Raw genomic sequence first — 256,840 nt, 5'->3', positions numbered from 1 at the left:
TAAGTGTTCATTCACAGCGCAGATCATAATGAGCGAGCGTGCTTTTAAATAAAGTTTGAGGAAGCTTGATGATGACGTTGATCCGCGACCATGGTGTGCTGTAGTCCGTTTATAGCCTACCGTTAGCATTTTATATCTGACGGCTTTATTTGGGCTTCAAAATGTATACATTTTGGAATAACTTGTAAAGATTATCTTGGTAGACAAAACGTGTAAGGGTCATTACTCTTTGTTGAACACAGATCTTATTTTTTGCGATTTTCCAAAAGTCTATGGGGAAAATGAATGGCTTTTCGATCGAGGGAACCCATGCGCCGCTAACTTCCGGGTTGGCCTACAAAGTGACGTCATTACTTCGGCACTCTATAGCCCAGCTGTCACGGTTCATGAATGCATTGCTTTCTTTTTGTCTCGTGCCTCTGTTGTTTGTGTGTGTGTGATGTGTTGCGTGGATCTGTGGGTGTGGCCGGAGCAATCATGCTCAGTCATGATCCATCATCAGCGCCAGCTGCGACTCATTATCACTTGTATATATACTCACCGTTTTTTCCTCTCCTTTGTCAGATCGTTGTAGATGTTTTGTGCTGTCTGGTGTCCTGATTCCTGTGTTCCTGTTCCTGTTCCGTGATCGTGTGGTGTATGCTCTGGGATTCCTGTTCGTTGTTTCTGTTCATTGTTTCACGCCGGAATTCACCATCATCACCTCCACTTCACTCTTCACCAGCACAGACACACGCTGTTGATCATCGAGGTCCCTGCGTTACCTGCCAGTGTTGTTGTTTGTCTATTGTTCCGTCTGTGTGACTAATTAAAGAGTTTATTTTGACCTGCAATTGCTTCCTCGTTCTATTGTCATGACACCAGCAATGTTTTGGTGCTACTTAAGAACCACTTTTCCTGGCTCGGAGCTGGTGCTTTGGGTGTGGAAACACAAAGAACCGATTTGAAACTAGGCTCTGGCTCCGAACTAGCACCAGCACTGCCTTGGTGGAAAAGGGGTATGACAGAACTATGACAAAGCATGTGATTTACTGTAAACGGTATTGTGTGTGATGTCTCTCTGTAACATTAAAACGCATATTGAAACAATAACTTTTCATCAAATTCTATTTTTCAGATTGTATTAGTTCATTGGGTCACAAAGGCAGCATTTGTCCTATTAGTGGTGTTTCTTCATTGCATACACTGACTGCATTCATGTTGTTTTGACAGACCAATAACTTTTGTAATTGTATTTACTTAATGTGAAAACTAGTTTCAAAGTCAGGAATGAAAGAACAAAGTGAGAACAATATTGTGAATGTGTTAGCCAATGCGTTCTTGTCAATAATTCCTTGTCAAGGAAAAATTGTGGTTTTAAAATGTGCTCTTAAACAGCTTATTGGATCGGTTTTTACCTGGTGGACTCACATATGATATGGCTTTTCTACTCAGTCTCATTTAAAGTATTTGATACAGAAAAAAAGGTACAGTGCTGTCACTGGGGCGGTACCCTAAGGTACAAAAGTGAAAAGGTACATCTTTACCTTTACCCTAAAAGGTACATATTAGTACCTCAAAAGGTACATATCAGTACTTTAAGAGTGCGTATTAGTAATACCTTAAAGGTACATATAAGTACCTTTTCGGTTTTGTACCTTAGGGTACTGCCCCAGTGACAGCAATGTACCTTTTTTTCTGACAATGCATGTAGCTGGCATTGCCTTCCATAGTATGAAAAAATACTATGGACGTCAATAACTACCAGCAACTGTTTGGTCAATAATATTTTTCAAAATATATTTAGTGTTCACAGAGGTGTCAAGTAACGAAGTACAAATACTTCGTTACCTTACTTAAGTAGAAATTTTGAGTATCTATACTTTACTGGAGTAATTATTTTTCAGCCTAGTTTTTACTTCTACTCCTTACATTTTCAAGCAATTATCTGTACTTTCTACTCCTTACATTTTAATAATAGCCTCGTTACTCCTATTCCATTTCGGCATGTTTTCATTCCGGCTTGTCGTCAAAAAAAAAAAAAAAAAAATCCAGATAAATCACGCCATCCGGATTGAGTGAATTTGATTGTGGTTGGATGAGAAGGATAAACACAAACCATTCCGACACCCTATTGGGTTGTAGGCGATCAATCATGCCTGCACCTGCACAAATCACACACCATGTTGCCAGATAGGGCGGGTTCTCGCGACGAGCACCTTCAGCCAATCAGCGATCAGCAGGCAGACGAGCTCATTCATGCCTTTAGCCGGGTTTTTAGCGCGATAACTCGTAGCTGTATATTCCAGTGATCGCTATGCCAGTGGCATAAATATACAGTAAGTTGTATCTACAGTAAAGAGTGGGAGAGTGACTCAACTCTCAAACGTGAATTACACCTGTGACACGAAGACTCTTAATAAATATAACCGTGACTCCTGTCCATCGTCATATACACACTTAAGACATCTGCAACTAGCAACCCCGAGGAGAGGCCAAGATGGCGCTGTGATAGGTGGACGCGTTCATAACGTCTCGTCAGGAAATTTTGAAATAGGACGATTATATAGCCATTATAATAAAGACTTTGCTATTTATGAAAGTGTAAGTGATTGCTCTCTTCACTTTACCCCCCTTGTGCCAACTTATCTATGGGTAGAAAGAAAAATAGACAAACTTCCAACGTGACAGCAAATGTGCCTATGTCAACTATGGAGCCTGTTCTAAATGCTGATGGAAATGATAACACCGTTTCCTCTGTGGAATTGATTTCGTCTGAGAATATTGAGGATCATAACTGGTTCGATTCACGCCCAGATTTGAGTGATCTCCTTGCTACTCCCCTGCCTGAAACTCCCTTAAAACCCCTGTCAAAGAAAACAAAGCGGGAGCACATGGAAGGTAACGACTCTTCAGCGGAAATCCTGAAGGCCATTCGTGAACTTTCTGACAAATACGACACGATGTTTCTGAAAATCGACAAGAAAATCTCTGCAATTGATGCAACGACTGGATCTACTGCTAATCAGATTGAGACTTTGTCGTCAACTGTTACTCAACTTGTTAACGAGGTAGCATCACATAAGGAGTCTCTGAAAGTTGTGACGACGGAGATTCAGGTGCTACAAAAGGTGAATAAAACCCTGAAGGAAGAGGTGGGTGACTGTAAGCGTTACAATTGGAGATGGACATTAAAGCTACATGGCGTGAGAGAGAAGGATGGCGAGGATGTCCGGAAAGCTGCTATCGAGGTCCTTAGCAACGTAGTTCCTGGTATCAGCGACAACCTTGAGGATGCAGTTGACATCTCACATCGTCTTGGCCAGAAAAGAAAGGATGGTTCCCACAGATCCATCATCATTCTTTTTGCTCTGCGTCGTTTTCGTGACGTCGTTTGGCAGGCTGCCAGAGGATGCAAATTTCTCACAGAGAACAAGTTGCGACTCACGGAAGCCCTTTCACCAGAAGATAGGGCTGCCAGAGAGAAACTTTGGCCCCTTGTGAAGAAAGCCAGAGAAGAGGGAAAGAAAGCATCTTTTCGTGGTTCGTTTGCCTTAATTGACGGGAAAAGATTCAACTACTCTGATGTAAAATAGTCAGTTTATGGGGTAAGCCTCTGTTCCTTTAAAGGAATATGCTGAATAGCCTATATAAATGACTATGCTGTTTCTTCGTTTTACGTATAGGCGTGACCCACCTTACCCTCAAGTTTACCCTCAAGTTTACACTCAAGTTTACACTCAAGTTTACACTGAAATTTATATAATCAACTCTTACTTTTTGCTCCTATCCATAAGCAACGAATTTTGTGCAAAAAAATAAAAAAAAGTTTTGTTCCTCCTCTTGTTGAATCGCTACTTTTGTTGGACCGCTAATTTTGTAATATCGCCTACATAACTACGGCTCGCTATACAGTGACATTTTTCCCCTTTTGTTTTCTAATAAATGTTCTGTGACGAGCAAGGCGGTGAAGTGAATTTTCTCGAATTTAACGTTTGTGAATTATCTTTGGTTATATATTGTTCCTATTTCAAAATAGATTTTGTTATTGTTTGTTCAAATATAAGAGGTACAAGATCTGTTTTCTGTGTTTAATTCCTTTTCTGTTGTATCCTTAAATGTTAGGGGTTTACGTGATGCAGTAAAGAGGAAAGCTGTTTTTTTATTTTGTAAAAGCAGCGAGTCGGATATAATTCTTCTTCAGGAAACACATTCGTGTGAAATGGATGTAAAATTTTGGAAAAATCAATGGGGAAATACAATTTACTGTAGCCATGGCTCTAATCATTCTGCTGGAGTTTCGATTTTGTTGCACAAGTTTAAAGGGAACATACTAGGAGTGAAGTCTTCCGATGAAGGTAGATGGATTATTTTATCGATTCAGCAGGACAATTCAGTATTTACTATTTGTAATATTTATGGATGTAACTCCTGTTCTGGAGTCTCTTTTCTCAGATAACCTCTAAATTGAAAGAAGTACTTGCTAATTATCCAGACTCTTTTCTGATTTTGGCCGGGGATTTTAATGAGTGCTTGGATGACAACTTTGACAGATTTCCTCCCAGAAGCAACGATAGCTTGCTATCAAATATTAATATTTTATCATTGTGCACAGAATTTTCTCTTACAGATACATGCCGTTTTTTTCACCCTGATCTGCAGGAATTTACTTGGTCTAATAGTAATATGTCCTCCCAATCGAGAATTGACCTCTTCTTGATCTCTTCCTCAGCTCTTCAATTTGTTAGAGATGTCTCTCATTCTTTCGCACCCCTCTCAGATCATAAACAAATAAGTCTAAAATTGTGTAGCAACACTGATAAAACTTCAAAGTTACGTGGTTACTGGAAATTTAATAACTCTCTCTTAAAAGATGCATCCTTTAATGATGGTATTAAGAATTTGCTTTCAGATATATTTTTTGAAAATTTTAGTGATGGTTATAAAACAAAATGGGAATTCTTTAAATATAAGGCTAGGCAGATTGCCATTAAGAGAAGTAAAGCATTAAAAGCATCAAAAAATAAAAAAATAAATGAACTACTAAACAAAATCAATATTTTATTGCGAAAAACATTAGATCAGGAGGAAGAACTGCTTTTGAGAGAATTAAGTCCACAAATGAATCAAGTTTACTTGGATTTGGCTAGAGGGGTCTTTATTGGCTAGAGGGGTCTTTATTAGGTCAAAAGCCAAATGGCTGGAGGAAGGAGAGACTAATTCCAGTTATTTTTTTGCGTTAGAGAAAAGGAATTGCAGGAGAAATTCATTAACAGCTTTAAATATTAATGGTGTCAAGTGCACTGATCCTACCATGATGAATGATGATAATTGTAAGATTTTTGTTGAAACAATTAAAAATTATATTCCTATCATTGATAATGATTTTAAAGACCTTTGTGAGTCTCCTTTAACAATTGAGGAAATTAAATCTGCACTCTTCTCTATGAAGAGAGGAAAATCCCCCGGTATTGATGGATTTTCTGTAGAATTTTACGTCCATTTTTGGGACTTAATAAAATCCCCTCTACTTTGCATGTACAAAAAATGTGTTGCTCAGAAAGAAATGACTACATCAATGAAACAGGGTATAATTTCTCTTATTCCAAAACCTGAAAAAGATTCCCTCTTAATTGATAATTGGCGACCAATTACACTCTTAACAGTTGATTATAAGATCTTGGCCTTGGTATATGCTAATCGATTGAAATTTAAGCTTAATCAAATTATAGCAGAAACGCAGTCAGGTTTTGTCAAAGGTAGGCATATAAGCAATAATATAAGACTTGTTTTAGATTTATTAGATTATGCTGATTTTGTACACTCTAAAGCCATTATTCTTTTCTTAGATTTATTGATATGCACAATCTGGAGGCATCCAGTGACTACTGTGAAAGGGCAGTTGGCATCCAGGGAAGTCTGGAGGACATCCAGGAAAGACTGGATTACTGCTACTTACCTAACTCACTAGTCTCATTAAAGGGACACCCTAATCTCACTATGAAAACGAATAAAGAAAAACAACCCGAATGCCCTCCGAGAGGCGGGGTGGAAGAAGGGCAAAATACGGACGGATTTCCCGGTAACGACTGGAACGGATACGGACAAAAGTTTTAGGATCATGAGAAGATGCAGGTGTGGGTGGGAAAAAGTGACCACCTTCAGAGTGTTGCGGTTCCACCAGGGAAGGAAGAAGTGTGAAGAGGGGGGCCAACAGCAACATTGCACTGCAACCGCAGGTCAGACAAGAGGAACCCAAGGCCAGGTCGCAAACCACAGCGCCGAGGGATCCACCGTTGCTGTAGAAAGGCAGGTGGAGGACACAGGAGGGCCCGCGATGGACGCCAATGCCTCTGAGAGTGGCACTGATGAAGACACACACAGAACACAAAGCAACCCTAATAACTGCAAGCAAAGCCATAGGACAGAGAGGAAAGAACCCGGAAGGAGGCAGATGGTGAAATGGCCAAAAGCCAACGAAGGCGCGGTCTGGCAGAAGCTGGACAGGGACCTCAGCCTTATCCTGGAGCACTCATTGCGTGGCCAGGTGGAAACCAAGCTGAACCGTATCGGAGACATTCTGTATGATGAATGCATAGGCATCTTTGGAGCAACTGCTGGGAAGCGGAGAGCGTGTCCGGTGCAGAAGGGGAGGAGGGAGAGGGAGATCGAGCGGTTGGTGAAGAGGTGGCGCCAACTCCGAAAACAGTGGAGGAAGGCAAGTAGAGAGGAGAAGGAGGGCCTGAAACCACTGTGGAACGAGGTGAGGAAAGAGCTTGCCGGCCTACGGAGGGCAGACAGACAGGCTGGCAACAGCTGGAAGTAGGCATTTCCATGGGATGCTCAATCTCGCCCATCTTGTTCGTCACAGCCTTTGAGATCATCCTCATAGGGGCTAGGAAGATGGTCGGAGGAGTGAAACTGCCGTCAGTAAAAAGACTACCAGCAATTAGAGGATACATGGATGATATCACCACCATACTCCGGACAGCAGCATGTACAACAAGACTGCTGAAGAGGATCGACGAGCTTGTGGGCTGGGCGAGGATGAAGATCAAACCACCCAAGTCATGCAGTTTGTCGATCAAGAAGGGTGTCAGAAATGACAATACCATCTTTGTCGCAGGCGGTGAGAATATCCCACTGCTGGCAGATCAACCGGTTCGTAGCCTGGGTCGTACCTATACAGCAGAGCTCTCAGACAGGCAGATGGGGGAGACGGTGAGGAGGCAGCTCGCAGATGGCCTGGCCAAGATCAACCAAAGCCAACTCCCCGGAAAGTACAAAGTTTGGTGTTACCAGGCAATACTGTACCAAAGGGTGATGTGGCCACTGAAGATGAGCGAAATTCCCTCATCAATGGTAAACAAGATGGCAAACTCGTTTATCAGGAAGTGGCTGGGACTACCAAGATGCTTCTCGGAGGTAGGCCTCTTCGGGAGGAACACGTTACAACTACCACTGCGATCCATCATCGTGGGATACAAGCAAGAGAAGGCTCGGCTGGTGCTGGAGCTGAGGGAAACCACTTACCAGCTGGTGAAAGCAGCGGGCACCCAGATAAGAACGGGAAGAAAGTGGAAAGCCCAAGAAGAGGTCGACATGGCAATCGGCAGGCTGAAGCACCGCGAGGTGGTCGGCAGAGTCCAGGAGGGTCGGGCAGGCCTTGGTAGGGGCGATATTCCCTTGTTCTGGTCAAAGGCTTCCAAAGAAGACCGAAAAGCCATGGTGGTGGCGGAAGTGGCAAGAGCTGAGCACGAACGCCTTAACATCAAAGCGGTGTCTCAGGGCCAGCAAGGACGTTGGACGGCATGGGAGGGTCTCATTGACAGGTCCATGTCATGGTCCGACCTATGGAAGATCCCCCAAGCTAGGCTCAGCTTCCTGATCTGAGCAACCTATGACACCTTGCCTTATCCCCGAAACCTCCACCAATGGTTTGGTGCCGAAGAGATCTGTTCCCTTTGTAACACCAGCAACACAAGCCTCCAGCACATTCTGTCGGGATGCACGACAGCATTGTCCCAAGGCCGCTATAGGTGGCGGCATGACCAAGTACTGAAGAAGCTGGCAGAGGTGGTAGAGTCATGCAGAAAGGAGGCAAAAAGCAGACCTTCCGCTCGTGGACGACATTCCATCCAGTTCGCAAGGGCTGGAGAGAGTGTCATATAGTGTTGTTTTCATCAACGAAAAGTATGACTAAATATCTTCGTCAACGAACCTTTATAACGTGACGAAAACGAGACGAGACGCAACGTAAATGCTGGTCATGTGACGATGACGAATAAAAACGAGACTAAATGTGGTTCACAAAATAAAAACTATGCTAAAATGTCTCTTCATTTTCGTTGACGAAAATGAGACGAGACGAAAAGTCATGTTTTTATTTTGCAGTATTTCTGTGCGTCTCATTCAGGGGCTGCATCAGGTCTCACTGCGCAGACGCAGGTGACATCACTCTCTTCAAACCCCACTCGCGCTGCGTCTCCGGTGAGTGAACGGGTCCTTTGGCCGGCCAGTCGGGGTTCGTAAGCCCTATTCGGACGGTAATTGTTTGATTCAAGATTCAAGAGTTTTATTTGTCACATACACAGTTATATACACAATATACAACTGGCAGTGAAATGTAAACAGGTCCGCTCCATGGACAGTGCAAATAACAGTTACAAGAAATTAAAATAGAAATAGAATAAAATTAGAATAAAAAGTATTAACATAAGTAGAATTACAAATAAATCAAGTAAAGATAAAAATAGGAAATAAGATAAAAATAAAAATATAAAAATAAAAATATAAAAAATATAAAAAAATATTTGTCCTGCGGTCGTAAGGTGTCTTCATCATTTACAGGGGCTAGTCAGTGATTTTATTGTCGTCTTAATACAGAATATCAGTGTTTTTCTCCCACCACCCGTGTAAAAATCTCCGGCCGAATTACCTAACTGAATTACTGTTTGACAAACACCAAGGTCGTGGGGTGCCGTCTGAATCCACATCTCTGAGTTTTCAATCACTTCAGAATTCACGGTTTATATCCTTTTTGGCCACTGCAGAGCACCGTGCGGTTGTGCTTCGCTGTTATCTGGATGCATTTTAAAGATCTAGACTTTTATTACTGAAATATTGGTAAGTATTTACAAGAGCAAGATATTTCATCACCGCTCAAAGAAAGAAAGAAAAGCACGTAAACATTTGAAATGTGCCGTTATAACGGCAGCAATTATATATGTTAAAATAACCGCAGCATTATGAATACCTCATAAGCGAATAAGAGGCTATATTCACTTATTTCCACTCATTTCCATGTGGAATAAAATTACATCCTTTATTTTGAGATAAAATACAAGACAGAAAAACATTTTAACTATAATGTGGGTCTAATTTTATACATATTTAAATAATTAAATAATAATTTGGATATTATTTTCCTATTATTAAATTAAATATGCATTTATTCTTATTAAGACATTTGGAAAAACTTTTATTGAAGTGGAAAATAAAACGGGTGTTGTGGAAATAGATGGGGAAAAATGTGGCCACAAAAATCACAGGAAAAAACACCACAAACCTTAAGAGACATCTCAATGTTTTTATTTATTTTATTTAAATGTATGTGTGTGTCCTTTTAACATGTTTAGTTGGTAAAATAAATATGTTGTAACTTCAAATCAGAGCGTCTTCCGTGTCTGGAATGGATGTATTCTTGAGTCTAAGGTAACAATAATATAATAAGATAACCTTGTTTGAAATGGGTTTGGCTAAAAGAAGATTTTGGTTTTGTCTATAATACGTACTTATACTACATTGACTGGGTTAAATAGAATTGCATTACTAAAAAGAGACTAAAATACAATTTGCATTGACTAAAACTTGACTAAAATGTCATCAGTTTTCGTCGACTAAAACTAGACGAAAATAGTCATAGATAATTCTGACTAAAATAAGACTAAAATGCTCAGACTTTTAGTCGACTAAAACTTGACTAGACTAAAAAGAGTATGACTATGACTAAAACTAATAAAAACTAAAATGACAGCTTGACACAAAGACTAGACTAAAACTAAAATGAAAACAGGCCGCCAAAAACAACACTAGTGTCATACCCTCCCGCCAGAGAGATACAGCAAGGCTCCTCTCATCGGGAAGTGAGTGGACCATGAGGGTCGACTTGGGAAAGCAGCTCCAGTTCCCCAGGGAGATAGTGGAAACATCCCTGCGGCCAGACCTCGTCATGTGGTCAGAAGCTTGCAAGACCGTCTTCCTGGTGGAACTCACTGTACCATGGGAGGGAGGTGTGGAGGCTGCGTATGAGCGGAAGCGAGCCAAGTACTCTGATCTGGTGACAGAGAGCAGTGAGGCGGGCTGGAAAGCCTTTATCTGCCCTGTGGAAGTGGGGTGTAGGGGCTTTGTAGGTTCCTCATCTGCTCGCCTACTTCGCGACATGGGATGTACAGGAGCGAGACATCGGAAAGCCATGAAAGAGTTGGCAGAGGAGGCGGAGAAAGGCAGTTTCTGGCTGTGGCTAAGGAGGAAGGAGAAGGGTTGGGGGACAAACACCTAGGGCATCAGAAGGGGGTGGCAGGGAGAGATCCCTGCCATCGCTCCGCCACCACGAGACATACTGGGGTTAAAGGAGCAAAACGTCGATGAGTGGTGGTCCCCAGCTGATGACCCGTTCAGGCTCACAGGAGTGTTTAGTGTGGTGTCACGGCACACCAGATCAAAAGGCACTGGAGGAGGTGCGTCAGGCAGTGATGTCCAGCAGGAAAACCAACACCTGTATATTGATATGTTTACAAGGCTTTCGACACCATTGAACATGGATTTCTCCTGCAATCACTCAGACTGTTTGGTTTTGGGGATTCTTTTGTTAACATAATTGAAATATTTTATAAAGGAATTAGTAGTTCCGTCATAGTCAATATGCACACCTCCCAAAGATTTGTCATAAGGCGTGGTGTCAGACAGGGTTGCCCGATTTCACCCTTTTTATTTATTTTGGTTACGGAATTATTATCATTGAGTATTATGCACAATCAGAACTTAAAGGGTATCTCCATCTTCGATAGGGAAATCAAAATCTCGCAGCTGGCTGATGACACCACCCTTTTTCTAAAAGATAAAAGTCAAATCTCTAGCGCCATTCAGATAATGAAAAATAGTTAAATCTAGTTAACTTTTTAAATCTAGTTAAAAAGTTCTCGTATGCTTCTGGGTTAAAGTTAAATATGTCCAAATGTGAGATAATGTCATTGCATAATTGTGATGACACGGTAATTGATAGTATTCCAGTCAAAGACACAATAAAGTATTTAGGTATTCATCTAACTAAAAATCTAGTTACCAGACAACAACTTAATTTTTATAGTCAGATTAAAAAAAAACAAAATATTTTTATTCCCTGGTTACAAAGAGATCTTTTTCTCTATGGTAGGGTTCTCCTCTCTAAAGCAGAAGATCTTTCTCGCTTTGTATATCCTTCCCTTTCTTTATATGTGACTGATTGTTCTGCTAAATGTGTCAATAAAATTTTCCTTGACTTTATATGGAAAAACAGGTCTCATAAACTTAAAAAAAACTGTAATTTCCAATAGTAGAAGTGATGGGGGACTAGAAGTGTTAAATTATCATAATATTATTAATGTGTTTAAAATAAACTGGCTTAAAAGATGTTTAATAAATCCAACATCTATATGGTTTTTTATTCCTAATTATATCTTTAATAAAATTGGAGGCCTGCCTTTTATCTTAAAATGTAATTTTATGTATAATAAACTCCCGGTTAAATTATCTAATTTTCATCAACAGGCTCTTCTTGCGTGGAAATTGTGCTACATCCACAATTTCTCACCGCATAAAGAACTTCTGTGGAATAATATGAATATAACCATTAGAAACAAATCTATCTTTTCCCCTAATTGGTTCAATAGAGGGTTTCATTTATATACTTTCTTTATTTGATAAATCTGGTACTATCTTATCCTATGAAAGCTTTATGACTGTTCATGACTTCCCTATTCCTTTTAAAGAATATAATACCATGATTAAGGCTATTCCCTCTGGTCTAGTGCAACTGGTTAAGAGCCACATTTTGTACAACCAGAAAGATACAAAGGAGTCGGCTTTGTTATTGAATGGCATTAGCATTTATGATAAGGGGCCCTATCTTGCACCCAGCGCAATTGACTTTGTACACCGACGCATGTGTCATTCCTATTTTGCACCCGCGCAAAGCGCGCTTTTCCCTCCACAGAAGCACGTCGCTAAACTAGTGAATGAACTTGCGCTACCTGGGCGGTTCAGCGCAAAAAAGGAGGCGTGTTCCGGCGCAAACAATCCCTGGTGCTATTTTGCTGTTCCATTAAACAATTGCGCCACTGACCAGAAAAAACCTAGTCTAAAGTCAGTGGCGCGTTGCGCGTTGTTCATTATGCTATTTTAAGGGCGCATGCTTGACCATAATGTATAGCGTGCACAACGCGCATACACTTTGCTCATGTAATCTACACAGATGCAACAGTTATTTTTGCAAATCATAAATTGTTACACTAAAAAAATATTAACACATGAGATGACGGAAATCATTGTGGTGTGCCACGAAGATGTGAAAAAATAGGCATAAATCTAGCTTACAAATGATTCAGGCTAATTGTAATAATTAAGGATAAGACCTGTTTGCCCAATAGTGGCAAGACATATATGTATATAAGGACATCTAACAAATTGGTTTGTCCGTCAAGAACCAGGAAAAAAAATCGACTGAAAAACTGAAAAAACTGAAAGACTGAAAAAAAAAAAAGACTGTGAAATCACCTTTACCATAATGTACAACATTACAACTTCACTTCTCTGTCTTTCACTGCTCTTACAAGCACATCAGTCTCCTCGGCTGTGAACCGCTCCTGGCGTGCGCCTGGTAAATACGCCATAATAATAGCAATCCATAATGGAACTTGCGCACTTGCTTTTACAGGGAATGTTGGATGACGCTCGGATTGGTTTATTCACGTTACGCCCAAACCACACCTATGAATAATGAAGCTACTTCAGACCAACCCATTTTAGATTTGCGCCGGGCGCAAGAGCCATTTATCCCGCCGGGAAAATAGCAACAGCGCCGAGACCCGCCCACAAAGTTACTTGCGCTTCACGCTTTGACACTTGCGTTTCAGATCGTTAAAATAGGGCCCAAGAAATGTAATAATAAACATATCCGACAAATTTTTCAGAAAAAATACCAAATTCGCCCTAGAGGCAGATCTCATTGGGCTGCCCTAATCGACAATATAGACTGGAGAAAAGCATGGCTGTTAGCATATAAATATTTTATTCCTAATAAGACTAAAGAAGTCCACTTTAAAATATTACATACCCGGTTAATTTAACAATATCCAAATATGTTGATATTCTTAGTACTTGCTCATTCTGTGGACATGAAGATGAAACATTGATACATTTCTTCTATTCGTGTTATTTGGTTCAAAAGTTTTGGTCTAATTTTTATTCCCATTTAAATAGAACTCCCATTCATACACAATCTTTTAATTTGAAAGATGTTATTTGTTATTACACTGACTCCAGCAAATCTAAAGAATATATTTTCAATTTTTTTATTTTGTTTGCCAAATTTTTCATCCATAAACAGAAATTTATGAACTCACTTCCTACTTTTTCACATTTTTTGATCGAGGTAGACTCGCTGCTTAAATCTTTTAGGTTAACTAGCAATAAAAAATGTGATCGATTCCTGAAACAATATGAACAATTCTTTTGTAATGAATCTGATGTTCAAGTTTTACCAGCTTTCTCATGTATTGACAACCCCCCCCACCCTTTTTTGTATTTGTATTTGTATTTTATTTATTTATTTTATTTTATTTACTTATATTGTCCCTTGTCTTTTATATGTCCTTTTCGTATGTATGTAAAGGTTTTTTATTTTATTTTATTTTATATGCTTCCTTTAGATATTTGACTCTACATACAAATGTCTTTTATGTCTTAACTCTAATGTTCTCCTGAAAGTATTTGTATATTTGTACGGTTCTTGAATAAAAATTAAAAAAAATAAATAAAACAATAAAAAAAACTAGCAACCCCGACAGCTGCTGAAAGAGGTTCAAATCAACGATTAATATGTTTTGACTGCTAAGTGCATGTGCCATGTACTTCACGAAAGACGGACTGTAGTTTTGTCAAAGCAAAGTGCAACACAAAAGTAAACGCATTGTTGTTATTTTTTGTTGGCGGATTATTGTACAGTATCAATGAATTACGCATTTTGACAGTGGTGTGTGCATTAACGTGTGAAATGCCAGTTAATTACATTGCTTTATCCAATCTCTATATTGGGCACTTTTTGCACGTAAATTGGCTTCTTACTGTTGACATTATGTTTTTCTGAGGGATTGCCGGTTCTACCTGGACATATAGTCATATTTGATCTGTTTTACTGGGAATTTTTTTTTTTTTTTTTTATCATCAATGTTATGTTTTAAGGAGATAAAATGGTAACTCATCAACATTGATTGGTATGGCAATAAAATAATATCACATTATTTTGGCAGTTAAAGTTTTGGGATTTTTCTTGGAGTGACTAGTTGCCTATAAGTATTGTAAAGGTGCAAAAAGTCCAAATTCAGAGGCATGTTATCAATAACCATTTTTTGAATATAAATGTACATTTGGTGAGTTTTTGGGCTGGAAATCGTCGACCCAATCTGGCCACACTGATCACACATTCAAATAATGGTTTATTTGATTAATAACATGCCTCTGAATTTTGACTTTTTGCTCAGTAGTACACATATGGTTCTTTAATGTATTTGCATTGTCCTAAAATGTGTTGATTTTCAATGGGAATATATGCAGCTGAAACGGGTAGCCTATGCATTTAAAAAAATTCAACATTACTTTTTAATATAACATTATAGTCATTATGGCCTTTAGAAAAAATTTTTTTTGAGGAGGTGGGGTATGCACTGTGGCGCGGCCTAATCTTTTGTCCTTAAAGGGATACTTCACCCAAAAATGAAAATTCTGTCATCATTTACTCAGCCTCAAGATGTTCCAACCGGTATGAGTTTCTTTGTTCTGAAGATATTTTGAAGAATGTTTGTAACCAAGCAGATTAAATGCAACCATTGACTGCCATAGCATTTTCACCCTACTATGGCAGTCAATGGTTGCTCTATCTGCTTGGTTACAAACATTCTTCAAAATATGTTCAGAACAAAGAAACTCATACCGGTTAGAACAACTTGAGGGTGAGTAAATGATGACAGAATTTTCTTTTTTGGGTGAACTACCCCTTTAATGGCATTTTTTCCCCTTACATTACTTTTACTTTTATACTTTAAGTAGTTTTGAAACCAGTACTTTTACACTTTTACTTGAGTAAAAAGCTTGAGTTGATACTTCAACTTCTACAGAAGTCTTTTTAAACCCTAGTATCTATACTTCTACTTGAGTAATGAATGCGAATACTTTTGACACCTCTGAGTGTTCAACAGAACAAAAAAAAAGAGGGAGAGTAAAAATGATGCCAAAGTGTTCATTTTGGGGGGAACTATCCATTTAATTTTGCATACACTCAAAAAAATTGCTTGTTGGTTTAACTTAATAAAATTATGACACCTACTGTATTTCCACACAGTTTAACTGATTTATTTGAACTTAAAGCTACAGTCTGTCATTTTTTTTGGTCAAAAAGTATCCAAAATAAATTTGAGCAAGTACATAACCAGCCAGTGTTCAAAATGTCTCCTTAAGCTTGTAATAATGTGTTATAATTTGAGTTGCACTTGTCGCCGTTCATCTTTGCGTCATTACGTCACATCTGTAAAAAGGAATCCCGGCTAGTAGGGTTTATTGCATGTGAGGATGCTGCAGGTGGCGGATCATTTATAGCCTTTTCTCACAGCAGCTGGAGTAATTAGATTTATCCTTTTTATGGCAGATTATAATCTAGAAAGGTCCAAATGACAATCATTTACCCGTAGTAAAAAGCAAAAGATTAGACTATACAGAAAATGAAATCTACAGATAATGCTAATACATGCTAAATACACATTGTCATGCAATGCTGTTGTTAACATTAACCATTTGAGAACAAAGTATAACAATAATAATTTGCATGGTTTGTGATATGAGCTAAGCAATCGTTAAATTTAATATTGTAAAAAAAAAAAATCTCAGTTGGTCAGAACAAAAGTGGCAGACAAATTACTTACGTGTTCAGATGACTTTTCGTACTTCCAAGAAGGGGTGAGGCCAAAAATGTTCAAACGGGTGTGCCTTCATAAAACAGGATGGGCAAATCGTATAATCGTATCGAGTATGAAAACTTAAGAACAGGGGCGTAGCCAGCGGGCGGGCGGGCATGACGGGCACAGGCCCTCCCACTATGATGACTAGCCTCTATAGCCCAGCAATGTTTTGGTGCTATTTAAGAACCACTTTTCCTGGCTCGGAGCTGGTGCTTTGGGTGTGGAAACACAAAGAACCGATTTGAAACTAGGCTCTGGCTCCGAACTAGCACCAGCACTGCCTTGGTGGAAAAGGGGTATGACAGAACTATGACAAAGCATGTGATTTACTGTAAACGGTATTGTGTGTGATGTCTCTCTGAAACATTAAAACGCATATTGAAACAATAACTTTTCATCAAATTCTATTTTTCAGATTGTATTAGTTAATTGGGTCTAAGGCAGCATTTGTCCTATTAGTGGTGTTTCTTCATTGCATACACTGACTGCATTCATGTTGTTTTGACAGACCAATAACTTTTGTAATTGTATTTACTTAATGTGAAAACTAGTTTCAAAGTCAGGAATGAAAGGACAAAATGAGAACAATATTGTGAATTTGTTAGCCAATGCGTTCTTGTCAATAATTTCTTGTCAAGGAAAAAAAAGGTTTAATTCCAGTACTGGAATACTTTTCCAGTACAAAAAGGCAATGTGGTATCACTTTACATTAAGGTTTCATTGGTCAACTTTAGTTAATATGGTCTAAAAATGAACAATTATTCTACAGAATTTATGTTAATTTAGTTATTTACAATACTATAAAAAATCCTGTATTTGCACTGTGAACTAACATGAACAATCAATCAATAATTTTTGTTTTGAACTAACATTAACAAAGATGAATTAATACTGTAACAAAAGTAGGCCTATTGCTCATTGTTTTTTCTGAGTGTGACGAGACAAGAAATGTTTTAAGTTTTTAACATATTAGGCATACAAATAGAAGTACATATGTGCATATTTTAATGCAAACGCAAATATTATATGCAAATAATTAAAAATTATTATTAGATCAGAATTTCCTTCACTATTGTGAAACTGTACAATGTTCAAGACATGGTTACGGCCTTGGTTCATGTTAGTTAATAAATTAAATAATGTTAACAAATGAGACCTTATTGTAAAGTGTTAGTGGAAATGTATTGGAATAATGATTATTGTCAGTATGTAGGAAGTCGAAGTTGCTATAGCTAGATTTAGGAAGGGATGGGGCGATGGGGATATGAAGCTCTGAGGATTTCACCCGATTGTGCCGAGAAAAGATTCTCAGAGGCTCGACAACAGCGCCATCTGCTGGCTCGTAAAATCGGCAACATCCATAAGTGTGAGCGTGTGTAAACAGTGTTGGGCAAGTTACTCAAACGACATCAACACTCAACAGACAGTCAAACAGTAGAGAAAAAAACCTCTTCGTTGACAAATTAAACATAATCTATTGGTTAGAAAACTCCACACAACAGAATTCAACAGAAAGTGAGGCATCGTTTATATTGATGTAGGCTATAGCGCGTCATTTGTAGCCTAAGCTGATTCTCTGCTGACAAAGACCAAGGCAATATCAGGCAAAGTGATTTCTGCCAACTTTGCTTGACCTTTTCACTTTGACATTAAAGCAGCACTAGGTAACTTTTCAACCTTTATAATATATTTTCAAACCTCTTGTGATGATACATCGACTTACAATACATGGATTTCTCGGCGACGTCATCACTGCTTGCGCACGCACCATAGACTGTAAAAAAAATATGGACGTAGTGTCCGTGACGTCACCCATAGGATTCTGATGAGCCGTTCTGAAGCGCAATGGTGGCCGTTGCCATCTTGGATAACAGAAAATGGGCAAAAAGGCGGGACGTGGGCGGAGCTTAAGTGATGCGATGACTAACAGACAGCAGATAAATGGCTATCCACCAGTCACTCGAAGTGGCCACGCCCTTAATTATGCAGAACTTTAAGGCTTTATATAATGTAAACGAATGAGCTATAAAAAAATTCACCCCCCTCACAGTTGTCATGAAGGGCAAAATGAGCCGTATAGACCAAAAGCACAATTTGTACCAGGCTGTAAACATGTTTTATTCTGCTCTAAAGTTGACCATTTTAACATGGGGCTCAATGAGATTCTGCTCCCTTCTGGATCCTGTCCCTAGCGGCCAGTCGATGAATTGCAGTTTGAGGCACTTCCGTATTGGCTTCAAGAGAAACTGCGGGAGGTTGCCGCTTTGCACGCACCCGAGAGGCAGAAAGAAGAAACCTCTCGTGTTGTAGGTTAATAGCGGCGTGTGTGTAAGTCAAAATGCCAAGGAGTTGCTGCGTGGTTAATTGTACCAACAGAGCCAGTGCTTGGTGCCTGGTGTTTAACATACCTAGGGGGAAGCATGCGTTTGCCAAAAAAATATTTTTGTTATTGCAGGTACATTTTGATAGGTAGACGTACCCTGCCATGCATTTGCAGTTAGCTGTGAGGATGTACCCAAGGGCCTTGTGGACATACACCCAGGCATCATAAGGCTTGGCTTTAATCCCTTGCCTTTGACTAGGGAGCACACCTGACCTAAACGCGCAAAAATCCGGTGCAGCATCAAAGTATTTAACAAGCTGCGCATGACCGCACGTAGTTGTATGCATCGAGGGATTTGTACGCTCTGTTTCTCTAGTATACACACTTGGTGTCTGAATTAGATAATTGTATATATCAGGCCATTCAATTGCTGGCCATTTTTTGTCATCCACAATCCACAGATCGTCATGTATAGCGTAAGGATCTGGCAAGATCTCACCATTGCTGAGAGTAATTTTTTATATAATCGGCACGGTCGGAGGTACTAAGGCTTCCCACGTAATCCATTGTCAAATATTTTATTTACAGTTTAGTATTTTGTGTATATATGTGCAGTCATGAAATGTGGCAGGTCGTAAAGTAACGTAAACAAGCTTAACGTAAATAAAAACAAATTCGCGCTTTATGCGGCTAGTACATTACTAGCCTAACATGATCATTCATACATGTATCACAGCAACACTGCAAAATTAAAGACAGACAAACAGATCCAACTAAAATCACGTTTTATTGAGTCAGCAGTTATATACAAACAATAAGGAAAGCTTCAATACTTAAGGTTGTTGCAGTAGCGGACCAGCTGAGCGATCTGTCTTTCTGCCTCCAGGATGCGCACGCACCCTGTAATGTTTGTAAACAGGAAACCCGTGTATAGATCGTTTTTAATCGTACTTTTAAACTTCGGGTTTCGGGTAGTAGCCTAACCCGAGAAAAAAAAGAACTACAACATTCGACTGCTTTACGTTTATCATTTATCATTTTTGCAGAATGTTATAGTCATGGCCGAAGCAGCACAGAAAAATAAGAAAGCAAAGGTTTTGTCGGAGGAAAGCAAAAAGAGGAAACGAGAAAGTGATCGGATTAAAGGCAGGACGAGGATCAACATTGGGCCAGCGTTTGCTCGTTGGCGTGAGCTGAAGGAGGAGGGGCTACATTCTTGCAAGTAAATACATAATACGAACAAAATCATATTTTAGGATACCTAACATGTCTGTGATATTGGTTTATTTGTCTTGCCTCAAGCTATAATGCAAATCGATTTTTCAAATTTGCAGATTCATCTAGGGTAGCTTGATATTATAATATTTACGATATATGGTTATTACCTACCACTCAAACATTGAATTGAAGTATCATATAGATTCTGTAAAACGGTAACCAATAGACTAGGCTACTATAATGACGCTGGCTTGTAAACGTGAGCATCGCGATCATTTAGTGTTTGAAAAAAATAAAACCTATGAAATTATATTCATATGACGTGCTGAAACATATGCCACTGTACCTGGGATGAAGACATTTCACACACCACGCAAGCAGAACATGCATGTGAACTCCGGCAGTGTTCAGGGCTATCATAGTTGTCATGTCAATAAATGCACGTGCGATGAGAATTACAGTTTACGACAGTAGTAGAGGACAATACTGTTTCCCAACTGTAGGGGGACCCCGAGAGCAAAAACTACCTAGTGCTGCTTTAAATGATTAGTTCACTTTAAAATGAAAAGTACCCCATGATTTACTCACCCTCAAGACATCCTAGGTGTCCTTCTTCTTTCTGATGAACACAGAGTTATATTAATAAATATCCTGATGTTTCCAAGCTTTATAATGGCAGTGAAAGTTGAAAAAAGTGTAGCCTATATCCATCCATTATAAAATAAAACCAAATTTTTTTACTTTATAACGAGTTAAATATGGATATTTTTCTTACACAAACCCATTGATTCGGTTCAGAAGGATTTTATTAACCCTCCGGAGCCGTGTGGAGTACTTTTATGATGGATGGATGCACTTTTCTGAGCTTCAAACTCGTGAGCCCCGTTCACTGCCATTATAAAGCTGGGAAACATCAGGATATTTATTAAAATAACTGATTGTGTACATCGGTAAGAAGAAGGTGTGCATCAAGAAGTCTTGAGTGTGCGTAAATCATGGGGTTTACAGTATTAGGCCTATACTAGATATATATATATTTTTTTTTTGTATACCATAGATTTAAAAAAAAAAAAAAAAAAAAACTACTGTAGCCTATTTCAACAGGGGCAATAAGACCAAACAACACAGATGTTGTTCTTACATGTCTAATGTATTTCTTGTAATATGCTTTTGTAATAGGCTAATTACTTTTCGAAAGTATGCAAATGATGCAAACAAAATTCCTGGTCAGTGACCTACATTCCTTGCCAGTTTTGGTGATGAATCATGCATTAATGGCTGTTAATGATAAAGCAAACCTGTGGAACCACAGTCCACAACTGCCAAAACTGAATTGAATGAAGACTATAATCCTAACCAAATGCATCAAAGAACAGAGGACCTCTATATTCTTTCAATTGAATTATTAGCTGAAAACAACACTGTTTTAAAATTTGCAACTTTGAGAACTTGACTGAAAACACATTACCTGAGCTTGATTACTCAAGTTTGTGATTTTATTGAGCTTATGGAGACAAGATGCATGTATTATGTAAATTATTAAGATTATGTAACTTTTGTTGTTACAAGGAGGACAACTGAGGTCACTAGAACTGATGAAACAGAGATTATAGGAGTACGTTTTGCAAGAAAATGTTTTTATACTCAAAAATGTGTTACTTGACATTTCTTTAATTGTTTGTGAAATGTACTGTTGTATTTATATTACTATATCAGTGGTGATATAGGGATTATTTTGCAGGGTTACACCCCTAGTCTTTCTGAGAACGACTGTGGGGTTAAATTACCAAAGAAGTGCCTTTTTACAGTAGCCTGGCTATTTTTACAGTGTAGCTTCTAACCACTATATGTTGGGGCATTAGGACCCACACAGACCACAGAATGAGCACCCCTGTTGTCCTCACTAACACCTCTTCCATCAGCACCATGTCTTCCCAGAATGTCTCCCATCCAGGCACTGACCAGGCTCAACCCAGGCTTGTTTAAAAGCATTTACATGAATAAGAGCATGATCATATAATGTAACGCTGGGCAAAAATGTATATAAAAACATACGCTGCGTTAATTACGTTAAATATTTTTAATGCGTTAAATTGAACAAATTAATCGCCCGCGTTAACGCGTTCATTTGCCCAGCTCTACATTAAACACTACTAAATCTCCCACTTAACATTAACAATCTTACACACAAAAAAACCATAATATAACACTTGGCATATACTGTCCCTTTTGAGTGTCATGGCAAAGCATGCTGGGAAATAAAAATCCCAGCCCAGTTTCGGTTAAATTTAAGTTAATCTAAATTAAAAGAAACAAGTTTATAAAACTCAAACCAATTAAACAATTCAGATTATTTAAAATGAGTCAGTTTTCTCAAAAGGAAAAGAAAGTTCTAAAATCTCCAAGTTAATTTGTTTGAACTAATTTGTTTAATTTGAGTTGGCTCTACTCAAACCAATTAATTGGTTATTAGGGTTTACAGTGTGCTGGTGAAAGCCTCAGGTCGAGCTGCTGGCTTGTACAGTACATCTCCTCAAGCGTCCCATAGCTTTCCAGGCATAGACCAGCATGACAGTCATTGTTGTTCATTGGCATTTAGTTGCTTATCTGAAGTATGTTGTAAACAAAGGCACATCCTATATATTTATCAATGTGTGTGTTACAGTGTCAGGTAAAGATGACAAAGACACTTCCTTTAGATCAGTGAACTCTGTTCAGTTGAGTTCACTTGATTACACAGAGGGTTGAATAAAACTAACAACAGTAAAAGTTATGCACACAGTCAATTGTACTAATGAGTTGTGAAATCCAATTACATGATGTTACATTATTGTTCGAATTTTTGTGGTGGCAAGATTTTTTTAATGTTTTTAGAATACATCAAGGATGCATTTATTTGAAGTAAAAACAGTAATATTCTGAAATACAATTACATTTTTTTATTTTAATATATTTTTAAATTTAATTTATTCCTGTGAGTGAAAAGCTGAACTTTTACTCCAGACTTCAGTGTCACCGAGAATAGTTTTTCATGAATCATGAAGCTTTGAAGCGTTATGACTCAGTGAGCCGAATCATGATTCGAAGCTTCATGATGCCTTGTTTTGAAATCGTCATCACTATGTAAGTCGTTATTTAGGGTTTTTTTGCGCACAAAAACTATTCTCGCCGATTCATAAAGTTATTTTAGAACCACTGTAGTGAGATGGACTTTGTAACGACGTCTTCAGTACCTTTTAAGGGTCTTGAGAGTGAACCGTGCATTGTGCCAATGGAGGCCTTTCAGAGCCATCAGATTTCAACTAAAATATCTTAATTTCTGTTCCGAAGACGAACGGAGGTCTTACGGGTGTCGTACGACATGAGGGTAAGTAATTAATGACAGAATTTTCATTTTTGGGTGAACTAACCCTTTAAGAGTTCCTTTCACTGGAACAAAGGGGTCAAGCCCAACCACTGAAAAACAACCCCACACCACAATCCCCCCTCCACTAAACTTTACACTTGGCACAATGCAGTCAGGCAAGTACTGTTCTCCTGGCAACCGTCCATTGGATTGCCAGACAGAGAAGCACTTGGTGATGTAAGGCTTGGATGCAGCTGCTCGACCATGGAAACCCATTCCATGAAGCTCTCTACACATTGTTCTTAAGTTAATCTGAAGGTCACACGAAGTTTGGAGGTCTTTAGCTATTGACTCTGCAGAAGTTTTAATTTCTTAAAAACATTTCCCAAAAAAACCCCAAAAACATTTGAGTGTGTGGGGCCAAAGGCTTTGAAATTATCAATATTTTTTAAATCTATCACTTCAGCAGAAATCTGTCAACCACGCACATTGTATTTAGACCACACAGTCTCTCTCTAACAGTAATAACATTATTTATTTTGCAGACATCTGGTTCTCACAGTGCACACTAGCTTTCTTATTAAAGCAAAGACTCTTCACTCAGCTCATCACTGTTATGTAACTGACACTGTTCTTTTAAAACCACTGCAGCATGAAAATGCCATGATATTGATTTTAGGATAAAGCAGTCAAGTCATGTTTTTGCTGCGTTTGCTCAAATGCCAAGAAAACATAAAGACACAATCATAAAGTGTATATATTGTATATAAGTATATTTTAAGTATTTCTTATTCTTCATTTGAACATCACAGTCACACTTAAACTCACAGACACACTCCTTGTAAGTCATTTCACGTTAGAAGTAATACCACACTCTACAAGGGTCAATAACACTGCATTAATATTTAATGTTTGCCCTAGATCCAGTCACATGACAGTAATAATCTAACTATGTTCCATAACCTGCTGAGCTAGACAGCATTTTAAGGCACTTGATGGGTTCATGTAGAACTCGTTTTTGCGTTCCACGCTGCACTCCTATTGTTTTTCTGTAAACATGTTGTGCCACACCACACCATCAGCGTTTCACGCATGAGCGGTATATTTTTAAGATGCTGTGTTAAATTAAAAAAAGTGAAACTTTCAAAATGCGTCTCGCATTTTACTTTGTGTTCTTCGTCTATCACTCAGCACTTCCTCCTTTATGCTGCCTTCTAATGCAGCACCTTCATTTTTAGGCAGCATTGCTTGTTTCTCCACTGAGTACTTATAAAAGAGTAGGCAGAAAGGTGACCCACTACTTCTGGCGAGATTGTGAAATGTGCATGATGGACATTTTAATATCCCATAAAGCTATTGGAGAGGATTTGTGAATGGCAGTTAAGCGACACTACTGACGCTGGTAGGTCACATGGCAATGACAGCATGGCCAATGCAGTATGTGGATTACATTCATACTACACACACATCCATATTATATACTGTAGAACATACTTTTTTTTTAGCAGTGGCAAAGTAAGTATCCTATGTATTCAAAATAAGTAGGCCAACCTGTAGTATGTGATTTCGGACACAGCCAATCACATTGCGAGCCCAGTGGAAAAAATCATTCAATATTGTTGTGAATGATGGGAGAAACTACATTTTTCAAAACTCTGCGTCAATTTAACCATATGCTTTGCAAAATGATTGACTGTTTTGCAACGCTTGAAACACCACAGTTTCACAGGCGACACTTGCTTGTCAAATTTCTTACCATTCTCAGTTTATATCTCGCAATTCTAACTTTTACCCCTCAGAATTCTGAGCTGTACAGTCATGTGAAAAAAGGACACCTAATGAATTCTATGGTTTTACCTGTCAAGACATAATAAAAAATCATCTGGGCCCGTATTCATAAAGATTCTAAGAGTCCTCTCAGAAAACTGCTAATTTAGCTTAAAGACTTTTATGTAGGAGTCTTAGCTTAAGAGCTATTCGGGACCGATCTGAGAGCAACTCTGAGCAAGGAAAATAGAAAAACTTTTATCTTAGTGAAGAGGCGGGGCTTACCCCGTTGCTACGTATGACACAGTCTTTTGAAGACTGTGATTGGTTGGTTGTCCAAAAGGGAAAAAAGGAGCGCTTTTAAGTATAGGGTCTATTCTAAGCCTTCACTTTGAAATTACAAGCGCAAATTGTCCTATTTTACCGTTCTCTCTCACTCACACACATATTATATATATATGTATATGAATCCTTTTATTATTTACCATGCTGTTTATTTCCTATACGGTATTTGATTGGCTTAGAATTATAAACATTGTTCCACTCTTTCCAATTACACTGATTGCTGGCATGTCTATTTAATTGGTGGTTTGAAAGTTGGGTTTAATGCAACAAACATGATCCCTGCACGATCCAATCTATAGCGTGTTATTAAGTCACTGTCATCCATTGTCTGCAACACATTTCTTCTCCCTCTTCGTCTTTCTGCCATTTTCTCCGCGCTGCTAAAGAAACTCTTAAGCCTCTTAAAAGTCCTTGTCCGTGCTCCTAACAAATTTGACCTTAAGACCTCTTTTAAGGGTTAAGATGCTTTCTGAAATACTTTTTTATTTACTTGGATTTTTTAGTTAATTTTAAGAGTAAACGCCCACATTTCTAAGAATTTTCTTAGAATTTTGTCACTAGGAGCTACTCTTTGCATTAAGATTCTTTATGAATACGGGCCCTGTCTTTGGCAGGTAAAATAAAAATAAATAAATGTAAACTATGCTGGCTGATTAAATTGAGAATCATACTCCAACATCATAATGGAAAAATGATAACCCAATAAATAATTTCATCATGATAACATTCACATGTGTTGATAGCAGCGTCCATAGCAACCAAAACGTTACAGTTTCACATTTTTCTGGAGAGATCTGAAAAAGCAAGCGAGTGATTATGTACATTCACTGAGTGAATATTATGAAAATAAAATATATATTTCTCGCTAGAAATGTAATCAAAACTTATTTTTATGCAGAAACTAACTCAAAATACTGTTCACAAAAAATGAGAGAAATGTCCGCCATGTTTTTTGTTCTCACGGCCAGAATCTTAAAAGTAACACGACTTGGACGCAAAACAAGAGGAAAAGAATAGGCAAAAAAAATGCAACAGTCATACAATTCAAGGGCCATTATTGTAACCCCTCTACGTTTTGCACTTTGAACCAATGTAGGGTACGTTCTTATATGAGACTGGGTTGCAGATGAACAACAACAAGACATATTACACCGTGCCATTATTTATTTAACAAAAACTAAACCAAACTAGAGAAGCCATGGGTGACAAACGAAGTACATCCTTACCTCTTCCATTAAGAGCAGTCAGGCACTGCTAATCAAATATCTTTGATGAATTGATTATCAGCATGATAATCTATAAATATAATCTCGCAACTCTATAGAAGCAGAAGTTTTGGCAGTTTGCTGGTCTGGAGCATTCAGGCGTGTGTGTGTGTGCGTGTGTGTTAATGCTAAAGCTAAAGGAGGAAAGACATCAGAAATTATCTTACAGAAGCAATTGTTGCTGCCATCAACTGAGGGTTACAAGTCCATTTCCAAACAATTTGAAGTCCATAAGGAAGATGATTCACAAGAGGAAAACATTCAAGACAGTTTCCAATCTTCCCAGCAGTGGACATCCCATCAAATTCACCCCGAGGTCAATGCAAAAAAACCAAGAACATCTCAGACTACAGGCCTCAGTTAGCATGTTAAATGATACATTTCATGACAGTACAATTAGAAAAAGACTGTACAAGTGTACAAGCTTGTTTGGATGGGTATAGCCAGGAGAAAACCTATTCTCTAAAAAGAACATGGCAGCACGGCTTAGGTTTGCAAAGTTGATTCTGAACAACTTGACTTCTGGAACAATGTCCTTTGGACAGACAAGACCAAAGTGGAGATGTTTGGTCATAATGCACAGCGCCACATTTGGAATGATTGAAATTCTTTGGCGGGACCTTAAAGGCACAATATGTATGATTTTGGAGTTAAAATATCGAAAAAACACTAGAACAATGTTATATATGCGTCGCCTATCAATGACATCATACCCGCGTTACCCTCGATTTTTTATTTTATTTTTTAGAAACCTGTGGCATAATAAAAGCTTGGCGAAATCAAGGCGTCATCAAGCCTTTAAAAAAGTGGTGAAAAATTACCTATTGTGGCTTTAAGTTGTGCATAAACAGATGCCCAAACCTCAAGGAACTGAAGCAATTTTGTAGAGAAGAGCGGGCCAAAATTCCTCTCACAACATGAGAGAATGATACTGTCATACAGAAAGTTAATACTTTGTTAGTAAGTTATTGCTGCTAAAAGTGGTTGTACAAGCAATGGTTGGGCAGCATGGCTTCTCTTTTGGCTTTATTTTTGCTAAATAAATAATGACATGGTGTCATAGGCCTATGCCATGTGTTGTTGTTCATCTAATGTTTTATTTATCTAATTTTAAGACCTTCTAACATCCTTTCTTTTTCACATGACTGTAAACTCACAATTGATATAGGCCTAAAGTTCGAATTATGCGATATAAACTAGCAATTGTAAAAAAGGTGAGATTGCATTGCAATTAAGAATTGCTGGATCAAAGTTCGTAATTTTCTTTTTTTATCTTTATTCTTTGGGGGAAACAAGCTTCCATATTTGTGTGAGGAACAACAACAGTCCGTGCCGGACATGATGAACCTCAGGCCAACTGCACACTTTATGAGAAGCATTTCAGTTGCTCAGACTGTCTGACTTAAAGCGCTGACAGACACATTCGTGCTTCTAAAGGTATAGGCCTGTAGTTTTTTTTTATGGATAATATATGAATATAATATTCCATACATTATCAGAGCTTGGCAGACAGAATTATTATTTTTTAGACAGGTTAATTAATAGATTATAGCCTAATAAATGTTATTATTAATTTATAATTTAGCTAGGCTATACTAATCATACATAATAAATAATCCTGTCATATAAAGTTTATGACATTTAAAAAAATATTTAGATAAAAATGGGACAAATAATTACATAATAATATAGTCATAATTTAAGTAAATTAATAAAAAAAATTAAATATTTTTGAAATTCAAAAAAGTGAATTTTCAGTTCTCCCAAAAATGAAAATTCTGTCATTATTTACTCACCCTCAGGTTGTTCCAAACATGTATACATTTCTTTATGTTGAACACATAAGAAGATTACTATGGAAGTCAACGGTGCCCCCAAAGCAGCCTGGTTACAAATTTCTTTCTTCAAAATATCTTCTTTTGTATTCAGCAGAACAAAGAAACTCAAACAGGTTTGGAACATCATGTCGTGAATGGGTGTCCCTTATTTTGCCACACTGAAGGTGGCAACCCTAGTTCCGGTACGTGTAAAATAAATCATTAGTGTGTTCATATGACTGCTGTCCTCACATTAATGTACATTATAACATATTTCAAAAGTACAAATCATATATTTGTTTAAGACTGTACTAATTTATTTCTAGAAGTAAAGTTCTTTCTTTGATACATTTGTAGTTGTGTGACTCGTCCTGTAGGGAGCGCTGTAGAGTGACGGCTGAGGGAGGCATCAGGGCTTGCCCGCTGGTGATCTCACTCACCCTGCCTTGTTCACGAAACACAGCCCTCAGAACAACACAGCAGACAGTCTGCATATGTCTTCAGCAAGGTAAGGCGCCTTTTGGTCATATTTATGTATTGTTGAACGGTATTTATGGTAAACTACATGGAGATTTTAAAGAATTTAATTAAATGTTATATTAGCTACTTTCTCAACTGGGGAATTCCGATGACTGTTTTTTTTCAGTCGTCAGAGTAGCGGGTTGTAATAGTTTATTTAAACGCTGATTACAATTGGCTTTTTAATTGACTTATTAGTGGTATCGAGTTTTTTTTTAACATTCAACATTACGTTTTCGGAATGTCACACAAAAATGTTTATGGCTTCTCTACATTGCATCCTAACCATAAGTGTTATCAGTAGGATAGCAAAACCATATGTTCCCCATGTAATTATATTCTTAACATGTGTTTACTGTTGTGTTTAGTGCATGTTTTAGACTGTGATTATGTGTCTGTGATTTTAAGTGCACCAGCTAAGCACTTAACTTTATCACTGACCATATGACATGGTTTGGTCATATCAGATAATATAAGATAATTCACTCTGTGTGGGAAATATGCTGACTCATTGGTTTATCTCTCTTTGTGCCCTTCTCCATGCAAACCATTTCAAACACACTGACTTTTTACTATATTTGAATGTGCGATACTTTATGATTGTGAGAGGATTATAATATTTGCTTAGGACTGTCAATATATATTTAAATCAATCTGAATATCAAAAGCAGATTTTCTTCTAGCAAATTCTACAGGTTGTTTTCCAGAGCACCAACATTTATGCATAATTTCACAATGCAAAGAGATAACAGTTTAAGATGACTGATTCAAATTTGACCCATTCTGACTGGTATTATCAGTTTATGTACTTTGCTGACTCACTGAGTTAGATCATGTCTTGGCACAAACGATGCACAGTGGCTCTTGGGGGCAAGATGAGGTCATTTCCCCTCAATCAAAAGGATAAATGAGATCGTTGGTAACCTCACCTATATGGGTTTTAGAACGCCTGTGCCTTCGATGATACATGGTAGGTAGCCTTTCAGAATAAGATATGCATGTGTGTGTGAAATCTAGCAGTCATTTTTTATGTCAAGACAAATTCACATGCAAGGAGAATATGTCTCTGTTTATATATTAATGTCACATATGTGGAGATTTTGCAGGTGTCTGTCAAAGGCAAATGGCCAAAACATTCGTCAATCTTACAATGAACACTCTTTTCTTTCTTTTTTCTTTTCTTTCCACATGCATTTGCTTGCATTTGTATGGTTTTGAAGTACTATTTACGTGAAGTAGAGCTGGTGGTGTTTCATAGATTGATTCTCAATAATTCTAATATAGTTCACTAAAAATAGCTCCAAATCTCTGATTGATTTTTCTTGAAATTGGATATAATTGGAGTATTATAGTACAGTAAAAATAAGAATCATAGAGTATAACCCTGACCATTTTGATTTGCATTTTTGTTGCATATTTTCTCCATTCTCATACTCATACCTTTGATACTTTGGAAATTTGCAACACAAGACCTTAGGGCATACTTGTCAACCACATGCATTGACAGAAACCTGCAAGGAAAATTAACAAAATCATTTGCATTTCCACTTAAATGTCAGCTTTTGTTGTTTTTGGATCAGTGTCTAAATGCATAAACTGGTCTTTCATTTCCAGCAATAAAGTTGCGCAGCAACTACAGTAATACATCAACATTCTTATATAACAAAGACTAAACAAGTTTTGCATAAGAGGTCTTATCAAGATTGCACGAGAAGAGGTTTCATATCTGCATGAGATGATGGCGTGTTATCAGGCTGACTGTATTTCCAAGGGACTGTTGAAGGCTGCTACCGGGCTTTGTAAAATCCACCCAGATCAGACCAGATATTCTTGGATTTTGCTCTATGGATGAATGTGCACTCAGCACCTTAAGTAAACTTCTGTGTGTGTCTGTACATGTTTGCCAAGTGAAATCTAACTTGTCAAACCTTTAATTATACCAACCACTTGTGTCCACTTCTGAATCATTTATGTAGGGCTGCCCCCTAATAGTCACCTTAGCATTAGTTGACTATAGTTGTTGTTTAGTCGCAGAAAAAGTCACACAGACCTTGACGGATAGATTGTGTACACAACGATGGTCCATCTGTTGGGCAGGACATCAAAATGTTCATCTATCATTCACCGACTTCAAATATGGCTCATTAATAGCCTAATGCTAGCCTCTTCACATTGCTTTCATGCTTGCTCTAATATTAACCTTAAAAAAAAATGTGCGCTATCACTTCCCTGACAACAGCGAAAATAACGTAAAATACCCCGTCATTTTTGGTCATAGAGTAATACATTATTTTAAACTGTAAACAACAGGATGTGCTTTCCACGTCTCGGTCTCCCTGAACTTTCACTCCACCGCTGGCGAGAGCGTCAAAATTCGCTCTGGCTGTCCTGCCAACAACGCTGTAGAAAGATTTGCGGACTCTCTGACACTCTAACGTAGATCGAATGCTTGGTCTCTATTTAAAAACCTTATTTAAAGGGGTTGCAAAGCAAACAAGCATGTTGATCTGCATTTGTGCAGACTGACCACAAGTAGGGTATAAGTTAACCTGATGAAATCTTTCAAATGTGTTAGTAAAACAAAATTGATCGATGGAAAGATCTTACAGTTTATACATGTTTGCTAATGAAATAAACCAATTAAAAGCCATTTGTGTTTACTAGCCTTGGTCTTTAATTAACATTAATTTGTGTACAGCCTACATTACAATTACTGTCCTGGTTGAAGTGTAGTCTTAATGCAATTGGTCAAATCTGTGTTGTTTTGAGCAAATTAATTCAATTCCCGCTGAAAAACAAGTGTTCAAGCGTGAAAATGTTGCCTATAAATAGTGTGGCGCGCCTTCTTATCAAACCCGCCACAGCAATGATCAACCTCTCCTCCATTTTGCTTGGGAACTAATGTGGTCGGAACCAAAATTTACAGGACTGCGTTCTCTCAAGCGGAGGACTTCTACATTCCGCTTGGTTGCCGCCAAATAGCTTATTACCATAAAGTTGACCTGATGATTTCAACTCTCCTCGACGCCCAAACCGTCCAAGACGCACAGCGCCGCTGCTCGCCGGAGGTCGCCGCTGGCTCACATTGAAAATAAATGACTTCCGGCCACTTTGACGTTCTCACCGGCGGCGGTGTGAACCAAGGGGGTAATCCAGCACCCGGAAAGTGTACCTTCCATAGGGGCAGCCATTGCTAACCAAGCCATCACGTGCTGTTAGCATTCCATTGACTCCCATTCATTTTTGTGTTACTTTGACAGCGAATAACTTTGCATCTGAGGCGTTTAAAGACTCTGTTTGTCCATTGTTTATTTCTAAAGACACACGACAATGTATCAAAGGCTCCATTACCTTGTAGCTTACACTATCGACCCATAGAAGCCATTTTTGTAAAAAATAGGCTAACGATTGTGTCATAACCACGAGAATTTACCGTATAGACAGGAGGAGAAGCTCGCAGGCAATCTTTTACTGTCTATGAGGAAATCGGGGGGACGTGGAGGCATAAAGTCCGATAAAGTTAAGGGAGAAGCATGTGGATAAACCCATAGAGAGCCAAAAACAACGGGACAAAATATTTCAACAACGTAGGGCTGTGCAATTAATCGAATTTCGATTTCGATTTTGCCTCCCAACGATCACCAAAATAGTACAATCGAGAAAAAACGATTATTTTGCCATGTTCAGTTTTGCAAGAACACTCTTATTTTGTCTTGCGTTCTGAATGAAACGCGCACGCGCTCATCCGCCCCTCCCGAAGCCACAAACTCTCTCAGGTCGTGAGTCTCGTGTGCATATCATCTGCTGGAATTTAAAAACTCGGCGCGATTAAAGATGGCAGAAGGAGGGCAGTTACAGCAGCGTTTGGTGAGCAAAAAAGGCAAAACCAACTCCGTTGTCTGGGAACAGTTTGGTTTCGAGGAATCAGACGATGAGCAGAAACATGCGTGCAAGATTTGCTACATGGTAGTGGCTGCAACGCAAGGGAACACCACGAATTTGTTTAACCACTTGAAAATTAAACAGAGTGACCTATGACAATCTAATAAAGAAACTAAAACTGACGAGAGCAGGGGTGCCGTGTAAACGTCCTTTTTTTCCCCTCATATTTTTCAAATAATTCTCTCTTTGTAAACTTTGTTCAATGCATGCGAGTGCTGCCATATTTTCGAATATGACCAGTCGTTTTCACCGTCATCACCGGGGTTTAGTGCCAGAAGACGCGAATGAGAAGCCGCGCGCGCTGTGAGAAAATGTATCTCTGTGCGCTCATCCGAGAGCGCGCACACGTCTCTCAGCGCGCAAATATTGAGTTCTCTTTCAAGTCTTGCTCTTGAACGGACAAACTCACACAAAAAGTATGTCAACATGTCCATCTTGATGAGTATTCTAGCAGACATAGTCTGTATATGCCTTAAGTTAACTTTATACAGTCGATAAAGACGACGCATATCCGATCATTAGGTCTTAAAGGGGCAGTAGCCTTTACTGCTGTCTGTTTAATGTCAAACAACAAAAGACAAGGACATCACACTGCTCTTGATTGAATAGCTTTTGTAAGTTTAATAGGATTAATCTTTAATTTATGCACTCAAATATGCAATGTTATTTTACATTTGATACATTTCTGTACCTGAAAACTAATGTTAGACGTACCTGAAAAGCATATCTAGCTGAACCATATTGTTGATCTTATTTATTTGTGGTTATCATTTTTACGTGAATACTTTTATACTTTGATTTGAATATATGTTATATTATTTATTTTAATAGTTCAAAAAGTACAACAAATGGTACAATTTCAATTGAATTGTTGAAAGGTGTATTTTTAATAAATACAACACATTCCCAAAGTCATGTGAAATTATCGTGTTACATAATCGTGATTTCAATATTGACCAAAATAATCGTGATTATGATTTTTTTCCATAATCGAGCAGCCCTACAACAACGTGATTCAGATTTCACTTTGCACAACTACTAGAAGGCTGCTCACGTCAAATCTACGTAGTCAAGCTGAGTCTGAGGCTGCGCAGTACGCTCAGCCATCAGGAAGTGAGTGCTTCTAATTGACTTCACTTTTTCTCCGTGAAGTCTATGGGGTCGCTGTGTCCATTTCTTTTACTGTCTGTGGTGTGAACACACGGTTAGTCTCAGCCTCAGACATCACACCCACGGACTGTTGGCTGAACGTCTGATGCATGTGGCACACTTTTCTGGAAACATTTAAGGAGTTTTCAAGTCGTCATCTGATTGGTTGAATTCTACAGGATGTCCGCGAGACGTGTGTTGCGTTCTTTAGCGGTCCGGCTGGAAACAAATGCCGTGACACCAAACTCCCTCGTGGAAGAAGAACACGTCATGTTTACAACCTACATTTATGTTTATCTTTATACAGTGGGGTTCCAAAGTTTTGTGACTTCTATTTAGCTTTTTTTTAATTAATGTATAATGGAATTTTTTTTTTAATTTATCAAATTTAACCGTTTGAGTGAAAAATATGTGAAATTAACATGAATTTCAGAATGTAAGTTTTTCCCAGTATCACAAACTTGCTTATTTAATTAGAGATAGAGCAGAATAATAAAACAAAATTGTCTACATTTTTACATCATAACATTTTTTTCAAGATGCTAAAGTTTGTTTAAACGACACTGTTCATTTACAAACTTTTTGTAAAATCGATACAAAGTGCACGTTTTTGAAAACGACACCGTTATCATCCCCGTGCAAACTACAAAAACGGGAATTTATGAAAACGATAAAGTCACGCACATGCATATTATGTGTTCAGTCTATAGGTGCGCAGTGTTTCTTTACGAAGTGACATCGCCACCTACTGGCAAGGCATGAATAATACAGCATTTTTAGTCGTTTTCGCGGTATCCTTGTGAACGGGCATCGTTTTGACAACGTTGTTGTGCAAAGGAAAAACTTTGTACATACATGTACTTTGTTTTTAGTACATAATTGTCATGTAAACGTACCCTTACTTTAGATTCCCAGATTTTTTGTATCATCCATCTGTTTCTGGTCTGTTAACTGTAAACTCTCTCAAGCAGATGTGCCAGACATGCTTGTGCAAAAATGAACAGCGATTGCATGTACCCTTCTAGCAAATTCCACATGATCAGAACTTGACACAACACATAAGACAGAATGTAAAAAAAAATAGATTTTTTGAGTTCTTTGCAGTGGTAAAATATTTCAAACAGGCTCGCTCACCTTGACCTAGTGTTCAGATCAGTTGTGTATAGTTCTTTTATCACTTAAAGCGTCCATGCATTTACAGTAAACAAGTTCCAGGAACTAATGCATTGCTCAGTTAGCCTTGCTAACTTGTCCATGTTTTTGGTCTATCAGGTTTGCCAAAGCAAACTGCAGTGCTTTCTCCCACATTGTCCTGGCTTAGGTAATCGGACACCTCCGGACTGATTTAATGCTGCGGAGGCTGTCGTACAGGCTGCGGAATGAAGCCTGGAGGTTGGATTCTGTACAAAGTGTCTTTTTGAAAGCTCATGCTGTTTTCTTCACCATTCGGAAAGGTTATTTTTGGGATTTAGTTGAGCTGACAGTGAATGAAGACATATAGGGTAGAAGCTAGGCAATTCAGCATTGCAGAAATTCCTGGTCAAATACCTGAAACCGCTTACATATGCAAATAGGAGCCTGCCTGGTGTGTCTCAATGTACTATAGACCATTAACAAAAGGACGTCAATCTAATGGCGTCAAGAAAAAAAACATTAGGCTACATACAATTAAGGTAATTATGACGACAAATGCAAAGTGCTGCATGACCGATGGACGAGTTAATGAGAAGGGTGTGAGAGCGCAAAAAGAGAACATTAAGTCTTGATTGTGATTCTCACAGGGTGTGGCAGCGCTCCTTTAAAACTTTTTTTCCCCCCAGAATGCTCCATTTTCAGTTGATTGTCAGGCTGCATGTTTTTCTGTCAGGTTAGAGTGTTCTTTTTCTAAATTGCTGTGTGCGGTGTGAGCAGATTCCGCCCCGAGGCTGTTGTTCTTTCTCTCATCTTGCGCACGTCCCCTTCGCAGGGCTGATGATTTTTCAACTCAATATGCACTTCATATATACGCGTGCCCTGCAACATGTGTGTACACAATGAAATATAGAAGAGCAAGGTAGGTGAAGACAGGCTGGTTGATAGAAATGAAAGTGGATGACTCCAAAACAAGTCATGTAAGGTTTAAATATCTTTCACTTATAAGCCCACACTGATAAAAATGATTAATTGAGGCTGTAAGTGTAACATAAAAAAAATCATAATTTTTTACAGATAAATCTTTGTTTGTTACTTTACTTGGATAATTTAGCTAATTTAATTTGGATTTGTAGCAAAAACATATTTTGAATTATTATAATATTGCACTACTTATCCTGAGTAATCTAGACAAGGCTTTAGACGTGCATTCATATTTCATATTTTAGGGTATAATTTTATAACAGTGTTTCTTGCTTTTGATATGTTGGGATGCGCTGGTCGCATCTTGCTGTAATCTTGTTTTTTTTATTTCCTTGTTTGGAAAGGCGTAGATTTTTCTTTTTGTTTTGCTGCTGAAATAGAAGCACTAACTCAAAACGAGGATGTTTGCTGCTTGCTCAGTATTATTTTTACATTTTGTCACAACTTAATTTCATTGTGTACAATCTAGGGATCGACCGATATGGATTTTTTAGTGCCGATACCGATTTTTTTTCATCAGCCTTAGCCGATGACCGATACGGGCTGCCGATTTTCTTGAGCCGATACTGCTTTTGTTCCCTCAATTTACATCATAAAAATGACACAATGATCATGATGATAACAATTTGAAATGAAAAAAAAAGGAACATTTATTGAAAAAATTTATATTTAACAAATAACAAAAACAGGTGAGGTAGAACAAGAAAAAAAATTGCTTGCACTATTGTACCTATTGCACACAGTATCAACAAGCAAGCAGCATAATAAAGTGCACACTGACTGTACTATACTTAATTTTAAAACTATTTTCAACCTAGTCATTTAATGCTTAGGTGCACTTAACTTAATCTCTTGTAGAGCAACACCAGCGGTAATTCAGGAAAACAAAACAAATTAACCAATGCTCCACGTGAAACTTCGGTCTATCGACCTTTTACCATTGTGTCAATTCTCAATTGATTTTGATTAATATGCGCGAGGGAGGGAGAGCAAGACAGTTTGAAGACGGTGAGAGACGGTGACAGACTCTCTGCTCGTTCTCTCAGCAACAGTCTGTAAATAATGCACAGAAAAAAATATCGGCAAACGCAACAGCCTAATATCGGCCCGATATATCGGTCTAACACTAGTACAATCTACTTACTAGGGGTAAGGAGATTTCCAGTTCCTAGAATGCTTTGCATGGGATTTTTTAGTTGGAAGAGAAAATGTTGTTTATCTTCATGTGTTTTTAAGCAAGATAATTAAAGTAGAAGGCTTGTTATTGTTTAATGTTCTAGTAAATTGGGATTTAGATTTTTTTTTTTTGTCATGTTGGAGTTTTGGCGGTTACCGTCGTGGTGACGACAGGTAGGCACAGTGCATCATATGAAATGCTTAGCTCAACGAGCAACTGTTAGCAGTATTGTGGTTTGTCTCTACATACTGCTTGTTACATATAATGAAATACAACTAATGTCGTACGAAAGTGTTTTCACTTGAGTTATTTTTAAATCTAGTTTTATTGGTGCGTACTCAGCTGGATTATGTTTCTGCTACTCAAAGTATTTGAGTTGTGTTTATGAGAAAATTGAGTTGAAATTATTTAAAGGAACACTCCACTTTTTTTGAAAATAGGCTCATTTTCCAACTCCCCTAGAGTTAAACAGTTGAGTTTTACCGTTTTCGAATCCATTAAGGCAATCTCCGGGTCTGGCGGTAGCACTTTTAGCATAGCTTAGCATAGATCATTGAATGTGATTAGACCGTTATCATCTCGCTCAAAAATGACCAAAGACTTTCAATATTTAAAACTTGACTATATGCAGCAGACAACTTGAAACATTTATGCAATTTATAAAAAAATAACAACAACGTTTTTGAAAGTCTCGTATGCTCACCAAGGCTGCATCCAGTAACAGTAATATTGTGAAATATTATTACAATTTAAAATATCTCTTGTTCTATTTGAAAATGTAGTTACTAATTTATTCCTGTAATGGCAACGCTGAATTTTCAGCATCATAACTCCAGTCACATCAGAAATCATTGTAATGTGCTGATTTGCTGTTCAAGAAACATTTCTTATTATCAATGTTGGAAACTGTGGTATGTTTTTTTTCCCAGGATTATTTGATTAATCATATTCTTTGATTCAAAAGAGCAGCATTTATTTTAAATATTAATCTTTTATATCATTATGATTGCCTTTACTATCACTTTTGATCAATTGAATGCATCTTTGCTGAGTAAAAGGATGTTATGTAATAAAATTCTTACTGACCCCAAACTTTTCAAAAGTTGTGTATATTAGTATATATTATATTCGAGTTTGCACAGGTATATATTAGGGTTGCAAAGTTTCCAGAAACTTTTCAGAATGTTTGGAAACTTTCCAGGATTTTTTTGAATTTTTTTTTTAAATTTACCAGAAAATGTCAGCCCCTTTGCAACCTCAGTATCACAACCTAACAGCATTTCATTAAAAAATAAACTAGCTAGCTAGTTTAGCTAGTTCTATCAGTTATGGCTTAACCTGACCAGCAGATAATTTACTTTGTCCTGTAGTGTGTTATTAAATTCATATTGTGTTTTTAACATTTGTGGTATTTCACACACGGCAGTGACACACTAGCATAAGCATGGCGCAAACTGTGTTCTTAACTCTTGGACCATTAAACACAGAGGAAGCTCATACTAACCTGGTTAAGCCACCTACACCTCTTATAATTCACTTCCATAGAAGGCTCCCCGCATGTTTACACAGACGCTCTCCATCGTGCCAGCGCCCTTCACTGGTATCTGGTGTAACTGGCAGTGGAGTGAATCAGCAGTCTATGTGAATGATCTCACTCTTTCTGCTGTCTGTGGTCACATCCCAGAGGATCAAACCCTTTTCTCCTCCTGTTCTCCTGCATGGACATGTTGGTGTCTCGGTTAGATGTAATCACTTCCTCTCTGCTGTATGGTACGGATGTTACTCGGTTGTCTGCAGGAACAAGTTGATTTATTGTAAACCACAGTTTGAATACATTAATAGATCTTTGTTTGCGACTGTAAATGGTTTGTCATGATTTATAAATCGGTTTTGTCTTTTTGAAAAGGGAAATGATAGTTTGATTTGTCAAGTCACCTATATTTATATAGTGCTGTATACAATGCAAATCACCTTCACAGTGATAAACAAGAAAATAATGTGAAAATAATGTGATGCAAACCTAATCTAATATACAAGCAGGGTACCGTGATAGGTTGCCACCTGTGCAATAAGTTCATTCGTGAAATTTCCTTACTTCTAAATATTCCACGGTCAACTGTTAGTGGTATTATAACAAAGTGGAAGCAATAGGGAACAACAGAAACTCAGCCACAAAGTGGTAGGCCTCATAAAATCACAGAGCTGGGTCAGCGCATGCTGAGGCACACAGTGTGCAGGAGTCGCCAACTTTCTGCAGAATCAATTGCTACAGACCTCCAAACTTCGTGTGACATTCAGATTAGCTCAAGAACAGTGTGTAGAGAGCTTCATGGAATGGGTTTCCATGGTCGAGCAGCTGCATCCAAGCCTTACATCACCAAGTGCAATGCAAAGCATTGGATGCAATGGTGTAAAGGAGTGATGAATCACGCTTCTCTGTCTGGCAATCCGATGGATGAGTCTGGCTTTGGCGGTTGCCAGGAGAACGGTACTTGCCTGACTGCATTGTGCCTAGTGTAAAGTTTGGTGGAGGGGGTATTATATTGTGGGGTTGTTTTTCAGGGGTTGGGCTTGGCCCCTTTGTTCCGGTGAAAGGAACTTTTAATACTTCAACAAACCTAGACATTTTGGACAATTTCATGCTCCCAACTTTGTTGGAACAGTTTAGGGATTGCCCCTTCCTGTTCCAACATGACTGCGCACCAGTGCAAAAAGCAAGGTCCATAAAGACATGGATGGACTGCACAGAGTCCTGACCTCAACCCGATAGAAAACCTTTGGGATGAATTAGAGCGTAGACTTCGAGCCAGGCCTTCTCGTCCAACATCAGTGCCTAACCTCACAAATGCGCTTCTAGAAGAATGGTCAAAAATTCCCATAAACACACTCCTAAACCTTGTGGAAAGCCTTCCCAGAAGAGTTGAAGCTGTTATAACTGCAAAGGGTGGGCCAACTCATATTAAACCCTAAGGATTGAGAATGGGATGTCATTAAAGTTCATATGCATGTAGGCGCTCCAAAACTTTTGGCAATATTGTGTAGTTCAGTTCAGCTATAAGCAGCGCTACACAAAACAATAGTGTAATTATTCAGCTTGAGTCAGTTCAATGTTGATTCAATTCAGTTCAACAACAGTATCAATGGTGCAAAATTCATCATTTATGAAGCAAAATCAAAACATCTCAAATCATAATAAAGCAGCTCTGCAGAAAACTGGTGTCATCCAGCTCAATTCAGCTCAAGTTTTGTTCTCGTCTGATAGTGTCAATCAAATCAATAATATTTCTGAATATTAAGTGTCTCATAAGCCTCAAATGAGCAAGCCAACCCAACTAAGAATTGCAAAAAATAATGACTGTTCAAATAGGTTTCCCAAACACTCACTGGTTATATGGACCGATAGTCCCACTCCAAAACTAACATCATTGGTTGAGCAATTGTCGCAGTGTCGAGCTGGTTTGGATGCTCAGATGCGTCAACATTTTTAATTGCATCACAGAGTCATGGTGTTTACACTTTTTCAGGGAAATACACCTACTTAAGTGTACTTATACTTGTCTCTACATATTAAGCTAGGATATCAGAAAGTGATTTATCATGGAAAGCATTACATCATCTTTATATCTCTGGATTAACTACTGAATTATGTAATGTAATAGTTTTTTTCCTCTGTTCTTTTTTTTTGAGCTTCAAACTGGCAATTAGACACAAATCCTTAAAGAAGGATTTGACCTGTCATAGGAGTAAAGGTATACATATGTTCCCATTATGCTAATTACACGGGACTGTTTGCTGTGGAGATCACATAATTATAATAGGGCTTTTTTTGTATCCAATTGCCAGTTTGTTTCAGTGTCTACTGGAAACTTGTCTCCCTCCTAGTCTAATTTTCTCTCATTTTCTGTCCTTCACACCTTATGTTCTTGGATGTAATTCTTGTCTCTCTTTTGGTCCACTTTGAAAGATTGCACTACATCAGGAATTTGATTGTCAAGACCTCATAGAAAATCATAAAGGTACACACATTTCCCGTCAGATAAAGATAAATAATAATATATGTAAACAGTCACGTGTAATTATGTGCTGTTTCAAGTATAAGGGCACTTTTTATCCCTATAAAGAGATATTAAAGAGACATTTCACCCCAAAAATTTACATTTTGTCTATTTACTCAAGTTCCAAATCTGTATTAATGTTTTTCTTCTGCTGAAAAAAAAAAGATATTTTGAAGAATGTCAGTAACCAAATAGTTGATGGGAGGGACCCCATTGACTTTTTTCCATACTATGGAAGTCAACGGGGTCCCATCAACTATTTGGTTACTGACATTCTTCAAAAAAATTTTTTTTTTTTTCAAAAAAACTATGGAATACTATGGAAGTCATTAACCATTAACTGTTTCTTTGCCCATTTTCTTCCAAATATCTTCTTTTGTGTTCAGCAGAAGAAAGAAATTCATACAGGTTTGGAACAACTTGAGGGCGAGTAAATGATGACAGAATTTTTTTTTTTTTTTGGGGGGGGGGGGGGGGGGGGGGGGAGTGAACTACCCCTTTAACTCTTGAAGATAACTTTAAAAAATATATATATTTTTTTGGTATATGGTGGTCCCATTAAACCACACTTAAACCACATCATTTTTTGCTAATTCAAATGCCTTTAATGTATAGACTTTATTGTTTTACCCTTGTCTCCAGACACAGACCTTTGAACTTAAACTAAGTAAATCCACCATAAAAATATATATTTTTTTGAAAATAAGCTTGAAATAATCTTAAAACATTTCCATAGTCTATAGTACGTTTTTTTTTTTAAAGAAATTGATTCTTTTATTCATCAAGGATGCATTAACTTTTTAAATAAATGCTGTTCTTATGTCCTTTCATAAAACCCCCCTGAAAAGAACCAAATTTTCCACAAAAATATTAAGCAGCACAACTATTTTCAACATTGACAATAATCTGTAATGTTTCTTGAGCACCAAATCAGCATATCAGAATGATTTCTGAATGATCATGTGACACTGAAGACTTGTAGCCTGGATGCCAGCCGAACTTAGGCCCGCCCACAACATTTGGTAGGTCGGTCTGGACTTGATCCGTTGTGGGGCAACTATGCTCGAACAAGAGCTGTTCGGACCAATCAAATTGTCAGGGCGGGCTTTAAACGATGATGGACAGATTATCAACAGTAACATAATCATGCACGTCACCAAAGAGCACAATTTGTTCTAATCCTAAACGGAGAACTTGTATATGCATTCATCTTTACTATTTCTCTCAAAAATGACAACACCGGCAAAGATCGTTTACACTCATCTTCTTCTTCTACTTCTTCCAGAGTGCGTGCAGTTGAGTTCTGTTGACAACTATGCCTCACTCTGATTGGTTGTAGGTCTATTCAATTGAGGGCATTTTCTTTCTTGGTTCGCTTGAAAAACGCCCCTATAATCACAGCCCAATGGGACAGTATCAGACTCATATTCTGACTAGAATTGAGTATGACGACGTCAGGCTAGAATACTAGAGTAATGATGCTGAAAATTCAGCATTTTAAAATTCAAATTCAAATTGTGATATTTCACAATATTACTGTTGTACTGTATTTGTGATCAAATAAATGCAGCTTTGGTGAGCATAACAGACTTCTTTAAAAAAAACAATACAAATCTTACAGACCCCACATTTTTGAACAACACTGTGTATCTGGTTGTATAAAGAAAGCAAAGACAAACCAAGGTAAATATAATCAGTAAACAAAGTACTTTTATTGCTTAATTATGCAAAAAATATATAATATAATATCAAATTATAATATAATTGTTTGACTTTAGGATACATTACATGCTAGATATGATATTATCCTTAGCAAGAAAAAAATGTCAGCCTTTTATTCCAAAAATGTCCATCGTCATTTCCACCATGGACTTTATAATGTGAGATGTGGTACAAAATTACCATTTGCTAGTTCAGAAACGACAAAAAAAGTCCACAGGGTCAAAAGTGCGCGCACACACACACACACATACACACACACACACACACACACACACACACACACAAAGAAACACCCAATTATATACCTACTCAACAACATCCTTCAGAATCCTGTCAGACTCCCTGGGTTTAGAAACCAGGTCTCTGCACAAAGAGACAACTTAAAAACTAATGTGCTGATGTCTTTGTTTGCTGTTCCAGCTATTGTAATTGAAGTTTTAAATAATTCACACCGGACACAATACGGGCCAGAGGATCAGCTGTTGACAAGAAGCAGAAACACGTCAAGATGTTGACTGATGATGAGGTTTCACAGGTGCAAGAGGTCAGTGTTGTTACCGCCCACTCATTAACCTTGACAAATTTGTATGTGTTCATAATCTCTATGTGTTTGTCTTCAGGTGAGATACTGCCTGAAGACTCTGAGGGAGCAAATGGCAGCCAGACAAAACAATAACAACAATAATACGGTACAATATTGACATCTTTAATGGTTCTGATGGATTTCCTAAAATCTGTTTATTATACACAATATTAGATTATTTCTTCAGTTGCTACAATGTGCAGTGCTCGTATTTTTCCCGTCAGCATTGGAATGCTTTGGAGTTTTCTTCAAATTTCTTCACTAAGCTGCCTCTTTGTAAAATAATCTGTTTTGTGCCCTAGGTTCCATCCAATGGCTTTAAAGTTGACGTGCTTGTCAGCAAAGCCAATGGCTCCAATGGGTTTGTGAAAGGATCTTACTCGAAAAGTCAGGTAAACTATTTGTCATACAAAGATTATTCATTTGTGCCATTATAAATACACACCTATACATCAAGAATATATAGGCTACTTACAAAAGCAAACAAACAGAGCCACTCCCGTAGAAAGAGACATTCAGTCCACTCAATGTATCACATTTCAGTTGTTTTGGACAGAATTGAATGCCGTATTGTGCGTAAAAAAAAGCTGCTTTCCTCCATAAAGGGTATTTATCCTTCAGTACCTAAAACCTTTCGAACTAAAATGAATAACCTTCCTGTTTGAAAATGGGAATCCTGTTTTCCTGTATAAACTCACAAATAATAACTTTAATGGACACAAATAGAACACAAAGTAACATATAAAGTTCAGACCTTTTAATGAGGATACAAGGACGTTCATACATAAATAATTTGCCCCCCCCCCCCCCAACAGAAAAACCATTACCACATCTTTGTTCATTCTTGTTTTCATGTGGATGTGCTGTGAAGTGCTAAGATTTGTGAGCGCACACACATTAACTTTTTGCTTCTGCCTGTGAAAAGTCACACCCTTGACGTGATGCTTGTGGGAGCAGCAATTGCCAAACTTGTGGCCGCTGCGTAAACAACCTGTCATTCCATCTTTACTACGCACCTACAGCGCCTCCCATGCACACAGACTATAGTTTTTCCTTATTTTATTTAATAATAGTAATACTATTATTATCATATTTTGTTAGTTGTATTTTTATCTACAAGCTAGAGAAATAAATATTTTACGTATGTAAATAATATACTACAAGAATATCCTAAATATACTATGTAAGTATAACCACACAGCACCTCCCATGCACACATATATTTACTTATTTTATTTAAAGAAGACCTATTATGCTTTTTTTTCAATTCCATCTTTCTTTAGTTTGCAATGAATCTGCGACTTGTTAATTCTCTTTAACATTTATTTAACTGACAAAACTACAAAGTAAAGATTTCCAATGTTAATTTTATTTCGCAAATATAAACCAATTTTGATGGCTGCAAAACGCTCCAAAACAATTGGGACAGAGGCATGTTTACCACTGTTTCACAACACCTTTCCCTTTAATTACACTTTTTAAGGCTGTTTGGGAATTGAGGATACCCATTACTGCAGTTTTGCAAGTGGAATTTTTGCCCAATCTTGCCTGATACAAGACAGCTGTTCAACCGCCTGTGGTCGTTGTCTGATTATCCTTTTCATGATGGGCCATACATTTTCAATAGGAGACAGATCTAGACTGCAGGTGTAATGTCTACAAAATGCATGTAGCGTGCAAAATGAGGCCTGCCATTTTCTTGCCCTAATAACCATGGACTTCCCAGGAAAGATGTTATCTCGATGGCAGTATATGTCTCTGTACAATCCCAATCTCTCCACGTCAATTGTACCTTTCCATACACAAAAAAAGGGGTTAGGCCTGGTTGAGTTGTGTAAGTATTGTGTAGAAACCGAGGCTGAATCCGAAATCGCCCCCTATACCCTTAAATAGGGCACTATTTGAGGGGGCAGCCAATTGTAGTAGTGTCCGAAACCATAGTGGACATTATTGAGTGCACTCATTCAATCCCAAATTGCTTGTGTATACAGTCGATGTTCACTGAGCGGCTGTCCAAATTCGCTCACTCGTTTTCCTTCAGTCCTTTAAGTGAACTGTATTAGTGGACTAAAGTAGGGAATAGTGATTGAGGGTTTAGGGCGCGATTTCGGATTCAGCCGAAGTGTGACACATGAGTCCTGAAAAGTGAAGCTAAAGCATCTTGATCGCCCCCAGGTGGCTGGATGCATTATAACTCCTTAACGCTGTCCTCTCCATGAAATGTAATGGGACAACTAACAATCAAATTACACTTCAAATATTTTTTTCCAAAGATGGTTTCTGTCATTTTAGGCAGTTTTTATGATGCTGATGTAAATTCAAGTGTTTGTTCTTTAAATAAGTTTGGTTTTAGTTAAAAACGGAGGTGTGACGGTATGATTGACTGCTTCTCTAAGCAAAGTAACAGACATTTTTCGGGAACTTCGGGAGGAGATTGGAGCTTTGACTTAAATTTTTACATGTCCATAACTGTTTACAAAACAGGTTCACAAAAACATGTTGATCAGAGCACATTGCGCTTTTTGTCGTGTGGGGTCGGAGTCCACCTTGCCGAGTCTACATCCTTAACTAATTGAGTTTGACTGGGAGACTTTTATTAAAGGGTTAGTTCGCCCAAAAAAAACCCTCATGCTAGCCTGACAAGCCAGACCCACATCAAGATGTTGGGTCTGGGAACTCACCATTGACAAGGCTCAATCCGAGGAGCGGGACAAACGGTTGTCTTTCAAATTCCCTCAGCTATTGGATAGCGCTACAACCAACCAGAGAGCAACGTGAAGTGGAGCTAGTTCATGGATTAAACTTTCGCCGTATCCGGTCGGCAAAACTCAGAACACATCTTCCTTTCTTAAGAATGACTTCAGTGCCGTTCTTTGTTCTTTTCTCAAAGAACAGTGCCGTTCTTTGTTCTTTTCTCAAAGAAAAGCTTAACTCAAAGTCTTCCAGGATCACGGCCAAAGCCGATTCGAAAGACTGGCGTTCACCAGCTTCTTTGTTTACGAGTAGCACGCGGAACCACCGCAACCATGATATGCCGTCATTATTTTAAGCCCACCCACCGACTCTGTACAAGATGTGATTGGCCTGACCAGAGTTTGTTTTTTCCAGCTCGCAGGTCTACCGAGAGTTGCTAGACTACACTCGCGGCAAATTAGTTTTGCTGCCGCTAGGTTGCATCTAGATTTCTAGGCTACCCTCATGCCGTTCCACACCCGTAAGACCTCTGTTCATCTTTGGAACACAAATTAAGATATAAGATAAATCCGATGGCTCAGTGAAGCCTGCATAGCCAGCAATGACATTTCCTCTCTCAAGATCCATTAATGTACTAAAAACATTTAAATCAGTTCATGTGAGTACAGTGGTTCAATATTAATATTATAAAGCGACGAGAATATTTTTGGTGCGCCAAAATAACTAAATAACGACTTGTATGTAGTGATGGCCGATTTCAAAACACTGCTTCATGAAGCTTCGGAGCGTTATGAATCAGTGTGTTGAATCATGATTCGGATCGCGTGTCAAACCGCGAAACTGCTGAAATCACGTGACTTTGGTGCTCCGAACCGCTGATTCGATACGCTGATTCATAACGCTCCGAAGCTTCATAAAGCAGTGTAATTGAAATCGGCCATCACTATATAAGTTGCTATTTAGGTTTTTTGGCGCACCAAAAATATTTGTCGCTTTATAATATTAAACCACTGTACTCACATGAACTGATTTAAATATGTTTTTAGTACATTAATGGATCTTGAGAGAGGAAATGTCATTGATGGCTATGCAGGCCTCACTGAGCCATCGGATTTCAACAAAAATATCTTAATTTGCGTTCGGAAGATGAACGAAGGTCTTACGGGTGTTGAACAGCATGAGGGTGAGTAATAAATGTTTTTGGGTGAACTAACCCTTTAATGTCTTTGTTATCTTAATTTTATGTTGTTTCTTATTGTCCGTGTCAAGTACGAGTACAAGTCCACCCCAGTGCGCCAAAGTTCATTCATAATTGCAGTCCGAGTCCAAGTACCCCAACTCTAGTTATTAGAGACCGGAACTAAACAGAGCGTTACTGACAGACAGGAAAGAGAGGTGCTGCAATAATGTCAAATATTTGAAAAATAATGTTCAAGCATGGATACCTATTCCAGTAGACCCCAAAAAACTAAATCAAGACTTGTACATTTATTAGTATTATCTTGTTTTAAAATAATATATTAAGCATACAAATAATATACTTAACGAATATACAAAATATTAAACTAAGTGCGGCTGCAAATGATGCCACACTTTTTATCATATACTATTGTGCTATTTGATCACCATATTTATAAATGATGGTATTTAAAAAAAATAATGTACTACAAAGTATACTGTGGTTTTACAATTACAATAAAGTGTCCAAAAATACATATTACCATGCTTTTCCCCTGGTATATTTTACTGTAATATTATTGCATTGTACTTTTGTAAGGTTGAATATATTAAATATAGGAGCAATATTAACATGATTTCTTCTGTTTGCACAGGGCCAGGAGGATGATAAAAACTGTATAGCCTTAAAAGAAGTCACCAAACATCTGTACACTCGTCTGCAAGAGATGGAGAGGAGACACCAGGAGGAGAAAGAGAGACTACAGGTCAGGAACATAATAAAAAAAACACACAACTGTGATAAAATGTGGTTTGCCTTTCCTAAACACCTTGTTTTTTGAAACCTACATTAGGCAGAAAACAATGAATATCAGCGGCGGTTTCTAGAGGAGCAGAACACTTGCATGCAAAAGGCAGAAACCAAGGCAGAGGAACAGAGCAAAAAGGTGGAAGAGATGCAGAAACTTATGGGTAGTTTGAAGCTGGAAAATTCCACACTACAAGAAAAATTGGCTGCTAGTGAGGCTGAACTGGAGAAACTGCGTGGGCTAAAGAAAACGGATAGTGAGGACAGGTGAGCCCTATTTTTTTCCTATACATAATGCATTGCTCTTATATGTTTAATTGTTTCCTTGGCTATGTTAAATATTTTCCACCTGCAATTTAGTAAGCAATAAATTGGTCTAATTAAAACTCTATTAGTTGAATTGTGCTGCCATAGAAACCATCCTTCAATGTCACGCCTCTCACATGGAATTTGACTTACGATGACTCATTCTTGTACATTAAAAGTGGACTCACCCTCTGCATTGCATGCAATTTTTTCTTTGTTACATGTATGTGTTACTAAAAGTGTAATTTGTGAGTGTGTACATTTATAACATACAGGTTTTCTGTACTGCAGGTCTGAACAACTGAAGAAGGAGCTGGCAACTCTGAAGAATAAAAACCATAACTTAGATGACATGCTCAAAAGTCAACAAAGGAAAATCAGAAACATGATCGAACAGGTAATAATTCCTGTGCACAGGATATTTGGAGAAACACCCAATCACACAAAGATACAAATCATTAAATGGCATTTGCGATTTACCATTTTATTTATGTAATTTAATGTATTTTGAAACAGGATATTCAATGAAAGTTTATGCTGGTCTTAATTCACCCTAACACAAATGAAGGCCTTAAAAATGTTTTGCAACAGAGCAGAAAGTCTTAAATTCATAAATTCATGGCATTAAATGTTGCACGCACTGCAAAATCTTCCTCAGTATTTTTGTCCTGTTTTCCAATACAAATATCTAAACATCTTTACTTCAGATGCAAATGTAGTCTTGAAAAATTTAACAAAATTAAGTGAATTGATGATTAAAACAAGAACAAATATATATCAATGAGTTATGAAAATTTTCAAGACTATATTTACATAGATTTAAGAATCTTTAGACAGTGCATTCAAATGTTATTTTTACTTAAACAGCACACCATTGGCTACCTTTAATTCCCATAGTGCAATATATTGTTTTTTTTTTCTGAATAACAAGGAAATGAGTAGAAATTTATTCTGTACCATAAAGGGTTCAAAAAATTATAATAACACTTTATTATTTATTATTAATTATTCAATTCAATTTAATTTTATAAATACAAACGCTTTGGCTTCATTTTTCAAGACGTGCGCAGCACCCTTGGTGAAAGCTGACATGCGGACTCAGGAGCGAACCAGGGTAGCGAACCAGAGACTACCTGTAGTAGGTGGAACTGTGGCGCGATTTGCAAAAATGTGAAAACAACTCAGATTTGGGTGCGCACTTGCTCAGGAAGTAAAACAACATGCGCATTTCGACGACTTCACTAGTTCAACAAAACACGTAGAGGATGACAATGGTGTTGATTTACCTGGGATACGAGCGAGAGTGAGCCTGCAGTGTAATCATAAATAGTGAGTGCAATATGAGTGGCAAATGAGAAATGAATGGCTCACAATCTGCGGTCTCCTCAAAAGAGTCGGTTTGCAAGCAGCAGAAAGCCCCCTTCGTGCAACGCACCTAGTGTCGTTCACTGCTGCGCATAATTGCACCAAATCAATAAAAAAATATTTGACCCACATCCTGTTTTCTATCAAGTTTGTGATGCATCATGAACGCAAATGCACCAGGGTTCAATAGAATCAAATGAGTGTGAAAGCAGACTAGGCCTGTCACGATTGGTCAATACAATCAATTGGTAATACAAACAATTGGTCAATATTTTTAATCGACTAGGTAAGTTGGGTACGATATGAAATTACGGTGAGGAAAATAAGCATTTGAACCCTGCTATTTTGCAAGTTCTCCCACTTAGAGATCATGGAGGGGTCTGAAATTGCCTTTGTATGTGCATGTCCACTGTGAGAGACATAATCTAAAAAAAAAAATCCAGAAATCACAATGTAGGATTTTTTAACTATTTATTTGTATGATACAGCTGCAAATAAGTATTTGAACACCTGAGAAAATCAATGTTAATATTTGGTACAGTAGCCTTTGTTTGCAAATACAGAGGTCAAATGTTTCCTGTAGTTTTTCACCAGGTTTGCACACACTGCAGGTTGGCCCACTCCTCCACACAGATCTTCTCTAGATCAGTCAGGTTTCTGGCCTGTCGCTGAGAAACACTGAGTTTGAGCACCCTCCAAAGATTCTCTTTTGGGTTTAGGTCTGGAGACTGGCTAGGCCACGCCAGAACCTTGATATGCTTATTACAGAGCCACTCCTTGGTTATCCTGGCTGTGTGCTTTGGGTCATTGTCATGTTGGAAGACCCAGCCTCGACCCAATCTTCAATTCTCTAACTGAGGGAAGGAGGTTGTTCCCCAAAATCTCGCAATACATGGCCCCGGTCATCGTCTCCTTACAGTGCAGTCGCCCTGTCCCATGTGCAGAAAAACACCCCCAAAGCATGATGCTACCACCCCCATGCTTCACAGTAGGGATGGTGTTCTTGGGATGGTACTCATCATTCTTCTTCCTCCAAACACGTTTAGTGGAATTATGACCAAAAAGTTCTATTTTGGTCTCATCTGACCACATGACTTTCTCCCATGACTCCTCTGGATCATCCAAATGGTCATTGGCAAACTTAAGACGGGCTTGGACATGTGCTGGTTTAAGCAGGGGAACCTTCCGTGCCATGCATGATTTCACACCATGACGTCTTAGTGTATTACCAACAGTAACCTTGGAAACGGTGGTCCCAGCTCTTTTCAGGTCATTGACCAGCTCCTCCCGTGTAGTTCTGGGCTCATTTATCACCTTTCTTAGGATCATTGAGACCCCACGAGGTGAGATCTTGCATGGAGCCCCAGTCCGAGGGAGATTGACAGTCATGTTTAGCTTCTTCCATTTTCTAATGATTGCTCCAACAGTGGACCTTTTTTCACCAAGCTGCTTGGCAATTTCCCCGTAGCCCTTTCCAGCCTTGTGGAGGTGTACAATTTTGTCTCTAGTGTCTTTGCACAGCTCTTTGGTCTTGGCCATGTTAGTGGTTGGATTCTTACTGATTGTATGGGGTGGACAGGTGTCTTTATGCAGCTAACGGCCTCAAACAGGTGCATCTAATTTAGGATAATAAATGGAGTGGAGGTGGACATTTTAAAGGCAGACTAACAGGTCTTTGAGGGTCAGAATTCTAGCTGATAGACAGGTGTTCAAATACTTATTTGCAGCTGTATCATACAAATAAATAGTTAAAAAATCTTCCATTGTGATTTCTGGATTTTTTTTTTTTAGATTATGTCTCTCACAGTGGACATGCACCTACGATGACAATTTCAGACCCCTCCATGATTTCTAAAGCCGGGTGCACACTGTGCGATTTTGGACACGATTTGGCCGTCTGAGACAAATTTTGAAATCCTAAAAGATTTCTCTGACCCTAGGCTAAAATCTGAAGTCTTTGATCCTTAGTTTGACATGTGCACCGACAACCGATTAATGACTGTTGCGATCAAATTTTACCTCGGACAAAATTCTGGCAGTGTCAGAAGATTTGAGGCGCAATCCTGCAGTGTGACTTCTCCTAGGACGACCATCAAATCAAGAACAAATTAGGGATGGGCGTATCGATATGAAGTATCGATATATCGATACTGATGTGAGCATCGAAAAGTATCGATACTCAAATAAAAAAAAAAATAATATATATATATATATATAAATAAATAAGTGTATATATATATATATAGAGAGAGAGAGAGAGAGAGAGAGAGATATTTTTAAAGAAATATGCTTATAAAGATCAAAAAGGAGGAAGATTCATAAACAAACAGGTTATTTTATAGTGTTTGCTCAGAGATCAGAAGTGAAACTGAACCTCAGTCATAAATAAAAGATGCCATCATTTCCCTGCCGATCAGCCTCTGTGCACTTTAGATCTCATGTTACACATAATAGCTTCATCCGTGAACACTGAAATAAAAGCAAAACCATTATGCTTCATAAATCCAGCTCCATTTAATGTCTGTAGATAATGCAAATTTTATTTCAATAATGACTCCTGATTAACATATTTGTCATGTAGGGTGAACTCAAAACCAAAAGGGAGAGCTGAATCCAAATGCAAACTAGTTTAATAACAAAATAAACATAACGAAACCACAGAGATCAGAGAACCAAGGAACAGATAACAGAATGAGTCGCACCAAACGTACATCCATGTAGGACAAGACCTGACAAAGAACATAGGAAACACAAGGGTTTAAATACACAGGGGCAAACAAGCTCAACAAATTAACAAGACACACCTGGGGAGACTAATCAACATGAAAAACTACAAAGAACTACAAAACATGGCACAAAACAGGAAATAACCAAAGAGTCTTCACAAGACAGGGAAGCACAGGCTGGAATCATAACAATATTACATCCTTCAATACATTTACAATCTGTTTGAGCATTAGTGCCTGCATTCATTTATTTCTATGTCCATACTGTACATGATAACAGGTGCAAAATTCACGAACCGTAATGGAGCAAAGAGACCGACTCATCGGCGACCTCAATGAGAGGGTGGCTTTCCTTGAAGCTGAGGTCAGTGTCTGTGTTGTTTCAGAGAATCTCTTTATGTTTTCCCTGCCTTTCACTGTGTGACTGTAACATCAAATGTGACCTACAGAACAGAGAGATGCATGACCGGATGGAGTTTTATATGGGCAGTCAAGTGCCTAATCCATATAACTCAGACATGGGGTCCAAGGTTGTCTACAGGTATTTCTTTCTTATAATGTATGCATGCAAAGAAAAAGGTTTTTCTCTAATACACATTGGCCACAATTAACGGCACCATTTTATTCGATACTTTTTGTAACCTTATTTTGCCAAGATAAACGCTCTGAGTCTTCTTCTATAATGCCTGATGATTTTGGAGAACACCTGACAAGAGATCAGAGATCATTCCTCTGTACAGAATCTCTCCAAAGTCCATGTTGGTGCTTCTACTCTTCAGTTTTATATAGGATTCAGGTCAGGGGACTGGAATGGTCATGGCAGACCTTAATTTCATGCTAATTTGTGTTAATTTTGATGTTTGTTTTGGATCATTGTCCTGATGGAAGATCCAAACTTTCAATTTTCATTCTCTGGTTTTCTCCGATCAGCTGGAGTTTCTCCGGCTGAGAACAATGACGTTGATGTCGTGCGCTAGTTTGAGATGACTTGCGTCACGACCAAACGTTAGCGATTGGTAATGGCAGATCCAATAGTTTTAAAGTTCAACAAGAGTACCCACCTTCAAGGAAGTTAACGCTTGTCAATGGAGAGTGGCCAGACTCTCTGTACAAATGAAATGTACGAGAGTCTGGTAGGACCAGGCTACCAACCACGGCCCACTATAAAAAAAATTTTTGCAGAAGCTTTCAGGTTTAGATTTTTTATCTGTTGGTATTTGATAGAATCCACGATGCCATGTGTCTGAACAAGATGTCCAGGACCTCCGGCAGAAAAATAGGCCCACAACATTAAAGATCCAGCGGGATATTTAACAGTGGACATGTTGTTCTTTTTATCCCTGTGTGCACCAAACCCACGTGTCCTCTTCGAGGCAGATTCGTAGCATTTCCCGTTGACTGGAACTTTCTAATTATATCCCTGATGGTGGAAATGGGGATTTTTGAAGCTCAGCAATCTTTTGTTGCACATCAGGACCTGTATTCATGAAAAATCTTAATGTGAAGAGTAGCTCCTAGTGACAAAATTCTAAGAAAATTCTAAGAAAGGTGGGCGTTTCCTCTTCAAATTAAAGGAAAAATCCTAGTAAAAAAAAAAAGTAATTCAAAAAGCATCTTAACCCTTAAAAGAGGTCTTAAGGTCCAAAAATGTTAGGAGTACGGACGAGGACTTTTAAGAGGCTTAAGAGTTTCTTTAGCAGCTGAGAAAATGGACGAGACTGGAAGAGGGAGAAGAAATGTGACACTCACATTAGATCATGCAGGGATCATGTGTGTGACACACTAACATCTCTGATGCCATAAATGCCATAGCGCCAGAAATGAAGTAATCACTACATGTTTGGCCACTGGAAAAATGGAACTATGCAGAAGCGATGATTCGGGTCTGTCCCAACCTTCTATAAGCAAAGTGATCACACAATTACAGCAATTTCAGAACCTTATATGTCACTGTTCATTTCCTATCAAATACATTAAGTACAACATAAACAACAGGGTAAATAAAAAAAAACAAAAAAACAATATATATTGCAGCTTCTTAGACAACCAACCAATCACAGTCTTCAAAAGACTGGTCAGCCCCGCCTCCTCACTAAAATAGTTTTAGTAAAAAAGTTGTAGTATTTTGCTCACTCAGAGTTGCTCTCAGATCAGTCCTGAATCACTCTTAAGCTAAGACTCCAACGTAGAAGTGTTTAAATTAGGAGATTTGTGAGAGCCTTTAAAGTCCTCATAAAATCCATCAAATTTACTTTGTTAGCACACATTACACGTCTTAAAGTGAACAATTAATCCGTGCAAGTTAATACACAGGAAAAAATGGTTTGCCGTGGTAATCTTTAATCAAAATCTGAAAAGTAACTTCCGGTCTGGAATGGCGTGCCCTTTCCGATGACGGCAGTTTGACGGCTTGGGTTTGAATATCCTTAACCACTCCCCTCCAACCATTAGTCTGCTATGAGCGAGAGATGGAGAGGAGGAGCGCTGAAGTAAAACCCTGCCCTCTATACAATATTCCGTTTCACTTGGAAATACGTCACAGCACTGAAAAAATATCAGTTGCAATTTCCGGTTCACTGGGACTTTAAGAATACGGGTCCAGAATTATATTCTTTGGTTTTACTCATTGTGATGGATGATTAAGGAAATTTGGCCTTTGTGTTTCCTCATATTTATACTCCTGTGAAACAAGAAGTCATGGCTGGATAATTTCACTAGTCACCCTGGTGTGGTAGAAATTTTAAATATGAAGGGGAATATACTTTAAATATATTCTGCTCATAAGAATTTCTAGAGGTACCAATAATTGTGGCCAACGTGTGTATTAGAGAAAAACATATATTTCCTAATGTGATTCTCCCACCCCCACCCACATTTTTTTTTAACTTCAATTCTGACAATGACTGTATATATTCAAAAAAGTATTTTCCATCTTGTATTATAGCAAACCTCTGACGCCAATAAGCCCAGGAAACAAGTCACTGCCATTCATCAAAGTGGTTGAGATGAAGTCTTAAACAACATGAGAAAAGATGAAGATTACTGATGAAAGAAAGAGAGACTGAGTGAGAGAGGCATTGTGGAAAAAGCAACATTTATGCGACATCCATCAGTTAACACATATGGGTAGCACTTCTTTTGTATACAAGTAATACAATCCTATAGGACTGTTCTGTCTCACTTTAATTGGAATGTCACATGTATATTGGATTTGCTGATCATACACTACATCTTCATGCCGGAGGTTTTCAAACTTGATGCCAAGGACCCCCAAATATGATGAACCTTTTATGAGGGACCACCTTCCTAAAATCCATCTATATATTTTTATGTATATGGAAAAAACAACAACATTTAAATCGTTAGATAAATAGTAAGTGTGACATTATAAATGGTAAGTGGACTGCATTTATATGAATACAACATATTATTTCCAAACTTAAATTGGCTATACTTAATGTTGGCTGTATAAACTGTGGATGAACATTTTCCATTAAAAATTATTTGTATAAGCAACTTTCACAATAATGTATATAAGTATCTTTTACATACTGCGTTAAGAATACTGCCTTACATTCTCTGTGAGCGAGATAAAGGGGACTATAGTGAGAAAAACTTACTAGATGGATACAAAGCAAACATATACAATTCTGGAAAGTATGTATAAGGAAAGAAAGGAGAGAAACATTTAGAAATGAAACGGAATGTTCGGTAGACTTTATCCATTTTTGCTTCGTCTTTTTATTCTCTGAAATTTTCTGGGGACCCCTTAGAATCTTCTAGAGGACCCCAGTTTGAAAACCCCTGCCTTAAGCAACTTCATTAATACTAGTAGATCTTATAAGTAGTGAAATTAATATTTCCAAATGATCTGCCACTGTCTATTTCATCATGTTACGATCTGATAATGCGGCCATTGTATAAATATTGTGACTGACAGCCATTTTGAGTAATCTGAGGAAGCCAAAATATATAAATGTATCCCAAATATAAACTAAATTGTTTACTAAAATATTTCTGAGCTACAATGTATCTGTGTATGTACATACTATATGCTGAGATACAGTTCTGAATTTAACTACCTTGCAAAGTCTTTTCCCTTTGGGAACTGTAATATAATGTATTGTGTTCTGAAGAACTTTTTCTGTTACTGTATTCAGTGCTAGACTCTCTTCCATCCATCTCTTATTAAATGTGAAACAATTTTACTGTAGATGGAATTGTAGTGCTATGCACATTTCTCTGGTATTGTATTTTTGCTGGTACATGTATTTATCTTAAGGGCTAATAAATAAAACGTATTTAAGATTGCTTACAATATGTGTAAGGCAGTGTTACTGGTATAAAAGTGTCTGTTAAATCAATTTGATCACTCCATTTTGTTTAGTAGGCTAACATTCAGTGTATTGTAGGCTAATTGCTACCAGTGGATTAAAGAATGCCATTTTATGTTGTAGTGTTAATTTATCTTCGCTGAAATTAGTGAAGAAGCCCGTTAACTAGAGGTGTGTCTGTTCATTTACTTTTGGCCATGTTGTTTATCATATACCCTTCCTATTATTATATAGACAGTAAAGATGATTATCGGTCTGTTTCTGGAACTCGTAAACATTCAGCGCGGACCACTAGCGACATCTACTGACTGAGAACTACGGTGCACTAAAACAAAAATGAAATACGAAAGGAAGCTGAAAATATAAACAAAGCTCGGTATAGTTGTTAACTCTGTCAAGCCACTATAAACACAAAGGTTTATGATCAAAACTCTGTCTGTAGTTTTATTTGTTCAATGCAATATCATTTGATATACACTGACTGTATAAAGACAATCAATACATGACATACTATAGAAAAACTTAAATTAAAGCCTGTATGATAAATAAAATATGATAGGCTACAGTATGCTTTATTGCATGGATTAATATAGTTTTTATAGCATATTCCAATACAGTAGCCTACCGTTTGATGGGTCAAATTCTACTTTTGTTGTGTGAAGATAGGTTAGTAAACCAATATCTACATTTAACCTAGTGTTAGGAGTAGCTTGTTTTAAACACATTATGGCCTGGTTTCACAGACAGGGCTTAGATTAAGACAGGATTAGGCCTTAGTTAAATTAAGAAATTTAAGTAGCTTTAATAAACGTGCCTTCGGAAGAAAAAAACATCACTGGTGTGCATCTTGAGACAAAACCATGGCACTGACACACTTTAAGATCTGACAGTGCAAGTTGCTTTCAATTAAAACAGCTCAAACATACTTTTTAATATTAGACTAGGCTTAAACCTTGTCTGTGAAACCAGGGGAAAATGTTTAAATAGAGACAAACAAATACTGTTAACCTACTGACCTACAGCTAAATTTGCAACCCATATCTAGCCTATTCTTGAAACATTTGTCTATTTAATGTATTTAATGTTTATTAAATAAATAAATCAGGTTCAATGTCTATTGTAGGTTATAACTTATTCATGGAATATGTATGGCATTGGGCTACAAGCATTTATGATATAGAGTCAAGTGAGTTTTTGTCATAACACATAATAAGATAGCCAACATCAACTAGAGGGTGACATATTATATAATTGTGTTTAAGTTGTTATATATGCACGTAGTCATCACGTGGTTGGGCTCTGAGAGTGAAGCCGCAGTGGCTGTGAAAAACCACGTGACGCGGTGATCCGGGTGTCAGTGTGGAAGAGAAACAGGTAAATTTTGAGTCTCTCGCTTATTGTCTGCGCGAGTCGGTTCGGCCTTGTTGTCGGCATTGGGGAATCGATTTAGGACGCGAAAGAGTTCGTGTTTTGTTTCCGTCTGATTAGGAGGTCGATATTAAAGCCTCCTTCGGTCGGTGTTATCTCCACATTTCTGACATCCAGCCTGGTCTTTGGTTAGTACCTCGCCTGTTCATTTTTTATCAATTGGGGCCTGTAGGCCTCGGTGAAGCCTCGGTGTCGAATGCACATGTGAACCGACGAGAGTCCGCCTCACCCCGGGGGGCGTGTGCCTTCCAGTTTAAACAAACGCAAATTACTATCGTGTCGATTAATCTAACGGACGATTTGCCCAGTCTCTCATTTAAGTTGAGAAACTATATAGTTGATTAGCCACCGGGAAAGTTTATTTTTTGGGCAGCATAATGATGCCCGATAACCGGCCATGAGGTTATTAAACGCGGTCAGGGCGGAAGCCACCCATTATGCAGGGCTTGTCTTTATTACTTTACTTATCAATAACATTTTAATACTATTAAAACCGTGTGTATGTGTGTGTTCATATAGGATCGTTGGATCTGCTTGTTTGAGTTTATACCGAGTTGCTTTTCCAAGGCCCATCGCCTGGACCAATCATAACCCTTCGTCTCTGAAGATTTTTGTATTATTATTAACTAACTTTAATATATTACAATTTGCTAACACCTTGACCGGTAAGTCAATATAGGATTCCCAGGATGTCGATCTAATGTAGAGCACCACGGGTAATGTTGGTTACCTGTTGGATGCCCATTGTACAGCCTGATTGGGTAACGTTACTTTTTTAATTTTATGCACAAGGCGATTTTATATTCCTTTAAATGGAAACAAATGTATTTTTAGTGCCTCTATTCTTAGGCATTTTCTATGTTATATCTAGCAAAGTATGTGTCTGGTGTTTTATGTACTAAAGTTATATGGTTTAGAAATGAAATCCTTCATATCTTTGATGTTGACAATGTGCCTACACCTTTACCCATGGGCTGTGTGATTGTTTTCACGTCTCCAACATACTCAGTGCGACGGGTGTATCCTCGCCCTCACCCGGTTCAAAGGCCGTTAAGCTTGTTTTTGTTGAGCTTTGTCCGTTAAGGCACGCTGTTTCCCGCGGCTGGTCCCGCGTGTTTCTGTCACGCTAGTTGATTCTGTGCGCTTTCTAATGTGCGCAGTTGCTTTCGGCCACCACATGCCCTGCATTTCCTCATGCGCAGAGCTGCTATGCCGTGGGCTGTTTGGGATAACCACACATGCAATATTGCATAACTTTCATCAGGTGGATTGCTTTTGGTGATGTTTTGTCTAAAAATCTGGCGTTGTGGTGGTTTTCGTTGTTTTAAAATATCGATAAACTAAAGTTCCGGAAGCGTATGCATAGTTGACCTGTTGAATTTTGACTTGTAAACATCGTTCTTTTGTGTGTGTGTGTGTGTGTGTGTGTGTGTGTGTGTGTGCTTGCTTTTTCTTTCACGTGTAATTGCGCAAAACAAAATTCCCAGAATTGAATTTGTATCGGTGTTCTGGTAAAGTTGTGCCATCGTTTTATGAGTAGAGCGTCGGACATGTGACGTTGATGTTTACTTCCAGTTTGGCTAATCAAAATGGCTACACAAGGTGTATCGTGTTTGTTTGCATCCATGTTTTGTTAAAATGATTTGTCTAGTCCATATTATGATTTTCTTTAGAGAGCTGTTAATAACATTTTCAATCTGTTTCTCTTTTAAAGGCGATATTCCATTGTAAATACTGTTATTTGTATATACTGTAAATGATGACTTCAGTGGGCGGAAGCCGGCCCCGGGGCAACTGGGAGCAGACGCAGGGTCAGACACAGAGCCAGTCACAGCACAAGCAAAGGCCCCAGGTAAATGTCTGGTAAACTTCTATTGCTGTGAACGCGAGACGGTGCCAAATATAATTTTTGTATTTCCATTAGCTCCAATAGCAAAAGAAAAATATCTGATCACATTTGACCACTTTCCAAAAGAGGGAGAAAATATTGAGAGATTGTTAGAGCAGTCAGAAGAAAGATGTCAAATTTGCTATCATTCCTTCAGCTGTTGTATAAAAAAAAAACCTTGCAACAGAGTTAATTCACTTTGTCATTTACTGCCACAGGACTTTAAAGGTCCTGTTCTTCGTGATCCCATTTTTCTAACTTTAGTTAGTGTGTAATGTTGCTGTTAAAGCATAAATAATACCTGTAAAATTATAAAGCTCAAAGTTCAATGCCAAGCGAGATATTTTATGTAACAGAAGTTCCCTTTCAAAGCCTACAGCGAATGGCCGTTTTGGACTACATCCCTGTACATCCTCCTTTAATGACGTCAGTAGAACAGTTTGACGACTAACCTCCGCCCACAAGAATATGCAAAAAAGGGGGCGTGGTCTTGTTGCTCTCCCACGTGGAGAAGAGGAAGTGTTGCGTTTGTAGAGTGTGTTTGTCGCCATGTCGTCCAGACGCTGTTATTTTCATCCCGGAGTCAAATTACCTTGGTTTGGCCTTCAGGGGCTGTAGTTTGAGCGCGTTCATCTCCCCGTTATGGTAAGAGGCGTGACCTTTCCAGGGCAACGTGCGCTAAACTGCTGTCAAATCACAACACGGGAACCGCTGGCACAATCAGAACTCGTTACGGATTTCTGAAGGAGGGACTTAATAAATTAGGAAATCTTCGAGCCGTTTTTAGGACAGTGAAAACAGCGGTATGCAGATAAGTAATTTGTGTGAAAAATACTGTGTTTTTTTACACGCGAAACATGAACACGTTATATTGCACACTGTAAACACAATCAAAGCTTCAAAAAATCAGGAAAAACGGGACCTTTAATACAAATTATAGCTTTAAAGGAACACGCTGACTTTTTTGGACTTTAGCATATTCACCCCAGAATTAAGCCGCGTTTCCACCGCAGGAACTTTGGGGTGGTACTCGGTGTGTTTCGACCGCAGGAACCAGGGTCTAAATGAAGTTCCGGGTAAATATTTCCCCCTCCAAACGGCCCTGCTCGCGTGGTAGTACTTTTTCAAAGTTCAGGAACTTTCGGGGGTGGGACTTGGGTGCTGAACATGCTGATCGGTTGAGCTCACACAGCATTTTATTTCAACCGGCATTTTTAAAAGTCTTGCGAGGTTCGTTCTGTGTTCAGTAAATATCAGTCTTGCTCTCTGTCCGATGACGCACTTTCTCTCAGCAATCGCACAGTCAATGTCCGTAATAGCTGTTAATAACATGCGTTGTCTTATTTTAAATCTAGCTTTACGAGCTTTCAGAATACGCTTTAGTATCAGTGCTCATCTCTTTTCCGCCGTTTTGTTAATTACATCTTTAGTAAACCAATACATAACTAGCAAAAGCAGCGCTGCTTGCATCTCCTCCACTTGTTATTGCAGACAGTATCGCACAAAAATGATTACTGTCCGCCGCTGACTGGGAGGAACAGTCGCGCACAGTCCCACGTCTCTGGACTAATTTGCCTAATCTTCATGGTACTTTAGACCGCAGTGGAAACGCAGACAGTAGCAGGTCTGGGGGAAAGGTTCCTGGTACACATTGTTCCGGGTAATTTTGGTGGAAACGGGGCTTTAGATAAGTTCTTACATACCATTCTCATCTCCGTGCGTGCATTAACTCTGTCTGACGCACTCACTGCTAGCCTAGCTTAGCACAAAGACTAGAGGTAAATGGCTCCAGCTAGCCTACTGCTCAACAAGTAACAAAATAACGGCAACATTTTCCTATTTACATGTTGTGATGTAACTATACTTACATCATGTACTAGGACCGACGGAAAATGAAAAGTTGCGATTTTCTATGCCGATATGGCTAGTAGCTATACTCTCATTTCTGCATAATAATCAAGGAACTTTGTGCCGTACCATGGGTGCAGCGGCGCAATATTACGCAGCGCCTGAAAGTCAGAGAATTATGGCACGCACCGAGATGAGAATGGTATGTATGGACTTATCTAACTCGGAGGGATTCGGTAAATAAGCTAAAGTCCCAAAAAGTCGGCGTGTTCCTTTTAAAATGAAAATGTGAAAAATGGTACGTAGTGATCAGGTAAGTTATGGCTCCTAATGCCACACCTCAAAGCCTTGACTTTGGCATAAAAAAAAAAAATAGTTGGACATTAAGGGCCTGTTTACACCTGCTCACTTTATGCGTTTTCTCTGATCGGATACCTATCCGATCGTGAAAAGACCAGGTGTAAATGCCCTACAAAACGCATTCGAGACTGATTTAAGTCTGATCGCTCAAACCACTTCAGGAAGTGGTCTGGGCTTGAAGATCGGATGTATATCTGTTTTGCGGGGACACATTTATGTACATGTAAATGGAATCTGTTAAAAATGGCCAAATCAATATCCAGAGTATACAAATTCTCCTGCCCAAGAACAGCAGCAGCAATTTCTTTAAAAAACATTTTTAATGTTACTTTAGGCTTAAGTGTTTTATGCTTGATCATTTTGGAATATATACAAGATGCCAGCTGATTGGTACTAGCTAACCAATTATACATTCTAATTTTGAAGGTATGAAGTTTCTGAAAGTGTTGAGATGAAAGGGAATTGAATAGAGCCCCTAAAGGGACATGGTGGTGAAAAAAAGTCAGTGCTTTTGCGCCCTACTAACCCCCACCCACCCCCGAAACTGCGTGTGGAACGTAAATGTTTTTACGAGGGAACGTAAAACATTTGCAAGAGAACGCAAAAGCATTGTCTTTTTTTTTTTTTGAGTGATGCAACATTTACTGTCATTTATTAGTCTGCAGTCAGTCTTTTCTCTGTCTCAGGACAGACAGCAGCACACCACAAACCCATCACTGCTCTATAGTGCTGAAGGGACAGTGTGTGCGCCACAGTAAAGTTTGAGCTGCTACCGGATACTCTCTCTCAGCCTCCGTCTGAGACCGAGAGCAACATAAGGCTCATATACTTGATTGACTCAAGTTTCCTTCATGTCCCTTTAGGGCCTCTGTAGTATTGTGTATATTGACAGTTTTTAGTTTGAAATTTAAGATGCACTAGTCATTAAATCATCAATCATACTTAACTATTTTCTCCTTTTTGTTCATTCAGGCCACCGCTGAGCAGATCCGACTCGCGCAGATGATCTCGGACCATAATGATGCAGACTTTGAGGAGAAGGTCAAACAGGTGAGTAGGGATCTCAACAGTGTGCCTCACCGGAAAATAATGGCAGGTTCTGCTTTACCCACATCCCAGTTTCGTGTGGTCTGTACAATACAGAAAAAGTCCATATTCTTTATTTGGAAAATGGCTTGACAGTAGCTTCTAATTGGTTTTTCCTTGGGCTATTTCTGATGCGCTTGTTCCTGCAGTTTCATTTTCAGACACGTACACACAATGCGCACACAATTTCCCTCACTGCTTTCTTTTATAGCTCTGACGGGGACCATATGTGCCAAAGTAAAGTTTGAGCTGCTACCGGATACTCTCTCTCAGTCTCACTCTGAGTTGGAGAGCAACATAAGGCTCATACACTTCATAGTTCACTCAATGTTTCCATCAGTCCCCTCAGCCACTTCTGTTTTCTTGTTGCCTTTTAAGTATATGCGCATTATATGTCGTACACCCATGTAGAGAAATCCCCAGAGAGCGAGAAGGTGCTTCCTTTACACTCACTGCACGTGTCTGAGAGTGAAAGAGAGAGTGATGCAGCACTGATTTACTCGAACTGCTTGTGAAATTACAGTCTGAATGAAAGATTTCAAATTATTTCATGCGTAAGTGCAGAGCTTAGGGTAACATTATCCACAATACTTGTAATCCCAAGACGAAATTCAGGTCTTAAAGGGTTAGTTCACCCAAAAATGAAAATCCTGTCACTTACTCACCATCAAGTTGTTCCAAAGCTGTGTGAATTTCTTTCTTTTGTTGAACGCAGAAATATAATTTTTGGGTAAACTATTTAGATTTATACTCTGCGTCCATGTATCTATACAATATACCTACGCAAAATATTGTGATGCTATGCTTATATCTTTTTTTTTTTTTCTTATTGCTCCATGTCTCTTTTCCAGCTGGTTGACATCACAGGAAAGGATCAGGATGAGTCCATGATAGCGCTTCATGACTGCAATGGAGACGTCAACAGAGCCATCAACATCCTGTTGGAGGGCAGCCCTGACACTGTGAGTTCAGGTTTGAGTTTAGAGGTAGAAAGGTTTGTGTTTGTAAGAGAAATAAAATGGCACAGTATCGTTTTTGTTTTGTTTAGTGTTATTATAGTTTTCTTTTTATATACGAATATATTTTGTATTAATTTATATCTTATTTGTTTACCTTGTTTTAGTAGTTTTGTTGTGCTTTAGTTTTATATATAATATATTAGCTTAATAGCATAATTTTTTCAGTTTTAGTTATTTCCTTCAACGTAAACGTTTCAATTAGTTGCCAATGAAATATTTAAAACTGAAGTTTTTCATGCATTTTATTTCAGCTTATTTTCACGATGACCTAAATAACTTTTTTAGGGGGCTTTCACATTGGGCATGTTTGCCACGGACCGAATCCAAGTGCATTTGTTCCAGATGCCACCCACAGTGTCGGTCTGTTTTAGGGCTGCCACTAACGACTATTTTTAAAATCGATTAATCTATCGACTAATTTCTAGATTAATCGGTTAATCTATCGACTAATTTATCACAATTTTATTTAAATTAAATTTAACTTGCAACGTTAGCATTCAGTAATGTACTATAAAAAGTATAAATGTAAACAAGCCCTTGACAAAATGTAAAACCAAAAGAGTAAAAATGTAAAAAGGTACAAATTTGTAAACTAACAAAACAAAAAAAAAGAGAACATCAGCGAATACTTTTTATATAGAATACTGTTGTCACGATACCAAAATTATGACTTTGATACAATACCAGACGAAAATACCTCAATACTGATACTGAATCGATACATGGCAAAAAACTGCAAAAGTAATTGAATATGACAGAACTTATTATTTATTGTTTTATCATTGTTTTAGGGTTAAAAAAACCCTATAAGCTCACTTGGCCGGCATGTTCCTGCCCTGTCCTGCTTCACACAGAGTATTAGGTCTGGCCCTTTAAGAGCTGCACAGACCAAATTCATTGTAACACCCGATTTCTCATTCAACTCTGTATACGTTCACTAAAGACATATCCGACTGCGTTTACCCGAATACTCGCCAGGACGTGCATTTTTACATTCTTTTTTTTACCATTCAAAGCCAATAATCCGCGAAACTGGCGTTGCGATCTGTCTGAGTGAAAGCCGCTTTTCTGTTGCTTTCTTTTTCCTGAGCTGCATTTATATATTTGACTGTTCTGCTTCCATTGTTTAGTGAATGGTGGAAGCAGAGCTCACACACACGTCCTCACTCCTGCTGTCACATATCGACGCAAATTAAGAAATGCTGCTCTCATTAGAGTGCTGTCAGTAAAGTACCGGTACTAATATAATTTCATATCGTACCCAACTTACCCAGTCGACTAAAAATATTGACGTCGACTAATTAACAGCGTCGACGCAGCCGATTGTATCAACCAATCGCGACAGGCCTAGTCTGGTTTCACACTCATTTGATTCTATTGAACCCTGGTGCATTTGCGTTCATGATGCATCACAAACTTGATAGAAAACAGGATGTGGGTCAAATTTTTTCATTGATTTGGTGCAATTATGCTCAGCAGTGAACGACACTAGGTGCGTTGCACGAAGGGGGCTTTCTGCTGCTTGCAAACTGACTCTATTGAGGAGACTGCAGATTGTGAGCCATTCATTTCTCATTTGCCACTCATATTGCACTCACTATTTATGATTACACTGCACGCTCACTCTCGCTCGTATCCCAGGTAAATCAACACCATTGTCATCCTCTACATGTTTTGTTGAACTAGTGAAGTCGTCAACATGCGCATGTTGTTTTACTTCCTGAGCAAGTGCGCACCTAAGTCTGAGTTGGTTTCACATTTATGCAAATCGCGCCACAGTTCCACCTACTACAGCTAGTCTCTGGTTCGCTACCCTGGTTCGCTCCTGAGTCCGCATGTCAGCTTTCACCAAGTGTGCCGTGCACGTCTTGAAAAATGAAGCCAAAGCGCCTCGATCGCCCCCAGGTGGTTGGTTTCAGTATAGCTCATAAACCCCACCCTCTCCATGCATTCTGATGGGACGCGAGACAAACTAAACAATCAAATTACACTTAAAATGATTTTTGTCATTTTGGGTAGTTATCACGCTTTTGTTTTTGTCAGTTAGTTATTTATTTGATGCTATAGAAACGGTGGTGTGATGACATGATTGACAGCTTCTGCGAGCGAAGTAGGCACCAACAGACTTTTTTCGGGAGGAGATTGGAGCTTTAGCTTTAATTTCAACATTTGTAACAGATACTGTGGGCGGGGTTTTGAGAGCAGGCTGTACTTCCTGCTCTCTACTGCGCAGACTCCGGTCCCAAATCAGCGCAAGATGTTAGCGCCATGTTCGGACATGGGTGACTTCACTTTACTCCAATGGATGATAGGGAAGTGGCGCCGTCCATCTTTGTTACAGTCTATGGCTTTCACATTACTCTTTTTTTTTTTTTGCTAATATGCTATTATTGCAAAGAAAACAGATCCTAGATTAGCAGTTATGGGCATAAGCAGCAGGTGGCAGTGGTTTGAGGGGGAATTATAATCTATAATCAAGTCCGTCTCCCTCGGTCCGGAGGGGGGTACAGGGAGGAATGTCCAAGGGGTCCGTGGCTAAGCCCCCCTGCAGTTTCTCTGTCTCCGGACAGACAGCAGCACAAACCCATCACTGCTCTCTAGTGCTGAAGGGACAGTGTGTGCTACAGTAAAGTTTGAGCTGCTACCGGATACTCTCTCTCAGCCTCCGTCTGAGATCGAGAGCAACATAAGGCTCATATACTTGATATACTCATATACACATGCCCCATTCTGAACTAAACTGCCCATGTGAAAGGACCCTTAAATTGTCCATCAAAATGTATTGTTAATTATTATTTTGACCTGATTCAAAGTGTTACATTTCTCACATTGCTCTTAACTCTTTCCCCGCCAGCTTAAAAAAAAAAAAAAAAAGTTGCTAGCCACAGCCAGGGTCTTTGATAATTTTCACAAAAATGACGTCGTCGGAGACAATCGAGAGTAGCTAGCGCTCTATAGAGCAGTTTGTCCGTTTAGGGCTACTGTAGAAACACGACGCTGTAAAATAGCGATTTCACTGTAAGGGGACCTGCGGTGTATATAGATAGAAATGGCTCATTGTTAGGTAATAAACATAACTCTGACATAATGAACCATTATGTTTTTATTATATTGCATTTCTGTTAATAGATCCTCATAAATACTACACACTGCACCTTTACATTTGCCTTTTGCTTAACAGGACTCTTGGGAGATGGTTGGGAAAAAGAAAGGAGTTTCCGGTCAGAAGGAAAGCACACAGACAGAGGGAGGAGATGAAGGAAAGGAGAACCGAGAGAGAGGAGGAGAAAGAGATGTGGCACGTCGCAGAGGAGGGGCCCCGCGGAGGGGCCGTGGAGCCAGTCGCGGACGAGAGTGTGAGTGGAGAGAACGCTTATGCACTTGTTGACACTCTTCATTTTAGTCTAAAAGACTTGATGCATACCCTCTATTGGAAAACAATGGCATGGTCACTTTCCTGCCGGAACACGCCCCCTCAGCCAGGACTGAGTGGTGGAAGAGCTGCTGCATGACTGGATTTAATAAGGGAAAATGCGAGTAAAAAAAACTGTTATTAGTTTAAACTAAAGGTTGGACTTGATATAGTGTCCCTTACAAAGATCCAGTGATCCATGGTTATTGACATGCAGCCAGGAATCGTGTTTTCCTGACATTTATTTGATTCTGATTTCGATACATCAATACTAGGGGTGTAACGATTCATCTACTACATCGATGTATCGATTTATATTCCTATGATCTAACTACATCGATCTGTGCTCGGCAAGTTGGCCTTCCAGACGACATATATCGATCTAACATCGTTTTAAAAGGTAATCAATCGATTGAATCGATAATAGGAAATAAAGCCTTTGATTTAAGCACGTCAGACTTTATATGGATGTTTTTTCTTAGCACTTTTAATGATAAAGGCGTTAAACGTTACTCGATTCAGTCTGCCTATCTGTGACATCATCGCCACGCACCAGCAGCAGCGCTAAGAAAACAAAACATAGCATGGCGGATGGCAGAGGAGAAGCCAACGAGCGAGAAATTATCAAGCCACCAGGAGAAAGAGCTACCTGTACTTTCAACCCTTGCTAAATGTTACCTGTGCATTCCTGGCACCAGTGTGCCAGCAGAGCGAGTTTTTAGTACTGCTGGCGACATAGTGAACGCACAGAAGTGTTCTGCGGTCAGATCATGTTGATCAGTTGATATTTTTGAAGAAAAAAAATTATGTAGAGTCATTGAAGAGTATTTGGTTACATTTTATCTTTTGTTAAATATTGTTTGTTTATTAAACTGAGAGTAGTAGCAGGTTCAGCCAGTTTATTCAACCTGAAGAAATGTTGGTTGCACTTTATTTTTGATAATAATATTGTATTTGTATTTTAATGTTGAAAAACAACAGCAAAAGTAGCAGGTAAACCTACTATTAATTAAACCTGAAGAGAAGTTAGTTGCACTTTATTTTTGATATTAATATTGTAATATTTTTATGTTGGAAAACAAAAGCAGAAGTAGCAGGTTAACCTACTGTTGAAATGTTGGTTGCACTTACTGTGCTTTTATTGAAAATGTATTGAAATTGAGAGCAGAAAAGGTTCACTTCCTGTTAATTCAACCTAAACTGTTGGTTGCACTTTATTCAAATAAAATGTGAATGCATTTGCCATTAATTGTTGTTTACTTGTTTGTTTATATCCATAATTAATTGGTACCTGATTCCCTTACAAGAAACAACAGGAATCTAGGAAACTTCACCTGCACTGACCAGTATCCAGATATTTATTTCAGTCACACAATATTGGCTAAAAAGTCACTGAATCGTTTCGGATCGTATCGTTCTAAATGAACCAATATCGTCCTTGAATCGTATCGACAACCTCAAATCGTGATACGAATCGAATCGTTGTTAAAACGAAGCGTTACACCCCTAATCAGTACATAAATATTTATCACTGTCAGTCATCACAATTTCTGTAAAATCAGAAATCCCGCATTTATATGCTGATGGGCCTATGTATTGAAGCATGTATGTCATTATTCAGAATTTCTGTTTTCCATTCTTGACATAGTCCTATTTTATTTTTATATCGCCTAGATAGTGCGCAAAAAGCGCTCCCTTTATAATCATTAAAAGCTTTCACTCATTCAGTGACTCATTTCATTCAATTTCGAAGGCTGCGTCCTCTGGGTGCGGTAAACGGAGTTTCCTTAATCAGAATTAAACGAGACGTCCTTCGTAGGACACACAGGCAGGAAGTATTCCGTTGCTATGCCGACACGTTCACAGCGTTGTTGCGCTCTCACGAGTTAAAGGGTTAGTTCACCCAAAAATGAAAATTCTGTCATTAATTACTCACCCTCATGTCGTTGGACACCCGTAAGACCTCCGTTCATATTCGGAACACAAATGAAGATATTTTAGTTGAAAGCTGATGGCTGAGAAAGGCTTCACACAGGCCTCCATTGGCATTCAGTACATTGACACTTCCAAGATCCATGAAAGGCACTTAAAACGTCGTTACAAAGTCTATCTCACCACAGTGGCTCTACAATAATCATACAATGCGACGACAATAGTTTTTGTGCGCAAAAAAAAATCAAAATAACACCTTTATCCAACTTGTTCTTGTCTTCCGTGTGCGCCTCCACGACGCATGCGCGAGAATATGACGTAGCGCCGGTGTTCGGGAATCGATGAAATACACACTTAAGCTCCATTTTGAGCACTACGCCGAGACCTAAAGCACGATCAATGTAGAATCCAACAGCTTAGACACGCGCGTCTTCCTCTGCTCGTAAACAAATCGCTTCTGGGTCATATGTCCGAACGCCGGATCTGCGTCATATTCTCGCGCATGCGTCGTGGAGGCATACACGGAAGTCGAGAACAAGTTGGATAAAGGTGTTATTTTGATTTTTTTTTGCGCACAAAAACTATTGTCGTCGCATTGTATGATTATTGTAGAGCCACTGTGGTGAGAGACTTTGTAACGACGTTTTAAGTGCCTTTCATGGATCTTGGAAGTGTCAATGTACTGAATGCCAATGGAGGCCTGTGTGAAGCCTTTCTCAGCCATCAGCTTTCAACTAAAATATCTTCATTTGTGTTCCGAATATGAACGGAGGTCTTACGGGTGTCCAACGACATGAGGGTGAGTAATTAATGACAGAATTTTCATTTTTGGGTGAACTAACCCTTTAAATTAATGAAAATGATTTATAACTTGAAAATGACTATGAAATGTTTCTTGCCTTGACAGCAAAGTACTGTTCTAAACATTTAAAAATCACTAAACACTTGTAATCCTGTTTACCACAACTATCTATTTGAGGTAATACAGCTTAAAAACAAAAACAAGCTTGAAACTAAAATTTAAACACCACATCTTCGCCTGCATTTATTTCTGCCGGAATTGTGATGCAAATGATGCACATCATGCGCACTCTGAATTCCTGCGAAAAGAGGGTGCATTCGGAGTGTCCTACTTACTTTTCTGAAATGAGACAGCCTTGATGCATGCAGCCTTCAAATTTGACGAGGACGCAGCCTTCGAAATGAGACGCAGCTAATGACACAAATCTCACAAACTTCTGTTATATTAATCAGTGAAGCTGACTACACAATGAATCTCTTATTTAAATAATGTCTATACTTAGGCCTGGTTTTGTGTTTTTCGCAGCATTCACACTGAAAGCCAATGCTGCGCCTCAGTCTTTTTGCCATTCAGTGGGCATAACCACAGTCACTCTGGCCAACGGTGACTAGGGCTGTCATTTTTGAGAAAAATCTAATTAGAACGGATATATAAATATCAAATATCAAGCAATGTATTCGAATATCTACGACCCGCACCCGTATCCGACACAGTTGGGATGTTTTCACCCGTTTCAGCAATATTCGCGGGTACCCGCACCCGTGCAGGACTCTGCATGGCACTTTAAAAACCGGATAGTTTATTTATAGTTCGATTACGGATATTTCACGTCATGTTCGAATGCATATTCGAATATTGAATAAAAAGTGACAGCCCTAACAGTGACCTCACATGCATACTCTCTATTAAACACAGCTTTTTAAGCGATGCAACATTTACCGTCATTTATTAGTCTGCAGTCAGTCTTTTCTCTGTCTCAGGACAGACAGCAGCACACCACAAACCCATCACTGCTCTCTCTATAGTGCTGAAGGGACAGTGTGTGCGCCACAGTAAAGTTTGAGCTGCTACCGGATACTCTCTCTCAGCCTCCGTCTGAGATCGAGAGCAACATAAGGCTCATATACTTAATTGACTCAAGTCTTGTGTCTTGGTTTTTCATATAAATCAGAAAATTGGGCTGCCCTGTCACAGTGAGGTAATGAGAAGGCAAAATAGATGCTATTATTCCTAAACACCAGAACCAATCATAAAATGTTTTGCCACTTTGTTGCTCTTGGCTCTGTGCAGCAGCAATTTTCTGATGCTTTTACTATTTTCCTGCTTTTAAATTTCCTCAAAATAAAGCTTGAATGCCACGTAATGCAAGTAATTCAGTGGGGGAAAAAAGGGAAAATTGTGTCTCTTCAGCTAATTCTGTCCTTTGTTCCCTCTCTTCAGTCCGTGGGCAGGAAAATGGGTTAGATGGGGCCAAGGCAAGTGGAATCGCGGGCAGAGGAATGGAGCGAGGCCGTCGAGGAAGGGGTAGAGGAAGAGGCAAGTTCTACTATTGGTAATGATTAGCTAGAATAAAAAGTTGGTTTTGGTTTGACTATCTTCCTGTCTTGCAGGTGGAGCTGGAAGACGAGGAGGGAGGTTTTCAGCTCAGGGCATGGGGTAAGTTTGTGTGCCTCCATCCAGGTCGTTCTTTTTGCATGTACACTAGAGATCCCCCAGAATGACAAGTTCTGGGAAACGCTGATGGTATTCAGCTAGCTAGTACAATTCATAAACTTGTGCTTCAAAAACTGTTAAAGGTATGGCACAAGTTTAACATAAAGTGCTGTTCTGGGTTTAAAGCCTGCTGGTGTGCTTATCTTGAGACTGTGCATTTATAGTCTTTAAACCTTACAGTTTTTAATGTGTTTTCCATGCAGAAGCTTAACCAGGTAAGTAAGGCTACGTTGACACTGTCAGTCCACATCCAATTGGAATCTAATCTAAATTTGACTGTCCGTACTGTCGCAACTGTTCGGTTCGGATTTGTGTGTACAATGGCGCTCTTTCGTCTTCCAGAATATCTGCATTTGTTTTCAATGGCAATGACGTTTCGTTGGTAGGTATGCGCCAAAAACCGTACAAATGTTGTCTTATTTACAACGTGAGTGACAACGTGTAGCCACCGCTGGAGTACTGCATCTAATGAGGCAGCGACAGAAATATAGGAGACTGGTATGCCTGGCCTTATGCTGTTGTCTTAAAACGTATCTCCATTAAATTGTCACTTTCTGCTCGTCCGGGACATTGCAACAACACAACCTTGTTTCTGCAGCGACTTTCAGCATGTTTCCTATAACGTCTGACATTAGTTTTATGTGGCGTTAGAAAGTGACAAACCATACGAAATCCGATCAGAGTGGTCATACTGAAACAGATTTCCAGAAATGCAATTTGAATAGGATTTCAAATCCTATGAATGTACCTATGTATGTGATTTTTCGCTGTTCGCATTTGTTAAATCTGATCGGATTTCAATCAAATATGCCCAAATCGGATTTGGACTGACAGTCTGAACAAGGCTTAAGAGCTATTGTGGGTTATTTGCTGCTTTTTGGTGCTATGCCCTTTTAGGCTTGTTGATTTAACTTGTTGAGTTTATTAAATTGTTTCATTGCAACTAGGGGTGGGTGGTAGAAAGGTCGACCTTTGAAAATCTTGTATTTTTTATTACTTATGCAAAATGCCACCTGATCGTATGGAATGTCTATGGCGAACATTTCATATTTCGAGAGAAAATGGACAAGCTTGTTAAAGCTATGTGATGTTGAAGTGAAGCTCTGCTACGCCCTCACATTTCCGTATGCACCTTCACTTCCATTTAAAAGTGAAGTGAAAACCAATTGAATTACTTTGAGTGGGGCATTACACTACCATTCAAAAGTTTGGGTTCTGTATGATCTCATAAAGAAATTAATACTTTTATTCAGCAAGGATGCATTAATTAAATAAAATAAATTAATAATAAATTAAATGATAAAGACATTTGTAATCTTACAAAGGATTTCTGTTCTTTTAAAGCGTTCTATCCATCAAGGAATCCTGAAAATATGTATTGCAGTTTCCACAAACATATTGAACACAGCGGTTTTTAATATTGTTGTTAATGCATGTTTCTTGAGCAGTAACTCGGTGTATTAGAATGCTTTCTGAATTATGTGAGACTGAAGACTTGAGTAATGATGTTGAAAATTCAGCTTTGCATCACTGGAATGAATTGCGTTGTAAAATGTATTAAAATGGTAATATTTCATATTAATGGTTTACTTGATTTGATCAAATAAATGCAGCCTTGGTGAGCATAAGAGACTTCTTTAGAAAGAAAAAAAAACATTACAGACCCTAAACTTTTCAATAAAGTGCCATCACATATTTTTTCTCATTGAACAAATGATTCTGAGCCGATATGGTTAAGTATTAAAAAAAAAATGTCAGTATTGATAACTGTAAATCTATTATTTAAATAAAACAACTGAGTATTTTTTTAAACCACTTTGGACCATTATTTTTGTCATTTTAATATTTCTCTATATAGCCTATGTGAAGGTACAGATTTTTTTGGTGTGTTGCCCAGCCCTAAAAGCAACCAAGATGCATTTTAATATCTTGTTAAATGGCACTAAGTATTTAATGTGTTCAACATGTCTTTCATGCTTTTTAGAAATGTCAGAATTTCAATGTCAACTTTAGTGTCTAGTTTGGCTATTTTATTTTAATGTGTAACTGCAATATCCAGTAGTCTAGAAGTGCTGATATCCCATCTAAGCCATGTCATGCCCCGGACTGGTTTTCTGACTCTGTCAACGACATCTGTGGTCACTCTTCTTTGACAGTTGCCTTCAGGCTTCTTAACTGGCGCCTTCCGCTTGTTTGGTTTGAAGTGTGCGTTTGGAGTTTGCATGTTTGGTTTTTCAATTCTGGACCTCCAGGTACAAGTTTAGCCTTGTATGAGTTGGTAAGTCACACCATGAGCTTAGTTGTTTCATTCTCAAGCTTTAATGCCTATAGAGCAGGTGTGGTGGTTTGACTGGTAATGGACGCGAGCATGATGGTTGCCATTGCTCTCTCGCGCACACACTCAAGCACACTGTTCACACCATGCACCCCCGTCTTTCTGCCTGTGTTGAGATGCTTGTAATTCTCCCTGTTGTTTCTCCCTAAAGCCAGATTGATAAGGGCCCCAGATATGATTTGTCAGGAGATGAGAGGTGAGTTAAATAAATTTATTAGTGTGTTGGTTTTTGTTTGTGTAGGATCAAAGGGTTTAATAGTGATTAGTTGGTTACTGAAGAATGCTTCTGAATTTGAGCTTCATTTATGTAGCTTCCACCAGGTTGGTTTCTGGTTTTGAGAATGTCTGGAAAAGCCCATTTGTGTCTTTGGTATAATTGCAATTAGTACTTTACGACAAAGGAGTGGTTTTTTAGGTCGTAGTGGAATTGTTGGAGTGATTTTTGCACTTTGTTTACTGATGGGCGCTGACGTTATTTCTTGCTTCCCTCATTCACTCAATGCATGCTCAATAACAACATTGTAACTTGTTTTTTAGTACGTTCAACCCAGCGGACTACACTGAGCCAGCCCAAACAGAGGAGAGCTACACAAGCGGAAGCACTTGGAGTAACACAGGCAACCTAGAACCTGAGGATGGAAACCGTGAGTGATTTCTTAAGTGTCTCTTGTAAACCCCTCCTCCAGTTCCCATCAGTGTTTGCATGCATTCAGGCTAAAAAATACATTCCACTAAAAAAGCGTCTGTAATAGAATGTTTAGAGTTGCCGTTCTGACACGCATCTGTTTCTGCAGGGCTTGAGTTTACAGGTGGAGAGGGAACAAACTATCCTCGCAAGTTTGACTCCGCCCCTGGTGAGTTTTAACGGCTTGCACTGACTATTTTGTGACGCATTTGTTCACCTGTTGCCATTGTAAGTGAGCTGAGTATCTGTGTGACAGGTGCTTGGAGAACTGCCACGGAAGAGTGGGGCACGGAGGACTGGAATGAGGATGTGAGTATTTGAACCGAGACCAAAAACCTGCTTTCCAATTTAAGCCTGAGCAAATCTAATTCTTGTTCTCTTCTGTCTAGCTGTCAGAGACCAAGATATTCACTGCCTCCAGTGTGGCGTCCATGCCCATTCCACAGGAGAATGTCACCATTACAGCTGGACAGAGGTATGCCGGTGGCTTTTTTTAAGGAAACGTTATGGATTCAATTAAATTTTAAAATCCATAAACAGCATCTGTGAACTTTTCAGTTACTATTTTAAATGATTTTGGCATGTTATTTATCTGCCTACACTGCTATTCAAGTTTAGGGATGGTAGGGTTTTTGGTTTTTGAAAAGTCTCTTATGCTCACAGAGTACTGTACTATCCAACTTTTGAGTAGTTTGTAACAACAGTTAAAAGTAAATATTGAATGCAGAATGTTATTTTAGCTAGAAGGAATGCAATTTAAAAATAGTCAAAATAATGCCTTAGTTTTGCAAAAGAAAACTATTGAGAGAAAGTTTTGCTGACAAAAATATAGATTTGCAAAAGTGGTTTCATTTGCAACGCAACTTTTACTCTGCGTTTCAGTCAGTGTGTGCGATACTGTTTTCCCCTTTGCGCTTCACTTTTCTGCACGTGTAACTTTATGGCACTGTTTTGACGTGGGGGTGGAGTCAAGAAACAGGGGTGTGTTTAGCGGGCATGGTCACGCCTCCCTCCGAGTGACATCATCTACCCGAGACACAGATCAGCACAGATGAATGGCAGAGAGGCATGCGGTGGCTCGTTTCCTTGTACTAACGCTTTTACTAGCATTAAAACGGGCATGGTTTTGTTAAGACTAAATGTGTATTAAAAGCGTTTGCTTAAGTTAGAGATCATGTTAAAGTGGTGTTTATTATTAGCTGTGGACTACTGGCTAACGTGAACTATCTGAAATTAGCCAGCATCTGCTGTTTATTTCTCTCAGTCTCAGTGTGCACACTTTTATAGCTTTTGAATGTTTGGTTTTGTTAATTAAATGACTGAAACGCAGAGTAAAAGTTGCGTTGCAAATGAAACCACTTTTGCAAATCTTTCTTTTTGTCTGCAAAACATTTCTCTCAATACTTTTTTTCCTTTTGCAAAACTTTATTCTTGTGCAAAACTAAGGCATTATTTTGACTCCATAAATTTCAACGCTCAACCACACTGATATGCTGTCACAGATGTGTATATTTTTCCTGATGATTTGCTGCAGCCATGGCATTATGATAACCTTATTGATGTAAGCATGTTTGGCGTTCAGGATTGATTTGGCGGTGTTGCTGGGGAAGACTCCTCCCTCCTCTTCCTCTGAGGCAGAGCCTGCTTCGCTTGAAGGCCCACAGCCGCCATCTCTGTCTCAGTCTCTGGTGTTTAGCAACTCAAAGCAGACAACATCACTGTCCCAGTCCTCCTCCAGTGCTCCTTACAGCCAGCACAGCATGGTGAGCCAGATGATAAATGCTCAGTCCCACTTCATATTAAGTGGCTTTAATTACTATGTACTAACATGTTTAAATTAATAATTTGATACAATGCGCTAATTGTGTACATGTTTTCACATTGCATGTATATTTAAAAAAAGAACTGCATGCAATTACAGCTGTAATTGCCAAATCCTGTCCATAACCTTACCTGTATCCAACCTCAATAGCTTAAAGTTTTTGCAGTACAGTATGAACACATCAAAAAGCACATTGTGGTTATTGTAAGTACATGGTAGTTAAAGCCACTTAATGTAGAGTCGGACCAAATGCCCTGTCCCTTCTTAACTGCTAATATAATGTGTGTTTTTGCTGCAATTGTTGTCAGCTGTCTATATATATATATATATATATATATATATATATATATATAATTTTTTTTTTTTTTTTTTTTTTTTTTAAGGCCCCGTCCACATGAAGACACGTTGAGCTGTATATGTAAAAAATTTGTATCGTATCAGCTTTTCGTCCACACAGATCCAGCATTTTAGGAGCCTGAAACCGTTTTTTTTTTTTTTTTTAACCAGTTACTGGAGTCGATAAATCTGAAACGGACACCCTTGCGTTTTTGTTTGTACAGCCAATTCGTATATTTTTTGAAACAGTGATGTCATCACACCACGTCCCACACGGTAAAGACTAGAAGGGAGACAACTATGGCCTCTGGGCATGTGCACATCAATATTGCGTCATTTAATTACTGTATTTGCATTATTGGCTTGGGGTAGGTGTAGGCGTTAATAAACAATCTGGTAAGTAGCAAATGTATTTATTATTTTATTGTGAGCTTTTTTTTTGCCTCACTTCCGCCTGTTGCTGTACCCCTTCTAGCCACAACTCTTCTTCTTCCTTTTTAGTGTATTTCCGTGGCAGAATTACAGTGCCACATACTGGTCTGGCGTGTATACTACATCGCTTTGAGTCAGTTTCAGTGGTTTCGTGTGTACGCAGATATTTCTTGAGATAAGGGGGAAAAAAAGATTGGATGGGGAAAGATCTGTCTTCGTGTGGATGTGGCTGTATATCTTAATTTTCAAGTTTTTTTTTTTTTTTTTTTCAGGGTATATTTTATTAAACCACACCCGTAACTTCCGTTTTGACCAGTCAGCGTCCAATTTACTTTAATAATCTGTATACTACCTAAACCATCTGCATGCACCTAGAACTTTACACTCTTACTGCAAAGTTCAACCATATTGTTTGGTTTCTCTTTGTCCTTTCCTCAGGTGAGCATGCTTAGCAAGGGTTTTGGTGATGTTGGCGATTCAAAAGGAACCACTGGAGGCTCCACGACTGGTTCTCAATTCCTGGAACAGTTTAAGACGGCCCAGGCTTTGGCCCAGCTTGCGGCCCAGCATTCACAAAGTGGACCGCCCAACACTGGTCCTTCCTGGGATACCAGCTCCACTTCACTGGGGCAATACGGTAAGGTGACCGGCATGGTTTGAATCGCTTCTATGATTGTTCAGCCCTCTCTGTGAAGTCTTATTAATTTCTGTGTCTGCAGATATGAAACCTCAAACAGAGTCTGTGCACAGTCCCTTCACCAAACGGCAGCCCTACCAGCCCACCTCCACTTCCTCCTCCATGATGGATGCCTTCTTGCAGGACAAAGCCACGCCCCCTTCTACCACCTCAGCTCTGCTCCCTCAGTCCACCCAGTCATCTTCACTGCCCCAGGCCGTCACCACCCCTGTCCCCAAACCCTCGGGGCCCTCCCCAGGTCAGCAGAACTCTTCCAGCCCAGCCGACCCACAGGCGTCCAGCCCTCTCCCACTGCAGCAGCACAAACTCAAACAGCAGAAGAAGAGGGCTTCCATCACCACCAAGGTCATGATTCTTCTAGTTCTTTGTGGTCTCAGCTAGGACTGTCATGGTTATGAAATTTGGCTGTCAATTAATTGTCTAAGGAATAATTGCGGTTTTATGGCCGTTACATTTTCTGTGTAATTGTGTTTTAAAGCTTTGATTAATAATAATTGTCATACAAATTTGTGTGATTGCAATTATTTGATTGTGACGGGCCTAGTCTCGGCAGCTTTTCTGAGAATATTGGCATTGATCAAATTTACCTTATGGAGTTGCTCTGTCTTTTTACTCAAATGTTGTTGTTTTTTTAATACAGATTCCAGCTCTAGCAGTTGAGATGCCAGGATCTGCAGATATATCCGGGCTCAACCTGCAGTTTGGAGCATTACAGTTTGGCTCTGAACCGGTACTTCCTGAGTATGATGCCTCGGCAGCTGTTGCCACGACGACGCCAGGCAACCAAGGCCAGAACAGCCTTTACACAAGTGCTAGCAAGTGGGTATCTTGCATCACTATATTCAACGACTGCGATTCTTGAATGGTGCAGTAACATCCTCACAGACTGTCTATTGATTGGTTTTCTGGTTTGTCCACAGTGAGCAAGCTACAGCCCTGTCCAACCCCAGTCAAATGGAGCTTTATGAGCCAAGAGTCAGCCAGACACGGCGCTACCCTCCTTCAGTGTCCTCCTCACCACAGAAAGACATGCAGGCCAAGGTGAGTTTTCTATCAGTGTACCACCAAAAGTCATGTGGAAATGATGGTTCATCTAAGCAAACCTTTTTTTTTTTCTGCCCACAGAATGGGTTCAGTTCGATACAGACGTCACAATCTCTGGAAGGTATGACCAGCTTTAACAAATGGTTTCAAAGTAAAGGGATATGCATTGGCTATGTTAATAACGTACTTGTGGTTAACGGCTTGCAATCTGACATTATCACGTATGTCCATCACTTTGCCAAAACCAAACAAAAACATGCCTAGAGCAGTGCATACACTGCATGACGTTGCCTTTTTGGTTTGGGTTTAGACTACTGTGTCTGCGCATTTAGAGTGCACTCTCTCACTGCATGATTTACTCTATATGAGTGTTTCTTTATGCCATATTTATATAAATGATCTAGTTAAGCAATTACAAGTTAGGTTTTTTTTTCTCAAAAAATATCCCCATGATTGCAAATGCGATATTGTTTTATAGAACAGTTAAGTGACTTACATTTTAGACCCAATATTGTTTTAACTTGCATAAATAGTTCCAAACAAAGCCACCGCAGAACTGTTTTACCTCTGAGCAGCACACAGCAGTTTAAAGGTAAAAATCAAGTTAAAGTAAAATTTCATCTGTCACTGCTGGGAAATAAACCACCAAACAAAATATGAAGAAAAACAAAAACTTGAAGTCTGCTGTCCACGGCAGTCTTAAACCTGGCAAAGTTCTAGCACAATAACATGCTCAGCAAAATATTGTTACATTATCGTTAGGGTTGGGTATCGTTTGGGTTTTTTTCGATTCCGGTGCCAAACCGATACTTTTAAAACGGTTCCGGTGCCTAAACGGTGCCTGAACCGATACTTCTTTTTTTTTTAAAAAGGCCACCAAACGAGGTGGATGACATTAAATGGCTTTTTATTTATTTATTTATTTATTATTTAAATTGAACCATTTATTAAAAGTTTAATGTATACTTAAATGTATGAATATAAATAAATACAAAACACAATTTACTTATTTACAAATTATAATTGACATATTTACAAATTCACAGTAAAACCTAAGCCACCCAACTACAACAAGCCTAATATAACTCTAAACAGTTACAGTAATAACAGCAGTCGTCTGTATTCTTGCTCTGCTACAAACCAGCTTCGAGCTTCAGCTTTATTTTGAAATATGATCATATTCTCTGGCTAAATATTTTTGAACGCATGGCCTTAATGTTTCCATGGTGACGCGTCATGTTTCTCACATGACACACAGCAGCCGCAATAGCGCTGACAGCTCAGCTGTATCGGGTTTATTTCGTTTTTTCTTTTTATTCAAAATATTCACAAACTTCTTAACTGTGTCACGAACTATCTGATGTTCAAATGTGTGAGTGAATGTGTGTTAGTTGATCTATAAAGCGCAATGGGCGGCGCCATGTTAGTTTGCGCCTCAGAATCGGATCTGTCGGATTTACAACACTTGAGTTCATTCTCGTCTCACGAAATACATGAAAGTAAGTGACCAGTGAACTGGAAGAAGAATAGAGTACACTATATAGTTACTATATAATGTGCATTTATCTGATGTGAATAAAACACGTAACGTTAGTCAAATTATAACCGTCTGAAAGGATTGTCATTGCCGCTTTCATAGACATCAGTGTGTGTTTTTTGCTAGTAGCCTACTTATGAACATTTAAATGTCTGAAACCTGAAATAAACATGATGTCGTTGAAAACGCTGAATAGTTGTCATGAGTTGTGATGTGACCAGCGCTGAGCGTCTGTCTCTGGCTCAGCCAAAGCGCGAAAGCACGTTTGAATTTTGGCACCGAAATGAGGAACCGAAATCTGCGTTCTGATTCGGTCCGGTACATACCGGTTATATAAGTACCGGTGCCATATTGGAACCGGATTTCGGTACCCAACCCTAATTATCGTCAATTTATTTATTTTTTTGGTCTATTGCACACACTTAAATGTGCACCATGTAAAATATCCATAAACCGCTAGGCCAGTGTTATATATTTTGTTCAATTGAGTACTTGCAATATCCCAAATGTTTCAAACTATTTGTAAATCGTGAGAAAATTGCTATTTTAACCAAGGAACCCGGACATGTGAGGGAGTCGCCTGTCAATTGCATCATATCTGAGTTACCCTCGGTTTCCGGTTTTATTTTGCAGAAACACTTTACTCTTACTGCAGTGTGCAACAAGTCCAGTGAACCAAAGACCAGGCTTAAGATATACCGCAGATTTCAAACAGCATCTTTTATGTCACAAAATACCTTGTAAAGCTGGGCTTTAGCGTGTCGTTAAATATGCTGTGAAGCAGAGCAGTCTCAAGAGAAGCCAGGTTATACATGTGTGCATTATTGTTAATGGACAGGCTAATTTGCAAATTCATGGTTTCGCGTATACTAAATGAAGCAAGGGTGTTGAGTTAAGGCATGAAGACTTTTTTTTCACAAGGAAAAACATTTAAATATATGTAATTTTGGTGATCAAAGATAAGTTTTAAGGGATAAATTGACTACGGAGGACTTTAATGATAAACGTAAAGGGCAATGCTTTTACAGTGTCCTTGTTGCACAATTGCATGTAGTTTATTATTACTCCGCACTTAAATGTATTCTTGCAATCTAATTGAACAATAGGAACGTGCACATCACAGCTATAACGATACACAATATCAGTGGAATTCATATATATATATATATATATATATATATATAGTATCATAAACTGTGACAACCAATCAGAATCTATCCCACCTATAACTAATGCATGTGCTTGGGACGTTATCATCCATTGGTGTGGATGCAAGAGTTATTGCTCTTGGTGTGAATGAGCCTCATACAAATGATAAAACGTTGTTAATTATCCCATTATCCCTCCCAGCTGCAGCAGGCTCTGCAGTGGCCATGAAACCGGCATCCGAATCAGTCGTCCCACCATCAGTTTCCAACATGGGCTCATTGGCTGACCCCTCATCAGGTCCTCCTTCCCTGCTGACTACATCCAATCAGACGCCTCTCAGTGCTCTTGGGCATGAAGATGCCTCTTCCAGCTCACTGGCTCCTCAACACAATAAGTATGCCATTTTGTTGTTGCCTTACGTAAATTTAGTGTGTATGGATGAGAGATGATTATAATAATACTGCATGTTTCCCATCAGCTCCCTCCCTACACAGCAAAACAGTTTGGCACCTTCAGTTCGCACTTCAAACACAAGTCTGCTGGTGAGTTTGCAACTAAAACGCACTTCCTTTTTACAGAGTGAAGTCTGTATTGTCCTTATACATTTCTGTAATACATATTCTAGTTTTGTGTACTTTTTCATAAAAATATTCTTCATGAAATTTCATGAAAAGCATTAATGTCTTAAATTAGAGCAGAAAGTCTTAAATTCAATATCATGGCATTAAATTAGAGCCTTAGGAATTCTGCAATGCAGAAAACGTGGATGGAATTACAGAATCCATTCATAAAAATGGAGTATAATGCAGAATGTCACAATGTCAAATTTTGTATGAATTAATCAAAAGTAGGTCCGTACAATTAATTGAATGGTTCATCCAAAAATTTAAATAGTAATTTACTCAAATGTCATTCCAAACCCATAAGACTTTTGTTCGTCATATAAAGCGATCGAGTCTCTTCAAAAAAAGGTTGAATAAACCGCTTGATTCACATGGATTGAACGTCTCTATGAACTTTTTGAAGCAAAGTGGTAGTTGCTTAGACTGTCAAAGGACAGACGGAAATCTTTCCCAATTCATTAAAATATCTTCATTTGTGTTCTGAAGCTGAACAAAAGTCAGTAAAATTCAATTTAACCATTAAAGCAGGGTCCAGGAAAATTATAACCGAATAAACTATATAAAAATATATATATAAAAAAAAAAACGGATTTCAAAGGACCCTAAATTGAATTGCAAAATTAGGTTGCATGTTTTCCAGTATAAATTCGAAACCTCTTTAAATCAAGATACGTTTACTTGACATGGAAACATTTTTCTTAAAACAAATATCGGTCATTGGGTATGAAAATAACTTGCATTTGAATTAAGTAGATTTTTATGAACCCTATTTATTCCTTCAATTTTCTTTAATTGGTCTTAAAAAGGTCTTGCATTTACCTTCATAAAACCTGCAGAAACCCTGACAATTACTTTATTTGCCCCTGAAATTACTGCCATTTTAAAATTGTCCTGTTGATTTTATTCTTATGATTTAATTTATTTAAACAAATGGCTGTCTGTGGAGTTTTATTTATTTGTATTAAGTTTATCTCTTTTGCTCACTGTGATCATCTTCCTTCAACTTCATCTCAGCACCCAAGTGTGGATGCTGATTCCAGCTTGCACTCCTCATCCTTCTCCTCGGTCTCTGTGGCTCCATCTTCAGTTCCCCCGCCCTCTTCGGCTACTTCAGCAGCCCCAATCTCCCACAGCGTCCCTGTTGTCCCCTCTTCATCTGTCAGTTCAGTCTCGGCGCAGTCCGCCCTGGGTCCTGTCAGCAGTCTGACCATGGGGTTGAACAGTGTTACCGGTGTGGTTTCAATGGTCCCCCCTCAGGCTGCTGCATCTTCATCTGTTGCCTCGGCCTCTGTGGCACTTCCATCTGCCTCGTCTCGCAGCACGGCTGCCTCAGGTAAGAATTACAGTTATTAGTGATGATCAGGTGATGCTGATATTACAAACTCAATTACTACTACTATAGGAATATACTGTTGTATAAAAAATGTGCAATACTTGATATAACTGGATAAAACCATTTCTACATCATTTGATTGTATGTTGCTTCATCTAAACAGGGAAAGCACCTCCAAACCTGCCTCCTGGAGTGCCGCCACTGCTGCCCAACCCTTACATTATGGCTCCTGGCCTGCTTCACCCATACCCAGTAAGTGTTTGGCCTGTTTTGTTGCTGCCGCCGCATGCTTTGACCTATTTGGTATCTTGTTTTAGCTCACAAACCTCTTATGTCCTGCAGCCTCAAGTTTATGGCTATGATGACTTGCAGATGCTGCAGACCAGGATACCCCTGGTGAGGGCTTGTTCCTGTTTGATTAGCTGAATTATTTGACATGAATGCAAAGGAAATGGGTTTGTTTGTGACGTATAAAGTTGAGTCATTATTCTCGCCTTCTGCAGGACTATTACAGCATCCCATTTGCCACTCCAACCACAGCACTGACCGGCAGGGAAGGCAGTTTGACGAGCAACCCTTATTCTGGTAAAATGCAGATTTAATTTCCATTTTAAATTTGGTTTGTGCATTGCATTAAGTGTCTGGACAGTTAACCCGAAGGTTGTTAGCCAAAAGCTTAATTTATTTGAAACGGTGTCTGAAATGTTTTCTATTAGCTGGTGACCTGTCGAAGTTCGGCCGTGGTGACGCCTCATCTCCTGCCCCTGCCACAACGCTGGCTCAGCCCCAGCAGACCCAGACGCAGACGCACCACACCACCCAACAGCCCTTCCTCAACCCAGCCCTTCCACCAGGATACAGCTACACCAGCCTGCCCTATTACACTGGTGTGCCCGGTCTGCCCAACACCTTCCAGTACGGCCCAGCCATGTTTCCGGTAAAAGCTCTTAAGGCATCTTTACACAGCCTTGTTAAATCTTCTGTGCCTGCTCTAAATTCAGTGAAAAAACACAATGCAGCATAAAAGCCAGACTGTTATGCCTGCTTTGATCCACCTCAGTCTCCCCTACTATCAAAGTATACCTTTGTAATAGAAATGTAAGTGTTTATGCCATTTCTGATTTATGCATGTTTCACTACTATAGCTGGATCTTCCAGTGAAAACGACAAATTTCTATTTGGTGAAGTAAGCAGGACTTCATTTTACCAATCATATACTCCGCTTAAACCCTGCCCCTCCGCAATTGGCTGCAAGCATTTATTTTTGAATGCACTGCCCATATCTCAATCCAGTCAACAACTTCTATACTGGTACAGAAGTAAAGATCTGCCGCTGCTTTAGTTTCATTGCGAGTTTTAAGGATTGTTTCTGAATGTTCCTCCAGGTGGCTCCTACCTCCTCCAAACAGCATGGTGTGAATGTCGGTGTCAATGCGTCAGCTACAGCCTTCCAGCAGGCTAGCGGTTATGGATCACATGGATATAGCACTGGTAATGCATTTTCTTACATGCAACAATTTAAAATGCCGTAAAAACATTCAGTTGGAATGTTTTACAACCGAATCTGCCCTAGAATTAGTTTACCAGTTTGCTAAAGTATTAGGAAAACGTTCAGCCATGAGGAACACGATGGTAACAAGATCTACTAGTTAGCAGAGTTTAAGCCATGTTTAACTAAACGTGGTCTGTCACCTCTTAACCCTACATTGGCCAAGTCTGTTCCTTTTCTTGTCTGTGAAGTTGAAGTATGAGATGATTCATCTTATGTTAAAGGTATAATCCATAGTACTGCATCTTGTTTGGTTTTTGCAAAACCAGATGACCTTTGCAATCACAACTGTACTGCATGGAGTTTTGTTTTGTGTCGCTAAGCTTTAAACGTTGATCCTACTTGTGGGGTAGTTTTATTATACAACTTGACTTGGAGTGTCCTGGACAGAAATCAATCTGCAGCTTCAAGAACATGTCTATCTTTGACCACTTTAAGAGCAGATGTTGGCCAATCATCTACTTGAGAATCCATACAACTAGTGAGTCCAAACTGTGATGTGCAAATAGTCTTAAGCACTTCAAAGTGCCACCAGTGGGTGGGTTTCTGTGGAACCAGTGATGTAAGGAGAATGAGGCGGGAGGGAGGTCGCTTGATTTAGGGTGGTGGGTTCACACATGCTTTCCACACGCTGCTTGCTTTTGACCATCCACCACTTTTGAGCACCGTTTGTGTTGTACCCTCCCATTCCTTCGCTCTTGCGCTCCCCCCTCCATCTAACTCATCCATCTTCTAAAATATTGTCTCTTATGCTTTAGATTCTTCTTGTCCTTATTTTTTTCTTCCATATTGTCTTTCCGTCTTTTGAAATATATCTTCTTCCGTATTAAATATATCTTCTCTTTTCATGTTCTCTTTTTTTGCCCCATTATTTACTTTTGTCCATCACTTTCATATCTCCTCTGTTTCATATCTCCTCTACGTCACCAGTACTCTATTCCGATTAGACCCCTCCCCAGCTTTGCTGCATCCCAGCCTCCATCCCTGTGCCCCGTCCCCTTCACTCCTCCTTCCCTCTGGCCCTGCCTGGTGTGTGTCTAATGCTGTGGGGCTGTGGCTGTGTGTGTCTGACCGTTTGCAGGCTATGAGGATTTGGGCCAGGCTTCGGCAGGGAGCGGGGATTTCTGTAAGGGTGGCTACGGCACCGCCGTTGCCGCAGCTGCTGCTGCTGCTGCCGCTGCCGCCGCCGCTGCTTCTGCGCAAAACAAGCCTGCGAGCTCTGTCACCGGGCCTGGAGTGGGTGAGTGCAGCCTCACGCTAAAACCCCCAATTTCCTTGTTCCTCCTCCCTTTTCTTTCTTAAGCTCTCTCTCTCCCCTCATTTGCTCCTAACTTACTACTGGTCAAGCTTGATGAAGCTGTCACATGCCACCTGGTCTCAGATGAAAGAAGATCATGAAACTCTTTGAACCTAGAAAGTTCTGTACAGGCTGGAGGACAGTGAAGTCACACTTTCTTTGGGTTGAACATCAGGGTTGTTACTTCTGTGACTAAGACAGCGACGTGGTGACAGTCTTTTCTTTAACACTCTCCTGAAAGGGTTTCTTAATGGTGCAAGAAGCCAACTACCCAAAAATGCATAAGATCCGAATAGTGGAGTTGTTTGACTGGCCTTTTTCAGTATTTGAAGATATTTATTAAATATCAACAAATTGTTTTTCAGAAATGGATTAGTGTTTTGTGCTGATAGGTTTTTTAATTTTGTGAACATTGTCAGCCTGATGATCTGGGCTACTGATGGCAGCATGCTTTTCAGATTGTTTTTATGTACTTTTTTTTTTTTTTGGCATAATGATCACCAACATATTCCATGATGGGTTGTTTTGTAACAATTATTGGGCATATTTGCCCCTCTTTTGGATCTACTTTTAAATAGTGTCTCATGGTTTACTGTCAAACATTTTCAAATGTACCAAAAATACTGGTACTGAATTTTGATGTTGAATCCATTGCTTCAGCCACTTTAAAATGTGTGCTTGTGTATATGTCAGGGCTTGACGTTAGGGCTGGGTACTTGAACTCTGTACTTTTAAGGGTTCTGACCGAATTACGTCAGTCCTACCGAGTACCGATTCACATTAACTCAATTGGTGCCAAATTTCGGTGCCCTGACAACGCATCTGGTGATATAGACTAGTGTCTGTGAATATTAAAACTATTTAAAAACGAATCATGCATCTCTGTGTGAATGAATGGCGCAGATGCGCGGTTAAATTTACCTCACACACTGAATCGTGCATGACTGACGCGTGTTTACATCTCTGACTCTCAGAGCTCTGGAGATGACGTTCATGTCCTCACATGAGACGGCAGTCACTTCTTGAGCATTTTACCATTACATTTGAGAAACTATCGTCATATCATAAACACACAGAAACTCAAAGGTCTTCACGGCAACCCGTCTAAAGTAATACCACTGGTGTTACCGAACATAGCAAGGTAATTTGCAAGACCTGTGAAATGATTATTGCAACGAAACGGGGAAAATACTACAAACCTGTTCCAACACTTAAAACAGCGCCATAATTGTATGATAAATGCATGTCGACGAAGTCCATCGAAACGTCTCAGAGCCAGCCTGAACCGACTGAACAAGTATCCATCGTTCAAGCATTTGCAAGCGTCACGCCTTATGTGAAGGGCTCGAAACGACAAAGAAATTACTGACGCAATCACCTATCATGTATGCAAAGACATGGTGCCTGCGTATCAATAGTATATGAATAACATTAATCAAACGTCACTGTAAACATTAGTTAATGCACCATGATCTAACATGAATAACTGTGCCATGCATGGTGCATTATTCAAATCAAACGTTGTCACTGTTAACATTAGTTAATGTATTAGTAAATGCTAAAATTAACATAAACTAACATTTTAATAAATGCTGTTTTAGTATTATTCATGCTGTATTCATTGTTAGTTCATTTTATCTAATGCATTAACTAATTGTTAACAAATAGCACCAGAAATAGTGGATATGCTGTTTTTTTCTTGCAAAAAACCTTTAAGAGGGCAGTCTATTTTTGTTTTGTTTTGAATTGTTAGTTATTATGACGGGAGTTAAGGTTAGTTAACCTTCATTTATTTGATGTTGTCTGTTTTTAACAATTTATGAATTTTTATCAAGCTGTTAAAGCTACACTATGTAACTTTTCCGTCCACTAGAGGTCGCCTGTTCAAAACAAAGGCGTAGTTTGATGACACCACGTTTGAGCACAGAATCTTGGGACATGTGGTCTTCACCTCACAGCCGGTGGAAAACAGTCAGGATAGGACTCGGGCAGAAATCCAGTTCATGGATGCGATTATTAACACTACTGTAGTCTGAAGCAGAGCAGGACCGAGTGTTGTGGAGCAATTGAAGAGCGGGACTGTTATTATGGCATAGTCGCCGGCGGGACTTTTATTATGACACGGTTGCCGGCGCCACTTCCTCTTTTCCAGTCATGAGTATATGAGGTAACGCAACTGTTTATCGTATTAGATCTATCTGAGTGTATTAAAAAGGAATTTATGACGTTCGCTCGGCGGCTGCTATGACACTTGTTCACACTGCAGTGAGAGTAAAGTGTTTCACTGAATAAAACCGGAAACCGAGGGTGACGCAGATATGATGCAATCGATAGGCGACTCCCTCACACGCATAGCTCACACGTCCCGGTTCCTTGTTTAAAATAGCCCCCTTTAGTTACTGTTGCTATGTCCGACAAGCCATGGCGCTCTCACACCACACATTCTCATGTAGAGAAAATGCATTGCGGAGCAAAGAGGACACTGACAATATGCCGACAGACAGGACAGAACAAGTTACTTTAGATATTAAACAGTCTCAAAAGAAAATACTAAAAATTAACATTTCAAAGTTAAGAAATTTAAACAACAAATACCGTTTTGTGGCCCTTCAATGTGTCGTGATCGCTGTAGCGCCTCAGTTAAAGCTGCTCGTGAGCCGATTTTCTCTTCCTTCTAGTTCATTGATAAGCATGAAATAAACATGAATGAACACTAAAAGAAATTGTTTCAACCGGGGAAAGACGACAGTACACACCGTTTTTCCAAGTTCAAGTCCGCTGACGTTAATCTACTAACTCTCCTGACTGCTTTGTCGGACAAAACGGCAGATTCGGCGATGTGATTGGTCAGATCGCCTGTCAATCAAACTTGCGGCAAATTGCAATATTCATTTTAAAAAATCGTTATGATTATTTTGTCCATATTGCACAGCCCTAGTATTTGTAATATTATCTTGTAATTTGGCAGCAGGTATATTAGGCTTCTGTCACTCCGGGTACCCGCAGGATCTTAAAGTCTGAAATGTCTTTAAATTCAAAATCTAAATTTTAAGGCCTTAAAAAGTCTTAAATTCGCTGAAGTATTGAGTTCTAGGTCTTAAATAATTTTAAATGGGTCTTAATTTTCCTACGTCCATGTAACGCTACCTCTTGCTCATTGAAATGCTCCCGCAGCCTTTTAGAGAGAGTGCGTGTGTTGTAGTTTTTTTCACTAGTGAGAGACCAACATGCATCATTATATATAATATAATATAATATATAATATATAATATAATATAATATATGTATGTATGCAGCCAATCAGTTTTCGTGTTATTGGCGCTGGTCTCTTTCGGATTGTACCACAGACACATCAAACGGATTTTATTCTTCAGCTGACAGTTCTTCCAGTTCCGCGATCGTGAAAGCGGAGGCGAATCTTTCTTGCCTGCCATCTCGCATAATTACCAAATAAAAGCATGATATGCCCGATAGCACACAAAAAGAGTTTAAAAAGCGATATAAACCCTGAATTCATTCGCTACTGACACACGGTCAGACTGGCCGTGGATTCTGTGCACGCATTTGCCGCCTGTCAGTGCTCGCGCGAGCGAGTGTACCGAATCTAGGCACATTACTGTAGGTCTTAAAGTGAAAGCAACCCAATAAAGCCTAGCCTATACCCCCTCATGCCTGTGTCGTTAATATTAATCCAACAACAACGGGAAAAAACAAACAGTAGCCTCCCTAAACTTAAAGGACTGTTTGTATCTGTATATTTAAAGGGTTAGTTCACCCAAAAATGAAAATTGTCATTAATTACTTACCCTCATGTCGTCCGACACCCGTAAGACCTCCGTTCATCTTCGGAACACGAAGATATTTTAGTTGAAATCCGATCGCTCAGAAAGGCCTCCATTGGCACAATGCACTTTACACTCTCAAGACACATAAAAGGTACTACAGACGTCGTTACAAAGTCCATCTCATTACAGTGGTTCTACAATAACTTTATAAAGTGACGAGAATAGTTTGTGCGCAAAAAACCCTAAATAACGACTTATATCATGATGACCGATTTCAAAACAAGGCATCATGAAGCTTTGAAGCGTTATGAATCAGTGAGTCGATTCAGCGGTTTGAATTGCCAAAGTCAACTGATTTCAGCAGTTTGGCGGTTTGACACTCGATCCGAATCATGATTTGACTCGCTGATTCATAACGCTTTGAAGCTTCATGATGCATTATTTTGAAATCGGTCATCACTATACAAGTTGTTATTTAGGGTTTTTTTGCACACAAAAACTATTCTCGTCGCTTTATAAAGTTATTGTAGAACCACTGTAGTGAGATGGACTTTGTAACGACGTCTTTAGTACCTTTTATGGGTCTTGAGAGTGTAGAGTGCATTGTGCCAATGGAGGCCTTTCATTTTTGGGTGAACTAACCCTTTAAGTTGTATTTATTTGTCCTATTGTCAAACAAGATTCATGCATTTTGTTTGTTTTATTGCCATGTGACTATTGTGCATCTAACACCATGATATGGTAAATGTGGCATCCTAATTATGAAAAAAAAACAAAAAAACATGCACATTTCTGAAAATGTTTTGATTTTGGAAATTGCTTTATATAGGTCTTAAATTGAATTCATAATGGTCTTGAAAAGGTCTTAAAAAGGTCTTAAATTTGACTTAGTGACAGTGTTTCTGCAGGTTTCACCAAGCACCTGACGCACTGATGGGGATGAGTATTAAGGTTTTAACAGTATTGGTACTCTTAAGATACTGCTTTTCGATCCGGAACTTTAACTGTTGTATCGGGTCTATATATAATTATTATTATTATTATTTTTTTTACTAATTAAGAACATAATTAACATTGCTTTATAATCTGAAATGTAAAATATCTAGCCAAAAAAACCGGCAATGTTTGAACAAATGAGTATAACATCTATTTTTAAATGCAGCAGTGTGCATGTTATTTGTTTTTTGCATAAGATACAATATAAGAACAACGAAACAAAGTCAAATAAATATACAATAAAATAAAGATGCAAATGAAATGGTGCTTTAATTTCAGGAAGGTCTACTAAAATTACTATTCAGTCAAGTAATATGGCTTCCAAAAGAAATCTAATAAAGTAATCAAATATAAAATAACACTGCCTAAATTGATAGATTAATGCTTATTGAAGCTAAAGTTAATCATTCGAGATCTGGGAGAAACGTTGTCTTTGCCTTTTGTTGTTTGATTCACGTTATTGGCACTTAATGTTAATGGTTCATGTCAGCAGGTTTATTAGAATGCTGCCCCTTTAAGACTGAATACATATCAAAATGATAAACATCATATTTTCCCATCTATTTACGCCCATTTAAGATAAAATGTGTTTAAGTGAATACTTATAGCCGATCATTTTGACAGGCTATATGTTGTGTGTATTTGACGGTTTAGACGGGCGCACAAAGCCTAAAATATAGGGCTGTGAATCTTTGGGTAGGAAGCGATTCGATTCATAGGTTTTCGATTCAAGAACGATTTTTGACGATTCGAGACTATTCACATTAAAATTCGATGCGATTCTGCATTTTTTTTTTTTTTTTTTTTTTTTCATTCATAGGATTATTAAAATGCTTCCCCTAATGTGTCTTAGTCAGGGTGTGAATTACACAGTGGCCTTCAGAGGTCAGAGTGGGCAAAAAAAAAAAAAACTAACACTTTACAATAAAGTTGATTAGTTTAACATTAGTTAACTACATTAGTTAACATGAACTAATAATGAACTGCACTTATAAAGGATTTATTTTATCTTTGTTAATGTTAATTTCAACATTTACTAATGCATTATTAAAATCTTGTCAACATTAGTTAATGCACTGTGAACTAACATGAACAAACCATGAACAGCTGGATTTTTATTAACTAACATAAACAAATATAAACTAATGCTGAACAGAGGTGTTGCAAAATAAAACATAATACCAGGTTAGTTGATTAGGTTATGTTAACTAATACATCCTTACTGTAAAGTGTTACCAAAAAAAAAAAAAAAACTTTAGTCCATTGTTAATGTTAGTTCATATTACTTCATTGTTTTATTATTACACACTTCCCATATAAAATGGCATTTGTAGAAATTTACATAAGCCAGAATTTAAAAAGGCTTTAAAAGTATTGTTACTTAATGCTAACTATTGTGTAGGATAATGTTAATGGCTACACAACCTATTAAAGTGTTCCTGGCATTAAACACACAATGCTGCATAGAGAGACTCATATCATGCACTTTCCCAACTAATCATAAACTAACTTTTCTTCACAGAATAGAAAGGAAAACTCTCTTTGTTCTCTATTTCCTTTTGATGATTCTGAAAGGGAACGCACCGGTGTCTACTGTTGTCTATAATTCCGGTCTCGATAGAGAGCGGTCATCTGCTCATGTGGCCATCCTGAGGAGAACTCAAACATGGGCTGCTCAAACATGTGTCAGTGAGCGACGGACGGAGTGCGAGAGCACTCCAGTGAAGGCGGTAAAGCGCGTGTCTGTGAGGGCGCGGATGACGCAGCACGTCTCTATTAATTCACGCATTTAGTAGATATAATCTAATGTTAATTTTAAAGCACTGAATCGCGATTTCATTCGATTCTTAGCATTTTAAATCGATTGTCGGCCAAAATAAACGATTCACGATTCAAAATGCATATGCATCGTCAGGATTTGTAATTGATGCATCGAGAAAACGAGTGAATTTTTACACCCCAACCAAAATATAATGTGCAAATCTAGTTATGGTCCATTTCACAGCGTGCACAAATGGCCGCCTTGGATTATTTTGCTTTTAATAGCTCTTATCAAACTCAATTTAGCAAACCGTAGACTGCATTTTACAACAATTGCAGATTGTGCTGATTCTGATGTTACGTTTGAGTTTTAAGGAGGAACCAGTTCTCACAGCTGTGAAGGGAAGGAAGTTGCGCTAGACTGAGCGCTGCTAGTTAATAGTTTTACTTGTATAAAACGTTATATAATATTTATTTATTTATTTCCTTGGAAGCCAAAATAAAATCCCATCCCTAAAGTGTAACCAGACTAATCTTTTTAGTTCTCTTGGCCATTGTCACTCATTAAGAATGGGCGTTCATGTTGTGCACGCTGTAGCTCCGCGTGATCGCTCTCCCGCTCTTTCTTTCTGGATTGCGAATAGCAATTTTCTCATAGAAACGGTTGGATTTGCAAGATAACCTCTATATATCAATATTAAATAGTACGTGCATTTTCTTAATTTCTCCATTACCGACAGCAGAACCGGTAGCATCAAAGATTATCGATACTGCTCATAATTTAGCACCAGGGATCATTTAATACCGGGTTTCGGTACCCATCCCTACGCACGGCTCCATTATACTGTTACACATGCATTTTCTTTCTCTACTGTTTACGTTTACTTGAAACAACTTACTATGCTTACTTGAATACTTGCCAAGACTGGCATTTTGGCATTATTTTGTGTATTTAGTATTTGACTGTTGAAGTGCAATAAGCAGCGCAAAAGAACTCCATTTAGTAATGAGAGGTGGCTTTATGTGCACGCACTTTGGGTGTGAGCACAAAATCTGCGGGAAAGAGTAAATTGCGCAATACGTGCAATCTCGTGCTGAAATTCAAGCCCTGTAACGCCAACAATATTCATACAGGGCAAATGAAACCAGTGAGTGAGGGGAGGCGGGTTTGTGTCAACTCTATCTGAGAGATGAGTGGGAAACGAGTATTGGAAGCGTTTCAGATATTTCAGCATCGTTGTATATTTTTTTACATTTTATGTACCCTTTTTTTGCCTCATGCAAATTGCATGACGTTGTCTGGTGTGGATTTTTAATTTTTGTAGTTTTTGCCTCAATCTGTTAGATCAGTGAACAAAAGTGGTGCCAGTTCAAGGGTATGACACGATGTGGTACCACAGATGTGCAGTTTTTACACACCGCTCTCCACCTAAAAGCATTTTAGGGATATATATATATTCCTTTTAAATGTCACATTTTAGCATTCCACATTTGGGGAATCAAATTAAACCCAACCAATTCAGCAATCATATTCAAGTCCGCATTATAGTGACAGTCTATCTCAAGTTAACGAAGTACTACCGTTGATGTTTTGCTAGTTTCAGTGATCACCATTTCATACGTTTTGACTTTTCTGCTTTAGGAGTCTCTGTGACATCAAGCAACACAGGAGTCCCTGACATTTCAGGGTCTGTTTACACAAAGACACAGGTGAGATCCCACGTCAGATTTGAATTTGGTCAATTTGAGTCGCCGAGCATTTGGTTTCACAAATGCTAAAGTGTCTTAATCTGCCCTCCAGTCTTTTGAGAAGCAGGGTTTCCACACAGGAACCCCCAGCGCTTCCTTCAGTTTGCCCTCTGCACTTGGGAGTGGCGGCCCCATCAACCCTCCGGCTGCAGCGGGTTACGCTCCGGCCCCTTACATGCACATCCTGACCCCGCATCAGCAGCCACACTCTCAGATGCTCCACCACCACCTGCAGCAGGACGGACAGGTCAGCTTGCATCATGCTGCCTTGTGTTTACCGATCAGGCTCAGGAAATAATCTTCTTTTTCTGTTTCTATCCCTCATCCTTCCTTTGGGTCATTTTGACCCGAAACTCATTTTTATTTTTTATTTTATTTTTTAATTGACTGTTCTTCGGAGTGTTAAAGACCCTAGGACTTAAGTCGTACTTTAACCACGAATACACAAACAGATTGACTGGATTCGAGGAGTTTTGTGGTAGAAATTTAAAGGGTAACTAACTAAAAAACTCCCTTTTTTTTAGGGTTTAATGATCTGCAAGACTGGGGCTTTATTAGTGCTGTTCATTGACGTTTGGGTATAAAGTGTTTTAATTTGACAATATATGGTGTAAAAACGTCTGAGTGCTGCCCTCTTAAGGTTGAACGGTGGCTACTGCAGTTGAATTTTCCTTTTGGACGTAGTTTGCCATCATGGCGTATGTTGGCTCTTCCAACGGCTCATTACCCACACCCCTGGCACGAGCTCACCACTCCCTAATCAATCCCTCACTGCGGCTCTCAGGTGCATGCCCCCCGCTTAGCCCTGCCCTCAGTTTGTCTCCGCTGGGCTCTGCCCACTTTTCCAGCATTTTCCAAATATTACCAGTAGGTGGAGTTAGGCTCTGATCAGGGGTTGAGTTACCCTTTAAAGGAACACTTGACTTTTTGGGGCTTTAGCTTATTCACCGTATCCCCCAGAATTAGAGAAGTCCATACATACCATTCTCATCTCGGTGCGTGCCATAACTCTGTCTGACGCACCCACCGCTAGCCTAGCTTAGCACAAAGACTGGAGGTAAATGGCTCCAGCTAGCCTACTGCTCAATAAGTGACAAAATAACGCCAACATTTTGTTGATGTGTATAGTTACATGGTGTACTAAGACCGATGGAAAATGAAAAGGTTGTTTTTTTTTCTCTTTTTCCTAGACCGATATGGCTAGTTGCTATACTCTCATTCCTGTGTAGTAATCAAGGAACTTTACTGTCGTACCATGGGTGCAGCAGGCGCAACGATATTACGCAGTGCCTGAGAATAGTCCCCAGCATGCTCCCTGTGCAAGCAGGTTATGTTGACGGTAGTTGGCCTATTTTCAGGCGCTGCGTAATATCATTGCGCCGCTGCACCCATGAGACTGTAGAAAAGTTCCTTGATTACACAAGAATGAGAGAATAGTTTCTAGCCATATCGCTCTAGAAAATCGCAACTTCCCATTTTCCGTCGGTCTTGGTACACGATGTAACTACACAATCACAACGCGTAAATAGGAAAATGTTGGCGTTATTTTGTCACACATCACTTACTGAGCAGTAGGCTAGCTGGAGCCGTTTACCTCCAGTCTTTGTGCTAAGCTAGGCTAGCGGTGGGTGCATCAGACGGAGTTATGGCACGTACAGAAATGAGACTGGTATGTATGGACTTAACTAACTCTGGGGGATACGGTGAATAAGCTAAAGTCCCAAATAGTCGGCGTGTTCCTTCAAAAAAGTTACACATCCTTCCCTTGCGGGTCAATTTGACCACCTTAGGAATGATTGGAATGTGAGATTTCTTCTGTACACATAGAAAAAACAAAAAATGCTTGATCTAAAACTAAAAACATTGACCCGCGAGGGAAGGATTTGTTACAAAGTGCAAGGGAGGGATGAGGGATATAATTTTCCCCTTCCAAGTCAAAATGTAAATTATTATTTAATTTTTTTTACTATTTGCAATTAATTTGACTTGATTTAAATTTGAATTGTTTCCTCTTTCAGAGTGGCTCTGGACAGCGTAATCAAAACGCCTCCATTCAACAGAAGTCGCAGATCAACAAGTCTGGATACAACAGCTACAACTGGGGAGGCAATTAACCCCCCCGTCCTGCCCCGTCTGGTGTTCCAAAGGCTGGATTAGTGGAACCTTTTCTTTCTCCCTAGATACCTCCCCCTTTTCTCTGTCCTCCACGGCGCTCCCTCTCCTCTCTCTGCACGGTCACCCTGCAGTTCCAACCCCATTCCACTGGTGGTGCTGTCCTAAGAGAGAGATAGCACTGTAAGGCGCCGCTTGAGGAGGGGGTACGGGGGAGAAGTCTTAACGGGGAGTGTGATCTTGCGCATATATGGATAGTTACTTAGGCCTTCATGATCGGAGTATTGAGTATTTGGACTTTGTATTGTGTTCAAAATGCATAACCCAGAACCCCCTTTTTTTTCTGGAATATGTAACATAGATCTGTTTTCTAAAAGGACAAATGTTTAGTTCCCCCCCCCCCTTTTTTTCTTTTTCCTTTTACTGATGGATAAAATGAAAAAGAGGTTTGAGAGAGGGCAGGATTGTTTTGTTTTCCTCACACCGTTCGTTCTTTCCCTCTTTTCCGCTGCTTGCTTGATCAGCACCTGCAATCCAAATGTACTTGCACCTCCTCTGTTTCTCCCCCTGCAATGAGTTTTTACCAAATTTTATTTTGGGAAAAAGGAAGATATCACTCTAAATCGGCTAGTGCAGTTGTGAAGTTTATTTTTTACCAAATATAAATAGATATATGAAAAAAAAAAAATGTATAGGTGAGTTCACAGGCTTTGGTTCTGTACTGCGTGTGTATGTGCATGTGTGTGAGTTTGGCTTTATTTTGTGTGTGAATGAATGACTTGCATCATCAGGGTGGCCAGTATATGAATGTTCTACTTATAGACTGGGCTTCAATGTGTATTCCTTTTATTTCTTTTATTGGAGCCTTATTGTACTCTCTTAGATGTGAGAAGTGCACTGGTCACCTTAACTTCAGACTATTATTTTCTGCAATTTTTGTCCTTATTAACCACCCTTCATGTTGCAGGGAGATTGGATTACGTTAAGGCATGACTTTTTGACCTCAGCGTTTTGCCATAAGCGTGAAGTTTCTCATTTGCTTTGGGATTGAGTTCAGTTTTCCTGGGCCACCCTGTGTGTCTTTCCACAGCCTTTGTCCTTCTGTCATACCTGCAGTCATTTCTCCCCCGGAAACGCCCCACCTTCTGTCCCCAAATATATTCTTTTAGTAATATGATTATTAGGAAAGTGCTGATGGACAGAATTGTACTATGGGTTTTTTTTTTTTTTTTTTTTTGTCAGTGACTTTCTTTTTGTACTGTGCGTTTTAAAAAGATTTAAATGGATAAACTTGTCTTGTACATATATATATAAAAACACAAGTACTGTAGTCTATGTTTGTTTGATGGCTTCTTTTCTCCCCTCTTGAATCCTTACACACAGACTTGTTAGCATTTTTTTTTGTTTCATAATGTTTTTTATTTTGTAAAAAATATATATAAATATTAAGTAAATAAACAAGAAAAAGACATTTTCATCATTTTTGGATGTGAATGTCTTTTTTAAGAAAACTACATTTGTGTGCCTTTTAACTGCAGTCTGCTTCTGTGTTCTAGTTTTAAAGTTTGATTATTGGAGTTGTTGCTTTGCAAATAAGAAATGTAGTAAAGTAGTTTAATTAAACCCAATATGAAATGTGCAGTTGATGCAGCCCATTTTAAAATGGCAAATATGTGGGTTTGTCAATTCATTCTTTGCATGGAAAAGAACTAATTAGCTTAATTCCAAACAAGTCAAATAGCAATTTATGGTTGTAGCAGGTCTCATCTGAAGTAAAATGCTTTTCTTGCCCTCCAAATATCCATGATTTGCCCATAAATATTGCCACACATTGTAGTCAAGTTAATACATTTGCTTCACTTTTCATAATGTTTAGAGATTAAACATTTTATGCATGCATAAACTTCCATGGTAGGGAAGTGGAAACATATTTTATACTCAAATAAACTTCAATAAAACCCCTGGACTTTATTGACGTAACAATGAAGATTCATAAAACCGAAATGTAAACACGTTTCCCTCATGATTGTATAAACAATGACTTGAATGGATAAAAGGCTGACATGAACTTTACATCACTTCTCAACACATTATGCTTTTTTTTTAATGTATTTTGTTAATGTATTTTTGTTAGTTACTTATTTACTTTAAAATGCGTGTATAGGTATTTGTATATATATATATTATATATATAGCAGAGGCGGAAAAAATAACGTGTATAAATATATATGTATGTGTGTGTGTGTGTGTGTATATATATATATGTGTGTATAAATATAGATATAGTATAGCAGGGTCGGCAATGACGCATGCGTTAATGCAATGTACGGACTTTTATTTTGAAATGTGTTTACCGGAAGCAAGTGGAAAGATCTGGTAGGATTCCTCTTTGCCCTTCCTGCTGGATCTCTGATGCAACTGTTTGTTATGTTGTCAATTCCGAAGGATCCCTGGATACTGCGTCCTTAAATGAGCGTATTTGATCTGTTTCGTGGGTTTTTCGGGGTTCCCGGTGGTCATTATCATGGTGATGGCCGCAGGTGAGTCTGTGTTAACAGTTTAATGTTGAAATGTCTCCTGACAGTTGACTAACAGCTATTATGTCGTGTTTTTTAACAAACTATAATAATATATATTATATACGCTACAACATTGTGTATAGTGTTATAAAGTAACACGATTCACAATATTTATTAACTCTTCCTATTGCTTTTATTTATGGATGTTTCTGTATTAGTGTCAATAGAAATAAATGCTTGGTGGCTTTATTATATACGATTAAACTTTATAGAGCATTATGATATTTTAAAGTATTTTCGTTTATCAGCACAGTTATAAATTATTTTGTAATACATTAATTTCTTAAGTGCAGAAATGTGGTGTTTTATTCCCCAGAGTCGGTGACAAATTGTATTACACGTGAAGCCATATGGAACTTAAAGGGATAGTTCACCCAAAAATGTAAAATCTATAATCATTTATTCACCCTCAAGTTGTTCCAAACCTGAAGGAGTTTCTTTCTTTTGCTGAACACAAAAGACAATATTTTGAAGAATGTCAGTAGCCAAACAGCTAATGGGCCCCATTGACTTCCATAGTATTTTCCCCCATACAATAGAAGTCAATGGGGCTCATCAACTGTTTGGTTAGCCACATTCTTTAAAATATCTTATTTTGTGTTCAGCGGAAAAAAAGAAATTCATAAAGGCTTGGAACAACTCAAGGGTGAGTAAATGATGACGGAATTATCATTTTTGGGTGAACTATCCCTTTAATACTCTTTCAGTTTTTTGTTTGACATAGAACATAAATAATAGTGGGCTGCACTGTAAAAAAAACAAATAAATCAGGTCTCCAATTGAAAATTTTCTAATGACTGATCACAACTAAAAATTTTAGTTGGCCAAATTGAATTTCTTGAATTTTAATTGAATTAAATTGCATCAATTCACAGAAATTCAATTTGGCAAACTGAAAAATTTAGATGTGATCGGTCACTAGAAAATGTTCAATTGGAGACCTGATTTTTTTTTTTTACAGTGTGGTGTTAAAAAAATTAAATAAAATAAACCTATGAATGCATTTCTTAATTGTATCAGAAATTTGATTATTATTTTTCTAAAATGTGAAAATAGTAATAATGAAGAATGATAAATCTATTTTACTATCTTATTATAAAAAGATGCATTATAAACAGCATTTTTCTATAGAAACTCGAAAGGTAATTAGCTGCATCTGGTATCTAATGCACTTACCCTAAATATGTCACTTGAGTTTACATTTTTAATTAAATAATTGTTTGTTAATGTTTTATGAAAAATGTGAAGATTGTTTTTCACATGAATATGAGGTATTAGTTTTAAATGCAAATATAGACCTTATTGGTTTATTTGTCCTGCACTGTTCCTGATTAATACACTAGACTAGAGACATTGTTAAGTTCTGAGTGGTTTGCTAATTTGAATGTGTTTTAATCAGGGACCCTTTCTTTGATGGGATGATTCATGAAGATGATGATGATGAAGAAGACGATGACCGTGGAGTTCACTACGATGACTTTAATAGGCCACGTCGGGACCCGTTTGATGATGCCTTCAGATTTGGTTTCAACTTCGGGCCCGGCGGGATGCGCTTTGAGGAACCTCAGCTGTTCGGCCAGATCTTCCGGGACATGGAGGAGATCTTTGCTGGTTTTGGTCAATTTGATGAGCACCATGGCTTTGGACATAAAGGTACGTTTGCTCGGTTCCTCATGTTTATGTTTATTAGCAGTGATTTAAAAAAAAAAAAAACATTTTTAAGTATTTTTCTAGGCATCTGTACATTGTGTATGATTTAATTGAGATTTTATAAGCTGATTAGATGCTGGGCGAATATATTTCAAGTAGTCCTCTCAGGTTAGTCAAATTAGAAGGTAAATAGATAAAAGATATGCATATATATAAAACACAAAATTAACAAGCTTTATACAATACACACAAATTAAACAAGATGTCAGGTAAGCATATGTTTACACGACAACAATGTACTAAAAACGGAAACGTTTTTCCGCTTATAAACGTCAACGTTTTCAAAGCGATCCGTTCGGAGCCAGCCATAGATGGTGCCAGTGAGTGAAACGCTGTATTATGCTGTCAGGCCAGTAGGTGGTGATGTCACTTTATAAAGAAACACTACATGATTATAGACTGAATATGTAATACACATGTGCAATATGTTGCCGTTTTCAGACATTCATGTATCCACATTCGGTATCTTTTTCAAAAACTTGCACCAAAATGCCGTTGTCATGTAAATGAACGGCCAAAATGCATTTTTTAGTTGAAGGGTAGGGATGACACGAAGACTATATTAGGTTCCTTAAAGTGAGGGTTATTCTAAATAAAGCTGCTGTCCATAACTTTTTGTGTTCAAGATTTACAAAAATTACATAATTAGAATGTACAACATGAATCCATTTTCCAAACCGAGTTTTTGTCTTACCCTGAATCATTATTATGGTGCACTTATAATAAGTGTTTATATTGGGACTATTTCAGACCGGTCTGGTAGGAACCGCTGCGGAGGAGCACAGTCCCTGCGTGACTCGCCATAGACATAAACAGAGAGAAGTTGCTCCGGCTGCAATGTTCTTCCGCAAGACACGCTAGAGCGCAAAAAGTTACGGACTGCAGCTTTAACTAAAACTAAAACCATAAAACAAACATTTTCGTTTCTTGAAATAAAATGAACATTAAAGCTACACTATGTAACTTTTCCGTCCACTAGAGGTCGCCTGTTCAAAACAAAGGCGTAGTTTGATGACGCCACGTTTGAGCGCAGAATCTTGGGACGTGTGGTCTTCACCTCACAGCCGATGGAAAAGAGTCAGGATAGGACTCGGGCAGAAATCATGTTCATGGATGCGAATCATGCGATGATTAACATTACTGTAGTATGAAGCAGAGCAGGGCCGAGTGTTGTGGAGCTGAGCAAGGCAGCAGGAGCGATTGAAGAGCGGGACTGTTATTATGGCATAGTCGCCAGCGGGACTTTTATTATGACACAGTCGCCGGCGCCACTTCCTCTTTTCCAGTCATGAGTATGAGGTAACGCATCTCTGTTTATCGTATTAGATATATCTGAGTGTGTTGAAAAGGAAGTTATGACGTTCACTCGGCGGCTGCTATGACACTTGTTCACACTGCAGTGAGAGTACAGCGTTTCTGCTAAATAAAACCGGAAACTGAGGGTAACGCAGATATGACGCAATCGACAGGCGACTCCCTCAAAAGCATAGCTCACACGTCCCGGTTCCTTGGTTAAAATAGCAATTAATCACGATTTACAAATAGTTGGAAACATTTGGGATAGTCTAAGTACTCAACTGAACAAAAAATATAACACTGGCCTAGTGGTTTTTGGATATTTTACTGCAAAAATCTTACATAGTTCACCTTTAACTGAAATAAAATAAAATATACAAAATCTTAAACTTGTTTTATTTCAGCTAGGTGCAGAGGGAATATTTTTGATTTTTATTTAGTTTAATTGATAATAATAAAAGTGCAATTACAATTAAAATAATGGAAATATAAAATGAAAACTAATAAAAAAAAAAATAGTATTTCAATGATACTAAAATAACAATATTTTACTATATTAAAGGGTTAGTTCACCCAAAAATGAAAATTCTGTCATTAATTACTCACCCTTATGTCGTTCGACACCCGTAAGACCTCCGTTCATATTCGGAACACAAATGAAGATATTTTTGTTGAAAGCAGATGGCTGAGAAAGGCTTCAGATAGGCCTCCATTGGCATTCAGTACACTTATACTCCCAAGACCCATAAAAGGCACTTAAAACGTCGTTACAAAGTCCATCTCACCACAGTGACTCTACAATAATCTTACGATGCGACGACAATAGTTTTTGTGCGCAAAAAAAAATCAAAATAACACCTTTATCCAACTTGTTCTTGTCTTCCGTGTGTGCCTCCACGACGCATGCGCAAGAATATGACGTAGCGCCGGGGTTTGGGAATCCATGAAATGCACACTTAAGCCCCATTTTGAGCACTACGCCGAGACCTAAAGCACGATCAATGTAGAATCCAACAGCTTAGACACGCGCGTCTTCCTCTGCTTGTAAACAAATCGCTTCTGGATCATATGTCCGAACGCCGGATCTGCGTCACTGCGTCATGTTCTCGCGCATGCGTCGTGGAGGCACACACGGAAGTCGAGAACAAGTTGGATAAAGGTGTTATTTTGATTTTTTTTTGCGCACAAAAACTATTGTCGTCGCATCGTAAGATTATTGTAGAGTCACTGTGGTGAGATGGACTTTGTAACGACGTTTTAAGTGCCTTTTATGGGTCTTGGGAGTATAAGTGTACTGAATGCCAATAGAGGCCTATCTGAAGCCTTTCTCAGCCATCAGCTTTCAACAAAAATATCTTCATTTGTGTTCCGAATATGAACGGAGGTCTTACGGGTCTCGAACGACATGAGGGTGAGTAATTAATGACAGAATTTTCATTTTTGGGTGAACTAACCCTTTAATATTTTAGAGGAGAGGGAGCACTGTGGAGGACAGAGAAAAGGGGGATATTTTATATTAAAATATTCCAGAAAAGGAATATTCCAGAAATTTTAGAGAAGAGCTCAGGCTTCTCTGTCACTGTAATCTTTGCCATTTTAAAAGCTCGTAAAAAACAATAGTGATAGCAATGCATTTTAAATATGTGTTACTAACGCCTGCTGCCCTCGGCTTCTCTTGCCCAACAGGTGTCCCATCAATAGAAGCACCGCCTCCTCAGGAAGGTGTCGAGAAAGGCAGGAGTGGGGCAGGAAGTAGTAACCCATTCAGAGATTTCATGTTGAAGTCACCTGAGAGCTCACCCTACAATCCACCCCTGCCTCCCCCCTCTGTGGCACCAAAGGACGGGGATTCTTCATCTCCACAGGGTCCCAGCAACCCCTTTCCCCAGTGGAAACCCTTCTCAAAGGTGATTCAAAGTGTTCCTGTGTACTTTTAGAGCAGGGGTGTCCAATCCAGCTCTGGGAGGGCCACTGTCCTGCAGAGTTTATCTGCGCCCGAAATCTCATACTCTCTTGAGTAGGTTCTCATTTTGTAGTAATTACTTCACAACCACTAAAAAAAGTACATTCTATATAGTAGGACTGAGTGTAGTAGGGATGTAATGCATTTACATACGTACCACATTTGCTATCTTGTCATCATGTGACCTCGCCAGAAGTAGAAGGTCGTCCTGGTACTTTTTTTAAAAACGTATTTTGTCTCATACTGTATTGCGCCTACTATATAGTAGGGATGTATGCGATTTTGGATGCAGCCAAGGTCTTACTAAGCATTCTAGAAACTTCCAGAACAATGTCCTGAAGGATAGTGACCTCAGGAGCAGGTTTGGTCGTCACTCCTGTTTTAGAGTCTTTCCACGCTGGGTTCTCACTTGATTGTCTTCATTTTATTTTTAGTTTCATGATCTTTGGAAAGATAGTCTATTAAGACCGAAGGAGAACGAGAAAAAAGAGGATGGAGGTAATGTATTTTGCACTATTTTTTATGACTTAAATGCAAGTACAGACCCTAAAAAAATGGCCAAATTTTTGTGATTCACAAAGAAGTGTAGATGACATGCAAACACTTCAAATAAAAGAATGAATATCACTGCAGTTTTAAAATTCAGACTTAATTTGGAGGTGGAAAAAAAAGAAAATGCAAAGGTGTTTAAAAGACACTTCATATTCAATAATATGTATTGATTTGACTGCACTGATGCTATTGGATGGATGAATTATTATTATTTGGCCATTTCTAAATATTGGAGGAGACTCAATGGTCCCCCTCAATGTCTATGGTGGTTACGGCCCTGACATTGAACTGACTCGAGCTCTGTAGAGCTGCTTATAGCTGAATTTAACTCATTTCATAATTGATGAACTTGACACAGTTATTGAACTGAACTGAATCAACACTGAAGCTGAATTACTGTGAAGTGTTAAATAAAAAGAAATATTATTTTCATGTTATCGTTGGTTACTGTGCCGACAATTCAGCCTTTGGATGAATAGGCATTGATTTCCTCATTTATTGCCTTGATGCAACTCTTATAGATTGTCTTTGGTTTACAAAAGCCTTTTGTCTTCTGGTTCCACCTTCAGATCTGGACTCGCAGGTGTCTTCAGGTGGGCTGGATCAGATCTTGACTCCAGCACCTTCACAGCCAAAGATGAGGTCATTTTTTAAGTCTATCAGCGTCACCAAGGTGGTCAGACCAGATGGAGTGAGTGATCCCGTTTAATTGTATCCTCTTTATATTTCTGATTTCAAATATCGTAATAATGTACAGCAAGGCTCAAAATATGCCACACATGTCCAGAAAGTGTCTAACAAGTTATAATCAAGATTGTGTGTCTGTGTAGACAGTAGAAGAAAGGCGAACAGTCAGAGACGGTGAAGGTAATGAAGAGACGACCGTGACCATCTCAGGGGGTCCAGGTGGCCAAGATGGGCCGCAAGATCAGTCTGGTCCTCTTATGCCAGGTTAGCTGTTTCTAGCCAACATGTATGGTCTTAAAGGTAAAAGATTAACAAATTGTATTTAATACAAATATTGTAGAATTTAGAGTATTTAAAAGCATTGTGGTTTATATAGTATGTAAAGACATTTTAAAATAAGTGTTATATTCCTCAAGCTTTTACAAGATCAGTTTTGATTCTTGAATAATCAGCCAGTAATGTATTTCCTGTATCTTCCAGGCGGATCTGACATGCAGGATGATTTCTCCGTGTTTTCTAAGTTCTTCAGAGGTTTTCGAGGCTGAAACCGCTCTGGACACAAACCAAAGGACAATCTCTCTTTTCTCAAACTCACCAACTGCGAGCTACAATTATAATTCTTTTTTTTATTTTTTATTCTTCAGTCTGATTGAATTCTGTGTGGAGATCCAGTCTTGATGATGTCAGTGAACAACAATTATTTGCTGGCACAAAATGATAACTTTGCTTTACTTACTTTTGAATATAATTTCCATTAAGGATGTATAAATAATTCTATTCATATCCTGAACTTTGGGTCAGTTGTCGAAGCCACAGTGTCCTGAAAAGGACTGACTGTTGGTAAAGAGGATCCATTGGATTTTGTCATGGAAATATACTGCGGATGGCAGGCCAGAGTATAATATATAGAAATTGTATTTTTAATGGTGTCATCACAGTGAAATAAAGAGAAAAAAATGTAATCAGCCTTGTTTTCCTTCTTTTCGGAATCCACTGACATCTTGCGCTGATTTGGGACCAGGAATTTCAGCCCTGCAGGACGATTGTACTACATACCACAATTCCTCTGCATTTCTCGGTTTTGCCTCAGAAACAAGTTTTCTAATGGGCTGGCCACTCCATAACGTTAATTTTGTTGGTCTGGAACCAAGATGCTGCTCGCTTACTGGTGTGTTTGGGGTCATTGTCTTGTTGTCTCACATTTCAAGGGCATTTCCTCTTCAGCATAAGGCAACATGACCTCTTTAAGTATTTTGATGTACTCAAACTGATCCATGATCCCTGGAATGCGATAAATAGGCCCAACACCATAGTATGAGAAACATCCCCATATCATGATGCTTGCGCCACCATGCCTCACTGTCTTTACAGTGTACTGTGGCTTGAATTCAGTATTTGGGAGTCGTCTGACAAACTGCCCCAAAAAGAACAATCTTGCTTTCATCAGTCCACAAAATTGCGCCATTTCTCTTCAGGCCAGTCAATGTGTTCTTTGGCAAAATGTAACCTCTTCAGCGTGTTTTCGTTTTTTTTCAACAATGTGACTTTGCAGGGGCTTCTTGCCGATAGCTTGGCTTCACATAGGCGTCTTCTAATTGTTACAGTACTCACAGGTAACTTTAGACTTTCTTTGATCTCCCTGGAGCTGATCTTTGCCATTTTGGCTATTCTTCGATCTTATTCTATTAGAATTTCCATTAGAATCTAACAGGGCGGAAAATTTTAAGCTAAGTTAGCCATAGCTCTTGGACTGATCAACGTTTAGCTAACCTTCTACAGATAAACAGAACTTTTATAACCATGTCAGATATGTTTTTATTTTTTTTTTGACCGGACAAACATTCTTCATAACAGAGCCTAACAGGGTGGAACATTAAGAGTGGGACAAGCAGGATAACATAAAAAAAAAAAGCAAAAGAAAAGGTATAGGTGAGAGTTGAAGCTTACTTCATTTTGTACAGTTGAATTCCAGCAGGAAAAATAAATAATGTAATTTCCTGAAAATGGTCTAAATGGAATTGTGGTCTTTTTTGGAAGTCGAGAAATACATCCTAACAGGGTGGAAGATGACTTCAGGGACACGGTTAATTAAGAAAATTGTACAAAAAATAACTACAGTTTAACATGATTTATGTTTATGATTAGAGGCAGTTTAGTCTATTCAATAACATAATCTAAAAATATTTTGAGATTTTTATCATTTCATGGTTTAGTTCTTGTGGAAGTTGATTACTTTGCACTGAGGACATGATAAAATTGAATGCATATATCAATAAAAAGGTGTGTAAAATACAAAATAGTATTTTTTAATGTCTATTATATCTGTTAAGGGATAAAGAAGACCTACATTTATAATTTAAGCCATTTCTTATAAATATGTGACTCATTTTATAAAATATATGAGTAAGTAAATCATAGGGACAGAAAAGTCACTGTATAACAGGAATGACCCATTTATTAGTTGTCATATCAACAGTAGAGGAAAAACTGCGCCAAAATTCAAAAGTCTTTGGAAGATATCACTGAACTAGGCTATAGTACTAGCCTACATTTACTTAAGATAATTCATGTCTATTTTTGTGTTTATTTTAAATGAGACCAATCTGATATTTATTGTAATCTTATATCTGTCATTTAACAATTGAGGTAGTCATTTAAAGCTGATCTAACCGCAAAAGACACGAGCCGGTTTAAATCCCATTTGCGCAGGTGGGGTGTGTTGTCACACTGCGCTACAATGAGCCCCTGTTAGAACTACGCTATTATACTTTTATGAATTCTATTGAGAAACCAGAAAAAAGGTGAATAAAGCCAGAGTCAATGTTCAAAAATGATTAATTATTATTATGTTTTGAACTATGCTATATCTGTGTTAAGCGGTGTGTTTGTTATCAAACTCATAAAATTGCTTATTTTTAATTATTAAAAATGCCATTATTTTATATGAAAAAAATGATAATTGTATTTTATTGACCAAAATATTTTAGTTTGTCTTGTGTATATAGATTTTTGTATTATATCAGGTAACATTTTAAACTGTCGTTATTGTGCCCCTCACATGTTACTATGTGCCCATTTCAATAATATTTTCCACACTGATCTATAGAGAACATTTATATAGATAGTGATTTCCCCCCATACTATGGAAGTTAATGGGGCGGCACAACTGTTTGGTTACCCACATTCTTCAAATGTGGGCATGTTGTCACATTTCACGTCCATTCTTTCGGGGTAAATCAAGAATAGGCTACTGTAGGCTATAACAAAACCACATAATTGTAGCTACTAGACATGTGTGAAATTAATGTGGGGGAAAATAAATACTCTGAACCACAAGTGGATTTACACAAACTGAGAAAGTCAAACGCGTTAGTTTGTGCCCTGCTCTCCCCTACATCTGTGCTTGAAGATACGTAACGATTTATTCGTTGGCGATATAGAGCAAAATGTCAGAATGTCAAAAAGTAATTTAATATTAACGTCTTTTTTATTTTTATTTTAGCCTATACAAGCAATCCCGATGTTTGGGAAAATCACGTTCCTCGTCTGATATCTTGCTTATTTTGTTATAGCTAAATAGAAAAAAAACCTGTAGGAGATTTTTTTTGTGTGAATTAGATTGTTTCTGAAATGTGCTTTTATATTATAATATCTGTTGACTGAGTTTGGTTGAGTGGTCTGTTATAGGCTACTTAATAATAAACTGTATGCCCGTCTGCAGCTTCACTTGCTCCCGTTTATGCACCAGCTGCAAATGCTAAAAATAATAATAATGAATTTAAAATGCTTAGTAACTCTTTGTATTTGTATTGCATGTTCAGTTTTAATCCAACGAAACAGCCTCACTCACTAACTCCAGTGTTCGATATTTGACGTCACAAATTCTCAGAACGTTCGGTGAGTATAATGTTGAGTGCAGCGGCTTCTTGCTTTTTGTAGCGAGTCGTCGAGTGTGTGAGTATGCTGTGCTTTTTAAACAGGGTTTGGGGATCTGAATTTTTATCTTTTCATAACTCAGAGAAGAATCTGCTTAAACTGGGGTATTATTGTCTCGATTTACTGTACATTTAGAAATGTGGAATTTGTGATAAATAAATTTGTGTGGAAATGGGAGGCTGATATGTAAACCAATAATGATCAAAACAGTTTTCTATGTAAATGTTGATAATTTATATTTCATTGACCAACCGATAGCAAATACTGTATGCATACTGTATGTTTACTCAACTCATCGCTTCCTTTTCTCTTTCTTTGATAGTGTTTTACAGTTTTACATTGCAAAGTATTGTTCACGTCTAGTTCTTTCACCATCTTTCACCAAAACATGTCAGCTATGCCCACCATTTTTAAGAATGCAGAGCAGTCATCTGAGTACTCAGAAGAGCTGATGACGGCCCTTGCTGCGGGGCGGTGGTGGGCTATCATGGAGGTTGCAGATCCCATCTCTGATGAGCCTGAGGATTTAGACGACCTCATCTCAGGCTTGTGTTTGGGAACAGAGGAGGCAGGAAGAACTTCATGCCCTACATCCCTGGTCTCAGATTCAACACTGAAGACCACAAAGCATTGGAGGCAGAGGACAATGCAGGGAGCACCCTTTTCCTCCAGGTCCACACAGGGAGCATATGTGCCCGCCAGGTTCACAAAGGGAGCACCTGTGCCAGCCAGACCCACACAGCGAGCACCTGTGCCAGCCAGACCCACAAAGGAAGCACCTGTGCCAGCCAGACCCACACAGGGAGCACCTGTGCCCGCCACACCCACAAAGGAAGCACCTGTGCCAGCCAGACCCACAAAGGAAGCACCTGTGCCAGCCAGACCCACAAAGGAAGCACCTGTGCCCGCCAGACCCACACAGGGAGCATCTGTGCCCGCCACACCCACAAAGGAAGCACCTGTGCCAGCCAGACCCACAAAGGAAGCACCTGTGCCAGCCAGACCCACACAGGGAGCACCTGTGCCAGCCAGACCCACAAAGGAAGCACCTGTGCCCGCCAGACCCACACAGGGAGCATCTGTGCCCGCCACACCCACAAAGGAAGCACCTGTGCCAGCCAGACCCACAAAGGAAGCACCTGTGCCAGCCAGACCCACACAGGGAGCACCTGTGCCAGCCAGACCCACAAAGGAAGCACCTGTGCCAGCCAGACCCACACAGGGAGCATCTGTGCTCGCCAGACCCACAAAGGAAGCACCTGTGCCAGCCAGACCCACAAAGGAAGCACCTGTGCCAGCCAGACCCACAAAGGAAGCACCTGTGCCAGCCAGACCCACACAGTTAGCACCTGTGCCAGCCAGACCCACAAAGGAAGCACCTGTGCCAGCCAGACCCACACAGGGAGCACCTGTGCCCGCCAGACCCACAAAGGAAGCACCTGTGCCAGCCAGACCCACACAGGAAGCACCTGTGCCAGCCAGACCCACAAAGGAAGCACCTGTGCCAGCCAGACCCACACAGGGAGCACCTGTGCCCGCCAGACCCACACAGGGAGCACCTGTGCCCGCCAGACCCACAAAGGAAGCACCTGTGCCAGCCAGACCCACACAGTTAGCACCTGTGCCAGCCAGACCCACAAAGGAAGCACCTGTGCCAGCCAGACCCACACAGGGAGCATCTGTGCCGGCATGTTCTGAGAAAGGGGGCCTCACCTCATCCCTGGCCTTCAGTAATTCATTTGAGAAAGCCCAGGGAGTACCTGTGCCTGCTGAGTCATGCCAGGAGCTACATATGCCCATCAGATCCCAAAAAAGAGGAAAACTCAGGATCCCTGATTTTCTGACTAAACATCTTCAAGAGGCCTCTTTAGAATTTGCCATGTCTGCCAAGTCTCTAAAGAGGGCACCTGTGGCTGCCAGATCGACACATGGAGCACTTGTGCCCGCCAGCTCCAAACCGGGAACATCTGTGCCTGCCAGACCCACACAGGGAGAACCTGTGCCAGCCAGACCCACACAGGAACCACCTGTGCCAGCCAGATCCACACATGGAGCACCTGTGCCAGCCAGACCCACACAGGAAGCACCTGTGCCAGCCAGACCCACACAGGGAGAACCTGTGCCAGCCAGACCCACAAAGGAAGCACCTGTGCCAGCCAGACCCACACAGGAAGCACCTGTGCCAGCCAGACCCACACAGGGAGCACCTGTGCCAGCCAGACCCACAAAGGAAGCACCTGTGCCAGCCAGACCCACAAAGGAAGCACATGTGCCAGCCAGACCCACACAGGGAGCACCTGTGCCAGCCAGACCCACACAGGAAGCACCTGTGCCAGCCAGACCCACACAGGGAGCATCTGTGCCAGCCAGACCCACACAGGAAGCACCTGTGCCAGCCAGACCCACAAAGAAAGCACCTGTGCCAGCCAGACCCACACAGGAAGCACCTGTGCCAGCCAGACCCACACAGGAAGAACCTGTGCCAGCCAGACCCACACAGGAAGCACCTGTGCCAGCCAGACCCACACAGGAAGAACCTGTGCCAGCCAGACCCACACAGGAAGCACCTGTGCCAGCCAGACCCACACAGGGAGCATCTGTGCCAGCCAGACCCACACAGGAAGCACCTGTGCCAGCCAGATCCACACAGGAAGCACCTGTGCCAGCCAGAAAAAAAAAAGTAAGCACAGTCTTCAACTATGCTACTATGTTTTCTAGGTTTTCTATTTAAAATCCTTCTATATTTCAAAAAAAATAAAAAGATACAGCTTTAGATTCCGCCTAAGAAGCACAAACCTGTCCAATATTGCATGATTATACATGCATCTGTTCCCTCAACAGGCACCTTAACAAAAATATGTGTGAAAATTGACCACTATCATGCTCCACAGATAAGCACATCAAAACTGAACCAGAAGACTCTGAGCAGCCTTCAGCCCAGGACCCAGCTGACCCGGAAAAGAGCATTGGTTAGTCTCACCTATCTCTCAGTTTTAGGTTTAGAAACACTTTAATATCCTTTTTTTTAAAAAGACCCCTCATATTGAAATGGTAGAAGCAAGTGGTCTTTAGATTAAGAACCACTCATTAAATCTGGATTATGTCTGTTCCTTCAACAGGACAATGCAGGTGGGGACCAGTCACCCCCACAAAAGCAGCAGTGTATGGCAGTCAAAGTCACTGACCAGCAGTCGGAGCCAGTCAGCATACACCAAATCGATTATTTATGTGACATATTCTCAAAATGTTGTGTCATTTCAAACCTTTAAAATGTTGTTTTTATACATGCCTTATATGCATGTATAATAATAATTAAAAAAGAAATATAAACTGTGTATGTATTTATTTGTCAATGACAACATTAATTAGCACTGGTGTTATATAAACAGATCATCTTCATCTGCTGTCACTGCACTGATTAAATCCACCCACTAAGCCAATAGCATTGTAACAACATACTTTATTACAATATTATTATAGTTTTTATTACTTAATAATTTTAATGCAACGGATTTCCTCACAATTTAAGTCAACTGGTCACTCTTTACAGTGTGGAGGGCCCTTTAGAGATTAGAGTTGTAGAGTTTAGCTCCAACCTTTATTACAGTTTTTCTCATTTGCTAAGGCACACTAAATGAAACTAGGATCCACTTGATCTTCATCATCACATTCTTAGAACAGCAGAAGTCTTCTCTTGCAAATGCCTGAACACTTTTTCATTTGTTTCACACGTTTTCACACCCTTTGTCAAAACAGTTACCACAGATCTCATTGAAAGACCCCAAACTCTGTGTGATTCACTGTGTTGAACAAATGGAAAACATCTATTCACAGCTGATAGAAAGTAGTTGCATAATTATGAATATCAATTGCACCTGTATGAAACTCGTTTGCACAACTCTTCAATCAGCAATCAGTCCTCATCCATCCATAAAGATTGCAAGCATGGATCAAAGAGGCCAAAGGCATGGCAGAGGGTCCGAGGAAGAGGAGTTTGCATGCATGGTGGAGAAGCTGCAGCAAGAGGTCATAATCGAGCTCAAGTTTCAAATGAAACTCAAGCAACAATTATGGCTCGTCCTTTAGAGAGGCTGGAGAAAGGGTAATGCAGATGTGTCATCAATCCCATTTATGTGACTGTCATAATGTCAATTGACATGCTTTTTGCTTTTACTTTACAGAATTCACACACTACCGCACACTGGTGGTATAAAGATCTTTAGTGTTGAACAGGAGTCTGCCATTGTAGATATGGTTGTGGCAAACAATGCAATCAGACTGCGTGAAATCCAGGCCGCAGTGATTGCAGATCATGGAGCATTTAGAAATATTTTATTTCAATAAACTAGTTTTTTTTCCAATTGCTTTCACACTAAAATTAAAACTTTCCCACAATTAGCAAAACCATTCACTGAAGGAGCAAAACACGACCTAGATTTGCACAACTGTAAGCACATTGTCAGCTTCACACTTTTCGCAAAACATTACACACAGTGATTTGCAAAACACTAAACACACTTGCATGCATTTGACACAGAAATGTATCATGATGTCATTTCCTTGCAATTTCAAAGCAAAGGCTTTCAAATGAACACACCCATGAACCAATTGATGAAACACAGCCACCAGGTGTGCACACACACTGGTGCTTAATTGTAGACACACCAATCAGGTTTAAGAACTATAAAAAGGCAACAGGTAAGTTCACAAGTCTTGATGGAAAAGGGGAAGAGAGGGGTAGAGAGGGGAAGAGAGGGGAAGAGAGGGGAAGAGAGGGGTAGAGAGGGGTAGAGAGGGGAAGAGAGGGGTAGAGAGGGGTAGAGACGGGTAGAGAGGGGTAGAGAGGGGAAGAGAGGGGTAGAGAGGGGTAGAGAGGGGAAGAGAGGGGAAGAGAGGGGAAGAGAGGGGTAGAGAGGGGAAGAGAGGGGTAGAGAGGGGTAGAGAGGGGAAGAGAGGGGAAGAGAGGGGTAGAGAGGGGAAGAGAGGGGAAGAGAGGGGAAGAGACGGGTAGAGAGGGGTAGAGAGGGGAAGAGAGGGGAAGAGAGGGGTAGAGAGGGGTAGAGAGGGGAAGAGAGGGGTAGAGAGGGGTAGAGACGGGTAGAGAGGGGTAGAGAGGGGAAGAGAGGGGTAGAGAGGGGTAGAGAGGGGAAGAGAGGGGAAGAGAGGGGAAGAGAGGGGTAGAGAGGGGAAGAGAGGGGTAGAGAGGGGAAGAGAGGGGTAGAGAGGGGAAGAGAGGGGAAGAGAGGGGAAGAGAGGGGTAGAGAGGGGTAGAGAGGGGTAGAGAGGGGAAGAGAGGGGTAGAGAGGGGTAGAGACGGGTAGAGAGGGGTAGAGAGGGGAAGAGAGGGGTAGAGAGGGGAAGAGAGGGGTAGAGAGGGGTAGAGACGGGTAGAGAGGGGTAGAGAGGGGAAGAGAGGGGTAGAGAGGGGTAGAGAGGGGAAGAGAGGGGAAGAGAGGGGAAGAGAGGGGTAGAGAGGGGAAGAGAGGGGTAGAGAGGGGTAGAGAGGGGAAGAGAGGGGAAGAAAGGGGTAGAGAGGGGAAGAGAGGGGAAGAGAGGGGAAGAGACGGGTAGAGAGGGGTAGAGAGGGGAAGAGAGGGGTAGAGAGGGGTAGAGAGGGGAAGAGAGGGGAAGAGAGGGGTAGAGAGGGGTAGAGAGGGGTAGAGAGGGGAAGAGAGGGGAAGAGACGGGTAGAGAGGGGTAGAGAGGGGAAGAGAGGGGTAGAGAGGGGTAGAGAGGGGAAGAGAGGGGAAGAGAGGGGAAGAGAGGGGTAGAGAGGGGAAGAGAGGGGTAGAGAGGGGTAGAGAGGGGAAGAGAGGGGAAGAGAGGGGTAGAGAGGGGAAGAGAGGGGTAGAGAGGGGTAGAGAGGGGAAGAGAGGGGAAGAGAGGGGAAGAGAGGGGAAGAGAGGGTAGAGAGGGGAAGAGAGGGGTAGAGAGGGGAAGAGAGGGGTAGAGAGGGGTAGAGAGGGGAAGAGAGGGAAGAGAGGGGTAGAGAGGGGAAGAGAGGGGTAGAGAGGGAAGAGAGGGGTAGAGAGGGGTAGAGAGGGGTAGAGAGGGGTAGAGAGGGGAAGAGAGGGGTAGAGAGGGGTAGAGAGGGGAAGAGAGGGGAAGAGAGGGGTAGAGAGGGGTAAGAGAGGGGGTAGAGAGGGGTAGAGAGGGGTAGAGAGGGGTAGAGAGGGGTAGAGAGGGGAAGAGAGGGGTAGAGAGGGGTAGAGAGGGTAGAGAGGGGAAGAGAGGGGTAGAGAGGGGTAGAGAGGGGAAGAGAGGGGAAGAGAGGGGAAGAGAGGGGTAGAGAGGGGAAGAGAGGGGTAGAGAGGGGAAGAGAGGGGTAGAGAGGGGTAGAGGGGTAGAGAGGGGAAGAGAGGGGTAGAGAGGGGAAGAGAGGGGAAGAGAGGGGAAGAGAGGGAAGAGAGGGGTAGAGAGGGGTAGAGAGGAGGTAGACCTGAAGTAGGATGTGGAGACAGGGACCTAATTTATCAAATGTGATTCGTGCAACCTTGGTTGACTATGAGTACCCATGGGTTGAAATTGAGAGAGGCTGGACAGAGAGTTCAGCCCAACCTCGGCAGATATATAAAAAAAAACAAATCTTTGAAAATGCATGAATGAATGCTTTTAAAATGTGGAGAGAAATAAATATTTTCATCAATATGCAGTAGGCTACTGGTCTTGAGTGTACTGTTTGGTCATTATATTCATATACTTTACTCTAACATTATCGCTGAAAAAAATCAAACCCAGATTATATCATTAGAAAAGTAGAATTTTTTACAAGTGTTTAAGATTGAGAACAGCAGTGTGTAAATGAATCAAACAGAATCAGATTGTTTGACCCACGTGTGTGCCATACGGTGTTAAAATTAAATGGGTTTTGTTAAATTATTGTAAAATTTTGAAAGAAGCATTTCATTTTGCAAAAGAACTGAGGTGTTCTGCTACTTGTGTGTGTGGATGTGTGAATTGTGTGTAGTGTTTTGACAAAATGAGCCTTGTTTTTCAAATGGTTTTTAAGCAATCGTAAAAAAAAACTGTAAATGAAACCATGTCAGAATGAAGCAGCTGTACAGAGCTCCATTCCAAAGAAACTCTGACATGGTAAAGGAAACTCAAAAGGTAATTAGCTGCATCTGGTGTCTAATGCACTTACCCTAAATATGTCACTTGAGTTTACATTTTTCTTTATTAATTAAATAATTGTTTGTGAATGTTTTATGGAAAATGTAAAAATTGTTTTTCACATGAATATGTGGTATTAGTTTTAAATGCAAATATAGACCTTATTGGTTTATTTGTCCTGCACTGTTCCTGATTAATACACTAGAGACATTGTTAAGTTCTGAGTGGTTTGCTAATTTGAATGTGTTTTAATCAGGGACCCTTTCTTTGATGGGATGATTCATGAAGATGATGATGATGAAGAAGACGATGACCGTGGAGTTCACTACGATGACTTTAATAGGCCACGTCGGGACCCGTTTGATGATGCCTTCAGATTTGGTTTCAACTTCGGGCCCGGCGGGATGCGCTTTGAGGAACCTCAGCTGTTCGGCCAGATCTTCCGGGACATGGAGGAGATCTTTGCTGGTTTAGGTCAATTTGATGAGCACAATGGCTTTGGACATAAAGGTACGTTTGCTCGGTTCCTCATAGGGATGCAACAATACAGTTAGTCCACGCTTCAATACATACCTCGGTTTTTAACCACGGTTTTCGGTTCGGTTCGGTTACTGATGGCTTTTAACATCAGTTTTTTGCTATTCTATTTTTAAGCGACAGGAACAAGAGGTTAAGGAGAAAAAAGACTATTTTTTATTGCAATACTCTTTCTTTATTTTACTTAAAAGAATTGAAAAAAGCTTATTTAAAACTTTACTTAAAAAAAACAACCCTTGTACACATTCCTAGTGTATTGTATAATATAAAATAAATATATATATTTTATAGATTTGATAGATTTACACTGGCAGCTCAGAGCAGTACAGCAGCATTTAAGTATGAAATTGAATGAATAAATGTAAAAATAAAACACTACATAGACTTCACTATAAAATATACATTGATTCTTATTAAAGCTATACTGTATTAGTTTTTCAGTCAAGAGCAGTGAGTGATTTTCTATTTGTCTTTCGTTGTTGTATTAACATTAAAGGGATAGTTCTTTCAAAAATGAAAATTCTGTCATCGAGAAATGAATACAGGTTTGGAACAATATTAGAGTGAGTAAATAATGACATCATTTTAGAGGTGAACTGTCCCTTTAAGGACAGCGTGTTCACAACGTTACCCTTCTTTCCCGCCGTCCTCCCGTATTAGTATTTTCCTGTAAATCTCCCGTATTTTAACCTGCGTTATTAAAAAACAATAATACCGGAGTAAAAAAACAAAAACATTTCCAATCTGAGCTCTGTAACTAGCCTCGCGATAACTGCCATATGCATATGTATAGGTGTCAGTTGTCGCGAGGTTAGTGTGTGACGTCAGATGACGAGTGACAACGCGGGAAAAAAACTAAACAGAGACGGATGAGGGACGTAACGATAGAGACGGATTAAGGCACTCCTGCCAAAAAAAACAACAACAAGGACCCTCGTGTAAATACCGTGATCAATAGGACAGCGAATTTAATTATAAAATGTAAGTGACTTAATGTGAATTAATTGTTTATGGAACTGGCGTATGAAATCAGTGTCATTTCCAGTCGTGATGGTATTCAGGTAAACAACACTCTTGTTAGTGTGATGTTGCTTAACTGTGTCATATGTTATAAATAACTACACCATTTTAACCATGTATGTTAACCGAGTTTCTTTGTATGAGCGGCGCTCATTTTTTTTCGATTTTCTCCTCGAGAGGCTGCGCGAGCCTCAACAGCTCAACCTTGTTAACGTCAGTTCGTTTGATATTATTATCCACTATCGATCTCCGCTTACACTGAATGCAGAATCATTATTGCACTTTAGTTATTTTTTGTTTTGACATTTTACTCAGGATACTTGTCCGTTGGGCAAGTACAATTATTTTTCACTTGCCCCTTCAAAAAATCCACTTGTCCCGGACAAGCGTTCATGTCGAGCCCTGCCCATAGCAAGTTCAGAAAGGGTATTTAGCATGGTACAAAAGATTGTTACAGAGAATAGGAACAACAGAACTGTTTGTGCTCTACTCTCATGTAAAATGAACCACTCTGGCCCAGCCCACAAATACACTCCTTCCAAAACAGTCTTAAAAAATGCAAAGTCTGCAACAAATTTGTACAATACCTCACTAAAAGAGTAAAGAAAAGTTATGTAAAATGAAAAGAAAAACTGTAAAAGAAAAGCAATATGAAATGAAAAGAATGTGTGGAATGAAAATAAAATGTAAAGACAAGCAATGTTAAATGAACAGAAAATATGCAAATAAGCCTTTAAATAAATGCTCATCATATATACCCTTTTGTGTTTTCATTTGGGCTATAACACCTGTCTTAAAATGTAAGGGATACTGGAGCTTGGTTGGGGTGGTGGGACTGCTTGCGGTGGGCGCCGAAAAATTTCCCTTATTTTCAAATCCAAAACTTGACAGGTATGAGCACGTGAATGAAATGTTTAACCGGCAAGACTGTAAAACGCATGCATATAAGGAACTTTCGTGATTGTGAATAACTTTAAGTGGTCCGTGAGTATAACTCTACCACTAACGTGTGATGTGAATGTATGTCGCGTTGTTCAGTAGGCCTATGTTGGAATGGAGGCAGGCAAATGATAGAATTTGTAGAAAAATAATTAATTAAATGCAAAACCGCGATTCACAAGCGCACATTGAACCGTGAATGCCGTACCGAACGGTTCAATATTATATTGAGAATTGTGGCATCCCTAGTTCCTCATGTTTATGTTTATTAGCAGTGATTAAAAAAACAAAAAAAACATTTTAAAGTATTTTTCTAGGCATCTGTACATTGTGTATGATTTCATTGAGATTTTATACACTGATTAGATGCTGGGCAAATACATTTCAAGTAGTCCTCTCAGGGAAGTCAAATGAAAAAGTAAATAGATAAAATATGCATATATATATATATAAAAATCACAAACTTAACAAGCTTTATACAATACACACACATAAAACACAAGATGTCAGGTAAGCATACACAACAACAATGTACTAAAAATGGAAATGTTTTTTCTTTGCGTTTTTTCGCGTACAAACGTTTTCAAAGCAGTGCCAGCGATTGAAACACTGTATTATGCTGACAGGCCAGTAGGTGGTGATGTCACTTTATAAAGAAACACTACATGATTATAGACCGAATATGTAATACATGCGCATGATGTCGCCGTTTTCATACATTCACGTATCCACATTCAGTATCTTTTTCAAAATTTTGCACCAAAATGCATAACAAGTTTTCAGTTTTTAGTTGAAGGGTAGGGATGACACTAAGATTATATTAGTTTCCTTAAACTAAAGTGAGGGCTATTCTAATTAAAGCTGATGTCTGTAACTTTTTTTTTTACAAGATTTACAAAAATGATACAATGAGAATGTAGGAACCGCTGCGGAGGAGCACAGTCCCTGCGTGACTCGCCATAGACATAAACAGAGAGAAGTAGCTCCGGCTGCAATGTTCTTCCGCAAGACGCGCTAGAGCGCAAAAAGTTACGGACTTCAGCTTTAACTAAAACCATAAAACAAACATTTTCGTTTCTTGAAATAAAGATATGACGCAATCGACAGGCGACTCCCTCAAAAGCATAGCTCACACGTCCCGGTTCCTTGGTTAAAATAGCAATTAGTCACGATTTACAAATAGTTGGAAACATTTGGGATAGTCTAAGTACTCAACTGAACAAAATATATAACACTGGCCTAGTGGTTTTTGGATATTTTACTGCAAAAATCCTACATAGTTCACCTTTAACTGAAATAAAATAAAATATATAACATCTTAAACTTGTTTTATTTCAGCTAGTTGCAGAGGGAACATTTTTTATTTTTATTTAGTTTAATTGATAATAATAAAAGTGCAATTACAATTAAAATAAAACCGGGAAATATAAAATGAAAACGAATAAAAAAATTAAATAGTATTTCAATTATACCAAAATAACAATATTTTACTATATTAATATTTTAGAGGAGAGGGAGCACTGTGGAGGAAGGGGGATATTTTATATTAAAATATTCCAGAAAAGGAATATTCCAGAAATTTTAGAGAAGAGCTCAGGCTTCTCTCTCACTGTAATCTTTGCCATTTTAAAAGCTCGTAAAAAACAATAGTGATAGCAATGCATTTTAAATATGTGTTACTAACTCCTGCTGCTCTCGGCTTCCCTTGCCCAACAGGTGTCCCATCAATAGAAGCACCGCCTCCTCAGGAAGGTGTCGAGAAAGGCAGGAGTGGGGCAGGAAGTAGTAACCCATTCAGAGATTTCATGTTGAAGTCACCTGAGAGCTCACCCTACAATCCACCCCTGCCTCCCCCCTCTGTGGCACCAAAGGACGGGGATTCTTCATCTCCACAGGGTCCCAGCAACCCCTTTCCCCAGTGGAAACCCTTCTAAAAGGTGATTGAAAGTGTTCCTGTGTACTTTTAGAGCAGGGGTGTCCAATCCAGCTCTGGGAGGGCCACTGTCCTGCAGAGTTTATCTGCGCCCGAAATCTCATACTCTCTTGAGTAGGTTCTCATTTTGTAGTAATTACTTCACGACCACTAAACAAAGTACATTCTATATAGTAGGACTGAGTGTAGGATGTAATACATTTACATACGTACCACATTTGCTATCTTGTCATCATGTGACCTCGCCAGAAGTAGAAGGTCGTCCTGGTACTTTTTGCCTACTTTTTTTTTTTAAACTTATTTTGTCTCATACTGTATTGCGCCTACTATATAGTAGGGATGTATGCGATTTTGGATGCAGCCAAGGTCTTACTAAGCATTCTAGAAACTTCCAGAACAATGTCCTGAAGGATGGTGACCTCAGGAGCAGGTTTGGTCGTCACTCCTGTTTTAGAGTCTTTCCACGCTGGGTTCTCACTTGATTGTCTTCATTTTATTTTTAGTTTCATGATCTTTGGAAAGATAGTCTATTAAGACCGAAGGAGAACGAGAAAAAAGAGGATGGAGGTAATGTATTTTGCACTATTTTTTATGACTTAAATGCAAGTACAGACCCTAAAAAAATGGCCAAATTTTTGTGATTCACAAAGAAGTGTAGATGACATGCAAACACTTCAAATAAAAGAATGAATATCACTGCAGTTTTAAAATTCAGGCTTAATTTGGAGGTGGAAAAAAAAGAAAATGCAAAGGGGTTTAAAAGACACTTCATATTCAATAATATGTATTGATTTGACTGCACTGATGCTATTGGATGAATTATTATTATTTGGCCATTTCTAAATATTGGAGGAGACTCAATGGTCCCCCTCAATGTCTATGGTGGTTACGGCCCTGACATTGAACTGACTCGAGCTCTGTAGAGCTGCTTATAGCTGAATTTAACTAATTTCATAATTGATGAACTTGACACAGTTATTGAACTGAACTGAATCAACACTGAAGCTGAATTACTGTGAAGTGTTAAATAAAAAGCTGCTTTGACCAAAGAAATATTATTTTCATGTTATCGTTGGTTACTGTGCCGACAATTCAGCCTTTGGATGAATAGGCATTGATTTCCTCATTTATTGCCTTGATGCAACTCTTATAGATTGTCTTTGGTTTACAAAAGCCTTTTGTCTTCTGGTTCCACCTTCAGATCTGGACTCGCAGGTGTCTTCAGGTGGGCTGGATCAGATCTTGACTCCAGCACCTTCACAGCCAAAGATGAGGTCATTTTTTAAGTCTATCAGCGTCTCACCAAGGTGGTCAGACCAGATGGAGTGAGTGATCCCGTTTAATTGTATCGTCTTTATATTTCTGATTTCAAATATCGTAATAATGTACAGCAAGGCTCAAAATATGCCACACATGTCCAGATGGTGTCTAACAAGTTATAATCGAGATTGTGTGAAATTAATGTGGGGGAAAATAAATACTCTGAACCACAAGTGGATTTACACAAACTGAGAAAGTCAAAAAGCGTTAGTTTGTGCCCCGCTCTCCCCTACATCTGTGCTTGAAGATACGTAACGATTTATTCGTTGGCGATATAGAGCAAAATGTCAGAATGTCAAAAAGTAATTTAATATTAACGTCTTTTTTATTTTTATTTTAGCCTATACAAGCAATCCCGATGTTTGGGAAAAGCACGTTCCTCGTCTGATATCTTGCTTATTTTGTTATAGCTAAATAGAAAAAAAAACCTGCAGGAGATTTTTTTTTGTGTGAATTAGATTGTTTCTGAAATGTGCTTTTATATTATAATATCTGTTGACTGAGTTTGGTTGAGTGGTCTGTTATAGGCTACTTAATAATAAACTGTATGCCCGTCTGCAGCTTCACTTGCTCCCGTTTATGCACCAGCTGCAAATGCTAAAAATAATAATAATGAATTTAAAATGCTTAGTAACTCTTTGTATTTGTATTGCATGTTCAGTTTTAATCCAACGAAACAGCCTCACTCACTAACTCCAGTGTTCGATATTTGACGTCACAAATTCTCAGAACGTTCGGTGAGTATAATGTTGAGTGCAGCGGCTTCTTGCTTTTTGTAGCGAGTCGTCGAGTGTGTGAGTATGCTGTGCTTTTTAAACAGGGTTTGGGGATCTGAATTTTTATCTTTTCATAACTCAGAGAAGAATCTGCTTAAACTGGGGTATTATTGTCTCGATTTACTGTACATTTAGATAAATAAATGTGGAATTTGTGATAAATAAATTTGTGTGGAAATGGGAGGCTGATATGTAAACCAATAATGATCAAAACAGTTTTCTATGTAAATGTTGATAATTTATATTTCATTGAGCAACCGATAGCAAATACTGTATGCATACTGTATGTTTACTCAACTCATCGCTTCCTTTTCTCTTTCTTTGATAGTGTTTTACAGTTTTACATTGCAAAGTATTGTTCACGTCTAGTTCTTTCACCATCTTTCACCAAAACATGTCAGCTATGCCCACCATTTTTAAGAATGCAGAGCAGTCATCTGAGTACTCAGAAGAGCTCATGACGGCCCTTGCTGCGGGTCGGTGGTGGGCAATAATGGAGGTTGCAGATCCCATCTCTGATGAGCCTGAGGATTTAGAGGACCTCATCTCAGGCTTGTGTTTGGGAACAGAGGAGGCAGGACGAACTTCATGCCCTACATCCCTGGTCTCAGATACAACACTGAAGACCACAAAGCATTGGAGGCAGAGGACAATGCAGGGAGCACCCTTTTCCTCCAGGTCCACACAGGGAGCATATGTGCCCGCCAGGTTCACAAAGGGAGCATATGTGCCCGCCAGGTTCACAAAGGGAGCATCTGTGCCCGCCAGATCCAAAAAGGAAGCACCTGTGCCAGCCAGGCCGACACAGGAGGGCCACACCTCATCCCTGGTCTTCAGTTTTCAGTCTGAGAAGCCTAAGTTCGGGACCTTCTCAGATGCAACACTGAAGACCACGGAGCAGCAGAGAAAGCGGAGACTGAAAAAGCAGCAGAGAGCACCTGTTCCCACCGAGTCCCAACAAAGTGGACAAGTCGGGATCTCTGTCCATCTGAGTGAGGATCTACAAAAGACCTCTTTTGGAAAACCAATGTCCAACAAGCCTCTAAGGGCACCTTTGGCTCCCATGCCAAAGATATTAGATGGTCCAAAACGTAAGATCCCTGAGCCACCGAGGCAGGAGATGCTGCATCAGAAGCCTCTAACCCCTTCCCTAAAGATTGAGCATGTCTGGTGTGCAGAGGTTAATGACACAATCTCTGAATGGAGACATGCTACGAGCCTTGAGCTGTGGAGCAAAGAGCTGCTGAGGCAGCGTTTACGAAATGCACCAGCACTTGTGCCTGCCTCAAGCCTCAGAATCCCTAGGGCACAGAGGGAGAAGTGGGAGCAGGAGCTGAAGAATAACCCAAAGGCAGTGTCTGTTCCACTTGTTCCACCGTGTTCCCCAAAGCAACCACCCGGGTCTCTCCAGGGAGCACCCGTGCCCAAGTGGAGCACAGAAGCTCCTGTAAGTCCCTTCTATCTCTTGTATTTACTTATTTTAATATTTATATATAAAAAAAAAAGTAAGCACAGTCTTCAACTATGCTACTATGTTTTCTAGGTTTTCTATTTAAAATCCTTCTATATTTAAAAAAAATAAAAAGATACAGCTTTAGATTCCGTCTAAGAAGCACAAACCTGTCCAATATTGCATGATTATACATGCATCTGTTCCCTCAACAGGCACCTTAACAAAAAATATGTGTGAAAATTGACCACTATCATGCTCCACAGATAAGCACATCAAAACTGAACCAGAAAACTCTGAGCAGCCTTCAGCCCAGGACCCAGCTGACCCGGAAAAGAGCATTGGTTAGTCTCACCTATCTCTCAGTTTTAGGTTTAGAAACACTTAAATATCCTTTTTTTTAAAAAGACCCCTCATATTGAAATGGTAGAAGCAAGTGGTCTTTAGATTAAGAACCACTCATTAAATCTGGATTATGTCTGTTCCTTCAACAGGACAATGCAGGTGGGGACCAGTCACCCCCACAAAAGCAGCAGTGTATGGCAGTCAAAGTCACTGACCAGCAGTCGGAGCCAGGCAGCATACACCAAATCGATTATTTATGTGACATATTCTCAAAATTTGGTGTCATTTCAAACCTTTAAAATTTTGTTTTTATACATGCCTTAAATGCATGTATAATAATAATTAAAAAAGAAATATAAACTGTGTATGTATTTATTTGTCAATGACGACATTAATTAGCACTGGTGTTATATAAACAGATCATCTTCATCTGCTGTCACTGCACTGATTAAATCCACCCACTAAGCCAATAGCATTGTAACAACATACTTTATTACAATATTATTATAGTTTTTATTACTTAATAATTTTAATGCAACGGATTTCCTCACAATTTAAGTCAACTGGTCACTCTTTACAGTGTGGAGGGCCCTTTAGAGATTAGAGTTGTAGAGTTTAGCTCCAACCTTTATTACAGTTTTTCTCATTTGCTAAGACACACTAAATGAAACTAGGATCCACTTGATCTTCATCATCACATTCTTAGAACAGCAGAAGTCTTCTCTTGCAAATGCCTGAACACTTTTTCATTTGTTTCACACGTTTTCACACCCTTTGTCAAAACAGTTACCACAGATCTCATTGAAAGATCCCAAACTCTGTGTGATTCACTGTGTTGCACAAAAGGAAAACATCTATTCACAGCTGATAGAAAGTAGTTGCATAATTATGAATATCAATTGCACCTGTATGAAACTCGTTTGCACAACTCTTCAATCAGCAATCAGTCCTCATCCATCCATAAAGATTGCAAGCATGGATCAAAGAGGCCAAAGGCATGGCAAAGGGGTCCGAGGAAGAGGAGTTTGCATGCATGGTGGAGAAGCTGCAGCAAGAGGTCATAATCGAGCTCAAGTTTCAAATGAAACTCAAGCAATAATTATGGCTCGTCCTTTAGAGAGGCTGGACAAAGGGTAATGCAGATGTGTCATCAATCCCATTTATGTGACTGTCATAATGTCAATTGACATGCTTTTTGCTTTTACTTTACAGAACTCACACACTACCGCACACTGGTGGTATAAAGATCTTTAGTGTTGAACTGGAGTCTGCCATTGTAGATATGGTTGTGGCAAACAATGCAATCAGACTGCGTGAAATCCAGGCCGCAGTGATTGCAGATCATGGAGCATTTAGAAATATTTTATTTCAATAAACTATTTTTTTTTCCAATTGCTTTCACACTAAAATTAAAACTTTCCCACAATTAGCAAAACCATACACTGAAGGAGCAAAACACGTCCTAGATTTGCACAACTGTAAGCACATTGTCAGCTTCACACTTTTTGCAAAACATTACACACAGTGATTTGCAAAACACTAAACACACTTGCATGCATTTGACACAGAAATTTATCATGATGTCATTTCCTTGCAATTTCAAAGCAACGGCTTTCAAATGAACACACCCATGAACCAATTGATGAAACACAGCCACCAGGTGTGCACACACACTGGTGCTTAATTGTAGACACACCAATCAGGTTTAAGAACTATAAAAAGGCAACAGCTAAGTTCACATGTCTTGATGGAAAAGGGGGGAAGAGAGGGGAAGAGAGGGGTAGAGAGGGGTAGAGAGGGGAAGAGAGGGGAAGAGAGGGGTAGAGAGGGGAAGAGAGGGGTAGAGAGGAGGTAGACCTGAAGTAGGATGTGGAGACAGGGACCTAATTTATCAAATGTGATTCGTGCAACCTTGGTTGACCATGAGTACTGAGTACCCATGGGTTGAAATTGAGAGAGGCTGGACAGAGAGTTCAGCCCAACCTCAGCAGATATATAAAAAAAACAACTCTTTGAAAATGCATGAATGAATGCTTTTAAAATGTGGAGAGAAATAAATATTTTCATCAATATGCAGTACTGGTCTTGTGTGTACTGTTTGGTCATTATATTCATATACTTTACTCTAACATTATCGCTGAAAAAAATCAAACCCAGATTATATCATTAGAAAAGTAGAATGTTTTACAAGTGTTTAAGATTGAGAACAGCAGTGTGTAAATGAATCAAACAGAATCAGATTGTTTGACCCACGTGTGTGCCATACGGTGTTAAAATTAAATGGGTTTTGTTAAATTATTGTAAAATTTTGAAAGAAGCGTTTCATTTTGCAAAAGAACTGAGGTGTTCTGCTACTTGTGTGTGTGGATGTGTGAATTGTGTGTAGTGTTTTGACAAAATGAGCCTTGTTTTTCAAATGGTTTTTAAGCAATCGTAAAAAAAAACTGATCTATCTAATGCACTTACCCTAAATATGTCACTTGAGTTTACATTTTTCTTTATTAATTAAATAATTGTTTGTTAATGTTTTATGAAAAAAGTAAGAATTGTTTTTCACATGAATATGTGGTATTAGTTTTAAATGCAAATATAGACCTTATTGGTTTATTTGTCCTGCACTGTTCCTGATTTATACACTAGAGACATTGTTAAGTTCTGAGTGGTTTGCTAATTTGAATGTGTTTTAATCAGGGACCCTTTCTTTGATGGGATGATTCATGAAGATGATGATGATGAAGAAGACGATGACCGTGGAGTTCACTACGATGACTTTAATAGGCCACGTCGGGACCCGTTTGATGATGCCTTCAGATTTGGTTTCAACTTCGGGCCCGGCGGGATGCGCTTTGAGGAACCTCAGCTGTTCGGCCAGATCTTCCGGGACATGGAGGAGATCTTTGCTGGTTTAGGTCAATTTGATGAGCACCATGGCTTTGGACATAAAGGTACGTTTGCTCGGTTCCTCATAGGGATGCAACAATACAGTTAGTCCACGCTTCAATACATACCTCGGTTTTTAACCACGGTTTTCGGTTCGGTTCGGTTCTGATGGCTTTTAACATCAGTTTTTTGCTATTCTATTTTTAAGCGACAGGAACAAGAGGTTAAGGAGAAAAAAAGACTATTTTTTATTGCAATACTCTTTCTTTATTTTACTTAAAAGAATTGAAAAAAGCTTATTTAAAACTTTACTTAAAAAAACAACCCTTGTACACATTCCTATTGTATAATATAAAATAAATATATATATTTTATAGATTTGATAGATTTACACTGGCAGCTCAGAGCAGTACAGCAGCATTTAAGTATGAAATTGAATGAATAAATGTAAAAATAAAACACTACATAGACTTCACTATAAAATATACATTGATTCTTATTAAAGCTATACTGTATTAGTTTTTCAGTCAAGAGCAGTGAGTGATTTTCTATTTGTCTTTCGTTGTTGTATTAACATTAAAGGGATAGTTCGTTCAAAAATGAAAATTCTGTCATCGAGAAATGAATACAGGTTTGGAACAATATTAGAGTGAGTAAATAATGACATCATTTTAGAGGTGAACTGTCCCTTTAAGGACAGCGTGTTCACTGGGCTGCGCTGCTTGTCAATTTAGAGGTCTTTGTCTTTCAATAAGACCTGCGTGCATCTAATATACAGACACGCCGATTTTACTTTCACTTTAGACATAACCGACTGTGTTTATGTTAACCTTGTGTGTATTTGACCGTATTAGCGCAGTAAGACTTAGTACAGTAATCGCGTGTTTGACAGGCGTTTAGTGCGCGTGCTCGGAAAAGCGCATGTTAAAACCGTGCATAAGCACGTGAATTAAATGTTTAACCGGCAAGACTGTAAAACGCATGCATATAAGGAACTTTCGTGATTGTGAATAACTTTAAGTGGTCCGTGAGTATAACTCTACCACTAACGTGTGATGTGAATGTATGTCGCGTTGTTCAGTAGGCCTATGTTGGAATGGAGGCAGGCAAATGATAGAATTTGTAGAAAAATAATTAATTAAATGCAAAACCGCGATTCACAAGCGCACATTGAACCGTGAATGCCGTACCGAACAGTTCAATATTAAATTGAGAATGGTGGCATCCCTAGTTCCTCATGTTTGTTTATTAGCAGTGATTTAAAAAAAAAAAAAAAGTATTAAAGTATATAAAGTATAATTAAAGTATTTTTCTAGGCATCTGTACATTGTGTATGATTTCATTGAGATTTTATACACTGATTAGATGCTGGGCAAATACATTTCAAGTAGTCCTCTCAGGGAAGTCAAATGAAAAAGTAAATAGATAAAATATGCATATATATAAATCACAAACTTAACAAGCTTTATACAATACACACACATAAAACACAAGATGTCAGGTAAGCATACACAACAACAATGTAGCTACTAAAAATGGAAATGTTTTTTCTTTGCGTTTTTTCGCGTACAAACGTTTTCAAAGCAGTGCCAGCGATTGAAACACTGTATTATGCTGACAGGCCAGTAGGTGGTGATGTCACTTTATAAAGAAACACTACATGATTATAGACTGAATATGTAATACATGCGCATGATGTCGCCGTTTTCATACATTCACGTATCCACATTCAGTATCTTTTTCAAAAATTGCACCAAAATGCATAACAAATTTTCAGTTTTTAGTTGAAGGGTAGGGATGACACTAAGATTATATTAGTTTCCTTAAACTAAAGTGAGGGCTATTCTAATTAAAGCTGATGTCTGTAACTTTTTTTTACAAGATTTACAAAAATTATACAATGAGAATGTACAACATGAATCCATTTTCCAAACTGTGTTTTTGTCTTACCCTGAATCATTATGGTACGCTTATAATAAGTGTTTATATTGGGACTATTTCAGACCGGTCTGGTAGGAACCGCTGCGGAGGAGCACAGTCCCTGCGTGACTCGCCATAGACATAAACAGAGAGAAGTAGCTCCGGCTGCAATGTTCTTCCGCAAGACGCGCTAGAGCGCAAAAAGTTACGGACTGCAGCTTTAACTAAAACCATAAAACAAACATTTTCGTTTCTTGAAATAAAATGAACATTAAAGCTACACTATGTAACTTTTCCGTCCACTAGAGGTCGCCTGTTCAAAACAAAGGCGTAGTTTGATGACGCCACGTTTGAGCGCAGAATCTTGGGACGTGTGGTCTTCACCTCACAGCCGATGGAAAAGAGTCATCATAGGACTCGGGCAGAAATCATGTTGATGGATGCGAATCATGCGATGATTAACATTACTGTAGTATGAAGCAGAGCAGGGCTGAGTGTTGTGGAGCTGAGCAAGGCAGCAGGAGTGATTGAAGAGCGGGACTGTTATTATGGCATAGTCGCCAGCGGGACTTTTATTATTACTCTTTTCCAGTCATGAGTATGAGGTAACGCAACTCTGTTTATCATATTAGATATATCTGAGTGTGTTGAAAAAGAAGTTATGACGTTCACTCGGCGGCTGCTATGACACTTGTTCACACTGCAGTGAGAGTACAGCGTTTCTGCAAAATAAAACCGGAAACTGAGGGTAACGCAGATATGACACAATCGACAGACGACTCCCTCAAAAGCATAGCTCACACGTCCCGGTTCCTTGGTTAAAATAGCAATTAATCACGATTTACAAATAGTTGGAAACATTTGGGATAGTCTAAGTACTCAACTGAACAAAATATATAACACTGGCCTAGTGGTTTTTGGATATTTTACTGCAAAAATCTTACATAGTTCACCTTTAACTGAAATAAAATAAAATAAACAAAATCTTAAACTTGTTTTATTTCAGCTAGTTGCAGAGGGAACATTTTTTATTTTTATTTAGTGTAATTGATAATAATAAAAGTGCAATTACAATTAAAATTAAAGCTGCAAGCAGCATTTAGCGGGGTTCAAGCCTTTAAGGCCTTTAAGCACACAAACATCAAAAGACATTAATTTTTATTTAGCAAGATTTTAAACACTGAAATAATAGATGGAAAATACCATTTACAGTCAATACAGGCAATTTACAATAGGAAATACGTGGTTTTAAAAGGCTTTTAACAGTTATAGCGTCACCTATGGTCCGATTTCCATAAAACTTTGCATGCTTGTTAAAGATGTTATCTTACATATGCAAAAACAATTTTCGTGAAGTTTTGAGTTTTCCCTTAGAATTTATAGGCTTTTGAGTGTATGTTGCCACACCTCTTTTCTAAATGACCCTGTAATAGCCATTCAAATGCAAAAGTTCAACTTTTTTTCAATAATTATTGATCTAGAGAGTCCAGAGAATTATCCTAGACTAGTTTGGTTCCAATCGGGCAAAAAACCAGGGACTAGTTCGCAAAAGTAGGTTTTGAACATACTCAGGAATATTTAATGAACATATTAATTGACAGCAACAGTTCTAGAGAAAAAGTTGTTTGGTATGAGGAGATCTATCAAATGATATGCATATTTCGTGGATGTGTGCAACACCACGTGATTACAGAGCCGTAAAACTCGTTAGCGCCAACTAGTGGCCGATTTCTTTCAAAATTCTTACAGACCTCTAGGGCCATGAGACTTGTCTAATAGGTGCTCAAATTTAATTGGCTGTGGCAGCCATGTTTTTTAAGATACGCCAATGTCCTCATAGACATACTTGGTACCTTGGACCAAGACACTGCATACCAATTTTCAAGTCAATCGGACCAGCGGTCAGGTGGTTAAAGCCATTTTGATGTTTTTTCACGTTATTGTGCCACCAAGTGTTAAATCGTCGCGATTTTTTTATCGTGACCAAAGACTCAGCCTATACACATGTGTACCAAGTTTGGTGAAGATATCTCATTTTGTTCCTGAGTTATAGCCCTTTTAGTAAATAGGCTCCCCCCTGAACGATTATTTTTACGCTCCTTAACAACCGTGAATATAAATTTCGACTTTTTTTGATAATTATTGATAATCTGACTCCAGAGAACATTTTGACACTGGTTTGGTTCCGATCCGGCAAAAAACCTAGGACTAGTTTGCAAAAGTAGTTGTTTGACAAAATGCAAAATGGCGGAAAATCTATCATGGCGGAAATGAAATCGGAGATATACGTTTTATTCGTCATGGACTCACCTTTCCAATGATATAAGACACTTGAGTCTACGACATACGGTTTAGGAGTTATGAGCCATTTCGCCCTTTTGATTGCTGTAGCGCCACCTATTGGCCAATCAAGTTCATACTCTGACAACATTAGCCTCGATTTTTGTACTACCATCTGATAAAGTTTCAAGTCTCTAGCATTTACGCTTTGGTCTGCACGATCACAGTTTAAATATGATTGAACAATATTAGTTTAGAGGATAAGCCAATGAGTGGTCTTCTGCTGCCATCTGGTGGCAATTTTAGGTAATACGCCATAATATATTTGAAATAAATTAATTTGACAAAATGTAATTGTAAATATTGTAATAGTGACTTTATAATGTCTAAATAGGAATTATAGAACATGATAAGTAAATAGAATGACAAAATGACCATTTAAGCCCAGCAGGTGGCAGCAGAGAACCACTCATTGGCTCATTTTCATTTTAAATGTCTGTTTTTCATTTAATTGGCACATTTTCCAAGTTAATGTCTTCAGACGTGCTTAACTCACATGCACATTTTGTTGGAGATATAGATATTTGAAATAAATGATGGGTAACAAATAGCTTATTCCAGGTTTTCCCCTTTAAAACATATTTTCAGGCATTATTTTAATTGTAATTTAATAATTATTGTAAAAACATTAATCAAATGAACAAATTAATTGATAAACATTGACAAAATGTCATTTGCAACATTTATTATAATGATTTTATAAAGTTTAAATATGCTTAGTAAGCAGAATGAACCAATGAGTGGTCTTCTGCTGCCATCTGGTGGCAATTTTAGGTAATACGTTTTTAACATAATTGTGAATAAATAAATAACAATTTGATTGACAGTATTGGTTCTTGAGGCAAAGTTGTTCAGTATGAAGAGATCTATCATAATTTCTGCACATTATGTGGATGTTTTTTACCCCACCTGATTACAGAGATAGAAAATACCATTTACAGCCAATACAGGCAATTCACCATAGGGAATACATGGTTTTCAAAGCTTTTTAACAGTTATAGCGCAACCTATGGTCCGATCTCCATAAAACTTTGCATGCTTCTTCAGCATGTTATGTCACATATACATAACAATTTTCGTGAAGTTTTGAGTTTTCCTTTAGGATTTATAAGCTGTATAGTGTATTTTGCTACGCCCCTCTTCTAAATGACCCTGTTATAGCCATCCAAATGCAAAAGTTCAATTTTTTTTCAATAATTATTAATCTAGAGAGTCCAGAGAATTGTCCTAGACTGGTTTGGTTCCGATCAGGCAAAAATCCAGGGACTAGTTCGCAAAAGTAGGTTTTAAACATAATTGCAAATATTTAATGAACGCTTTGATTGACAGCAATGCTTCTAGAGGCAAAGTTATTCAGCATGAGGAGACCTATCATATGATATGTATATTTGGTTTATGTGTGCAACACCACGTGATTACAGGGCCATAAAACTCGTTAGCGCCAACTAGAGGCCGATTTCTTTCAAAATTCTTACAGACCTCTAGGGCCATGAGTCAAACATGCCCACCGAGTTTCATTCCGATCGGCCTCCGTTAACCTTGTCTTAGAGGTGCTCAAACTTCATTAGCCGATAGCGGCCATGTTTTTTGAGATACGCCAATGTCCTCATAGACATATATGGTACCTTGGACCAAGACACTGCATACCAATTTTCAAGTCAATTGGACTAGCGGTCGGGTGGTTATAGCCATTTTCATGTTTTTTTTGTGTTATAGCGCCACCAAGTGTTCAATCGTCGCGATTGTTTTATCGTGACCAAAGACTCAGCCCATACACATGTGTACCAAGTTTGGTAAAGATATCTCATTTTGTTCTTGAGTTATAGCCATTTTAGTAAAATAGGCTCCTCCCACAACATTCGTTTTCCGCACCTTAGCAACCGTGAATCGAAATTTCAACTTTTTTTCGATAATTATTGATATTCAGACTCCAGAGAACATTTCTGCACTGGTTTGGTTCCGATCGGGTTAAAATCCAGGGACTAGTTCGCAAAAGTAGTTTTTCAACAAAATTCAAAATGACGGAAAAATTTGCCTACCGGAAATGAAATCGGAGATATACATTATTTACGTCAGGTATTCAGCTTTCCAATGATATAAGACACTTGAGTCTATGACTTACGGTTTAGGAGTTATGAGCAGTTTCGCGCAATTGATTGCTATAGCGCCACCTATAGGCCAATTTGGCTCATAATTTGATAACCTCTCCTCGATTTTTGGGCTACCATCTGACAAAGTTTCAATGCTCCAGCCTTTACGGTTTGGGCTGCACGATGCGTTTTAGCGGAGAATAATAATAATAAAAACCCTTACAATTACAATAGGGTTTCAGCACTTCGTGCTTGAACCCCTAATAAAACCGGGAAATATAAAATGAAAACTAATAAAAAAAATAAAATAGTATTTCATTTATACCAAAATAACAATATTTTACTATATTAATATTTTAGAGGAGAGGGAGCACTGTGGAGGACAGAGAAAAGGGGGATATTTTATATTAAAATATTCCAGAAAAGGAATATTCCAGAAATTTTAGAGAAGAGCTCAGGCTTCTCTCTCACTGTAATCTTTGCCATTTTAAAAGCTCGTAAAAAACAATAGTGATAGCAATGCATTTTAAATATGTGTTACTAACTCCTGCTGCTCTCGGCTTCCCTTGCCCAACAGGTGTCCCATCTATAGAAGCACCGCCTCCTCAGGAAGGTGTCGAGAAAGGCAGGAGTGGGGCAGGAAGTAGTAACCCATTCAGAGATTTCATGTTGAAGTCACCTGAGAGCTCACCCTACAATCCACCCCTGCCTCCCCCCTCTGTGGCACCAAAGGACGGGGATTCTTCATCTCCACAGGGTCCCAGCAACCCCTTTCCCCAGTGGAAACCCTTCTCAAAGGTGATTGAAAGTGTTCCTGTGTACTTTTAGAGCAGGGGTGTCCAATCCAGCTCTGGGAGGGCCACTGTCCTGCAGAGTTTATCTGCGCCCGAAATCTCATACTCTCTTGAGTAGGTTCTCATTTTGTAGTAATTACTTCACGACCACTAAACAAAGTACATTCTATATAGTAGGACTGAGTGTAGGATGTAATACATTTACATACGTACCACATTTGCTATCTTGTCATCATGTGACCTCGCCAGAAGTAGAAGGTCGTCCTGGTACTTTTTGCCTACTTTTTTAAAAAAACGTATTTTGTCTCATACTGTATTGCGCCTACTATATAGTAGGGATGTATGCGATTTTGGACGCAGCCAAGGTCTTACTAAGCATTCTAGAAACTTCCAGAACAATGTCCTGAAGGATGGTGACCTCAGGAGCAGGTTTGGTTGTCACTCCTGTTTTAGAGTCTTTCCACGCTGGGTTCTCACTTGATTGTCTTCATTTTATTTTTAGTTTCATGATCTTTGGAAAGATAGTCTATTAAGACCGAAGGAGAACGAGAAAAAAGAGGATGGAGGTAATGTATTTTGCACTTTTTTTTATGACTTAAATGCAAGTACAGACCCTAAAAAAATTGCCAAATTTTTGTGATTCACAAAGAAGTGTAGATGACATGCAAACACTTCAAATAAAAGAATGAATATCACTGCAGTTTTAAAATTCAGACTTAATTTGGAGGTGGAAAAAAAAAGAAAATGCAAAGGGGTTTAAAAGACACTTCAATACAATTTATTGATTTGACTGCACTGATGCTATTGGATGAATTATTATTATTTGGCCATTTCTAAATATTGGAGGAGACTCAATGGTCCCCCTCAATGTCTATGGTGGTTACGGCCCTGACATTGAACTGACTCGAGCTCTGTAGAGCTGCTTATAGCTGAATTTAACACATTTCATAATTGATGAACTTGACACAGTTATTGAACTGAACTGAATCAACACTGAAGCTGAATTACTGTGAAGTGTTAAATAAAAAGCTGCCTTGACCAAAGAAATATTATTTTCATGTTATCGTTGGTTACTGTGCCGACAATTCAGCCTTTGGATGAATAGGCATTGATTTCCTCATTTATTGCCTTGATGCAACTCTTATAGATTGTCTTTGGTTTACAAAAGCCTTTTGTCTTCTGGTTCCACCTTCAGATCTGGACTCGCAGGTGTCTTCAGGTGGGCTGGATCAGATCTTGACTCCAGCACCTTCACAGCCAGAGGTGGGTAGTAACGAATTACATTTACTTCGTTACATTTACTTGAGTAAATTTTTTGGGTAACTTGTACTTTTAGAGTAGATTTAAAGATGGGTACTTTTACTCTTACTCAAGTAAATTTCTTCTGAAAAAACTGTACTTTTACTTAGTTACATTCGGTGGCGTTCCTCCGTTACTGTCAAATGGTAATAATTATATTATATATATTAAAATAAGTGAATATGACTTTCGCAAGTCTCGCGAAACGTTGGAGAGGCTGCTTCGCGAGAGGTTGCTACGCATCACCCGCTTATAATTAGCGCGCGTCTAGTCGGAAGATGATGGCCGAAGCAGAGGAAGATGTGTGTGAGCTACGGGAGGCAGATCACCCGTGGCCTCAAGTTCAGTCTATGTTTTCACTCCAAGATGTCAAAAAGAATAGTTTCATAATGCGATGCATGTTGTGTGCACCAAAACGAACTGACGTCTCTCAGCATACAATAATTCCACCCTGAAAAGAACATGTAGCGGTAAGTGTCACAATGATGCCTATATTTGAACACTATTAACGGTCATTTGGTAACTATGGGACATTTTCCCTTATTATAATACTATTTCACACACTGTCCGAGTGTTTTCCTAATATGCGCTCTTGTGCAAGCAATGAATCGTTTGAATCCTCCAAACAACACACGTCCACGAACAAACGTTCTCATCTTCACATTTACATATCCTTTTCTTCACAAAACGAAACAAATTGAATAGCCTAATGTGACGTCTTGCATTTATACACAAATCCGAACAGACACCTGTCTGAAGTGTAGAAATTACATACAAATAAAAACGGTATTGTATTTTATTCCTACCTAAAGAATAGCCTATATACTTATACAAATATAAGAACAAAGTATGTTTTAAGAAGAGCTCTAGTTAGCCCAGCACACCATTAAATTACACTGTTTAACCATTAAACACACACACACACACACACACATATATATGTATATATATATATATATATATATATATATATATATATATATATATATATATATATATATATATATATATATATATATATATATAAGGTTCATTAGCTTACATTAGTTAACATGAACTAATAATGAACGGCTCTTATAAAGCACTTATTTATCTTTATGTTAATTTAAACATTTACTAATGCATTATTAAAATATTGTTAACATTAGTCAATGCACTGTGAACTAACATGAATAAACCATGAACAGCTGGATTTTTATGAACTAACGTTGTTGGGGATTGCCCCACTGAATGCTGGTGAATATGTTATTGACCGCTACAGAACTCTGGTCAGGGAGTCGGAGTCATCAGATTGAATTTGGCTGTTTATTGTACAAGATGTGACCATATACACATTAGTGAAGTTGAGGTAGTTTCTGAAATAAATAAAATAAACCAAATAAATACAGACTTTCTGCATACTGTTCAATACAATAACAGTACGATAAATTGCAGCCTCAAAAATAACCCCACATAATGCACGGATGCATAATTATAATCAAGAAATATATATTAGCATGAATCCGCAATAATAACAACTGTATAGTGCAATGAAATTGACAGAACCAACCAAATATAGATTATATATAAAATGAACTGGATCATTCATACAGGCAGTAATCATGACAGCCAGTGAAGGATAATATAACACTGGAAATGTTGCAGATAATAACTTTGTAAACATGAACTATACGAGCCGTGATGCTAGCGGGACGAATCCGCTCGTTAATCAGGATCAAATTACACTCAGAAAGATCGCTAAACATCAACATCGTCATTAAGCTGGTCTAACGTAGCACCGCTGTTATACAGTGTAACCATCTGGGTTATTAACAATATACATGTCAATAAACTTACTTCATCATGAACTTTCTCTTGCACATAAACGCTGCAGCTGAGTGAGATCGCGCGATCTGACTCCTCCGCTGGAGTAAGTGAATAGGCAGATACGCTAAGACTGTACGTGCTGGAAACGCTGCACTACGTTACTTACGCAAGTCATAACTTAAACCTCACACACACAGCCAACTTTAAACTTAAAGGAAGAGAATTCACAACAGCCGCCCCCACATTTGAACAGCAAATGGGTAATCAAGGGAATTCTCTAAAGGTCCTTAGTGTTCCCTTCTAATGTTGGCAACTTTATCAGCCGGGCAACTGGTCTGAGGTAAGTTTTACCATCAATGACAATTTCAGCAGTCCGCACACATCCGTCACTACTAGGCAATGTCTTTCGAACTCTGCCGATGGGCCACTGAGCTCTTGCGAGTTGGGGATCTACGATCAATACAACAGAGTCTGCTTCCAGATTTTCTGCTGATTTTTGCCACTTCTGTCGAGTCTGGAGAGTAGGCAGGTAGTTTCTCGTGAACTGTATCCAGAATTGGTCCACCATATTCTGGCAGTGACGCCATCTTCGCCGCCCCATATCTCCTAAAGTGTATGCCACCTGAGGAAGTGATGCATCCCGCCGCCCCATAAGGAGAATATTTGGAGTGATAGGATCAATGTCAGCGACGTCTGTTGACACATATCCAAGTGGTTTTGAATTAAGAATTCCCTCCACCTCCACTAGGACGGTGGACAGGACATCCTCTGTGACAGCTTGGGTTCCGACAGCTACCTGGAGAGCATTCTTTATGGAACGGACTTCACGTTCCCATATTCCGCCAAAGTGTGGAGCACCGGGGGGATTAAACTTGAAGTTAATCTGATATTTTGAAAGCTGAGTCTTGAGCTCTGGCTCCATCATTGAGAAAGCTTCCCGTAATTCTCTGTCAGCTCCGCGGAAGTTGGTGCCGCAATCCGAACGAATTTCGTGTGGTTTACCCCTTCTGGCTATGAACCGGCGGAGTGCAAGAAGGAAAGCGTCTGTATCCATCGAATTGAGGAGCTCAGTGTGAACTGCCCTAGTTGTGAGACATTTGAAGATCAGTCCCCAGCGTTTCTCATTCCGCCTTCCTATTTTGACCAAGTATGGGCCAAAGCAATCAACGCCGGTGGAGTAGAAAGGTGGACAGAGCAGTCGGAGGCGTTCTGGTGGCAAGTCTGCCATTTGGGGGACCTTTGGCTGTGCTCTCCAGCGCTGACAGGCCAGACAAAGAAGTTGATGGTGCTTTATAGCCTGGCGTCCTCTGAGAATCCAGTACTGTCTTCGTATCTCAGCATAGACTCTCTCTGCTCCTGGGTGTAGCAGTCGCTCATCAAACTCTTTGATAAGTAGCTTTGTTACTGCGTGTCTTGGGTCTAGCACAATGGGGTGGATTTGTTCTGGGTCTAAGTTTTCCAGCCTCCTTAAGCGGCCCCCAACTCTAATCATGTTAGTCAGTGGATCCCATTCCGGAGCAAGACTGACTAACCGACTATGTGCAGGAACTGGTTTCTGCGCCTGGAGGGCAGCAACTTCTTCGGGAAAACTCTGAAGTTGGCATGCTCTAAGCAGAACAGCTTCAGCTTCTCTACTGGTCACAGGCTCACTGTTTGTGGAGTTTGATGTGGACGCGCCTTGACTGTTTTGTTGAGTTGTCTCCACTAGTTCACGCCATGTGCTGAATTGTGTGGCGTCAGGGAGGTTGGAAGCAGTTTCCTGTGCCATTAAGCAGTAGCAGGAGAAGCCTTTCTGTTCAGAGACTCCCTCTGACTGTGCAACTTCAGGTTTCTTAGGCCAGTGCTCTGGGCTCTGTTTCAAGAATGGAGGCCCTTGACTCCATCGACAAGGCTCAGCCAAACTTCGGAGGGATGTACCTCTAGTTATGTCATCAGCTGGGTTCTCCTGCGTATTTACATACCTCCATGATCTGTGGTCTGTTAATTCCTGTATCTCGGAGATTCGTGTTCCCACGAACACTTTATATCGACAGGAGTCTGACTGAATCCACTCCAGCACAGTCATGGAGTCTGTCCACAGAATTGTCTGACCGATGGAGAGAGTCATCTCCTCCTTCACCAGTTTGGCCAGCTGAGCTCCAGCTAAGGCAGCGCAAAGCTCCAGGCGAGGTATAGACTGCTGCCTCTTAGGAGAAACCCTCGATCTAGCCATTACGAAGGAAACATGCACATCACTTCCAATTTGAACTGCCAAATATGCCACTGCCCCATATGCTCTTTCAGAGGCATCGCAGAACACATGGAGGGAACTGTGCTGTTCTGTTGCAGTTGTGGAAGCTGGTGTGTAACAGCGAGGAATGGATACTGCACGGAGATGTTTAAGCTCGCTTTCCCAGTTGATCCAGGAGGCCTGAAGGTTTGTGGGTAGATCCGAGTCATCCCAGTCTCTCTTTTTAGTCCACAACTGTTGGATGATCACCTTAGCCCTGGTGGTGAACGGTAATATGAACCCCAATGGATCATATTGAGATGCCAGCACCTGGTAGGCTGTTCTCATAGTCAGTGCTGCATGCTCAATGGGCCGGTAATGATAGCCAAGAGTATCAGTTGCACAGTTCCACCTGAGGCCCAATGTGGGCTCCACTGGGTCGACATGGGTTTGAACTAACCACTGTTCTGTGGCAGAGGAGCGGGCTTCAGCAGGAAGATGAGCGACCACGGCTGGGTGACTACTAGCCCACTGTCTGAGATCAAACCCTCCTTCTGCTAGCATACTGCGTAGTTGGTCCACTGTTTGTTTGGCTGCCAACACAGTAGGAAAACTTGTTAGGCAGTTGTCCACATAGAAGCTCTGATGTACCATGTCTTGCAACCCTGGATATTTGGCTTCCAAATTGTGAGCATGATGCTGCAGAGCAAAGATGGCACAGCATGGACTGCTTGTTGTACCGAAGGGTAGAACCTGCCATTCGTATACATCTGGAGGGTTCTCACTGTGTAGGTCTCTCCAGATGAAACGGAGAAAGGGTTTGTCTTTCGGCAGGAGACGGACCTGATGGAACATGCCCTTGATATCTGCACTTACAGCCACCTGATACTGCCTGAATCTTAGCAGGACGCCCAAAAGTGATGGTCCAAGTGCAGGACCTGGCAGGAGTTGATCATTAAGAGATAGACCATGGTGTGTGAACGAACAGTTGAAAACCAGTCTTGATTTGTTGTTATGGCTTACCAGATGGTGGGGTAGGTACCATGACTCCTCTGTCTGGGCTGCTTCTCTTTGGTTGAGCTTGGCTACGTATCCTGCTTCGATAAGCTTGGCAATCTCTCCTGAGTAGATTGAGGCCCTTTCAGAATCTTTCTGGAGTCTCCTTTCAGTGCTCCTCAGATTTGCAAGAACAGATTGCATGGAGCCTTTGAGTTTAAGAGCCCCTGGTTTCCACAAAAGAGGGGTGGCATAACGTTGTACACCCTTTACACTGACTTGTTTTGTTTGGGACTCAAGCAGCTGTATAGCCTCTTTGTCTTGTCTAGATCGGACAACCAGTTTTTCGTTGTGAAAGGGTAGCACGTCCAGTTGCCATAGCCTTTCCACATTTCTGTACAGAAGATCGTCTGGGTGAGCAGTGGAGAGAAAGAAACATTGCTGCAATGGTGAATGGTCTGTGGTGCACATTACTGCTCCTTGCAGAGCCCACCCGAGAGCTGTATGGACTGCTACTGGACCCCCTTTGGTGCCTTGGCGAATAGGCTCTTCTGCGGTAATGAGGTGAACTTGGTCTGAACCTATGAGCACCAGTGGACGTACCTTGTGAAATGGCTGTAGCGGAATTCCCCTTAGATGTGCATACCGTCTCTGAAGAGTCTGAACAGGGTATGACTGTTCCACCAGATCTAGACCAGAAGCTGTGAATGCTCCAAACACTTGATAGCGTTTCTCTGGGTTACCTCTTGGGGAGATTTCAAAGGTGACCCTGGAGCCACTGAGATGCGTAGTGTCAGGTCGGACGGTACGAAGGGCTAGAGTCTCAGGTTCACCTTTCAGCTGGAGCTGTTGGATGGCATTGGGTAGGATCATGGTGCGCTGTGCTCCGTCATCTAATATAGCATATGTCTCCAATGTCCTTGATTTGTGGTGTAGCAGAACTGGTACCACTTTCAGGAGGACTCTGCCAGATGTAATGGAGGGTAGGAGGTAGATACGACTCTCAGAGGTATCTGATAATGTTTCAGTTGCATGTCTTCGGGCCACACCATGAAGCACCTGAAGGTGGATACCACCACAGTCACCGCAGGGTTTCTTTAAACTGCATACTTCAGGTGCATGGGAACGAGCACATTTCCAGCAGCGCTGTCCCTCTGAGATCCATTTGCAAAGTTCATCAACTGACCGTTCTTTGATACTGTTGCATCGAGTGATGTAGTGGTCTTTGCTGCTACAGAAGAGACAGTTGACTTTGGGTGGCGTTCTCTTCTGAGACACCTTAGGACTGAGGTAGGCTTTAGCCTCTGTAGATGCTGCACCATGATACAAGGCTGTACTTTGGCTTCTAGGTTTAACCACAGTCTTCTCCTTTGGACTGATTAGAGATTTCTCGTATTGGTAGCGCTGCACTAACCTACTGGACAGTCTCTGTTGCTGAGCTTTGACTTGGAGCCATCCCGCAAAGTCTTGTAGGTTGTATGGGTTAATATTTGGTGAGTTGAGCTTCCCTTGCAACTGGAGAAACTCTATGAAGCCATCTCTTAAGTACTTGGGCAGCTTACTGAGCAAGCGATCTACATGCGAGCAGCAGTTCAACTCCATCCCTCTGGGCCCCTCCAAAGACAACAGCATGCTTACTAGGAGATGAACGCGGAGAGCGAAACTCTGGAAACTGCGAGCGTCATTCGATTTTACCTCTGGTGCTGTGAGGATTGCTGCTATTTCGCTCTGAGCCAGCTGGTGTGGTTGACCATATTGCAACTGAAGAGCTTGCATAGCTGCTGAATATGGGTATGGATGGTGGCGACAAGACTGTCCAATCATCTGTGCCTCAGGCAATTTGAGATGTTCCAGCAAGATGTGGTACTTGTATTTTTCATCTAGCTCTGCATGAGGTTCCAGAAGGTTGTCCAGTGCCAACTTCAGGTTAGCAAATTCCCTCTCGTTGTCATCCACAAAATCAGGAATCTTTGGTTGGGGAGCAGCATGTAAAGAGCGGTGAGGCACAAAGTATTCTGGTTGCTTCAGTGGCTGGTTCAATGACATTAGAGAATTGTCTGCACGGGCGGGCATGTTTACAACAGGAACTGAAGCGCTGTGCAGGGTTTGCGGCACTGACACCACTGGAGGCACTGGAGTATAATGAGGAATTGAAAAACGTGTAGGCAGCGTGTCGACAGGTTGTCGTGGAGAAGGTGCCACTGTGGTGTAGAGGTAAGGCACACTGGGATGCTGGTAGGTTGGCGTGGGAGCTACTAACTGAGGCTGCACCTGAGGCAGAACGGCATTTCCAGCATCGTCATAAGGGTAAAACTGTTTATTAAGCCGTAATGGCACAGTCTCTGCTCTTGTAGCATGGGCTACGGCGCCAGGTAACATCCCAGATGAAATTGGCGAGTACAAAGGGAGTGAAGCGACTGGCTGTATTGGCACAAAACCAGGGTTGAAGTGCTCTGCCGCTGCTGCAGGTGTACTTGAACTTATCTGTGTGGCACTCCCATGTCCCTGGGTAAGTAACTCAACATCAGGTGACTGTGATGCAGAGGTAGAATGACTGGAGGGAGGTGGATGTGAAGGAGTTACTAAATGAGATCTTAGTGGTGATGTAGCAGGCTTTTCAACTTGATCATCCTCCTCATCTTCTTCCTCCCTCAGGAACGATGTGATATGTTCCATCAGCTCTTTGCGCCGACGCTGTCGGTTTTCATATTGTTTAAGCTTACTGTGAAGCACAGTCATATCGGCAGCCTCATCCCTTTCCTTTTCAGAAATAGACTTCAAGATTTTCCTCAATGAACTCATGCTCAACATATCTAATGAACTTGTGTCCGGATGCTCACCCTGACTGGAGACTGGTCGTGACTGACTAGTTATGCCCACTGCGGCTGCTGCTCCTCTCTGCTCCGCTGGCACCTCTGCTGTAGGTGGGGAGGAAAGGGCAGGTCGGTGATGGCTATAGTCAAGAAGATATTCCTCCAGATGCTTGGGTGTGCGACGCTGCCGTGAGGGTCTGTCTGAAGTCTCAGCATGAGGGAATGAAGTTGATCGCTCTTCTGATGACATCACTGTAGTAGTCAATAGCTCCGGCTCGAAGGACCAATGTTGGGGATTGCCCCACTGAATGCTGGTGAATATGTTATTGACCGCTACAGAACTCTGGTCAGGGAGTCGGAGTCATCAGATTGAATTTGGCTGTTTATTGTACAAGATGTGACCATATACACATTAGTGAAGTTGAGGTAGTTTCTGAAATAAATAAAATAAACCAAATAAATACAGACTTTCTGCATACTGTTCAATACAATAACAGTACGATAAATTGCAGCCTCAAAAATAACCCCACATAATGCACGGATGCATAATTATAATCAAGAAATATATATTAGCATGAATCCGCAATAATAACAACTGTATAGTGCAATGAAATTGACAGAACCAACCAAATATAGATTATATATAAAATGAACTGGATCATTCATACAGGCAGTAATCATGACAGCCAGTGAAGGATAATATAACACTGGAAATGTTGCAGATAATAACTTTGTAAACATGAACTATACGAGCCGTGATGCTAGCGGGACGAATCCGCTCGTTAATCAGGATCAAATTACACTCAGAAAGATCGCTAAACATCAACATCGTCATTAAGCTGGTCTAACGTAGCACCGCTGTTATACAGTGTAACCATCTGGGTTATTAACAATATACATGTCAATAAACTTACTTCATCATGAACTTTCTCTTGCACATAAACGCTGCAGCTGAGTGAGATCGCGCGATCTGACTCCTCCGCTGGAGTAAGTGAATAGGCAGATACGCTAAGACTGTACGTGCTGGAAACGCTGCACTACGTTACTTACGCAAGTCATAACTTAAACCTCACACACACAGCCAACTTTAAACTTAAAGGAAGAGAATTCACAACAAACGTTGACAAAGATTAACTAATGCTGAACAGAGGTGTTGTTCATGGTTAGTTCATGTTAACTAATACATTAACTAATGTTAACTAATACAACCTTATTGTAAAGTGTTACAGAGAGGTGTGTGAAAGCTCTCCAAGTAGCCTGAAATTCAGGGTTTTCGCTTATCAATCAGATCGAAAGTAACTAGTAACTAACTACTTGAGTAGTTTTCTCATCGAATACTTTTTTACTCTTACTCAAGTAAATATTACGATTGTTACTTTTACTTTTACTTGAGTAAATATTTCAGTAAGTACTTGTACTTTTACTTGAGTACAGATTTTGGCTACTCTACCCACCTCTGTTCACAGCCAAAGATGAGGTCATTTTTTAAGTCTATCAGCGTCTCACCAAGGTGGTCAGACCAGATGGAGTGAGTGATCCCGTTTAATTGTATCCTCTTTATATTTCTGATTTCAAATATCGTACTAATGTACAGCAAGGCTCAAAATATGCCACACATGTCCAGATGGTGTCTAACAAGTTATAATCGAGATTGTGTGTCTGTGTAGACAGTAGAAGAAAGGCGAACAGTCAGAGACGGTGAAGGTAATGAAGAGACGACCGTGACCATCTCAGGGGGTCCAGGTGGCCAAGATGGGCCGCAAGATCAGTCTGGTCCTCTTATGCCAGGTTAGCTGTTTCTAGCCAACATGTATGGTCTTAAAGGTAAAAGATTAACAAATTGTATTTAATACAAATATTGTATAATTTAGAGTATTTAAAAGCATTGTGGTTTATATAGTATGTAAAGACATTTTAAAATAAGTGTTATATTCCTCAAGCTTTTACAAGATCAGTTTTGATTCTTGAATAATCAGCCAGTAATGTATTTTCTGTATCTTCCAGGCGGATCTGACATGCAGGATGATTTCTCCGTGTTTTCTAAGTTCTTCAGAGGTTTTCGAGGCTGAAACCGCTCTGGACACAAACCAAAGGACAATCTCTCTTTTCTCAAACTCACCAACTGCGAGCTACAATTATAAATCTTTTTTTTTTTTTTTTCTTCAGTCTGATTGAATTCTGTGTGGAGATCCAGTCTTGATGATGTCAGTGAACAACAATTATTTGCTGGCACAAAATGATAACTTTGCTTTACTTACTTTTGAATATAATTTCCATTAAGGATGTATAAATAATTCTATTCATATCCTGAACTTTGGGTCAGTTGTCGAAGCCACAGTGTCCTGAAAAGGACTGACTGTTGGTAAAGAGGATCCATTGGATTTTGTCATGGAAATATACTGCGGATGGCAGGCCAGAGTATAATATATAGAAATTGTATTTTTAATGGTGTCATCACAGTGAAATAAAGAGAAAAAAATGTAATCAGCCTTGTTTTCCTTCTTTTCGGAATCCACTGACATCTTGCGCTGATTTGGGACCAGGAATTCCAGCCCTGCAGGACGATTGTACTACATACCACAATTCCTCTGCATTTCTCGGTTTTGCCTCAGAAACAAGTTTTCTAATGGGCTGGCCACTCCATAACGTTAATTTTGTTGGTCTGGAACCAAGATGCTGCTCGCTTACTGGTGTGTTTGGGGTCATTGTCTTGTTGTCTCACATTTCAAGGGCATTTCCTCTTCAGCATAAGGCAACATGACCTCTTTAAGTATTTTGATGTACTCAAACTGATCCATGATCCCTGGAATGCGATAAATAGGCCCAACACCATAGTATGAGAAACATCCCCATATCATGATGCTTGCGCCACCATGCTTCACTGTCTTTACAGTGTACTGTGGCTTGAATTCAGTATTTGGGAGTCGTCTGACAAACTGCCCCAAAAAGAACAATCTTGCTTTCATCAGTCCACAGAATTGCGCCATTTCTCTTCAGGCCAGTCAATGTGTTCTTTGGCAAAATGTAACCTCTTCAGCATGTGTCGTTTTTTTCAACAATGTGACTTTGCAGGGGCTTCTTGCCGATAGCTTGGCTTCACATAGGCGTCTTCTAATTGTTACAGTACTCACAGGTAACTTTAGACTTTCCTTGATCTCCCTGGAGCTGATCTTTGCCATTTTGGCTATTCTTCGATCTTATTCTATTAGAATTTCCATTAGAATCTAACAGGGTGGAAAATTTTAAGCTAAGTTAGCCATAGCTCTTGGACTGATCAACGTTTAGCTAACCTTCTACAGATAAACAGAACTTTTATAACCATGTCAGATATGTTTTTATTTTTTTTTGACCGGACAAACATTCTTCATAACAGAGCCTAACAGGGTGGAACATTAAGAGTGGGACAAGCAGGATAACATTAAAAAAAAAAAAGCAAAAGAAAAGGTAGAGGTGAGAGTTGAAGCTTACTTCATTTTGTACAGTTGAATTCCAGCAGGAAAAATAAATGATGTAATTTCCTGAAAATGGTCTAAATGGAATTGTGGTCTTTTTTGGAAGTCGAGAAATACATCCTAACAGGGTGGAAGATGACTTCAGGGACACGGTTAATTAAGAAAATTGTACAAAAAATAACTAAAGTTTAACATGATTTATGTTTATGATTAGAGGCAGTTTAGTCTATTCAATAACATAATCTAAAAATATTTTGAGATTTTTATCATTTCATGGTTTAGTTCTTGTGGAAGTTGATTACTTTGCACTGAGGACATGATAAAATTGAATGCATATATCAATAAAAAGGTGTGTAAAATACAAAATAGTATTTTTTAATGTCTATTATATCTGTTTAAGGGATAAAGAAGACCTACATTTATAATTTAAGCCATTTCTTATAAATATGTGACTCATTTTATAAAATATATGAGTAAGTAAATCATAGGGACAGAAAAGTCACTGTGTAACAGGAATGACCCATTTATTAGTTGTCATATCAACAGTAGAGGAAAAACTGCGCCAAAATTCAAAAGTCTTTGGAAGATATCACTGAACTAGGCTATAGTAGCCTACATTTAGGCTACTTAAGATAATTCATGTCTATTTTTGTGTTTATTTTAAATGAGACCAATCTGATATTTATTGTAATCTTATATCTGTCATTTAACAATTGAGGTAGTCCTTTAATGCTGATCTAACCGCAAAAGACACGAGCCGGTTTAAATCCCATTTGCGCAGGTGGGGTGTGTTGTCACACTGCGTTACAATGAGCCCCTGTTAGAACTACGCTATTATACTTTTATGAATTCTATTGAGAAACCACAAAAAAGGTGAATAAAGCCAGAGTCAATGTTCAAAAATGATTAATTATTATTATGTTTTGAACTATGCTATATCTGTGTTAAGCGGTGTGTTTGTTATCAAACTCATAAAATTGCTTATTTTTTATTATTAAAAATGCCATTATTTTATATGAAAAAAATGATAATTGTATTTTATTGACCAAAATATTTTAGTTTGTCTTGTGTATATAGATTTTTGTATTATATCAGGTGACATTTTAAACTGTCGTTATATTGTGCCCCTCACATGTTACTATGTGCCCATTTCAATAGTATTTTCCACACTGATCTATAGAGAACATTTATATAGATAGTGATTTTCCCCCATACTATGGTCAATGGGGCGGCACAACTGTTTGGTTACCCACATTCTTCAAATGTGGGCATGTTGTCACATTTCACGTCCATTCTTTCGGGGTAAATCAAGAATAGGCTACTGTATTACAAAACCACATAATTGTAGCTACTAGACATGTGTGAAATTAATGTGGGGGAAAATAAATACTCTGAACCACAAGTGGATTTACACAAACTGAGAAAGTCAAAAAGCGTTAGTTTGTGCCCCGCTCTCCCCTACATCTGTGCTTGAAGATACGTAACGATTTATTCGTTGGCGATATAGAGCAAAATGTCAGAATGTCAAAAAGTAATTTAATATTAACGTCTTTTTAATTTTTATTTTAGCCTATACAAGCAATCCCGATGTTTGGGAAAAGCACGTTCCTCGTCTGATATCTTTCTTATTTTGTTATAGCTAAATAGAAAAAAAAACCTGCAGGAGATTTTTTTTTGTGTGAATTAGATTGTTTCTGAAATGTGCTTTTATAGGCTATTATAATATCTGTTGACTGAGTTTGGTTGAGTGGTCTGTTATAGGCTACTTAATAATAAACTGTATGCCCGTCTGCAGCTTCACTTGCTCCCGTTTATGCACCAGCTGCAAATGCTAAAAATAATAATAATGAATTTAAAATGCTTAGTAACTCTTTGTATTTGTATTAAATGTTCAGTTTTAATCCAACGAAACAGCCTCACTCACTAACTCCAGTGTTCGATATTTGACGTCACAAATTCTCAGAACGTTCGGTGAGTATAATGTTGAGTGCAGCGGCTTCTTGCTTTTTGTAGCGAGTCGTCGAGTGTGTGAGTATGCTGTGCTTTTTAAACAGGGTTTGGGGATCTGAATTTTTATCTTTTCATAACTCAGAGAAGAATCTGCTTAAACTGGGGTATTATTGTCTCGATTTACTGTACATTTAGATAAATAAATGTGGAATTTGTGATAAATAAATGTGTGTGGAAATGGGAGGCTGATATGTAAACCAATAATGATCAAAACAGTTTTCTATGTAAATGTTGATCATTTATATTTCATTGACCAACCGATAGCAAATACTGTATGCATACTGTATGTTTACTCAACTCATCGCTTCCTTTTCTCTTTCTTTGATAGTGTTTTACAGTTTTACATTGCAAAGTATTGTTCACGGTTAGTTCTTTCACCATCTTTCACCAAAACATGTCAGCTATGCCCACCATTTTTAAGAATGCAGAGCAGTCATTTGAGTACTCAGAAGAGCTCATGACGGCCCTTGCTGCGGGTCGGTGGTGGGCAATAATGGAGGTTGCAGATCCCATCTCTGATGAGCCTGAGGATTTAGAGGACCTCATCTCAGGCTTGTGTTTGGGAACAGAGGAGGCAGGACGAACTTCATGCCCTACATCCCTGGTCTCAGATACAACACTGAAGACCACAAAGCATTGGAGGCAGAGGACAATGCAGGGAGCACCCTTTTCCTCCAGGTCCACACAGGGAGCATATGTGCCCTCCAGGTCCACACAGGGAGCATATGTGCCCTCCAGGTCCACACAGGGAGCATATGTGCCCGCCAGGTCCACACAGGGAGCATATGTGCCCGCCAGGTCCACACAGGGAGCATATGTGCCCTCCAGGTCCACACAGGGAGCATATGTGCCCTCCAGGTCCACACAGGGAGCATATGTGCCCGCCAGGTCCACACAGGGAGCATATGTGCCCGCCAGGTTCACAAAGGAAGCACCTGTGCCAGCCAGACCCACACAGGGAGCATCTGTGCCCGCCAGACCCACACAGGGAGCACCTGTGCCAGCCAGACCCACAAAGGAAGCACCTGTGCCAGCCAGACCCACACAGGGAGCATCTGTGCTCGCCAGACCCACAAAGGAAGCACCTGTGCCAGCCAGACCCACAAAGGAAGCACCTGTGCCAGCCAGACCCACACAGGGAGCACCTGTGCCAGCCAGACCCACAAAGGAAGCACCTGGGCCAGCCAGACCCACACAGTTAGCACCTGTGCCAGCCAGACCCACAAAGGAAGCACCTGTGCCAGCCAGACCCACAAAGGAAGCACCTGTGCCAGCCAGACCCACACAGGGAGCATCTGTGCCGGCATGTTCTGAGAAGGGGGGCCTCACCTCATCCCTGGCCTTCAGTAATTCATTTGAGAAAGCCCAGGGAGTACCTGTGCCTGCTGAGTCATGCCAGGAGCTACATATGCCCATCAGATCCCAAAAAAGAGGAAAACTCAGGATCCCTCATTTTCTGACTAAACATCTTCAAGAGGCCTCTTTAGAATTTGCCATGTCTGCCAAGTCTCTAAAGAGGGCACCTGTGGCTGCCAGATCGACACATGGAGCACTTGTGCCCGCCAGCTCCAAACCGGGAACATCTGTGCCTGCCAGACCCACACAGGAAGCACCTGTGCCAGCCAGACCCACAAAGGAAGCACCTGTGCCAGCCAGACCCACAAAGGAAGCACTTGTGCCAGCCAGACCCACACAGGAAGCACCTGTGCCAGCCAGACCCACAAAGGAAGCACCTGTGCCAGCCAGAAAAAAAAAAGTAAGCACAGTCTTCAACTATGCTACTATGTTTTCTAGGTTTTCTATTTAAAATCCTTCTATATTTCAAAAAACTAAAAAGATACAGCTTTAGATTCCGCCTAAGAAGCACAAACCTGTCCAATATTGCATGATTATACATGCATCTGTTCCCTCAACAGGCACCTTAACAAAAAATATGTGTGAAAATTGACCACTATCATGCTCCACAGATAAGCACATCAAAACTGAACCAGAAAACTCTGAGCAGCCTTCAGCCCAGGACCCAGCTGACCCGGAAAAGAGCATTGGTTAGTCTCACCTATCTCTCAGTTTTAGGTTTAGAGACACTTTAATATCCTTTTTTTAAAAAGACCCCTCATATTGAAATGGTAGAAGCAAGTGGTCTTTAGATTAAGAACCACTCATTAAATCTGGATTATGTCTGTTCCTTCAACAGGACAATGCAGGTGGGGACCAGTCACCCCCACAAAAGCAGCAGTGTATGGCAGTCAAAGTCACTGACCAGCAGTCGGAGCCAGTCAGCATACACCAAATCGATTATTTATGTGACATATTCTCAAAATTTTGTGTCATTTCAATCCTTTAAAATGTTGTTTTTATACATGCCTTATATGCATGTATAATAATAATTAAAAAAGAAATATAAACTGTGTATGTATTTATTTGTCAATGACGACATTAATTAGCACTGGTGTTATATAAACAGATCATCTTCATCTGCTGTCACTGCACTGATTAAATCCACCCACTAAGCCAATAGCATTGTAACAACATACTTTATTACAATATTATTATAGTTTTTATTACTTAATAATTTTAATGCAACGGATTTCCTCACAATTTAAGTCAACTGGTCACTCTTTACAGTGTGGAGGGCCCTTTAGAGATTAGAGTTGTAGAGTTTAGCTCCAACCTTTATTACAGTTTTTCTCATTTGCTAAGACACACTAAATGAAACTAGGATCCACTTGATCTTCATCATCACATTCTTAGAACAGCAGAAGTCTTCTCTTGCAAATGCCTGAACACTTTTTCATTTGTTTCACACGTTTTCACACCCTTTGTCAAAACAGTTACCACAGATCTCATTGAAAGATCCCAAACTCTGTGTGATTCACTGTGTTGAACAAATGGAAAACATCTATTCACAGCTGATAGAAAGTAGTTGCATAATTATGAATATCAATTGCACCTGTATGAAACTCGTTTGCACAACTCTTCAATCAGCAATCAGTCCTCATTCATCCATAAAGATTGCAAGCATGGATCAAAGAGGCCAAAGGCATGGCAGAGGGTCCGAGGAAGAGGAGTTTGCATGCATGGTGGAGAAGCTGCAGCAAGAGGTCATAATCGAGCTCAAGTTTCAAATGAAACTCAAGCAATAATTATGGCTCGTCCTTTAGAGAGGCTGGACAAAGGGTAATGCAGATGTGTCATCAATCCCATTTATGTGACTGTCATAATGTCAATTGACATGCTTTTTGCTTTTACTTTACAGAACTCACACACTACCGCACACTGGTGGTATAAAGATCTTTAGTGTTGAACTGGAGTCTGCCATTGTAGATATGGTTGTGGCAAACAATGCAATCAGACTGCGTGAAATCCAGGCCGCAGTGATTGCAGATCATGGAGCATTTAGAAATATTTTATTTCAATAAACTAGTTTTTTTTCCAATTGCTTTCACACTAAAATTAAAACTTTCCCACAATTAGCAAAACCATACACTGAAGGAGCAAAACATGACCTAGATTTGCACAACTGTAAGCACATTGTCAGCTTCACACTTTTTGCAAAACATTACACACAGTGATTTGCAAAACACTAAACACACTTGCATGCATTTGACACAGAAATGTATCATGATGTCATTTCCTTGCAATTTCAAAGCAAAGGCTTTCAAATGAACACACCCATGAACCAATTGATGAAACACAGCCACCAGGTGTGCACACACACTGGTGCTTAATTGTAGACACACCAATCAGGTTTAAGAACTATAAAAAGGCAACAGGTAAGTTCACATGTCTTGATGGAAAAGGGGAAGAGAGGGGAAGAGAGGGGAAGAGAGGGGAAGAGAGGGGTAGAGAGGGGAAGAGAGGGGAAGAGAGGGGAAGAGAGGGGTAGAGAGGGGAAGAGAGGGGTAGAGAGGGGAAGAGAGGGGTAGAGAGGGGAAGAGAGGGGTAGAGAGGGGAAGAGAGGGGTAGAGAGGGGAAGAGAGGGGAAGAGAGGGGTAGAGAGGGGAAGAGAGGGGAAGGGAGGGGAAGAGAGGGGTAGAGAGGGGAAGAGAGGGGAAGGGAGGGGAAGAGAGGGGTAGAGAGGGGAAGAGAGGGGTAGAGAGGGGAAGAGAGGGGTAGAGAGGGGTAGAGAGGAGGTAGAGAGGGGAAGAGAGGGGTAGAGAGGGGTAGAGAGGAGGTAGACCTGAAGTAGGATGTGGAGACAGGGACCTAATTTATCAAATGTGATTCGTGCAACCTTGGTTGACCATGAGTACTGAGTACCCATGGGTTGAAATTGAGAGAGGCTGGACAGAGAGTTCAGCCCAACCTCAGCAGATATATAAAAAAAAACAAATCTTTGAAAATGCATGAATGAATGCTTTTAAAATGTGGAGAGAAATAAATATTTTCATCAATATGCAGTAGGCTACTGGTCTTGAGTGTACTGTTTGGTCATTATATTCATATACTTTACTCTAACATTATCGCTGAAAAAAATCAAACCCAGATTATATCATTAGAAAAGTAGAATTTTTTACAGGTGTTTAAGATTGAGAACAGCAGTGTGTAAATGAATCAAACAGAATCAGATTGTTTGACCCACGTGTGTGCCATACGGTGTTAAAATTAAATGGGTTTTGTTAAATTATTGTAAAATTTTGAAAGAAGCGTTTCATTTTGCAAAAGAACTGAGGTGTTCTGCTACTTGTGTGTGTGGATGTGTGAATTGTGTGTAGTGTTTTGACAAAATGAGCCTTGTTTTTCAAATGGTTTTTAAGCAATCGTAAAAAAAAACTGTAAATGAAACCATGTCAGAATGAAGCAGCTGTACAGAGCTCCATTCCAAAGAAACTCTGACATGGTAAAGGAAACTCAAAAGGTAATTAGCTGCATCTGGTGTCTAATGCACTTACCCTAAATATGTCACTTGAGTTTACATTTTTCTTTATTAATTAAATAATTGTTTGTGAATGTTTTATGGAAAATGTAAAAATTGTTTTTCACATGAATATGTGGTATTAGTTTTAAATGCAAATATAGACCTTATTGGTTTATTTGTCCTGCACTGTTCCTGATTAATACACTAGACTAGAGACATTGTTAAGTTCTGAGTGGTTTGCTAATTTGAATGTGTTTTAATCAGGGACCCTTTCTTTGATGGGATGATTCATGAAGATGATGATGATGAAGAAGACGATGACCGTGGAGTTCACTACGATGACTTTAATAGGCCACGTCGGGACCCGTTTGATGATGCCTTCAGATTTGGTTTCAACTTCGGGCCCGGCGGGATGCGCTTTGAGGAACCTCAGCTGTTCGGCCAGATCTTCCGGGACATGGAGGAGATCTTTGCTGGTTTAGGTCAATTTGATGAGCACAATGGCTTTGGACATAAAGGTACGTTTGCTCGGTTCCTCATAGGGATGCAACAATACAGTTAGTCCACGCTTCAATACATACCTCGGTTTTTAACCACGGTTTTCGGTTCGGTTCGGTTACTGATGGCTTTTAACATCAGTTTTTTGCTATTCTATTTTTAAGCGACAGGAACAAGAGGTTAAGGAGAAAAAAGACTATTTTTTATTGCAATACTCTTTCTTTATTTTACTTAAAAGAATTGAAAAAAGCTTATTTAAAACTTTACTTAAAAAAAACAACCCTTGTACACATTCCTAGTGTATTGTATAATATAAAATAAATATATATATTTTATAGATTTGATAGATTTACACTGGCAGCTCAGAGCAGTACAGCAGCATTTAAGTATGAAATTGAATGAATAAATGTAAAAATAAAACACTACATAGACTTCACTATAAAATATACATTGATTCTTATTAAAGCTATACTGTATTAGTTTTTCAGTCAAGAGCAGTGAGTGATTTTCTATTTGTCTTTCGTTGTTGTATTAACATTAAAGGGATAGTTCTTTCAAAAATGAAAATTCTGTCATCGAGAAATGAATACAGGTTTGGAACAATATTAGAGTGAGTAAATAATGACATCATTTTAGAGGTGAACTGTCCCTTTAAGGACAGCGTGTTCACAACGTTACCCTTCTTTCCCGCCGTCCTCCCGTATTAGTATTTTCCTGTAAATCTCCCGTATTTCAACCTGCGTTATTAAAAAACAATAATACCGGAGTAAAAAAACAAAAACATTTCCAATCTGAGCTCTGTAACTAGCCTCGCGATAACTGCCATATGCATATGTATAGGTGTCAGTTGTCGCGAGGTTAGTGTGTGACGTCAGATGACGAGTGACAACGCGGGAAAAAAACTAAACAGAGACAGATGAGGGACGTAACGATAGAGACGGATTAAGGCACTCCTGCCAAAAAAAACAACAACAAGGACCCTCGTGTAAATACCGTGATCAATAGGACAGCGAATTTAATTATAAAATGTAAGTGACTTAATGTGAATTAATTGTTTATGGAACTGGCGTATGAAATCAGTGTCATTTCCAGTCGTGATGGTATTCAGGTAAACAACACTCTTGTTAGTGTGATGTTGCTTAACTGTGTCATATGTTATAAATAACTACACCATTTTAACCATGTAAGTTATGTTAACTGAGTTTCTTTGTATGAGCGGCGCTCATTTTTTTTCGATTTTCTCCTCGAGAGGCTGCGCGAGCCTCAACAGCTCAACCTTGTTAACGTCAGTTCGTTTGATAGTATTATCCACTATCGATCTCCGCTTACACTGAATGCAGAATCATTATTGCACTTTAGTTATTTTTTGTTTTGACATTTTACTCAGGATACTTGTCCGTTGGGCAAGTAAAATTATTTTTCACTTGCCCCTTCAAAAAATCCACTTGTCCCGGACAAGCGTTCATGTCGAGCCCTGCCCATAGCAAGTTCAGAAAGGGTATTTAGCATGGTACAAAAGATTGTTACAGAGAATAGGAACAACAGAACTGTTTGTGCTCTACTCTCATGTAAAATGAACCACTCTGGCCCAGCCCACAAATACACTCCTTCCAAAACAGTCTTAAAAAATGCAAAGTCTGCAACAAATTTGTACAATACCTCACTAAAAGAGTAAAGAAAAGTTATGTAAAATGAAAAGAAAAACTGTAAAAGAAAAGCAATATGAAATGAAAAGAATGTGTGGAATGAAAATAAAATGTAAAGACAAGCAATGTCAAATGAACAGAAAATATGCAAATAAGCCTTTAAATAAATGCTCATCATATATACCCTTTTGTGTTTTCATTTGGGCTATAACACCTGTCTTAAAATGTAAGGGATACTGGAGCTTGGTTGGGGTGGTGGGACTGCTTGCGGTGGGCGCCGAAAAATTTCCCTTATTTTCAAATCCAAAACTTGACAGGTATGAGCACGTGAATGAAATGTTTAACCGGCAAGACTGTAAAACGCATGCATATAAGGAACTTTCGTGATTGTGAATAACTTTAAGTGGTCCGTGAGTATAACTCTACCACTAACGTGTGATGTGAATGTATGTCGCGTTGTTCAGTAGGCCTATGTTGGAATGGAGGCAGGCAAATGGTAGAATTTGTAGAAAAATAATTAATTAAATGCAAAACCGCGATTCACAAGCGCACATTGAACCGTGAATGCCGTACCGAACGGTTCAATATTAAATTGAGAATGGTGGCATCCCTAGTTCCTCATGTTTGTTTATTAGCAGTGATTTAAAAAAAAAAAAAAAGTATTAAAGTATATAAAGTATAATTAAAGTATTTTTCTAGGCATCTGTACATTGTGTATGATTTCATTGAGATTTTATACACTGATTAGATGCTGGGCAAATACATTTCAAGTAGTCCTCTCAGGGAAGTCAAATGAAAAAGTAAATAGATAAAATATGCATATATATAAATCACAAACTTAACAAGCTTTATACAATACACACACATAAAACACAAGATGTCAGGTAAGCATACACAACAACAATGTAGCTACTAAAAATGGAAATGTTTTTTCTTTGCGTTTTTTCGCGTACAAACGTTTTCAAAGCAGTGCCAGCGATTGAAACACTGTATTATGCTGACAGGCCAGTAGGTGGTGATGTCACTTTATAAAGAAACACTACATGATTATAGACTGAATATGTAATACATGCGCATGATGTCGCCGTTTTCATACATTCACGTATCCACATTCAGTATCTTTTTCAAAAATTGCACCAAAATGCATAACAAATTTTCAGTTTTTAGTTGAAGGGTAGGGATGACACTAAGATTATATTAGTTTCCTTAAACTAAAGTGAGGGCTATTCTAATTAAAGCTGATGTCTGTAACTTTTTTTTACAAGATTTACAAAAATTATACAATGAGAATGTACAACATGAATCCATTTTCCAAACTGTGTTTTTGTCTTACCCTGAATCATTATGGTACGCTTATAATAAGTGTTTATATTGGGACTATTTCAGACCGGTCTGGTAGGAACCGCTGCGGAGGAGCACAGTCCCTGCGTGACTCGCCATAGACATAAACAGAGAGAAGTAGCTCCGGCTGCAATGTTCTTCCGCAAGACGCGCTAGAGCGCAAAAAGTTACGGACTGCAGCTTTAACTAAAACCATAAAACAAACATTTTCGTTTCTTGAAATAAAATGAACATTAAAGCTACACTATGTAACTTTTCCGTCCACTAGAGGTCGCCTGTTCAAAACAAAGGCGTAGTTTGATGACGCCACGTTTGAGCGCAGAATCTTGGGACGTGTGGTCTTCACCTCACAGCCGATGGAAAAGAGTCATCATAGGACTCGGGCAGAAATCATGTTGATGGATGCGAATCATGCGATGATTAACATTACTGTAGTATGAAGCAGAGCAGGGCTGAGTGTTGTGGAGCTGAGCAAGGCAGCAGGAGTGATTGAAGAGCGGGACTGTTATTATGGCATAGTCGCCAGCGGGACTTTTATTATTACTCTTTTCCAGTCATGAGTATGAGGTAACGCAACTCTGTTTATCATATTAGATATATCTGAGTGTGTTGAAAAAGAAGTTATGACGTTCACTCGGCGGCTGCTATGACACTTGTTCACACTGCAGTGAGAGTACAGCGTTTCTGCAAAATAAAACCGGAAACTGAGGGTAACGCAGATATGACACAATCGACAGACGACTCCCTCAAAAGCATAGCTCACACGTCCCGGTTCCTTGGTTAAAATAGCAATTAATCACGATTTACAAATAGTTGGAAACATTTGGGATAGTCTAAGTACTCAACTGAACAAAATATATAACACTGGCCTAGTGGTTTTTGGATATTTTACTGCAAAAATCTTACATAGTTCACCTTTAACTGAAATAAAATAAAATAAACAAAATCTTAAACTTGTTTTATTTCAGCTAGTTGCAGAGGGAACATTTTTTATTTTTATTTAGTGTAATTGATAATAATAAAAGTGCAATTACAATTAAAATAAAACCGGGAAATATAAAATGAAAACTAATAAAAAAAATAAAATAGTATTTCATTTATACCAAAATAACAATATTTTACTATATTAATATTTTAGAGGAGAGGGAGCACTGTGGAGGACAGAGAAAAGGGGGATATTTTATATTAAAATATTCCAGAAAAGGAATATTCCAGAAATTTTAGAGAAGAGCTCAGGCTTCTCTCTCACTGTAATCTTTGCCATTTTAAAAGCTCGTAAAAAACAATAGTGATAGCAATGCATTTTAAATATGTGTTACTAACTCCTGCTGCTCTCGGCTTCCCTTGCCCAACAGGTGTCCCATCTATAGAAGCACCGCCTCCTCAGGAAGGTGTCGAGAAAGGCAGGAGTGGGGCAGGAAGTAGTAACCCATTCAGAGATTTCATGTTGAAGTCACCTGAGAGCTCACCCTACAATCCACCCCTGCCTCCCCCCTCTGTGGCACCAAAGGACGGGGATTCTTCATCTCCACAGGGTCCCAGCAACCCCTTTCCCCAGTGGAAACCCTTCTCAAAGGTGATTGAAAGTGTTCCTGTGTACTTTTAGAGCAGGGGTGTCCAATCCAGCTCTGGGAGGGCCACTGTCCTGCAGAGTTTATCTGCGCCCGAAATCTCATACTCTCTTGAGTAGGTTCTCATTTTGTAGTAATTACTTCACGACCACTAAACAAAGTACATTCTATATAGTAGGACTGAGTGTAGGATGTAATACATTTACATACGTACCACATTTGCTATCTTGTCATCATGTGACCTCGCCAGAAGTAGAAGGTCGTCCTGGTACTTTTTGCCTACTTTTTAAAAAAAACGTATTTTGTCTCATACTGTATTGCGCCTACTATATAGTAGGGATGTATGCGATTTTGGACGCAGCCAAGGTCTTACTAAGCATTCTAGAAACTTCCAGAACAATGTCCTGAAGGATGGTGACCTCAGGAGCAGGTTTGGTCGTCACTCCTGTTTTAGAGTCTTTCCACGCTGGGTTCTCACTTGATTGTCTTCATTTTATTTTTAGTTTCATGATCTTTGGAAAGATAGTCTATTAAGACCGAAGGAGAACGAGAAAAAAGAGGATGGAGGTAATGTATTTTGCACTTTTTTTTATGACTTAAATGCAAGTACAGACCCTAAAAAAATTGCCAAATTTTTGTGATTCACAAAGAAGTGTAGATGACATGCAAACACTTCAAATAAAAGAATGAATATCACTGCAGTTTTAAAATTCAGACTTAATTTGGAGGTGGAAAAAAAAAGAAAATGCAAAGGGGTTTAAAAGACACTTCAATACAATTTATTGATTTGACTGCACTGATGCTATTGGATGAATTATTATTATTTGGCCATTTCTAAATATTGGAGGAGACTCAATGGTCCCCCTCAATGTCTATGGTGGTTACGGCCCTGACATTGAACTGACTCGAGCTCTGTAGAGCTGCTTATAGCTGAATTTAACTCATTTCATAATTGATGAACTTGACACAGTTATTGAACTGAACTGAATCAACACTGAAGCTGAATTACTGTGAAGTGTTAAATAAAAAGCTGCCTTGACCAAAGAAATATTATTTTCATGTTATCGTTGGTTACTGTGCCGACAATTCAGCCTTTGGATGAATAGGCATTGATTTCCTCATTTATTGCCTTGATGCAACTCTTATAGATTGTCTTTGGTTTACAAAAGCCTTTTGTCTTCTGGTTCCACCTTCAGATCTGGACTCGCAGGTGTCTTCAGGTGGGCTGGATCAGATCTTGACTCCAGCACCTTCACAGCCAAAGATGAGGTCATTTTTTAAGTCTATCAGCGTCTCACCAAGGTGGTCAGACCAGATGGAGTGAGTGATCCCGTTTAATTGTATCCTCTTTATATTTCTGATTTCAAATATCGTACTAATGTACAGCAAGGCTCAAAATATGCCACACATGTCCAGATGGTGTCTAACAAGTTATAATCGAGATTGTGTGTCTGTGTAGACAGTAGAAGAAAGGCGAACAGTCAGAGACGGTGAAGGTAATGAAGAGACGACCGTGACCATCTCAGGGGGTCCAGGTGGCCAAGATGGGCCGCAAGATCAGTCTGGTCCTCTTATGCCAGGTTAGCTGTTTCTAGCCAACATGTATGGTCTTAAAGGTAAAAGATTAACAAATTGTATTTAATACAAATATTGTATAATTTAGAGTATTTAAAAGCATTGTGGTTTATATAGTATGTAAAGACATTTTAAAATAAGTGTTATATTCCTCAAGCTTTTACAAGATCAGTTTTGATTCTTGAATAATCAGCCAGTAATGTATTTTCTGTATCTTCCAGGCGGATCTGACATGCAGGATGATTTCTCCGTGTTTTCTAAGTTCTTCAGAGGTTTTCGAGGCTGAAACCGCTCTGGACACAAACCAAAGGACAATCTCTCTTTTCTCAAACTCACCAACTGCGAGCTACAATTATAAATCTTGTTTTTTTTTTTTTCTTCAGTCTGATTGAATTCTGTGTGGAGATCCAGTCTTGATGATGTCAGTGAACAACAATTATTTGCTGGCACAAAATGATAACTTTGCTTTACTTACTTTTGAATATAATTTCCATTAAGGATGTATAAATAATTCTATTCATATCCTGAACTTTGGGTCAGTTGTCGAAGCCACAGTGTCCTGAAAAGGACTGACTGTTGGTAAAGAGGATCCATTGGATTTTGTCATGGAAATATACTGCGGATGGCAGGCCAGAGTATAATATATAGAAATTGTATTTTTAATGGTGTCATCACAGTGAAATAAAGAGAAAAAAATGTAATCAGCCTTGTTTTCCTTCTTTTCGGAATCCACTGACATCTTGCGCTGATTTGGGACCAGGAATTCCAGCCCTGCAGGACGATTGTACTACATACCACAATTCCTCTGCATTTCTCGGTTTTGCCTCAGAAACAAGTTTTCTAATGGGCTGGCCACTCCATAACGTTAATTTTGTTGGTCTGGAACCAAGATGCTGCTCGCTTACTGGTGTGTTTGGGGTCATTGTCTTGTTGTCTCACATTTCAAGGGCATTTCCTCTTCAGCATAAGGCAACATGACCTCTTTAAGTATTTTGATGTACTCAAACTGATCCATGATCCCTGGAATGCGATAAATAGGCCCAACACCATAGTATGAGAAACATCCCCATATCATGATGCTTGCGCCACCATGCTTCACTGTCTTTACAGTGTACTGTGGCTTGAATTCAGTATTTGGGAGTCGTCTGACAAACTGCCCCAAAAAGAACAATCTTGCTTTCATCAGTCCACAGAATTGCGCCATTTCTCTTCAGGCCAGTCAATGTGTTCTTTGGCAAAATGTAACCTCTTCAGCATGTGTCGTTTTTTTCAACAATGTGACTTTGCAGGGGCTTCTTGCCGATAGCTTGGCTTCACATAGGCGTCTTCTAATTGTTACAGTACTCACAGGTAACTTTAGACTTTCTTTGATCTCCCTGGAGCTGATCTTTGCCATTTTGGCTATTCTTCGATCTTATTCTATTAGAATTTCCATTAGAATCTAACAGGGTGGAAAATTTTAAGCTAAGTTAGCCATAGCTCTTGGACTGATCAACGTTTAGCTAACCTTCTACAGATAAACAGAACTTTTATAACCATGTCAGATATGTTTTTATTTTTTTTTGACCGGACAAACATTCTTCATAACAGAGCCTAACAGGGTGGAACATTAAGAGTGGGACAAGCAGGATAACATAAAAAAAAAAAAGCAAAAGAAAAGGTAGAGGTGAGAGTTGAAGCTTACTTCATTTTGTACAGTTGAATTCCAGCAGGAAAAATAAATGATGTAATTTCCTGAAAATGGTCTAAATGGAATTGTGGTCTTTTTTGGAAGTCGAGAAATACATCCTAACAGGGTGGAAGATGACTTCAGGGACACAGTTAATTAAGAAAATTGTACAAAAAATAACTAAAGTTTAACATGATTTATGTTTATGATTAGAGGCAGTTTAGTCTATTCAATAACATAATCTAAAAATATTTTGAGATTTTTATCATTTCATGGTTTAGTTCTTGTGGAAGTTGATTACTTTGCACTGAGGACATGATAAAATTGAATGCATATATCAATAAAAAGGTGTGTAAAATACAAAATAGTATTTTTTAATGTCTATTATATCTGTTTAAGGGATAAAGAAGACCTACATTTATAATTTAAGCCAGTTCTTATAAATATGTGACTCATTTTATAAAATATATGAGTAAGTAAATCATAGGGACAGAAAAGTCACTGTGTAACAGGAATGACCCATTTATTAGTTGTCATATCAACAGTAGAGGAAAAACTGCGCCAAAATTCAAAAGTCTTTGGAAGATATCACTGAACTAGGCTATAGTAGCCTACATTTAGGCTACTTAAGATAATTCATGTCTATTTTTGTGTTTATTTTAAATGAGACCAATCTGATATTTATTGTAATCTTATATCTGTCATTTAACAATTGAGGTAGTCCTTTAATGCTGATCTAACCGCAAAAGACACGAGCCGGTTTAAATCCCATTTGCGCAGGTGGGGTGTGTTGTCACACTGCGTTACAATGAGCCCCTGTTAGAACTACGCTATTATACTTTTATGAATTCTATTGAGAAACCACAAAAAAGGTGAATAAAGCCAGAGTCAATGTTCAAAAATGATTAATTATTATTATGTTTTGAACTATGCTATATCTGTGTTAAGCGGTGTGTTTGTTATCAAACTCATAAAATTGCTTATTTTTTATTATTAAAAATGCCATTATTTTATATGAAAAAAATGATAATTGTATTTTATTGACCAAAATATTTTAGTTTGTCTTGTGTATATAGATTTTTGTATTATATCAGGTGACATTTTAAACTGTCGTTATATTGTGCCCCTCACATGTTACTATGTGCCCATTTCAATAGTATTTTCCACACTGATCTATAGAGAACATTTATATAGATAGTGATTTTTCCCCATACTATGGTCAATGGGGCGGCACAACTGTTTGGTTACCCACATTCTTCAAATGTGGGCATGTTGTCACATTTCACGTCCATTCTTTCGGGGTAAATCAAGAATAGGCTACTGTATTACAAAACCACATAATTGTAGCTACTAGACATGTGTGAAATTAATGTGGGGGAAAATAAATACTCTGAACCACAAGTGGATTTACACAAACTGAGAAAGTCAAAAAGCGTTAGTTTGTGCCCCGCTCTCCCCTACATCTGTGCTTGAAGATACGTAACGATTTATTCGTTGGCGATATAGAGCAAAATGTCAGAATGTCAAAAAGTAATTTAATATTAACGTCTTTTTAATTTTTATTTTAGCCTATACAAGCAATCCCGATGTTTGGGAAAAGCACGTTCCTCGTCTGATATCTTTCTTATTTTGTTATAGCTAAATAGAAAAAAAAACCTGCAGGAGATTTTTTTTTGTGTGAATTAGATTGTTTCTGAAATGTGCTTTTATATTATAATATCTGTTGACTGAGTTTGGTTGAGTGGTCTGTTATAGGCTACTTAATAATAAACTGTATGCCCGTCTGCAGCTTCACTTGCTCCCGTTTATGCACCAGCTGCAAATGCTAAAAATAATAATAATGAATTTAAAATGCTTAGTAACTCTTTGTATTTGTATTAAATGTTCAGTTTTAATCCAACGAAACAGCCTCACTCACTAACTCCAGTGTTCGATATTTGACGTCACAAATTCTCAGAACGTTCGGTGAGTATAATGTTGAGTGCATCGGCTTCTTGCTTTTTGTAGCGAGTCGTCGAGTGTGTGAGTATGCTGTGCTTTTTAAACAGGGTTTGGGGATCTGAATTTTTATCTTTTCATAACTCAGAGAAGAATCTGCTTAAACTGGGGTATTATTGTCTCGATTTACTGTACATTTAGATAAATAAATGTGGAATTTGTGATAAATAAATGTGTGTGGAAATGGGAGGCTGATATGTAAACCAATAATGATTAAAACAGTTTTCTATGTAAATGTTGATCATTTATATTTCATTGACCAACCGATAGCAAATACTGTATGCATACTGTATGTTTACTCAACTCATCGCTTCCTTTTCTCTTTCTTTGATAGTGTTTTACAGTTTTACATTGCAAAGTATTGTTCACGGTTAGTTCTTTCACCATCTTTCACCAAAAACATGTCAGCTATGCCCACCATTTTTAAGAATGCAGAGCAGTCATCTGAGTACTCAGAAGAGCTCATGACGGCCCTTGCTGCGGGTCGGTGGTGGGCAATAATGGAGGTTGCAGATCCCATCTCTGATGAGCCTGAGGATTTAGAGGACCTCATCTCAGGCTTGTGTTTGGGAACAGAGGAGGCAGGACGAACTTCATGCCCTACATCCCTGGTCTCAGATACAACACTGAAGACCACAAAGCATTGGAGGCAGAGGACAATGCAGGGAGCATATGTGCCCTCCAGGTCCACACAGGGAGCATATGTGCCCTCCAGGTCCACACAGGGAGCATATGTGCCCTCCAGGTCCACACAGGGAGCATATGTGCCCGCCAGGTCCACACAGGGAGCATATGTGCCCGCCAGGTCCACACAGGGAGCATATGTGCCCTCCAGGTCCACACAGGGAGCATATGTGCCCTCCAGGTCCACACAGGGAGCATATGTGCCCGCCAGGTCCACACAGGGAGCATATGTGCCCGCCAGGTTCACAAAGGAAGCACCTGTGCCAGCCAGACCCACACAGGGAGCATCTGTGCCCGCCAGACCCACAAAGGAAGCACCTGTGCCAGCCAGACCCACAAAGGAAGCACCTGTGCCAGCCAGACCCACACAGGGAGCACCTGTGCCAGCCAGACCCACAAAGGAAGCACCTGTGCCAGCCAGACCCACAAAGGAAGCACCTGTGCCAGCCAGACCCACACAGGGAGCATATGTGCCCGCCAGTTCCACACAGGGAGCACCTGTGCCAGCCAGACCCACAAAGGAAGCACCTGTGCCAGCCAGACCCACACAGGGAGCATCTGTGCTCGCCAGACCCACAAAGGAAGCACCTGTGCCAGCCAGACCCACAAAGGAAGCACCTGTGCCAGCCAGACCCACACAGGGAGCACCTGTGCCAGCCAGACCCACAAAGGAAGCACCTGTGCCAGCCAGACCCACACAGTTAGCACCTGTGCCAGCCAGACCCACAAAGGAAGCACCTGTGCCAGCCAGACCCACAAAGGAAGCACCTGTGCCAGCCAGACCCACACAGGGAGCATCTGTGCCGGCATGTTCTGAGAAGGGGGGCCTCACCTCATCCCTGGCCTTCAGTAATTCATTTGAGAAAGCCCAGGGAGTACCTGTGCCTTCTGAGTCATGCCAGGAGCTACATATGCCCATCAGATCCCAAAAAAGAGGAAAACTCAGGATCCCTCATTTTCTGACTAAACATCTTCAAGAGGCCTCTTTAGAATTTGCCATGTCTGCCAAGTCTCTAAAGAGGGCACCTGTGGCTGCCAGATCGACACATGGAGCACTTGTGCCCGCCAGCTCCAAACCGGGAACATCTGTGCCTGCCAGACCCACAAAGGAAGCACCTGTGCCAGCCAGACCCACAAAGGAAGCACTTGTGCCAGCCAGACCCACACAGGAAGCACCTGTGCCAGCCAGACCCACAAAGGAAGCACCTGTGCCAGCCAGAAAAAAAAAAGTAAGCACAGTCTTCAACTATGCTACTATGTTTTCTAGGTTTTCTATTTAAAATCCTTCTATATTTCAAAAAACTAAAAAGATACAGCTTTAGATTCCGCCTAAGAAGCACAAACCTGTCCAATATTGCATGATTATACATGCATCTGTTCCCTCAACAGATGTTCCCTTAACAAAAAATATGTGTGAAAATTGACCACTATCATGCTCCACAGATAAGCACATCAAAACTGAACCAGAAAACTCTGAGCAGCCTTCAGCCCAGGACCCAGCTGACCCGGAAAAGAGCATTGGTTAGTCTCACCTATCTCTCAGTTTTAGGTTTAGAAACACTTTAATATCCTTTTTTTAAAAAGACCCCTCATATTGAAATGGTAGAAGCAAGTGGTCTTTAGATTAAGAACCACTCATTAAATCTGGATTATGTCTGTTCCTTCAACAGGACAATGCAGGTGGGGACCAGTCACCCCCACAAAAGCAGCAGTGTATGGCAGTCAAAGTCACTGACCAGCAGTCGGAGCCAGTCAGCATACACCAAATCGATTATTTATGTGACATATTCTCAAAATTTTGTGTCATTTCAATCCTTTAAAATGTTGTTTTTATACATGCCTTATATGCATGTATAATAATAATTAAAAAAGAAATATAAACTGTGTATGTATTTATTTGTCAATGACGACATTAATTAGCACTGGTGTTATATAAACAGATCATCTTCATCTGCTGTCACTGCACTGATTAAATCCACCCACTAAGCCAATAGCATTGTAACAACATACTTTATTACAATATTATTATAGTTTTTATTACTTAATAATTTTAATGCAACGGATTTCCTCACAATTTAAGTCAACTGGTCACTCTTTACAGTGTGGAGGGCCCTTTAGAGATTAGAGTTGTAGAGTTTAGCTCCAACCTTTATTACAGTTTTTCTCATTTGCTAAGACACACTAAATGAAACTAGGATCCACTTGATCTTCATCATCACATTCTTAGAACAGCAGAAGTCTTCTCTTGCAAATGCCTGAACACTTTTTCATTTGTTTCACACGTTTTCACACCCTTTGTCAAAACAGTTACCACAGATCTCATTGAAAGACCCCGAACTCTGTGTGATTCACTGTGTTGAACAAATGGAAAACATCTATTCACAGCTGATAGAAAGTAGTTGCATAATTATGAATATCAATTGCACCTGTATGAAACTCGTTTGCACAACTCTTCAATCAGCAATCAGTCCTCATCCATCCATAAAGATTGCAAGCATGGATCAAAGAGGCCAAAGGCATGGCAAAGGGGTCCGAGGAAGAGGAGTTTGCATGCATGGTGGAGAAGCTGCAGCAAGAGGTCATAATCGAGCTCAAGTTTCAAATGAAACTCAAGCAATAATTATGGCTCGTCCTTTAGAGAGGCTGGACAAAGGGTAATGCAGATGTGTCATCAATCCCATTTATGTGACTGTCATAATGTCAATTGACATGCTTTTTGCTTTTACTTTACAGAACTCACACACTACCGCACACTGGTGGTATAAAGATCTTTAGTGTTGAACTGGAGTCTGCCATTGTAGATATGGTTGTGGCAAACAATGCAATCAGACTGCGTGAAATCCAGGCCGCAGTGATTGCAGATCATGGAGCATTTAGAAATATTTTATTTCAATAAACTAGTTTTTTTTCCAATTGCTTTCACACTAAAATTAAAACTTTCCCACAATTAGCAAAACCATACACTGAAGGAGCAAAACATGACCTAGATTTGCACAACTGTAAGCACATTGTCAGCTTCACACTTTTTGCAAAACATTACACACAGTGATTTGCAAAACACTAAACACACTTGCATGCATTTGACACAGAAATGTATCATGATGTCATTTCCTTGCAATTTCAAAGCAAAGGCTTTCAAATGAACACACCCATGAACCAATTGATGAAACACAGCCACCAGGTGTGCACACACACTGGTGCTTAATTGTAGACACACCAATCAGGTTTAAGAACTATAAAAAGGCAACAGGTAAGTTCACATGTCTTGATGGAAAAGGGGAAGAGAGGGGAAGAGAGGGGAAGAGAGGGGAAGAGAGGGGTAGAGAGGGGAAGAGAGGGGAAGAGAGGGGAAGAGAGGGGTAGAGAGGGGAAGAGAGGGGTAGAGAGGGGAAGAGAGGGGTAGAGAGGGGAAGAGAGGGGAAGAGAGGGGTAGAGAGGGGAAGAGAGGGGAAGGGAGGGGAAGAGAGGGGTAGAGAGGGGAAGAGAGGGGTAGAGAGGGGAAGAGAGGGGTAGAGAGGGGTAGAGAGGAGGTAGAGAGGGGAAGAGAGGGGTAGAGAGGGGAAGAGAGGGGTAGAGAGGGGTAGAGAGGAGGTAGACCTGAAGTAGGATGTGGAGACAGGGACCTAATTTATCAAATGTGATTCGTGCAACCTTGGTTGACCATGAGTACTGAGTACCCATGGGTTGAAATTGAGAGAGGCTGGACAGAGAGTTCAGCCCAACCTCAGCAGATATATAAAAAAAAACAAATCTTTGAAAATGCATGAATGAATGCTTTTAAAATGTGGAGAGAAATAAATATTTTCATCAATATGCAGTAGGCTACTGGTCTTGAGTGTACTGTTTGGTCATTATATTCATATACTTTACTCTAACATTATCGCTGAAAAAAATCAAACCCAGATTATATCATTAGAAAAGTAGAATTTTTTACAAGTGTTTAAGATTGAGAACAGCAGTGTGTAAATGAATCAAACAGAATCAGATTGTTTGACCCACGTGTGTGCCATACGGTGTTAAAATTAAATGGGTTTTGTTAAATTATTGTAAAATTTTGAAAGAAGCGTTTCATTTTGCAAAAGAACTGAGGTGTTCTGCTACTTGTGTGTGTGGATGTGTGAATTGTGTGTAGTGTTTTGACAAAATGAGCCTTGTTTTTCAAATGGTTTTTAAGCAATCGTAAAAAAAAACTGTAAATGAAACCATGTCAGAATGAAGCAGCTGTACAGAGCTCCATTCCAAAGAAACTCTGACATGGTAAAGGAAACTCAAAAGGTAATTAGCTGCATCTGGTGTCTAATGCACTTACCCTAAATATGTCACTTGAGTTTACATTTTTCTTTATTAATTAAATAATTGTTTGTGAATGTTTTATGGAAAATGTAAAAATTGTTTTTCACATGAATATGTGGTATTAGTTTTAAATGCAAATATAGACCTTATTGGTTTATTTGTCCTGCACTGTTCCTGATTAATACACTAGACTAGAGACATTGTTAAGTTCTGAGTGGTTTGCTAATTTGAATGTGTTTTAATCAGGGACCCTTTCTTTGATGGGATGATTCATGAAGATGATGATGATGAAGAAGACGATGACCGTGGAGTTCACTACGATGACTTTAATAGGCCACGTCGGGACCCGTTTGATGATGCCTTCAGATTTGGTTTCAACTTCGGGCCCGGCGGGATGCGCTTTGAGGAACCTCAGCTGTTCGGCCAGATCTTCCGGGACATGGAGGAGATCTTTGCTGGTTTAGGTCAATTTGATGAGCACAATGGCTTTGGACATAAAGGTACGTTTGCTCGGTTCCTCATAGGGATGCAACAATACAGTTAGTCCACGCTTCAATACATACCTCGGTTTTTAACCACGGTTTTCGGTTCGGTTCGGTTACTGATGGCTTTTAACATCAGTTTTTTGCTATTCTATTTTTAAGCGACAGGAACAAGAGGTTAAGGAGAAAAAAGACTATTTTTTATTGCAATACTCTTTCTTTATTTTACTTAAAAGAATTGAAAAAAGCTTATTTAAAACTTTACTTAAAAAAAACAACCCTTGTACACATTCCTAGTGTATTGTATAATATAAAATAAATATATATATTTTATAGATTTGATAGATTTACACTGGCAGCTCAGAGCAGTACAGCAGCATTTAAGTATGAAATTGAATGAATAAATGTAAAAATAAAACACTACATAGACTTCACTATAAAATATACATTGATTCTTATTAAAGCTATACTGTATTAGTTTTTCAGTCAAGAGCAGTGAGTGATTTTCTATTTGTCTTTCGTTGTTGTATTAACATTAAAGGGATAGTTCTTTCAAAAATGAAAATTCTGTCATCGAGAAATGAATACAGGTTTGGAACAATATTAGAGTGAGTAAATAATGACATCATTTTAGAGGTGAACTGTCCCTTTAAGGACAGCGTGTTCACAACGTTACCCTTCTTTCCCGCCGTCCTCCCGTATTAGTATTTTCCTGTAAATCTCCCGTATTTCAACCTGCGTTATTAAAAAACAATAATACCGGAGTAAAAAAACAAAAACATTTCCAATCTGAGCTCTGTAACTAGCCTCGCGATAACTGCCATATGCATATGTATAGGTGTCAGTTGTCGCGAGGTTAGTGTGTGACGTCAGATGACGAGTGACAACGCGGGAAAAAAACTAAACAGAGACAGATGAGGGACGTAACGATAGAGACGGATTAAGGCACTCCTGCCAAAAAAAACAACAACAAGGACCCTCGTGTAAATACCGTGATCAATAGGACAGCGAATTTAATTATAAAATGTAAGTGACTTAATGTGAATTAATTGTTTATGGAACTGGCGTATGAAATCAGTGTCATTTCCAGTCGTGATGGTATTCAGGTAAACAACACTCTTGTTAGTGTGATGTTGCTTAACTGTGTCATATGTTATAAATAACTACACCATTTTAACCATGTATGTTAACTGAGTTTCTTTGTATGAGCGGCGCTCATTTTTTTTCGATTTTCTCCTCGAGAGGCTGCGCGAGCCTCAACAGCTCAACCTTGTTAACGTCAGTTCGTTTGATATTATTATCCACTATCGATCTCCGCTTACACTGAATGCAGAATCATTATTGCACTTTAGTTATTTTTTGTTTTGACATTTTACTCAGGATACTTGTCCGTTGGGCAAGTAAAATTATTTTTCACTTGCCCCTTCAAAAAATCCACTTGTCCCGGACAAGCGTTCATGTCGAGCCCTGCCCATAGCAAGTTCAGAAAGGGTATTTAGCATGGTACAAAAGATTGTTACAGAGAATAGGAACAACAGAACTGTTTGTGCTCTACTCTCATGTAAAATGAACCACTCTGGCCCAGCCCACAAATACACTCCTTCCAAAACAGTCTTAAAAAATGCAAAGTCTGCAACAAATTTGTACAATACCTCACTAAAAGAGTAAAGAAAAGTTATGTAAAATGAAAAGAAAAACTGTAAAAGAAAAGCAATATGAAATGAAAAGAATGTGTGGAATGAAAATAAAATGTAAAGACAAGCAATGTCAAATGAACAGAAAATATGCAAATAAGCCTTTAAATAAATGCTCATCATATATACCCTTTTGTGTTTTCATTTGGGCTATAACACCTGTCTTAAAATGTAAGGGATACTGGAGCTTGGTTGGGGTGGTGGGACTGCTTGCGGTGGGCGCCGAAAAATTTCCCTTATTTTCAAATCCAAAACTTGACAGGTATGAGCACGTGAATGAAATGTTTAACCGGCAAGACTGTAAAACGCATGCATATAAGGAACTTTCGTGATTGTGAATAACTTTAAGTGGTCCGTGAGTATAACTCTACCACTAACGTGTGATGTGAATGTATGTCGCGTTGTTCAGTAGGCCTATGTTGGAATGGAGGCAGGCAAATGATAGAATTTGTAGAAAAATAATTAATTAAATGCAAAACCGCGATTCACAAGCGCACATTGAACCGTGAATGCCGTACCGAACGGTTCAATATTATATTGAGAATTGTGGCATCCCTAGTTCCTCATGTTTATGTTTATTAGCAGTGATTAAAAAAACAAAAAAAACATTTTAAAGTATTTTTCTAGGCATCTGTACATTGTGTATGATTTCATTGAGATTTTATACACTGATTAGATGCTGGGCAAATACATTTCAAGTAGTCCTCTCAGGGAAGTCAAATGAAAAAGTAAATAGATAAAATATGCATATATATATATATATATAAAAATCACAAACTTAACAAGCTTTATACAATACACACACATAAAACACAAGATGTCAGGTAAGCATACACAACAACAATGTACTAAAAATGGAAATGTTTTTTCTTTGCGTTTTTTCGCGTACAAACGTTTTCAAAGCAGTGCCAGCGATTGAAACACTGTATTATGCTGACAGGCCAGTAGGTGGTGATGTCACTTTATAAAGAAACACTACATGATTATAGACTGAATATGTAATACATGCGCATGATGTCGCCGTTTTCATACATTCACGTATTCACATTCAGTATCTTTTTCAAAATTTTGCACCAAAATGCATAACAAGTTTTCAGTTTTTAGTTGAAGGGTAGGGATGACACTAAGATTATATTAGTTTCCTTAAACTAAAGTGAGGGCTATTCTAATTAAAGCTGATGTCTGTAACTTTTTTTTTTACAAGATTTACAAAAATGATACAATGAGAATGTACAACATGAATCCATTTTCCAAACTGTGTTTTTGTCTTACCCTGAATCATTATGGTACGCTTATAATAAGTGTTTATATTGGGACTATTTCAGACCGGTCTGGTAGGAACCGCTGCGGAGGAGCACAGTCCCTGCGTGACTCGCCATAGACATAAACAGAGAGAAGTAGCTCCGGCTGCAATGTTCTTCCGCAAGACGCGCTAGAGCGCAAAAAGTTACGGACTTCAGCTTTAACTAAAACCATAAAACAAACATTTTCGTTTCTTGAAATAAAGATATGACGCAATCGACAGGCGACTCCCTCAAAAGCATAGCTCACACGTCCCGGTTCCTTGGTTAAAATAGCAATTAGTCACGATTTACAAATAGTTGGAAACATTTGGGATAGTCTAAGTACTCAACTGAACAAAATATATAACACTGGCCTAGTGGTTTTTGGATATTTTACTGCAAAAATCCTACATAGTTCACCTTTAACTGAAATAAAATAAAATATATAACATCTTAAACTTGTTTTATTTCAGCTAGTTGCAGAGGGAACATTTTTTATTTTTATTTAGTTTAATTGATAATAATAAAAGTGCAATTACAATTAAAATAAAACCGGGAAATATAAAATGAAAACGAATAAAAAAATTAAATAGTATTTCAATTATACCAAAATAACAATATTTTACTATATTAATATTTTAGAGGAGAGGGAGCACTGTGGAGGAAGGGGGATATTTTATATTAAAATATTCCAGAAAAGGAATATTCCAGAAATTTTAGAGAAGAGCTCAGGCTTCTCTCTCACTGTAATCTTTGCCATTTTAAAAGCTCGTAAAAAACAATAGTGATAGCAATGCATTTTAAATATGTGTTACTAACTCCTGCTGCTCTCGGCTTCCCTTGCCCAACAGGTGTCCCATCAATAGAAGCACCGCCTCCTCAGGAAGGTGTCGAGAAAGGCAGGAGTGGGGCAGGAAGTAGTAACCCATTCAGAGATTTCATGTTGAAGTCACCTGAGAGCTCACCCTACAATCCACCCCTGCCTCCCCCCTCTGTGGCACCAAAGGACGGGGATTCTTCATCTCCACAGGGTCCCAGCAACCCCTTTCCCCAGTGGAAACCCTTCTCAAAGGTGATTGAAAGTGTTCCTGTGTACTTTTAGAGCAGGGGTGTCCAATCCAGCTCTGGGAGGGCCACTGTCCTGCAGAGTTTATCTGCGCCCGAAATCTCATACTCTCTTGAGTAGGTTCTCATTTTGTAGTAATTACTTCACGACCACTAAACAAAGTACATTCTATATAGTAGGACTGAGTGTAGGATGTAATACATTTACATACGTACCACATTTGCTATCTTGTCATCATGTGACCTCGCCAGAAGTAGAAGGTCGTCCTGGTACTTTTTGCCTACTTTTTTAAAAAAACGTATTTTGTCTCATACTGTATTGCGCCTACTATATAGTAGGGATGTATGCGATTTTGGACGCAGCCAAGGTCTTACTAAGCATTCTAGAAACTTCCAGAACAATGTCCTGAAGGATGGTGACCTCAGGAGCAGGTTTGGTCGTCACTCCTGTTTTAGAGTCTTTCCACGCTGGGTTCTCACTTGATTGTCTTCATTTTATTTTTAGTTTCATGATCTTTGGAAAGATAGTCTATTAAGACCGAAGGAGAACGAGAAAAAAGAGGATGGAGGTAATGTATTTTGCACTTTTTTTTATGACTTAAATGCAAGTACAGACCCTAAAAAAATGGCCAAATTTTTGTGATTCACAAAGAAGTGTAGATGACATGCAAACACTTCAAATAAAAGAATGAATATCACTGCAGTTTTAAAATTCAGACTTAATTTGGAGGTGGAAAAAAAAAGAAAATGCAAAGGGGTTTAAAAGACACTTCAATACAATTTATTGATTTGACTGCACTGATGCTATTGGATGAATTATTATTATTTGGCCATTTCTAAATATTGGAGGAGACTCAATGGTCCCCCTCAATGTCTATGGTGGTTACGGCCCTGACATTGAACTGACTCGAGCTCTGTAGAGCTGCTTATAGCTGAATTTAACACATTTCATAATTGATGAACTTGACACAGTTATTGAACTGAACTGAATCAACACTGAAGCTGAATTACTGTGAAGTGTTAAATAAAAAGCTGCCTTGACCAAAGAAATATTATTTTCATGTTATCGTTGGTTACTGTGCCGACAATTCAGCCTTTGGATGAATAGGCATTGATTTCCTCATTTATTGCCTTGATGCAACTCTTATAGATTGTCTTTGGTTTACAAAAGCCTTTTGTCTTCTGGTTCCACCTTCAGATCTGGACTCGCAGGTGTCTTCAGGTGGGCTGGATCAGATCTTGACTCCAGCACCTTCACAGCCAAAGATGAGGTCATTTTTTAAGTCTATCAGCGTCTCACCAAGGTGGTCAGACCAGATGGAGTGAGTGATCCCGTTTAATTGTATCCTCTTTATATTTCTGATTTCAAATATCGTACTAATGTACAGCAAGGCTCAAAATATGCCACACATGTCCAGATGGTGTCTAACAAGTTATAATCGAGATTGTGTGTCTGTGTAGACAGTAGAAGAAAGGCGAACAGTCAGAGACGGTGAAGGTAATGAAGAGACGACCGTGACCATCTCAGGGGGTCCAGGTGGCCAAGATGGGCCGCAAGATCAGTCTGGTCCTCTTATGCCAGGTTAGCTGTTTCTAGCCAACATGTATGGTCTTAAAGGTAAAAGATTAACAAATTGTATTTAATACAAATATTGTATAATTTCGAGTATTTAAAAGCATTGTGGTTTATATAGTATGTAAAGACATTTTAAAATAAGTGTTATATTCCTCAAGCTTTTACAAGATCAGTTTTGATTCTTGAATAATCAGCCAGTAATGTATTTTCTGTATCTTCCAGGCGGATCTGACATGCAGGATGATTTCTCCGTGTTTTCTAAGTTCTTCAGAGGTTTTCGAGGCTGAAACCGCTCTGGACACAAACCAAAGGACAATCTCTCTTTTCTCAAACTCACCAACTGCGAGCTACAATTATAAATCTTGTTTTTTTTTTTTTCTTCAGTCTGATTGAATTCTGTGTGGAGATCCAGTCTTGATGATGTCAGTGAACAACAATTATTTGCTGGCACAAAATGATAACTTTGCTTTACTTACTTTTGAATATAATTTCCATTAAGGATGTATAAATAATTCTATTCATATCCTGAACTTTGGGTCAGTTGTCGAAGCCACAGTGTCCTGAAAAGGACTGACTGTTGGTAAAGAGGATCCATTGGATTTTGTCATGGAAATATACTGCGGATGGCAGGCCAGAGTATAATATATAGAAATTGTATTTTTAATGGTGTCATCACAGTGAAATAAAGAGAAAAAAATGTAATCAGCCTTGTTTTCCTTCTTTTCGGAATCCACTGACATCTTGCGCTGATTTGGGACCAGGAATTCCAGCCCTGCAGGACGATTGTACTACATACCACAATTCCTCTGCATTTCTCGGTTTTGCCTCAGAAACAAGTTTTCTAATGGGCTGGCCACTCCATAACGTTAATTTTGTTGGTCTGGAACCAAGATGCTGCTCGCTTACTGGTGTGTTTGGGGTCATTGTCTTGTTGTCTCACATTTCAAGGGCATTTCCTCTTCAGCATAAGGCAACATGACCTCTTTAAGTATTTTGATGTACTCAAACTGATCCATGATCCCTGGAATGCGATAAATAGGCCCAACACCATAGTATGAGAAACATCCCCATATCATGATGCTTGCGCCACCATGCTTCACTGTCTTTACAGTGTACTGTGGCTTGAATTCAGTATTTGGGAGTCGTCTGACAAACTGCCCCAAAAAGAACAATCTTGCTTTCATCAGTCCACAGAATTGCGCCATTTCTCTTCAGGCCAGTCAATGTGTTCTTTGGCAAAATGTAACCTCTTCAGCATGTGTCGTTTTTTTCAACAATGTGACTTTGCAGGGGCTTCTTGCCGATAGCTTGGCTTCACATAGGCGTCTTCTAATTGTTACAGTACTCACAGGTAACTTTAGACTTTCTTTGATCTCCCTGGAGCTGATCTTTGCCATTTTGGCTATTCTTCGATCTTATTCTATTAGAATTTCCATTAGAATCTAACAGGGTGGAAAATTTTAAGCTAAGTTAGCCATAGCTCTTGGACTGATCAACGTTTAGCTAACCTTCTACAGATAAACAGAACTTTTATAACCATGTCAGATATGTTTTTATTTTTTTTTGACCGGACAAACATTCTTCATAACAGAGCCTAACAGGGTGGAACATTAAGAGTGGGACAAGCAGGATAACATAAAAAAAAAAAAGCAAAAGAAAAGGTAGAGGTGAGAGTTGAAGCTTACTTCATTTTGTACAGTTGAATTCCAGCAGGAAAAATAAATGATGTAATTTCCTGAAAATGGTCTAAATGGAATTGTGGTCTTTTTTGGAAGTCGAGAAATACATCCTAACAGGGTGGAAGATGACTTCAGGGACACAGTTAATTAAGAAAATTGTACAAAAAATAACTAAAGTTTAACATGATTTATGTTTATGATTAGAGGCAGTTTAGTCTATTCAATAACATAATCTAAAAATATTTTGAGATTTTTATCATTTCATGGTTTAGTTCTTGTGGAAGTTGATTACTTTGCACTGAGGACATGATAAAATTGAATGCATATATCAATAAAAAGGTGTGTAAAATACAAAATAGTATTTTTTAATGTCTATTATATCTGTTTAAGGGATAAAGAAGACCTACATTTATAATTTAAGCCAGTTCTTATAAATATGTGACTCATTTTATAAAATATATGAGTAAGTAAATCATAGGGACAGAAAAGTCACTGTGTAACAGGAATGACCCATTTATTAGTTGTCATATCAACAGTAGAGGAAAAACTGCGCCAAAATTCAAAAGTCTTTGGAAGATATCACTGAACTAGGCTATAGTAGCCTACATTTAGGCTACTTAAGATAATTCATGTCTATTTTTGTGTTTATTTTAAATGAGACCAATCTGATATTTATTGTAATCTTATATCTGTCATTTAACAATTGAGGTAGTCCTTTAATGCTGATCTAACCGCAAAAGACACGAGCCGGTTTAAATCCCATTTGCGCAGGTGGGGTGTGTTGTCACACTGCGTTACAATGAGCCCCTGTTAGAACTACGCTATTATACTTTTATGAATTCTATTGAGAAACCACAAAAAAGGTGAATAAAGCCAGAGTCAATGTTCAAAAATGATTAATTATTATTATGTTTTGAACTATGCTATATCTGTGTTAAGCGGTGTGTTTGTTATCAAACTCATAAAATTGCTTATTTTTTATTATTAAAAATGCCATTATTTTATATGAAAAAAATGATAATTGTATTTTATTGACCAAAATATTTTAGTTTGTCTTGTGTATATAGATTTTTGTATTATATCAGGTGACATTTTAAACTGTCGTTATATTGTGCCCCTCACATGTTACTATGTGCCCATTTCAATAGTATTTTCCACACTGATCTATAGAGAACATTTATATAGATAGTGATTTTTCCCCATACTATGGTCAATGGGGCGGCACAACTGTTTGGTTACCCACATTCTTCAAATGTGGGCATGTTGTCACATTTCACGTCCATTCTTTCGGGGTAAATCAAGAATAGGCTACTGTATTACAAAACCACATAATTGTAGCTACTAGACATGTGTGAAATTAATGTGGGGGAAAATAAATACTCTGAACCACAAGTGGATTTACACAAACTGAGAAAGTCAAAAAGCGTTAGTTTGTGCCCCGCTCTCCCCTACATCTGTGCTTGAAGATACGTAACGATTTATTCGTTGGCGATATAGAGCAAAATGTCAGAATGTCAAAAAGTAATTTAATATTAACGTCTTTTTAATTTTTATTTTAGCCTATACAAGCAATCCCGATGTTTGGGAAAAGCACGTTCCTCGTCTGATATCTTTCTTATTTTGTTATAGCTAAATAGAAAAAAAAACCTGCAGGAGATTTTTTTTTGTGTGAATTAGATTGTTTCTGAAATGTGCTTTTATATTATAATATCTGTTGACTGAGTTTGGTTGAGTGGTCTGTTATAGGCTACTTAATAATAAACTGTATGCCCGTCTGCAGCTTCACTTGCTCCCGTTTATGCACCAGCTGCAAATGCTAAAAATAATAATAATGAATTTAAAATGCTTAGTAACTCTTTGTATTTGTATTAAATGTTCAGTTTTAATCCAACGAAACAGCCTCACTCACTAACTCCAGTGTTCGATATTTGACGTCACAAATTCTCAGAACGTTCGGTGAGTATAATGTTGAGTGCATCGGCTTCTTGCTTTTTGTAGCGAGTCGTCGAGTGTGTGAGTATGCTGTGCTTTTTAAACAGGGTTTGGGGATCTGAATTTTTATCTTTTCATAACTCAGAGAAGAATCTGCTTAAACTGGGGTATTATTGTCTCGATTTACTGTACATTTAGATAAATAAATGTGGAATTTGTGATAAATAAATGTGTGTGGAAATGGGAGGCTGATATGTAAACCAATAATGATTAAAACAGTTTTCTATGTAAATGTTGATCATTTATATTTCATTGACCAACCGATAGCAAATACTGTATGCATACTGTATGTTTACTCAACTCATCGCTTCCTTTTCTCTTTCTTTGATAGTGTTTTACAGTTTTACATTGCAAAGTATTGTTCACGGTTAGTTCTTTCACCATCTTTCACCAAAAACATGTCAGCTATGCCCACCATTTTTAAGAATGCAGAGCAGTCATCTGAGTACTCAGAAGAGCTCATGACGGCCCTTGCTGCGGGTCGGTGGTGGGCAATAATGGAGGTTGCAGATCCCATCTCTGATGAGCCTGAGGATTTAGAGGACCTCATCTCAGGCTTGTGTTTGGGAACAGAGGAGGCAGGACGAACTTCATGCCCTACATCCCTGGTCTCAGATACAACACTGAAGACCACAAAGCATTGGAGGCAGAGGACAATGCAGGGAGCATATGTGCCCTCCAGGTCCACACAGGGAGCATATGTGCCCTCCAGGTCCACACAGGGAGCATATGTGCCCTCCAGGTCCACACAGGGAGCATATGTGCCCGCCAGGTCCACACAGGGAGCATATGTGCCCGCCAGGTCCACACAGGGAGCATATGTGCCCTCCAGGTCCACACAGGGAGCATATGTGCCCTCCAGGTCCACACAGGGAGCATATGTGCCCGCCAGGTCCACACAGGGAGCATATGTGCCCGCCAGGTTCACAAAGGAAGCACCTGTGCCAGCCAGACCCACACAGGGAGCATCTGTGCCCGCCAGACCCACAAAGGAAGCACCTGTGCCAGCCAGACCCACAAAGGAAGCACCTGTGCCAGCCAGACCCACACAGGGAGCACCTGTGCCAGCCAGACCCACAAAGGAAGCACCTGTGCCAGCCAGACCCACAAAGGAAGCACCTGTGCCAGCCAGACCCACACAGGGAGCATATGTGCCCGCCAGTTCCACACAGGGAGCACCTGTGCCAGCCAGACCCACAAAGGAAGCACCTGTGCCAGCCAGACCCACACAGGGAGCATCTGTGCTCGCCAGACCCACAAAGGAAGCACCTGTGCCAGCCAGACCCACAAAGGAAGCACCTGTGCCAGCCAGACCCACACAGGGAGCACCTGTGCCAGCCAGACCCACAAAGGAAGCACCTGTGCCAGCCAGACCCACACAGTTAGCACCTGTGCCAGCCAGACCCACAAAGGAAGCACCTGTGCCAGCCAGACCCACAAAGGAAGCACCTGTGCCAGCCAGACCCACACAGGGAGCATCTGTGCCGGCATGTTCTGAGAAGGGGGGCCTCACCTCATCCCTGGCCTTCAGTAATTCATTTGAGAAAGCCCAGGGAGTACCTGTGCCTTCTGAGTCATGCCAGGAGCTACATATGCCCATCAGATCCCAAAAAAGAGGAAAACTCAGGATCCCTCATTTTCTGACTAAACATCTTCAAGAGGCCTCTTTAGAATTTGCCATGTCTGCCAAGTCTCTAAAGAGGGCACCTGTGGCTGCCAGATCGACACATGGAGCACTTGTGCCCGCCAGCTCCAAACCGGGAACATCTGTGCCTGCCAGACCCACAAAGGAAGCACCTGTGCCAGCCAGACCCACAAAGGAAGCACTTGTGCCAGCCAGACCCACACAGGAAGCACCTGTGCCAGCCAGACCCACAAAGGAAGCACCTGTGCCAGCCAGAAAAAAAAAAGTAAGCACAGTCTTCAACTATGCTACTATGTTTTCTAGGTTTTCTATTTAAAATCCTTCTATATTTCAAAAAACTAAAAAGATACAGCTTTAGATTCCGCCTAAGAAGCACAAACCTGTCCAATATTGCATGATTATACATGCATCTGTTCCCTCAACAGATGTTCCCTTAACAAAAAATATGTGTGAAAATTGACCACTATCATGCTCCACAGATAAGCACATCAAAACTGAACCAGAAAACTCTGAGCAGCCTTCAGCCCAGGACCCAGCTGACCCGGAAAAGAGCATTGGTTAGTCTCACCTATCTCTCAGTTTTAGGTTTAGAAACACTTTAATATCCTTTTTTTAAAAAGACCCCTCATATTGAAATGGTAGAAGCAAGTGGTCTTTAGATTAAGAACCACTCATTAAATCTGGATTATGTCTGTTCCTTCAACAGGACAATGCAGGTGGGGACCAGTCACCCCCACAAAAGCAGCAGTGTATGGCAGTCAAAGTCACTGACCAGCAGTCGGAGCCAGTCAGCATACACCAAATCGATTATTTATGTGACATATTCTCAAAATTTTGTGTCATTTCAATCCTTTAAAATGTTGTTTTTATACATGCCTTATATGCATGTATAATAATAATTAAAAAAGAAATATAAACTGTGTATGTATTTATTTGTCAATGACGACATTAATTAGCACTGGTGTTATATAAACAGATCATCTTCATCTGCTGTCACTGCACTGATTAAATCCACCCACTAAGCCAATAGCATTGTAACAACATACTTTATTACAATATTATTATAGTTTTTATTACTTAATAATTTTAATGCAACGGATTTCCTCACAATTTAAGTCAACTGGTCACTCTTTACAGTGTGGAGGGCCCTTTAGAGATTAGAGTTGTAGAGTTTAGCTCCAACCTTTATTACAGTTTTTCTCATTTGCTAAGACACACTAAATGAAACTAGGATCCACTTGATCTTCATCATCACATTCTTAGAACAGCAGAAGTCTTCTCTTGCAAATGCCTGAACACTTTTTCATTTGTTTCACACGTTTTCACACCCTTTGTCAAAACAGTTACCACAGATCTCATTGAAAGACCCCGAACTCTGTGTGATTCACTGTGTTGAACAAATGGAAAACATCTATTCACAGCTGATAGAAAGTAGTTGCATAATTATGAATATCAATTGCACCTGTATGAAACTCGTTTGCACAACTCTTCAATCAGCAATCAGTCCTCATCCATCCATAAAGATTGCAAGCATGGATCAAAGAGGCCAAAGGCATGGCAAAGGGGTCCGAGGAAGAGGAGTTTGCATGCATGGTGGAGAAGCTGCAGCAAGAGGTCATAATCGAGCTCAAGTTTCAAATGAAACTCAAGCAATAATTATGGCTCGTCCTTTAGAGAGGCTGGACAAAGGGTAATGCAGATGTGTCATCAATCCCATTTATGTGACTGTCATAATGTCAATTGACATGCTTTTTGCTTTTACTTTACAGAACTCACACACTACCGCACACTGGTGGTATAAAGATCTTTAGTGTTGAACTGGAGTCTGCCATTGTAGATATGGTTGTGGCAAACAATGCAATCAGACTGCGTGAAATCCAGGCCGCAGTGATTGCAGATCATGGAGCATTTAGAAATATTTTATTTCAATAAACTAGTTTTTTTTCCAATTGCTTTCACACTAAAATTAAAACTTTCCCACAATTAGCAAAACCATACACTGAAGGAGCAAAACATGACCTAGATTTGCACAACTGTAAGCACATTGTCAGCTTCACACTTTTTGCAAAACATTACACACAGTGATTTGCAAAACACTAAACACACTTGCATGCATTTGACACAGAAATGTATCATGATGTCATTTCCTTGCAATTTCAAAGCAAAGGCTTTCAAATGAACACACCCATGAACCAATTGATGAAACACAGCCACCAGGTGTGCACACACACTGGTGCTTAATTGTAGACACACCAATCAGGTTTAAGAACTATAAAAAGGCAACAGGTAAGTTCACATGTCTTGATGGAAAAGGGGAAGAGAGGGGAAGAGAGGGGTAGAGAGGGGTAGAGAGGGGAAGAGAGGGGTAGAGAGGGGTAGAGAGGGGTAGAGAGGGGTAGAGAGGGGAAGAGAGGGGAAGGGAGGGGAAGAGAGGGGTAGAGAGGGGAAGAGAGGGGAAGGGAGGGGAAGAGAGGGGTAGAGAGGGGTAGAGAGGGGAAGAGAGGGGTAGAGAGGGGAAGAGAGGGGTAGAGAGGGGTAGAGAGGAGGTAGAGAGGGGAAGAGAGGGGTAGAGAGGGGAAGAGAGGGGTAGAGAGGGGTAGAGAGGAGGTAGACCTGAAGTAGGATGTGGAGACAGGGACCTAATTTATCAAATGTGATTCGTGCAACCTTGGTTGACCATGAGTACTGAGTACCCATGGGTTGAAATTGAGAGAGGCTGGACAGAGAGTTCAGCCCAACCTCAGCAGATATATAAAAAAAAACAAATCTTTGAAAATGCATGAATGAATGCTTTTAAAATGTGGAGAGAAATAAATATTTTCATCAATATGCAGTAGGCTACTGGTCTTGAGTGTACTGTTTGGTCATTATATTCATATACTTTACTCTAACATTATCGCTGAAAAAAATCAAACCCAGATTATATCATTAGAAAAGTAGAATTTTTTACAAGTGTTTAAGATTGAGAACAGCAGTGTGTAAATGAATCAAACAGAATCAGATTGTTTGACCCACGTGTGTGCCATACGGTGTTAAAATTAAATGGGTTTTGTTAAATTATTGTAAAATTTTGAAAGAAGCGTTTCATTTTGCAAAAGAACTGAGGTGTTCTGCTACTTGTGTGTGTGGATGTGTGAATTGTGTGTAGTGTTTTGACAAAATGAGCCTTGTTTTTCAAATGGTTTTTAAGCAATCGTAAAAAAAAACTGTAAATGAAACCATGTCAGAATGAAGCAGCTGTACAGAGCTCCATTCCAAAGAAACTCTGACATGGTAAAGGAAACTCAAAAGGTAATTAGCTGCATCTGGTGTCTAATGCACTTACCCTAAATATGTCACTTGAGTTTACATTTTTCTTTATTAATTAAATAATTGTTTGTGAATGTTTTATGGAAAATGTAAAAATTGTTTTTCACATGAATATGTGGTATTAGTTTTAAATGCAAATATAGACCTTATTGGTTTATTTGTCCTGCACTGTTCCTGATTAATACACTAGACTAGAGACATTGTTAAGTTCTGAGTGGTTTGCTAATTTGAATGTGTTTTAATCAGGGACCCTTTCTTTGATGGGATGATTCATGAAGATGATGATGATGAAGAAGACGATGACCGTGGAGTTCACTACGATGACTTTAATAGGCCACGTCGGGACCCGTTTGATGATGCCTTCAGATTTGGTTTCAACTTCGGGCCCGGCGGGATGCGCTTTGAGGAACCTCAGCTGTTCGGCCAGATCTTCCGGGACATGGAGGAGATCTTTGCTGGTTTAGGTCAATTTGATGAGCACAATGGCTTTGGACATAAAGGTAGGTTTGCTCGGTTCCTCATAGGGATGCAACAATACAGTTAGTCCACGCTTCAATACATACCTCGGTTTTTAACCACGGTTTTCGGTTCGGTTCGGTTACTGATGGCTTTTAACATCAGTTTTTTGCTATTCTATTTTTAAGCGACAGGAACAAGAGGTTAAGGAGAAAAAAGACTATTTTTTATTGCAATACTCTTTCTTTATTTTACTTAAAAGAATTGAAAAAAGCTTATTTAAAACTTTACTTAAAAAAAACAACCCTTGTACACATTCCTAGTGTATTGTATAATATAAAATAAATATATATATTTTATAGATTTGATAGATTTACACTGGCAGCTCAGAGCAGTACAGCAGCATTTAAGTATGAAATTGAATGAATAAATGTAAAAATAAAACACTACATAGACTTCACTATAAAATATACATTGATTCTTATTAAAGCTATACTGTATTAGTTTTTCAGTCAAGAGCAGTGAGTGATTCTCTATTTGTCTTTCGTTGTTGTATTAACATTAAAGGGATAGTTCTTTCAAAAATGAAAATTCTGTCATCGAGAAATGAATACAGGTTTGGAACAATAGGCTTGTTTGAGATGAGCGAAATCTGCGCAGAACCGATCACCGGTGATCAGCGCGAGATGCATTCCGGTTAGAAAAGTGTCCGAGGGCGGTCCGCCTTGCTCTGATGTCATGCCAACGTATGTCAAAAAACTCTCGCGAGCGAAAGGCGGATGTGTCGGATTTTGCAGTCGAGCGCAGTTGCTCTCCACCGACTGCGCGGAGCAAAAGCATGATGGGAAACGACTTGCTGACGACACAGCTTAATGCTTATTGGTTTAAACAACCGTGATGTATGGTTCTTTTTCAAAATGTTTGATTTTAAAACTCTGATATCATGTTTTATGTGTGAATATTCCCAAACTCTCTAACAAAGGCGATCTCTCTGTGGGTTATGTGATTGTTGTCATATTTATAACAAAATATATATATAAAAACATGTATGTAGGCCTAATTAAAGTAAAAATTATTGATAAACACGTCTTTCGAATGGAAATAAATAACAAAAACTTTGGGTGTCTTGTTCATAATATTTATTTTCATACAAAAGTAACAGAACGTAAATTACATCAAGTTTATCAGCAACAAAGCGCACGAGTGTGAATCCCGCGATATCCGCCTTTGATCTCGCAGGTGTCTGATCCACTACGAGAAGAGAGAACTGTCCGGCTTGCCTGCACTTTTTTCACTCCTCCCCTCACTGCAGCCGCCTAGTCTCGGCTGAATTTCAGGCGAGGCGAGGCGCATCTCAAACAAGCCTAATATTAGAGTGAGTAAATAATGACATCATTTTAGAGGTGAACTGTCCCTTTAAGGACAGCGTGTTCACAACGTTACCCTTCTTTCCCGCCGTCCTCCCGTATTAGTATTTTCCTGTAAATCTCCCGTATTTTAACCTGCGTTATTAAAAAACAATAATACCGGAGTAAAAAAACAAAAACATTTCCAATCTGAGCTCTGTAACTAGCCTCGCGATAACTGCCATATGCATATGTATAGGTGTCAGTTGTCGCGAGGTTAGTGTGTGACGTCAGATGACGAGTGACAACGCGGGAAAAAAACTAAACAGAGACGGATGAGGGACGTAACGATAGAGACGGATTAAGGCACTCCTGCCAAAAAAAACAACAACAAGGACCCTCGTGTAAATACCGTGATCAATAGGACAGCGAATTTAATTATAAAATGTAAGTGACTTAATGTGAATTATTTGTTTATGGAACTGGCGTATGAAATCAGTGTCATTTCCAGTCGTGATGGTATTCAGGTAAACAACACTCTTGTTAGTGTGATGTTGCTTAACTGTGTCATATGTTATAAATAACTACACCATTTTAACCATGTATGTTAACTGAGTTTCTTTGTATGAGCGGCGCTCATTTTTTTTCGATTTTCTCCTCGAGAGGCTGCGCGAGCCTCAACAGCTCAACCTTGTTAACGTCAGTTCGTTTGATATTATTATCCACTATCGATCTCCGCTTACACTGAATGCAGAATCATTATTGCACTTTAGTTATTTTTTGTTTTGACATTTTACTCAGGATACTTGTCCGTTGGGCAAGTAAAATTATTTTTCACTTGCCCCTTCAAAAAATCCACTTGTCCCGGACAAGCGTTCATGTCGAGCCCTGCCCATAGCAAGTTCAGAAAGGGTATTTAGCATGGTACAAAAGATTGTTACAGAGAATAGGAACAACAGAACTGTTTGTGCTCTACTCTCATGTAAAATGAACCACTCTGGCCCAGCCCACAAATACACTCCTTCCAAAACAGTCTTAAAAAATGCAAAGTCTGCAACAAATTTGTACAATACCTCACTAAAAGAGTAAAGAAAAGTTATGTAAAATGAAAAGAAAAACTGTAAAAGAAAAGCAATATGAAATGAAAAGAATGTGTGGAATGAAAATAAAATGTAAAGACAAGCAATGTTAAATGAACAGAAAATATGCAAATAAGCCTTTAAATAAATGCTCATCATATATACCCTTTTGTGTTTTCATTTGGGCTATAACACCTGTCTTAAAATGTAAGGGATACTGGAGCTTGGTTGGGGTGGTGGGACTGCTTGCGGTGGGCGCCGAAAAATTTCCCTTATTTTCAAATCCAAAACTTGACAGGTATGAGCACGTGAATGAAATGTTTAACCGGCAAGACTGTAAAACGCATGCATATAAGGAACTTTCGTGATTGTGAATAACTTTAAGTGGTCCGTGAGTATAACTCTACCACTAACGTGTGATGTGAATGTATGTCGCGTTGTTCAGTAGGCCTATGTTGGAATGGAGGCAGGCAAATGATAGAATTTGTAGAAAAATAATTAATTAAATGCAAAACCGCGATTCACAAGCGCACATTGAACCGTGAATGCCGTACCGAACGGTTCAATATTATATTGAGAATTGTGGCATCCCTAGTTCCTCATGTTTATGTTTATTAGCAGTGATTAAAAAAACAAAAAAAACATTTTAAAGTATTTTTCTAGGCATCTGTACATTGTGTATGATTTCATTGAGATTTTATACACTGATTAGATGCTGGGCAAATACATTTCAAGTAGTCCTCTCAGGGAAGTCAAATGAAAAAGTAAATAGATAAAATATGCATATATATATATATAAAAATCACAAACTTAACAAGCTTTATACAATACACACACATAAAACACAAGATGTCAGGTAAGCATACACAACAACAATGTACTAAAAATGGAAATGTTTTTTCTTTGCGTTTTTTCGCGTACAAACGTTTTCAAAGCAGTGCCAGCGATTGAAACACTGTATTATGCTGACAGGCCAGTAGGTGGTGATGTCACTTTATAAAGAAACACTACATGATTATAGACCGAATATGTAATACATGCGCATGATGTCGCCGTTTTCATACATTCACGTATCCACATTCAGTATCTTTTTCAAAATTTTGCACCAAAATGCATAACAAGTTTTCAGTTTTTAGTTGAAGGGTAGGGATGACACTAAGATTATATTAGTTTCCTTAAACTAAAGTGAGGGCTATTCTAATTAAAGCTGATGTCTGTAACTTTTTTTTTTACAAGATTTACAAAAATGATACAATGAGAATGTAGGAACCGCTGCGGAGGAGCACAGTCCCTGCGTGACTCGCCATAGACATAAACAGAGAGAAGTAGCTCCGGCTGCAATGTTCTTCCGCAAGACGCGCTAGAGCGCAAAAAGTTACGGACTTCAGCTTTAACTAAAACCATAAAACAAACATTTTCGTTTCTTGAAATAAAGATATGACGCAATCGACAGGCGACTCCCTCAAAAGCATAGCTCACACGTCCCGGTTCCTTGGTTAAAATAGCAATTAGTCACGATTTACAAATAGTTGGAAACATTTGGGATAGTCTAAGTACTCAACTGAACAAAATATATAACACTGGCCTAGTGGTTTTTGGATATTTTACTGCAAAAATCCTACATAGTTCACCTTTAACTGAAATAAAATAAAATATATAACATCTTAAACTTGTTTTATTTCAGCTAGTTGCAGAGGGAACATTTTTTATTTTTATTTAGTTTAATTGATAATAATAAAAGTGCAATTACAATTAAAATAAAACCGGGAAATATAAAATGAAAACGAATAAAAAAATTAAATAGTATTTCAATTATACCAAAATAACAATATTTTACTATATTAATATTTTAGAGGAGAGGGAGCACTGTGGAGGAAGGGGGATATTTTATATTAAAATATTCCAGAAAAGGAATATTCCAGAAATTTTAGAGAAGAGCTCAGGCTTCTCTCTCACTGTAATCTTTGCCATTTTAAAAGCTCGTAAAAAACAATAGTGATAGCAATGCATTTTAAATATGTGTTACTAACTCCTGCTGCTCTCGGCTTCCCTTGCCCAACAGGTGTCCCATCAATAGAAGCACCGCCTCCTCAGGAAGGTGTCGAGAAAGGCAGGAGTGGGGCAGGAAGTAGTAACCCATTCAGAGATTTCATGTTGAAGTCACCTGAGAGCTCACCCTACAATCCACCCCTGCCTCCCCCCTCTGTGGCACCAAAGGACGGGGATTCTTCATCTCCACAGGGTCCCAGCAACCCCTTTCCCCAGTGGAAACCCTTCTAAAAGGTGATTGAAAGTGTTCCTGTGTACTTTTAGAGCAGGGGTGTCCAATCCAGCTCTGGGAGGGCCACTGTCCTGCAGAGTTTATCTGCGCCCGAAATCTCATACTCTCTTGAGTAGGTTCTCATTTTGTAGTAATTACTTCACGACCACTAAACAAAGTACATTCTATATAGTAGGACTGAGTGTAGGATGTAATACATTTACATACGTACCACATTTGCTATCTTGTCATCATGTGACCTCGCCAGAAGTAGAAGGTCGTCCTGGTACTTTTTGCCTACTTTTTTTTTTTAAACTTATTTTGTCTCATACTGTATTGCGCCTACTATATAGTAGGGATGTATGCGATTTTGGATGCAGCCAAGGTCTTACTAAGCATTCTAGAAACTTCCAGAACAATGTCCTGAAGGATGGTGACCTCAGGAGCAGGTTTGGTCGTCACTCCTGTTTTAGAGTCTTTCCACGCTGGGTTCTCACTTGATTGTCTTCATTTTATTTTTAGTTTCATGATCTTTGGAAAGATAGTCTATTAAGACCGAAGGAGAACGAGAAAAAAGAGGATGGAGGTAATGTATTTTGCACTATTTTTTATGACTTAAATGCAAGTACAGACCCTAAAAAAATGGCCAAATTTTTGTGATTCACAAAGAAGTGTAGATGACATGCAAACACTTCAAATAAAAGAATGAATATCACTGCAGTTTTAAAATTCAGGCTTAATTTGGAGGTGGAAAAAAAAGAAAATGCAAAGGGGTTTAAAAGACACTTCATATTCAATAATATGTATTGATTTGACTGCACTGATGCTATTGGATGAATTATTATTATTTGGCCATTTCTAAATATTGGAGGAGACTCAATGGTCCCCCTCAATGTCTATGGTGGTTACGGCCCTGACATTGAACTGACTCGAGCTCTGTAGAGCTGCTTATAGCTGAATTTAACTAATTTCATAATTGATGAACTTGACACAGTTATTGAACTGAACTGAATCAACACTGAAGCTGAATTACTGTGAAGTGTTAAATAAAAAGCTGCTTTGACCAAAGAAATATTATTTTCATGTTATCGTTGGTTACTGTGCCGACAATTCAGCCTTTGGATGAATAGGCATTGATTTCCTCATTTATTGCCTTGATGCAACTCTTATAGATTGTCTTTGGTTTACAAAAGCCTTTTGTCTTCTGGTTCCACCTTCAGATCTGGACTCGCAGGTGTCTTCAGGTGGGCTGGATCAGATCTTGACTCCAGCACCTTCACAGCCAAAGATGAGGTCATTTTTTAAGTCTATCAGCGTCTCACCAAGGTGGTCAGACCAGATGGAGTGAGTGATCCCGTTTAATTGTATCGTCTTTATATTTCTGATTTCAAATATCGTAATAATGTACAGCAAGGCTCAAAATATGCCACACATGTCCAGATGGTGTCTAACAAGTTATAATCGAGATTGTGTGAAATTAATGTGGGGGAAAATAAATACTCTGAACCACAAGTGGATTTACACAAACTGAGAAAGTCAAAAAGCGTTAGTTTGTGCCCCGCTCTCCCCTACATCTGTGCTTGAAGATACGTAACGATTTATTCGTTGGCGATATAGAGCAAAATGTCAGAATGTCAAAAAGTAATTTAATATTAACGTCTTTTTTATTTTTATTTTAGCCTATACAAGCAATCCCGATGTTTGGGAAAAGCACGTTCCTCGTCTGATATCTTGCTTATTTTGTTATAGCTAAATAGAAAAAAAAACCTGCAGGAGATTTTTTTTTGTGTGAATTAGATTGTTTCTGAAATGTGCTTTTATATTATAATATCTGTTGACTGAGTTTGGTTGAGTGGTCTGTTATAGGCTACTTAATAATAAACTGTATGCCCGTCTGCAGCTTCACTTGCTCCCGTTTATGCACCAGCTGCAAATGCTAAAAATAATAATAATGAATTTAAAATGCTTAGTAACTCTTTGTATTTGTATTGCATGTTCAGTTTTAATCCAACGAAACAGCCTCACTCACTAACTCCAGTGTTCGATATTTGACGTCACAAATTCTCAGAACGTTCGGTGAGTATAATGTTGAGTGCATCGGCTTCTTGCTTTTTGTAGCGAGTCGTCGAGTGTGTGAGTATGCTGTGCTTTTTAAACAGGGTTTGGGGATCTGAATTTTTATCTTTTCATAACTCAGAGAAGAATCTGCTTAAACTGGGGTATTATTGTCTCGATTTACTGTACATTTAGATAAATAAATGTGGAATTTGTGATAAATAAATTTGTGTGGAAATGGGAGGCTGATATGTAAACCAATAATGATCAAAACAGTTTTCTATGTAAATGTTGATAATTTATATTTCATTGAGCAACCGATAGCAAATACTGTATGCATACTGTATGTTTACTCAACTCATCGCTTCCTTTTCTCTTTCTTTGATAGTGTTTTACAGTTTTACATTGCAAAGTATTGTTCACGTCTAGTTCTTTCACCATCTTTCACCAAAACATGTCAGCTATGCCCACCATTTTTAAGAATGCAGAGCAGTCATCTGAGTACTCAGAAGAGCTCATGACGGCCCTTGCTGCGGGTCGGTGGTGGGCAATAATGGAGGTTGCAGATCCCATCTCTTATGAGCCTGAGGATTTAGAGGACCTCATCTCAGGCTTGTGTTTGGGAACAGAGGAGGCAGGACGAACTTCATGCCCTACATCCCTGGTCTCAGATACAACACTGAAGACCACAAAGCATTGGAGGCAGAGGACAATGCAGGGAGCACCCTTTTCCTCCAGGTCCACACAGGGAGCATATGTGCCCGCCAGGTTCACAAAGGGAGCATCTGTGCCCGCCAGATCCAAAAAGGAAGCACCTGTGCCAGCCAGGCCGACACAGGAGGGCCACACCTCATCCCTGGTCTTCAGTTTTCAGTCTGAGAAGCCTAAGTTCGGGACCTTCTCAGATGCAACACTGAAGACCACGGAGCAGCAGAGAAAGCGGAGACTGAAAAAGCAGCAGAGAGCACCTGTTCCCACCGAGTCCCAACAAAGTGGACAAGTCGGGATCTCTGTCCATCTGAGTGAGGATCTACAAAAGACCTCTTTTGGAAAACCAATGTCCAACAAGCCTCTAAGGGCACCTTTGGCTCCCATGCCAAAGATATTAGATGGTCCAAAACGTAAGATCCCTGAGCCACCGAGGCAGGAGATGCTGCATCAGAAGCCTCTAACCCCTTCCCTAAAGATTGAGCATGTATGGTGTGCAGAGGTTAATGACACAATCTCTGAATGGAGACATGCTACGAGCCTTGAGCTGTGGAGCAAAGAGCTGCTGAGGCAGCGTTTACGAAATGCACCAGCACTTGTGCCTGCCTCAAGCCTCAGAATCCCTAGGGCACAGAGGGAGAAGTGGGAGCAGGAGCTGAAGAATAACCCAAAGGCAGTGTCTGTTCCACTTGTTCCACCGTGTTCCCCAAAGCAACCACCCGGGTCTCTCCAGGGAGCACCCGTGCCCAAGTGGAGCACAGAAGCTCCTGTAAGTCCCTTCTATCTCTTGTATTTACTTATTTTAATATTTATATATAAAAAAAAAAGTAAGCACAGTCTTCAACTATGCTACTATGTTTTCTAGGTTTTCTATTTAAAATCCTTCTATATTTAAAAAAAATAAAAAGATACAGCTTTAGATTCCGTCTAAGAAGCACAAACCTGTCCAATATTGCATGATTATACATGCATCTGTTCCCTCAACAGGCACCTTAACAAAAAATATGTGTGAAAATTGACCACTATCATGCTCCACAGATAAGCACATCAAAACTGAACCAGAAAACTCTGAGCAGCCTTCAGCCCAGGACCCAGCTGACCCGGAAAAGAGCATTGGTTAGTCTCACCTATCTCTCAGTTTTAGGTTTAGAAACACTTAAATATCCTTTTTTTTAAAAAGACCCCTCATATTGAAATGGTAGAAGCAAGTGGTCTTTAGATTAAGAACCACTCATTAAATCTGGATTATGTCTGTTCCTTCAACAGGACAATGCAGGTGGGGACCAGTCACCCCCACAAAAGCAGCAGTGTATGGCAGTCAAAGTCACTGACCAGCAGTCGGAGCCAGGCAGCATACACCAAATCGATTATTTATGTGACATATTCTCAAAATTTGGTGTCATTTCAAACCTTTAAAATGTTGTTTTTATACATGCCTTAAATGCATGTATAATAATAATTAAAAAAGAAATATAAACTGTGTATGTATTTATTTGTCAATGACAACATTAATTAGCACTGGTGTTATATAAACCGATCATCTTCATCTGCTGTCACTGCACTGATTAAATCCACCCACTAAGCCAATAGCATTGTAACAACATACTTTATTACAATATTATTATAGTTTTTATTACTTAATAATTTTAATGCAACGGATTTCCTCACAATTTAAGTCAACTGGTCACTCTTTACAGTGTGGAGGGCCCTTTAGAGATTAGAGTTGTAGAGTTTAGCTCCAACCTTTATTACAGTTTTTCTCATTTGCTAAGACACACTAAATGAAACTAGGATCCACTTGATCTTCATCATCACATTCTTAGAACAGCAGAAGTCTTCTCTTGCAAATGCCTGAACACTTTTTCATTTGTTTCACACGTTTTCACACCCTTTGTCAAAACAGTTACCACAGATCTCATTGAAAGACCCCGAACTCTGTGTGATTCACTGTGTTGCACAAAAGGAAAACATCTATTCACAGCTGATAGAAAGTAGTTGCATAATTATGAATATCAATTGCACCTGTATGAAACTCGTTTGCACAACTCTTCAATCAGCAATCAGTCCTCATCCATCCATAAAGATTGCAAGCATGGATCAAAGAGGCCAAAGGCATGGCAAAGGGGTCCGAGGAAGAGGAGTTTGCATGCATGGTGGAGAAGCTGCAGCAAGAGGTCATAATCGAGCTCAAGTTTCAAATGAAACTCAAGCAATAATTATGGCTCGTCCTTTAGAGAGGCTGGACAAAGGGTAATGCAGATGTGTCATCAATCCCATTTATGTGACTGTCATAATGTCAATTGACATGCTTTTTGCTTTTACTTTATAGAATTCACACACTACCGCACACTGGTGGTATAAAGATCTTTAGTGTTGAACTGGAGTCTGCCATTGTAGATATGGTTGTGGCAAACAATGCAATCAGACTGCGTGAAATCCAGGCCGCAGTGATTGCAGATCATGGAGCATTTAGAAATATTTTATTTCAATAAACTATTTTTTTTTCCAATTGCTTTCACACTAAAATTAAAACTTTCCCACAATTAGCAAAACCATACACTGAAGGAGCAAAACACGTCCTAGATTTGCACAACTGTAAGCACATTGTCAGCTTCACACTTTTTGCAAAACATTACACACAGTGATTTGCAAAACACTAAACACACTTGCATGCATTTGACACAGAAATTTATCATGATGTCATTTCCTTGCAATTTCAAAGCAACGGCTTTCAAATGAACACACCCATGAACCAATTGATAAAACACAGCCACCAGGTGTGCACACACACTGGTGCTTAATTGTAGACACACCAATCAGGTTTAAGAACTATAAAAAGGCAACAGCTAAGTTCACATGTCTTGATGGAAAAGGGGGGAAGAGAGGGGAAGAGAGGGGTAGAGAGGGGAAGAGAGGGGTAGAGAGGGGAAGAGAGGGGTAGAGAGGGGTAGAGAGGGGTAGAGAGGGGAAGAGAGGGGTAGAGAGGGGAAGAGAGGGGAAGAGAGGGGTAGAGAGGGGTAGAGAGGGGAAGAGAGGGGTAGAGAGGGGTAGAGAGGGGAAGAGAGGGGTAGAGAGGGGAAGAGAGGGGTAGAGAGGGGAAGAGAGGGGAAGAGAGGGGTAGAGAGGGGTAGAGAGGGGAAGAGAGGGGTAGAGAGGGGAAGAGAGGGGTAGAGAGGGGTAGAGAGGGGAAGAGAGGGGAAGAGAGGGGTAGAGAGGGGTAGAGAGGGGAAGAGAGGGGTAGAGAGGGGTAGAGAGGAGGTAGACCTGAAGTAGGATGTGGAGACAGGGACCTAATTTATCAAATGTGATTCGTGCAACCTTGGTTGACCATGAGTACTGAGTACCCATGGGTTGAAATTGAGAGAGGCTGGACAGAGAGTTCAGCCCAACCTCAGCAGATATATAAAAAAAACAACTCTTTGAAAATGCATGAATGAATGCTTTTAAAATGTGGAGAGAAATAAATATTTTCATCAATATGCAGTACTGGTCTTGTGTGTACTGTTTGGTCATTATATTCATATACTTTACTCTAACATTATCGCTGAAAAAAATCAAACCCAGATTATATCATTAGAAAAGTAGAATGTTTTACAAGTGTTTAAGATTGAGAACAGCAGTGTGTAAATGAATCAAACAGAATCAGATTGTTTGACCCACGTGTGTGCCATACGGTGTTAAAATTTAATGGGTTTTGTTAAATTATTGTAAAATTTTGAAAGAAGCGTTTCATTTTGCAAAAGAACTGAGGTGTTCTGCTACTTGTGTGTGTGGATGTGTGAATTGTGTGTAGTGTTTTGACAAAATGAGCCTTGTTTTTCAAATGGTTTTTAAGCAATCGTAAAAAAAAACTGATCTATCTAATGCACTTACCCTAAATATGTCACTTGAGTTTACATTTTTCTTTATTAATTAAATAATTGTTTGTTAATGTTTTATGAAAAAAGTAAGAATTGTTTTTCACATGAATATGTGGTATTAGTTTTAAATGCAAATATAGACCTTATTGGTTTATTTGTCCTGCACTGTTCCTGATTAATACACTAGACTAGAGACATTGTTAAGTTCTGAGTGGTTTGCTAATTTGAATGTGTTTTAATCAGGGACCCTTTCTTTGATGGGATGATTCATGAAGATGATGATGATGAAGAAGACGATGACCGTGGAGTTCACTACGATGACTTTAATAGGCCACGTCGGGACCCGTTTGATGATGCCTTCAGATTTGGTTTCAACTTCGGGCCCGGCGGGATGCGCTTTGAGGAACCTCAGCTGTTCGGCCAGATCTTCCGGGACATGGAGGAGATCTTTGCTGGTTTAGGTCAATTTGATGAGCACCATGGCTTTGGACATAAAGGTACGTTTGCTCGGTTCCTCATAGGGATGCAACAATACAGTTAGTCCACGCTTCAATACATACCTCGGTTTTTAACCACGGTTTTCGGTTCGGTTCGGTTCTGATGGCTTTTAACATCAGTTTTTTGCTATTCTATTTTTAAGCGACAGGAACAAGAGGTTAAGGAGAAAAAAAGACTATTTTTTATTGCAATACTCTTTCTTTATTTTACTTAAAAGAATTGAAAAAAGCTTATTTAAAACTTTACTTAAAAAAACAACCCTTGTACACATTCCTATTGTATAATATAAAATAAATATATATATTTTATAGATTTGATAGATTTACACTGGCAGCTCAGAGCAGTACAGCAGCATTTAAGTATGAAATTGAATGAATAAATGTAAAAATAAAACACTACATAGACTTCACTATAAAATATACATTGATTCTTATTAAAGCTATACTGTATTAGTTTTTCAGTCAAGAGCAGTGAGTGATTTTCTATTTGTCTTTCGTTGTTGTATTAACATTAAAGGGATAGTTCGTTCAAAAATGAAAATTCTGTCATCGAGAAATGAATACAGGTTTGGAACAATATTAGAGTGAGTAAATAATGACATCATTTTAGAGGTGAACTGTCCCTTTAAGGACAGCGTGTTCACTGGGCTGCGCTGCTTGTCAATTTAGAGGTCTTTGTCTTTCAATAAGACCTGCGTGCATCTAATATACAGACACGCCGATTTTACTTTCACTTTAGACATAACCGACTGTGTTTATGTTAACCTTGTGTGTATTTGACCGTATTAGCGCAGTAAGACTTAGTACAGTAATCGCGTGTTTGACAGGCGTTTAGTGCGCGTGCTCGGAAAAGCGCATGTTAAAACCGTGCATAAGCACGTGAATTAAATGTTTAACCGGCAAGACTGTAAAACGCATGCATATAAGGAACTTTCGTGATTGTGAATAACTTTAAGTGGTCCGTGAGTATAACTCTACCACTAACGTGTGATGTGAATGTATGTCGCGTTGTTCAGTAGGCCTATGTTGGAATGGAGGCAGGCAAATGATAGAATTTGTAGAAAAATAATTAATTAAATGCAAAACCGCGATTCACAAGCGCACATTGAACCGTGAATGCCGTACCGAACGGTTCAATATTAAATTGAGAATGGTGGCATCCCTAGTTCCTCATGTTTGTTTATTAGCAGTGATTTAAAAAAAAAAAAAAAGTATTAAAGTATATAAAGTATAATTAAAGTATTTTTCTAGGCATCTGTACATTGTGTATGATTTCATTGAGATTTTATACACTGATTAGATGCTGGGCAAATACATTTCAAGTAGTCCTCTCAGGGAAGTCAAATGAAAAAGTAAATAGATAAAATATGCATATATATAAATCACAAACTTAACAAGCTTTATACAATACACACACATAAAACACAAGATGTCAGGTAAGCATACACAACAACAATGTAGCTACTAAAAATGGAAATGTTTTTTCTTTGCGTTTTTTCGCGTACAAACTTTTTCAAAGCAGTGCCAGCGATTGAAACACTGTATTATGCTGACAGGCCAGTAGGTGGTGATGTCACTTTATAAAGAAACACTACATGATTATAGACTGAATATGTAATACATGCGCATGATGTCGCCGTTTTCATACATTCACGTATCCACATTCAGTATCTTTTTCAAAAATTGCACCAAAATGCATAACAAATTTTCAGTTTTTAGTTGAAGGGTAGGGATGACACTAAGATTATATTAGTTTCCTTAAACTAAAGTGAGGGCTATTCTAATTAAAGCTGATGTCTGTAACTTTTTTTTACAAGATTTACAAAAATTATACAATGAGAATGTACAACATGAATCCATTTTCCAAACTGTGTTTTTGTCTTACCCTGAATCATTATGGTACGCTTATAATAAGTGTTTATATTGGGACTATTTCAGACCGGTCTGGTAGGAACCGCTGCGGAGGAGCACAGTCCCTGCGTGACTCGCCATAGACATAAACAGAGAGAAGTAGCTCCGGCTGCAATGTTCTTCCGCAAGACGCGCTAGAGCGCAAAAAGTTACGGACTGCAGCTTTAACTAAAACCATAAAACAAACATTTTCGTTTCTTAAAATAAAATGAACATTAAAGCTACACTATGTAACTTTTCCGTCCACTAGAGGTCGCCTGTTCAAAACAAACGCCACGTTTGAGCGCAGAATCTTGGGACGTGTGGTCTTCACCTCACAGCCGATGGAAAAGAGTCATCATAGGACTCGGGCAGAAATCATGTTGATGGATGCGAATCATGCGATGATTAACATTACTGTAGTATGAAGCAGAGCAGGGCTGAGTGTTGTGGAGCTGAGCAAGGCAGCAGGAGTGATTGAAGAGCGGGACTGTTATTATGGCATAGTCGCCAGCGGGACTTTTATTATTACTCTTTTCCAGTCATGAGTATGAGGTAACGCAACTCTGTTTATCATATTAGATATATCTGAGTGTGTTGAAAAGGAAGTTATGACGTTCACTCGGCGGCTGCTATGACACTTGTTCACACTGCAGTGAGAGTACAGCGTTTCTGCAAAATAAAACCGGAAACTGAGGGTAACGCAGATATGACACAATCGACAGACGACTCCCTCAAAAGCATAGCTCACACGTCCCGGTTCCTTGGTTAAAATAGCAATTAATCACGATTTACAAATAGTTGGAAACATTTGGGATAGTCTAAGTACTCAACTGAACAAAATATATAACACTGGCCTAGTGGTTTTTGGATATTTTACTGCAAAAATCTTACATAGTTCACCTTTAACTGAAATAAAATAAAATAAACAAAATCTTAAACTTGTTTTATTTCAGCTAGTTGCAGAGGGAACATTTTTTATTTTTATTTAGTGTAATTGATAATAATAAAAGTGCAATTACAATTAAAATAAAACCGGGAAATATAAAATGAAAACTAATAAAAAAAATAAAATAGTATTTCATTTATACCAAAATAACAATATTTTACTATATTAATATTTTAGAGGAGAGGGAGCACTGTGGAGGACAGAGAAAAGGGGGATATTTTATATTAAAATATTCCAGAAAAGGAATATTCCAGAAATTTTAGAGAAGAGCTCAGGCTTCTCTCTCACTGTAATCTTTGCCATTTTAAAAGCTCGTAAAAAACAATAGTGATAGCAATGCATTTTAAATATGTGTTACTAACTCCTGCTGCTCTCGGCTTCCCTTGCCCAACAGGTGTCCCATCTATAGAAGCACCGCCTCCTCAGGAAGGTGTCGAGAAAGGCAGGAGTGGGGCAGGAAGTAGTAACCCATTCAGAGATTTCATGTTGAAGTCACCTGAGAGCTCACCCTACAATCCACCCCTGCCTCCCCCCTCTGTGGCACCAAAGGACGGGGATTCTTCATCTCCACAGGGTCCCAGCAACCCCTTTCCCCAGTGGAAACCCTTCTCAAAGGTGATTGAAAGTGTTCCTGTGTACTTTTAGAGCAGGGGTGTCCAATCCAGCTCTGGGAGGGCCACTGTCCTGCAGAGTTTATCTGCGCCCGAAATCTCATACTCTCTTGAGTAGGTTCTCATTTTGTAGTAATTACTTCACGACCACTAAACAAAGTACATTCTATATAGTAGGACTGGGTGTAGTAGGGATGTAATACATTTACATACGTACCACATTTGCTATCTTGTCATCATGTGACCTCGCCAGAAGTAGAAGGTCGTCCTGGTACTTTTTGCCTACTTTTTTAAAAAAACGTATTTTGTCTCATACTGTATTGCGCCTACTATATAGTAGGGATGTATGCGATTTTGGACGCAGCCAAGGTCTTACTAAGCATTCTAGAAACTTCCAGAACAATGTCCTGAAGGATGGTGACCTCAGGAGCAGGTTTGGTCGTCACTCCTGTTTTAGAGTCTTTCCACGCTGGGTTCTCACTTGATTGTCTTCATTTTATTTTTAGTTTCATGATCTTTGGAAAGATAGTCTATTAAGACCGAAGGAGAACGAGAAAAAAGAGGATGGAGGTAATGTATTTTGCACTTTTTTTTATGACTTAAATGCAAGTACAGACCCTAAAAAAATGGCCAAATTTTTGTGATTCACAAAGAAGTGTAGATGACATGCAAACACTTCAAATAAAAGAATGAATATCACTGCAGTTTTAAAATTCAGACTTAATTTGGAGGTGGAAAAAAAAAGAAAATGCAAAGGGGTTTAAAAGACACTTCAATACAATTTATTGATTTGACTGCACTGATGCTATTGGATGAATTATTATTATTTGGCCATTTCTAAATATTGGAGGAGACTCAATGGTCCCCCTCAATGTCTATGGTGGTTACGGCCCTGACATTGAACTGACTCGAGCTCTGTAGAGCTGCTTATAGCTGAATTTAACTCATTTCATAATTGATGAACTTGACACAGTTATTGAACTGAACTGAATCAACACTGAAGCTGAATTACTGTGAAGTGTTAAATAAAAAGCTGCCTTGACCAAAGAAATATTATTTTCATGTTATCGTTGGTTACTGTGCCGACAATTCAGCCTTTGGATGAATAGGCATTGATTTCCTCATTTATTGCCTTGATGCAACTCTTATAGATTGTCTTTGGTTTACAAAAGCCTTTTGTCTTCTGGTTCCACCTTCAGATCTGGACTCGCAGGTGTCTTCAGGTGGGCTGGATCAGATCTTGACTCCAGCACCTTCACAGCCAAAGATGAGGTCATTTTTTAAGTCTATCAGCGTCTCACCAAGGTGGTCAGACCAGATGGAGTGAGTGATCCCGTTTAATTGTATCCTCTTTATATTTCTGATTTCAAATATCGTACTAATGTACAGCAAGGCTCAAAATATGCCACACATGTCCAGATGGTGTCTAACAAGTTATAATCGAGATTGTGTGTCTTTGTAGACAGTAGAAGAAAGGCGAACAGTCAGAGACGGTGAAGGTAATGAAGAGACGACCGTGACCATCTCAGGGGGTCCAGGTGGCCAAGATGGGCCGCAAGATCAGTCTGGTCCTCTTATGCCAGGTTAGCTGTTTCTAGCCAACATGTATGGTCTTAAAGGTAAAAGATTAACAAATTGTATTTAATACAAATATTGTATAATTTAGAGTATTTAAAAGCATTGTGGTTTATATAGTATGTAAAGACATTTTAAAATAAGTGTTATATTCCTCAAGCTTTTACAAGATCAGTTTTGATTCTTGAATAATCAGCCAGTAATGTATTTTCTGTATCTTCCAGGCGGATCTGACATGCAGGATGATTTCTCCGTGTTTTCTAAGTTCTTCAGAGGTTTTCGAGGCTGAAACCGCTCTGGACACAAACCAAAGGACAATCTCTCTTTTCTCAAACTCACCAACTGCGAGCTACAATTATAAATCTTGTTTTTTTTTTTTTCTTCAGTCTGATTGAATTCTGTGTGGAGATCCAGTCTTGATGATGTCAGTGAACAACAATTATTTGCTGGCACAAAATGATAACTTTGCTTTACTTACTTTTGAATATAATTTCCATTAAGGATGTATAAATAATTCTATTCATATCCTGAACTTTGGGTCAGTTGTCGAAGCCACAGTGTCCTGAAAAGGACTGACTGTTGGTAAAGAGGATCCATTGGATTTTGTCATGGAAATATACTGCGAATGGCAGGCCAGAGTATAATATATAGAAATTGTATTTTTAATGGTGTCATCACAGTGAAATAAAGAGAAAAAAATTTAATCAGCCTTGTTTTCCTTCTTTTCGGAATCCACTGACATCTTGCGCTGATTTGGGACCAGGAATTCCAGCCCTGCAGGACGATTGTACTACATACCACAATTCCTCTGCATTTCTCGGTTTTGCCTCAGAAACCAGTTTTCTAATGGGCTGGCCACTCCATAACGTTAATTTTGTTGGTCTGGAACCAAGATGCTGCTCGCTTACTGGTGTGTTTGGGGTCATTGTCTTGTTGTCTCACATTTCAAGGGCATTTCCTCTTCAGCATAAGGCAACATGACCTCTTTAAGTATTTTGATGTACTCAAACTGATCCATGATCCCTGGAATGCGATAAATAGGCCCAACACCATAGTATGAGAAACATCCCCATATCATGATGCTTGCGCCACCATGCTTCACTGTCTTTACAGTGTACTGTGGCTTGAATTCAGTATTTGGGAGTCGTCTGACAAACTGCCCCAAAAAGAACAATCTTGCTTTCATCAGTCCACAAAATTGCGCCATTTCTCTTCAGGCCAGTCAATGTGTTCTTTGGCAAAATGTAACCTCTTCAGCATGTGTCGTTTTTTTCAACAATGTGACTTTGCAGGGGCTTCTTGCCGATAGCTTGGCTTCACATAGGCGTCTTCTAATTGTTACAGTACTCACAGGTAACTTTAGACTTTCTTTGATCTCCCTGGAGCTGATCTTTGCCATTTTGGCTATTCTTCGATCTTATTCTATTAGAATTTCCATTAGAATCTAACAGGGTGGAAAATTTTAAGCTAAGTTAGCCATAGCTCTTGGACTGATCAACGTTTAGCTAACCTTCTACAGATAAACAGAACTTTTATAACCATGTCAGATATGTTTTTATTTTTTTTTGACCGGACAAACATTCTTCATAACAGAGCCTAACAGGGTGGAACATTAAGAGTGGGACAAGCAGGATAACATAAAAAAAGCAAAGCAAAAGAAAAGGTAGAGGTGAGAGTTGAAGCTTACTTCATTTTGTACAGTTGAATTCCAGCAGGAAAAATAAATTATATAATTTCCTGAAAATGGTCTAAATGGAATTGTGGTCTTTTTTGGAAGTCGAGAAATACATCCTAACAGGGTGGAAGATGACTTCAGGGACACGGTTAATTAAGAAAATTGTACAAAAAATAACTAAAGTTTAACATGATTTATGTTTATGATTAGAGGCAGTTTAGTCTATTCAATAACATAATCTAAAAATATTTTGAGATTTTTATCATTTCATGGTTTATAGTTCTTGTGGAAGTTGATAACTTTGCACTGAGGACATGATAAAATTGAATGCATATATCAATAAAAAGGTTTGTAAAATACAAAATAGTATTTTTTAATGTCTATTATATCTGTTTAAGGGATAAAGAAGACCTACATTTACAATTTAAGCCATTTCTTATAAATATGTGACTCATTTTATAAAATATATGAGTAAGTAAATCATAGGGACAGAAAAGTCACTGTGTAACAGGAATGACCCATTTATTAGTTGTCATATCAACAGTAGAGGAAAAACTGCGCCAAAATTCAAAAGTCTTTGGAAGATATCACTGAACTAGGCTATAGTAGCCTACATTTACTTAAGATAATTCATGTCTATTTTTGTGTTTATTTTAAATGAGACCAATCTGATATTTATTGTAATCTTATATCTGTCATTTAACAATTGAGGTAGTCCTTTAATGCTGATCTAACCGCAAAAGACACGAGCCGGTTTAAATCCCATTTGCGCAGGTGGGGTGTGTTGTCACACTGCGTTACAACGAGCCCCTGTTAGAACTACGCTATTATACTTTTATGAATTCTATTGAGAAACCACAAAAAAGGTGAATAAAGCCAGAGTCAATGTTCAAAAATGATTAATTATTATTATGTTTTGAACTATGCTATATCTGTGTTAAGCGGTGTGTTTGTTATCAAACTCATAAAATTGCTTATTTTTTATTATTAAAAATGCCATTATTTTATATGAAAAAAATGATAATTGTATTTTATTGACCAAAATATTTTAGTTTGTCTTGTGTATATAGATTTTTGTATTATATCAGGTGACATTTTAAACTGTCGTTATATTGTGCCCCTCACATGTTACTATGTGCCCATTTCAATAGTATTTTCCACACTGATCTATAGAGAACATTTATATAGATAGTGATTTTCCCCCATACTATGGTCAATGGGGCGGCACAACTGTTTGGTTACCCACATTCTTCAAATGTGGGCATGTTGTCACATTTCACGTCCATTCTTTCGGGGTAAATCAAGAATAGGCTACTGTATTACAAAACCACATAATTGTAGCTACTAGACATGTGTGAAATTAATGTGGGGGAAAATAAATACTCTGAACCACAAGTGGATTTACACAAACTGAGAAAGTCAAAAAGCGTTAGTTTGTGCCCCGCTCTCCCCTACATCTGTGCTTGAAGATACGGAACGATTTATTCGTCGGCGATATAGAGCAAAATGTCAGAATGTCAAAAAGTAATTTAATATTAACGTCTTTTTAATTTTTATTTTAGCCTATACAAGCAATCCCGATGTTTGGGAAAAGCACGTTCCTCGTCTGATATCTTGCTTATTTTGTTATAGCTAAATAGAAAAAAAAAAACCTGCAGGAGATTTTTTTTTGTGTGAATTAGATTGTTTCTGAAATGTGCTTTTATATTATAATATCTGTTGACTGAGTTTGGTTGAGTGGTCTGTTATAGGCTACTTAATAATAAACTGTATGCCCGTCTGCAGCTTCACTTGCTCCCGTTTATGCACCAGCTGCAAATGCTAAAAATAATAATAATGAATTTAAAATGCTTAGTAACTCTTTGTATTTGTATTAAATGTTCAGTTTTAATCCAACGAAACAGCCTCACTCACTAACTCCAGTGTTCGATATTTGACGTCACAAATTCTCAGAACGTTCGGTGAGTATAATGTTGAGTGCATCGGCTTCTTGCTTTTTGTAGCGAGTCGTCGAGTGTGTGAGTATGCTGTGCTTTTTAAACAGGGTTTGGGGATCTGAATTTTTATCTTTTCATAACTCAGAGAAGAATCTGCTTAAACTGGGGTATTATTGTCTCGATTTACTGTACATTTAGATAAATAAATGTGGAATTTGTGATAAATAAATGTGTGTGGAAATGGGAGGCTGATATGTAAACCAATAATGATCAAAACAGTTTTCTATGTAAATGTTGATCATTTATATTTCATTGACCAACCGATAGCAAATACTGTATGCATACTGTATGTTTACTCAACTCATCGCTTCCTTTTCTCTTTCTTTGATAGTGTTTTACAGTTTTACATTGCAAAGTATTGTTCACGTCTAGTTCTTTCACCATCTTTCACCAAAACATGTCAGCTATGCCCACCATTTTTAAGAATGCAGAGCAGTCATCTGAGTACTCAGAAGAGCTCATGACGGCCCTTGCTGCGGGTCGGTGGTGGGCAATAATGGAGGTTGCAGATCCCATCTCTGATGAGCCTGAGGATTTAGAGGACCTCATCTCAGGCTTGTGTTTGGGAACAGAGGAGGCAGGACGAACTTCATGCCCTACATCCCTGGTCTCAGATACAACACTGAAGACCACAAAGCATTGGAGGCAGAGGACAATGCAGGGAGCACCCTTTTCCTCCAGGTCCACACAGGGAGCATATGTGCCCTCCAGGTCCACACAGGGAGCATATGTGCCCTCCAGGTCCACACAGGGAGCATATGTGCCCGCCAGGTCCACACAGGGAGCATATGTGCCCGCCAGGTCCACACAGGGAGCATATGTGCCCGCCAGGTCCACACAGGGAGCATATGTGCCCTCCAGGTCCACACAGGGAGCATATGTGCCCTCCAGGTCCACACAGGGAGCATATGTGCCCGCCAGGTCCACACAGGGAGCATATGTGCCCGCCAGGTCCACACAGGGAGCATATGTGCCCGCCAGGTTCACAAAGGGAGCACCTGTGCCAGCCAGACCCACAAAGGAAGCACCTGTGCCAGCCAGACCCACACAGGGAGCATCTGTGCCCGCCAGACCCACAAAGGAAGCACCTGTGCCAGCCAGACCCACACAGGGAGCACCTGTGCCAGCCAGACCCACAAAGGAAGCACCTGTGCCAGCCAGACCCACACAGGGAGCATCTGTGCCCTCCAGTTCCACACAGGGAGCACCTGTGCCAGCCAGACCCACAAAGGAAGCACCTGTGCCAGCCAGACCCACACAGTTAGCACCTGTGCCAGCCAGACCCACAAAGGAAGCACCTGTGCCAGCCAGACCCACAAAGGAAGCACCTGTGCCAGCCAGACCCACAAAGGAAGCATCTGTGCCGGCATGTTCTGAGAAGGGGGGCCTCACCTCATCCCTGGCCTTCAGTAATTCATTTGAGAAAGCCCAGGGAGTACCTGTGCCTGCTGAGTCATGCCAGGAGCTACATATGCCCATCAGATCACAAAAAAGAGGAAAACTCAGGATCCCTCATTTTCTGACTAAACATCTTCAAGAGGCCTCTTTAGAATTTGCCATGTCTGCCAAGTCTCTAAAGAGGGCACCTGTGGCTGCCAGATCGACACATGGAGCACTTGTGCCCGCCAGCTCCAAACCGGGAACATCTGTGCCTGCCAGACCCACACAGGAAGCACCTGTGCCAGCCAGACCCACACATGGAGCACCTGTGCCAGCCAGACCCACACATGGAGCACCTGTGCCAGCCAGACCCACACAGGAAGCACCTGTGCCAGCCAGACCCACAAAGGAAGCACCTGTGCCAGCCAGACCCACAAAGGAAGCACCTGTGCCAGCCAGACCCACAAAGGAAGCACCTGTGCCAGCCAGATCCACACAGGAAGCACCTGTGCCAGCCAGACCCACACAGGGAGCACCTGTGCCAGCCAGACCCACAAAGGAAGCACCTGTGCCAGCCAGACCCACAAAGGAAGCACTTGTGCCAGCCAGACCCACACAGGAAGAACCTGTGCCAGCCAGACCCACACACGAAGCACCTGTGCTAGCCAGATCCAAAAAGGAAGCACCTGTGCCAGCCAGAAAAAAAAAAGTAAGCACAGTCTTCAACTATGCTACTATGTTTTCTAGGTTTTCTATTTAAAATCCTTCTATATTTCAAAAAACTAAAAAGATACAGCTTTAGATTCCGCCTAAGAAGCACAAACCTGTCCAATATTGCATGATTATACATGCATCTGTTCCCTCAACAGGCACCTTAACAAAAAATATGTGTGAAAATTGACCACTATCATGCTCCACAGATAAGCACATCAAAACTGAACCAGAAAACTCTGAGCAGCCTTCAGCCCAGGACCCAGCTGACCCGGAAAAGAGCATTGGTTAGTCTCACCTATCTCTCAGTTTTAGGTTTAGAAACACTTTAATATCCTTTTTTTAAAAAGACCCCTCATATTGAAATGGTAGAAGCAAGTGGTCTTTAGATTAAGAACCACTCATTAAATCTGGATTATGTCTGTTCCTTCAACAGGACAATGCAGGTGGGGACCAGTCACCCCCACAAAAGCAGCAGTGTATGGCAGTCAAAGTCACTGACCAGCAGTCGGAGCCAGTCAGCATACACCAAATCGATTATTTATGTGACATATTCTCAAAATGTTGTGTCATTTCAATCCTTTAAAATGTTGTTTTTATACATGCCTTATATGCATGTATAATAATAATTAAAAAAGAAATATAAACTGTGTATGTATTTATTTGTCAATGACGACATTAATTAGCACTGGTGTTATATAAACAGATCATCTTCATCTGCTGTCACTGCACTGATTAAATCCACCCACTAAGCCAATAGCATTGTAACAACATACTTTATTACAATATTATTATAGTTTTTATTACTTAATAATTTTAATGCAACGGATTTCCTCACAATTTAAGTCAACTGGTCACTCTTTACAGTGTGGAGGGCCCTTTAGAGATTAGAGTTGTAGAGTTTAGCTCCAACCTTTATTACAGTTTTTCTCATTTGCTAAGACACACTAAATGAAACTAGGATCCACTTGATCTTCATCATCACATTCTTAGAACAGCAGAAGTCTTCTCTTGCAAATGCCTGAACACTTTTTCATTTGTTTCACACGTTTTCACACCCTTTGTCAAAACAGTTACCACAGATCTCATTGAAAGACCCCGAACTCTGTGTGATTCACTGTGTTGAACAAAAGGAAAACATCTATTCACAGCTGATAGAAAGTAGTTGCATAATTATGAATATCAATTGCACCTGTATGAAACTCGTTTGCACAACTCTTCAATCAGCAATCAGTCCTCATCCATCCATAAAGATTGCAAGCATGGATCAAAGAGGCCAAAGGCATGGCAAAGGGGTCCGAGGAAGAGGAGTTTGCATGCATGGTGGAGAAGCTGCAGCAAGAGGTCATAATCGAGCTCAAGTTTCAAATGAAACTCAAGCAACAATTATGGCTCGTCCTTTAGAGAGGCTGGACAAAGGGTAATGCAGATGTGTCATCAATCCCATTTATGTGACTGTCATAATGTCAATTGACATGCTTTTTGCTTTTACTTTACAGAAATGAAGCTTATGCGCAAGTTCTGGCAGGAAGATGCAATGTTACGTCACTTATCACATTCAGACCTATCCAATCAAGTCATAATTCTCAGAGTATAAAAGATCGGTAATTAACACATGTCTGAGTTCACAGATGCTGACGCCAGCATTACAGTTGACGATCCGGACGTTCCGTGGCGGTCGATCGCTGGTCCTAATGTGCAATACAGTGGCGTTCAAAGTCCATGTCAGCCTATCATTCTGTTCATTGGGCTGTCGCGGCAACAGACACGCGTTTAGATGCGGAACAATCACTTTCAATGGAGGACTATCTGGGCATGTTATCAAAGACACGGATGATCTTCATCACCATTCTGGCGTCATCACTTCATCACCATTCATCACAGTGATATGTATATGATTATGCATTTCCGATATCGATCGGGTGTAGTATTTTTCTCTTTCTCAAATTGTCGCAAGCATGCGTGCACGAGACGCGCACCTGCTTGTGCGTTGCTCGTTATCGCTTGCTCGTGTTGTAAACTATCCACAGTGCCTCGTAAATGATTCGCATGACACCGGTTACCGTTAACGATTGTATTTTGTTTAGAAAAGCTGAAACCGAACAGCTGGCACAGCATATTAGCCTCTATCGTTCTCCCAACGAATGCAAGGGATCCAACACGGGTTTTAAAGCGACATGCACCCATTAATCGGGGCTTCATGATTAACAGAAGTTAAGCTGAAATCGCGAATGGGTTCAGTGTTATCATCAGATCGCTAAAGTTGAATTAACTATGCTAATTTGCTCAGCATATATTTTTAAGTACAGCACCGACATCAGTGCTTGATCCGTTCTCATTCAATGGTGCTATTCATCTTGCAAGCACTGTGAGTTCGTCACATACAAAATGCAATTGAAACTGACACCATAGTTTCAAGCTTAGAAGTGTTATGGGCCTGTCATCCAGCAGAGTACATATTTTGCTCAAACATACAGAGCACCCAGTGTTGGAATGGCTTCCCAGATAGCAAATATGCCGGCTCCTCGCACTGTGTCGTCCGTGTTCTCAACCCAACACCGATGCATTTTCAATCATATTTCCCGGTCAACTATATGTCGATGATTTTTCAACACATTGGCAATCGCTCGGTAAACCAAATATCAATGCTTAATCAATCATAAAGATAACTATAGATCAATGTTGTTGCCATCAACATTAATAACGTCAGGTTTCATCGATATGGCAATGGTGATTCAACATTTATTTTGCATTGAAATTTCGATATCAACCATAATGATGATTCAGATGGAAAATCAATATTTATTCAATGTTGGCTTGCTGTCTGGGTTCCTTGTGTGAGATCCAACATGGCTTCCTTTACCATGAGGAAGAACCGTAGCGTTCTGTGCTCTTATAAAGGTGCCGTTGCTTATTGCTTTATAAATATGCGCTTCATATTAATAAATTAGTTCATTAAAGCAAACATGTATAGTAATTGTGCTTTTGTCTTTGCGTTACTCCAGTTAATATGACTCTATTCGTGTTTTATTCCGCTACTGATATCTGGATGCCTCTGTCTATTTTTAGGAACTTTAGAATTTAGTGCCATGTCTCATTCGGTCCTTCTGTACTACGACGCCATGGTTACAATTATGAATTAAACAAAGTGTATCTCGCTAGTACTCAAAGCACCATATGTCAAGTAAGGTTTGCTTAATAAACAAGGTTTGACTGGATATTCAATAGCAGTAATTTAATTCCGTACTCAATCCGACCCATTTCTCATTAAGATTGCATCCTGTACAGCAACTAAATCGCAGCACGGGAATACAATTATTCAAATCTTTTATGAATATAGTAAGTGAGCAGAGTGCGTTTCCTTTATAAATGCATGAAACCATCAAATGCTTCAGTTCAACTAAACTCGGACACTAGTGGAAACCGTTTCGGTCAATCTGACTAAACCAAATCATGAATCTATAGCATGTTCTACTCTTCGTTGGTCAAACGTATGCACTAGAAGGCAGAATTGGTCAGTGAACAAGCGCTGAGCCATTCAATCCTGATTGTGTATGTTCCGTGTTGCGTTGGCTCCTCCAATTGGCCATTGCATTCAAGCGCTCCACAGACATTTACATTTACGCATTTGGCAGACGCTTTGGTTCAGGGCGACTTGCATCGTATTTAGGGTGCACATTTGGTATTTTGTCGGATCTTGCTTTCCCTGGGAGTCGAACCCATGGCTTGGCGTTGCTGGTGCTACGCTCTACTGTTTGAGCTTCAGGAAAGACGTGTCTGTGATTGGCTACGCTCGCATTGTAAACACCAACATTTGTCAGTCTATCGAGACTAACACAATATACGGGGAGTAAATATAGTGTGACTGTTTGACAAAGTCTGCACATGCGTACTGATTTCTGCAAATGACAAGCTCTCTCGCAGTGAGCTTTTTGTATTTCTCGTCACCAAAGCTGGCACACACGGTGCGGCTTATAATCATTGTGAATCGTTGCTTTTCAGACTGTGATCCTGATGTCACACTGTGGGAACTCCGCTGCATTAATGTCAGACTGCATGATAATCAAACGCACAAGAATTTGTCTGGAGGTTACATCAACCCACTCACATTTGTTTAATTTACTTCAGGTTATAATTTTATCATGGCTGTTGGTGAGTATGTCAAACATGTTATCAAAGACACAAGATTTTAACCAATGGTCAAAAGAATTTAGGATTGCGATATTTGTCTCAGACTGCCAAACGTGGACAGACAAAAAAAAAAAAAAAAAAATTCAAATCATCATACAGTATGAACTTGGCTCAGGTTATCAAACGATGACTCTCACATTGATTAATGTTTTTCATTGATTCGGTTGCTTTGCAGGGTTCTATAGCCAGCTATGGTTTATTAGCTAGTAAAGCGTCTTCTAAAACATTCTTATCCTTCTGCAAGGGCATTTGTTTGGTTTTCAATTGTCAGTTATGTATTTGTCATGCTGTTCTGGTTTATCTTCTTCTGCGGGTTCTCTCAACAGGTTCTGATGGTTAGATGGTGTTCTATCTACCTGTGAGCTGGAGTCACGCCCAATGGTTTCGAATCCTCCAACTGCAGATGCTAAGAACTGCAGTTCCCCAACTCCTCTATGCCTAGGTCACTCTTCGGATTGGGGCTGCTACGAACGCAGCTCAATGCGTGGAGTCCGCATACTCTATCAAGGTGCCGTGTAAATGGTCATCCTCCGCATTATAGTACAAGCAAGATCTGACTCAAACACTCAGCAACTTCAAGTAATAATTTTCATGCAAATACTGGCGGTGGCATGTTTTCTCCTTCATTACTACTCATCAATCCTGTTTTCGTCAGTCTCTATGCCTTTCATGAATTTCTCTGTGGCCTAACGTGGTCTCTGTCCAGGTGGCCTATTGTAGCCTTCATCTCTGTGGCCTACTGCGGCTTCATCAGCGTGGCCTTCGTCTCGGTAAAAGAGGATATTTCTAAGCACATCCCTGCACCCCTAATCATTCTGCAATTTTTTTTTATTCCCCAACGCTCTCCCATATCAAGGTGGTTAACTCACCTAGAGACAGACCTACAGACCATCTCCTCAGTATATCGGACATTCATTCAGGGTTATGTGCTGCTACAACAGCAACTGAACGCAGGATCGTTTGGTGGTCAAGATGGTCGTCAGCATTCTAATATTATAGAATGCGCAAACCTTCAGGTAATCTAAGATTGCCTACGTGTCTTGACAAGCATCAGGTAAGTTACAGTTTATCATTTAACTCCTAATACTTTTTCATGGGGTCTATCGAGACCAACTCATGCACCCACGCTGTCTTCTCTTCACTATGGGCTATTGCAGCCTTCTCTGCGCACCGGCTTATCATTCTCAGTCGCCGCGTCTTTCTTGTACCCTCTCCTATCAAGGCTGTATACACGACCTAACGTGGCAGTCCATACAGCCTACGCAACTTTTCGTACCCCGGCCTCTCGTGGCAGTATATACGACCTAACGTGGCAGTCATACAGCCTACGCGGCTTTTCGTACTCCGGCCTATTGAGGCAGTATACACGGCTAACATGGCAATCATACAGACTACGCAGCTCTCTGTACCATGGCCTATTGAGGCAGTGAATTTATGGCCAACGTGGCAGAACATACAGCCTACGTGGCTTTTCGTACCCCGGCCTATTGAGGCAGTGAATATATGGCCAACGTGGCAGAACATGCAGCCTACGCATCTTTTCGTACCCCGGCCTATTGAGGCAGTTAATATATGGTCAACGTGGCAGTTCATACAGCCTACGTGGCTTTTGCAGTAGCATAACAATTCCCTCTGTTTATTGGTCAACACCTATGTCAATATCCATATCTATCGCATGTTCAATGTCCATATCCTAAGTAATTCTCATGCAAATACTGGTGGTGGTGTCACATTCTCAGATTATTACTCATGCCGTTTGTCAGTCTCTATAGCTCTTATTCTTCGTCAATTGCCTAACGTGGCCTTTGTCTCCAGGTGGCCTAACGTGGCCTTCGTTTACATGCGGCCTAACGTGGCCTTCGTTTACATGCGGCCTAACGTGGCCTTCGTCTCCAGGTGGCCTAACGTGGCCTTCGTTTACATGCGGCCTAACGTGGCCTTCGTCTCCAGGTGGCCTAACGTGGCCTTCGTTTACATGCGGCCTAACGTGGCCTTCGTCTCAAAAAAAAAAAAAAAGCGGCCGTTCAAGGCTTTCGTCTCTACCTGGCTGATCAAGGCCCGCCTGCGGCCGTTCAAGGCTTTCGTCTCTACCTGGCTGATCAAGGCCCGCCTGCGGCCGTTCAAGGCTTTCATCTCTACCTGGCTGATCAAGGCCCATCTGTGGCCGTTCAAGGAATCGCAGCATTTACGACGGGCGAGTATACAATTCTTTTACAATTTTTGGGGGTGAGTAGGTCCCGTCCTGGAGGAACTAATTTCCTCCACCAATTTTTGGGGGTCGGCTGCTCACCTGCCTTCATCTTCAGGCAGGAAATGCAGAGTCCGTTACCCTCGTGACGAGCGCTACGGACGGGGCCTACGCCAAAGAACCTCTAATTTAATACTTGCTGGTCTGCTAATAAACTTGTGGTGTTATCATACTTTATCTGGTCTCCCGAGTCTTCATGGTAGAAATGAAGCTTATGCGCAAGTTCTGGCAGGAAGATGCAATGTTACGTCACTTATCACATTCAGACCTATCCAATCAAGTCATAATTCTCAGAGTATAAAAGATCGGTAATTAACACATGTCTGAGTTCACAGATGCTGACGCCAGCATTGCCTCCATCCTCCCCACCACCACCAGGTCGGTCCCTGTCTATACCTCCCGGGGGTCGGCTGCTCCCCTGCCTTCATCTTCAGGCAGGAAATGCAGAGTCCGTTACCCTCGTGACGAGCGCTACGGACGGGGCCTACGCCAAAGAACCTCTAATTTAATACTTGCTGGTCTGCTAATAAACTTGTGGTGTTATCATACTTTATCTGGTCTCCCGAGTCTTCATGGTAGAACTCACACACTACCGCACACTGGTGGTATAAAGATCTTTAGTGTTGAACTGGAGTCTGCCATTGTAGATATGGTTGTGGCAAACAATGCAATCAGACTGCGTGAAATCCAGGCCGCAGTGATTGCAGATCATGGAGCATTTAGAAATATTTTATTTCAATAAACTAGTTTTTTTTTTTCCAATTGCTTTCACACTAAAATTAAAACTTTCCCACAATTAGCAAAACCATACACTGAATGAGCAAAACATGACCTAGATTTGCACAACTGTAAGCACATTGTCAGCTTCACACTTTTCGCAAAACATTACACACAGTGATTTGCAAAACACTAAACACACTTGCATGCATTTGACACAGAAATGTATCATGATGTCATTTCCTTGCAATTTCAAAGCAAAGGCTTTCAAATGAACACACCCATGAACCAATTGATGAAACACAGCCACCAGGTGTGCACACACACTGGTGCTTAATTGTAGACACACCAATCAGGTTTAAGAACTATAAAAGGGCAACAGGTAAGTTCACATGTCTTGATGGAAAAGTGGAAGAGTGAGGATGAGAGGGGAAGAGAGGGGTAGAGAGGGGTAGAGAGGGGTAGAGAGGGGTAGAGAGGGGAAGAGAGGGGTAGAGAGGGGAAGAGAGGGGTAGAGAGGGGAAGAGAGGGGTAGAGAGGGGAAGAGAGGGGTAGAGAGGGGAAGAGAGGGGAAGAGAGGGGTAGAGAGGGGTAGAGAGGGGAAGAGAGGGGTAGAGAGGGGAAGAGAGGGGAAGAGAGGGGTAGAGAGGGGAAGAGAGGGGTAGAGAGGGGAAGAGAGGGGAAGAGAGGGGTAGAGAGGGGTAGAGAGGGGAAGAGAGGGGTAGAGAGGGGTAGAGAGGGGAAGAGAGGGGTAGAGAGGGGAAGAGAGGGGAAGAGAGGGGTAGAGAGGGGAAGAAAGGGGTAGAGAGGGGTAGAGAGGGGAAGAGAGGGGTAGAGAGGGGTAGAGAGGGGAAGAGAGGGGAAGAGAGGGGAAGAGAGGGGAAGAGAGGGGTAGAGAGGGGAAGAGAGGGGAAGAAAGGGGTAGAGAGGGGAAGAGAGGGGTAGAGAGGGATAGAGAGGGGTAGAGAGGGGAAGAGAGGGGTAGAGAGGGGTAGAGAGGGGAAGAGAGGGGTAGAGAGGGGTAGAGAGGGGAAGAGAGGGGTAGAGAGGGGAAGAGAGGGGAAGAGAGGGGTAGAGAGGGGAAGAAAGGGGTAGAGAGGGGTAGAGAGGGGAAGAGAGGGGTAGAGAGGGGTAGAGAGGGGAAGAGAGGGGAAGAAAGGGGAAGAGAGGGGAAGAGAGGGGAAGAGAGGGGAAGAGAGGGGTAGAGAGGGGAAGAGAGGGGAAGAAAGGGGTAGAGAGGGGAAGAGAGGGGTAGAGAGGGATAGAGAGGGGAAGAGAGGGGTAGAGAGGGGAAGAGAGGGGAAGAGAGGGGTAGAGAGGGGAAGAGAGGGGTAGAGAGGGGTAGAGAGGGGAAGAGAGGGGAAGAGAGGGGTAGAGAGGGGAAGAGAGGGGAAGAGAGGGGTAGAGAGGGGAAGAGAGGGGAAGAGAGGGGAAGAGAGGGGAAGAGAGGGGTAGAGAGGGGAGGGTTAGGGTTAGGGTTAGAGAGGAGGTAGACCTGAAGTAGGATGTGGAGACAGGGACCTAATTTATCAAATGTGATTCGTGCAACCTTGGTTGACCATGAGTACTGAGTACCCATGGGTTGAAATTGAGAGAGGCTGGACAGAGAGTTCAGCCCAACCTCAGCAGATATATATATATATATATAAAAAATCTTTGAAAATGCATGAATGAATGCTTTTAAAATGTGGAGAGAAATAAATATTTTCATCAATATGCAGTACTGGTCTTGAGTGTACTGTTTGGTCATTATATTCATATACTTTACTCTAACATTATCGCTGAAAAAAATCAAACCCAGATTATATCATTAGATTACATATCATTTTTACAAGTGTTTAAGATTGAGAACAGCAGTGTGTAAATGAATCAAACAGAATCAGATTGTTTGAACCACGTGTGTGCCATACAGTGTTAAAATTGGGTTTTGTTAAATTATTGTAAAATTTTGAAAGAAGCCTTTCATTTTGCAAAAGAACTGAAGTGTTCTGCTACTTGTGTGTGTGGATGTGTGAATTGTGTGTAGTGTTTTGACAAAATTAGCCTTGTTTTTAAAATTGTTTTTAAATTGTCCCTCCTGGAGGCAATGAGTGCTGGTTGCTTGGCAATTGGTGCAGAGGACTGCCAGGGATGGATACGCTGGATACGCCATGCACGGAGGTATTTCCCCCGTTGCATTGCAAGGGAAAACATTCAATGCAACGTTGATGAGATCCTGTGGCATGATCGTCAGGAGCGAATGGACTATGTGAAGTTCTGAGTATCAAATTTTATTTAAGATATTTCCACCCATAAGTTTCCTTGGGTTACTTTTTTCTTTCCAGCATTTGAGTTTAAGAATCATATTGATAGCTGTATTTTGCATTTTGTTGTCCATTGTATAATGATTGATTGAGAGAATAAATTGATTTGACCACAGTGTGTGGTGTTCGATGGAAATATAGCTTATGTTGCATGTTTTTAATGTTTTGTGAACGTTAGAGCATATCGCAAACAAAATGAGTCATTTTGGCCTCTGAGATCCAGATTTAGCCTTTGTGTTAACTGTGTTTAAGCAACCGAGAAAAACTGTCAACACACCTGAAACCAACCAAGGTCCTCAGACTCTTCCAGGCAAGTGTTTTGAAGCTAAAATCTGTAGGACGTTGGCCCCTTCAGGAGCAGGACACTTCTGCATAAATGTTTCAGCTAAAAACAAGGAATCCTCTGTATCTCTTTAATTTTTTTGTACCTTTTTACTCTGACTATAGAGAGGGAGAGTCACATTTTTTGAAAATGTTGAAGGTATTTTGCATGAATTGGCAAAAAAACAAAAACGTTCTCTTTTTTTTCAAAATGAACAGTAGATGATTTATGCATATCAATGAGTCATGTATAAGCCGACTGTGCATCACAGATTAAAGTTAACAATAAACTACTTATTGTTTTATTACAAAAGGGCAATGTACTACGTGTAATTGTCATTCCTTCCCCAGACGCACACATATAACACACTTTAAACACGACAGAGTTTACCTATGTGGTGTGATAAGTAACTAAACAGAAGACCATGCGTTCTCTACAGTGCTGACTGGATCTTTTCATTAAAGACCTTCTCAATAGAGCCCTGAGAATCATCTGTCTGGACTCCTGAATCACCTGGCCTGCATTTACTCTTATTGTAAACGAACAGAAAAACAAAGAAAGTACAGAGGGCAGAAATAATGGATCGTCTGCTGAGGAGATGCCGAATCAAGAGCAGCTTGATCAGAGAATGTCTGGCTGAATTTTTCGGAGTCTATGTTTTGATAGTAAGTCTTCATATCTGTATTTTTAATATGTGTGCCATTAACCAAGGTATTCAAATGAGGCCAACACTGTAAACAATTTAAATACGATTCACGACAGCATTTCATGTTTAATTCAATGCGTTACTTGCCATTTCTTTGTAATTATCTGTGAAAATGTAATAGCAATCTCTAAATTTATACACCATTTTTTTGTATCTTTTCTAAATTTTGATTTTCTTTGGTAACTTTACAATAAGGTTCCATTAGTTCACGTATTAACAACGAACAATTAATTTGCTATAATATTTATTAATCTCTATTTCAGGTTTTTTAATTGCTTTGGTGCAATTTTCACAAGCGATTGGTACATTTTCAAAACTCGTAGTACTAATATTACAATCACAATTGTGTTAGTACAATACACATAATCACAAAGTATCATTTTCACTACACAAATGTTTCATTCACAGTATGCTTTTCATAAAGCTTTTACTATCAAACTTTTGATTTGCACCTCTTCTCATTCAGTTTAATGCATTTGTCTATTCTTTAATCCAGTTTAAATGAAGGGTTAGTCAATGAATCATTGGTACACCTATACAGTTTCTATAGAACTGCAATTTCTGATATGGATAACCAAATGTAATTAATTATTTTACATAAGAGATTTATCTTAGATGATAACTACTCGAAGTGTGTTCAAATGGAGAGAGAGAGATTTGCGCACAAAGAGCAGGATAGAGTACAATGGAGAGGAAATGGTTGTGTGACATTAGATTGACCGGAGATGCATCAGTAGATGGCATCAAATGCAGAATTTTACATTACAGTATGCCATGTGATAATGTAAACAAACTGCCACATTACTGTAACCCACCCATATAAAGGTCAACTACAGTATTCAGTGACAGTGCACGAGAACATTTACTGTATTGGCGGCAAACTCTGTTCTAGCACAGAACCTCACGGGGCCGTTTTATAACTTAATTGATAACACTAGATAGATACTATTATAAACATTATGGATTCAGATAAGTTATGTAATGTGTGTTTATGTAAAGGGTATTTTGTGGCATCTGTAACCCTAATAAATGTAGCAACAAGGGTGATTTAAAATGTGTATCTTGCGTTGTTTGCTATTGAATGAATTGATTGCTAAAAGTATTAAATTGAAAGAAGCTCTGCTGTGTTGCGGTGATTAAACCAAATGTTCTCATACAGTGATCTCGTGTTTTGAAACAATGATTACGTAAAATAAAAATATGTACAACTTGAATGAAAGCATGAGATCAGGTTTTGAAAAAAATTGTGTTTTGGAGTTTTGTAAGTGTTTTGAAAATTTGCACCCTACTTGTGAAAATAGTAAAACATACACAAAAAATAAAAATAGCCTATACAACTGTTCATTATTAGTTCATGTTAGCCAGAGGCGGACATAGTAGTGTAGTATTTTTAGTTTCTAAGTACATATTTCAAGTATATGTGCTTTATCACTGTTTTTCTTTGGTAGACTTTTATTTCACTACATTCCTAAGCATAGTGTCATACTTTTTACTGCACATAAATTAGAGTTTTTTTTATTTTTTACCTTTAATACTTAATCACATAAAATTTTTCATACTTTCTTGTTTCAAATAAAACTTGAGTAAAAGTAAGAAAGTACTACATTTAAGTATTAAATGATATTCAATATGAAACTGTTTCATTAAAAACGGTCAAGTTTTCCAAAGAAGAACACTGATAAAGTACATATACTTGAAAAATAACATTACTTGGAAAGTAAAAATACTTTACTGTCCGCCTCTGATGTTAGCTCAGGTCCATTAAATAATATTAAAGGCGCAATATGTAAGATATAAGGTGAAACATTCAAAACCACTGGAACAATGTTATATATTTTGTCATCATCCCAAATGTTTCCAATAATGTTTAAATCCAGAGAAATAAGCAATTTTTACCAGTGCACGGATTGTGTCCGTGCATCGCCTATCAATGACATCCTATCCACGTTACCCTCATTTACCGGTTTTATTTTGTAGAAACCATGGAAAGACCAAAGGCGCTTTAATATATTATGTGTTTTATTAGACAGGTGAGCAACTGTTTGGATACATTCATCGACAGTAAACAAATCATTGTTATACAGCTCAACACAGTTAGTCTGTTTACCGCAAATACCATGTTTTACCATGCGTAATATCGATCTAGCTTACTGCAGTGTGCAACAAGTAGTCGAGTAGCATTACAGAGTAGCATTATAACATAACTTTCAGCACACCCAAAATGTATCTAATATGATCAAACCAACCCAATCTTACGGCAATTTGTACATATTTTACGAGGTGGCTAATTCCTATGAATTTGTACGACTTTTTTTGGTCAATTCGTATGATTTTGTACGAATGACCTAACCTCAAACTCCGCCCCTAAACCTACCAGTCACGGCGGTTTAGACAAATCATTCGAACTCATGCGAGTGAAGTCGTACGAATTAGCCACCTCGTACAAATACGTATGAATTGTTTGTGAGGTAGCGTTGGATAAAACCATAGACAGTAAAAGAAATGGACACAGCGACCCCATAGACTTCAATGGGAAAAAGTGAATTCAATTAGAAGCACTCACTTCCTGATGGCTGAGCGTACTGCGCAGCCTCAGACTGAGCTTGACTATGCAGATGTGACGTGAGCAACTTGTCTGACAGTTGTAAGTCCTCTAGTAGTTGTACAAAGTGAAAACTGAATCACGTTGTTGAAATATTTTGTCCTGTTGCTTTTGGCTCTTTATGGGCTTCTCCCCATGCTTCTCCCTTGACTTTATCGGACTTTATGCCTCCACGTCCCCCCGATGGCCTCATAGACAGTAAAAGATTGCCTGCGAGCTTCTCCTCCTGTTTATACGGTAATTTCTCTACTGTGCGACAGAGTCGCGTGGTTATGACGAGAGTCGCGTGGTTCTGATGCAATCGTTAGCCTATTTTTTACAAAAACGGCTTCTACAGGGCGATAGTGTCAGATACAAGGTAATGGTGCCTTTTATACATTGTCGTGTTTCTTTAGAAATAAACAATGGTCAAATGGAGTCTTTAAACACCTCAGATGTAAAGTTGTTTGCTGTCTTAAGTGACGTCAAAATTAATGGGAGTCAATGGAATGCTAATGGCAGGTGATGGCTTGGTTAGCAATGGCTGCCCCTATGGAGGGTCCGCTTTCCGGGTGCTGGATTACCCCCTTGGTTAAAACAGCCCTGTGTTACCCCACATACGCATGACCGGAAGAAGCAGAAGCGTTCGCCTGTGGCATAATAAAAGCGCCACTGCTCCAGAGCCGTGTGTCGCGCATATCTCACATTAGCAATCGCTCCAGCGGCCTCGATCCACTCCAGTGGCTTTCAGCCCCACCCTGCTTCATACTGCAGTAACGTTAAGAAATCTTTCATACATTAGCTCATCCATTAATATGATTTCTGCCCGAGTCCCGTCGGATACTTTTCCACCGGCTGTAGAGGAGGAAATCAATGTGTCATCAAGCTACGCCTTTGTTTTGAATAAGCGACCTCTAGTGGCGAAAATGACTTATTGTGCCTTTAACAGATACAACTTTTGATTTGTAATAATGTATTAGTACATTTTGAAATGTATTTCAGCAATATTCTAGATGTCAAACTTTGAAGACATTGAACTACTTAATAATCTTTTGCCACTTCTCAGGAACTGCCGTTACCATTGCTCAACAATGTGTCATAAAGCTTTTCATTATAGACATCATGTCTGAGTCCACGTTCACACCAGATAATTCTTCAAAATGTATTGATATCACTCTCTCTACACTTCAGCTTTTTGGGTGTGGCTCAGTTGCCCAGGTGACGACCTCTCAAAACACTAAGGGCGACTACCTGTCAATCAACCTCGGATTTGCACTGGGCACCACATTTGGAATCTATATTGCAAAAGGGGTCTCAGGTATAAACTCTCCAGTGCAGCTGTGTATATTAAGTATGTCCATGTCAATTAAAATATTTCTCACCTGTTAAAGGAGCTCATCTGAATCCAGCTGTTTCCCTCAGCTTGTGTGTCCTGGGAAGGTTCTCCTGGACTCGTCTTCCATTCTATGTGTGGTCACAGATTTTAGGTGCATTTCTGGCTGCAGCAACTGTTGCTCTTCAGTATTATGGTGAGTGGATCTTGGTCTATGTAATCTCTCTATAAAAATACAGTGCAGTAAGTACAATCCAAATGAAGACACTTATTCATATGTATTATTTTAGATGCCATAATGGATTTCACTGGAGGGCATCTGACAGTTAGTGGTGCCACTGCCACAGCTGGTATCTTCTCAACTTACCCAGCAGACTACCTGAGTCTATGGGGTGGAGTGGTAGACCAGGTCAGTAACATGTAAAACAGGGACATCTATTGTTTGAAACTCTAGGACTATTCTTAAAGGGTTAGTTCACCCAACAAATGAATATTAGACCATGATTTACTCACCCCCAAGCCATCCTAGGTGTATATGACAATCTTCTTTCAGACTAATAAAATCGGAGTTATATTAAAAATGTCCTGGCTCTTCCAAGCTTTATAATGGCCGTGACTATTGGGTCATTTTTTCAAGTCCATAAAAGTGCATCTACCCATCATATAACTGCTCCACACGGCTCCGGGGGGTGAATAAAGGCCTTCTGAAGCGAAGTGGTGCATTTGTGTAAGAGAAATATCTGAATATTTAAAACTTTACAGACTAAAATAGCTAGCTTTCAGTGGTCAGCGGTACAGATCTGAAGTGAGCTGTAGTAGAGACAGTTGCAGCATTAACTTGTGCTTGTTCTGCAGATAATTGGCACAGCTGCTCTGCTAGTGTGTGTTCTTGCATTGGGAGACACTCATAACACACCAGCACCGCCTGGCCTGGAACCTCTCCTGGTAGGAGCAGTTGTCCTGGTGATTGGTATTTCAATGGGATCTAACAGCGGATATGCCATCAACCCGGCAAGGGACTTGGGGCCAAGACTCTTCTCTTACATTGCAGGCTGGGGAGATGAGGTGTTCAGGTCAGTGTAAAAGTGTAACAAACAATGATCAATTAATATATACTGATGTTAGTTTTTTTTTGTTTTTGAAAGTCTCTTATGCTCAAAAAGGCTGCATTTATTTGAAAGAAAAAAACAAAACTGTAAAACCAGTAATATTGTGAAATAAAGAAAAATAACTTTTCTTTTTTTAATATAATTTAACATGTAATTCCTGTGATAGCAAACTACTGTTTTTAGCAGTAACTATTTCAGAAGTCATTCTAAAATGCTTATTTTTGTGGAAACATTATTTTCAGGATTCTTTGATGAATAGAAAGTTCAAAAGAGCAGCACTTCTGTCATGACGACTCTTTGAATGTTTGTCATGGTAGTGGATGTTAATTTGTTTAGTTTTGGCTACACTTAGATCTGCTACGCTGCTGCTGCAAAGCAAGTACAGGACTTGCTACTGCCAATACATATAAGACATGCTGCTGCTGTACAATATAGCGTATATGTATTACCTATGGCAGATCTATACAGGTGGAGCTGGGGAAGGAGGCGGGTTTCTGAAAGTGCACTGCAAACTGCTACAGCAGATGCTGAGCAAGTATTTGAAAGTTAATCAAGGTCATTGGCTGCTGATACAGCAGGAACCAATCAGCTGTGCCCTGTAGATAACAATGTGATTGCAAGCAGATTGAGTTAAGGACCTATCAGCCTGCGCCATCTTGAGTTTCATGACATAATTTAGTATTTATTTGAAATAGACATATTTTGTAATATTATAAATGTCTTTACTGTTACTTTACTGTAATGCATCTTTAATGGATAAAAGTAATAGTACATTGCCCCTTAAAATCTTTAAACTTTTGAACAGTAGTGTGTGTATATATATGTATAAAAAAAAAAACCTTTGGACGCTAAAATGAGACTACTTCTTATCAGGGCCGGACATGGTTGGTGGTGGGTCCCGCTGGTTGTACCGTGTGTAGGTGGTCTTCTGGGTTCATTACTTTATGAGCTGCTGATTGGAGTACATCATCCAGACTCAGAGCCAATGGATCCTGAAGGCCTGGCAGTGACAGATCAAAAAACTGTGGAGTTAGAGGGTGTGCAGCTGAAGTTTGACACCATTAAAGAATACGACAAGGAACGGATCTTTTCCATGACCTCAGCAGACAAACGCTAAAGTGGAAAGAATCTGTCAAACGCATGATGGAATCTCAATTGTTACTATTTATATGTTAAATTTATTTAATTATAACTTGTATTTTTGTAGGTTAATAATCAAACACATCAACAATGACTTTGTAATAACCTGAAGGCTCGCTTCAGTAGAGTACTTTATACTTTCTTTTGTTAGCAAAAATTGAAACATTCAATTCCAGCTCTAATAAAGCGGTACAATTTTACAATAATATTTTGTTTTATGTTAAGATTAATCATTTAATGCATTGACAATTGAGACCTTATAGTAAAGTGTTATCTATTAATTTTCTACCTAAAAAAATGCACATAAACAGAAACATCAATTTATGTGTATATGTATTTTCATCAGTAATTGCATTGCATTCCATGATTTTGCTAATGTTGATATTAAACTATATTTGATATTTTACTATTATTAGTGTTCCCAGCATGCTATTTATGGACATAAATCATTAAGGACACCATGATCTGTACCGTACCAATTTACTGTTTTATTTAGAAAGAGAACTGACACAGATGTACGGCAGTGAAACAGGCAGATCATCACAGAATAAGATGGCTGTCTATAGACTGTCTATGTATGGGATGTATACATCTATTACTGGAGAGATAGAAAGTCACACTCACACAGATGATTCACACGATCACAATTATTTTTTTAAGAAATGTGGTTTTTGACAAGCACAAAACATTCTGATAGAAAAGACTCTTATCAAAGAAAAAAAAAAAAAATACACAAACAACATTCATATTTGTACATAATTTGCCATAAAACACACAAGCAATCCTTCAAACTCAGTGTTGATTTTTCCATCAGATGAAGTCGTAAAAATTACATCAGGTCCCGAACACAAAATTTCACCAGTAGCATTTCAATATTATCTTTCAGCTAAGGGAGAGGGGGGTACAAAGACTGAACTTATTCACATTTCCAAATGCAACAACCATTTCAAACTGATGTACTGCATTTATACACATAAAATGTGCTCAAGTGTATCTGCAACTGAAATGTAATGTATCCATGTTTACTTATATTGACCTTTTTTGACTATTTAAACTTTACAATCCATCTTTGACCTCATATACGTCTGTTCTCCTTGCACAAATGAAACTTTTTCCACACTTATTTTAAGTTCTCAATGATTATCAAAAAACTGATGAATGCTTCAATATAAATAAATATCAGTACTACAATGTCTGTACAATATCGTTACATTTAAAAGTCAGTGTTTTCCTTTATTTGTTAAAAAAAAAACCTTCACTAGCACCCTTTTTGCTTTAATGCTTTTGTGGATTGACGCTCAGCTCAGCAAAACCCAGCAGATGCCGAATTGCTTGAAATGTAAAGTAGTTTTCGAGCAACACAAAGCCTGTCTGAGATACTATTTGACCTTTTGTAAAGGTATTTAAAAAGCTGAGGATGTTACAAACAGGGAGAGATTGGAGGAAAGGGCGAAATAACATTAATATCTTTGTATTTCGGAAGACAGTTCACATTACAATCAAAACGAAAGTTTTCCAAATTATATGCATTGATTTTAAACTCGTCTTATTGGCTGGTTCAAAGCCGTGTCCTGTTTTGCAATGGCTTTTCCTTTCTTTCCTTTCTCCCGTCTAGCTCGTTCTACAAGGGCTTATCGGTCCTGTGTGCCGTGATGAAGGCCATGCCATGCGTGCGGAAGTGTGTGTTAAGGTCTGATGTTTTGTCGAAGCGCCGGCCACACACCCTACAGCTCACCCCTCCCTCCCCGTCCTCGCCGGCTTTAGGCGAGGACGGCGATCCGTCCTGCGGAGACGCACCAGGCGATGTGTTCCCACCACGACTGTCCTGCTGACCTTGGCGCAAGCGGTGTGTAATGAATTTGTGTCGGCTGAGAGAGCCGGCCGAGGCGAAACATGCTCCGCATTGCAGGCACTGCTGAGACGCGTTCTCAGCATCACAGTGGACGGGAATGTGTCGCTGAAAATCTTCCCAATCCTGGGTGGTGAAGCCGCAGGGTGTGCAACGGAAAGTGCCGTCGTCTTCCTCCTGCTCGACCGGTCGGTTTTCAGACGCTCGAGTTCTCTTCGCTGGACCCGAGGCGTCCTCTCCCGTGACGTCATCCGTATCGGCGCCGCCCCCTACAGCTGGAGCTCCGCCCTCATTGTCAAGCTCAGATGAACTGCCCGCCCCATCACTTGGAAGTGAACGCTTTCTGGTGTTTGGAGCGCTCTGAGAGAGGATATTAAAATTAATATGTGGATAATTAAATATAATAAACTCTAAAGAGGTAGAGCGTCCAAACTGACCGCTTTGTCTGTTGTCTGTCGCGCTCTAATGCCATGTCTGACCCGAATGTGCTTCTCCAAAATCAGACGACTACTGAATGTACGCTTGCCCTCTGAGCAGTGCCTGAAGAGAACAACATGTACAGAAATAGAAGAGAAAAATAATCAAATAAAGAATCATTTTAAGCAGGAAAAGAAAGATTCAAATAAATTGGTGGTTGATGAATATCTGACTCACGGGCAGTGGAAGACTCTCTTGACGCCCTCATGTATTATTCTGACATGTCGACGAAGGCTGTTGGCCGAACTGAATGAACGCTCGCACGATCTGCAGGGGAACTTCTTCATTAACTAGAAGAAGAAATAAAAACAAAAGGCAGGCATTTAATAAATTTTAAGTATTTACTTTCTTATTTTTATGCAAACAAATTGTAATTAAATAAAAAAAAATAAAAAAAAATATATATATAACATTAATCAAAACCAACAGTAAAGACATTATTACAAAATATATAGTCAAACCAAAATGTATTCAGACACCTTCAACATTTTCTCACATTATCTCAGTTTATTCCCTATAGCTTAGAAAATGGTAATAAAATCTGACAAGAACTGTGTCAGAACAAATTCATCTTGATAATGTTAGATAACTTTGATAGAAAGGTATGTAATGGATTACAATCAACCAATACAATTTCAGCTGTTAGATTTAAGTACACAATTAGATAATACCAATTTTGGTTAACCAATGACCAAGCAATGCTTCATTTTGTTCAGTCTGTGGTGTAAAAGGTCGCATTAGCAATTAAAGAAAAAACACAAGCAAAACATGGTCAGGTCAAAGTGTCTGAATAATTTTGGTCCCTAATTTTTTTTTATTTTTATAAAAAGTCCACTGTATGTAGAATTTTTGGGTATAATATGTCACAGTTTAAACTTTATTTTGCTCTCCTCACTTACATAAATTAACTAGTAACTAAAGTGTCCTGCACCCACTAGTAAAAAATTATATCCGGTGTCTCAATAATTTTTGGTTTGACTATTTAAAACAAATGCTGTTTCAAATGCTTTCAAATAAATGCTTATGAAATTTCTATTCACAAAGAATCCTCCACAAAAATATTAAGCAGGAACTGTTTTTAATATTTGATAATAAGAAATATTTCTTGAGCAACAAATCAGCATATTAGAACACTGAAGACTGGAGTAATGATTAGGGCTGTACAAGAATATTCGTTCGGCGGGTTGGTATTCGATTTTCAAATTTGGGATTTGAATATTTTAATACTAATATATTTTTTCTCCCTTCCGCACACCTGGCATCCCCCTCGAAACATCTGTGCTTGAATATGTTTATATTATAAAATCAGGCAAAATACAATATATATATATTTTTTTACAATTATCTTATAGCCTAGCCAACAGTTGAATACGAATCCAACCTAGTTATACTTAATAAATATATTTGCTTCTTCTTAGCCTAAGTGTTCCCTGCAAGGCTGCAACGGAGTATTCTCTGTCTAGAGCGCAAGACTGCATGAGCTTATATGGAAGAAACTTGCATTTTGGGTTAAGGTGCGTTGGTTTGACATTGGGGAAAATAGAATAATAGAATCAAAATGTATTAGTCTTTTTACCCGTTAGGGATGTGACGGTGAGAACATTTTCCCCCACGTCACATTAAAATGCTGCACTGTGCAGCCGTGAAAGAATGAAAGTGCGGCCGTGCACATTTTAGTTTCGGTTTTGAATTAGCATCAATTCGGCTGCGGGTTGCTTGAATGGTGGGTTCATTAGCCTATTATTATTAAATGAAAAACACAAAAACAAAACAGTACAATGACAAACTTTAAATAGGCACTTTTACATTTAGCTTTGAAACCAAATCTTCTGTGATCATCTTGCCATGCAGCTTCTCACTCTCGTGACGAATTAAATCTGACTCTTGTTCGGCTCACGCTGCACGTTCAGTTTTGAATTCTCTAACTGAACTAAATAATTTTTTACTACTATAAAATATCAAAACGACGTTGGGCCGCGGTGGGCAAGTGATGTAACCAGTGTTATTCCTGAACATCGGTAACACCGACTATCACAGCAAGCCTATTCCCCGTTATTGTCAATCTAAATGAATGTACTGCGAAATATAGGAGCTTGTTACTGGGACGTAACAGACCTGTGTGTTTGTATCACTAGTGCAGTGTCCATTCTTGGAGCATATAAGCCCTGCCCGCGTGAGGCGTGCCGCTTCACTAGATTCCTTCTTTTATTAGAGAGAAGAATATGTTCAGCCCCTTCCCTGAAGCTTTGAATATTCTGTGTTAATTACTACCAAAGCTTCGAAGCTCAAAAAAACGGTACTCGGACCAGCCCTAGTAATGATGCTGAAAATTAAAATACAATTTAAAATATATTGAAATATTTTAAATTGTAAAAATTTGTCATATTATTAATGTTTTTACTGTATTTGCAGCCTTGGTGAGCATGAGAGACTTAAAAAACATTAAAAATCTTACTGACCCCAAACTTTTGTACACACATAGTAGTGGTAATTTTTTTTAAAAACTAATGGGAAAATAATGACATTTAGAATTTTCTTTGTAAACTGAAATTAAATAATTTTTTTTAAATAAAACATTTTAAATGCTATTTTCAACTGACTCCAAATTTTTTTGTTGTTGCATTAATTACAAGAAAATGCAAGCGCAGAAGTATATAATAGAATCATACATTCATATAATATATCTCTTAGCTAAAATATATAGCATCTGTCCTAGCATTTTCTTGTGATTGCGTCGTGTATGTCTTTAAGAGTACCAACCGTGCCGTGGTCGTTCTTCATGTGGTCGATGTAATCCTCTCTCTCAGCAAAGCGTTTCTTGCACTCCCTGCACCTCCACTCCAAATTCCCGCTCTCTGGAGAGCTCGGCTGCTCTTCCTCCTCATTCTCCTCCTCTTCTTCCTCTTCTCTCTCCTCCCCTTCCTGCTCTCCCTCCTCTTCTTCCCCCTCCTCTTCCTCCTCTCCCTGTCCCTGGCTCAACTCATCTGAATTGTTTTCGGTTGGTTTGGGTTTAGCTGTGGAGTTGCTGGCAGGGGCTGTGACAGGAGATGAGGTGGTGGGCGGAGTCTCTGCTTTGACGGACAGGCCTCTATGAGCAGTCTGAGGGAAAATATTGAAAGACAGCTCTGGTCAAAAGCATATAAACAATTCAAAAGAAAATAAAAAAATTCACATTGAGGTGGCTTTTGTACTTGGTATGAGCATTAGACAAGGTGATACACAGAAATCACTCTGTAAAGGCCAAACCAAGAGTTTTACTGTATGCCTTTGCTGACACCACATTCTTTAGGGGAAGTGAAAAGAATGGGTAACACAAAAGGCAAAATAACAATCATTAATTTAAGGCGTAATCAATTAATATCCTTGTTTAAATGTATTATTCTTTATTTGAATTACTGTTAGGATATCTACCTTGATGTGTTCCATCATGGAGCCTTTCTGGGCATAAAGTTTAGTGCAGTCTGGACATTTGAACACATGCACCTTCTGTTTGGCCAGGTGAGTGTCAAAATGCATGTAGAGCAAAGGTTTCTGGGTGAACACAGTGTCACACATGACACACTTGTAGATCATCCTGTAGAATAAGTTTAAGAAAATAATGAGGATCAGAGTTCACATCTACATTCAAAATATTTCCCATCCATGTCACTGATCATGAAAAGCTGTGTGTGATGTGGTTCAACCTACTTAGCCTGTGCAGCTGTGAGGGCGGGATGTTGGGAAGTGATGTGCCCCTGGGCGCTCTGCGCAGATTTGAAGGCCATCGGGCAATTGGGGCACTTATGAAACACTTCACAGTGAGCTGTCTGAATGTGGGACTTGATAGAATTCAAACCTCCGAACACAACTTGACAACTGGAGCACCTGGAATAAAGGAAGTGGATTTGAGCATGTGCGAGTTTAAGTAGGCAATTTTTTTCTCCATTTCCTTGCAAGATATCTGCCTGCAATATTACAAAACACTGATAGGAAATTGAAAGCCAGGAACCTGTAGCCGATGCGCCTGGCAAAGTGCAGGCAGGACTCTTCCAGGTGGGTTTGAAATGTGGCCTGGCGGGCAGTGCCACCACACTCGGGGCACACATGGGGTGCTCGGTGCTTATGTATCCGCTGATGGGCCGACACACTGCACCAGTTAGGCAGCATCATGGGGGGAGAGCAAAGCATACAAGTCTGAAATATAAAGAGACAGAGTTAGTTAGTATGTAGAGAAAGTAATTTTATCTAGCTTATACACAGATGTTGGGCCCTATTTAAAGGGTTAGTTCACCAAAAAATGAAAATTCTGTCATTAATTGCTCACCCTGATGTCGTACAAAACCCGTAAGGCCTTCGTTCATCTCCGGAACACAAATGAAGATATTTTTGATGAAATCCGAGAGCTCTCTGACCCCTCCATAGACAGCAGTTTAATTAACACTTTCAAGGCTCAGAAAGGTAGGAAAGACACAGTTAAAATAGTCCATGTGACTCCAGTGGTTCAACCTTAATGTTATGAAGCGACAAGAATACATTTTGTGCACAAAAACAAACAAAAATAATGACTTTATTCAACAATTTCTTCTAGCCTGTGTCAGTCTCTTACACTGTTGATGGAGTGTAAATGGTGCAGCGTTTCTTACTTCTACGGCAGAACGACTCGAATGCGTCGTGGTGCTCACGTGAACAGCGTCGGCCAATGGTAAGCCGGCGTTCTGGAAGCGCTGCACTGCTTAAACTGCGTCAACAGCGTAAGAGTCTGACATAGGCTAAAACGAAATTGTTGAATAAAGTCGTTACTTTTGTTCGTTTTTACTCACAGAAAGTATTCTCGTCTCTTCATAAAATTAAGGCTGAAACAATGCTTTTACTGCCTCTCTGGGGCTTGAAAGTGTTAATTAAACAGCTGTCTATGGAGGGGTCAGAAGCTCTCAGGTTTCATCAGAAATATCTTAATTTGTGTTCCGAAGATGAATGAAGGTCTTACAGGTTTGAAACGACGCGAGAGTAATTAATAACAGAATTTTCATTTTTTGGGTGAACTAACCCTTTAAGAATCATGAGTAAAATAAATGTGTAAATTGATCGTATAAACATTCTTATGTAAATTCACATCTCATCAAAAATAAACATAAAATGCATAAAATTTATTATGCAAGAATTTACAGTCACACTGAATGCAACAATTTGTCGCAATGATTCTTATTTGGTTTTCTGTGATTTATTGAACATGGCTGTTGAATTCTGTTGGATGAGGCAGCAGCTGCCATATTGATTCTGTGCGCTTTTAAATGTAAATGCAATTATAACATGTTTATAAGGTTACATGGATCAATTTGAAATTGAAATTATTTGTACATTCAAGGTCCTGTCCACACGAACACGGGTATCTTCAAAACCACAGCTTTTTCTATGGGGTTTGGCCGTTCGTCCACATGTAAACGCAACTTTTTTGAAAACTCCTGCAAGGGTGAAGATTTTTAGAAACTCCGGTTGCAGTGTTGTCGTGTGGACAGTGAAACCGGAGATTTTGGCTTGTTGGGTCAAAACGGAAATAACCTTTTTTCCAGGCTTCTGATTGGACAATATAGCTTTACGGTTAAGGTTATATTGCCCCCTGTTGGTTTGGCATGCTCTTGACAGCGCTTCATAGCGTGTTTTTGCGTTTTCATGTGGACGCAATTTTTTTTTTTAAAAACTCTGTTTATTAAAATACCTGTGTACGTGTGAACCATCCCATTTTGACCAGAAGAAAAAAAACTTAGATTTGAGCCCTGATATATTAAAGGCACAGTTAATTGACATTTACTACAATGGGTTTAGGTGAAGATTGCTTTAATTTTCACTTAAATGAAAATGTTATATGTAAAATGTAAAATGTTTTCAATCCTATTAAAATGCTAAAAAAATGATAGCTTTAATTTTTTTGTAATGTTCAATGGCTATAATTGAGGGGGAAAAAAAATGTAATAGAGACATCAGCAGAGCTGCCAACTCTCACGCATTGGCCGTGAGACACATGCATTTGATTGGTTTCACACGCTCACACGCCCCCCGATTTCTCACGCTGAAGTGTCAACCCAGTCGGTCAAATGCCTGAAAGATTATCTATAGATCTACCTGTTGAGCCACTCGTCGTGATCAACTAGTTATGCTTTCGGTGAGGGGGTTTAGATAAATGTGCAAATAAATACGTGTAGCCAGTGCCGCCGCTCCCACCACGCGCAGCGAGCAGTTCATGACTGGTGTTTCTGTTCACGCTTTATCACTGCATGTGAGTTTAACCTGCATTTTTAGACTAATCCTGAGTATTTCATTTAAGTTGCATACATTTTGTTCTTGCACTGATGTTAAATGTGTAGCCATTTTGCACTTTGACAGACAGTTTGAGATATAGGCTATATTTGAGTATTGTGTGTAATGATTTTGACAGTTTTTGCCATTGAAATGACTGGGGAAAAAGTGTCCCAATAACCCTGAAATCCCCCCATACTCTTTGAAATCATAATTACATTGCATTATGTTGCTTGAAACCCCAAATATTATAACATTCTTCATTAACAATTATTCAGTTATTTGTAACAATCTCATAAAAAAAAAAGGGTAGCTTGAATGTTACTTAACTACTTAAAGTAGTTTTTACTACAACACTATTTTTTTTAAGATCAGCCACAGCAAAAAAGAGCCGCACAACAGACAGGACAGACAGATTTTTTCCTTTTTCTTCCCTGTAAAAGTATGCTGTAGGTTGATGTATAATCATTTTGTTCTATTTAGACAAAAGCATGCCTCTAAATAGCAGCGGCGGAGCTAGGGGGTGGCCAGGGGTGGCCGCGGCCACCCTTGGCTTAAGCTTGGCCACCCCTTTGGCCACCCCACTCACAACTGCTGTGTATCTTTTTTTTTTTTTTTGACAAGAATTGTGTTTATTTAAACGCAAAACCGTCTCTTTAAGACCACAAAAAAACGTGAGACTTCGGACGTCAGATGCGCACTCCAAGATCTCCTCGGCGACAAGCGCAAGTCAGTTACAGGTGCCGAATGAGCTTCAGCAGAACAACAGTGAATGGCGAACAACAGATACTATAGACTACGTCAATGTTTCTCAACTGGTGGGTTGCAAGACTGTTTTGAGTGAGTCGCATTGTGTGCAGTCAAAGAAACAACAACAAACGTAACTCTGTTTTTTCGATGCCATCTTTATTTTGAAAGATATGTGTGAAAACTGGTGACACTTCTGTCAGATTCTGAGAGAAGCGCGTTGTCCTGATTCAGTATCTGATGTTATCAGTCTATATGTCAGTAAAAATTTGAAAAACAAAATTTCCTGTCCTCAGTGTTCGCCGTTAAACTGTGCTCGCAGCACACACTCTTGAATATCACACACAAATGTGCCGCGCTCAGCCGTGCTGTATATCACTTCAAATAAAGTGCAAAAGAAACTACGAGCTTGCAAAGTCGTAGTTCTGTCATCTATTAAGTCATGAAATAGGCAAAATATTTGATTAAAGTTGCGTTAAAACTGTGCGTACATGTATATATTTGTTAAATATGAGTCACATGTCTCTGGAATTTTTTTTTAAATACTCTGCCTAGTGAGATTGCAATATAAGGCACAAGATATGTATTTTTTTTAATGCACAAATATATGTGAGCATTTTGCCCCAATTTGCCCCAATTTATACTGAAAGATAGGCGCTAATTTTGCTTTCACTTGTAAAGTATACAAACAATAATGTATAATATTTAAATTAGGACTGTCAAAAGATTAATCGTGATTAATTGCATCCAAAATAAAAGTTTGTGTTTACATAATATATGTGTGTGTACTCTGTTAATTATTATTTATATATATAAATACACACACATTCATGTATATATTTAAGAAATATCTGCATGTATATACTGTATATACATTTATATAATCTATAATATATATAAATATAAATGTTTTATATATAAAAATAATATTTTTTTCTTAAATATATACATGCTTGTGTGTGTATTTATATATAAATAATAATTAACAGAGTACACACACATATATTATGTAAACACAAACTTTTTATTTTAGATGTGATAAATCACGATTAATCTTTTGACAGCCCTAATTCAAATGCATAAAATTAAATGTTGACTTCCGTCCTTACTCAATAATTTAAATAAATTAATATTCTTGCATATGATTCATTAGAGAACACATGTTTTTCTTTTACTGAGTTTAATTTTTGATAGAACTGTTGCAATTATTTATTTTGACAACTAATATAGAAAATTAAACATTCAGTCTTTACTTATTCGGTTGCAAGGTTTAGAAACGGTCCTTAAAGACTAACTCAGAATTGTTGAAGAGTTCACTGATTATATATAATTCAATTAATATTTAAGGCTATGTAGTTATTATCTGCATGTCACATCCATGAAAAATGCAACAATGGAGAAAAGATATTAGGGGTTTTGAGAACCAGAACCTGGCTGACTGAGCAAGTTAAACTTTAGCTATAAAGTTAGCCCCTTGTCTGGAGGTGAGGAATAACACAAAAATGTTTCAAATTCACTCAGTATTCCATGATCTAATTCACTACTATCTCAATTACAATTAAATAGGCCTACGAATTAGCTGTATTCATTTGTGTTGTAGGCACTAAAACAGTCTGAAATAACGAAGATTTCTGTGCCACCCCAGCATGGTTGCTGGCCCCTGCCCGGCCACCCTTTTGAACAAATCCTGGCTACGCCACTGCTACATAGTGCTTAAAAATTGTGTGTGTGCATGTCTAGGATATACTGTATATACAAAGCGTCATATAGATGCATTTTGTCTCAATAGACATAATTAATTATCAACCTATACTTATCTATCAAAGGCAAAAAAGAAACCAACAACACAAAAAACAATACTACCCCATTCAAATGCTGATGCAGAGAGAGTGTTTTCTGTGATGTGTGTGTGTGTGTATATATAGCTATTATAACATTATTCTTTTTCTTTTGTTGCAATTTTTGCTTTGTACGTGGCAAAATTTTGGTTGGCCCCACCAAATCTCCCTTTTTGAAAAGTTGGCAGCTCTGCATCAGTATCAGTACTGGTATCAGTGATACAGTCCTTTGTTCATATTGCTTAGTAAAAAAAGATGCCGTTAAACAAATATTTTTAATTAGCTGTCGTATTGTGGTTTCTACATTATTTTGGAGATTTATTGTGAAAGTATTACAGCATAAAAATATACAAAAAACATATTAATGTTAGGTGCGATTCATTTTTCTTAATCGATTGACAGCAGTAATATAAGGTATATACACATTTTTATGTCTGTCAGAAATAAATAATAAATGTTATTTACTCTTAAAAACTCTTAAAAACACAGATACACACATTTTAGATAATATATTACATATATATTATATATATATATATATATATATATATATATATATATATATATATAGAGAGAGAGAGAGAGAGAGAGAGAGAGAGAGAGAGAGAGAGAGAGAGAGAGAGAGAGATAATAAAATGTATTTCTGACAGATATCAAAATATGTTGCAAAATTAAAATATGGGGTAGGGCATGGAAAAAAAATCAGACCCACCAGAAAGAAAATCACTGAGTTTACAACATTTAAAACTTACCGAGTTAGGAGTAGCTCTGATTTGCTGGAAATGGGTCACTAATTCAGCCTTGCTTGAAAATTGGGCTTGGCATTCAGGACACTTGAAGTTGTGATATTGCAGGGCCTCGCCTTTCTTGCAGGGCAGCGGCATCAGGGCTTGGGGACTCTGGGGTCCACGGCGGGCAGGGCTGGGCTGGGTTGGAGCCGTGCCTGGAGACGGGGAATCCTTCAGTGGACTGGAAGTGGACGGTAGAGAGGTCGTCCCTGTTGGGGTGGTGGAGGATGACAGAGGTGGAGAGGACAGAGATGGAGAGAGCATACCTAAAGGATCGAGAACATTTATAGTTCAATATTAAGCTGAAAAAGTCTATTTCAAATCTTTACAAAAACTACAGTATTTCCCACAACTTACCAATGGGAGTAGTGTCTTGCTGGCCAATCATCTGCTCCACTGTGACTGGTCTCATAACCAAATGTGAGCACTGCATGACCAGGCCTCGTTCCTTGTGCTCCCGAGCATGTAGCAGCAGACTGCACTTATTGAAGAAAGCCAGCCGCTTTGCGCAGTGATTACATGTCACTTCTATTCTCAAAGAGCGCCGGTCGTAGTGTCGTGCCAAGCTGCGCTCCAAAGCGAAAGAATCTCCGCACTCCAAGCATCGGTAGCCAGCAGCAGGCATAGGAAGACCCCATTCAGGGGGCGGTGGGCTCGAGAGGTCCGGACGGTAGCTGGGCAGCAGGTTCTTGCTATTCAGGATCTTGTTGAAAGCCTCAACCAGGCTGGACTGGCTACGGGAAATAACAGCACCGGTGCTGTTGACGATAGATGCTGGTTTACATGGCACAGTACCACCATTGGCGGTTTTAGCAACTGTAGGACGCACGCTTATTCCGCCGACAGCTGGAGCGACTGGTAAAGTGGTGGCTTTTGTGATGCTCACTGCTGTGGCAGAAACTTTCATTTTATCGGATTGCACTGTCATTTTGTTTTGGACCTTGCTGGCTGCTGCTAACATGGCACTACTGGCTTCTAGAGTGGACACTGGTAGGGTTGAGCTTTTTACCACTTGACCAGCAGTGGCGTCATTTTTTCTGGCGCCTTTCGCAGGATTGGCTCGATTTCCCGTTTGGGTTTTACTTCCATCTTTGCCTGCATTGGCAGCACCTCCCTTACCTGCTACTCGGGTAACCGTGCGGGTGATGCCTCCTGTAGATGTCTTAATGGTCTTGATGCGGACTTTAAGTGGTCTGGAAGGAACATTGCTGCCAGCTACAGCTTTGCCTCCAGTGCTTGGCGTTGAGCCAGTGTCCGCTGGGAGGGATTGAGCAGTGTTGACCTCCATTTTCTCTCCATCCTTTTTCCCACCATCCTTACCATCCGCATTAGCCACATCTTTTCCATTCTCTGTAGACCCTTTGTCTACTTCCATCTCCTCTTCTTCTTCCTTGGGTTCTTGAAGGGCAGCAGATGGTGATGAAGATGCCACCGCTGGACTGCATGATCTTTTGGTAACTGCAGACGTTGGCATGGAGGACTTGGGCATCTCAGGCTCAGGGCTCTCCGGCGAGTCTCGTTCTTCAATCACATGCTCTGGGTTTCGTTCCTCTTGGGGTAAACTCTTTCCGGTTCCTGTTTGGACTGGTGCGGAAAGCCAGTTCTGTTGAGCTCGAGGTGAAGCAGGTGAAGCCAAGGGGATGTCACCTGGTTTGGGGTAAGCGCTGGGTGATATGGACGTCGAAGGAGGGAGAGAAGGAGACTGTGAATTTTCTGGAGGTGATCTCATCCTACGTGACAGTTTCGGAGGGGTGGGCGAGTCCGGACTCTCGTGGATGACTAGAGATCCACCAGAATCAGGATCCGAGTCCTCTTCATCTGAATCTACGCGTCTGAATGCAGACGAACTAAGACGTGGTGTTCCATTAAACGGCTCTGTTAGAGATGTAGCAAGGGGAGACGATGCCACAGCCCCAGAAACTCTGGAACCAACTGAGGGAGAAGACGATGATGGCGAGGATGATGTAGCTGTGGAGGGAGTGGAAAGAAGTGGTTTAGGTGGGGGAAAGAAAGGAGAGGCTGCTCCACTTGCCCCACTAGGAACTGCAGGGGCTTTTGCCTTGTCTGCACCTTCTATGTTCATCTCCTGCTGCATATGCTGCTGTTGCAGAAGCTGCATTTTCCGGGCCCTTCCAACAGAGTCTCCAGCACCTTGTGCCATTAAGGGCTTCAGTTTATTGAAGATGTTGCTGCCCTGTTTGGAACTTCCGGAAGATCCAAGGGCAGACCCTGCGGTCTCTGGAATCGTCTTTGAGCTGCATATGGGCCACTGCTCCCCATTTGGCTGGCAACGGGCCTGCGACATATGTACTGACCCACCGGACGACACAAATCCATTATGGTTGAGTGGGTCTGGTACCGAGTTGTCACCACCATCAAAGGGCTCAGGACGAACACGGTTCTTCACAATCACGCTAACAATAGAAGGGTCACTCTGAGAATCTGAGGATGGGCTGGGCGATCTTATGGCTGAACTTCCACCTACTGAAGCATCACCAGTCTTTATGAGTGATCCTCCGCCTGCTCCTTGATGCCCCTCCACCTCATCCGGTGCTGACTGGATAGCCTCTTTGGCATCAATGTCAGGAATGTCAAACGCTGCCAATAGGTCATCGAAATCGGGGGTTTTCATGTCCCCCATGCCGGGTCAGTGGACTCAATCCTAGAACACAAATAAAATGTCTGAAAAAAGTGTGTGATAAGAATTGCATTAAAGGGATAGTTCATCAAAAATTATCATTTGACCAAAAATAAACATAATTTACTCACCCTCATGTTGTTCCAAACCTATGACTTTCTTTCTTCTGTGGAACATATAAATAATGGAAGTCAATGGTCACCAAAACAGTTTGGTTGCCAACATTCTTCAAAATATCTTCTTTTGTGTTTCGCAGAAGGAGGTCATACATGTTTGGAACGACATGAGGGTAAATGACAACATAATATTCATTTTTGGGTGAACTATCCCATTAAGTAATGTGTTGACCTTATTTTCTATTTAAAAAGGAAATTAAGATATATGGAGGGGCTTATCCCAGTATTCTTTAATGTTTTTCATACAAATCAGTGTGATTTAACGAGGTCTTTTTTATATAGACAAGGGGTAATGCATTTTATTAAAAAATAATAATAAAAATAAATATATATTTATTATTATTTTTATGTGATTTTAGTACATATAAAAACATATTTTTGGCACAAACATATTTTATTAAAACATATCAAGTATTCCATCTGTTTGTAATCCTAATAAAAACTGCTTCGTGTTGAGGCACATATTAGGTAAAATTGAAAGTGGTTTTAGCCACATGTGCATCCTGCTGTTTTAATAATACCCCATGCTTTCCTTCGACAACAACAAAAAATATTTACAAATATATAACGTTAAATACATCGCGCTACAGCAAAATGACAACGAACGGCTTTGTTTTGTTAGCTTTGGCTAACAGCCACGCAATGGTTCTGTATAAACTTAGCATTGATGTCTGAACTGGAAGAGATTCACTTATGCAATATATAAAAAAACTAATATTTTTTTTTTTTTATATCATAAACATATGATCCAACAACCATTTTTTCTTTGCTTAACAATGGATAATTTGCAGGTAACAGAGCCTGTTTAGCACGCTACAGCTGCTATGGTATCAACAAGAGAATCCAAACAAGCCCTCTTAGATTAAATAAAAAAAATTGCATGAATACATAATTGGCCAATAAAGAAAGATAATGATTCCGCATGCACGTTTCAGAGATCAATTTGGTGTATACAAAACAAACACAATTGCCTGAGAACGGCTAAAACCTCCATCTGACCTGGCTAACTACAAATGGGGACCGAAATGAAACGCTAATGGTACGATTAAAGGGCTTTTGTCACATTTTGTCCCCTAGTTGCGGTGTTGGTGTTGATATAATAATAAATAAAGAACTCGTGGCCTGATACACAGATATATGAGGTGTATTTTCGGGTTTGTTCTGTCATGACGGCGGGGTCCGTGCTGCCCCGTCGCGAGGGTCATTTAAGCGCAGGCCACTGCATGTGCACGGCAACATTACCTGTTTATAAATAACCTCACATGGATGCCACATTATGTCTTTATGATCATGCATTTTTATGTACGTGTGTATTATTTTTGGATTGTGTATTTTCATGCATGGACAGTGATTTTGTTTACCTGTTTTTTTGAGATTCCCGACTATCCTCGCTCCAGATGAAGCGCCTTAACTTCCCGTCATCGATCGAGTACGGCCAGGTCTTGGCAGATAACATTAAAAATAATGGACAGGAAAATTATTTTTCGTCTTCTTTGGTTATATTGTTATGTTTGCATGAATGGGTTTGGAGAAATTTAGCTTGTTATATTAAATTTACGGAAAACATGAATGGTATCATTGCATTTTATGGATGTATACTGTTTGTGTATTTACATCCTTCCAGGATCTCATGTTTCACTGTCTTTAGGTTGATTTGGTTTAGGCCTTTATTAGAAGGATTGCGGTTTTTTGGCATCCCCCAAAGCGCAGAGGCTTCATGTTTATCATAGTATAGTATAGTATAGTATAGTATAGTATAGTATAGTATAGTATAGTATAGTATAGTATAGTATAGTATTATAGGCCATAATTGAGTAGAAAACAGCACAATTTCTTTCCCAATAGGCTTTAGAAATGTTGTTGCCATTTCATACGTTCTCCACAAAATATTCTTGCATTTTTCTCTGATAATAATCAATATATTGGCCACCAATATGAAAGTACATTACAGTAAACTGTTAATCATTATAGTGAATCTGTTTGACTCCTGCGTGGATAGACAGACACAAACGCATGGATACATAACATAAATCTTTATTTCTAAAATTGCTAGTTCCTTGTTATTTTAAGAGATGAAATATCGGAAACAAAGGCATTGAAATGCATAAATATACACAGCAAAGACAAGTACTTCACTGGAAAATAGTGCTTATTTATCTCGTCTGATGTTTTCACAGACTAGGTTTTACTGCCATCTAGAGATCCCTGCGACAACATGCACAATCATGGGCACTTTACATCTGCCAGCATTCTTTAATTCGTAATATTTTGGTCGTTATAACAACAGTAAAAAATAACAAATATGTATAATACAAAAATATAAAAATTTAGGGTAACGTTATACGGGAAAATAAATAAATAAATAAATAAATAAACTTTAATTCGGAATTAGGTCAGAACCTTTGCCATGAACCACGGAGAAAACTGAAAGTGAACATAATTGGCTTCGTTTGATGTTAAATGTAATTGTATGTTTTTTCGGAAAGTTGAATAAAAAAAAGAAACAAAAAAGAAAGTGAACATAGAGACTTTTATTTGCGAAACGTAATCACTGACATAGGCTGACGTCATGACGCCCTTACGTCTTGACCAATAAGAAATGAGTTGTAAACATTCGAATGTTTATGGGCGGGCTTAGAACTCTCTGAGAGGGAAGTTCAAGCGGCAGTCAAACGTAAGCGGTTGTTGTTTGTGCAAATAGCTTTTTGAAAAAATTGTTTCACACTCAAACGAATGTACTTTTTAATGAAGTAAACGACAAAATTATTACATTTACAAGAAAGAAGAAACAGTAAGTGTTATGAATATAATAATCCACGATAAATGATGGATTTGCGGTTGCGTTCATTAGCTAGAGCTAAACTTAGCAGCACTGGAGGAAATGATCTGATGTCTGTATTAATACAATCTCTCAACATTTATTGAGAAATAAACTGATATCTACTATGTCCTTTAAACTTTTAGGTTAAGACGTATTCTTTGACTATACATAAACGATGTAACGTTAAATAAAGTTTATGACATGTCAGTTATTCCATCTGTTTATTATCCAGAAACAACATCACGCCATGTCCCACAAGCAGATTTATTACTCTGACAAATACGACGACGACAAATTCGAATACAGGTAGGCAAATATAAAATCCACTTGTAAAGTTACCGTTTACAATTATTGTTTTCCGTTTTAAGAGTTCTAGAGCCATTAACATATGATAAAATATCTACAGACATAAGCGGGGTAAAGCGTAATATGTTGTTTTCCATTTATTTTTAGGCATGTCATGCTTCCTAAGGATATTGCTAAAAGAGTTCCCAAGACTCATCTCATGTCAGAGACTGAATGGAGGAACCTGGGTGTTCAGCAGAGTCAAGGATGGGTGCATTACATGATCCATCAGCCTGGTATGTGTGTGTAGTAGGCATGGGTGGGGGTTTTATGTTTATTTAACAATAAACATTTTCTGAGCAATTTTTGAAGGTAGGGATGAAACGGTATGGAAATTTAACATCACGATTATAGTGACCCAAATTATCACGGTTATCAATATTATCACGGTTTTGTTCAAACGAGATGAAAGTGTTCAAAAAGAACAGATGCACACATTTAAAACATTTCAACAAGTTATATATTTGAAAATCAACAAACAACAAATAACTAAAGCAGCTCTATGCACTTTTTTAAGCAAGATTCTATTCTGTGGGATTTCCTTCCTTATAATGGCTGTCGGCAATAGCAACGCATAACATAAATAATAATAATAATAATAATAATAATAATAATTTGTCGTAAATATAATCTCTAATATTATCTCTGTAAATATATTCTCAAGCAATATTCTCATCAGTGTTCAGCAATGATGCATTTAAATGTAGCATATTTTGTGTAAGAGCCCAAACAGTATCCTAGTGAAATAATGCATATCCATATTTCCATATGATTTGACAGTTTATTTTATTAAATGTCAAAATGTGTGCATCATACCTGACACCTAGATGATCACTTTACAGTCAGTTTTATGACTGTCCTTCTCTTCAAATGCTATTGAAGTTTCAAACGTGTATAACGTTACCAATGTTGTATGTAACTTTAGAGACGGTCCCTAAATTCGCCAGCGTTATGCCGGTCATATCAGATGCTCTGTGGTTCTGCTGTGTTTGTTTTAAACTATTTTCGCTGCTGAAATAGAACAAAAACAGTCAACCTCTGTATGATGAATGAATGTCCTGCGTACATCGCATGTTTATCACTGCTTTTAGTGTAGATTTCAGCGAGTGAGAGTGGCGCACTCTCCGAACAAAACTCTGGCTAATCTGAACGCCTCTGATTATGAGACATTGCATTCATAAACTCAATAGAAACACGTGTGAGTGGTTATAATGCGCAATGCGATTATAACAGATGGCTTTTGAGAAGACTATAATAAGTTCAACAGCCAGATTGGCTAGTGTGCAGATGAAATAACGTTAAGTTACACCTGCAAATGGCGGCCCTGATTATCCCTTAAATGTCACCCTGGTCTTGTCTGAATTTGTTTGTTCGCTTCACGTTATTATTTCCCAGACGTAGTTTTGGTATTCAGGTCAAAGTCCACTTGCCTTGCGTTCGTAGTTTTGAAGTGTTTCCCTATTACAGCGACTTTCTTCTGGCATGTTCTGCAGACAGGGTGACCATCTTCGATTAAGTTTCCCACCGGACTTTCGTAAAAGCCAAAAAATGACAACGCCTCATATTTGGTCCTTTTAGAGGCTGAACAATCCCCAGAGTGCTGTCACTGCCTTCTGCCATTTCTTCTCATTCAAAAAATAGCTGTGCGCTGCGCCTGACTGATGCTGACTGGACAAGATTTACCGCGAGTTTTCACAATCGTGATAATCACACGCGGTTTTAATGATAATTAAATTTTATACGATATTACTAACCGTCACTAAATTTTATCGTGGTTTATCGTGAAACCGGTAAACGTTTCATCCCTATTTGAAGGGGACACATAATACAGCCAAAATTGTACTTGTAAGGATATGTGTACACAAAATAAAGATTTACTACTTTTATTAGTGTAGCATGGAGGCCGTGGCATTCACCAACACAACAAGCAACACAGTTGTTTAAATATGAGTTGGGTTCATAGGTTCACCACGCGAGTATATTATAATTATTCAATTATCTTGCGTCCTCCACATAGTATTTTAGGTTTTACTTAGATATTCAATTGCAGCAAGCCCACTGATCTGCCACTTAACATCACTTTACAGCAGACTGCGCTGTACTGTGCGTATTGCCACACAGTGGACTTTTCTGTCTTTCTTGTGTATGCGCTGTTGTACATGCACCCTCCGTGCGCAAAAAAAAGGTCTGCACACGGACTGGGTGGGCGAACGTCCGCAAACCTTCCTGATGACGAAAATTATATCATGCGGACGTGGGTGGCTGAAGTATACTATGGGCTTTATTCTTTCTGTGTCTGCGAGTGTGTGAGGTATGCATGACGAAAAACTCGACATCGGAGAGTGTACCCTATGTGGACATCCGCGTGCCTCCAATTTTTTGTGACTAGGCTACAAAAGCACCAACTGTGCATGTGCTGCAAACAACATGGACTTCGAATTTGAAGACAGGCTGTGTGAAGAAGTCAATCTGTCATTAAAGTCCCTGTAAAGGCAATTCTGAGATTTGTTTGTAAACACATGATTATACATGTTAGAAATGTATTGCAGAAACACATTACAAAGACTGAACTATGTAGTAATGAATTCAGAAGTTAGACAGTTAGAATTCAGTTCGATCGCGAGTTACTGTCAGTACTGTTAGTTACTATAGCCTACAACTTACAAAACAGCTTACAAAACAAAAACGATGATCAAGAAGAGGTGGATTAATTTTGTGAACAGCCGCCTTGATGGAGAGCTGAGGATCACCACCGACACCTGCCTCTGCAGTGACTAACCTTATACACCGGATCGTTTTACAAACTTTCACCGGAGACAACTGGGATTCACTGATAATCTGCTGCAGAATGGAGCCGAACTGACAATCCCCCGCCCCGGCCTTCATACTCCCGTCCCGCCGACATCTGGTGTGTCTTGTGTGCTACAGCAGCTTTCCCGCGAGTGAGTGTGGTTTCGGCGCCGACAGTGGACACACCCCCAGCGTTTGAGAGCAGAGAATGCTGCTAATTTTTTCAAGTACTTTTTATGTAGATTTTTTTATGATTCAAATTTGGTTGGGGTGGTTAATAACACATTTATCTGTGGTGTGAGAAACTCAGAACACATGTTTAGTTTTGACTTTACAAGGACTTAAAAAAACAATATAAAGACAGCCAGATGAGGAATAACTCGTGGAGTGAAACTGGAAGTGTACACGGCACGCCGATCTACTGCGCATGTGTGAAACACGTCATACGCTGAGCGGACCCCAGCAAACACTTTCAGTAGTATACAAGTAGCCCACGTCCGAAATGGAGTATAACCAAGGCTTTACTATCCAACGAGCTACGGTATTAAACAAGCTACCAATCAAGCTAGGTAATGTTATAATCGCTCATGGGAAAAATGCTTTGGTTATCATAATTTTTCAACCCTTAGATGGGGTAGATCCTGACTCCTGACCAAGGCAGTAGGTGTCAAGAACATGCACATATATTACTGTTTCACTGAATGTTTATGGTTTTGACTTCTTTTCTTTTTAGAACCACATATCTTGCTCTTCAGACGTCCCCTGCCCACGGCCTAATCCCACTGACCCCAAAATCACTGAAATTCTATAGAATGGACACAGGACACGTGGACTGAAGATGTCTGAAAGATGCTGGGTGCACCCCAGATCAGATGGTGTTGATATCATTTGTGCTGCTTCTGACTTCTGCATTCATTGTAGACTATTCTGTGGGTCAGACTTTTACTGTGCTTAATCTCTGTCTGAAAGGGTTAATTCACCCAAAAATGAAAATTCTATCATCATTAACTCACCCATGTGTCGTTCCAAACCGGAAGACTTTTGTTCATCTTTGGAACACATGAAAATAATAGAGATTTCTGTCCCTCCATTGACAGTTTACGCAACTACCACTTTAACACTTCAAGAAGTTTATAAAGAGTATAAACTAAATCGTAAAACTAAACCATATGAGTTGAGCAGTTTAGGCCACATTTTCTGAAGAGAGACTATCACTTTATACACTGAACAGATTTAATTTAGGCTTTTATTCACATATAAACATTCATCAACTCACACATCAGTTGTGGTAAACAGAAGCTCATGCTTGCTTGATGTGCAAAATTCAATGAGGCACGTTTGAGCTTCTGCAAGAACCAATGAAGTTCATTCTCATGTTACGCATCACGTTTGAGCTTCTACAAGAACCAATGAAGTTTGTTCTCAAGTTACGCATCACGTTTCAACTTCTGCAAGAATCAATGAGGTTTGTTCTCGCGTGTCAAACAAGTACGGTGGAGCTGATCAATGTTTGTATGTGAATCAAAGCCTTATGATCTATTAATCATATAAAGCAGTTGTGTCTCTACAGAAAAATTGGACTAAACCACTCAATTCAGATTAATTTGTTATTAGATCTCTTTGTAAACTTTCTGAAGCGTCAAAGTTGTAGTTGTGTAGATGGTCTATGAAGGGACAGAAAGCTCTCAGATTTCATTTCTTCATTTATGTCCCGAAGATGAATGAAAGTCTTACGGTTTGACATGAGGGAGAGTAAATGACAGAATTTCATTTTTGGGTGAACTAATCATTTAATTGAGATTCGTGCACAATTTCCTACTGCACATATATTTATTATTGCTACTTATCAAGCCTGTGTTGTCATGATTCTGCTTTACTTTATGAATTTATTGGTGGCCCTGAAAGGTCAATCAATAGTGGAAAAGTTACTGCTTAACTAAAACCAATTTCTTCCCTTAAAAATACCTACTGTTTGTACAAATATCTGTTTCAACATTGCTAGGAAGCCGCTTTAAGATTTTTGATTTATTCAAAATTGTTTTAAAAACTCCCACAATATGTATAGCATTTGACTGATACAATAAAAAAAAGCAATTTTTGCAATTCTCTTTAATGTTGTACAAATGACATGCTTCACCTTTACGATTGTTTTTATTTTAGGTCAAGCATTACATGCAGCTGTACTTTGCATGGCTGTGTGTGACGGCCACAAAAAGCAAAACTACTTTTCCATTACACTTGGATATACATTCAGCTGCATAATCCCATTGTAATGTTGGATCCAGACTTGAGTTGACAGTTTTTAAATGTGTTTTAGGCTACTGTTTGTCATAAATGTAGAAACCAGGGATGTGAAAATTGTAACTGCAAAATATTATGTTTTCTTGTACATTTATGTAATGCACGGATTACTGCTGACAGCACTTCACAAGCTCATGGCGCAGTATACGGGACAGTTAGCCAGGGTTAAAAACGCCAAATGCAAATATGCAAGTAAAAACCGGTGTTAGTCGCTTGGTACCTTTTTTTATTAATTGAAAATGCATGGTTTTAGTATAGTATTTTTTTTCACTACTAAGGAAGTCAGTGGGTCCATCAAATTCTGTTAAACTCCCCATATTCTTCAAAATATCTTCTTTTTTGTTCAGCGGAGCAAAGAAATGGATACACGTTTTGAACAACTTGAGGGTGAGCAAGTGATCTATCCCTTAAGGTCTCCTGTGGTTTTCTGCCTAAATAAAATCTCAACACGGTTGAAAGCAATAATGTAAAGATGCAGTGTAGTATTTATGAGGATCTACTGACAGAAATGCAACATAATATACATAACTATGTTTTCAGTGATGTATAAAGACCTTAAATCAGTGGTTCTCAAAGTGTGGCTGCCTCTAGTGGTACGCAGAGGAATCACTATTCCTCACTATACACTATATTATATTAATGTTAAAACACAATACATTTTAATTTAATCTTTATTTGAGTAAAGTTTTTTTTTTTTTTTTTTACATTTAAGTACAGTACAGTTTAAATGTAACTTTACAACACATTTTAATTGAATCATTTAATCATTTTATTTACCTGTATGTAAGCGCAGTACAGTGTCAATGTACAAACTATATTTACAATGTTAAATTGGCTGCCAACAATAAATATTCCTATTAGGAATAAACTGCCTTGTTTTTTTTTTAACTGTGCAGAGCTGTAGCTGAATAGTTAGGCCTACTACGCCACTGTATTTTAATGTTGGTCATTATGGTTGTACTTATAGAGCCACATATTTTCTGAGGTGGTACTTAGTATAACAAGTTTGAGAACCACTGCCTTATATAATGAACCGTTATGTTTTAATACCTTAGCTTAGAATGAGCCATTTCTATCTACATACACCGTGCAGTCACCATTTTGCACTGCCATGTTTCTACAGTAACCCTAAACTGACAAACCAGCTACTCTGCTGTCTCGGACAACATATTTGTCCTGTGTAGCTTCTCTGTGCTTAGAAAGGGAAGGGTGGGTGGTGGCAACCTTCCGCTAGATTCCCTTAAAATTTACACAGTGCCCCTTTAAGACATCCATAAATATTAGTATTGCAATTTTACTGATCTGTAAAATAAAATGATGACAATTATTGTTAATAATACTATTGTATAATGTAATATTAATATATTATTATATATACTCTATTTTTAATTTTTACAGTACAATAGTCAAAATGTTTACAGTACAGTACAATAGTAAAAAAAACAGGGAAAGGAAGACAAACAATAAGCAAACACTTGTGTTTCCTGATTAACCCACTTGTATGGCAAGCCGTTTAGCTTAAACTGTTCCCAGTGTAATTGCATTTTTACAAGAAATAATTCATTTAGAAAGCTCTATAATTCAATTACTAGCAACAATTATTATTAAAGAGCTCTCTAATTGAATTGCAGACCTCTTTAATGCAATTAGAGAGCAATTGCATACTTACTAGTAATAATAAAATTAGAAAGCTCTCTAATTTAGTTGTTACTAGTAAGAATGCAATTGCAGAGCTCTTAAATAATAATCCTGACTAGTATTATAGAATACCTATATTGTAGAATTATAGGCTACATATCTTTAATGTGTGTAACAACTAAATTAGAGAGCCCTGCAATTACATTTTTACTTGTAAGAATTAAATTAGAGACTAATTGTAATTCTAACTAACAATTGACTTTTATAACAGCGGAATTGAATACCAGAGGTATAGGCTACGTCGAAGCAGTGTATCGATCTTCTCCTGTTATGTATAGGCCTATGTGCTGTTAACTCCTAGTTGAAGAGACACCTCTTAAAATAAGCATCTGGAGGATGATTTCAGATACTGGAGAAGAGATCAACTGATAATTACTGTGTACAGGATTTTTCAAACTCAAAGAAACGTTTTGGTTACTAACGTAACCTCGGTTCTCTAAGATGAGGGAACGAGTATTGCGTTTTGCTAAAACGCTATGGGGGAATTCCTTTCCTCGAGATATTGAAGCAAATTTTTATCCAAAAATACCATGTACACGCAGTGCAGCTGCACAACTCTCAGCAGGAAGCAGCTGTGTGCTGATTGGCTGTGCCGCTGCAACTGCAGCAACCTATGGCGAGACTGTGGGGCGGGACAGACCAATCAGGTCCTTCTAAACTCCCGCCACAAGGGGCAACAGAATTTGCATAGCCAAGGGTATATAAGACCCCGTCTCGCAAGGTTAGTCAGGTTAATCGACTGAAGCGACTCCTGAGCAAGTAAGCAAGCACGGCAAGCAAAACGCAATACTCGTTCCCTCATCTTAGGGAACCGAGGTTACGTTAGTAACCGAAACGTTCCCTTACGAGAGTACTCTCGTATTGCGTTTTGCTAAAACGCTATGGGGGACCAATGCAAAACGCCGTGCTTGCTTAAGGGCTCTAAAGCCGACGACACCAAACCCAGGCCAACCTAGGTGGGCCCGAAATATGATATCAAGAAGTCCCAAAATGAGCCAGACCTGAGTCGGGCCCTTAATGAGAATGAACACGATATACGTGTAATAATATAATGTATAGACCAGACATAGTCGGGCCAGGAATAATGAATGGCCAGATAATTTGAGCCGTATAAGGAATGTGCTATGACTTATACAATATTTAACCCAGACCGGCCTTTTCGAGCCTTAAGGGGTTAAATCTGTACACAGCAAGAAGCCCAGCCTATAAGGCCAGGACATATAAAAGTGATAAAAGTGGACGGGGAGGCCCAGCCTGCCGCCGCACAGATATCATTCAGAGAAATGCCAGTAGACCAAGCCCACGAAGAGGCCATGCCTCTAGTAGAATGGGCTTTGATGCCTAAAGGGCAGCTGAGATCTTTAGACTCATAAGCCAGCGAGATAGCATCCACTATCCATCGTGACAAGGTCTGCTTTGTAACCGCGCACCCTCGGGTGCGGCCGCCAAAGCACACAAAGAGCTGTTCAGTTGCCTAAGCAGCGGAACGCTCTATGTATATCCTCAGCGCTCTGACAGGACAGAGCAAATTAGCATTTTCTTCATCTAACAACGATGAAAGTGCTGAAGAGAGAATGACCTGTGCTCTGAACGGAGTTGAAAGCACTTAGGTACATATCCATGTCTTGGTTTGAGGACGACTTGAAGCCGTTTGGCCCAAATTCCAGACACGAGGCGCTCACAGAGAGCGCGTGCAGATCACCCACTCGCTTAACTGACGCGATCGCCAGCAGAAAAGCGGTCTTTAGTGACATGAGCTTTAAGCTCACCGAATGCAGAGGCTCAATGCAGAGCTCTTCATGGCATCCAGGACCGTGGACAGGTCCCATATAGGGACTGAAGGGGGGCGAGGTGGGTGAAGCCTTCTAGCCCCTTTAAGGAAGCGAACAATGAGATCGTTCTTTCCTAGTGACAGCCCGTTCACTTGAATGTGATACGCTGCTATAGCAGCCACATAAATTCGAGCGTGGAGGGGGAACGAGCCGCGTCCAGAAGCTCTTGTAAAAATGTAAGCACTTCTGACACTTCACAATCATGTGGGGTCAGACTTCGCACTTTACACTGTCCGAAAAGACTGACCATTTGCCTGAATAGAGCCGCCTGGTCGCGGGAGCTCTAGCTTCAGTAATAGTATTCAATACATTTTCGGAGAGGTTCTCATGTACCCGTTGATGGGCCAGTGAGAACCAAGGTTGATTTCTCCAAAGCAGGGCTATTAAAAGCACAGCGCATTTGCTCTCCCTGATCCTCTCTATGACCTGAGGTAACATTGAGATTGGGGGAAAAGCATAAAGGGGAAGGTTGGGCCATTCGTGGGCCAACGCATCCTTGTGCTTGGAGAATTATATTCGGCATTGAGCATAGTCTTGTGAGGCGAAAAGATCCACTTTTGCCTCTCCAAGAACTTCCCCAATTGTCTGAATTGCACCTGGACAGCATGTCCGGACCCAAATTCAGAATGCCTGGCACATGAGTCGCTCTCAGCGAGCTCAGATTGTGCTCTGCCCATTTTAGGACTTCTTCCGCCATTGTGTGCAGATCGATAATTTTCAGACCGCCTTGACGATTTATATAGGCTACCACCGACCTGCTGTCCGTTCGAACCAGGGCATGGTGGTGCTTTATGTACGGAAGGAAAGCTCTTAGCAATAGCGTGACCGCTTTCATCTCTAGACAGTTTAATATCTCACACACCTCTTAAAATAAGCATCTGGAGGATGATTTCAGATACTGGAGAAGAGATCAACTGATAATTACTGTGTACAGGATTTTTCAAACTCAAAGAAACGTTTTGGTTACTAACGTAACCTCGGTTCTCTAAGATGAGGGAACGAGTATTGCGTTTTGCTAAAACGCTATGGGGGAATTCCTTTCCTCGAGATATTGAAGCAAATTTTTATCCAAAAATACCATGTACACGCAGTGCAGCTGCACAACTCTCAGCAGGAAGCAGCTGTGTGCTGATTGGCTGTGCCGCTGCAACTGCAGCAACCTATGGCGAGACTGTGGGGCGGGACGGACCAATCAGGTCCTTCTAAACTCCCGCCACAAGGGGCAACAGAATTTGCATAGCCAAGGGTATATAAGACCCCGTCTCGCAAGGTTAGTCAGGTTAATCGACTGAAGCGACTCCTGAGCAAGTAAGCAAGCACGGCAAGCAAAACGCAATACTCGTTCCCTCATCTTAGGGAACCGAGGTTACGTTAGTAACCGAAACGTTCCCTTACGAGAGTACTCTCGTATTGCGTTTTGCTAAAACGCTATGGGGGACCAATGCAAAACGCCGTGCTTGCTTAAGGGCTCTAAAGCCGACGACACCAAACCCAGGCCAACCTAGGTGGGCCCGAAATATGATATCAAGAAGTCCCAAAATGAGCCAGACCTGAGTCGGGCCCTTAATGAGAATGAACACGATATACGTGTAATAATATAATGTATAGACCAGACATAGTCGGGCCAGGAATAATGAATGGCCAGATAATTTGAGCCGTATAAGGAATGTGCTATGACTTATACAATATTTAACCCAGACCGGCCTTTTCGAGCCTTAAGGGGTTAAATCTGTACACAGCAAGAAGCCCAGCCTATAAGGCCAGGACATATAAAAGTGATAAAAGTGGACGGGGAGGCCCAGCCTGCCGCCGCACAGATATCATTCAGAGAAATGCCAGTAGACCAAGCCCACGAAGAGGCCATGCCTCTAGTAGAATGGGCTTTGATGCCTAAAGGGCAGCTGAGATCTTTAGACTCATAAGCCAGCGAGATAGCATCCACTATCCATCGTGACAAGGTCTGCTTTGTAACCGCGCACCCTCGGGTGCGGCCGCCAAAGCACACAAAGAGCTGTTCAGTTGCCTAAGCAGCGGAACGCTCTATGTATATCCTCAGCGCTCTGACAGGACAGAGCAAATTAGCATTTTCTTCATCTAACAACGATGAAAGTGCTGAAGAGAGAATGACCTGTGCTCTGAACGGAGTTGAAAGCACTTAGGTACATATCCATGTCTTGGTTTGAGGACGACTTGAAGCCGTTTGGCCCAAATTCCAGACACGAGGCGCTCACAGAGAGCGCGTGCAGATCACCCACTCGCTTAACTGATGCGATCGCCAGCAGAAAAGCGGTCTTTAGTGACATGAGCTTTAAGCTCACCGAATGCAGAGGCTCAATGCAGAGCTCTTCATGGCATCCAGGACCGTGGACAGGTCCCATATAGGGACTGAAGGGGGGCGAGGTGGGTGAAGCCTTCTAGCCCCTTTAAGGAAGCGAACAATGAGATCGTTCTTTCCTAGTGACAGCCCGTTCACTTGAATGTGATACGCTGCTATAGCAGCCACATAAATTCGAGCGTGGAGGGGGAACGAGCCGCGTCCAGAAGCTCTTGTAAAAATGTAAGCACTTCTGACACTTCACAATCATGTGGGGTCAGACTTCGCACTTTACACTGTCCGAAAAGACTGACCATTTGCCTGAATAGAGCCGCCTGGTCGCGGGAGCTCTAGCTTCAGTAATAGTATTCAATACATTTTCGGAGAGGTTCTCATGTACCCGTTGATGGGCCAGTGAGAACCAAGGTTGATTTCTCCAAAGCAGGGCTATTAAAAGCACAGCGCATTTGCTCTCCCTGATCCTCTCTATGACCTGAGGTAACATTGAGATTGGGGGAAAAGCATAAAGGGGAAGGTTGGGCCATTCGTGGTCCAACGCATCCTTGTGCTTGGAGAATTATATTCGGCATTGAGCATAGTCTTGTGAGGCGAAAAGATCCACTTTTGCCTCTCCAAGAACTTCCCCAATTGTCTGAATTGCACCTGGACAGCATGTCCGGACCCAAATTCAGAATGCCTGGCACATGAGTCGCTCTCAGCGAGCTCAGATTGTGCTCTGCCCATTTTAGGACTTCTTCCGCCATTGTGTGCAGATCGATAATTTTCAGACCGCCTTGACGATTTATATAGGCTACCACCGACCTGCTGTCCGTTCGAACCAGGGCATGGTGGTGCTTTATGTACGGAAGGAAAGCTCTTAGCAATAGCGTGACCGCTTTCATCTCTAGACAGTTTAAGTAAAGGCTCCTCTCCGAGTCTGACCAGAGACCGGAGACTGGCCTGCCCTCGTGAAGGGCTCCCCAACCTAGGTTGGATGCATCTGTTGAGATAACTTTCCACTTCGTAACAGTGCCCAAACTCACGCCTGTCTGGTACCAGATGGGATTTTTCCAAGGAGCCAGAGCCAACACACAGCTGTGGTCTACCTTGATTTGCAATCGGCCCGAGAGCCATGCGTGAGCTGGAACGCGGCGATTCATCCAGTGCTGTAGGGGGCGCATGTGCAACAGACCTAGTCTGAGAACTAGCGCCGCCGAGGCCATGAGACCCAGCATCCTCTGAAAGTGTTTGAGAGGAGTGAGTGCACCGGACCTGAGGGAAACCGCTCGGTTCTGAACAGAGAGCGCGCGCTGTGACGTCAGTCGCACGCTCATCTGCAGTGAGTCCAATACTGTTCCCAGAAACGAAACCTTCTGTGTGGGAGACAATAAACTCTTTGCCACGTTGATTCTGAGTCCCAAGCATTCTAAATGGTTGAGAAGCCAAGATCTGTGGTTTAATAACTGTATCTCTGACTGAGCTATTCTGAGCCAGTCGTCGAGATAATTGAGAATTCTCATTCCCCGAAGCCTCAGCGGGGTTAGCGCCTCTTCCATGAACTTCGAGCGGGGAGCCAGAGATAGACCAAAAAGGTAGCACCTTGTATTGGTAAACTTTCCCCTCGAAGGCGAATGTCAAGAATGGCCTGTAATGAGGGGCTATTTGTATGTGGAAAAAGGCATCCTTTAGATCCACAGTGAAAACCCAATCTCCCGGGAGAATATGCGCGAGGATTTGTTTCATTCTCAACATTCTGAACGGGCGCTTCATAAGGGCTTTGTTCAGATGTCTGAAATCTAGAATGGCCTGAGACCACCACCCTTCTTTTGGCACAAGGAAGTAGCGACTGTAAAAGCCTGACTCGCTCTGTGAGGGGTGCACGGTTTCCACCGCTCCCTTTATTTAACAGTTTGATATTTCGGTTCGAAGCACGTGACTCATGTCGCTTCTCACCGCTGTCTCTACCACAGTGCGAAAGCACGGTGGTCTGTGAGCAAACTGTAGCGAGTAACCTTGTTATCGAAGCCAAGGGTTGAATTAATTTGTGGGGCGGGTCACTGAGTAACAGGGACCTGTTAGCCCGGATGCATTGTGCTAGTAGCACTGTGAGAGGCGGCGTGCACTGAATGGTGACGCACGCCTTACTGGGTCGCCGTGGAAGTGGCGCTTACCAAGGGGATTGTGTTTGTGTACAGAAGAGCACGATGCTCACGGGCTCATAAACTGTGGAAATAGTGTTCCCAGCCGCCTGAGTACAGGGGGCCGGAGAACGCAGAATAGCGGCGAACGCTTTATTTGTGTCGCCGGGGAAATGGTGCATGTGTACAGGCGAGCGCGTTTGTTTGCGGGCTCGTCGATTGTGGGAATAATGTTTCCAGCCGCCTGAGTGCAGGGAGCTGGGGAACATAGGGAAGTGCTTGAGTGTAGGGGTACAACTTTGATGTTGGCACCTGCCTACAGATGAACTCGTAACACTGTGTTTGGATAGTGTTACTGTAAAGTGGACGCATTCTTGCGGATTAGTCCACGTGCACGTTAGCGGCAGGGCTAATGGATAGCGCGTGCTCTGCAGGCGCGGGTCTAGCTAGCCACTAGAAAAGCTCTGATTCATTGTAAATAATGTGTGGTGGCACGCACTGTATAATGGGAGCCACTACATTAGACTACTCGCGGCGCAAGCCAGCGAGCGAATTCACAGAGGTAAACGCATAACAGCGTCAATGTGCAACTGAGCATGTTTGGCCACAGGCTAGTTATTGCAATGTTACATCTCCAGTCACCTGAACTAAGGGAACTGGGAGAATATCAGGTTTATTGAGTGATTTTGTGGCACTGAATTAACAGTGCTTATGCAGGAGTGCACACTATGTAGTTGACACATTACCTACAGTGTTGAACCACT

The 256,840-nt window shown here is 39.6% G+C and overlaps 7 protein-coding genes and 2 pseudogenes across 26 annotated transcripts; 8 read left to right on the top strand and 1 right to left on the bottom strand.

The window, feature by feature from the left end:
• The first annotated feature begins 28,366 nt into the window (after positions 1 to 28,366).
• Positions 28,367 to 57,425, top strand: tuft1b (tuftelin 1b). Of its 3 annotated transcripts, XM_079830238.1 has the most exons (12): positions 28,419 to 28,531; positions 28,706 to 28,836; positions 41,195 to 41,246; positions 43,428 to 43,551; positions 43,628 to 43,696; positions 43,893 to 43,982; positions 48,117 to 48,227; positions 48,315 to 48,535; positions 48,866 to 48,971; positions 52,946 to 53,029; positions 53,115 to 53,206; positions 55,610 to 57,425. In XM_079830238.1, exons 4-12 carry the CDS (start codon positions 43,516 to 43,518, stop codon positions 55,680 to 55,682), a joined length of 882 nt encoding a protein of 293 aa, XP_079686364.1. In that variant the 5' UTR covers positions 28,419 to 28,531; positions 28,706 to 28,836; positions 41,195 to 41,246; positions 43,428 to 43,515; the 3' UTR covers positions 55,683 to 57,425. The 3 variants fall into 3 exon arrangements, with proteins under 3 accessions (XP_079686362.1, XP_079686364.1, XP_079686363.1); XM_079830236.1 differs by lacking the exon at positions 41,195 to 41,246 and having other exon boundaries at positions 28,367 to 28,531; XM_079830237.1 differs by lacking the exon at positions 41,195 to 41,246 and having other exon boundaries at positions 28,437 to 28,531; positions 28,686 to 28,836.
• A 906-nt stretch (positions 57,426 to 58,331) lies between these two features.
• ubap2l (ubiquitin associated protein 2-like) lies at positions 58,332 to 99,233 on the top strand. Of its 11 annotated transcripts, XM_079828762.1 has the most exons (30): positions 58,356 to 58,555; positions 60,142 to 60,279; positions 63,496 to 63,573; positions 64,461 to 64,571; positions 67,810 to 67,984; positions 72,215 to 72,310; positions 72,385 to 72,430; positions 74,974 to 75,018; positions 75,360 to 75,466; positions 75,617 to 75,676; positions 75,764 to 75,816; positions 75,897 to 75,982; positions 77,090 to 77,270; positions 78,536 to 78,734; positions 78,817 to 79,139; positions 79,435 to 79,613; positions 79,715 to 79,835; positions 79,920 to 79,959; positions 82,726 to 82,918; positions 83,003 to 83,066; positions 84,162 to 84,480; positions 84,644 to 84,732; positions 84,823 to 84,876; positions 84,984 to 85,065; positions 85,197 to 85,417; positions 85,866 to 85,971; positions 87,111 to 87,269; positions 95,511 to 95,578; positions 95,670 to 95,864; positions 97,636 to 99,233. In XM_079828762.1, exons 2-30 carry the CDS (start codon positions 60,184 to 60,186, stop codon positions 97,729 to 97,731), a joined length of 3,642 nt encoding a protein of 1,213 aa, XP_079684888.1. In that variant the 5' UTR covers positions 58,356 to 58,555; positions 60,142 to 60,183; the 3' UTR covers positions 97,732 to 99,233. The 11 variants fall into 11 exon arrangements, with proteins under 11 accessions (XP_079684891.1, XP_079684887.1, XP_079684894.1 ...); XM_079828765.1 differs by lacking the exon at positions 87,111 to 87,269 and having other exon boundaries at positions 58,332 to 58,373; XM_079828761.1 differs by having other exon boundaries at positions 58,332 to 58,373; positions 79,715 to 79,959.
• An 822-nt stretch (positions 99,234 to 100,055) lies between these two features.
• hax1 (HCLS1 associated protein X-1) lies at positions 100,056 to 107,483 on the top strand. Of its 2 annotated transcripts, none has more exons than XM_079829103.1 (7): positions 100,056 to 100,269; positions 101,708 to 101,961; positions 105,001 to 105,221; positions 105,712 to 105,775; positions 106,399 to 106,520; positions 106,660 to 106,780; positions 106,997 to 107,483. In XM_079829103.1, the coding sequence occupies exons 1-7, from the start codon at positions 100,199 to 100,201 to the stop codon at positions 107,059 to 107,061; spliced, it is 918 nt and encodes a 305-aa protein (XP_079685229.1). In that variant the 5' UTR covers positions 100,056 to 100,198; the 3' UTR covers positions 107,062 to 107,483. The 2 variants fall into 2 exon arrangements, with proteins under 2 accessions (XP_079685229.1, XP_079685230.1); XM_079829104.1 differs by having other exon boundaries at positions 100,082 to 100,269; positions 106,660 to 106,816; positions 106,997 to 107,456.
• Positions 107,484 to 118,925: 11,442 nt separating this feature from the next.
• On the top strand, positions 118,926 to 126,229 carry LOC307133743 (uncharacterized protein). 2 transcript variants are annotated; one of them, XM_079828972.1, is made up of 6 exons: positions 118,926 to 119,163; positions 121,778 to 121,998; positions 122,498 to 122,561; positions 123,196 to 125,537; positions 125,807 to 125,884; positions 126,035 to 126,229. In XM_079828972.1, the coding sequence occupies exons 4-6, from the start codon at positions 124,485 to 124,487 to the stop codon at positions 126,182 to 126,184; spliced, it is 1,281 nt and encodes a 426-aa protein (XP_079685098.1). In that variant the 5' UTR covers positions 118,926 to 119,163; positions 121,778 to 121,998; positions 122,498 to 122,561; positions 123,196 to 124,484; the 3' UTR covers positions 126,185 to 126,229. The 2 variants fall into 2 exon arrangements, with proteins under 2 accessions (XP_079685098.1, XP_079685099.1); XM_079828973.1 differs by having other exon boundaries at positions 118,964 to 119,083.
• Positions 126,230 to 126,882: 653 nt separating this feature from the next.
• LOC307133474 lies at positions 126,883 to 147,186 on the top strand (annotated as a pseudogene). Its single transcript has 14 exons — positions 126,883 to 126,959; positions 128,577 to 128,830; positions 135,693 to 135,913; positions 136,412 to 136,475; positions 137,105 to 137,172; positions 139,763 to 139,861; positions 140,851 to 140,927; positions 141,298 to 141,430; positions 142,706 to 142,792; positions 143,156 to 143,192; positions 144,574 to 144,728; positions 146,499 to 146,560; positions 146,700 to 146,820; positions 147,037 to 147,186. The product of its transcript is annotated as an uncharacterized misc_RNA (transcript).
• Positions 147,187 to 167,332: 20,146 nt separating this feature from the next.
• LOC307133472 (HCLS1-associated protein X-1-like) lies at positions 167,333 to 177,079 on the top strand (annotated as a pseudogene). The gene is made up of 9 exons: positions 167,333 to 167,452; positions 167,778 to 167,855; positions 168,005 to 168,075; positions 170,874 to 171,127; positions 174,938 to 175,158; positions 175,657 to 175,720; positions 176,350 to 176,473; positions 176,613 to 176,733; positions 176,950 to 177,079. The product of its transcript is annotated as an HCLS1-associated protein X-1-like (transcript).
• Positions 177,080 to 218,760: 41,681 nt separating this feature from the next.
• aqp10b (aquaporin 10b) lies at positions 218,761 to 225,028 on the top strand (the record flags this gene model as incomplete). The annotated part of the gene is made up of 6 exons (XM_079828554.1): positions 218,761 to 218,847; positions 222,661 to 222,787; positions 222,861 to 222,998; positions 223,093 to 223,211; positions 223,658 to 223,875; positions 224,785 to 225,028. The coding sequence occupies 6 exons, from the start codon at positions 218,761 to 218,763 to the stop codon at positions 225,026 to 225,028; spliced, it is 933 nt and encodes a 310-aa protein (XP_079684680.1).
• A 486-nt stretch (positions 225,029 to 225,514) lies between these two features.
• znf687b (zinc finger protein 687b) lies at positions 225,515 to 241,274 on the bottom strand. Of its 3 annotated transcripts, none has more exons than XM_079828646.1 (11): positions 241,199 to 241,274; positions 239,793 to 239,827; positions 237,381 to 239,705; positions 236,988 to 237,289; positions 231,366 to 231,550; positions 231,065 to 231,241; positions 230,789 to 230,951; positions 230,138 to 230,476; positions 227,555 to 227,667; positions 227,338 to 227,440; positions 225,515 to 227,260 (listed from the first exon to the last, which is right to left on the bottom strand). In XM_079828646.1, exons 3-11 carry the CDS (start codon positions 239,662 to 239,664, stop codon positions 226,673 to 226,675), a joined length of 4,254 nt encoding a protein of 1,417 aa, XP_079684772.1. In that variant the 5' UTR covers positions 239,665 to 239,705; positions 239,793 to 239,827; positions 241,199 to 241,274; the 3' UTR covers positions 225,515 to 226,672. The 3 variants fall into 3 exon arrangements, with proteins under 3 accessions (XP_079684772.1, XP_079684771.1, XP_079684773.1); XM_079828645.1 differs by having other exon boundaries at positions 237,381 to 239,685; positions 241,199 to 241,270; XM_079828647.1 differs by lacking the exon at positions 239,793 to 239,827 and having other exon boundaries at positions 237,381 to 239,685; positions 241,199 to 241,270.
• A 1,183-nt stretch (positions 241,275 to 242,457) lies between these two features.
• Positions 242,458 to 248,956, top strand: cks1b (CDC28 protein kinase regulatory subunit 1B). Of its 2 annotated transcripts, none has more exons than XM_079828643.1 (4): positions 242,458 to 242,511; positions 242,891 to 242,964; positions 243,112 to 243,239; positions 246,527 to 248,956. In XM_079828643.1, the coding sequence occupies exons 2-4, from the start codon at positions 242,906 to 242,908 to the stop codon at positions 246,568 to 246,570; spliced, it is 231 nt and encodes a 76-aa protein (XP_079684769.1). In that variant the 5' UTR covers positions 242,458 to 242,511; positions 242,891 to 242,905; the 3' UTR covers positions 246,571 to 248,956. The 2 variants fall into 2 exon arrangements, with proteins under 2 accessions (XP_079684769.1, XP_079684770.1); XM_079828644.1 differs by having other exon boundaries at positions 242,474 to 242,628.
• The last annotated feature ends 7,884 nt before the right edge of the window (positions 248,957 to 256,840 follow it).

The sequence above is a fragment of the Gobio gobio genome, assembly GCF_949357685.1.
Source record: "Gobio gobio genome assembly, chromosome: 11".
Lineage (NCBI taxonomy): Eukaryota > Metazoa > Chordata > Actinopteri > Cypriniformes > Gobionidae > Gobio > Gobio gobio.
This window is presented reverse-complemented; position numbering and strand designations above follow the sequence as displayed.

What these genes read in the sequence shown, in the direction of transcription:
- tuft1b (XM_079830236.1), top strand. Translation starts at nt 43,516, where the DNA reads ATGTTGACTGATGATGAGGTTTCACAGGTGCAAGAG. An exon ending in AGGTTTCACAGGTGCAAGAG is followed by an intron (nt 43,552 to 43,627) that starts GTCAGTGTTGTT and finishes GTTTGTCTTCAG; the next exon opens with GTGAGATACTGCCTGAAGAC. An exon ending in GATCTTACTCGAAAAGTCAG is followed by an intron (nt 43,983 to 48,116) that starts GTAAACTATTTG and finishes CTGTTTGCACAG; the next exon opens with GGCCAGGAGGATGATAAAAA.
- ubap2l (XM_079828761.1), top strand. Translation starts at nt 60,184, where the DNA reads ATGATGACTTCAGTGGGCGGAAGCCGGCCCCGGGGCAACTGGGAGCAG. An exon ending in CTTACAGCCAGCACAGCATG is followed by an intron (nt 77,271 to 78,535) that starts GTGAGCCAGATG and finishes TCCTTTCCTCAG; the next exon opens with GTGAGCATGCTTAGCAAGGG. An exon ending in TGCAGACCAGGATACCCCTG is followed by an intron (nt 84,877 to 84,983) that starts GTGAGGGCTTGT and finishes CGCCTTCTGCAG; the next exon opens with GACTATTACAGCATCCCATT.
- hax1 (XM_079829103.1), top strand. Translation starts at nt 100,199, where the DNA reads ATGAGCGTATTTGATCTGTTTCGTGGGTTTTTCGGGGTTCCCGGTGGT. An exon ending in TATCATGGTGATGGCCGCAG is followed by an intron (nt 100,270 to 101,707) that starts GTGAGTCTGTGT and finishes TGTTTTAATCAG; the next exon opens with GGACCCTTTCTTTGATGGGA. An exon ending in GTCTGGTCCTCTTATGCCAG is followed by an intron (nt 106,781 to 106,996) that starts GTTAGCTGTTTC and finishes TGTATCTTCCAG; the next exon opens with GCGGATCTGACATGCAGGAT.
- LOC307133743 (XM_079828972.1), top strand. Translation starts at nt 124,485, where the DNA reads ATGTCAGCTATGCCCACCATTTTTAAGAATGCAGAGCAGTCATCTGAG. An exon ending in AGTGGAGCACAGAAGCTCCT is followed by an intron (nt 125,538 to 125,806) that starts GTAAGTCCCTTC and finishes CATGCTCCACAG; the next exon opens with ATAAGCACATCAAAACTGAA. An exon ending in TGACCCGGAAAAGAGCATTG is followed by an intron (nt 125,885 to 126,034) that starts GTTAGTCTCACC and finishes TTCCTTCAACAG; the next exon opens with GACAATGCAGGTGGGGACCA.
- znf687b (XM_079828646.1), bottom strand. Translation starts at nt 239,664, where the DNA reads ATGGGGGACATGAAAACCCCCGATTTCGATGACCTATTGGCAGCGTTT. An exon ending in GCAAGACACTACTCCCATTG is followed by an intron (nt 237,290 to 237,380) that starts GTAAGTTGTGGG and finishes TCGATCCTTTAG; the next exon opens with GTATGCTCTCTCCATCTCTG. An exon ending in CCATGATGGAACACATCAAG is followed by an intron (nt 230,477 to 230,788) that starts GTAGATATCCTA and finishes ATTTTCCCTCAG; the next exon opens with ACTGCTCATAGAGGCCTGTC.
- cks1b (XM_079828643.1), top strand. Translation starts at nt 242,906, where the DNA reads ATGTCCCACAAGCAGATTTATTACTCTGACAAATACGACGACGACAAA. An exon ending in GACGACAAATTCGAATACAG is followed by an intron (nt 242,965 to 243,111) that starts GTAGGCAAATAT and finishes ATTTATTTTTAG; the next exon opens with GCATGTCATGCTTCCTAAGG. An exon ending in TTACATGATCCATCAGCCTG is followed by an intron (nt 243,240 to 246,526) that starts GTATGTGTGTGT and finishes TTTTCTTTTTAG; the next exon opens with AACCACATATCTTGCTCTTC.